General features: G+C 42.2%; 2 protein-coding genes across 6 annotated transcripts; both read right to left on the reverse strand.

Annotated features, from left to right (window-relative positions):
* Window positions 1–975: 975 nt before the first annotated feature.
* Window positions 976–22,693, reverse strand: LOC306702313 (ATP-binding cassette sub-family C member 5; the record flags this gene model as incomplete). The annotated part of the gene is made up of 28 exons (XM_079167897.1): window positions 976–2,079; window positions 2,867–3,031; window positions 3,429–3,542; window positions 3,651–3,729; window positions 4,497–4,656; window positions 4,767–4,959; window positions 5,402–5,491; window positions 6,050–6,236; window positions 6,423–6,551; window positions 8,528–8,681; window positions 9,652–9,781; window positions 10,708–10,854; window positions 11,259–11,443; window positions 11,526–11,640; window positions 11,959–12,084; window positions 12,177–12,380; window positions 12,535–12,607; window positions 12,708–12,832; window positions 12,991–13,062; window positions 13,169–13,519; window positions 14,154–14,261; window positions 14,485–14,633; window positions 15,678–15,825; window positions 16,559–16,732; window positions 17,075–17,308; window positions 18,179–18,326; window positions 21,894–22,049; window positions 22,515–22,693. The coding sequence occupies 28 exons, from the start codon at window positions 22,691–22,693 to the stop codon at window positions 1,987–1,989; spliced, it is 4,188 nt and encodes a 1,395-aa protein (XP_079024023.1). The 3' UTR covers window positions 976–1,986.
* A 12,709-nt stretch (window positions 22,694–35,402) lies between these two features.
* On the reverse strand, window positions 35,403–178,967 carry enox2 (ecto-NOX disulfide-thiol exchanger 2). 5 transcript variants are annotated; one of them, XM_079167065.1, is made up of 17 exons: window positions 178,844–178,967; window positions 166,471–166,566; window positions 112,029–112,175; window positions 81,441–81,578; window positions 69,197–69,352; window positions 68,227–68,292; window positions 63,758–63,964; window positions 60,743–60,976; window positions 59,083–59,295; window positions 56,170–56,276; window positions 51,686–51,800; window positions 48,953–49,140; window positions 46,738–46,878; window positions 42,963–43,019; window positions 42,051–42,156; window positions 39,452–39,537; window positions 35,403–36,202 (listed from the first exon to the last, which is right to left on the reverse strand). In XM_079167065.1, exons 2-17 carry the CDS (start codon window positions 166,556–166,558, stop codon window positions 36,071–36,073), a joined length of 2,181 nt encoding a protein of 726 aa, XP_079023191.1. In that variant the 5' UTR covers window positions 166,559–166,566; window positions 178,844–178,967; the 3' UTR covers window positions 35,403–36,070. The 5 variants fall into 5 exon arrangements, with proteins under 5 accessions (XP_079023191.1, XP_079023195.1, XP_079023192.1 ...); XM_079167069.1 differs by lacking the exon at window positions 178,844–178,967 and adding an exon at window positions 142,552–142,674 and having other exon boundaries at window positions 166,471–166,522; XM_079167066.1 differs by lacking the exon at window positions 68,227–68,292.
* Between the last annotated feature and the right edge of the window lie 56,371 nt (window positions 178,968–235,338).

Below are 235,338 nucleotides of genomic sequence, written 5' to 3' on the forward strand. Positions count from 1 at the left end.
TGCTGTTCTTGAGGTCCTGTTCCTGTATTGCCAGGTGTGTCAACATTTAGTTTTAGGAGCTTCAGCATTTCAGTCTGGTTCATTTTGCTCAATGAATGTGTTTAATCAAAATACCACACAGCAAGAGGTGTTACAGCAAAGCCTGGAGCCCAGCAGCTCATTCTTTTCCCTATAGATATAGAAAGATAGACAGATATATATATTATTTTTCCCAGAACAATTAAAAAAATGGACAAAGGACAGATACCAACAATTTGTAATGCCTTAAATCTTATATTTTAACACTCAGACTCAACAGTCAAGCATGTACCAAACAAACCAACACAAACGTGCTGGACCTGCACACATCCTTGAACGTACTAAACAGATATCTTCAAGCTTAAAAGATAAGATTATGTGATGTTGTGTAGCATGTAGTATCAAGGAGGTGAACCCTGGACACGACCTGTCATAGATGTTTTATAATACTAAATCGCAGAGGGTCAGGGTAAGTATTGCCTGAGTCCAGCTGTCTGTGAACACAGTTGTTCATCTCTCTCTCACACATACAGTGAAATCTTTGTGTTGTGCAGTCCAAGTTTTGTTAATAAATAAATATCCCCCTTCACTTCTGTGCAGCTTCAAGAATTCTAATAATGTTCCTACACTTCATTAAGGAATTTATGTTGTTCGCCAACAGCTGACCAGTTTCCACACAGTGCCAAAAATGGGCTGATGGCAGTGCTGTGGAACAGGTGTGTGTGTGTGTGCGCACCAATTTAAGTGCCTTGAGGCACAAAAGGCTTTATACCACTACTGTATTACACATATGCAGTACTTTCCATGACCTGAACAGACTCAGATGCGTCAAATCAGTGGAGTTCCCCTTTCACATGTAAAATAACTTAGACAACTGGACATTAGCATATATAAAAATATTTTAATTGAGAATCAAGAAATATCAAACATTTACAAAAAGATTACAATCTTATGGGTACAAAGGCAATCTTGAAAATAAATCAATGCAATGGAAAATATTGCACTCTTCATGATTGTTCAGCACAAACTTGAATATAAGGCAGAAGTTTACAATCCCCATCTTTGTGAAAACATTTGAGGAAACATATGTTGATTCAGCTTTGTTGCACATCACACAGACTGTACCGGGGGTTACAACCTTAAGTGCAAATGCATAACGCACTTTGTTCAACACCAGAGTTACCGTGCTTGTAAAACAAAATACCATCAGTGTAAAATGTGCAAATTTTAAACTCCAGCATTTGGATTTGGAGGAAACTTCCGCTCATTCCCAAACACAGTACTTGCATGCAGTTCTAAAAAAGCATGCTTACATGGCTGACTCCATTATATGACCTGAAAGTGTTGACAGCTCTAGGCACATTTTGCTTCTACAATAATTTACTAAAATGACTGCATTAAAACATTGAACTAGATGCATAAAAAGGAAACAGTGAAAACATTTTAGCACGTTTTAGACAGTGCCCTATAAGAATGATTAATAGGTGAATTTTTACAGATATTCTGTATCGATTAATCAATGCTAACTAATACGTTCTCTGCAGTGATTTCCTACACTGCGAAGACTTAATAATGGAAATAAAATGAGAAAAACTAATTCGGAGTCTCACTGATCAGCTGACCTCCAGAGGAAAAGGAGAAAAAGTCACCACATGTCCTTCCAGGTGACCACATATATTAAAAAGTGTTCAGATCAGAGTTTCCCTTGCAGCTCATTATTTACCCTCCAGGAAATATCTAACGTTATTGTTTGCATAGTGAGATGTGATTAGTCCTTCAGAAATGTGGTCCCTGTGTCTTTGGTTTTGAAATAAACAGACAATGTAGAGCAAATGTATTTTATGTAACACATCTCTCTCACACCCTGGCAGGACTGAGCTAAGCGTGATTTTTGTGCATTTCAGGTATTCCACTGAATATTTTGTGGCCTCTCCGCTCGCATCCAAAGTTCAGCTCCGGTGGGTTTTTTTATCTGCTTTGGTTTTCTGATGCTTCTATCATGGCTCTGAATCTTGAGTTTTCATCTGCCAGCAAGGCAGCGGGACTGTCAAACTCCAAAATCTATGAAAATGAAAAGGATAAAACAGCATCAGCACCCGCATGTACAATCTAAATTCGGAGGTTCGATTGCTCATTCCATGAGCTCGTGTCGAGAGAACAAAAATCAAGGCGTATGATTTTCTCGAAGAATATTGCAACCCAAGTTATTCCTCACAGGCAGCATATGTGAAGAATTTTAATGTCAGGAAAATATTGACCTCAGAGCAGCTTTGTTACACTTTGATCGATCACTGAAAAGGTACTCAACACTCAAATGTTGACGCGGCTCAAACTACAAGACTTTCTTTCTGCTATATTGGCTATCTAATAAGTGCAGACAGACACGATCAGAGATGACAAAAACATAAATTAAAAGTTTGAATTGAAAGCTAAATTGTGAGGGCTCCATGGTTATAACACACTATAACACTATAACAAACTAACCTGACAAACATCAAAGCTGAATATGTGCTGCTTAATGCAATCTGTAACAAGTATTAGACAATTAAGGGCTGTCTAATAATAACAAAATAAATCGACTTTATTAACATCTGTGTACAAACTGCCTTTTCTCTGGCCTCCCACTGCTGGTAATCATTTGTGTGCATGTCATGTTTACGGCTTGCATCAAATGTCAGCTCGAACTCAACACCCCCTCAGTAAAATGTGCACTGCCTGATCCAATCTATCACCTCAAAGAGAGCAATTCACACAGCAAATCAGGGGTGCTTCAACTTGGGAATGAGTTTCAACCAAGGGGGGCTGTACGGTGCAATCATGCAATCAGACGTGTTGCCTTTATACACACCTGTCCGTTGTCCAGGACCATGACCCTGCTGCAGCTCATCACCGTGTTGAGACGATGGGCAATGATGAGCGTGGTGCAGCTGCCAAACGCACAGCGAATGGTCTCCTGGATGAGACGATCCATCTCGGCGTCGATGGCTGCCGTGGCCTCGTCCAAGATAAGAATCTAGAAAACAAAACAAAAAAACGGCTATGGAAAAAAAGAAGGCATGACAGACTCCACAAAACAGGAGATTACAACATCCAGACAAAGACATGGTCTCGGTGCCTGTGTTTGCTGTAGTACATACATACGGGTATCATTATTCATACTAAATTAGAAAAAACATCACACTATCATACTGAATACTACTCATGTTTATGTGATGCAGCTCTGATGCATACCACTAGGTGGCAGTGTTATCCCATGCAGAGACACGCGCACCAACAATTCTATGATTCGGGGAGGTTGTCTTCTCCTGTCATGAAACCGAGGAGAATCTCTTACTTGAGCTGCTATCATCATCCATGTAAAACAACGTTCCACATTTAAATGTGAACGAGCTGTATCATACAATCAGCACCTTGCTGTTGCGCAGCAGAGCTCTGGCCACACAGAGTAGCTGCCGTTCTCCCACCGAGAAGTTCTCTCCGTTCTCGGTTACATCTGAGTGCAGCGAATGAGGCAGCTGGCTGATCTGAGGAAGGCCAGAGTGGTGTACAGAGGTATGAGGAAGAATGTTAGGGGCTTTTTTCTATTCAAGTAACGCACTATTTGGTATCATCTGAACCATCTTGTCGCTTACCATCTCTTTAACATGCGTCTTCTCAAGAGCTTCCCATATCTGGCAATCAGAGTATTGATCCCATGGGTCTAAATTTGTCCTATTGGAAAAAGACATAATTGTGATCTTTAACTGGGTTACACATGATGACAATTTCACATTAAGACAAGAGGTACAGTACAGTATACTGTCGATACCTGAGGCTGAGGAAGTTGACATCAATAAAGCAACTCACTGCTAGTTTTTGTAAAAGTAATGCTGATGTTTTGCTTTTGAAACAGTCTTACCTGTCAAATTGAGCGTTTATGTTCTTTCATTTCTTACAGCCTAGCACCAATTTTGTTTCTGTTAAAATGCCCCTCTGGTGGCTTTGCATTCACACTAATAGACAGAGTCTATATAATAATAGTCCCACATCACTGCTGAGCCCACACACAGCAAATAGTATCTAGTATAACTCAAACACCTTTAGAAAACCATTTCAAGGCAAATAGTGGGATATGGATTGGATATGTTAAGAGGAGCATAGATGGGCAAAATAATCTCCTCAGTTTGGATGTAAAATACATATATTGGAGCTTTAAACAGGCAGCTTGACTGAAGGCACACTACGTTTTGCAGCAGGAAGCATCCAACTATATGGGAAGGAAGTGTTATATATATGTAAGCACTTATTTGACCACATAGTTGCACCACTAGAAACTGAGGGATTTTCCATTAGAGCAGTTGTTTAAGAGCACATAAACTGTTGAGGGGCTACGTTTTTATTCATTCATTCCCTCTTGCTCTGCGTTTTACATCTTGTAAACCCGGAACAATGCGTAAGTTACAAACCTTGTTAATACAAATAATTATCATTCGCATTACCTGACTGTCCCGATGAAGAGCACCGGCTCTTGAGGAATGATGGCTAGCTTGCTTCGCAGGTCATCGAGACCAATCCGTGAAATATCGATTCCGTCAATGACAATCGAGCCTCCAGTCAGCTCCACAAGTCTGAACAGAGCTACACCCAGAGAGGACTTTCCTGCAAACGCGTACAGAAGAGATACTGCATGAAGAAATGTGTGTGCACATTGAAAAAGATATGTAGAAACAGGCAGAAAATGCTGCTGAATTGGGACCAGAAAGGGTCACCTGATCCTGTTCGGCCCACAATGCCAATGGTCTCTTCAGGCAGGATGGTGAAGGACAGATTCTTGAGCACGAGCGGCAGATCATCACGATAACGCATCTCCACATCCTGGAAGGTGATGTTTCCCTGCTGAGGCCAGGAGGCAGCAGGAGCATCTGCCTCAGCACTTTGTCGGGGTGCTTCACTCTCTAGACACTGAGATAAGGAGCGGAGATGGTATCTGGTATTAATCTCTAAATCTCTGTGGAGGTGCAAGCTCCTGAACTGATGTGCAGTGGTTTTCTCTCTATGAGCTTTTCTTTGAACCCGGGAGGGAAAAGAAAAAGTTGAGTTGATACTCGTATCTTTGCAGTTTGATGGCTGTTGTGTGAAACAAGCCCTGTCATGTGCTCTGGAGTGTGTTAAGACCTCCCACTAGGTTTCTATCTGCTTCCTGCTGTGTTTATCACACATACACAATAAACTTGCACACAAAACACACACGTCTGGACATGCCAACTGCCCTAAATCAACCGCTTTGTTATTCTGGGCTGGTCTGCGTTTGATGGTGCGATTCTACACAGCGTCCCAGTCTATGTGACCATGTACAATGTGCCACATAATCCACCTTCCTCACTGTGCAAATCAATGCTCTTACCTTAATATAATGATCGATCCTCTCCACTGATGTAAACCGAGCTTCAGTCTCGGTGAGAAGTCGCACGGTAAACTGAAACAAGCCGGTTAACTGGAGGTGAGAGAAAAGCAGGGAGAGGTGGAAGGTTAATGGTTCACACTGTCAAACCAATTATATGAAACACTCACTTACATGTGCTGCTCCGCTTCAATGAATGAAGTCAACAGATTTACAGCCAAATCAACAGATTTGCTGATATGGCTCCTTCACAATTCTCTGGGATTATAACATGCACTGAATCACTGAGCATTTTAAAAAAGTAATTAGAAAGACAAATATTGAACAGTTTGACACAGAAAAAACATTTCTCAACAGGCTGTTGAAATACACATGAATCCAGTACTCTGATGCATCCCCCTCCAAAAAGGAGGCTGAACATGGTCCTTTAACGCCACGTTTGAATGCTCAACTACTGTTAATCTAAACTACTGTTTAGCTAAATGCTATAAAACTATAAAATGTATCTTTATCGTAGCTGTGAGAACCAGAAGAGGCTTTACTCTGCCATATGTTCAATCCCATCTAGAGCTTGAAACGACCCTCTTTTCAGCCTTTTAAGACTACTAGAGCTACCAGTATCTGGTATACTACATGTGTTTGTTTACGAACCTGCACTGCATACGATAAGGCGAGGCCTGCGTAGGCTGGAGGTATCTGATTGTGCATGAAGACAATAAAAAGTGCTACACCAGTGATGAGAGAGATGCTGATGAGGTCCAGGCGGACAGCCAGCCAACGCATAGCGCAGCTGAAGAGGTAGTTGGAGGCCTGGTTGGTGTCCAGTAATTCCTGATATCTGGAAAAAGAGAGATAAAACCATTTCAACCACAGCTAAATCAAAAAGAACTCCATCCTGCCATGCTTGCTGGTATGAGGTTTGGTATATTTACTAACTGAAGAGTAAACTGAAAAACTGCAACGAGAGATAAGATTCTATTAAAGTTTAATGATCTCCATCCCTGAAAGGCACCATCATACTGACCTTTGGAGGAAGTCGTGCCCTCTTCCATAGGCGTGGATTGTGGAAAGTCCCTGAAGACTGCTGGTGATGTGAGAGGTGAATGGTGATTGGCTGATGTTCTCCAGGCGCTTCAGCTCACGAATCAGAACCCTGGGAATAGAAAAAGATAAGCTTATATGTTTAACCTACTACTGTAGGAATTCATTTAATAATATCAATATTTTGTAAATATGCTGTTAGAAATGATTAAAGATTAATATCATTTCTACATCTAGTGTTTTTTGTAGTGTCTTAAAATATCCATTCTTATTACAGCCAGATATAAACTAACACTAGAAATGCATTACATTAATTTTTTAATTTATAACCCTAAATCTTAATGAGGTGAATTTGCAGCACTGCAGAATTGGAAAGCCTCCACTCAAGTTTGCCTCATTTGAATGAAAGTGGAAGGGAATTGTGTGCAAATAGGCTCCAGCATGTGAGGAGAAAATCTTTGAAATAAATTGCACAAAATTGGAAAACCTCATGAGGAACACTTCACTATAAGCAACAGTATGTACTCCAGAATGAAATGTGAAGTCCAAACCTTAGTGAAGGTAATTTGGTCTGGTTTTAAGATGGACAGTATTTGATCAGACTTATATATACTTATTTAGTAAGATACTGAACAGAGCACAGACATTACACCTGAATGCTGGAGCATCGCTAAAGAATGAAGGAAAGGAGAATGCATGAGCTCTAATGATGCAGTTGTGTGGCAGACAGGTAATAATGACACGGTGGACAGAGAGGGATACGGTCCACGACACAGCGCCCGCTCTCCTAACAGAGCTCAGGTCGTTTCCCACTATCTGATGCATGTGCAATATTATGAGCACCGGCGCGCACAGTCGGCCACACAATCAGCAGCCAGAGAGACACCAGACCCGCCGTTGACGGGGTAGTGTGAGTGAGAGAGGCTTATTGACAAAGGTGGGGTGTCTTTCTACTTTTAGACGCCACGATAGAATGGATGGTGCATGTGAATTACTAGTCTCCCATGAATCATTTGGTTTTCTCATAAAAGCCCATAAGAGAGCGGGAAACATCTCGACACCTCTTTGCTTCAAGGCTGCGATCCAGACAAACATGTTTATGCCCTGGGCAGCTTCATTTCAGAATTCAATAAAGGCTGATTTAGAAGTGGGTCATTTCAATGGGAGATACAGTTTGGTTTAACATCTACACATATCCTGGGATGTCGGGACTTATACAGTATTTCATTCTTTTAAAGCGTCGCCAAGGGTGGTGACTAGCTTTAAGTAACAGCTGGGGATCATCTCTTCCTCTTGGTTCTTGTGTGATTAATAGGCTACAAATAAAGTGTCTCTTCAAAGATAAATGAAGATATTTTACAATTAAATGGATCCCTCAATAGATAATAAAACTGGCATCAGATCTGAGTCAATAATTCCTGTTATGCAGGGACGAGATATCAAGTGGTTCCTATCAGCAGAAGGTGAGGGGACGTTATTGAGAGCAGGTTTCCTCCCAAAATTCAGCTTCACCAGACACATATGTTTTCAAATCAAAATGATCATGTGTCATTTGTCATGACTTAATTTGATGTAAAGCTACAAATCAAATGTACTGATTGTATATGTATAATAACAACACATACAGCCTTTTGTTTTGGTACTTTCTGAATTTACACCAGCACAACAATAACACTGAGTCATGTTCTTCTTGAACCCTGAAATACAGGAAATAACAACATACTGTGGTTATTTCCCAAGATACCCGCGGGCTGTTGTTCCCCTCAGTGGATTCACCTTTATTGCTGAAACTATAAATTCTGACTAAAGCAGAGTCATCAGATCATCCAGGGAAGCAGAAGCTGTGAAAAGTCTAATCAATGACCGATAACACTCCACACACTTGCAGACAAAGATTATCACTCCTAGCAACTCCTTCACAGTTATTTACCCTCAGTGCCCTCCAAGAACAGATACTTATTATAATACATTTGCATCACCTAATTCATAATTAATATGGGTTGTGCTGCCATGTATGTTGTTGTTGGCACAATACAAACAACAGTAAAAAACGAATCACATCCACAACAGGAGTAATGAGAGTCTGACCTGGAGACACGGTTGACAATGAAGAGGAAGGCTCCCAGTGGCAAGATGGAGATCAGGAACCAGGGGAAGACAATGCCCACCATTCCCAAGCAAAACAGCACCAGGGTCAGGTTCTGCAGCAGCATCTCAGCTTGCATGGTGAGACGCACATCAACTGTGGAGAGGAGACATATCACATATCAGACGCGCTGTGTGGGGCTGGATCTATCCATCTCTATATGTGAAGAAAACCCCCCTAAGTGCTCTAGAGTTTGTTTTTTCTTTAAAAAAAGAAAGAAGAGGATCCTAGCCTTTTTAATAATTACTAGCCAATTTCGTAGTTTACCTTGCTTGCAATAGTGTTAACACACCTGGATGATAACAACATCCTGTACAAACACTAATATGAATTTCAACAAAATCACTGAAGAACTTTTGACACAGTTTTCATAAAATTCACCACTATAGTTTGGAGGAAGTTCTTATCAATTGGTTTAGTGACTACCTTAATAAGAGAGATCAGTATGTATCTAGAAACGGTTGTTTTTCTAACAGGATTAATCTATTTTGCGGAGTGCCGCAAGGATTTATTCTTGGGCCGCTTCTATTTCTTATCTATGTAAAGGATTTTGCTTGGATAAATACCAACATTGTCATATCAGAAGCCAACCGTTGGCTCCTTGATCAGAGAAGCCAATGATATTCTATCATTCACTACTGTTAACATTTTAGATGTATTAGTAGATGAAAAAATAACCTGGAAAGACCACATTGACGAGGTGTGTAAAAAACAAAATTGAGTCTTTTGGCATCATTAGAAAGGTTTGTCCACTGGTAAATCTTCTAATAAGAAAACATATTATAGTTTAACATATCCATACATATATTACTGTAACATGTTGCAGCCAGTACGTATCCATCTTCCCTGTAAAAAATTATCTGTATCCAAAAGATTTTTAACAGCATCAAATGGCCACAGCAACCAAAGAGCAAAGACACCAGTGAAGTAGATAACAGAAAGCCACTCCCTTAAGCAAAGTACTCCATGTGAAACCACCGTGTCTTGGCAGTACACCTTGTCAACCAGGGTGACTTCACTGACTGAGAGCTCTCTTGGGGAAATGTCAAGACAAATCCAGTCTCACCCTCATCCATATCTCTGGAAAAGCGGGTCAGGATACGACCCAGAGGTGTTGTATCAAAGAAGTGCATGGGGCCGAGGAGGAGCCGGGCGAACAGCTTGTCGTGGAGCACAGAGGCAGCCTTCACCGTGCACTGTCAACACAAACAACAGCCGTGTTTGAACATGAGACCTGACACATGGAAACAAACAACTTAAGGAAACATAAGGAAAGAATCAAGGCTTGGATAAACAGACTGTTGGAAGGAAAATCGTCTGTCAGCGGGCTCAGCCTCAAACACAATAACACACGATGGATGAATACAGGGGCACTTACATGTTGGCTGCAGAGTTATAAACGCTACTTCACCATATGCTAAGCATGTGCACAGTGGTGGCTAGTTTGTTTCCCCCCCCCCCTCGCACAAGGCAAGATGTCAAAACTTCATTTATAATGAGTTTCTGGGAGGCTGACATAAAGGTCATGACCCAATGAGCAAGAGACATTTCACCAATAGGACAGAAATAACATGCGGCAGCAGAGAACAAATTAATTATATTAATGGAATATTCAACACTCCCGAAGATCTCATCACAGCTAGGGGTAAAAAAAGATTAGCCATCTTTGAAAAATTAGCAATTTCAAGTGGCACACATTAACGTGGGGACCTAACCTCTGCAATGCAGTGTCAGGATGGGTTAGCTTGAAAAAGAGGACACGCCTGAAGGGCAACTGACATGCACGCACACACATCCTTTCTCTCCGCCTCTTTGTCTCTCTTGCACTCACAGACACGCACACACACAAACACACACACACATGCAGTCGCTGCAAAACCGTGAGACACGGCAGTGGACAGATAAATGGATTTGGCCTACAGGCATTTTCAATTATAGCACTGGAACCACGAGAGCATGAACAAATGACAATAAAGACAATTAGGCAGCACTGCGTAACTGTACACCACTAATACATCAACACTTCACATGCCTTTCAAACACCACTAGCGTTTTAAAGTTCATCAGGGGTTGAGTGGATAAAGCATGTGACGGAAAGAGGGAAGTCTCTCAGGAAGCTTACCTTCACGAATACCAGCCCTCTGAAAGTCTTCAGCAGTAAAGCAGCTGCCATGGAGACGACGTAAACAGTTGAATAGTACTGAATGTGAGGGTTGAGTCTCATGCTGTTGCTCGCCATCGTTTCATTCACTAAGATTAATGATGTGTTCTGAGGGCAGATGGAGCAACAAATTACCAAGAGTAAGAAAAAAAAAAAATCCAATTTCTCCCCATGCGGGAATTTGGGCTCTAATGAAACTGAGAAAAGCACACACTTTGGAATACAACATAAAAAATGAAAACTAGTCAGCTCAATGATGTTTACTATTCTAAGCACATTCCTCAATAGCAGCTACCGCCTGCTTTGCTGCACATCTGTTTCCTCCCTGCTAGTGCTTGTTTTTAATTAAGTTTACCGCGGTTCCGTTACTTTTTTAATCATGCACATTCAGATTAATGCTCAGTCAGCTGCCACAACTCACTGACGCACAGTAGTTCTTTTTCTTTTGGGAGCCAGCTACACACTAAATAGAGGCCTCCATTGTAGTAAAGCAGGGTCGTCTCCAAACTCACCCCGCTGCCCTGCCTGATCCAGTAGCTCAGCCACCAGTTACTGAAGGCTATGCTGCCTGTGGTGGAGAGGAAGAGGAAGATGTTGACGATGAAGACTATACGACCTCCTGCTGCTTTGATGTAGGCTCCATACACAGACCAGGCGACTGCACCGGAGCCCTTCTCCTCGGCTTTCATCAGTCGTTCTGAATAGAAAAATGATATTACGTGTGAAAAGTTCTCAAGGAAACTACGCATTTAGCAGGAAAAAGTGTCAGGGTCTCTCACCTCCTTTCGTGCTCTCCACCTTTGGTCCGACCATGGCAACCACATCAACAGCACCGTCGGCCTTTTCTGCATCTGCCCTCTGCCGTTTGTTTTTTAAATTCTCTTTCACCAGATTCTAAGAGACACACAGGTGAGGAAAGAAAGTGAGCGTTGAAACGTGCCACTGCCACAAATCACAGCAGATGTAACAGCAACACACTGCAAGTCATTTTAACAGAGATATCGGTGACAGAGTCTTTAGCAGCTCACCAGAAAATCAATGCACGCATAAATAATGAAAGGCCAGGTATGCATTAACATTTCCAGCAATTGGGCCAGCCTTTCTGGGCTGATGAATTATTCAGCATGTGATGTTCAATGTTTTTGTGCAGTGGGGGCAAAGATGCCGTACTCAAAAGAGCTGGCCTGGTGCCTTGTTTGGCCCTGGCCTTACCTCCTGTTGTGTGCTGTTGAATAGGCTGGCATAGTCACGCTCTTTACCCATTAGCTGAGCATGGGTGCCGTGCTCGGCAATCTGCCCGTCCTTCATCAGAATTACTTTGTCACAGTCAGACAGATACTAGAAAATAAAAAAGATAAGAGACAGAGGTTAAACTTTAATCAGCTATATCTACACAAGTTATTTTGTACGCTTCACAGACAGTCCCTTACCTGCAGCTGGTGGGTTACAAAGAGCACCGTCCTGCCTTTGGCGGCACCCCTGATCGCTTTGTGGAAGACGTGGGAGCCAACACAAGCATCAACCGCACTGAGAGGGTCATCCAGCAGAAGTATGGGCCGCTCACTGTAGAGGGCTCGCGCCAGGCTCACTCTCTGACGCTGCCCTCCACTCAGGTTGGCACCTCTCTCTCCAATCTAGAAAGAAAAAGTTAAAAAAAGAAAAAAAACAAAGCTCCATAAAAACGCTGCTCTAGTTGTGGTTACATAAACTAAAACTGCTGCACACAGGAGTAAAGAAGCATTTTAATTAAGAGAATCATATTACTGACAAGCAGATTTCTACAAATACCTCAGTCATATCCCCATATGGGAGCTCTGCAAGATCTGGGAGAAGGCAGCAGGCATCCAGGACAGCATTATATCTGATGAGAAAAGAACGAGAAAAGATGTTAAATTAAGGATGAATCCCAACCTTTGTTGCATTTCTTTTTTATAACATCCTTATACAGTACTTGATCTTACTTGTCTTGGTCATACTCGTTTCCAAACAGAATATTCTCCTTCAGTGACTCATTGAGGATCCAGGCTTGTTGTGCCACGTAAGCGAAGCCACCACTGACAGCCACATTACCCTCTAACAGGGTCATCTGCAACAGAAAACCAGCGGGTTGGAAGCAGAAAAAAAACACTTGAAACATTCCTTTTCAAGGTTGTTGCGCGGCATTGGGTGTGAATAAAAGGTTCAAAAAGACTATTCTTCTGTGTTTGTGCCGCCTGAAGAGGAAACTGAACTGAACAATCTCACCTGTCCCAGTAGAGCAGACAGAAAGGAGCTCTTTCCGCTGCCGACACCTCCACAAATTCCAACCAGTGAACCCTAGGAAGGGATAAAAAACAGTGGCGTTGTGGGAATTACATGAAGCAACCAACTCTTTAAATAAAAATGTCCTCAATCCACGTATTGTTTATGTTTGTGTTGTTACCCTTTTAATGCGTTGGTCAATGCGGTGCAGGGTCTTGTGCAGTGGAGGTCGCATGCTTTGAGTGGAGGAGATGGTGCTTTGTGGACTCTCCTGCTCCATATTTGTCAGGAGACTTAGTGCGTTGGGACCTTCCTTGTTTTTTTTGTCGTCCTCTGTGGAAATGTACAGGCTGAGCTTCTCCCTGCGCAGCACGCGCGTCATCCCTCGTCGCTTCTTGGGAGGTGGGTTAGGTTTTGCAGCCGGAGAACGCGCCTTTTCCCAAGCCAGTGTAGCGTCCCGAAATTCCACTGCATTGCTAGGATCCTCCATTTTGATCAAAACAACCTCTCTGTCATCCATCATAAAGAGCCTCTGTGGAGACAGACACAATGGGTTACTTTATGCAACATTTCATTTTGGACTCACACAATGTGGTGGCAGCGTTTCTAAAATCTGTGCTTACAAAAGGACAATTGACTGCTATATTTTCTTTGGTACATGACTAAAATAAATTAAAGTAAACAAGCTCAAGGTTTCTGTCTTTGCCTGAGTTAAAGCAAAAGATTGTGTAAACTTGGATGCTTAAGGTATAGTCCGTCCTGTCCTTGAGTATCTCATTACTTTACTATGCACTGCATTATAGCAAAAACACAGAATACCTCGAACCATTTGGTGCATCCTTGGCAGAAACGCTTGCTTACTTAACGCAGGTTGGCTATGTGAAACCATCCCTCACTAACATGCGACTTTTAGCATGTGTTTGGAATACAGTATGTCAGAAAATACCAGTATGTGGGTGGGTGTGTTTTAGCGTCAACAGGAGCACGTTTTGATCGGCTCTGACAATGGTAAAACCCGCTCGCCCATTGCCATCGTGTATCAACAGTCAAAACACAAACTGGGGGTGGTAAATAGCATACTGTACACACCAGTGTTGTGTTGGATAAAAGCAATTTAAGTGGCTCCTTGAAAGGAAGGGGTTGACAGAGTTGTCTGTATTTCTCACCTGAAATCTTTTGACTGCGACAGCACCCTCCGACAGTGACCTCACAGCCAATGGTGTGACTTTCAGGGAAAAGGTCATGGAGTTGAAAACTGCCACCACAGTGAAAGCCTGAGGGTGGGATGTGTAGAGATGGAGACAGTTATTCGCAAAAACGTTTACCTGGGGCTACACCTGACTTTAAATTCTATAAAGGCTCATTGCAGCTAGAGACTCAATATACATTAAATGTAAATAGTCTTTTGTTGTTTCTTTGATAGCCAAAAATGAGATGCAAACATATGTTTACAGTGAAGACAGATGGAAATACATAATGGTTCCCATATCTAAATACCTGAGCTGCAGTAAGTTCTTGGCCCAAAGCCATATGTACGGTGAAAGTGCACACACTGGCTATCACCACAACAATGGGAGCCACACCCACTGTGAGGCTCTGGACAACCCCAGCACTCTCCAGTATGCCCCTCTCTTCTGATCGCACCTCTGTTGAGGAGATAAGAGAGAGAGAGAGAGAATTAAAAAGGCAAAGACCGCCAAAAAGAGCACAGCAAGTGGGCAGAAATAGATACAAGAGGGAGGATGAGGGCCCCACATCCAAACATGGTCTGAAAGGGGCTTCAAAACCTGCTGAACCTTGATAACCGTACAAGTCTAAATGGCAAAATCCTGCCCCCCTTCCCGACATGTATGTATCTCTCAAATGCACACTGCTTGCTGCATTGTTCACCCGGTTCAGTGGGTGCAAGCACTGGAACAAAAAAGCTTGTGTATCTTTAATTCAGACCCAGCAGTACGGTGTGTGAAATATGAGAACTCCCTCCTTATTCTCCCCGGGATTCGCTTTGGATGTTATGTGTGTTTCTGCGCGGATTACAAAGCAAAAATCACGCGCCCCGGGGCCAAAACAATGTGATCATCAATTTAACAACAATAGCAATTGAAGGGAATGACACTGTAACTCGTAGGACTCATTGGCCATTAAGTTGAATGGCAATTAATTATCATTATAATAGGTAATCAAAGGACAGCAGCGAAAACGAGCCCCACCTGGCTAATTTGAAGCATGATTAAAAGTGGAAAATGATCCTTATCCACAACCTACAGCAAGGGCCTCATGAGAAAAGGCCATGGCTAATTCATGGTAAGTAGAGGAGCCTTTACAGCCATTCAAGGTATCATAAGGCCCCAAACACCTTGCAAATTAACCTTGAAGCCAAGGGATTCAAATTGGCCCTGATTATAGAAGATGGCCGAGGGAAAGACTTAAACGGCACAAGCTAATGAAAATGGATTTAGGGTCAGGGTTATCTTTCAAGTTCACTAAGAGGATGAGTCTAATTCCAGGTGATAAACTGACCATTTAGTTACAAATTTGTCACGGTGACAGGTGTTCAAATGAGGTGACCCTGTTATCTGGGTGAGTTGGGAATAAAAAGCCCAATAAAGCTCTTAATTGCATGAAGTTTGCATCTCCAGAGCACAAACATGAAATGAGCAGCTCGTTTGGGAAACATGACAGCCACTCACTGTGAATATTCTGTGCAAAGGCATCTTCCCAACAATACATCTTGATGAACTTTATGCAGCCCAAGATCTCGTTCATCAGCCTCACGCGCCGGTCAGTCACCACCACACACTTCTTGCGGAAATACGCCGTCAGTCTCGATGCGAGCATCTGTCCAGACGGCAGCAGAGGAAATGATGACAGGAGAAATAAGTGGCAGGGGAGGAAATGAAAGCAGACACAATCACATTAGCTGTGCTGCAGGCCTGTCCGGGGGACCAGAGTGATAAATGCCTTTCACATCAATACCAGGGTCTCCGGCTGTCAGGCTCCGACTTAGACTGAGTGTAATTTGAAAATAACAGCTAAAAGTTGACAGGAGATTGATAGCCGGAGAGTTATGATGCTTTTAAAAAAGTGCTGGTTGTACTCTTCAACAGCCTGAATTAACGTAAAGGTTTTACTTATGTCTTTTACTAACCACATTGTTTAAACTTCTCGCTCTGAAAATAATGAGTCAGCAATGAAGCCATTAACTTTTGGTGAAACTTTTCTATAATGAAATTGCTTGTAGCAGCTGTAATATGTATGATCCTAATTTTCCGTAAAACTTTTAGAAATGGTTGTAATTAAATTGCTTATCCCTGCTATAATGAGTGTGATCATTACCGTTATAAATTGCATAAAAGTCTGAAATGAAATGAAAATGATTCTCTCGTTGACAGCAATTTACACTGTATTAACAACACTGACGGTTATCTGTGTTGTTATTAATCTATTCTAATTTATGTCCCTGCACTTAAAGTCTGCTGTATTTTGTTTCTTTGTAACAACAGCTTTGCACAACAACAGGCTCAAAACGTCATTTGTCTCACTCTTACAGATGTTAAGGCTGAAGTCGTACCATGGTTGGGTAGAAGAGGATGAAAATTGCTGACCCCAGCAGAGCAGTGGGGCCCAGGAAGTATGCAGTGTAGGACAGACCCAGTATTCCCACCAGGGGCCCCCCGGCCAGCAGGCAGCCCAGAGACACTGCTTCATACAGCCGCTGGCCGTCACTGGTGCAGATGTTGATTAACTAGGTAGAGAGACAGGAATGTACAAATTACAAATCTACAACGAACCAAATATTTTCAAACAATACACAGTGAAACCTCAAAGCTAAGACTATAAAATCAATTTTACAAATACAGTTATCATTCCCAGGTTTACTTGTTGGACAATGATTCCTCTTAAGCTGTATAATGACTAATCTTAAACAGCCTCCCCTCCCTCCGGCTGTGGGATTTGTCGAGATCTAAGCAGAAACGGTGTAAGAGCAGAAATTAAATCCATCTCAATCATCTGCATGTAGTGCCCTGCAGCGTGGGGTGATTTAGTTAATTTGGAGATGAGTCCCCTCTAGGATTATATCACCTACCTCGCCTGGACCGATTTCTTTAGTACTGCGAAGGCGGAGGATCTTGTGGAACGCAAACGTAAGAGCTGCCCCCCGGAGGCGGGCTGCGGTGCGGTAGTTGACGGCCCACATGAGCGCCAGAGACCAGGAGCGCATCAATTCCATGAGGAAGATCCCGGCTACCAGAGACAGGCCGTAAGGCACGCAGCTCACTGAGCTCTGGGAATACTCCAGCAGAGCTCGGACCAGGAGAGCCTGGGGACGAACAGGGAGAGAGGGGAAAGGAGTAGATGGAAACAACACATTGTTGTGGGACAGGAGAAAAAGGAGGAAGAAGAGCAAGGAGATAGAAAAAAGGAGAGGGTACGATTAAGGAAATGCCACAGATAGAGATAAGGAGTGCAGGGAACAAGAAGAAACATAAACACGAGAAGAGAAAAGATCATATCAAGCATTGACAAGTTGAAGGCCTGATGGAATGTCCAACAACACTGTGTGATGAGCCAAATACGTCAAATAAGATCGTAAATTGATCAACTGCAGAAAGAATATTTACAACACAGCTTTGTCAGCGAGTGTACTAAAGAAATCACACAGGAATGTGAGAACTAAATCCAGTTAATGCTATTAGTTGCGGGCACTAGTGTACACATAACGTGACAAATAGCTTAGAGCCCGAGGAACAACGAGGCAGACTCATTAAAATCAGTAACTGGGAATTTCAAACATACAGACCCTTTAGTCTAAGGTGATACAATTCCATATCTGAAGGCTCTGCTTAGATTTGCATCTGCTCCAGGTATGTGGAGGTGGGGTTTTCGTAGCTGTCTGATGCTCATCGATGGGCATTTTTCAGAGGGAGCTCTGAAGCCAAGAGTGTTGCATCACAGCGTGACTGGGTACAAACCAGCTAATCTATGGCATTAATATGGGGTTCACTATCTAAGGCTTTGTAATCTCTCAGTATGTTTTCATTTCAATTTCCACAGCAGCGTGAAACAGGATAAAGCGATTTTCAGAAAATACACCCGGACTTGGGACTCCGAGCCAGCGACCATGTTGAAATGCGTATTAGCTGAATCAGCGGAATACAAAAAGGGTAAGGAGGATTTGAACAGTACTCACGGGCCCAACGAAGCCCGCCACCATTGTGAGGAGGAGGGAGAAGACGGCCACCAGCATGCGGGTTTGGCAGAACCTCCAGAAGACTCTTGTGAGGGAGGCCCCCTCTCGCCCTCGTCTTTTCAGCTCATCGCGCCACAAAGCTTCCAGCCTGCAACCAGAAACCAGCAGCACAGAATGATGACAAGCTATTTGAACCCACAGCTCAACCAAACACCATGACACTGTTATTGAGTCTCAACAATTAGTCAAAATAAATTCTCCACTCTCGCTCATGCGTGCTTTGCCAAGTGCTGTTTATAGAATTAATTAACTGAGTGTAAAAGTTGGAATACTTGAAGGCCAAAAATGATCAAAAGTGAAAAGAATACTTAATACGTTGTTATTTTTTCCTTAATGAAGTTGATTAAAAACTGAAGAGCTTCCCTTCCAATTTATCAGACTGCCCAAAAGCACACTGGGGAATATAAAGAGTCTGGCAGGCAATCATGGCAGTTGGAAATCACAAAAGAAAGATGAAGGCAGCTAGGCTGATAAAAATGTAAAGGTGACCTCCAATATACAACCATGAATGAGGCAACACATAATTAGAGTGGAAGGCACCTCCAAACATGTAACCAAAGATGTGCTAATGTACTGTTATTGCTATATAATGCCCCTTGAAGAGGCTAAAATATCTTGTTGGCCAAATGCATCATAGCTTATGACTCTAAAAAGCAGCAGCAGAGCAGCTGCAGAGAGTAATTTACCTAATGACTTTATTAAAAACGTATCAGAGAAAGACAGAACATTAAACCAACTAGACTCTCAGCAGCCTAATAATTACTACTTCAAGTCAAATGGCGCTGAATCTAAGAGTTTACTACTAATTGCAGCCCAATAGCTGCACAGAGCACAGCTTGAGTCACCGGTAATGAGAGCTCTAAGTGAGGAACACGTTTCCTGTTGCTAAATCCCATCGATGGATAAAGCAACGAACAGTGAACAGTGTCCTGAAAGAGCAGCAAAATAGGACATATGTACCCAGATAACGGTAAATAGTATTACACCATACATCCAAAGTCAAGTGTATTTATAGTTTTCATAATTAACGACATTTACAGATTTAAAAATGTCAAAATTCAATAGCATATCCTTAAGTGAGTGCGTGGTCACGCCCATAAATGGAAACGACAGCACCGGGGCAACAGTGTGGGATCCAAAGGAGGAATGATTTGCTTTTAAACATGGCTGAAATGCTCCTAACAGCCATCATCTCAGTCTGCCAGATGGCAAGAGAAGCTGATGTTTGGACAGAGTGTGCTGGCAGGGACATTGCATTCAAGGTTCGCACCTCACTGAGCACCAACAAGTGTCAACTCTCCCAGGGTGCCGTCCCCCCCCCCCCCCACCCCCGCCTCCACACTCGCCATCATCTCTGCTTTGCATCTGGGTTGCATAACTGTTCTTGCTATGTAAACACCAAATAAAAGGCCTCCCGTCTCCTCTGCAGCGCTGCATGCACACCATCGGCCGCCCGTGCCAATGTGATAGCTTTGTGCTCCTTTTCACCGCCTCCCTTTTATGCTTTTATGTGCTCTTTAGCACACACAAAGCAGCAGCAGCAGCACTAAACCTCCGGCCCGCGAGCCAGAGCCTTTTGACAGAACTAGTCATTTACCACCCACGCAGTTGTCACCAGACAGAAAAGTGAACTTCCTCAAATAGTCACCGACCTCTATAGTGCGAAGTCATGGCGCCGTGACTCGACAGCACAAGAGCATTGGAAAAAGCATTGGTTTGCTTTTCAGTGAGCAGTAAACACTAAAAGGACACTAATACCATTATTGTGAGTCTTTGTTGTTCATTCATAGAATTAGTGCACTACCACAAGGCTGTTCTCAGGCTGTGTTTGACAGGCAAACAGTGGCTTTTGTCTCAGCCTGGCTCCAGTCAATAACAGGCAGCTAATGAATGTGACAGTTCACCGCAGGTAGAGGAGTCCATGACATAACCGCCAAAGCCAAGCACTAACTCTCACTATAATCTCTAATCCCTGCTATTCTCAGCAGCCACCCATCCCAGCACAATGTTCCTGCATCGGTTAAGAAAGGCTGGCTGTTCATCAATTAAGTCTCACTGCACAGGCAACAAACAAACTTTGAACATAACGTGTAAAGCAGGGCAAGCACAGGTTTCTCAGTATTTGTTCAAAAAAGAAAAACAGTCCTATTGCCAGAGCGAAGCACTGTGTGATGTAGATCAGTTTACCTGAACATGCCCTGGAAAAACAAGCTCCACTGGGTGCTTGAAACAAAAAACATGAACTTGAAACATCATTTTTGACCTTGAATGGATCGTTCTTTGTGTCATAATGTGTGTTTACATTACAAAACATTCCCACTGAATTTACGGGATTGTAGGACCATTTCGATTTTGGTTTAAAACTTAACAGAAAACTAGCAGGCACAGAACATCTTCCACTACTTTGAATGCGCAGCAATACGTTTCCACCACGGATTAATCACCAAACAGGCACAGCAGGCGGCTGCCCAGCAGCCCAAGAAGTCCCATGTTCACTACATATTACTCAGTAATTTGAATATTTGCTAATTAGTAAAGGGATTTTCTTATAGTATTAGCTCATCCTAAAGACCCTGTCTTGTAGAGGTACCTATTGTCAAAAGATGAGTTCAATCAAGTTTCACACAAACGAACTGAAAACACAGAAGCATTCCAGCACATGAGTGTGAGTTGATTTTTGGGTGACTGAGCATATAATGAAGATACAGTCTGCTTTTTTGAACTATATGTATGTAAAGAGTAAGGCTGGCAATATTCCATACTTTTAATTAAAATAAATTCACATGAAAAGTCCAAAAATAACTCAACGCTTTTCTGGCTGTCAGTTCTTTTCGCCCTCACCAGACTGTCCGGGGCTCTTCGCCTCACGTCCACCGGGCATAAATCTTTAAAATCGTTAAAAAAAAAAGATTATTTTTGCTTGCCATGTTGGTGTGCTAGTGAGTATTTACGTCAGCAGTACACTGCTCATGGGACTGACTAGAAGTAAACTAAAATGTTAACAGGAAAGAAGGAATATGTCACTACTAATATGGTGTGGATCATTAATGTGTTTTTAATAATGCATTCTGAACTTGTTTTCTTTATTTGTTTTGACCATCTAACAAATAAGTAAAAACTAAAATAACAAATAAAATGATTATTAAACCCTTCCTCATCCTTATACCTCTTTAAAAAAGTTTTTTGCAGATCTTGTGTTTCCTTGTGTTCAATAATCCAATCCACGAAATTACCGTACAAATTGAAATTCACGTACTCTTCATAGAAGTACAAACACAATGCTTTCTAAAATCAAACATCCCTCTTAAATCATAACGCCCGAGTGCCAAGCCGCGCTCATCCAAGATTGTGTAACGTCTCACAGTCCGCTTTGCAATGATTGGCTCAGAGAAGCTGTCAATCAGAGGAGAAGAGGTCCGTTCTTGGAGCTGCTTTGACCGCAACCAGGGTGAACGAAAATATAAAAGAAGCATGAAGCGGGTTTTTTGTGTGTTCCCTTGCTGTGCCATAGACGTTTAATGGAAGTGGGACAACTCAACTCACAAATAACCTCACCTTCAGTCCAACCCTGTTCCTGTCTCCTCCCGTATACTGTGTTCCAGCATCAAATAGAGCATGGTCACATTCGTCAGGCAAACCTCAGCAGTTACCTCACCTTTGGCAGTTGATCTCAGAGGCTTCATGGCAAGATAGTCCCCACACATCATCTACAGACAAGCTGGACGCCTTGTAGGCCTTCAGTGCCAGCGGGGAGAGCCAGTGCAGGGTCATAAATGAGAAGAAGCCGGCGTTATCGACTGGGTGCTGGTGCCTGGAACAGAGGAGAAGACGAAGATGGGTGAGATGTCTAAAAGTGCAGGCATACACTGAGGTGCTATGTTGGGGGGGAGCAGGCCCGCATAGGCCTCCGAGAAAGAAGAGGCGCCTTTGAACGCCGGAGTCAATGAAAGGTGAATCACGCCTCCAGTGTTTGAACAGTAATTTGCACGCTCTTCACAGAAATCTGAGAGAGCAGCGAAAAAAGAAAAATTCAGGGGCAGTTTATCAGTCGGCATATGTTCAGACATGCTGTCTGTCGCTGGGGGATAAATTCCCGTCCCTTATCATGGCCTCCTGCTACTCCCCAACAGTCAGCACGTCAAGCAGAAAACACAAATGTGAACTTTTAGTGTGTCTTTAAATGGGTGTTCGTCAGTCAGTGTGCCAGCCTGAAACCATCCGTATCTCTCAATGTCTGCCTCTGTCGCCACACGAGCTTCAATACAGTTTTGTTTACTTGTGTGTTATTCTGAAGGGCTTTAGAAGCTGCAGGCTTTGGCGGTAGCGGCCTCGTCTCTTTGGCCCCCTCTCTATTGATGCCTCCGCTTCCTCTTCCGCTATCTCTTGTAGATGCTGCGGCGAGGACAGAGGCAGGCCCTCCACCCGCCCGGCTGCTTCCAGGGCATCAGAGAACATGGCGGACCTTCTGGGGAGAGAACAGCAAAACTACAGTAATCACAAATATAATTGAGCCCGCAAATATACAATTAGAGGTATTCACCCACTGGTACCTGTTAAAACCTCTAACTCCTAATTCTCTGGTTTTATTATGAGTGTTATTAGCTTATACTTTAATCTGATCAGACGTAAACATTGCAAACTAGGACCGCAACTCACAATTATTTTCATTATTGATTAATCGCCCAATTATCCTCTTGATGATTCAGTTATTAATTTGGGCTTTAAATTGTAGAAGCATTTCCAAAAGGCTCACGTGATGTTTTTAACTCGTTTTTTATCTGTCCAAAACCCGAAGATATTAATTGCACTACTATATATATATATACGCATGTATATAAAACAAACAAACCAATTGATTTTTGTCAGTTTTTAAATGAAAAAATGAATTAAACTATCATTGCAGATTCATCGCTATACATGAAGCAGTTATGGCTGCAACAATCTGCTGGAATGGTTTGATTTACAGAAGAAGTTTGTTATTTTCTGAGATGCTTCAGGATCTTTCTCTTTGAGAAAAACACTTGACATTTTAGCTCAACTCTCAGTGGGGGAAAGGGAAGAATGAAACACAGTAATCTGTCTGAAGCGTCTTTCTTTAACCCCGAGAGCTACAGTATTAGACAGCAGCAGTGTTTTGCTGAATCACCCTCTGAGACGCAGATAGACTTGAGAAATCACCTTGCCCAGAGGTCAGAGGCCCTCATTGGCATACAACTAAAGTGCTTATCTATTTAAAGACGAGCTGCCTGCAGGCCCCGGGAGCTCGGGAGCAGACATCTGAGCTGCCAGTGTGTCCGTACACACCGTCACTGATCCCTTCTGTGGCATAAGCCCCGTGACAAGGTCTGCCAGACTCTGTGTGTGGGGTGCAGATTGACTGCCCGGAGAATGTGGTCAATGGCGAGATTAAATAGAGATAGCCCGGTATAGGGGCACAACCAGAGTCACATAATAGAAACTGATACAATAAACAAGTTCTGCTGAGGAATACACTGCAAACACACACAGTCGCTGTCTCTGTAAAAAGGGGCGACAAGGAACCAAACACCGGGGTTGGAGAAGGAGCATGAAAAGATGTGTTTGTGTTTCCTTGCAGCCCTCGGTGCCTATATCGTGTGAAGTCTGTCGTATGGCCGTGAACGTTTCTGAGCTTTGTGCAAGGAGAGACCTCATGCTATATATGACTGTCAAAAGGTTGCCAGGCAGGTTTGACTTTTATATATTGTGCAACAACAAAATGTTTGAAAACATACAGCAGGTCACTACTTGTTGGATCAGAGATTTGTCAGCTCACGAATGATAAATCACAAATAACCACAAATAATCACACCTTAAGACAAATCTTTTTTTTGTAATATCTTCCTAAAATACTGTGTTTCTGCATTAAATATTGTTTTCTAAAAATCAGGGATAATCCACGGGGAAAAAAGGCAGAATTGACCAACTGATACGGGACGAGCACGAGAGAAAACAAAGCTAGAATCCAGAGAAGGATGTTTTGATTTCAGGGTCTCCAAAAGAATAAAGATCAAGATAAATCAAAAACAGATCAGTTTACATCTACTAATTTATTCTCCACTATTTCTGTCTTTAAAATGGTTTGATACACCTAAGTGCAACTTGGTAAACACTGTCAGTGACATAATACAACTTTTTACCAAGTTGTCAAACTATTTCGCCTGGAAATATTGCCTAATTGACTAGTAGTTTACTTCATCATTATATCAATACAACAATTCCTATTATTATTAATGTGTTACAGTGCAAGAGTAATAAAGCTTAAGTTACATACACACTTACATTAAAGTCGGCCTTGCTCGGGTCTCTCCAGCAGCAGCAGCAGCACAGATCTCAGATCTGCTGTTTATGAGCAGGAAGTGCAGATGTAGATGCCGTTGAAAAACCGGTAGATGGGCATGGTTGACGCCTCACGTGTACACAGTACGTGCTCGCTAACCTCCCACCGGAGTCTGAGGCTCCGGTTCACCGTCACACACACGGAGCCCTGTACAGGGAGAGGAATTCCCGGTGTCATGTGTTATGCCGTAACGGCTCCGCCAACCGGTGACGGCGCTCTACAGTCGCCTTGGTAACGGGAACACGGACGAGGAAGTACACACGCGCTCGATGAGGCAACCGCCAGGTTTGTACGTCAGAGTCCGGGTCGCGCTGGAATCTGATTGGCCACCGTGTTTAAGCTTGTAATCACATAGGAGGTGACTCTACTTACTAATGCAGGAAGGAAGAGGACGAGGAAGCAACTGTGCATCCTCCGGCAACAAACTAGGGGACACCAGGCATGGTTGTAACGTCACCACTTTAACTGAGAATGATTGGCTACTGATTGGCAAAGGGATTGGCTATATTACCACATACATTTAGTACAGTATTACAGATGACATTAAATAAGTACACATCAAAATGTTACACAATATATATCCAACACATCTTTATTTCTCTAGTTATTTTAAAACCAATATCATTTTTTTAACCTTTAATGCATTTATTAAGTAACTTTTTGGACAGAAATATTATATATTGTGTAAAACTAATCATGATGTGTGTGTGTGAGTGTAAAAAGTCATTCATTTTGAACATTTAATTTACCCACAACATCACTGGATTTGTTTGTGAATTCATAAAATACATTAAGACTCTCAAACTTATGAAAACAAAAAAAAGTGATAAAATTGTCAATCTGGATGGTGAACTTTTTAAAGAATAATAACATTTTTCTTTTCTTATTGTAATTTTAGTTGTTTGTTTAGTTTTAATTGTAAGTTTATTTATCCCACTTCTAATTTAAATTATTATTTTGTATTTATTGTAATTCATATTCTTGTTTCTCTGTACCAAATATTTAGTACATATCTGCAATTTGTAAATTTATATATGTTTGTTTTTTCAATAAAGACTTCAAAATAATAATTTAAAGAAAATTCATATGTGTTAAGAGCCGTGCAAATGTTAGTGTCAAAACACAGGTAAAATAGTTAACCTAGTGTATTCGTTACTACTGATAGTGTTGAAGTTTTAAGTTTATTTTAAAGCACCACGCTGACAGGGGTGGAGGTGTTACAACCAACCACATAATGACACATATGCATATAGAAATAAAGTGAATATGTTCTAGAAGAAAGTTCCTCTAAAGTTAAAGTATTAGCAACAGCTCATTGTTGTAGATTACAGAGATTTAAACGTCACTCACTCTTTTCTTCTTCAGTTTGTTGTATTGTAGTTTTTAATTCTTCACTCTTGTTGTTACAGCTCACCCAGTAGGGCAGAAGGTTGTATCCGTGGAACTGTGTATTTGACATCAGATAATCAATTCTGTGACAAAGTTACTGTTTGTAGTAGACAAATAAAGGTACTTTGTGCCAACATTTGAGAGTGCTAACAAGTCAGTGTTTGACAGCTTTTCCTTCATGCAAGAATTCTGTGGTCTTTTGTATTTTAAATTAAATAACTTCAGATTATAGTAGATTATAGGTTTAATAGCTTTCTTAAAATGATTTACGTGGCAAAGGGGAAAAGGGTGAATGAGTTAAATTATAATTTAATTATTTGAATCTCTCAAATCACCAGACTCTCTTGCCCCCCCCCCCCCCCCCCCCACCCCACCCACCACCCCCCCACCCCCCCCCCACACTATAAACCTGCATGTAGCACCAATCAACACACATGCCAGTCGAAAAGTTAGTCAAAAAACAAAACAAAACACAGTCAGGTAACCTGAAAGAATATTGTCTATTTTCTGTCAACTACCAACAAATGTAGCCTACCTCTGTGAATCAATAACTTATCACAAATTCAAAGTCCTAACATGTCGATCAGATCTCTAATGGGCCTGTTTATCTAGCAGAGGACAAAGATTAGACATCTGGAGTCCATCAACAGAAAGAAAAGGAAACACTGAAGCATACCGGGGGGCTTTAGATGCTGCGATAGCCTGAAATTATCAATATATGCTGCTGGTGCTCGTAAAAATGCTGCCACAAGCTGGGAAAAGTTCAGCATCCTTACAATGCTTTGTTTACTCCGTTGACAGGAGTATGGAGGAGTCAGACTGAAGAAATATCTGCCAAACAAATAGTAAACCCTCTCCACGGTGACTCGAGGTTGTCCTCACATAAATGATAAAGACTTTAAGCTCAGCTTGCTCTACCAATAACTGCTACTCTGAGACCTCCTAATGGGCCAACGCAGTCAAGCAATGGCAATTTATAAGCCTCGGCCGCACACAGCACAAGAGAATTGGACACGAAGCTAATCCAAAACAACAATACAGCCCCAACTTTGCAACGGGCAATAATGAATCCAGCTTAGTACACAGCACGCAGATAAAATGAGGACCGCAGACGCAAATGTGGAGGCGAGTTTGGTGGTCGATAAGAGACGAGATCAAGACGAGACTCGAGCACTCGGGAGCCGTTTATTTGAAGAAAAGAAAAAGTTGTTTACACTTGTCCGTCCTTCCTTTTATAGCCTCCTGTGTGGGTGTGTGCACGTGTGCATGTGCATGTGTGCATGTGTGTGTGTGTGTGACTTTTGGTCTAAACTAAACGTTTACAAATATGGTCATGATTTTTGGGAAGACATCATCACTGGCAGTCTGAGGTCACCCAGAATGTTTTAGCTGCTCACTCACTGTGATGATAAACTCAGTCTTTTCTTTGTGATTCATGAACAAGACCAATGAGCACAAATGTTACAGAACCCCAAGTTGGAACCACAACAACAACACAGAAAATCCCCAAAAAAAGAATTCATGTAAAGCGCAGCAATGAACGTATGAATGAATGGGCGACCGTGGCCAAGTGGAGAGCAGGGCCGTCCTTCAAGCAGAGGATCGGCCGCTCGATTCCCGGCTCCGCTAGACGCATGTCCTCGAGCAAGACACTTAAACCCAAATTGCTCCCGTAGCTGTGCCTACGGTTTTAGAGTCTGAATTGTTGCTTTGGATAAAAGCATCTGCTAAATGACTGTAATGTAATGTAACACAGAGCACTCGTTTCATCTTCGTCAGGGGTTCGGGCAAAAGTTTCTCTCGTGCCAGAACTTCCCAGCTGCTTATATTTACCATTTCTCTTCACAATGAATCAGTAAAATAAAATAAAGTTATTGTCACCTAAACTAATTGGATGACACAATGCCCCATAGATCTCTTCAAACACGCAGGCCAAACTCAAGATGAGCACACTCAATGAGGCCGTTTAGAATGTCTGTGTGCACAGTGAAAAACAAGTTTTAACTTCCACCATATGCACTTTGGCTCCATCGTTCTTCAACTAATGCTGAGGATCATTGTGCTCTCTCTCTCTGGCTTCAGCTGACAACAGGAACATGCTGGACCTCTATGCATCAAGGGAGACCTACATCTAGTGGCCAAGTCACACAAACAGTTTATATTCCGTTATTGTAAGAAAATAAGAGCAGATGAAATATGATTATCTAATATTATCAAGACAAAAATCCACCCATCTCTCCCTATTCAGAGTATGTATACTGCGACATTTAGAGTTCAACGTTTTACTGTCGATCTGAGCTCGTGGTCTACGTAATACATCAAGAACAATATGTGGCATCTGAATGGTTTTATTCGTCTGATGAAAATAATAAACATGGCGGAGTATGTTCCAGTGAGCTTTCAAACTTTGACTAAATCGCATAAATATCCACTTAATTTGATTTTAAACGAAACATAAGAAAGCAATAATTACAACGTGAGCTTGGTGATTGTTTGATTCACCCAAAGTGTGTACCTAAAAGAGTAAAACGGGTCTTCGATCAGGCCTGATGGTGGCATTAGAGGGGCTCGTCGGCATTGCGCTATAAGGCACAGTGACGACTTGTCGTTTTGATCATAATTGGGCAAAACAATGCAGACAAACAGACTCACCCACCACTCCCACCAAATTACTCTGAATAGAATAACCCCAAAACATGGTACACTGCTGTGTCCATGGGGAATGAATGCTGTCGCACTTCTGCAGAGGGTGAACTCAATTTAGCCGGGTGTATGCACCGAATTCACATAATGGTAAATCAGCTGAAACTCTGCTTAAAATCAACAGCTTGTAGTTTAGATTCCGCTGTTAACACCTCTTCAGGGTGTGCAACATCCACCGTGCACATGGCTAAATGTCACGTCAGTGTGGACATTTTTGCAATTCAAATGTACGTCTCACTGTGTCTGATCATATCTCCTCGTGCATCATATGAAGTCAAACTCTACATGTTGAAAACCCCGTTTGTCATGCGTAAAACTGCAGAGGTTGTGTCTCCACATCAGCAGTATGGAGCAATATGATAATGCATGCCGCTACAGGTACAGGTTCACTCCCATCATCATGAATTCATAGGACTTAAAAGGTTTGATAAGAGAGACACAAGGCTAATTAAATAATATCCAGCTGTTCCTGCATAGCCGCTGTGCTGTCAGCAAGCATACGGAGAATTTAAACCGTTTTTAGACTCTGCCTCTGCTTTTCCTGCAGTATCTGTATTCCCTATGACTTAATACAGTGATGCAATCTCTCTTCTCTGCACCGCTGACAGACAGAAAAAAAAAAGCAATACACGAAATATTGGAGAAAATCATCGACAGGTCTCACTTTACTGAGCTGGGAAATTTGCTAGACTCCTGCAATCAATGCTCTGAATCTGCACTTCGCTATCAACCTCCTGGGACATTCACGATAACTGCCAAGCAATAGTTGAGTCTGGACACGACTTCTCCTTTTCTAGCAGTATTACAGGAAATGTGGTGGTACTATTCAACTACTCTAATGATAAATGACACAAGTAATCACGGACGGGTGTTTGCTGTGTGTGGTTGTCAACCTTTGAAGGATAAAGAAGTAAAAAGACTTAAGTTGTTCAGTTCAGAACAGATGAGGCTATACATGATTCAGCAATTCATTGGTGAGGAGTTTATGCAGAGGAGTTGAATGTTGCATAAGACACTTAAATATACACATCAATGTGTGAAAAGAATTGTCCTATAATGGCGCGTTATAGGAAACTAAATTACAGTCTTGGATAAGAAAGAGGTTGCAAAAAGCCTGTAGGAAGAAATAATATTCATACAGAGATTTCATGAAATATAGAACTAAGTCCATTAAAATGAAATACAAGACATATTAAGATGAGCTGTCAGTGATAATGAGGCAAGCTAAGAATGAAGACTATACTAAAAAAGTTATAGGAAAATAAAAACAACATTAAGGCTACATGGAAGATTGTTAATAGTGTGAAGAATAACTCCCTGTCCACTACTTTCATAACTTCCCTTATCTTGTGAAGTCTATTGAAGCACATGATGTATGTAAATGTGCAACTACAGGGAGTAAAATACTGCAGTCATATTATCTCGGGGCGCGTAAGTGAAAATGAGATTATGCTTGTATTGTAAAGAAAAACAAGAGAAAAACTTTTGATTGTGATGGGATTGGTTGTACAAAATAGATAATAAACTGCACTATTATCCAAGTCGGGAAGGATTCTTCAATCTAAAGAAATATGAAATTTACACCACGTAGATGGTTTATTCGTCGTGGTCCTGTCATGCTACATTTGGACTTTTCCAATGCTCAGCTTCGCACAGTCCTCACACGATATATTTATATATATGTATATATATACTGTATATATATCTTCATGTGGTCCCTCACCGAACTCAACTGCAGGGGAGACATTTCCACTATTTATCCGAATAAATTGGTTTCTCTGCCTCTTCTCAGACGGTGATACTTGAATGTATAAGTGCAAAATGGTGAGCCTTGAAAAGGGAACCTGCTCGGATTCTTAGAGGCAAAACAAAAAAAAGCTCAATATTCACCATTGATTGTAGATGGCTGCCTGGGAACATTTCACTGGATATATCTCCAAACAGCACTGCCTACATTTGAATACCACAGGGGTAAGAAAAAGACACAGAAACACTGCTAAATATATGCAAGGTACATTGCCAAGAGCTGTTTGTTAACTTTTCTTTAGCAAATTCCTTCTCCCATGAGGACACCTTAAATGTTCCAGCAGATAAATGCAGAGCAGAGCTTGTTTGTGTGTCTTTGTGGGGAGTTGTCAAATACCATTAATATTCATAAATCAGTCATTGCACATTGTAATTACTTGGCATTTATTAGAATGCAGGTTTCTTGTTATTTACATAATGGAGCTTAAGAGAGCAGTGGACATGTCGCATGCTTTGGCTGTGCAAGGAAATTGACATAAAGCAGACTTCTCCCATGGAGACGAATGCAGGAGGTCATGTATGTGAATGAATGAAACTCCACAATTGTAATCTGATAGGGAGGAATGGCTGCGGCACTTGGGTGAAAGCATGAAACGAGGTTGTACTGGTTGTATGTGCCATCCAAAGAGTCAAGTCTGTTTGCCCATTTGGTGGTTCTTTCCTTCTTTTTCTCTCATGTAAAGGGATGTAAAAGATCAATCCAGTTTAATAAGGAGTCAGTCACGCATTGAGCCAAAAGTCAAGAGATGTCACCGTTGATCTAGCTAGAATGTATCCCCGGGATCTTGATCAAGCTTTGCAGCATCTAATCAAAAGACGATAACTGAAGCACTTTCAATGTCACTGACACACTCGACTATATTATATATGATGAGAATAAATTAATTATGATTAGCTTGGGTAGTTCACTGTTACACGATGGTATTAAGGTGATTTAGAGGCAAAGTGCTACAGAAATGCCCACCAGGTCAAAGAATAATTCAGCAACAAAAGACGATTCAAGCCGATTGTCACTGTTCACTTCAACCAGTCTGATGCCACTTCACCCTCTGTCAAGTTCAACCAATCATCTTGTCGCTGTCGACATTTAAAACGGTTCATCTCTGGGCTGCTTTCAGCTGTCATTCCAGTGCTGCCTTGACGCTCCCTCACCTCCTCCTCCTCATCATCAGATCCGGCCCTCCTCATTGTGATTCAGGGTCCAGGACCAGTGAGCTCATTCGTTATTCTGCTCCATGTCTCATCCACCCACCCCGAGTTGAAGCTGTAACTCCAGGAAGAGCTTGAAGTTCGAGGCTTCACGTTAATAATAATTTAGACTCTTTCTACCTCTACAGACAATTCGATTGTGTATCCTATAAAATCATCCCAATGATAACTTTTCTTTCAGTCTGTAATGACAAGAGAGACTTTGGTTGAATAACTAGCAAATTATTATAAAAAGATCTGGTGAAGTAGAACAAGTTTAGGTGCATTATCTGTTGTGTTTACTTCATGGACACAAACCTGGCTTTGTGAGTGAGGACGTGCTGCATCGCTCTGGGCCCCGGCCCACAGTGCTTATGTACACTACTTACCTCCTCAGGTGGCCGGCGTCCCTGCAGGCCTTCAGGTGTTTGCAGTCCAACAAGAACATAATGAAAATCCTACAATCATTTAACTGCAAACCCCCACATGAGGATGCTTTGCCAGCTCTTTGCTGCCAAACACAATTAATACTTAAAATCAGTGTCTAAGGACAGAACATATACGCTAGAGAACCCACGCTGACCCAACCTCTTCTCAAACCCCAAAAACAAACTTTGCTCAAATAAGTTTCCACTGTGCAGATAATTGCCGTCTGTGTGAAGCAATTCTTTTTTTTTTTTTTGGTAAAGGTCACTCGATTCATAGCAGCATGAAGAATGGCCATCGCTCATTAGGAGAGAGGAGATCTCATCTAACCTGGCATGAGGCTGAAATGTGCTGGCATTTCAGATCAAACGCACTGATCAGGCCCACTGGTTTCACCAACTAATGGGCCAGCGCTACCACTGCTGGACCTAACGGCAGGAGCATCTTTGGCCGAGACATTTTCCTTTGAGTGAACAGAATTAAAACGGCAAAGTTTGTTGGAAGAATCCCATGAATACATTTCCAAAAGAAGAGAGAGAGAGATTCCCCTCAAATGTTTCCCCTCTTTACCTTTCCTCTCACCTGTAGGGTCTGAGTATTTGATGTAGCACAGCCCGCTTAGTGGGTGAAAATACCTTCTGGGCATTCACTGCTGGAGAGAGAAAGACGCAGAGACGCTGAATTAAACAGTCAGATGCTCTGTGTGTCACACGCCACGGAAATCGTCAGCTTAATATCCTGTGCCCAGACACCCCAGAGAGCAGTGTAAAGCAATTATTCCAACACTTACCATTCATTCAGGCTAAAAATGCATGCAATTCTCCTAGCATACCGAAATGCAGTAAACAAAAAACATTGTGCAAAACATGATTTGGTACCTGCCAAACTAATAATCCTCAAAGAAACAGAAATCTCTTTCGTTCTAGTTTTAATATTCCATAGTTCTTGTTTCCTAAGTTGTCATTCCAGGAGCCTGCAGGCAAATGTTTCTGGAGCTGTTAGTGCAGCACGGGCACCCTGGAAGTAGAGTACATTTTAGGATCTTTTATGCATATCTAACATGAAGACCGTGGAGATGTTATCGAGATAAAAAACCTGCATGAACATGTGCCCAAGCGCTGTGGCCATACACGCGCTGTCAATGCAAATCACCCCCCCCCCGGTGCCGGCCCACTGGCTGACTAAATGTGAGGTGTAGCTGCTGTGGCGCTCAATAGGAGGAGCTGTTGACTCATCACATCGTGTCAATGAGCTTTTGTTTGAGCTTCATCGAGAGGTGTTGAGCTTCATCAGCTGAGGACCGTCCAACCTCTTCAACCGCAAACCTGTTGGTCCACGGCCAACGTGTGGACAAGCTTACAAAGCGATGCCCCTCTGTGTGTTCTCCTAATCCACTTTCTGTAGTGATTGCTTTCTTATTATGGACCACTTGCACGGCCGGCATCCTCTCACCTGCTCGCTCAAGGGAGGCCATGATCATAATTAAGTAGATGCCTTCAGGAAGCAACATGAGAGGAAAAGGTAATTAAGGGTATCTCGAGCATCGTGATATCACCCGAAAGTACCCGGTTATCTCCTCACGTCCAATTATACCTCTTAAGCGACTCATTCTAAGAAAATGACACGTGCGCCGTTACATTTAAAAGCCAGGCTCAGTGTTCGCCGAAGCTTGACATCAGCAGATGCCCAAGGACATCTTCAAAACATCTCTCCCAGTGACGTCACAAGGTGGGAGCCGTCCTCCGCTGAGGTAAATCACACCCCCGGATGGCTTCGGCTTGCATACACCTTGAATTGAATTAATGAGGCGGCTCCTCGCTGTGTCGCAGCGATGAGAAGACAACAGTGAATGGAGAGCAGGCGTTCACCAGGGACTGCTGCTGGATTTAATTAGTCTGTGTTTACCTCCTTGTGCGACGCCCGAGCATCTGATGCACAACCACAGGCGCGTTTTGTGTGCGTGCCTGTAAAAAGAGATACATTTGCGTGTGCCCGCAGTCAATCAATGCGTAGGAACGGCAACTCAGTTGGGAGGAAAGGCGAGGCAGAAAGCAGCTTTCTGAAAGAAAATAAGGCGCCATATTAGTGGTTTGTTTATGTCAGGGGGAGCGAGAGAGAAAGCTAATGAGTGAGAGAGGAGAGGCTGTTGTGAGGTGTGCTGGAGTTAGTCATCAGGGGTGTTCGGCTGAGATCTTACAGTGTGTGGAGAGGAAGTGTAGTGATGCACAACGTCTAATAAGAGAGAGACACACCTGATCTTGCATATTGCCTACATGTGAAAGAAATAATGCACTGCATTTACAGTCACTCTCTTTCCTAATCAAGCTTGACGGCAGCCTACAAACAAAGCTGTGTGGAGGTTACACACTGTATTTAACATGCAAACGACGCCACTCCCAAGACAGATCACGGTTTCCTTTTCACCCACGAAACCCTCCTCCCGTTCAAACCGATGCCGTTAATAATGGATACATGCACCGGGAAGGAAAAACCTCGTCGAAACTTGTCGGCAAAACATACTCATTCCCCATTATTAATTCAGGTACAAGGAGTAGCACGCTGACAAGTGCATGAACGCCAATTTCTCAAATGCAATGCCTGTAGGAGATGGAGGAGGCCGACGAGCGCAAATCATGTGTAATAATAAACCTTTGTTTCTCAGAGCGACAAGGGAGGAGAGCACGCCGCCAAATAACCCAGTGGAGGCGCATTAAGAACGCTCGACTGGGCTTCTGGGAGGAACCTCCAGTCCTGGCGGCAAAAGCTCTCTATCTGGCAAAGATGGAGAAGAAAACTCGCCTCTGAAGAGTGTTGTACAACCACCTAATATATGGATCCTGGAGAGTAGCACGCACGCATGTTGTGTGCCCGTCATGGTAGCAACAGCACACAACAACTGCCTCACACCAATTAGACATCATTACATGATCCCCCCGAGGTGTGTTTCCCAGTAAAGTGAGACGCTGCTGTGCTGTGCCTTCAGCCCGGCTTCATTTGCTGTTGAAAGACACAAATGGCCTTCTGTAAGGTTTCTGAAAACAGCCTTGAGTGCAGCTGCTCTAAGAGGAGAAAAAGGTAGAAAAGAAAAAAATGCCCTTCAAACAAGAACGGGCGCCAACGTTGAAGGAGACCATTTGTCTTTGTGCAGGTGCATTTGTGTGCGTCTCTCAGGACTGATAGTGAAGCTTGGCAGGTTTGTAGAACTAGAACACCACACACACACACACATTAAAACTAGACTGTCTGAGCATCGGATACACATGTTTAAAATATGACTTCAAACATTTTTTATATATTCAAACGTCTTTTTATAATCAAAAATATCATCCAAGCATTTACAGTGTATTACAACAAATGATTCTATGCACCAGCCTTTACAGAAAATGAAGAAATATATCCATTTTTAGATCTATTTTACAAACCAGGAAGGGCAAAAAGAGAAGAGCGGGAGGCCGGAGGGTTCGGAGGTTTGAGTGTTCAGTTAGACCCTGATAAGCCTCCTCGGCTCCGGTAGTCTGGGCTGCTCACACTGACACCGTACAGAGCCAACTGCAGGCTCAGAAAGCACTGCACCCTGCCCGTGTGGGCCATTACTACATAATAATCCAGTGGCTGTGGGAGTCGGCGGTCTTCTGTAACTCCTGGAGAGTCGTTATGTCTAAAAATACACAGAGTTCAAGCTCATGAAGATTTCTGCCACCGCGGTTTTGGTGTCAACATTCACGTAACCATGAAAATGCTGCGTTTTTTTTACATCTCTGCCACCTACGGACTCCCTGAAATGCTGTTACATTCCCTCCTCATCTTGAGATCTGTGCTCAGTCTTCCGTGTCCCTGTACAGTCAGGTACAGTCCACCGTCTCTGATGTTTGTGGGCTTTATACTGTGTCTTTCGCGTCTTTACAGTGTCCCCGTGTTTTGTCTCGTGTCTTCCATGTCCCAGGAGCGTCAGCGGGCAGGTTCTACGTGCTCTTGATGCCCTGGAAGCCGCAGAAGTTCCAGCGTTTCTCCAGACTGGCTCCGACGCCGGTCAGCTCCTGTCTGAAGGTGCAGGGCAGCCGAGAAAGAAGAGCCTCCACCTCACCGGTGTTAATCTGAGGACGGACACACACACACACACACACACACACACACGTCAGACCAGCATTAGACAAAGAACAAAGTAATACACATCAAGTCATTCTCGATCCATCTTCAAGAGATTAGAACAAATAATTCTTGTACTTTGTATGAATGCCAATCAGAACACGGCTCTGGTCTGCAGAGAGTCACCAGTGACTTGGCTGTCGATGCAGCGTTTCATTTCAATTTTCTGTTCATCCTCCAATCTTGTTTTTTGACAGGATGAACCACGGTGTTTTAATGGACCTTTGAAGAACTTTGTTGGCCTTCGTGATGTGAATCTTGAACTCCAGCTACTGGCTGTCTGCTACACTCAACAGATCACCTCTGCAGCCATCTCCTGTTATCAGATATACCTCTGTGATCCAGACTAGCCCAAATGTTTAGTCAATATCAAAATGTGAGGCCTTCCAACTTAAAACAATGTCTGCATGTTAAAGGAACAGTGTGTAGGATTTAGGGCGGATTGGAGCATAATATTCATAACAGCGTTTACATAAGTGCATAATCGTGTTTTTGTTAGCTTTGAAATGAGATTAGGTTTATATCTACTGTACATACGGAGCGGGTCCTTTTCACAGAGTCCACCATGTTGCACCGCCATGTTTCTACAGTAGCCCGGAATGTCCAAACCTAACGCTGGATCTAGAAAGAGCCTTTTGCCATCGTATTTCACCGAGAAAGGGAGGAGTGAGCGAAGGGCTATTCAGTTGGATGCAATCTGCAACCTCACCACTAGATGCCACTAAATCGTACACATTGCTGCTTTAAGATGAGGCGTGCTATTTTAAATGCTGTCTTCTTGCTTAGTCACAAATGTTTTTTTGTTGCCGTGACAAGAATGCCTGTTCATTTATTTTTTTGCCAAGTCAACCGATGAGTTATCTCTGGACATTGCTCATCCATCCAAACTTTATTCTTTTACACACAACACCTCCTCTCTACTCTCACTCGCACCCCGACTGCAAATAATCATAGTGCAACTAAGTTTATAGCGACAGTGTGACGGCATAGCTGCCACCTGACTAAGCGTAATCTGGCTCACACCACTCGGGTGGGCCGAGGATCATCAGTCAACTGACATCCTGAGTTGACGTTGCCAAAAATCCAGTGTAGGAGCTGCTGTAGGCGACCCACACTGTCATGCATTAATAACTGGGTTGTTGGAGCCCGGTGCTGATGTCGGGACGCATTAAGGCCCATCACGGAGATAGGACTGGTGTGACATCACAGACAATGGAGCTGTGCGTGGAGCCGGTAGATAAGCAGAGAGGATCGGGCTTGTTGTTGGAGACTCTAGTCAGTGAAATTGACAAAACTCTGTGGGCTGCTTGATGTGTGTAGCGGAGAGTCGATGTGAGAACAACAGATGCACGAGCAAACTCATACGCACACAGACAGACAAGAGTGGGCGTACGATCTCTCACACACACAAGTGTATCAACACATGAATGCACAGACACACTAGAGAAAAAAAACAAACCAAAAGGCATGAGAGGAGACGGCCACTCTATTCTTTGCATGTGTGAGAATGAGTCAGGGTGGTGATGAGCTGCTACGGAGAACACTCATTTCTTGGGGCAACCTTGTGGACGTAGACACAAAGTTTTTTGACAGATTAATTCATTCTTGAGAAGTTTAAGTGGCTTGAAATTTGACGGTTTCAGCGCGGATGTTTAGTGTGTCTTCTGTCTGGCCGGTGACCGCGACTGTAAAAGGAGCGGTGACATCTGACCATTTTTTTTTTCTGAAGGTCTCCTTGTCGAGGACAGGAGCAAAAAATAAAATAAAAAAGGCCATTAATCTCAGTGTTACCGTTTGGAGGTGACATTGAGGCTTGGCCTTTTGAAAAGCCTCGTGTGAGTGGCGGTGAAGAGCGATAATACGTCCAGAAAGACGGGGATGAAATGTCCGCGCTTCGGCCAGACAGAATGGAAACTAAGGACGGTGTTTGGCTTCGAGTGTCAGAATGAAGGATCTACTTTTAATATGTTCCACCGTCAGGGGAAATCACACAACAAGCCACATATGGCCGGACATATAGCTACGACATTTCAGGAGAGAAAAGTGAGAGAGAAACCTTCTCCGGAATTTAACTTCCACAAAACAAAGCGTTCTACTTGCCTAATTGAGATGTCTAATTGTCTCTGATGCCGTTTGTGAAAGTGTTTTTCTGTGACTGACTCAAATTGTTCTTTTTCTCTATGAATGCACTCAGGTCTAGGGATGAGGTTTGATACCCTTTCACCAAATTACAATCCAGTATCGGATCCATTCATCAAATAAGAGTCCTTTGTCTGAACACCTTTTCCTGGCTGAGAAGGCAGCAACACAACAGTTTGTAGCGTTTATCTTATGAACGTTCACAGCTGCAGCCGTCAGTTCTTTACTACTGACTCCAAACACTGAAGGGTAAATTGGTGCAAGGTTATCCGCCAGATCATTTCTCCAGAGAATAGTTGCCTCTCAGTCAACTGGCAAACGCACAGCGGTGTTAAGAAATGACTTTTCACTCACAAACAATCTTTGGCTGAATACAGACACCAGCTGCAGAGCGCATATTAACCAGAGAACAGCCAGACTTTTATTATTCTAGCCATTACAGAATTATCTCTATTCATCTGCAGCTGATGTAATCTACCACAGGTGTCATTTTAACCAGTGGCAGTCCGGTAAAAGAAGGCTACTACTTTATGTTTTCCGGGGCTTTTTGCTAATAAGAAAGGTTTGATAAGAGATGTGTTAGCGCTGGAGCTTAACAGACCTGGGTATTAGCTGAACCCATCCCTAATCAGGCCTCTCTCACAAATAAAATATTAATCTCAAAGAGATTACCACAAAAAAGGTACACAATCTCCATCCAGCCAATCCTACTCTGACTGCTAAAAGGGATACTTTGACATTTTGGCAGAGAGTTAGATGATAATATCAATACTGCTCTCCAAAATATCAAACCACTCCTTTTAAGTGCACCTTAAGACGTCTCCTCCAAATGCATCCGCTTCAATGGAAATGGCTGAAAAAGCATTAGCGAGCCCTTCTAATGCCCCGAGGGGCCGTGTCTCTTGTACACAGCAGGCCTCTGGCACACAGTAAGCCCATATGTCAGCCCTGTATGGGGGGCTGACACAGAGTCAGTATGGGTGTATCTGGTCCACAGGGACACCGAGGGCAGGCTCTGCTAATCTACGCCAGAGTCTTGATTCATGCGTGCCGCTTACCTTGGTGTCCAAACGCTGCAGGTAGGAACAGATGTACTCGATGCTGGCTCCAAACGGATGGACGTGCAGGAACGTCGAAATGATCCCTGAAGGAGGAACAAAGGAGTCATTGAAACATGATTTAAAGCAGAGACGCATCACAAACCCCCAATTTCTGTCGCCTGTCAAAAATGGACAAACGAATGTTGCCGCTGCTCTCCGTCTGACGGAGTCCCGGTGCTGTTAAGAGCCTCTTGTATATTGTGGCTCCAGATTACAGGGAGTGTTTAATGACAGCTTTGGTGCCGTCGACTCTCATCAAAAGCCGTACTCTCCCCCAGCTCAAACAAACCATCTGCTATCGGCTCATAGACAGGGCCGGGAGAGAGATAATCCTCCACCTCTGCTTACTAACCACCTACAGAGCAGCGGGGGACCAGCAGTGGAATCAACACACAAACAGTGTTAAAGTCACGGAGCGACACGAGGACAACAAAACAGCAAACACTTGAGACTTTTTAAAGAGGAAATTACTACTTCAAGGCTTCAGTTTTGCCACCCGCAGGAGGTAAGTCGAAAGTCGAACACAAACAACGTGCTAGCCTGAATCTGATCTACTGACAATGACTGAGAGTCTAATGGTCCAATTCAGATACAACGCCAAGTAGATCTCATGTTGATTTATTTGCATAAAATTGCCCACTGGAGTGGTTTGACTGTCTGTGTTCAAAGAGCCAATGAACATGTTCTCCAACTACTCGTACAGGCGTTTGCTGTGACTACATGCACCCACTCCCTGTGTGCAGACTGACAGAATATGAGTGAGTGTCAGAGCTCACATTAAGACTCAGATTCATGATCAATACATATTCAAATGAGATGATCATTCAAGCACTTTTAAAAGTCAACAGAAACTCAAATTGCTCCCTCTTTTCTTTGCGCCACATTTCCTCCGTTGGGTCTGCCAACTCAGGATAAAGGCAAACTGTGACCATCAGATGTTTCTGAATCTGATGGGAATCCAAAGCTTATGCTTTACATTGTCATGCAAATGTGCATCTCAACAGTAGCAGAAGAGATTTCAACTTAAATTGCACCAGCAAGAGCAAATCTCTCGAGTATTTCTACTGAATCTTTATGCATTCGTGCTTCACGCTGTATCTGAAGGCACCACAAGAATGTCCGCTTTCACACCTGCTGCCAGTTTTCAACAATGCCACGGTAATCTGCTCAAGTGCCCTTACCAAAGCTGAGCCGTAAGCCCCTTCTGACCCCCGTTCCTCAACCATTCTGTGAATATCGTATTATCTTAGCCCCTTCAAACACCCATCAAGTACGATGCCTGTAGCTCCAGAAAACAACCAATAACCCCGTGCCGGATTGCTTCCCGCCCCCAGGCTGTGTCAATTACTTTATGGTACTTTTATATAACACAGATTCATTTAGCAATATGCAGCCACCTACAGGCCTCTGTGTACTGGAAGTGAGCGGGGCTTGAGGCCGTGTCCAACAATTTGCAACAGACCATTTTAGAATAATGCTCACTTTACACAGAGATTGCTCAGGTGTGCAAGTGACTGAATGTGAGCGGGGGTTGGTCCCTCACTCTGAAGTTCTCTTTCTTCACTCTACAGACTGCTTTCACACACGGAGTGGTCGCCGCCATTGTTTTCATAACGGCAGATGTGCGGCCGTGGCTGGCGGCAGCCGCAGGACGGAAGAGGGAGGGAAACCATACAGGAGCAGATTTTACTGTATCAGAGTTCCCTGAATGATACACCTCTTTAAAATCAGAGTATCTGGCCTGGGACAATACACAATGATTAAGCTGCTAGGAAGCAATACGACCCATTAATATAGGAGACGCTGTGGTGTTCAGACCGGTGGGATCAAAAGGTAGCCGGGAGACGCCGCTAACCTGCTCCCGCCAATTCAAAATGGAGGCAACCGCCCGCTGTCTGAAAGCACCGTCCTCAATTCTCTGAGAGATGAGAGAGAGAGATGCCTGGAGGCAGCTAGAACAGCAGGGTGGCCATTTGAAGCCGGGATAAACACTTTAGCCATGCTCAGATGATTGGATGGACCATGTAGCTGGTTTAAAGCACACTGAGGCTGAGAAGGTGCTTATCGTTTCAGGTTTTTCGACATCATTTTGAGATTCATATTGTGCCTATGCGTAGTTTATTATTGAACAAATGTGCAATTAATCAAATCCCTACAAACCGAGTGCCACAGAAAACCTGCATCGCTACAAATGCTTAACAACAATAACATGTACCTACGACTACGGGGCAGTTCATAGGGGAACTACAATTACCGACTCGCGGGTGTAAGCCACCGCCAACCAGTCAAATTGCGGTTGACATCTATGTCATCCCAAAATGCCACCTCTGTATCTTTTTATCCTATTAGACATTTATGGGAAATGAATTATATAATACATAATTAGCATATTCATTCTCGAGTTATGGCGAACAACAGTGACCTTTGACCACCAAATTGTAATCGGTTCATCCTTGTGTCCAGGTGGACGTTTGGGCCAAATTTGAAGAAATTCCCAAAACAGCATTTACACCTAAGTGGTATTAGCGATGCAAGACTCATATCTGTGTCAGCGTACCAACGAGCAGAGCCTCCCTCTCGGAGTGGACAGGACTCGGTGGGTTCCTCTCTGTGGGGCCTTCCTTCTCCTGACTGCAGGACACCACGGTGGAAACAGTGGCTTCCTGCGCACACACACACACACACACACACACACGCATGGTTAGGACAGTTACGTTAAAAGGAATCTGCTTCCAGCCACTGTTTGACTGTGGCTGACGAGAAGTAAACAAGCTTAAACTTGAGCCGATGCATGGCACGCAGTAAACAGACAGACATGAATGAGAATGAAAACATCAGGAAGTTTCACGACCAACACATTAATACGGCGAGACAATGAAGACGAGGATAATGAGGCGAGGGAGAATTTTTTTGCCAGCAGCTATATTTCTGATAGAGGGATGAAATGCATGTCACACACACACACACACACACAAACAAAAGAAGGATGAGTGGAAGAAGAACAAATAGAGAGAGAGAGACTTGGAAAGGAAATGATCAAGCTGTTTGTTTCAGATCTGACAGGTGGCAGAAAAATGGCGGAGGAATAACGGAAGAGTTTGTTGTCCTACATGGTATTGTGTGTGTGTGTACTATTTCCACTTATGGTGCGAGATGCCTGGTGGCCCTTTTCCGTTTCTAATCTATCCACAACACTCACAACACTGTGTGGGTGTGGGGACATATGCACAAGTGCGAGCCATTTTGACTTTATGAGTTCTGTATTTCCTCGCCCAGTTGTGTCCGGGTGATTTATTCAATGACACATGCGAGCTGCAGTGAACTGGATTGGCCCTTAATGATCTGTCATGTCACTGGCAGAGGTTAGTGAGAGTGTCAGAGGCGGAATAAGAAGAAGAAGAAGGGAGAATGAGGACACAAAGCAATATGTGGAGAGGAGTGGGAGAGGGCTCAACCTTTTCCCACTTACGCTGGTATGATTAACGCTCTCCTCGCTGCCTCCGTCGTCTTCCTTCGACGTCTCCAGCTGCAGCGCATTAGAGACATATGAGGAAAAAAAAAACACAGAGGAAAAAAAAAAAGCTGAGTGCTAATGTCAGACTGACGAGGGCGAGAGCATAGCACGGTGAGGAAACAAACACAGGCATCGTCTATTTTTAGAATAATGTCCAGAAATGCGCTGACTTTGAACAAACGAGAAAAACAAGAGACGCTCAACTACATTTGGATATAATTAACGTGAGCTATTAATTTTGCAGAAATGAAAGACTTTGTGGGGTTCGGACTTCCTGGGAATATATTGGTGCAGAGATAATTACTCCATTGTTCCATCAGACCAGTGCTGACAACCTTTATGTTTGGAGGAACGCCCACAGCCCTGCACAGTGGGCTCCAGTTCCCCTTCCCTGTGCCTCCTCAACAGACGGGACGTCTCTTTGATCTACTGCCTTTACACAACGATCAAGAGTGACGGAAAGCTACGTTTCTGATCCACTTCTTGATCCATGTCGCTGTTCGGCTCGATTGCTCACTTTCACACTTTCATTTGCAACATCTGGTATTAAGATTATTGGTTATTCTGATAATTATTATATCACAAAATCATAATTTCTATTTGATTACATCAGCGTAGATACTCTTCATTCTTTTCAAATACCACAAGTAAATGTACAAGTACTCCTGGTTGGTAATCACAGGATTATCAACATTAAATGTATTGAGTCACCGTTTCAGAAAAGCCAAACAGTCTCTGGTTCCAGCTTCTTAAACACAAGTATTTTCTCTGTTTTATACCATTTGAATTGAGTATCTTTAGGTTTTGGACTGTTCTTTGGACAAAACAAGCAATTTTAAGAGGACACCGTCTGTGGCTCTGGGGAAATACGATGAGCATCTTTCAGTATTTTCTGACATTTTATAGACTCCACATGAACATCAGTTCACTTGTTGGAGTACTCAGCTTGTGCCGGCTGTATAATGTCCTCTGTAGCTCTGAAGGGAGCTTTCGAAAGTACTGACAGAACAGCTTTGATCATAATAGTAATAAGGTTAACGGCCTCAATGACCTGCACTGGTGTCAATCCAGTAATGTGTGGTGACAGAAGGGACTGTGAAGGATAACCGATGGCATGAAGAGATCTCTTCAACATGACAAATAACACAAAACGACGGCTTATCTTCAGAGAAACCCTCACCCAAAAATTGATTTCTCTTTCCCCCTTTAATGAGACTGCCTCTCATGATTCATGTTTGCCCACATGCAGGAATTTAATTAGCATATTTTCCTCCGAGCTCGCAGTCGTGGCGACACATTTCTAATCAAACTCATCACCATTAACGGGCTATTGACAACTCTGGTTGATGTGAGTGAAGAGACGCTTCAGCAAATTACAAATTCAGCTCTGCGTCACACGAAAACCTGCAGTACATTTGAAAGCCCACAGACAGCACATAGAGCCCCGCGTGGATTGAGATCCTCTCCTTCGTATTGTTATTATCCAATTTAATAGGCGGTTGAACCTGAGGCTCATCTCAATGGCAGCCCTTCCTCTCATTACACCGGGCCAGAAGGAACATTCACAAGCATTAGCACTTGAATCCTGGGAATATGGAACAACACCTGAAACATTTGTAAACACGACACGCCTTACAGAGAAAACAGGCCCTTGAAAGCTGAAATTGTTTAATAAGACTGTAGATCACGCTGCATTGTATTTAGCAACAGCTCGCCTCTAATCAATTTCAGATGGAGCATTGTCAGGGGGAAAAAACATGCCACGATGTAAGCAACACGTTCAATCAAATGACAAATGGGATGTTGGGATGGATGACTAATGCAGCAGGAGTGGCTCTAACAGATGATGTGTCCGTGTGTAACAGCTCTGTGACGGCACCAGTGGTGTACATCTTTGCAGTGTCTTCTGTCATACCTCCCCGTGTGGGGATCTCACTAATACCGCGTGTACGTATCGATCACGTGATATCTTGGCCGGAGCCGATGTAGCCCACAGGACAAGATGTTCGGGAATCAGAGAGGAATGTGATTTGGGTTGCTGGTCGTCAATGTCACGTGAAATCTCAGCGGCAAGACAAATATGGCAGCGATTTGACTGCGGTCAACCATGCTCGATGTGTCGCTGGTTGAGAAATGAATGGATGTCTTCTGGTTGTTTTTATGTGGTTGCACTGAAAACAGAGGAGTAGACCAACAACAAAAGGAAGGAGCCAACATTTTTAGTTTGTATGTAATAATGGAGGGGTTTGTAATAGACAATGTATTTTTTAGATACTTAAAAAGGATGCGAGACTACTTTATATACATTATTTTCTGTTACTGTGTGTATTTGACATGTTTTGTATTATTTGTACTTTTGTAATGGAAATTCCAGTGACAGCAGGCTGTTTTTCTTACTCCTCCACCGGGCACTTCTTACTAATGGATAGGTTGGCATTTTCCCACTCACATGCCCATATTTTTATTCCGGTCATCAAAAAAATTGCTTCCTAACATGCAAACGATACCAAGTGATGAGGGACGAAATAGTTCTGCACATGTACGTGTTACAAAGTGTATCTGAAGGTAAATTGAGGCTTCAGCAGTTAAACAAGTGAAGTTATTATCTTTCAAAGTATTTTTAATACAGAATTCCCTCTTTTTGTTTTCAGTTTTCCTTCACCAGAGGAGCCACAGTAACACTAAAAGAGAACTTCATACTCAAACGACTAACTTTGGAAGCTACTTATTGATTTAACATAAACTGTTAAAGGGATAGTTTGGATCTTTTGAAGTGCGGTTGTATGAGGTACTTATCCATAGTCAGAGGATTAATTACTTCAGTTTGGGAAGCAAGCAGGAGTACCGCTATGTTAGAGCCACGGTGAGCCATCAAGTTGCATGTTTTCAACACCTCAAATCCCAAATGTATGATTTCATTTTCCTGCCAACGTACTAATAGATTAATTAACTCATCGGTTCAGCACTAAAGACATACAGTAGTGTAATTTATTACCTTTATGAGACACTGTTATGAACTGTCTGTGAAGGTTTTTCACACAACAAACTTTGAAGAACAGGGAAAAAAAACAACGTAAGTACACACAAAGGACCTCAAATAGTCCTTCAGATGATTATTGATGTTTTCTATGAGAGGAATTATGCACAATAACCAGAGCAAAGTAAAGGGAAATCATTTTACTCGACTTAAAACGTGAAAGCTGCATCATAAACATTTTTGGAGGGAAATTAGAAACGAAACAGTCGATTAGACTCTGTGTTAAAGAAGAATGAAATAGGCTCCCTGGGAGGAAAATGGGAATCCAGAACATTGAAGTTAGAAAGCGTCTGTCTCACTGCGGTAGGTCTTTTCTCTCAGTGTTAATATCATACAGATCTCACCCAAAATAGCTACTTTGGGATATCTGATGAGCTTTGAAATAAGTTTTTAACTAGTTCAAGTTATTGAGTCGTTTCCTCGACCCAAAACTCCACATTACCACGATCACATCATGTCCTTTTGTTTATCGAGGATTTATTCCTCCAATATCTTTAACGCGTGGAAACTAATTTATTTCTTATTAAAGTGCAAATTAGATCATTCAAGACACTTTCAAGCAAAGAGAGTAACCCAGAAATGAACTTTCATATATATATATATATATTAAAAAAAGGAAACATGGTAGATTCTTCCCCTCGCTTCATTCTCAGGAAGCCCAGCTGTGTAATGTGTGTTTTCTGTCAGACTGACCTGCATCGCGTGTGTGTTTTGCAGGTTCTGGAGTCCTTCCTTCAGGTTCAGGACTTGGTTGTTCAGCTGCTGTTTGTCCTCCGAACTCTTCTCCAGATCTGCATCCCGCTGTTTTAATTCTTCCCTCATTTTTAAGAGTTGCTGCAAAAACAAAGGGAAGAACAGTAAGCCACTAACGCTACGGTGAGCTAACTAACCGTGAGAATACTAACCTACTAAAAGAGGAACAATCTGCCATTTGTTTTATTAATATTTGGCATGTAATCCCTACACCGGTAATTACAACTTCAGCTCAAAACAAAAAAGCAATTAGACACCGACGTGAATTTATATCTTCAATAAACATTTACTAAAGAGAAAACAGTTGTAAATTGTCTTATTCTATTCGGTTCCAATGGGTCCAAGAGGAATAATTTGCCAAATCGTTTGCTTGTAATACACGAAAGAATCCCTCATTACACACAGATGAAAAACATGGTGAGAGAAGTAGCGCTCATTGGGGTTTTATCCTTGCTTTGGGGTGACGCAGGAACTGGTGTTTAGACAAAGCTTTGATAGCCAATTTATCTGCTGAACGCAGATGGAAAGATTCCCCTCCTGCCGTGTTCATGTCAACAAAACAAGGGTCTTTGAGGCACGGGGGGGGGGGGGGACATTGAGTGCCTTTGTGAGACTCGCACTATAAGCCACAAGCGAGGGAACAGGTTGCCAGCGCACGCTGATAATATTTCATTGCAATTTATGTGTCTGCGTGAAGCAACATGTGTGGACCCCGGAAAGGAGAGGTATCCGATTTCAGTGTCCAGTTCATTTAATCCGTTCCCCTAATCTTTTCATAAACACACCACGAGACGTAAGCTGCAAAGGTAATTACTCTCTGTAAGCAGACATGAACAGCAGGGCATTAACGGATTCTCTTCTTAACATGAATCGATCATACTTTCCATTACCTGCGACAGCTAGCTAAGTGTGGACACTTGACAAATGCCAGAATGAGTCAATTTAGTAGTTCTTCGGTACTTAACGGTTGGATTAAAGGTCGTTCTTTAGAAAGTGGAAAGGTTGCATCATAAAGATTCAGTAGGGAATAAAACAAGGTCACCAAAATCACACGATCTTCCTCAGCAGATGTTTGCAGAGCAGACGTGAAACTGCAGATGTTCAAATATTCATTCTTTCCCTTTTCAAGGAAATATAGTCGGTGATGGATTTTCTTTCCTCCTCCATCTGCTCCATCAAGATCATGTGAAATGAGTGAAAGCTCCAGAAGATTGTTTCCCAGTTCAAGAAGGAACTTTGAACCACAGCTTAAGATGTTGATGAAGAGCAAACTGTGCAGTCACTACATTTTATAAAATAACAAAACACAATAAATGTGTCCAAGTGATATATCGTAATGCTGAGTGGCTTCTCTCCTTTCATGCGTTACGATATATTTATGTTTTATTTCTAATTTATTGAAATGTGTATATGCATCTTGAACTGTCTTCTTTCATTATGCAATTTCTTTTTGAGTGATAATGATTTGATCTACCCTTACTTGCTTCCTGATATTTTTATGAATTAATGAATTGACATTGAATGCCTGTCTCTGCCTTCTATTCTTCTATCCCTGACAGAGTCTCACACAGAGCAAGATGTATCTTATGATTATATAAACCAATGAACCGTAATACCAACCACTGAGAGGGGTTTCATTTGGGAATGGAAGACTGAAGAACCACATTTAGAAGTAAGCATACAGTACATACTGTACTGAATGGTATTCGAGGCACATTCTCAAAGAGAAATCCACTCCATTTCATGATATTTCTTTGAATAAATGGTTTGAAATTGTTTTAATAGCCTTGGGTTTTGTGCGCTATTCGAATCACAGCTGAAAACCCTCCAATCCCATGTAAAACCAATTCCAACGGCGAATAAGCTTTCCGTTAACCAGAGTAAACCTGGAAAGATAATTATTTTAGCAGCTCTTCAGAAAAGACAAACAGCTGCTGCAGACAGCTGTACTTCTCTACTTGTTCCCGCACTGCACTCACTTTTAAAGTGCAGGGCCGTGAATAAATCACCGTCGTCTTGCATCGAAAACGGGTTAATGGGTTAACCTGAGAGACCTTGTTCTTGAAAACATCCAGGTGCTTAACAGTTAGGAATAGAAGATTAAACCTATTGTTGGACGGACGATTGGAAAAGAAACGCGCGCATGTGTAGATACCTTCTGCATGCCTTGCAGAGCCTGCTGCAGGAAGCTGAGCTGCTGAGAGTGCGTGTTGTCCTCCTCACTGCCGATTGGTTGGTTCTTGCCTTGCTCCTGTTTGAGCAGCTCCACCTCGTTCCTGTAGGCGTCCAGCTGGCAGCGCAGCGAGTCGTTCTCCTCCTTTAAGGCTTCTGCTTGGGAAACAGCTACAGGGAACAGAATGGAATATGGTGTTTATCGTGTAAAACACTGCCACGGTTGACTGGCTCTCAGTTTCACAGTGCGGCTTTTTATCAAAATATTGAAGCTTGTATATCAGTTACCCGGTGACATTTGCGAGCAGATCGCTCACTGTTCATTTGAGAGCGGGCAAAGAAAGAAGGATTACGGGGTGGTGAGCATCTTAAAATTCAAAGCATAATGGAGAAAGAGGAGAGCTCAGTTTCACTTTATGCAAATTTCCGGCATCTTGAAACACAAAATGACAAATGTCCTCTTGATATGTGTCTGCTGCTAAATATGTCTCTGCCCTTCTCTGCAGGACAGAAAAAGATCAGAGCGCATTGAAGAAAACGTCTAAATCTCTCTCTAGAACAGCATTAAAATATCCGTTCATTATGAGTTAAACTCATCTAATCAGCTTCATCAGGACTATGTAGCTCTACTTTGAGGTGATTGAGAAATATTGTTTTTGTTTCACAAATTCACTACTGCTCTGACCGGCTTCTTCTACATAGCAGCAGTGGCCAAACTCACGGGTATTGGAGTATTAGTGAGAGTCCGATGTTTGTTTCGAGGCTATGGTTTTAAGAAGAATTTGAAGTGGGAATAGAGAATGGGGAAAAGAACTAGAACCAGCTGCTCTCTCCACTTCACACCATTAGCAAACAACTCCACAACTGTCATCAGATATAAATTTAAAAGTTGTGAAATCTTGAACACGGATTTTCGGCGGAAAAAAACACTTTTCTGACCCGAGACCCACTCACTTCAAAACCAGTGAGAACAGCCCAGACAAAACAAACTGAGGACACAAATCCGGAAATCTTTCTTGTGAAACCGAAATTGTTCTTCAAACATCTACCCAACAAAAAAAAGGGACCAAAATGTCAAGGTACCATGCTGGCAAGCTATCTGTAAATTGTTATTTTTGATATTCAATCCGTGATAATCAAACACCTTACAGTGTATCAACATAGACTCATGAAAGCGGTGATAATCCCAGAGTGTTTTGTCCAATAGCTCTCGACTGGACATTTGACCTGACCTATTGAGCAAAGAGACGAGACGGTGGGAGTTATTATTATTTGAAACCTGCTCAGCTCCAGAGATGTCCAGTATTATCAGCTCTGCTCTCCTCCTGTGGGCCTTGAGGGGCGAAGCTCTTTGGAAAAGTGAAATACACTGACTGGAGTGGGGAGATAAGCCCCATCCTCTGTGTGTGTGTGTGTGTGTGTGTGTGTGCACGACTGCGTGTCTGGTTAGGTTTTGTGTGGGTGTTCATGAGTGCCGCCTGCAGTCTATCATGGAGGACCATTGGCAGTGTTAATGAACTCTTGCTGGGCGAGTGTGTGTACGCGTCCACGCCGTGTTTGTGTGTACTTTTTTCTCCCAGCAAAATGAGGGTATGAGGTGAGAGGAGTATTGATCTGAGAGCCTCATCAACTTGGTGTGAGGGGATGTCAACCGCTTGGCCAGATTCGGAGCAATTCCCCTTCGGTTACATAACGGGCGGCGCTATCGACCTGCAGATATCCACGAGCGTGCGTGTGCACGCGCGCACACACACACAGACACACACACAAGCGGTTCATTTGCTTTCTATTCTGTACATGAGTCAGACGCAGAGCATTGATTTACTTTTTAAGAGGCTGCAGTCAAAACACAGGTGTTTTCAGCAGGCCTGGTTGACGTGTAAACATGCCCCTCTGCTAAAAGGTTAGTGAGTAAAGGGGGTGTAACAGTCAGCCTGTTAACACAAATAAGACAAAGTGTCACATTAACACCTGTCACCTCTGCCAATCCTGTTGCATCGAGTGGAATGACAGGTCTTTGCCAGCAATGCTAATTGCTGATATAGAAATTAAATATAGCAAGGTTGCAAAAGAGAAGGGGCTGAGCTGACGACTGTATTTACATACATTTGCATGCTGATTAGAGAAGCTGTCATATTAGCTTGGAATGATTATAAGGCGAGAAGAAAGAGTATGTGAAGAGAGCGTAACGGCACGCGGGGAGGCACGAAACACAAGGCGAGAGACGAGCGTACATGTGGCGGTGACGGATGCAGCATGTTGCCCAGGCGACTGCTCTAGACTTATGGGTTATTGTAACGGCGGTGGAGAGATTAGGGAGTGGACACAAAGAGACTCCTATGAGGGAGAAGCAGAGGATTACGGCACTTCAGTGGTACCCCGATCTGCTATTAGACAGCAGCTGGCAGGTGTGGACAGATTCACATACACGCACGGAGGTGTGTGCATCACAAGGTGGACTGGGGTGGATGTCATTTAGTAGTCATGTTCAACACCGACTCAGTAAAGCGTGCTTTTTGCATTTTGATGTACTTTGAATGTGTTTTTCTATTCATGTGGCGTTATCAGATGCTCGGGGGATGATTACTGTCATTTCAGTCAAACACAGCCATCTCCCCCGTTTATTTAACGCTCTCGGCGTTCATCCCCTGAAGGTCTTGATCAGCGCATGTTGACAGACGTGTTGAACTGTGAATACGTGCATGCGTATGCATACCTGAGTCCTCATAGTCCTTGATGTCAGGGGAATCCTCCATGTCATCGTCCGACATCTCCATCTCCTCCTCTCGCCTGATGCCCATCAGCTGTTCGCTGTGCATGTTTCTAATCTCCTGCAAGACACAACCGACAAGATGGGAGGGTCAGAACGGCAAACACTCACGGCTGATGCACGTTTTTAGCAGGTGCTAGTAGTAGAAGGATCATCAGTGAGGCCCCTCTTTCATTTCAAAGCTAAGCAGTAGCTGTGAGATCAGTACAGGACAAAGGAGTGCAGCTGAATCAGAGCTGGAGCTACATTCCTCCTCTGGCACAGGGATTGGGCAGATGGTAGCACAAATATAGCCAGACCCCACAGTTTTGTACTTTGCCGTTCTCGTTTCTTGGGAGAAATCGTTCATATTCAGCTAAAATACACGATACGTGTGTGACAACAGCTCCTGTCAAAAATGTCAAAAGCACCATCACGTCAGGAAACACAGATTTAAGATGACAAGGCATGAAATGTGTCTTTGAGCATATTTGGTTTACAATGTGTGCTGTTGGTGTTCTACACCCACATCTGGAAACCCACAGCAGTAACTGTAAAACACCACTCTTATCAGCTTCATTTTACCCTCACAGGCAGAATAAATAATGACCATATCCATCTAGAGACCAGTAATCAGAAGCAGGTTTCTAAATGGTTTAAAGATTAAGGTCAAACCAATGGACTGGATTGGCTGTAAATAAGACCAAACCCTTCAGGTCCGTGTCCAGAGAAAAGCGGAACAAATAAAATCCTGGTGATGCTTTACACACAGGAGACGGTCCATGATAAGCCCAAACCATGAACATACGGACGAAGCGATCGCTCCGGTTTCATTCCCTGTTGTGAGCAGATGTTTAGCTACAGTAATAAACAGTGTTTCTATTAAAAACAAAAGGTCTTATGATAATGAAGCACGGGAGTCAAGCGCACAGCTTACTGTGCTGTCAAGTGACACAGACTGACCATTTTCCATTCAGGGGCTTGAAGGTCTCAGAAAAACGTCCACGCAAACACAAAGAGACCACGGACATTGAGGTCAGGGTCAGACAAACGCGTTCACATGGGCGGCTTGTAGAAACAAATTTCTGCGTTTCATTAGAACAAAATTTAAAAATACTTTAAAATGTTCTCATGCTCTGATCGGCTAAAGCCTAAAATGTAACTTTACATTATCTAGACGCTATATCTCTAAAAGAATATCTCGTCACTATACGACTTTTTGAAGCAATAATACGGAATTATCGCGGTCCTGGCTGAAAAAGACATTGAATAACGCTTTACTGGGTACTAGTGTATATGACACGTCACCTTCTATAATGAGTTCAGCCAGTTAGGAAATTAGCCAACCATTGTTTGGGTTTGATAACCTTGTTAAAATATGACTTCACTCACCAAGCTACATGATATATTTCACATATCTGGTCATCTAGTTAGTAACATAAATACTAAATGCATAATAAAGTTGAGAAAGTGTTAAGTGTTCTCACTTTACAAGTTGGTATTGAAACACACTTGTGCATTTATACAAACAACACCAGTGGACAGAGACACAAGTGCTCCATCAATGAAAGATTCCCAACAACAGGCTGAAAGATAATGCTAAGAAGCCAAGAAGATGCCCAAGAGTAAACAAACTTACAAACATCTGTCAGCTGACGTTATCGTCCCGAGCCCATGGCAGAGGTCAAACAGGTACTCTGCACGCACAAACACATGCAGACACACAACCCGCTGGTGTGTATGGAGCACGCTGTGCACACACACACATCCACTGCATGCACAGGAGCACGCACACACAACATGAAAACACTGATCGAGCGAGGCAGCTGTTGTCTGATTCTGCCTGCGAGCTGCAGCGACTCAGCGCTGCTGCTTGTTCCTCCATATTTCACCTCCAGGCCAGAGAATCATACTGAATATACAACATGACTGAGAGTGAAACTGGCTGCCTATTTGATGATGAACTACCCCTGAGCAACTGCACTTACTTACCTATGCTCTTTACACTGGCCAGTGGCTACCAGTGCTATGCAGCTGCAGCCTTTATATGATCAGTGTGAAAATAAACCTGCATTTAGCCATATGTCTGATTTTGAGTCAAATCCCTCCGTGTAATGTGAAAGAATGACCAGTTGTGCTGACGGTCACTGAGAATTTGCACCCACCTCTGCAGCTCTGTGCAGCATTCACACAGAATGTACGGTTGGGCCTCACAGCTCTTATTACTCCCACATATAAAACCAAAGGCAGCGGTTTCCAGCTCAGACAAGCTGAGCGTGCTCTATCAGCCCAGCGATAAACGACAGAGAGCTGAAGTAAACAACCAGCATCCAGCAAGCCGAGAGTCCCATATTTTTGCTCAGTAGTTGGCGGTGACCAAACCAAAATAAAGGTGAGTGAATATTGGCTCAAGCGGCTTCTGTGTCTGTTGGATGTGTAAGTCCACGGTTTACTGATGACAACTGGATGAGCCTGTGGAGTATCAGGGCTGTGTTTTCTATGGGTTCTATGACTTCCTAGTGGTTCGTGTTTGATGAAGCTTGACACCACATTTATGCCCACGCAAAGGAAACAAGCTGTAGATAACTTATCAATACCGTAAAAAATGTCTCTATCTAAGTCCAATATTCAACCCCTTTTAGCCATTTTTACCTTCGACTTCTGAGGGAAATAGCGGTCTCCTTTGGCTGCTAAATGCTCCATTAAGTTCACCAGCTAGTTGCTAACTCCATCAGTCGGTCTACAAAGCATGGAGTGTACAATCGGCTTTTAGAGCTTGTGGTTTTTTTATAGCTAAAAACAGCTGCATGCTGCTGCTAGAAACAATGCTGAGCAAGTGAGAGCGAAGAGAGTGAACCTAAAGGGAAAACTTGTGGGCCGTAAAACTAAAATGCTCTGTGGAGCTGAGGTTAATTGCAGAGTCAGGTGATAATTGTCTGTGAGTTTGTCACTATGAACCGCCTCTTTGGCGTACATACATAATATAAAAATATTGATTATGCTGGCTAGGTGGCAAAAATACTTTAGTAGGTTAATCTATATTTTCTTTCCTTTGGGAAAGGTTTCGTTTTTTACCAGTTAGTCGTGACATCACATATCACAAACAGACTTTGTAGTCTTCTGATTCTGGGCTGTTTCCCTGCTGTGCATGAACTCACTTAAACACTAACAGACGGCTCCAGAGAGACATAGACTCAATTTGGGCCACTGCTAAACCAAGACTTTTGTGTCCAAATGACTTCATCTGTCTGTTTGCTCCTCACTCTGAGACACAAATACTTGTAAAACACAGTGTGGTGTCACTCTGAATGACAATAAAGTCTATTCTCACGGCTATAATTACGTGTAAAGTAGCTGGAAGAGAAACACTACAAAGAACGTTTGAACCAAGATGTCTTTTAAAGGAGTTTTTTCCTAAATGGAGGACATATTCTGCAGTGGAGCGCCCACCCATGGTGGTCTCTTTCGCTTGAATCTATGGTCATGTTGTACTCCCTGGTGTAGGTAGTGTGTATACAGCAACTCTTTAAAGGAATTAAGAAAAAGAATGGACAGGGGCCTGCAGGCCTGATAAAATCACTCCGGTCTCCACATAACAGATTTGAATACTTCCTGCTACTGTGTATGTACAGAGGAGAGTAGATCCCTGAGAGACCCTCAAGGTCTGAACATTAAACCAACCATTTTGCTTTGCAACACCTACCTTTTAAAAGAGACGCTTTTGTGTACAAGTCGATTGCTGCTTCTGCTTCACCTTAAATCTGTTGGTTTCTTATATTGAGATTCAAAGAAACTTACCAATCACACATGAGTCCATTAGACCCAGGACTGTACCACAATCCAGACCCTCCATTACACACAATGCGTCATCATGCTAATTACTGTAATGCTCTATTTGGCGGAGAGAAGAAAAAAAAAAAAGCGTATTTGTTTTCAAACCTAGCAGCAGTGTGAATTGAAATGAATACGCTTTTATGTCTCAAGATATTCCTCCTCGTTCGTCCACTCAAAAAACCTTCCGATTTGTCGGCGCAGGGGGAGAAGGCTTGTACGGATTTACCTGTGTGCTGGACACCCTTAGAGATGGAAAACTCACCCAGCTGCTTGTATCCAACGGGGAGGGCAGTGGTGGAGGGAGGGGCACACCTGGGTGTCTGTACCTCACACTGGCTGGAGTGAGCAGGTACCTCTTCAGTATCCTAGCTTCATTCAAAGTACTTACTGTAACAAGGAGTCTGCTCTTTTGACTTCTGATTTGACCTGTTTTTTTCCCTTCTCTTGTATGAATTTGAGTATAATTATGTAGCCCTAATGTAAGTATCTATCTATCTATTTAAAAAAAATAGGAACGCCATAAGAGTAAAGAGGGAGACAGCCGTTGAACAGATTGGGATGAAGTCTAAATATCAATAAATCAGTTGAACCACAGATAGAAATCAAAGTGTACTAACCTCTGCTTGTTTGCGCCACATGTCCAGGTTCTTGCGCTGAGCTTTGGAGAAATGGTCCCATGCCTTTTGTTTGGAAGCAGCTTGGAATACAGACACAATCTGCTCAACTGTGGCGGGACGCAGGGAAGGACCAGAGACCATCCAGAGACAGAGAGAGAAAGAAAGACAGAGGGCAGGTGGGAAGGAGCAGAGGAGTGAGAAAGTGTTGTCAACTAGGGATGTAAAGAACCGTGTGTGTGTGTGTGTGTTTATATATGTGTGTGTGTGAAAGCGTGTGATCTACTTACCAGCTGATGCCAGTGCATCATCTCATGGATGGTTGGTCTGATAGATCCCACGCGCAAAACTTACATAAATCATACATTTTCCCAACATATTTAGCGTAGAGTAATAAAGCCCTTGAACACCGTAGCTCTGCTAATACTGAGATAATATGTATTAGCCGGTGGCTCGGCTCTACACTGGCTTTATCTCTAGTGCCACCATGAAGTGTAGTTTTAAATAAAATGTCTTAATAACTAAAGGATGGTTTGCCTGAAAATGTAGTAGAGCTATTCATGTCCTTCTTAAGATGAGTAGTAATAAAAACTTAGATAATAACTATCATCCCCTGACTGTTCTTTTAAAAACACCATTTCATCTGTCAAATACGACTCATACTGTTGTATGACCAAACATCTGCAAAACCAATGACATTCCCATTAGCCTCATCTGTACTGTGTAGCAAATATTAGCGCGCTAACGCACTAAACTAAGAGAGTGAACGTAGAAACGTTGTACGTGCTGAACAACAGCAGGTTGACAAAAGACTTGCTGTGATTGGGTGCAGACGCTTTGTCTCGTTAAACATTTCATCAACGAGGGACTTTTTGCTAAGCAACTAGCAGATGCCAAAAATAACCTACCTCACGCGTGCCACTGCTGACCACTGTGCAGCTTCACTACAGCAGAGGGCTATTAAGAATCTTGAACAAGGACACTTATTAAAGTGGAATAGTGTTTCCTGATTTGCTTTCTTCATGCGGATTTCTCTCTTTTAAAAAAAACAAAAAACGTCGGTAAGCTTCAAGCCTCGCTAGTTAACCCTTCAGTGCAGATGTAACGGCAGAGCGACTGAGCTGAGCGAGCTGCTTTGGGTCAGAGAGTCGCATTAGGACCATTAGGAAGTCTGAGATTTCCACTGTTCCTAAATGTGATGTGTACAACGACGGCTGCTCTGCGTCTGTGTAGTCTGGGTCAGATAGGATCTTAGCGGCAATGTATTGATTTTGCCATTGCCCTTTCAGCTATCCCTTGTCATGTGGGTGGTCGTGGAGGAGTGTATGGGAGGTCTGTGTATCCCAGAGGTCCTAACGTACACGGGGGTAAGAGGCGGGTCAATACGACCGCCAGCAGTGTGCGTGTGCTTGCAGAGTGGTGAGAAAGAGAGAGAGAGAGAGAAAGAGAGAGAGAACAGTACAGGGATCAATAGCATCTTCCCTGTACTCTGTAATTTGATGGAGCAAATCGATGGTGAAGGCAGAGAAGAGAGGAAAGGGTACAGACAGACTTTCAAACTTGTGAGCTTATTTGCAACAAAGCAGTTCAAATATCAACTCTTTACAGTGAGGTCTGGGGATTATCTTTAGAAAAAGGGGGACTTTGTTTCCGGAGAGGAAAGATGCTTTAGAGCCACGGGGATTTTTTTCCCCGATGCTTTCGAGCGCCACAAATCAAATTCTCTGGACCGCTCCATTGTATTTGTGAAGCAGCAGAAGATGGAGAAGCCAATATCTCAAAACCGGGGCACATGAAAAGAAAACTATCTGCATGCCTAGAGACCATAGGGATTAAATGACTATATGTCTTTTTTGTGACGTGGGGGAGCTGACCTGTAAGGGTTATAAACTGACCTGTAAGAATGAAACTTGTAAAAGCGCCCAGTCTCTGTGATATCATTATAATGATCAGCAATGCAGCAGGAAGAAGGCACGGTCATGAATTAAGTTAGGAAGTGTCTGTATGGGCTGAAATGATGGAGGTGGTTTATACAAACACACCCGCACACACACACACACACACACAGACACACACACCTTCTATGTCTTCTACATGTAATATTTTTCTAATATACAAAAGCTGACAACTCTGCGGAACTTTGTGTTGAAGGTAGTTTACATGCTATTTAACATGCATGTGGTGAGATATGCGGAGACTAAATGCCGCAGGCGGTGGTGTAAACCAGCCGCTGCACAGCCAAAGCTGTCAAAGGTGGGTAGGAGCGCTACGCTTTGCCTTTGGCCTTTCATCAACTGAAATGAGCTGAGATATGCCGTCACCGTGATGCTTTGGCCTCCACTGTATTCATGCAAGAGATGTGTTGGACTACTTACTACTTTCATCTGAAGGAAACATGAATAATATTCCTCTGCAGTCACAGGTACCAGTGTGGTTTTTAAACAAGATATTTGCATCTCGGAAGAAATAAACGAGCAGGACACTGAATGCCGAGTTTAGAGTGATTTAACAGCACGTTTAGGAAAGTAACAAAACTTACCTTTAAAACTCAATAACCTTCATATCCACAATGTGTATAATAACATCATACTTACTTATTCGCAGCGATAAGACCTTCAGGCACAACAAGTCTTACATTGTGTTTATGTTGTGTGTCTGTTCCTATGATAGGGAAACTTACACTGAACCAGAAACTTGGCCAAGCATGGACTCTTTCTTATCCTCCTCTTGTACTTATACTGCACAACAAGGAGTACGATATGTACTTTAGTAGTAAACTGAGTTACTCTCTCTTGCTTTGGCCTTTGTGCAAAAATGAAACACTGTTGTACACTTACAGTACATGCAGTATAAACTGTATTATACAGCCAAGTGTGTGTGTGTGTGTGAGTGTGTGATTGAAAACAGAGGACTCACATTGGCCAACTATGCCGGCCAGAGCGGTCTTGAACTTGTCTTTGGCCTCCTCCACCTCCTTCTCATGCTGACTCTTCTCGCCGGTCAGCCGGCGGATGTGGCCGTTGGAGGACTGGATCATGGAGTAGAAGTTGTTGGCGTTCCTGCGGTTGACTTCGCCTCGTTCCAGCCAGGTCAGGAGCACATGCACCGCTTCCGGAAACGTTCCGTCGTCTGGCCAAGAGGTGAGGACACAGAGAAAGGAAGAGTCAGGCTCTATGCTGGGGAGCAATAATAATTCATTCCTGTCCAGTCCCATGACCCTAAATGTGGTGAAAGCAACAGCTGGCAGGCTGAACAAAAAAAAAGATTACATAGTCTTGTAAAAGTCGGTATACTCATAATCCATGTGAGACAGGGCCTCCCTCATTTCTGGTAGAAAACACATATACATATATATATATAAGAGCATAAAGGCAAATTAAGATTATTTAAATACAGAAAAGAAAAAAGCAAGAAGTTTTTATTTTGTTGAGTAAAAAAGTAGACAATGTAAAGTCAGGGTTAATGTGAGCGAGGTGACACTGAAAATAAATAAAATAAAACCACAGCAGACCGCAGAGAACAAGGCCAGGGGAGCAAAAAGACATCTGTGCTGTTGGATGAAAGGAAAAAGAGAACTGTACATATGACAGACTGGCATACGCTCGCTAACAAAGAACTTCACAGACCTCAATGACACCTGAGGTGAGTAAAAAGTGGTGGTCTTGGTAAAAGAAAAAGTCCTGCTGTGAGTTTGATGTCATCAAAAGGACAGATTGAAGTACAGGAACATAACTGGCACTAAAAAGGGCTAAACCACTTCTTCTCTTATGGGTGGAAGATTCAGGAAAGAGAAAACCTAAATCTGTAGCAAATAGCCGGGATGTGTGCTTTAACAACAGCAGCCCAAAGAGTTCAGAAACAAATCCTTGGCTGAAACGACAATGTGTAAGAGTTCTTTACACCAGGTCCAGTGGAGGGAGAGCTGGAAAGGACTCACGCAGATGATAGAGAGGCAAAGTCACAGACATTCTGCTATCCGGCAACTGGAACTGAGACCTGGAAGTGCCTTTTATTATTAGTGAAACAAGTTTATTCAACCAGAAACTGGAAGGGAAAGCTGAGAAGAGGGGAGAAACAAGAGCAGAGAGGAGAAAATGGAGAAGATGAGCAGGAGAGGAGAGGAGCGTGTGCTGAGGGAACAGTTAACTGATATACCGTGCTTAACAGCCTTTGTGAAGCATCTTTTGAAAACAAATTCCCTGAATTTGTTAGAACATGAGAGAACGGCTCTGTCAGTTCACTAGCTGCAGTTCAGGACCCTTCCTGTAATGCCTTGGCTTGCAAGTGCACAAACGGACGAGCACATACACACATACAGAACTACTCTTTTACCGTATTCCCTACCTAGCAGTTGGTGTTTTGCATAAATAATGATGGTGCCATGATTGGATCCTTATTTACTTTCGTTTGGTCTTTAACGATGTGACAATTAGTGCTGTATATGTAAATGCCCTTGGGTTGATTAAAGAAAGTACTGTGTGTTGAGGTTTTACTTCGTTACAGAGCTGTGTTTGTTATGTTTGTGCCATCATATCAATGCGCATATTTTACTGCACATGTTTTATATTTTGCCAACCTTTGATCTTGTCTCCCAGCTGGCTGGACTCGTGGTCCGAGTAGTGGACGATGGGAGGAGGGGAGGGCGGCCGGAGGCGATCCTCCTCTATCTTGCGGCGGTGCCTCTCCTCTCTGGCAAACATGCGCTGGCGACACTCCCACTCATAGAGGTCGTCTCTGGCCTGGGCGAAGTCCACGTGGAGACGGCCGGAGTCTTTTTTGTCTGTGCTGGAGCCCAAACGGATACGGTAACCTATGGGAGGCAAAAGAGTGGGGAGAAAAAAAAAAAGAGTAAAAAGTGAAAATGATGAGAGAACCAGATGGGACAGCGGGGAACTCACCAATTAAAATAAAGAAATCTGTTTTGATTTTATTTTTGACTAGCGGCAAGGCTCTATGGGTGGCATGGCGCTTTGTGCGGACATTCAATGTCCCCAGAGGATGAATCCTAACGACTTCGGTGATCCCCTGACTTTTCAAGCGCAAGCATAAGGTTGAGCTTTGAGTTACATACCTTAACAACTATTGCATGGATTTCCATGAAATGTGGTGCACACAGTCACCTCCCCCTCAGGCTGAATGGTAATCCTTTTGATGATCCTCTGACTTTCATGCAGGGCCACCATTTAATTTATCCGATACTTCATGCATGCTGCACTTTGTGTTTAGTGCTAACTAGGAAATGCTAGAAAACTAAGACCCTAAACTAAAACAGTATACTAGCTCAACATCCACGTTTCCTTTTCATGTATCCTTGTGAACGTGTTAGCATGCTGACGTTAGCATTCAGTTTAAAGCACCGCTGCCTGTAGCATGGCTGTAGCCACTCAGTGGCGTTAGATATTTGACAGTGGGGAGAAACAAGGAAAAGGGAGAGAGAAAAGATGCTGACATGTGACAAAGACCCCTCGTCGCATTCAGACTGAGGAAGTCACGGTGACGTGGTTTCCATCTTAAGACCACCGCGACGCCTGAATGCCTCTAATTTTTGACAACTGTCAACTTCACACTTCCCATTCGCACCTGGCAGTCAGTCTTTTTTCATATTCTATAAAATATCTTATATTATAATATATGTCCATATGGTAATATGTACATCTTAGATCTCTAGACTGCACATTGAAAAAAAAGTGTTAAAATATGGGCACTAAAAATATTTTTAATGCAAATGAAAAACATGCCTGGAGGCGAGGATTTTGAGTTAACTGAATAGCAACATAGGAATAAAGGAGCAGGAGAGCGAACAGGTACAGACATGAGCTTCAGTCTTTTTGTTGCAGGTTTTCTTCCTGGTCCAGTTGAGAGTCACTTCCCATCACTTTCCACCAACTGTATTTAGACTACTTAACAGATAACAGAGAAACCAGCGAGCTCTCTGTCGGGGTCTACTTGCCTAACACCTCCCTCTTCATCCTCGTCATATCTATTTTGCTAGTTGAATCTCTTCCTTTGACAAGATATACTGAATATGTAGTACAGAAGGACTGCATCCTTTGGTCAATAATACACAAGAGAGACTTAGGCAGTCCAATTACTTCTCTCAAAACACTGAAAGACCACAATATCCCTTCATTACCCCCTTCTTCCCTCTTATCCCCACACTCTCTCCTCCTTACTCAATTCTCACTAATGGCTGGTTGCGGATCAGAAGGGAAATCATGCCCATTTTGTGATTTAATTGGTTAAAATGATCAGAGAGTGTGTTGAGTTTGAGTGTTTGGGTACACGTGTGTGCTCTAGAAGGACGCGGTAATGATGCCCAGTGTGATTCACTGTGAGGCCAAACACACTCATCACAGGAGAGGGGTGGGGGGTGGGGGGGGGGGGGGTCGTGGTAGATGCCAGTGCAAACAGGAAAAGAAATGAGTGTGAGTTCGGGGTTTTCTACTTCAGCCCACTCTCTTCTGCTTCAGGCTCCCAATCTACCGCGACTTCAATATTTCATATGGAGGAGATCTCAGTGTGCCGGAGCCGCTGGAGTTTGTGTCATTGCTGGGTATTGTGTTTGCACAGTGGTGTGTGTATGCATGTCTGTGTGTCTGTGTGTGTGTGTGTGTGTGTGTGTGTGTGGGGGGGTATTATTTATGGGAAAAACTACACAGCTCTGTCATCTGGGTAATATATGGACCTCAGCTCCCTCGTCTTACCGAAAAGAATAGAGGCAGGCTAAATCACCAGGACCCTGTCATTCAAAATGATTCCCACACAAACACACACACAGACATTGTGACTTAATAATGCTAGGAATACTACTGAACTGGCTTCTAGGTTAAATGGGTTTTTCAAAGTAGGAATATACGGCCAGCACAGAGAGATTTAGGACGTCTGGGCCATAGAAGCAGCTGTGAAAATGAAGATAAGATAAGAAACCATAAGCTGGTGTCACACGGTTATTAGATGTGCTTTTTTTGAGTTAATGCTCATTTATATCTCCTGTTGTTTGAGTTTCTAGTCGGCTGTAGTCGACCATTATTAATCCCAACCACTGTTTCCCAACTGTTCTTTCCAAACCCAATACAGTTCTTTCCAAACCCAATACAGTTGCAAAGAGGGTGAAACTGCTGGTTATGTGTGTTTTATTCCAGACTATCCTGAATAATTTAATGACCCTGGCCACCAGCTGTAATTATTTTACCCGTTTGTGTTGGTTTGGGATGGCGGACAGTTCTAAATAATACAACACACATGAGCCTCGGCCACCGCTGCTATCGGGAGGATGGCATGAATCAAAGCTGTAATAAATTGTAAATAGTTTGTCGTTTCAATTCATCTACAATTGAACCTTAAGTGAATTCATTAGGGCAGCAGATAATAACAGTGTAAGCTTTAGTGTTCTTACAAAAATGCACCTTAAAAGGCTTGTGTCTTCAACTTTCTTTTGACGCAATTGTTCTTCTGACAGCCGACAAGAGGGCTCCAGCTGTAACTCGCTGAACATGGTCTATGGGAGTTTTACTTCCATGGACCTCCTTTGTAGTCTTGCTTGTGCCAATGAGCTCTTACAGAATAAGGTTTCAGAGTTACGACAGCTTACCCGACAGAAAGAGAGCCTTGTCCACAGTGAACTCTTCGGCAAATCTGATATGGCAGAAGTTTTTCTTGCTTTTGCGTATGGCGGTGATATCGCCACACTGCCCGAAGATCTCCACGATGAGCTGCTCTGTGGCGTTCTCGGGCAGACCGCCGACAAACACCGTCTTACACCCTGGAGGGCGCTCTCTCATGGCCGGAGGCGGAAGGTCTGTTCAAAAGTGGTGGAGCAAAGGAGAGTAACAACAGTTATTTATCAGCCATCACTAGGTTGAAATATTAAGACATGGCTGGAAAACAATAATCTGAATGATGAATGTGTGTGCACTTGCATTTATGTGGAGATAATACAGCTGAAATACAAACAACTCAAGGAATAATTCAGTTGTCGCAGAACGCTGGCACTCGATTTTGCGCATGAATTATGCTCTTTGAGAATATAAAAACAACGTCCAATTGCGAGAACATGCTGTTCTGATCGCTGCTGGAAACCATTTTGGGAGAGCTGAGGAGGTCTGATTTCCTGTCTTTTGTTTTTACTCAAAAATAAATATGTATGCTCGTATGTACAGTCGACAAAAGAAAATCTAAATAACAACAATGTTGTGCTCTCTGAACAGAGAGAAGAGTAGCTCCAAAACAAAAATATATTTATTCTTACTTGAATAGCAACGATTCCAACAAATAAAAGCCTGGGTGTTCATATCGTACACACTGCCTACCAGGTGCATAAATATATTAAACATGCATGGAAGTTAAAAATATAGACGGAAATATGATGGAACTGAAAGATCTATCAAAATATTTAGGGGGAGATTCTGAAGAGGGGAAAGTGGGACTTCAATAACCGCAAAGAGGAGACTCTACTGATCCAATCCCCACACAACGACGAAGGAAAACAAAAGCAAACACACAATATCCAGAGGGCATGAATTCAAAATGAATCCCACGAGGGTCTTGGGGTCTAACTCCATATTCAGACTGAGAAGAACAGGAGCCAGGTCACACAACATTTACAGAAGAAGAAGAAATCTGTGTATAATACGATTAACGACTCGGAAAAAAAACAGGCCACATTTTGGAGCACGGTGCTGCTGAATTAAATTAAGTCATATTTTAAACACAGCACTTATGACCTAAAAAAACCGACAAAGCCTAATGCAGGAATAAAGACAACTTTGAGCGATATGCTCAGATGTTTTTTTTTTTTGTTAGATAAATGTTAATATCAAAACCATTCCATGCATGGAAATGAAATCCTTTTGGCCACAAAGTGATTGCAAATGCTCTCATGTGAAAGGTCCCCGGCATTGCAGAAATCACTTATTCAACACAGATGAGTGTTGACTGATCTAATCTCCGATAGATCAGCTTTCTCATCCATGATGAATGTGATTAGAGGGGGTCTAAGGAGGAGTGAACCGGCTAATCAGTGGAACGCTGAGGATGCTGGATGTCTGCTAGAAAGGCCTCGCAATCAGCGTTACTGAAGCTCCCGCCCCAGTAGATATCGACACTCTGAAGAGAACCCGAGTTGAACTTGGTCGGACACCTGAAGTGTTTCACGAGGGGCCTCGTCGGTAAGCAGCAAGTGGATTAATCCAGATATCTCGCGGTCTCTTTATGCGCGCGATCAAAAGGATTTGAAGACCGAGCGTTGGTCTGGTGCCGTAATACAGACGCTTCATCGGCTTTCTCTCACTGTCAGAGAGAAGAACAGTCTAACTCGCCGCAGAATCACTGATATTCAACAGAAAAGTCTGTTCTGTAAAACAAACTGTGGGTAAAGAAGTTCATCCGGTCCGACAGCTCTCATGGCCTACATTCAGATTTTCCGATCTGGCCTTCTGGGTCCCTTTTTTTAAAAATATTCTTGTAGAAACGGATATAAAAACTCTTCCCACCCTCTGCCCTCTCTCAATAAAGCCCAGAGAGGAAAAGCATATCCAGTCAGGACCCGAATTCTTAAAAACTTAACCCTCAACTGTACAAGACTTGGCTAGAGAAACAAACACTGAGATCACATCGCGAACTGAAAGGAGGTTTCTCAGCGGGGTCCACATGACGAAGTCGAGAGCTCAGCAATTTGAGAAGACAACTGTATTGAGCCGGAGTTGTATTGCTGCCAAACATTTATGATGCATCCTAATAGTACGATAATAAATCACCCAGCCAGGTAAGATACATAATTTACAAAAAAAGAAGAATATTTATGGGATGCCGAGCAGTGAAAGCAGGACTCTCTTCTGGTTAAAAAGATTTAAGAGCTCCTTTTACTCTCATGCAGTACTCTGAAGAGCTGAAACAAAACTTTCAGCCAGCACTGTCCCTCTCTTTTCACTTACTCTCCCTCCCTCCCTCCCTCCCCCTCCCTTTCTTCAGCTGCGTAGCACTCCCTCTGCCTCTTCTTTCCTTTAAAATGTGACAGGGAAAGCAAAATACTGACTGCAATTCCAGTCCTTGACTTCCAGAATTAGACTAGTGTTGAGTTGAGATCGACAGGAAAGAGTTCCAAATGAACTGGCCCACGAGTGTTTGATGAAGACGCATTTATGCAAATGCAGAAGATTCAAATTCACTCTTCATGATTTCTTGATTGAATTACAAGAAATACATGATGTCATGCAATATATTAGGAGCATTTGTGAACAGTCCAAATGATTTGATCAGGTTCACCTGCTTTATATTTGCATCAAACTGCAGAGAAAGACCGGGAGAGGACAGAGGGAGACGCTGTGGGAATCGCAACACGTTGGTGCTGCTGTCAGACACTTTTAAAAAGTAGTTGTTTGGTCCAAATTCTAACTCGCTACGCGTGTCCCCTTTGAGTAATTCAACAGAAGGGAGAGATCCCATACTGACAGGTTATGAAGAGGATGCAGAAAGTTTGAAAACCGCATTATATTATATAACAATTCTAATATTTGTATCAACTTTTTTGCATATATTGAGGATCAAAATAGTTGAAATACTAACATAATGCAATAAACACAAACTACAAGACGTGTGGTCCATTATGAATCACTGGCTGACTAATAAGCTGGTTGATGTGCTTTTATTCCGTCATGTTACTTTGGATAAATACGGAGGCTGCTGTAGAGCAAACACACCGTCTGACTCTCAGTCCAGCCCCGTCCCTCAGGCCTGCCGTCTGTGTGGCCACCCACTGGTGAAGCTCCACTAACACAGGTCATCACCATCCATCACCTCGACCGGCTAAACACCCTTTTATAGTCCGAGGGGGGCCGCCACGGGGAGGAGGCCGCAACCCTCCAAGGACTGTTATTCAGAAGATGAACTGCATTTACAAACACTCCAGTAAACATGTTTAGTCCATTCACGTCACACATGAACAAAGAGCGGGCAGCAAAGATGTATCACACACAGACACGAACATCACGGCCAGCACATCGTACCACACGGAGACTTTTTCAGGTGTTTCTTTTAAATGGTAAACTACTGTAGTTGGCATCTTTCTTCATTTAAGCTAAATATATGTGTGCATATGCAACGCACTGCCACTATCCTCAAAGCTCAATCTTTTCCTTAAAAGATAATTATTTCTCCTCAGACTGCATTCAGAAATTTGAAAGCGCAAGAGACAGACAATAGAGTTTGATGTCCAATTAGATTGTCAAGTGAGTCCACAAGTCTTGTCCGTCTTTTCAAACTATGTAGATAAAAAAAAAAGCCACTATAGCACTTTTAGCACTGGACAGGCGAGAGGGAGGAAGCGTCAGTGGAGAAGGTGAACGAGGGAAAAGGGTTTGACTGAGGAGAAGGGAGAAGGATGCAACAAGGACGAGGAGGCAGACTCACGGTAAAGAGATGCACACTGAGGAGGGAGTGGACGAGGGTGAGAGAGCAGGAGAGCTGAGGGATGGCCGCAGGGCTGTAGCTGCTCAGCTACAGGTCAGTGAGAGGGGATGCTGCTGCATGCGGTGTCAGGTTGAGCGTGTGCAGCTAGAGGGTTATGACTACTTGTGATGGACACCATATGCAACGGTGTTGCCTGGACACCAGCGCTTTGCCTGCGATATTTGCTAAAAAAGCCTGAAAGCAGCATGCATCAACGCTCACTTCCCTCCTTTCCTCACATACTGAGGAACCATCTGCATCCCGAACACATCTCCGGTTCACAGCAATACTTATTATTCAATAATATTACAACTCCACACAGAAGATCTTATGATCTTTTTTTGCCTTGTACATCTCCTCACATTGACGACAAGCTATAAATACGCTCCTCTGTGAAGTTAAACTTCTAATCAGCTTATCCTCCTCCACCATGTGACAGTTTATAACGAGCCATATTGCACACGACATACATGCAAGCACATCTGAAAAAACTGTATTATATGTGTGGTGAACAAAACAAAGAAAAAGGAGAATGCAAATGTGTGTGTTTTGTTTTGTGAAAAGATGGTAAACTCCCAAATGCTACTGCGTCGAGGAGCTTTTGTTTTAGTTCACCTTGAAGATGACTTGTAAGACTTGTTTGAATAAAGTCCCCGGGCAGAAACTTTTCTAGCAGGAAATCTGAAAAAGCAAAAGGTGGGATCAATCAAAAGCACCCCCCACTACTTGTTTTCTAACTCTGAATACTTGGAGTGTGGAGGGGAGATTAATGTAAACAACAGCTTGTGCGGCACACATCGAGACGGATTACACAAAGTGACTTGAAAGTTTGCTGTGCCGATGTAAATGCACTTCATGATGAAGAGGTTAATCGTTTGGCAGGAAGAGGGGAGAAGAAATAAAGAGCAACAACACGCATTGTTGATTGAGGTTTCCCATATTGGAACAGTAAATTTATAGATTTATAGAATTCTTGGGGTCTGACATATGAAACAAAAGCATCATCTCAAGTCTTCACAGAACTAATATACATGCTGACATCTAACCACACTCACTGGTCACTTACTAAGCACATCTTTTGAGAAGATCTGCACACTTTTTAGAGCTGTTCTTCAAGCATTTCATAAGAAAGTATTGGCAGGTTAATCGATAATGAAAATAATCCTTAGCTGCAGCCCTGATAATGTAAAAGGGAATGATTTATGCTACAGAATCCTGTTTTTCAAATGCTGTACAGAGAAGACTGACACAGTTAGAGGGACCTCAACCTGACTGAGTAATACATTGTGGCTGCAGTGACATATGAGCAGACAGAGAAGCAAACAGAGAGGAATTAAAACATGTCTATCTGTGACTGCTGGAGGCAATTGTTGCCAGAATGAAAAGCTTGAAAGACAACCCCAAAATTCCCACCACAGGAGGGCCGTGGGCGCATGAAACAAGTTGAGTATATTTTTCTAAGTCTCCAAGGCTCCAAGTCTCCTAACAATGTTACAAAATGACATGCGTTTCATTGTGTGATTCTGATGCTGGAGACTGTCGGTGGGTGCAGAAGGTGCATGATTGGCATGACATCACGACTTACTGGGGTTGGGGGGGAACAGGGTGCAGCTCTTGCAGTGGATGATCTCCTTGATAACTGGCAGATCCTGGGAGAGAGGTGGGGGCACCATACCGAGGCCGGGCATCATGGGATTCAGGGGGGTTATCCCAGCCATCATCCCGAGGCTGGGATCAAAGTCTGGAGGCAGGAGAGAAGAATGAATGAGATGACACACGGGGAGAGAGGAGAACTCCTACATTCAAACACTGACGTGTTTCCAACAGATAACCTTTGGTCGGGTATTACTTCAGCCTTTTAAGTTGGGTACTTACTTGTGATTCTTCTGTCAACACCAGTGACACACGCGCAGCCTACTCATAATAGAAGACACAGCCACTCATGAATAAATCATCGCACAAACAACATGCATACTTTAAGAAGTTTTTACTGAGTCGCTGTCGCTCCTGCTGCTTGAGTGATGACCTTATGGCTAATGCACAGAGTTGGATCCACACACACCTACGTAACAGAGAGGCTTCATTTACAATATGGATTTACACAGACACCTGGGAAAACAAGCGCAAACCCACACACACACACACACACACACACTGGCATCCATAGCCACAACATGTGCTTTCATGTGCACACGCGTCCCAGTATGGAGCTTTCTGAAATGGAAATGAAGCTGCCCTCCAGTGTGTGCCTCAACATCACCTGCAGAGGATTTGGAGTCGACAATTATGCCGCAGGGTGTTTAAATGTTTACGCACCGGCGTGCGTGCATGCAGGAGCACTGCTCTGCTGAGACAAATCTGTCACTCGAGATTACACATACACACTGGGATGTGCTAGACATGTACTGGAATTAATGGGAACCAGAAGCTGATGCTGGCCGACTGTGAGACACAGTTGATGAAATACGAGTAATGACATGCTTAAATAAACAGGCAACACAGTGACGAGTAGAATCAGAGGGAAATACAACACGTGGTTTCCGTTACAGTTGTGACTTTTCTGATCTTCAATAGCAATACATCCAGTGAAGGAGGATATAGTGTACAGCACCACAGGAAATAGATACTACATTTCCTTATAACTGATTTCCTCTAAATCTACTGCAGGAGAGAAAATGGATGAATTAAATTACACCCAGTGAAGGAGAGTTGAGGAATATGCACATTACAGAAGACTCAGAATAGGTCCCTGGAGCCAGAGAGGGTGTGGACGTTGGACTGATAAAACCGGCTGAAGGATAAAAAACGAGGACAGAGAAATAGAGGCCAGATAGAGCAAAATTAAAAAGAAAAACACAGTGGAAGACTGGCGAACTACATGAATGGAAATTATGCATCTATTAATGACCTCACTATCGGCCTCCTGACCAGGTGTCTGAGTGAGAGGAAACAGGTGATAAGAAGGACCAGGTGATTGATGGCTTCTTCTGCACGTTGAGGTGAAAGGAAAGGAAGACGGATAGAAAGGGAGAAGATAAGGAAAGGGTGGATGGAAGATGGGAGGCTGGAGCCATAACCAACCTGAATGCCACAAAACACTTTACATAGTAAGAGGCTGAATGCATCGCGGATACGATACGCTCCACTGTTCCAGTGGTAAAATTAGGAAACACGCTTATGAGTTCATATGTCGTGTATCGAAGCAATGCAAACTAGATTTCAGCGCACACGGAGGAAACGATCTGGTTACATCAGGGCTTGGCTGGTGCAATTTCACTGCAGTGCTGCTCATGTTCCCTCTGGACTGTGTGCGTGTGTGTGTGTTGGTGAGAGTGTCTATGTATTTATCCTCGTCCATTAAGAGCCAAAGACCTGAAGCAAGCATGTAGCAGAGCCGTGTGTAATAAAAGAGATTATTTACTTCTTCCTAAGGATTTCCAGCTACAGCAAGAGTTCTCTCATATCCACTTTCAACCACGTAGCCGGAGGACACGTCTCATCACGTGCCTACCATTATTTCCTCCCTCCTACAGTGCTACTCATTACAATGTACGCTGTAAGTGGACACAGATAAACATGCAGACTGCTGCAATTCATCCAATGTATGTATTTATATAGTTTTCCAAGGAATTTGCCGTAATGTTCCAGACATAAATTCAAATTTGTGTTGTTATTTCAATAGTTTATTAGAGTAGAGTTTACATCTGGAAAGGATTTATACAGTTGGGTTTGACTGTTTTGCCAGCCAGTGTGAAATGAGCATCCTGTGGTTTATTCCCATCATTTCTGCCGACAACAGCTGCCGTTTTAAGAGGACATTCTCTAACTTATGGATGTCTCACGGTACAAAATTCCGGAAAGATTTGTATTTTAGTAGCGCTTTCACAGCAGCCAGCAGCCCCACTAAAGTCAATGAGGTATGATGTATCCCCTTTCATCATTTGTTTAGGTGCAGATAACCGGTGAGTCACTCACAAACTCATAGAATAAAATCTAACAGGCTGCAGATTCTGCACAAGAGGGAGCACCGCAGTCACACTATTTCAACAAATGCCAACCAGCGTCACCTATATGAAAGTAATGACTTCAGACCTGCAGGTGTGTGTAGGCATGTTTCCCCCTACAGGCTGACAATGTAACAGCTGGTGCAATTTTAACATTTGTGCCACGAGCAGAGGATCGATGTTAGAGTCATTTTTAATAAATCTCATTTCTTTTCCAGTTTTTTCAGGCTCCATCAAACAAAGTGAGCCTAATTGTTTATTGTCTGTAGAAAGAGTCCACTGTTTAGAGCTAACCGGTCCACCAAAGAATGTTCACAATACAATTTAGTCGCTGCTATTCCATTTTCTTTTGGCTTCTGCACTCCAGAAAGAAGACGGTTAAAATTACTGGTGGCTCAGTTAATAAGGAGCATTCAATGTAATAGCAATGCCCCGGGTTTGAACTGACCGAGGTCACCCGTCGGCTGTTACCATCAATCTTCTACCCTCGGCAGAGTAAACCATCACAGTGGAAACGCCACAGATAGAACCATTACAGATAAAGGCAGACCCTGGTCCAACAGCAGCATTTAACGGAGATCAATACGATTCTGAAATCAATCCGTAATTACATTTGCAGCCAATCAAGAGGAGGTCGGTGTGAACAAGGTTAATAAGCAGCGCAGGGCTACACTTTCATAAATATAAAAAGGCCGAGCAGTCAGGCAACTCCATTCAACATCCACTAATCTGAAATGCTACAGGGACGAGTCGGTGAGTGGGTCATCAGGGCGCCTCCATCACAGTTATTTAATACTAGAACACATCCAAAGGCTTCAAGGAATGTTAAAGCCACACTGAAACAACTGCTTCACACCAAACACAGCTACCGTTGATAACAGTTAACAGTTCCCTACATAGCATACATTTTATATTATGTCTGACTTAAATAGCTATTGGGAAAACTAAGCTAAAAAGTAGTACTTTAGGTACATTTAGCTGATAAAACTTTTGTACATTTACTATTTTGAAGGCAGGACTTTTTGAGTATTTCATCTGTATTGGCTAAGAAACAGTGGAAGGTTTCACATAAGTATACAGAGCGTGTCTCAGCCATGGGAGCTGTGGATTAAGGCACAAAACAATATCTTCAGACTCGTCTCAGTTTACTCTTAACAAGTGAAGAATACCTCATGAAGGAACGGCACTGTGGGTGCAATCGACTAACAGTGGACTGATACTGAATTGTGAACACGATTGGACACAGAAACGCTCTGTGAGACCATTACTCCTGTTTAATTTATTCAAGCAGCAGACTAGATGAATGGTAAATGAGATACCAGGTTGAGACAACGAGAGCCGGGTCATGAAGGGGAGCCTCGACAAATGTGCAAATGAGCGCGGATGATTGTAGCGCTTAAGTACTTGAGAAGAAGAGTTGAAATGATTAGTGGGTTACTTGATTAGTCATTTGACAGAAAAATTAATCAGCAACAATTTTCTTCATTAATTCAGTCGGAATGTGTAATGAAAATAAAGTGATTCCAGCTTCTAAAATGTGAATATCTGGTGGTTTTCTTTGTCTTTTATGAAAGTAAGCTGAATATTTTGGGGTTTTGGATTGTGTGGGGGCAACAAAACAAGCCATTGAAACACGACACCGTGGGCTCTGAGAAACTGATCAACTAATTGACTGATGATGATGATGATTAGTTGCAGCCAAAAGTTTCGAATTTCTCTTGCATTTGTAAGAGGACGGCCAAAGAAAACACGAGTTTAACTAGTCCTCAACAATTGGGGAAACTCTGCTTTTGATATTTCATATCTAAAACTATAAATTGTCTTGTGAATATCAAATGACGCTCTTTGAGAGAAACGTTGTTCCCTGGCAATAAATGATGCACCGTTCAATAACGTGCTAAAAGCCTCCACGCTGTGCACTCAGTGAGAGCGAGGGAGAGCAGGTCTCTTTGAATCTGTGGAAACTTCACAGTTGTTTGCTTCAGTGTGAAAAAGCAAAGGCCGGCACAACAATGCATCTTCTTTACGGCACTATTGCGGATCCGCTGCGAGAAAAAAAAGAGGCTGCAGAGATCCAGAGAGCAAAACTGTCCTCTTGAAGTGGGACAACAAAAGCAACCCGAGGCGGGGTCCACCCACACACGGCCACACATCTGTCTGATCCTTTTTACCACGCTCGTCTACTCGCTTCAGTCGGTACTCTCAATCCGATAGAGAATACTGAAACTCCTCTTCCGTCTACAGTAACATGCATGAGTGCACACGCAAGGGAGAATATTGTACAAATGCTCTTCCTTCCACCTGATGTTAAACAATCTATTTCCCAGAGGTTTCTTCAAAGTTATTACATTTGGAGCTGCCCATCAATCAGGAGGTACAGTATATATATATATATATATATATATATATATATATATATATATATATATATATATAGAAAAAACCTGACATTTGATTTTGTGAAGCTCCTAGCTATTCGTGTCATCCTCGTCTGCCCTCCCCGTCTATCCCCTCTCTGATTTCCAGGGTAAACGTCCCTTCTAGCAGTCAGCGGCGGGGTGGGGGTTTGTGCGGAGACATAGGCGGTGGCTGTGAGGCATGCTTGATAATATTCTCTAATGAGGCGAGCTAGCCACGCCACCTGGAACCCGACCAGTGGCTGAAATCTGCCTCGTTCGATCTCTGCCAAGAGTGCCCCCCTCCCCCCTCCCTGCATTTTTATATGAACACATCCGACTTCATTTCTCTTACAGGAACATTTCTCCAGCCGGCAGGACGGAATCAAAACAAAAACGCTTTCTGAAGCTCCCTGTTTATAAAAGATATTCCATCTCTTTATTGCATTATATCTAAATAAGAATCTGCTCCCTTATGTTGCCTTCAAATATCTGTCTTCTTTATACGACACCTGCACAGTCCCATCTCCATAACAAATCTAGCCTTTAGCAATATCTAGCCTACAATCTAATATAGCTGCCATGGAGAGGAAGAACTGTCAGGAAGTCCCATTTCTGCAGCCCTATAACTACTGCTGTATTTCTTTCCCCTTGACATACTGTATATCCACCCTGTCCGCCCACAAGCTGCCCAAAACCTCTGGCATAGGTACCAGTGCAGCTCCTGAGCAGTCAGCAGAAAGGGGCACTGCATGCAGTCCAAGGATTGAAAAACGCTTACGGCAAAGGAGTGACTGTCAGCCAAAGTATTTCCTAATGTTAATCCAGGTGAGCTAATGTGTGAAAATGAGACGACCCCGATTCATATCGGAGACGTCATGTGCCCTATACATTCGCATGAGGAGCACTGTTTAGGTGACTGGCTATGAAGCATGACACTAAGTTTTCATATATTCCACTGTGATTTTGTGTCTGTGTGTGTGTGTGTGTGTGTGTGTGTGTGTGTGTGTGTGTGTGTGTGTGTGTGTGTGTGTGTGTGTGTGTACAGTGGTGGAAGGGTTTGTGGCAACCGTGGGGAAAGGGATGAGGACGAGTGGGATGCAGCAGACAAAAGAGTGGTTGTTTATTCAGGGAACAGTCGTCTGTCCCTGGAGCCTGCTTATCTATTCCCGAGGGTGTGTGTGTGTGTGTATTCATGCATAAGAGTGTGCATCTAAATTGATTCTGATAACCTTGCAAAAACATGTGTGTGAATGCTAAATGTTTTCCTTTCGGTGGTGTGTGTGTGTGCGTCTGTGCAAGTTCCTCACATTTTCCTTTTGCCCATGAGCAGCTTTGAAAAAACACAAACAGGCAAATCTAACCCTTCATTGCTGTGAATATATACATCTATGATTATTATTATTATTATTATTATAGAAGTGTGGGCCGTTATCGGTTACACAAAACACACTTAACTTTCAAGGTCAGACCAAAACAAAAATGAGAGCGTCTGAACAAGCATTACTACTGTTCACTAGGTCTGACTGAAAGGTGTTTAGGACTCCTCATGTTGTGAAGTCTTGGGAGTTAGGATCCATTTGAAAAGTCCCAAGATGATTAAAGAGAGAACTAAAAATACAATTCAGACTTTCATTTATTCGTTGTTCTTTTTCTGTGATTTCACCACTACGGATCTCCAGAAAACATTCAAATAAAAGCATCTGAAAAGTATGTCTTTGATGGAACTCCGCATGACTCACGTCCACACTGAGTCACTGTGAGGAGGACTTTTAGGTCACTTCTCCAAACAACAAAGTTTGAAACATACAGAAGACAGCGCTTCATCCGAGCCCCAAAAAAGGCTGTGAACAACTGGTAGGTTCTTCAGATCAAAACCAAATGTACTCAGGAACTAAATGTACAAAACTGTGATACAATACATACTGTGAAGGAAATATAGGAGGAGGAACTCTATAACTCTCCATCTGGTTCTCCTTATAGTCTGGATGTGCTGGAGAGAACACTGATGAAGGTTGGGGAACACTCCTGGAAGAGGATATCCCTCTCTTGGTCTGTGTCACATGTCAAATATGTAGAAACCAGATGTTGATTCCTGCTGTTACTGCTCCCATCTGTGCTGCGTTCTCACAGTTCACACTGTGTCTGGGGTTTTACTTATCAGGTTTTTGGGGTAAGACATGACTTATCCATCATGTCATAAAACAGATTTTGGGGATTTCGCTTGTCGTTGTGGTTTAGCTAAGCATTAGCTAAAGTGATGTATGTAGTCAGGGATGTTGCTATTGGTGACATTCACTCAAACGTAACTGGATCCATTTGAAACCAAACTCCTTGTTTAACACTTTTTGTTCAGAGAATAAATAAATAAATCTCTTGGTGTTTCTGAAACCTGGATCATTCACCATAACTTCCTCTGAGCAGAGGTGAAAGCCCTGCTGGGCCTTTTTCAAGTTTTCCACAACCACAGGAACTGTGTCTGGTCTGTCTGGAGGTTCACCTTACTATACACATATTGGGGTTTCACAGACTTAAACAAGCCCTATGCTATGCTCTCCACTGGGGGAACACAGTCTGCAGAATAGCAGCAATCATTAGAACTGACACTGAGAATGCACGTCATCATCACAACAATAAAAACCCAGACTGCCGCCTGCAGCTATTAAGAGGGCAGACATGCAATCGATACGAGACATTGTTCCTCCAGAGATATGCCCGACATCACTGCAACGCCTGACACAGATTCCTTAACTTCAGTGTCCTGAGGTCTAGCTCCTCGCTTCACAGAGTTACTAGTTTGTTCCCAGGACTCGGTGTTGCTCTTCTCCCCTGAGCTGTTTGGAGGAGGAGGCTCGTCTCCACCTTTCCAGCTACAACAGATCCCCAACAAGGTAACTGTGACTGACACACCGTCGCTTACTTGACACCTTGGACTATGGTGCAGTTTGAAGAACAGACAATTTACTAAAAACTCGGGGAGTCTATTTACCGTATTAGTATTGGAGTCGTTTTGGATTTCTGTTAAATATTGCAACTTCATTTTTCTAGTTAATGTAATTTTCCCCAACGTGCTCTCTGAGGAGGGGTGGGGTCTCTACTTCAATCCTCACCCGGTTTCCCCTCTCATGTCCTGAGTTTTATTTTGGAGGGGACAGCTTGGGCTGGGCCAGAATCACCAAACACTCATTTGCTTCAGGGGGATTTACAATCTGTCCAAAAGACGACACCCTGTATCCTCAGACCCTTGACTCAGATGAGGAAAATGTCCTTTAACAGGAAACAAATGGAGGAGAAAGCAATCGCTGCCATACGTACAAAGATTATGGATCAGAGAACACATCACAACTCCTCTATACTTTGTGCACCATTTACCATAAAGTACATAGAAACTTGACTCATGCTTGTGGCCTGAGTCCAAATTTCTCCCTCTATCCAAACACTTTGCTAACACAAACATGTACTAATAACTTTCTAACACACACACAACCACTGGCCGGTCCATCTATAGAAATAAAACTGTCATCACTGGTGACGTGAACCCAGCTTTGTGAGGCTACAGAGTGTTCAAGGCTCTGCCCACAGTGGTCTGTTTATCCAGCTGTCTGTCTGGATAAATCCGCTTGGCTGGAGGCAGGGAAAGACTGTGGGGAAAAAACACACATTCCAGGCTCACGGTGGATGAAACGGAGGCAAAATTATAATGTGCAATGAAAGCACTCCCGCTCAGGCAGTCTCTTTTAATGAATGAGCCTGAAAGTGAGACATAAAAACCCACTTAGAGCTACATGCAAGAAGCATGTGACCAATCGTTGGTGCACAAAAACACGCTGGAAAGAGGACAAAGACGGTGGCGGTGAACTCTCCCCTGTTGTTTAGAGGTGAAACAAAAAAAGGAGACAACAGATGATGTTCAGTCATGATGGAGAATCAATAACTAATCCACATGGATTACTGCAGAGGCACAAGGTGCTCTGGTAACAAGTCCCACATGACAGAACAAGACTGTGTGACATCATGCAACAGTGTTTGCTCTAGAAGCTTTGTGCTCACAGCAGTGTCATAAAGCAAAAAGAAAAGAGGAAGAGGCGTGCAGGTGTCATGTTTGGCACAAAGTATATCTTACACAGAGCTGAGTAGTCTATAAAAGCTGAATTGATCAAATATCGTGGCGTTGTTCGTGGCTAACCTTGAGCTTCTTAGGCCTCGTTACTGGTTGTAAACTGAGAAAAAGAGGCAAGTAAGAGCGAGAGACTTTGAGTGGATCTCTTCCCACTTATATATATGTATATATATATATATATGTACATACACGTTTTTTTTGGCTAGAGTGAAGTAAAAATAAATTGCATGGGTGGAAACTATAAGCCTGTGAGTAATATATGTAAAGTTCCTTTGGAATGTGGACAGAAACACATCAAAGGTATTTTTACTGTCCATCTGGGAGAGCAAAACAAGTTTTGAATTGATTAACATTTGCGTTATTGATGCATTATGTAACTACGTGTCGATTGTTGGCACCTTTGGGTGACAGTACGTAGTGTTCGAGCCCAGAGGAGCATGTCAGTGTGACTCAGTGTGGTCTGAGTGTGTAAAGGAGCTCAGCTCTGTGAAGTGCAGATGAACAGCGAGTGCTCCAATGTGGCTCTGGGTTGCAGAGGCTGGCTCAGCTGTAATGAGATATAAATGAGATGTAGGGTAATTTAGGCTGCTCAGGGAGGGAGGGAGGGAGGGATGGGGGACAGGAAAGAGGAAGGAAGAAGAGGGAAAGGTAGGGAAACACCAGCTGTTATTCCAGGTGATGGAGGAGCAGAGACCCGAGTCTCCTTCCTCTCCATCACGGTCTCCTCCCCTCTTTCCTCTCTCTACTACCCATCTCAAACTGCCTCTGGTACCTGATGTATTACTCGAGTCCGGGCTCAAAGGCCCCACACACCCATGGTAAACCCACACAGGACAGTTTCATTACTTTGCCTGATTAGAGCTCTTCACGGGACTGCGCTTGATTGACATCTACCTCAGCCTCTTAGTTTATTGCACCGGTTAAGACAAATCACTCCTTTGTCTTTTGTGTTTACATATGGGATCCGTTGAACTCCTGTATTTCCAGCATAGCACCGCCAACCTATAACCTAATGGCACACGCGTGTCATAAAGTAGCAACTAGCAGTTTCGGAATTGTGAATAGTGTTCACGTCAACATTAAAGCTGCAATAGACACAACTTGGCTCTAAGTAACACAGAATTTCTTGATAAAACAAAACAAACATGGATGCTTTACGTTGTCCGAGGTAATTAAAACCCAATTTTAACCGGAGACCACCTTGCAATGGGATCCCACCAGCTGCGACTCCAAATCGGACAAGTTGATGCCGATAAAATCCAGTGCATGCCTTTCAGGTGAGCTAGTTCCAGGGTCCAGGTAGTGGGCATGCTGGCTCGCCGGCATGGTTTACTGGGAGGGGTCAGATTTGTTTGACCTGTGCTTTTCCTGCTATGACAAGTCAAAGTGTCTGCTGTGTGAAAAAGACCTATTCTTTCACACACAGATTAACAACTGGTCTCCTACTCGCTTTTCCTTTCCATTACACAAACACATTCCAAAACCAAAACTACATGCACCTGGTTTTAAGTATGACTGTAGGCCAGAACTGTCTGAGGGTCTGATTACATGTAAGAGCAGTTTATTTGACCTGTTTTACAGGTGCAGCTAATAACATCACTAATTGCTGCATTCGATTGTTTTTTTTGTGTGTGTGTGTGTTTCAGTTTCAGGGCTCTGGTCGCTGTGCATGCTGTATCACCGGCACGGCTTAATGAAACACTTAAAATGGAACAGAGCCACCATTAATGTTATTAGTTACACTTGTGCTTTTCCTGCTATGGTGAGTTCAAATATCTGCTGAACAAAAAAAAAAGAAGGCCTTAAAGCACTGCATATGAAGTTCAAGAGGAGGGAGTTGGCACCTTCAAACACCACTCATGAATAGATGCTTGTGTGTGTGTGTGTGTGTGTGTGTGTCCAGCATCCAGTCTTCACCTCCAACACTGGGTTTCGTTCCTCTGCTTCCCTTTAGGAGACGTTTTATTACCACTCGTGTCCTCTCTCTCGCTCCTCAGTAGAAAGGTTTTTGTTTACTGTTTTTTGAAATATGCCAGGCCTGAGTGAGTGAGAGCGTGTGTGCTTCCCTTAATATTTCTCCAGGAGTGCATTTGGAAGACTCTTCGTCTCCAAGTGCGTACACACATGCATCTACACACACACACACACACACAAGCCTGGCATATTTCAAATATGAAAGTGCATTTCAGCTAAGAAGGGGGAAGTGATTTATAAAAGGCTTTAGGGAAAGGCTTTCTACTGAGGATAGAGAAAAGACATGGCAGAATAACTCCTCAGAGACGGAGAGTGGGAGGGTGCAGCTGAACCTAACGTTATAGATAGCAGAGCAATCGGTGGCGATGAATATCATCGTGGCTCATCACAGTACAGCAGCTCTACATTGTGCTCCCGGAGGTTGCAACAATACCAGAGAAATAATGAAATTAATTTCATTGCTTTAACCCCCATAAACAGCTGGTTCCCAACTGTTAAACAGTTGCTTTTCAACCAATGACAATAGACGTTTTGTCATTGTAGAGTGCTGAGCTCAGCTCTCTAGTGTGCACATTAGCTGACATGTGTGATATAAATAGAGGAGCAGAAATTGGGAAGATATGTATGCTTTTGTCTTTGTTTGACAAAGCTCATGTGGTTCAGCTTCAGCTTGTTCTGCTTATTCAAACACACTTACTTTAAATGACCAATGCAGCCACACACTTCCACAGCAGCAGATATCCTACACTGCTGCACGCTAATGCAGTCAAACATTACCACTCCACACTATGGGAAGTCCTGCTCTTTCTGTAAATGAATTTAAATGATCTGTTTTAGATGCAGAAACACAACCAGCTGTTGGAAACAGATCCAATCGTAAATACTGAGGTTTTTGAAGAATCTCTTTTGGGTCCTCTGTAACACTTCGCTATGCCTTAAAAAGGAAAATAGCCAGAGGGGTGAAAACTATTGCACCCAAAATAAATCAAGTTCGTATGATGGGAACGGTGTACGAGCTAAAGCTGCAGTTCTGAAGTGAACACATCTACATAAAATGTTACAAAATTAGATAAAAGGACATCCAACACAACATAAAAGCATGTACAGGATGCTGCTTAATAACATAAATAAAGAAATAACGCTTGTTATTGGGCAACCAAAACGCAGGAAAATAGTCTTCTTAACATGACAACATCTTGACGTTTCTCGCCTCATAACATGTAGATAGATACAAAGCAAAGACGACTGTAAATAAACGCCCAGTTGCTAATATTCTTTGCTGGTGGAATATTGAAATAAACTCTTAACACCAAGGCGTCCGTGGTTGTTTGGTACCTGGCATGAGTTGCTGTCCGTTGATTCCAATGGGAGGCATCCCCAGGTTGTTCATGGCCGTTGCCCAGGGGTTGGGGTCTGGCATGGGCATCGTCATCGTCATCGAGTTGGAGTCCATCGTCATGTTACAGATCCCTTCTGCGGAAAGACACGAGGAAAGGGGATGGAGAGAGGAGTCAGTATCTTCCCTGCCTGCTATAAATCATCATGATACAGGGTCATGCCGGAGGAGGAATCGTGTTACGGTCAAGACTGAGGTGGAAGATTGCTTTCAACAGTGTGGTGCTGTCATGGCGTCTCCGGCCGCCTCCTCTCTATAAATCCTCCTTTATTTCCGTGTTCTGTCTGAGGGGAGAGAGGAGAGGGCAGCCCACTGTGACCCTGCAGTCAGTCTGACACCAAAGTGGATTCAACAACACTGTCATTAAGAATCTATTCATCCTGTTGTTGCAGGTTTGTTCACTTTCCGCAACCAATGTCTAACAGCCTGGCCTCTTGACACCTCCTGTCTCAGTGACCTGCACAGGCAGTCCACTAGATATACTGACTGAAAAAAAACATGTAGAATCATTTAATTATTAAAAGAAGTAGCAATGGGTTCATATATCTACACAAACTGTACACCAATGACTACTCCAGTGAAAGATCAGAGCTTTCATTTGCAAGTCAGAGTAAGAAAATAATGCAGCGTAAAACAAGATTATCATGGCACTAAGCATAAATCCTGATGCTATCAGGCGTTTGCCAGGCGCTCTGGTACTAAACCTTGGAAGAAATCTCCAATTTAGCACGACAAATACACACACACACACACACACACACACACACACACACACACACACACACACACACACACACACACATCACCTCAAACTCACAACCACAGAGTCGTGGTTTACTGCCAAGTGTTGCATAATAAATCAAACACATTTACATCCCCATAATAAAACCCCTCGCAGTAAAGTCAACATGAACGCATCGTACATCCAGCAGCGGCTCATTGTCCCAGTCTGCAGCTCTAAATGCTGCGATGCTCCCTCTCCTCCAGTCGACCTCTTTCTCTCCGACAGACCTGTAAATTGCTGACTGCTGGCTGAGCCGAGCTGCCCCTCTTCTCTCCCGATGCCAAAGCCAACACCACTGTTAATAATGAGAAGCGCTGCACCCTGCACACACACTTCACACCTCACAAGGTCTGCGGCAGAGCCCACTGTGGAGGTAACACTGAGCTCTGTGTAGAACCATGTGTGTGTGTGTGTGTGTGTGTCTGTCTGCATAACAACCACTATGTTGGTATTGCTGGTGTTCAGACACAGCTGGCAATGTGTAATGATGTTATTTGCCTCTTTGCCGTCCTCTCTGGGCTGCTAATTTCGGAGCTGTCCGCCGTCACCGCCATGCAGAGGCCTGATAAAGAACTGCCTGTGTCCGTCTGTCGCTGTGATAATGCTGCTTCCCGAGGACTTCACGGGCTTGTTAACCAACACAACACTATTAACTGGGTACACTTTCGAGGACATATAATGAAGGAGGAGGGGAGCGGTGGAGAGCTGGTTTACAGCAGTTTTAATAGTTTACAGCGCATTAACGGTCGTCACTGCTCGTGGATGCACACACTCAGGGTTTGACAGGCGATGTCCTCAGTCCGAGTTCCCTTGCTCGGCTACACAAATAACAATAACTGGAGTTGGGGAAAACAATATCTATATGTTGATAAGCTATAGAGTTCAACATGGCTTAGATTTGGTAATTGTAATATTGAGATATATCCTACATTTCTTAAATTCTGTGTTACTGTAAGTGATGGAAGCCTATTTGGGTCTTTGAGTTCAATAAAATCAACAAATCTTTCGACAAATTAAAAGTGTTAAGTGCAGTTGTGATGAACATTACATATATATGTTTATACAATTATATTGAGGTGAATAATTGACGATTCCTTTAGTCAACTTAATGTGTTAAAGCAGTAAAAGAAGTCCGTCACCAGTTCCCAGAGACTTCGATGACTTGTTTGCCAAGATTGAACCAGCAAACATTTGGCATGTTTGCTTTATGATTGGATTCATTTTATTGCAGCTTGCAAGTTTGTCAATATCACCAGTGTGCCCGTCTAGTTCATCTATAAATGGTTTCTCAATCAAATTTCCAAAAAAATGTTCTCTATCAGGATATATATATATATATCACAATAGTGATACACCATGACTTACATCATACTCCCACGACAAATAATAATAATAACAATCCGCCACCTCGGTCAATATTGACAAATAGGACTCCTTACTCCACGTGTCCCTCTGTCCTCTCGTCTAATCTACTGAATTGTGAGTGAAAACACAACACGGCGTTTGGTCTTTGATGGGAAATCATTCAAGGTCAACAGCTTTCTAAAGACATTTCAGCAGAATTCATGTCTGTTCATCGCTGGGGGACGGAGTTGCTATTGACTGTCAAGGCTTTTATTCATTTGACTGGATGGCGTACTGTTAGTACCGGGTCAGGTGAAGTCCTCTACAGTAGCCTTCAGACCCCGCCGACAATAGTCATACACCTTCACTTCATCCATCTGGCCCTGTGCTCCCATTCATTGAGTGCATTCCTCAACTCGGTTCTTTGCTTTTTTTCCATTGCCTGTCCTTCGTCCAGTGTCTATCACACACACTCTCCGTCCTCCATGAATCAATTATACTTGCAGACTCTGTGTGTCAATCACTGAGGCCTTTTGATTTTGGTGTGGCAAAGTGACCCTGAGGGCGGGAGTGAGCCTTAAAGGAACCGTCCCACAGCATCACATCGATATGTAGAGCTCAGGGAGGAATAGCAAACACAGGGATACACTCATGAGCAAGCAAACAGCCCGGCACACATACGTTAACCTTGCCAGAGAGGGGGAACGGGAGCCAGGGACAATGCTGCCAATGAGGGAATCAATGTGGGTAAACATTTTGAAGTGAAAACATGGATTAGAGTCATCTGCTTTGCTGCTTTGAAGCCAATTGTCTGCATGGGATGAAAAGTAGCTAATTGAGTCCCGAAATATCCTTGTTTATTCCAAGGTCCAACGATCAGAGAAAGGTAAAAGCAGTGGTAAAAAACAAGCCAAAATATTTTCAGCTGTGTGCTCAGTGTAGCTTGAGCTTTATATATATATATATATATAAATGATATAAACTGAACAATCTAATGTGGAGGTAAGACCACTTGACACAGAGATCCAAATGTCTCTACTCACAGGATGTCAACATTAAAGTCTCCAAATGCAGTGGACAGGTTGCAATTACCAAAATCAACAGAATTATTGGTAAAATAACATGAAGACAACTCAATCAGCAAATTGACATGTACTGTCAGTACATTACACAGACAAGGAATTTGGTTCGGTGAATGGTTCCCAACAATAAACAGTGCAATAGTATAAGACATCATCTAAACAGAAAATATGAACATTTACAGTAAAATATGGTAAACAAAGAAACAAATACGAGTATGTTATTTAAGTGTCAAGTGTATGTTATTAGAGAAATAGTAGAATATTAGAAACTACTATCGGCTGGCAACTATTTTGATAACCCATCAGTCGTGAAAGTCCTTTTTTAAGCAAAACATGTCATAAATGTGCTGGTTCCATTTTCTCAAATGTGTTTATTTTCTAGTTCTCTTCTTTAGTTTTCTATGATATCAAATATCTTTGCATTAAATACTGTTGATTGGACAAAACAAGCAATTTGAATATTTAAACTTTTTGGAACTGTTTGGAAATTGTTATGGTATAATTTGCAATTTACAACTCAACGCCAGTATTTCTGCGTTGAAACTGCCCCGTGGCAATTAAAGCGATAGTGCTTTTGATTTAGCCGGGGTCCACGGCAGCCAGAGGCTTTCCTGATACTCACTCTCTGTGGGCTGTGACCGGCTTTTAGCTCCCCTAAAAGCTCCCCCAGGAGGCAGATAGGAAATTAAGTCATTTTAAGGCCCATTGGCTGTAAGACCCAACAGCAGGCAGAGAGACGCTAGGGGCCATTTAGTCTAAAATGCACATGGTTTTAACAGCTAACTACAGGTTTATTACGGCCCCCAGGGAGCCTATTCAAGAGGCTGCTAAAAGATGAGCAACAGCGACAGAAAGACAAAGAAAGGATGGCCTTTAATAGACAGATGTGACGCCGATGGGACGAAATGACAGAAAGACGAGTGAAGTAGAAAATGGAAGCTACCTCATATTCAACTTTCATCATCGCAGCAATGAATAAATGCACAGGTACCTGATGATAGTCATTACCACAAAGTAGGAATTGCGAAAGCCTACAATTAGCGTATAATATAATGTCATCGCCGATCACAATGTGGCAGAGCAGATAGATGAGCTTAATTAAATTTCAACACTTCTCCTCCAACCAAAGGAAGACAAATTAAACGGGAGAAGATGTCGGCCATTATCCATCTGTAAGGCTGTGTGAAGGGTCCTCACATATGCATGGGGAGCACATACTGTGGAAGAAGAAATGCCTTCGCTGCACAATTGCTCACCGAGAGCGGACGCCTCTTTGACCTTAATCTCCTAAATGCAGGTCTGTATGTTTGTGTGCGTGTGTTCCCGAGGAGGGAGGTACACCAGAAGAGCACTTCAAGGGTCATCTGGGAAGATGAGTCTCATCACAACGTGAGAAGAGCATTAAGATAAGATGTATGCATCAGTAGAAAACCCTGTTTAGAGGACCATTTGTGCAACTTTATCTCTGGTGAATTAACTAGAGAAATGTGCCCTTAAAGATAACTATATTATTCTTCAATTACTTACGTGCCAAACATACAGGAGCACACACACACACACACACACACACACACACACACACACACACACACACACACACACACACACACACACACACACACACACACACAGTGTCTGTTTAATAATGTATGACCGCCCTTCTCTCCGCTTCTTTGATCTGTTAATTATGATAAAACTGGTATGGGTCTGGTGATTAGTGGTGGCACTGTGACGAGTGCCCTAAGTGTTATACTACTCCACATCTCATTTAGGACCAGAGAAGAAGACAACAAAGTGAAGATGTAAAGATGACAGAAGAGGCCTTAAGACAGCCAGGCCTCATGGGAGATTATATATAGATATATATATCTATATGTATGAAAAATGTGAGAAACAGCCTCTGCCATTTCTCTTTCAATCACCTCGATATGTTCTGATTAATAAACGTGTTAATAAGAGTTGAGTTCACAGATATTGACAGAGAGAAATGCAGCTGCTGCCAAGCAGGAGGCGGATGTTGACCACATGTCACAGCTCATGATGTACCGTGTTGGTTGCTACTACGGCAAAACGTTTGCTTTTGAGTGTTATTGACTAGCAAGGCCTGGGAATAAGACTATACATATTGTGAAATAATATATATTATATAACATCGGACAAACCTTTTACTCCTGTATCTACCTTTATAGTTATATCCAATTTTAGTATAATTTTGACCTAAATGCCATCAATTGTGTTGATTTGACAGGTAATTATCACATTCCTGTCTGGTTATTGTTTCTATCAACTGATGTAAAGGATATCTATTGATATTGGGATATCAAATGACAGAGGATTTTGTCCATATTATCCATTGCTACTGATCTACAGGTGGTGGTAACAACCACCAAAGGATAAAGAACACCATCAGGTAAACAAATACAGCTCTGAAAATGTTTTAGGAGTTTATTGGTAGTTAGTCCTCAAGGATATACACTGAGCGTAACTAGAAACTTTACTTGTTTAAAAGAAAACTCCACAGAAGCACCTTTACATTAGCAGGAATATTCCATTAGATATTACAGAGATGAGTAGGTCACAGAGGCGAAACAAGGTGAAACAAAATGGCCTGCCTGTTGAAGGGCTGACTGTAATGTCATTAGTGAAACTAGAAGAGCGATGGCTTTATACCGTTACAGAACAAGTGATTTCATTACCCTCCAAAACGGGGCGAGAGACAACCTCGGGCATTTTCCTGCACAGAGAATTTCAACGGGACGGTGCCTTCTTTAAATTTTGTGCAATTTTAAAATGTGATCATAACGCTGAATCACCTAAAGACCTGCCGGAAAAATGAGCAGCATGCAGAGACGAGGCTCCGTTGCAAATAAATCCATTGCAGTTTGACGGCTGGGAGTGAATCTACGTCACCTTTTGTGTGCAACAGGTGACCGTCTCTTTAATGAGGTGGCCGAAGCACAGGTTGTCAAATCAAATTACATTCTCCAGAATTGGATTGGATAAACTAACCTGAGCCCAATCCACAGCAGAGGTGACTCAAACTCTGACTCTGTCAAAACACTAAAAAGAGTCATGCATATTCCAACTCATTACAGTCCAATCAGGTGCACACGCTCACAAAAAAAAATAACTCCCATTTGTGGTGCTCATGATTAAGTCCTGCGAGTCAAAGTGCACAAAATCCGACACATCCTCCGGAGGACTCGGAATACTCATTAACTCGCTCATCTGACCCCCCAGAAACCCTCATCGGAATATGATCAATTACATTCTCCACTTGTTCCTCTTCATTAATGAATGCATTCCAGCAGATTGCACACACATTGATAAAGATCTAGAAGAGACACGTCAGTCTTTAGCTCATCAATGATAGCAGACCAAATACACACCACATGCAACCGCCGATCACCACAGAGCCATCGACAGCCACCAAACGCGTAGGTAACGATGCTGCGTACTCACTGCCTCTGATTTTATGTGTCATCTTAATCACATTTAAATGGTTCAGCTCTGCAGCAACATCACTTTACTTTTCTATCTGTGAACATTCTCGCCCACCACCGAGTCCTGAGGTCAACGACAGCTGCTCTCGCTGCCTCAATTGTTTACATTAGGAGTGATAAAAAAGACAACAACCGTATATTGCATTCATCCCAACAAATCACCCACATTGAGAGGGATGGAATGATATACAGCTGACGTGATAAACCAGCATATTAAAGCTGACTCCAATCATCTTTACTCTGCCACTACAGCTGAATGCCCAATTACAATTACTTAGATTAGTTTAAACACTTGGCTCGCATAATGCTGAAGACTAAAACATATGATACGATTAGACCGAGCTATGACAACAGTAGTGCACACCGAGAGCTGCAGAGCCATAACCCCCCCCCACGACATGATAACTGCTTTATGTATCTATGAATTTATAGTATTGTATATCAATGAGGGAGAAAAAGAAAAACAGATGCACGGTGGACATCAGCGTTTATCTCACCATCTTACTGAAGACTTTCCCCGTGCAGAGTAGTAAACAACCTCAGTTCCTATGGCCTTATCAGGAGCTATTTTATACAAATGGAGCAGAGGCATTTGTATTTGTGTCAATGTTGTCAAGGAGGAACATCCGTTCCCGGTCACGAGCATACTCTTTCCCTCCTTATCGGGCCGAGAGAGGTGACAGACAACTACAGATTACTCTGATAACAGGGCGGGAGGGAGAAAGAGGAATGAAGGTGCACGACAGAGGGGAGGGGGGGGAAGAGAGATCTCAAACAAAGCGCACCTCACTCACCACATCAATGCTATCAAAACACACAAAAAGACGCAAGGTTGTCTGTGGAATCTATAGCACAACAAACAAGGCATGACTATAAAGTGCCACATGTATGTAAAAGTGATGTTTGGTGAAGAAATCAATACTTGCCACACCGCCCGGTGAACATGTGAATGCCTCGGTTAGATGGTGGCCGCATTGAACAAAGTGCACTGCTGTGCTCGGACAATGCAAAGTGATTAGGCGGTCGGAGGCGGAAATAATCACACTTCCAGTGTTGTCGATTTCACTTGTTATTCGCCTCCAGATTCTCACATCTTTGATCGGTCAGAATAACTCAAATGTGACGTTGACCTGCATGAAGGACCAGGTTCAGCTCTGATTGGACCAGGTTCAGCTTGGAGAGCTGCAGAACCAACACATTTCTTCCAGTTCTGCTGCGGAACATCGGTCAGACTGGCTTCACTGCTCCTGAGCCACGGTGCACAGTGGAAAATATTCAGATGCCACGTCTTCCACTATTTGCCACAGTGATCACCTCCATGTAAACAGCCTTTGAGCAGCCTCCTGGCAGCTTCCACACACAGTGGGGAAGATCATGTTGATGTACTGGTTTTTTTTAATGAATGTGCGTGGGGATTTGGACTTCTTGTGTTCTTTCTTGAGCAGCTTTTCTGAAGCTTGCATCACACTGTACCTTCGGGAAAAGCTTTCTCTAGAAAAGTCCTTAATTGCCTTGTCGGCGATCTAAACTTCCTCCATGATCGCTGAGCTGCAACATCTTTCCTCCATGATGACTCAAGAAGGAGAATGAAGACATTGCAACAGTAAAGAAAAGGAGCTGATGAATAAAGTGAGCGTGTTTTAAATGAATGATTGAAATCCTGCCTGGGGGCAGATACTGAATCTCTCACACACTATCAGAATAATTCCAATAGCAGGTGACAGGTTATTGTGACAGGCAGAATAAGAGAGGTGGCATTTCTCATGAAAAATAAATGCCAACATATTTAGAATGTTTTTTTATTGTATCGTGTATTGTGGCACTTTTAATGAGTTTAATGTTCATGTATCTTTTACCCTCGGGGTTAAAGACTCATCGGATTAGTCTGTTGAACCTCTCCACTGTAATCATCAATACTGGAAGCATCCTTAACTAAGACACTAGTGACATCTACAAGCAGCGAGGCATTGATCTTAATGACGTAACAAAATGCTTCCTTGGTGAGGTCTCAGAGACAGGAAGTCACGCTGATGAACACGTTTGCCGAGGCGGCTGCAGACATAGTTCGGTCCACACTGACAGCGGTGAGGATGTGCCCAATTACAGAGACGCTGATTATCGTCCCGTGTGTTCTGTCACACCTGCAACGCAGCTGGGAAATCTGTGAGGCAAACACTAAGGATGGGCCTCTTCTTCTAATTTGAACATGCACGATGAATTACTGAAGCATCATACGATATACAACCACATTGTCATTTGCTGGCTTATTAATCTAAACATGCACAACGAACAAGTGAAGTATGACGCAAAATATGCCATAAGCAATGTTTGTGATGTGCTTTTCACTCCATTATCTATTTTTTCCCATTTACACTGAAAAAAACAACAACAAGTCCAACAGATCTCATTACCGGGCCGGAGAAACGGCTTCTCGTTTTAATGTGCAAATGATGCACAGCATCTATCCCACTGTAGAGGAGGGGGGTAGATGAGTGACAGCGGCAGCCACTATGAATCTGAAATATTTGTTTTATGATGGCCGAGCTGTCACATCAGTAAATACTGATTTGTGAGTAATGCAATCTTATCTAATACACAGTGTGTTGGAGATGGGGGAAAAACTGACTCTATTACCAGAACAACAATCGGAGGAGGAGGGAGGTAATTGGCAATTTGATCATTTAAAGTGAGTTGCGCAAAAGGAACAGATGAAACCTGGCCGTGTAATGTATGTGATACATGAGTGCATAAAAAAGAAACCGCTTCAACAAGATGAACTATGTTTAAGCCTCTGTGCATTGACTGTGTAAGCAAGCAGGGATCAATAAAGCATCCTATTACTTTTATTAGATAACGTAGACAAGTCGCAAATTAGCTCAGACACGGGGAACCTCATCAGCGTTTATCTTGACAGAACTAGAGGTGGTAGGAGGAGCCAGATGGTGCTGTGAATATGTTGTGCACTAAATTACGAACAGCACATAAAAGGGTGCAACTAACAATTGTTTTCGTCATCAATTAATCTGCCAATTGTTCACTTGATTGACTGTTTAGTCAATAAAATGTCAAGAAATGGTGAAAAGTGCCCATTAAATCTCAAAGACATTCAGGTTACGATCACACAGGACAAAAGTCCTCACAATGTAGAACAGATAATGTGAGGTATTGAAAAACAACTTTATTAATTAGTAATCGGTTTGGTAATCGATGACTCGTTTGTTGATCTCTGCACTTCTGTTATATTTCCTATTTTCCTAACTCAAACTGCTGTTAACATACTTCTGTGCCAGCTAATGTATATTCATATTTCTATAAAACCTTAACAGTAGATGAATTGACTGTTTTATTGTTAATACTCTATAAATGTTTCACTAGCTCTACCTCCGCCTTCTGTTCTGGACTTTAACTGGGAGGGTTTCCATTTAGCGCAATTAGTATCATTGCTACTATATGTATGTCCCATTCAGGTACTTTAAACAACTGCTAATGTAGCTCTAGAAATGTAGCTTGCAATGCTAGAGTGTACAGTACTTTTGTGACTACGTTGGCTAACTTTGAGCATTTAATGACTCCTTTGATGGTTTTACACAAGCAGATTCACATGCTACTGCAGGTACAGTATGTGGGTTTATGCTTTGCTATTGTTGAGCTGTTTTACAGAAATGTTTTTTTTTATGTTATGAAAAGTATATTCTATACATTCTTTTGTAATGTTGCATATTATGCTGTTTTGTCCCCGTCTTTGTTTTGGGCTTTTACCCCAGAAGGCACATGGAGCATTTCTGCAAGAGAAACCTAATGAATAGATAGATCCAACTACACATCTATACTTTCAGTAACATGATCAACACGTCACCAAGAGTCCATTTATTGAGCAAACCAAGGAAACTCGGACGATCAAAAAAAGGTCCAAAAAGAGCCGTTTACTGCCATAGTTGTGAAAAACGATGCTGTTCCCGTTGACCAGGCTCTGTGGCACTGTGGCCTGGAGTGTGTGTGTGTGTGTGTGTGTCTTTGTGCAGATCATCAGGGTTGACAGGGATCAATGTGACACGTACCACAAGAGCAGTCACACATCACCTCCTCCTAAATGGTGCCACCAGTCAGACCACAGATGCAACAACTCAAATTTGTTCGTGCAATTTCTTTTATATGCTTTCACTTCTCCAGCTGGAAACAGACTAAGTACACACCATTCATGAGAACTTAAAACTGAAGTATGTCAATTGGAACTGCCCCTAAAATAAAGCTAAGAAAATTATCAATTAATTGTCTACTAGAGTCTAACATAGCAGAAACAAAATGTTTTGATTTAAACACATGTGGTGAGATATCCGTAGAAACATATTAGCTTTGGTTGAATTCAGTTTTGATGTGACCAATTTACAAAAAAGCTTTTTATTATGTCTACTTAAAACAGAAATGGAACAGATTCCCTCATGAGAAGTAATTGGGAAACATTCCTGCAGCGTTTCCACAAAGTGCATACTTCCACAGCGGTCCTGCAGCGGGGAGTACAACTTATATATTCTAATATGATAAAGTCACGGGGGGGCTGAACTTTTATACGAGCTAATCTATTGAGACTCCAAACCAGAGCGAGGAATGTCATGGTACTGAATTTAGATAAACATGGAGGAGTTTAATGGAATAAGACAGCTAGGTTCATATACATGTTATATTAATTTAACTCTCTCCCTCATCCATTACACATTATGTCGGAACATGACTTATCACAAGAAATTTGCATGACTTTCAGCTCTCCTGCGGTGCCCGTCTGTACACCAAACAAAGCAAACTATTCTCAGACAAAGCAAAGAAAATAACAAACAAGCAAAGCAGGGAATGTAACAAGTAGAGGTAGAAGAAAAGTGAACTGCACAAAAGGTAACAAAGCTGCCTAAAAAGCTATTCATTTTCAGCAAAAATAGGAACAGAGCATTCATTTACACAAAGGAAACGTTCAGCATTGTGCAGCTGACTAAGAGATATAGAGATATATGAAGTGATGTGGGCAGACACGGAGAGAAAAGACCAGACGAGAAATAAACAGCATCAAAGAGGCAGCGAAAAATGAGTGCCGTTAGTGTTCCTCGCCAACATTCTGAGTAGATTCACACTCATTTAATTAAGGAACGACACAAGAATAAGACTACTGAAGAGCAACTCAGGGTCCACTTGACGGGGATGGATATTTATGCTCGTCGTTCCAATCCAGTCCTTCTCTATCCAACAGTCTATTTGACTAATATTCTACTTGCAGGGTTTGACAGAACGTTTTGAAACCGATAACGCACACTAAGTAGCTCTCAGGAGGAAATCCTTCTGAAAGAAGCTACTTGATGTGCAGATCCGTTTTAATTCTGCTAAATATTTCTTTGATCCATCCCATCAGACACCGGATGTGTCTTTTTGTATTTTTCCTTATGTGACAGGAAGTTTGACAAGCATCTCATCTAATTTTCAATTAAGTTGGTAAGAGGAGATATGGGAAAAGAGGAAAATACCTGTACTCACCCTTAATGTGAAATGCTCCAACTTAGCGCCCGTCTCTTTAAGCCCTCCCTCTAAAAAGCCCAGTCTGCTTTTAGAAAAAGATGGAGCTACCCAAAGGTAGTTCTCCAGCTGTGGGTGGAGATGCTCGGATGGGGAACTGGGCTGTCAGTTTCTCACAGTTTGTGAGATGGTAGGAACTCCAGATACCCAAATGTATGTGAACAAGCACCGAAACAGTGTGTTTTTCATGTAATGTCCCCTTTACATGTGGGTTTGAAGAAAATCCACACAGCATACACCACACGTCCTGACTCTCAGACAGGGCTGGGCAATATACATCAATATTATAACGATCCAGTGATGAGACTATATCGTATTTTGGATATCATTATACGGCAGTGTTGTCTTTTAAAGGCTGCATTACTGTAATGTGATGTCGTTTTCTGAACGTACTAGACTGTTCTATCCTTTGCTTACCCACTAAGTCATTCTATCCACAATATGGATTATTATTTGTCAAGAATATTGTGTTAATATTTTGTGAAGGCACCAATGATCAACCCTACGATATCGTCGTAATATAAAGAGTTTGAGGTACTTGGTTAAAACATGTTGTGATATTTCTTTTACATAACATAAAGTGCACCGTTGCATACCGCCACACATCTGTTTGGGTTTGAATTACGTCAGGGGAATCTGTTAAATGTCATATCTCTCTTAAATGTACTGCGGGGTGCAACAAGTCATCTCGGTGCTTCCTCGGTTGGCTCAGTCTCTCATAATGCATTTGAAATAGACTCCAATGACCAAAACACAAAGCAGAAAGCAAAGACAAGAAGGATCAATGGAAAAATGTGGAAGCTTTGCCGGCCAACTGATGACGAATGAGATCATGACTTGGACGAGGAGAATAGAAAGTAAATACTCAAGGTTCAGGGTGAAAACAATGCGTCAGATCCAAATATTACTTCAGTCTATTGTACAGAGCCAGTTAAATCAGATGGGAAAATGAACAGCTGTGCGATATAATTGATTCCAGCATGTGAAGCGAGCCCTGATGTGTAGCATGATACCTCCGTCTCAGTGCTCAGATTTAGGATTTTGATCCGCTTCCACTCCTCAGGACGGCTTTAACCGTGATTATCCAAAAATCGGTATAATTACAAAAAGGTTACAATTACGACAAAATTAAAACTCCTCTTTCCTTGTGTTTACCTTTGATTGCCCTTTCATTTCATCTTCTTTTTTTTAAGTTGAATACATCACCTCTCAAAACAAAAGAAGGTTACTGGCATCAAACATGATTTAATAGTTTAACCCAAGTCTTGATTTGTCAAACTATTTCATAAGAGTTTAGAAGATTCACAGACAGAAAGTGTGGAGTTCTCAGGGCGTAACTCATTTCCTCCTCAGTGCTGTCAGTCCTTGTGTCCTCCATTATTCCCCAGAACATATGGAGGAGAAAAGGAAGGGACACCCTACTCATCTATACAGAGCAGACACACATTTTTAATCTAAAGAACCCCATCAGGTGAGTGAAGGTTAGGACGAAGACGCTGGAGAACCCAAACAATGTCTATTAACATGGCCCTCTGAGGGGACACGATTTGAAAAATTGAAATACAAAGTTGTGTTTTTTCGATTCAATACAGGATCCTTGAACCTTGCACTTCCATTGGAGAATACTTGTTCGAGACAGCCTGTGTCCAGGTCGTCCAGGAGCTTGCTGTTTAACAAGTATTCACTACACAGCCAAACCCTTGTTTAGTACAAGAGGCACAAATAGAATGTGTCTATTGATGCCTGAAGGACAGCTTGACACCCTCGAGGAGGAAAAACAGCCTGAAGAGCTTCTTTAAATCCGTTTTTCTCTCTCCTTTGAAGTTTAAACTGTCAAGAACAAGAGCGAGGGCCTCAGAAAGAAAAGAAAAAAAAGCGGTGGGACTGTCATTCTTTGTTTGGGTGAAGGCAATAACTGTGCTGGAAGTCCTCATAGCTTGTTATATTCTGCCATGCTTGGAGAGAAAACATCTTTGATGGTCATGGTTAATCAACAGCTGGAAAGATCCTAAAGCAAACTGTAAAACTATTACAAGTCTATGACAGACACTGTTTTTTTTCCTCCCACAATTCAGCCTAAAAATAAAGTTAAAGACAATTAAATCTCCTTGAAAGTAAAGACAGTTTTATATCTTTTGACTAAGAAGCTTTCTAACGTCACATTAAGTAACTTAAAATAGAAGTCTATGAAAAAACGCAAATATTCTCATTTTAGAGGCTGGAAGCAGATCATCTTTGGAGCGTTTTCTTCACAAAATGACTCAAAAGGATTCATCAAGTTTATCAGATTTGTTGGCAATAAAAGTTTAAAAATGTGTCTATCGGTGAATATATTATTCAACTAAATATTTGAGCTCTAATCATAACCAGAATCTTATACTTAGTTCACGTGATAAGAACTGAAAAACGACATCCAATGAAGAAGGCAATGAGATGGGGCTGAAAGCTCCAAGAACATCAAGTAAGGGGACCTTATCAGCTGGTATCTCGGGAGACAAAGCAAAATGTACTAAACACGATTGTTCCTGAAATTGAGACACTATAATGGAAATAAAGTAAAGTAGTGCCTGCATACTGCTGGACAGGCCTCCATACTCAATCTCCTGGGAACTCAAGGATTTGTCTTCCCAACCCGAAACTTTAACCCTAACCCGGAGACAAATGCCTTCAACCACAGTTAGTACTCACACCCACCCACAAATCCTCTTATTAGCCAGGCTCTGGGAGCTGGAGCAGTGTAGCAAGATATCACATAAAGTAGTTTGACCACCAGGCAGAGCTTCCTGTGCATACCAACTAAAAACAGAAGCGTAATTACTCTCTTGAGAGCGATCATTAACGAAAAAAAGGGATTCCTGTATGCTCTTGTGCATGATGCAGACAATAAGATGCACCGGCCAGCAGTTCGAGGAGGACAGACAGGAAGTAAGGTTTGGAGAGAAATGGGGACTTTAAGTATATTAATTACACAGAGATCTAGGCTAAGGACACAATAGCACAAAAATCTCATTATCAGCAGTTCCAGCTCAAGCTCAGGAGACTTCGGGCTGATTCTGCCAGCAAAAACATCTGCTGAATCTATGAGTACGGCCTGAAACATGACCAAATGGAATGAAATCTCCACAGGAAAGAAAAGTGGCCAGGATTTAGCAGAGTCAGCTGCACATTCCTGAGTACAGAACTGGGGTACGGCCGAAAAAATGAATCCTTGTGACATGACAAGCTCGGTGGCCCCAGGGCCTGGATAGGAGACGCTATAGATAATGACAAGAATGGCTTTATCATAGGATATACCGCATAATGGCACATGTGGGTCAAGAGCACTATTGTTCACTGTTTACGACCTCCTACATAGCCGGCCCTAATGGGAGGCTACTACCAATGCATCTAATGATGGTTAACAATAGACTGTTTTCAAGTTACCTCAATTGGAAGCAGTTGCAGTGGAAAACTGCACTTAGGGATGTAGCACTAGCTAATGTCTGGTAGTAGTACACATCATGCACAGACATCTGCACATCACATTAATTAACCAGTGCATCACAGAGGTCCCCGTGGTTTGATTACGTCCTTTTCATTGTTTATGGAAGAAGAGTGCTGCTATGTATGCTAATGTCCATTCTATCCATTTCCTGTCTTAAAGCCCCTGAAAAGGTGGTAGTTAGCAACTAGCTTGTGAACACACTGGAGCTTTGGCAGCTAGAAAAGCCGGATATTTACCTCAGGACTTCATGGAGACAGAGCTAAAGGACAGTAAATGTTGGACCTAAATTCTCCAGGCGACAAGAAAACTGACTCTAAATAAATTGAATTGCTGGATGTGTAAAAAGGCAACTGTTTGTCATATTAACAAGGTGATGATCATCATCAGGGTGATGATACGTCAGTGTCTGAAAATACACTGACGTAAGATTTAACATTTGGGGGGGAAATATTGTCAATCAAGAATTCATGTACATAGTCTGATTTAAGTGCTAAATTCTGATTGATGCAGAGAAATACTCACATATTGCCAAAATAGCCTGAGGTGGAATAACAAATAATAACTTTGGAAAAAAATAATTGTGTCCATGTAGGACTCCACATTGTTAGTAAAAACTGGTTGAGAAAATGTGTTTTTAGGCCGCAGTATTTTTCTGGTCTAAGGGTTTGTTACAGTCAGTCTGCCAATCCCTGACTGGAATAGTATCTCTGGAAAACAAGGATCAGGCCCTGGATTTAGCCCCGTCCGCCCACCAACTCCTGAGCTGTTGTCATCGCACCATGCCGCCGACTGCTGCAGCAGCTGAAAGCATCTTATCAGCAGCTGCCAATTACAACATGGGAATCTTATCAGCGGTAGCCAATTAGAACCAGGGGAGTTGCTGTGAGGAGATGTCAACAGCTCGGTGAACTTGCCAGGGCTCTTATCTGGCCCCGCCTCCCCATCCAGGCAGCTCTCTTTTGAGTTTTCTGTCACAGTAACGACTGCCGGTGCAGTGTTGTGACAAGAGGGGCTGGAGGTACAGCCGGGTTTCAAAAGAGCAAGCCTCCCAGAAAGACTTCACACTGAAAGCTGCAATATTTTAGTACGTTTCTGACAACCGAGGACGGAAAAACCCACAAGATTCTTTCATTATTCACTTGGCACCAGCTGGGCGTGTGTTCAGAGTGAATACAGAAGTTATTCAACAATGCATTTTGGTTCTTTATGAGACAGGCATCTCAGATTGATTACGGTACAAAATGTTTCTCTTTTTCACAGCTTCTAGACATGGATGACAGGTAGGATGCATTATTTCTACTTATAAACATCTGTTGCTACGGCGTCTCTTTTCGAGAGCAGCTGAAGACCCAAACAGTGAAACACAAAGATATTGTTTCTGTCTAGTTAAAAAGATCAGATACTGATCTGATCTTCTGTCTTGATGAAGACTTTATATGACACAAACTGAACTTATTTCCCCCCCAAAGGCTACATTTCTTCTCACCATTATCATATTGTTGCATGGAGGATCAGTGTTTTCTTTCACTGTTATGAGATCTCCTTTCAATCACTGTAGAATATATATGCCTTGGTTGGCCCTTGTGAAAATCAAAATCTTACTAACATGATCAATAAAGAGTGGCAAGACTGTGAGGGGATGGCGACACATATTGCTTTTACTGTCATCGGTCATAATACCTAATGGAGACACATAACAGTATGGTCAGGCTTTTAAGACTACATTCAAGACTCCAGCAGAGAGTGACCTCCCCAGAGGCACGGGGCATTGAATGAATAATGGTCGGGTGCTTCCTCGAGTAAAGCTTTCAGAACGGAGGTCATTGCCGTTATTTCACTGGTTCATCTTTTCTCTAATGGCGGTATGGTTGAGTAGAGCCATGAGGGATAGCTGTAGGAGGAGAACATCCGATGTCTAGTGAAGCCTTCTTTCCATTGACTTGAAATAAGAAAACCATAGAATCTTTTCAATGAGGTGTAGTTGTTCACATTCACAGTGTTAACTGCTGACCACCAGCATTATGGCTTTGAGAGGAAGCCAAACCAAACCACGACTCTCTCGCTCAGACATCTCTGTCCATATGTTGACTGACTCGTTGGTATATTTTATTAAGCCACTCAAACTTACTTTGTATCTCTGAAGAGTGATTTCACAGATTTCTCTTGCGATCATTATATCAGATCACAAGACGTATAAATATAATATGCCGTCTATACCACAAAGAAAACCTGAACATTTACAGAAGTCTAGAAAAGGAAATTAAGTTGAAGTAGATGTATTTATCTGTTCTTTGTTAATTGTAGCTCATCATAATATTAAATATTGGTTTATCCATTGTGCGGTTTTGGTTTGCCTTTTTATAACACGGTCTTCTAACCTCAGTAGCCCTTACCTGCTTAAATTCAAGTTAAACAACAACTAGGGTTGCAACTGACAATTATTTTAAATTTTGGCTAATCTGCCGATTATTCACAATAAACCAGGTGATTTGTCATTTAACTAACTATCATAGAAAACAAAGAAAGCAGCAAACCAGTGAGGTTTGTCCATTACTTTTCTGTCAACAACACAGGACAACCAGCTACACCGAGCCCCCATAATTAACTCCAATCACTCTAGCACTCAAGTACAATTTGGCAAAAGAGAAGCGGGGGGGGGGGGGGGGGGGGGGGGAGATGGTTGTAAAGATAGGAAGAAATCTCAGCTTCCCTCCCAGTGGCTTTGACAAATGGCTCAAACGGTGTTCAGGTCAATGCCTCACAACAAATGTAGGAATTTAACAACCCTCATCACGTGGCGTGCCGACTTCAGATTAAACCCATTAGCCCGTCTCATACAATACAAACACCTGAGGGGGAAGTCAAGCCGAGCAGACGTCAAGAGGCTGTTAACAAAGCCACCGCTGTGCTGATACAAACGCCATCGTGCTAGCATACCCTGCGGCCTCCACAATATATAAGAACGCACACATCACAAAGCAAAGACGTGCTTCCTGCTATACAGGCAGATCAGCAACCATCTGCATTTCTCATTGGATCCATTTAATTAGCATGTATATTGAAAATCCTGCTGTGATAAATAAGAAATCATTCAATACATGTCATCAATATGCTTCGCATGAGTAGTTTCCTTGTAATTCTTTTCTACTAATGCCAGTTCTAGAATTCCCCATTGCTACCGTGTCACTATTGACTTCTTCATTATTCTACTTTATGTCCAAATACATCACTGTAGGCTGCGGTAATTAGGTCATCCATTTCCAACAGAGAATGTGAGCATGGTTTCCAAAGAGTACATCACAGGGCGAGTCCCGTGTGCACAGCGTGTGCGCACGGCGTGCAAAGTGGAACCGGGTGGAGAGGATGTTCTGAAGTTGAAACACTGTCATCTTGTTCTTCAACCCACGCATGAGGACGGTATCCTCTCTCAGACAACAACTAGGCAGGAGGGAGGTGCTGAATGCAAGAAAAGGGATCCAGAACTGTGCAAGTCCTTGTTGGATAAAAGGCTTGTTCAGCATTTAATGAGACTATGGAGCCATGGAGGCTCAGAGGGAGGAACATGCAGAATCGTAGCAGAAATAAATCGTCTTTCTTCTGATCTCTCAAGCCTCTCAAACCGCAGACAAAAGGCACTCGTATGATGCAAGTTTGAATTTGTCTTGGCAGCTGTTGCAGTGAAATTGGTGACCTTTAGAAAATGCCATTGAGTAAAAAGAAGGTATGTCTATTAATAAAGTCCGGTCAGGACTACTGAAGTAAAGACTCAAAAGAAATGGAAAATAAAAAAAAGAGTCACACCTTTTATAGAATTACCATATTTAAAGTAACTTTTGCATAAATATCTACCGTATATATTAGAACTGAAGCGATTAATTAGTCAAATGATCCAATTATGTTAGAAATCGCCATTTCTAAAGCCAAATATGCCAAAAAGTCATCGGTTACACCTTCCTAAATGTGGTTATTTGCAGCTTTGTTCGGCATGACGGTAAAATGGAACATCAGTGGATTCTGGACAGTTTGACGGACAAAAGAAATTATTTGAAGCTCTGGGAAATTGCAATGGCCACTTTTCCACTATTTTCTGACATTGTATAAATGACAATGAATGAATAATCATTAGTTGCAGCATTAAAAGTGTATAACTAGTACACTTAACAAGATAAAAGCGATACATTGCTGTCAAGAGTCCGTTAATGTGACTGAAGTTCTTTTACACCAGTAAATGACCTTTTAACGCTGTAGTATTGAAACCTCAAAACCACAATTGACTGCTGAAAGTCATAAAAACGGAGATTAACTTTCAAAATGTAACAGATGGGCGACTGGAGGAGGGATCGTTCAGTGAGCGGCTGATAGAGTAGGGTGAGGCCTCAGGTTAGCTGCAGCCATTAAAACACAACGACCACTGGAAGAGGAATAAAATCACTGCTTTAGACACACACACACACACACACACACACACACACTACAGTTTGCGTATCGTTGTCTTGACTTTATTTTGAAGCACATTGCATTTCCCTCGACAAGCAATGTGATGGAGCCTAAAAATAAGGTTTTGCTTGTGTTTCTCGATGCGTTTCTTCAGAAGGAGTCAGAGAACACGGCGAGCTACAGTGCGGATGTCCCATGACGTTTCATTGAGCTTTTGCTCAAACATAATAAAACAGTCTAGTTTGTACTTTCTGTATCCTCTCTCTGGTGTCTCATGTTGTGTAAACTAGTATGGGCTTCTAATAGACGGAGCATCACTGGCATTAACAGACGGTCCCTTGGGTTGTATGTAAGCCGGTGCCGTCATGCATTAATTATGGCTGGGTGGCACCCTTTGAGTTTAGCTTACCAGGCCTCCTGATGCCAAATGACAAACAAGAATGGCGTAAGTAAAAAAAACATCACCGGGGTCCCCTTACAGACCTATTTATCTTCCACCTCGATGTTCGGTTTGAGATTCAGATGCTGCCCGATGTCTGACAGAGATGTACGCTTTACTTCTCACAACTGTAACTGTATCAGTGAGCAGTCTGTGGAAGCAGCCGCTCGGTCTGGCCCCCCCCCCCCCCCGGTGATAACGGCAGCTAAAGTTACGCTGGCATTAGCCACCGTTCTCCCTGCTGACAGCTAATATCAGCGCGTGGCTCCTGTGATTTCAACACTTACGATCGCACATAAAAGATGCAGCGAGCTGTTGTCGTATCTGTTTGACCCGTGAATGGTGTGTGCGGGCGAAAGGGCGTTAATCTGGATGAGTTTTAAAGGTAGAAGCGCGAGTAAGACGGAGACTTTTGCCTCGCACTTAGCTAGGCTGAAGTGTTTACACGGTTTACACTGTTACAGTACACCTTTTGGATATTTGTTGGGGAATGCTAGCTCAGGTCCATTACCTCCAGCCTGGACTGGAGCAGGTCTAACCCTGATTTGCATGTAGCCTGAGATAAACCAAGACGGATTGTAATCAGATTTGCAAAAGACAAGCAAGTCTTTTGATTTCAGCTCATCCAACTTGAGGATTTGCTGCTTTTCTTCTTCAAATACTGTGTGATAGTAGAATAAATGTTGTTGGATTCTCCTGGTTCAACCTTGGGCACTGGGAAATTAAAAACAAGCATTTTATAGACAAAATGATAAAATACCCATGTGGCTGGTGCTATTCCTTGAAGTAGTTTTTTCTCCTCCTTCTTAATTAGAGGTGAACATGCACAAAGGAGTGTTTCAGTTGTGTGCGTCCACTCATCCATCAGCCCACAGTTCAGTCAGATAAATTAGGATGCTTCCAAATGGGCTAATTACTAGTCACCTGATCTTTTCTGCACTACTACTTGCGCAACGGCCTCTCGCAGAGCCATGTGAAATGAGAAAGGGGGGGGGGGTTAGAGGGTTAGAAAAAAAAAAGGTGGCAGGATGATGAAGAAGAGGAGAAGCAGAGAAGGTGTTCAGCACATTGGTTTGGATAGAGCGCTAATGTGAGGCAGAGAGAGGCAGCTGGTGTGGACCAGTTAACCCGGCTGGAGGCTGACGGAGGAGGGGAGGGGTGGATGGAGGGAGAGGTGTTGATAGAAGACAAAAAGGCCCACGGGGTCTCTGTGATGAACATGCTGCTGTGAGCAGAGCTCTGCGTAGAAACAGGCAGATTCCTACAGCTTCTCACTGAGGTAACTGATGAGCACAGAGGAAAACCCAAGGGAGGATGAAAAGAACAATAGGCATCCGAAAGTTCCTTCTTCTTCCCCTTATAACTGATTTAAATATATGAAAAAGACTTTAGTAAAGCTCTGTAAGACTGTAATGGAGAGCCCAACATGTCACATTTAGTATAATATGGTGTCATGTTATGATAGAACAACATGCACAATCTCAAATTATAGTAGCGGGAAGAAGTATTCTAATGTGGGCCCAACATTCTCCTTGTACAATTTATACGAGTTCCAAAACACCAGAGGTTCGATGAAACCGAATTTAGTTTCATTTATAGTAGAAACAAATCTCGTCCACCTAGACAATATAAATAATTCATCAGGTAATCCGAGAGAGCGGTGGCTCCTCTGTGTTTTGGGGCTGAAGTGCAGAAGTCTGACAGTCGCTGGTGGCTTCAGGAAGAGGACCGAAGATAAAACCTCTCAACCGCCTTTACGTTTGTAATTGGACCCTCTGAGCCTTTGAGTCTCGGGCCATCCTTCTCAGTTACACAACATGCCCTCAACGAGAGGAAATGAAAGATTTTGTTTCAAATAAAATGAGGACGGGGGGGTCGGCTAGTCGAGACAGAGGGGAAGTGCTGCGTAGAGTGCAGCCTTCTTTTTTTAAAAACGGGTCAATGAGCCATTCCAGCAGTTCTGATTATAAATAGATTTTCTGAATTTGTTTTCAAATGCCTTTAAATAAAAAAGAATGTATTAGACATGAAATACTTGGATTACAAAATATATTTTTTTGTCCCCCCAAAAGACAGGTGATATCTTTCCTTTACTGATTATGTGTTAACTATTTTCTCAATTGATGAATTATTAATAATTTGATCACTGAAACCCAATTTGACTTCATCAACTTCTTGTTTTGTCGGACCAATAGTTCAACCCCAAAATATTCAAATTAATATAATGTAAGAGGAGCAGCAAATTCTCACATTTAAGAAATGGGATCTATCAAATATTAAACATTTTTGCTTGAAAAATGACAAACAAAATAGTTGCCAATCAATTTTCTTTTCTGTCGACTAAATCTACAACACAACAAATGTGATTTTAAGTGTATTTTCTCACACTGACCAACACAAAGACACTTTAATGTCCAACTCCAGATACAGGTACAAGTACAAACACATTTTCCACCTATTACTGGCAAAGTACACACTGTATTCTTAATAAATACTGAATCTGAGAAGATACTTTTTGTTTAGGGGCAGTTCATACGACACTGCCAGATAACAACCCAAAAAAGGATCTGAAAATATGAATGAGAAACACCGCTAGAAGACAACTTATTTGGCCTGAGTTTTATGCCCCTGAGGCTGAAGGATGAGGAGAAAAACTAATCTCGGGGCTAATTGTTTATCCTCCCTGCACTGGTGCTGTGTTGAGGTAATAACAGAAGGGAGCCCCGTTTGCTTTGATCCAGCAGAAAACAAGCCAGGTTTGTGCATTAGACTCTTTTCAGTGCTTTAGCGCGAGTCTACAGACAGAGCGCCTTCTGGCACCATGAATTATTTACATCTCATATGTTGGTAGGCTTTACCAGATGGCACTAAATCCCTGACCGCTGCGGCTTGCAGAGGAGTGACAGGGAGCAAGAGGGCACAATTAAAAACAATGGAGGTGAGAAATGGGGAAAGGGGAATTAAATAGATTGACCATCAGTAGGAGTGAGTGGAGGACCTGGATCACAGACAACCTGGTGTGATTGAGATGATATCGGGGAAATATAACGTGACTAATAACACATCTGCTCTGCTTCATATTAGAGCTGAAACGATAGAATAATCTCCAACTTTACAGCTAGTTTCCTTTCCTTTTATTAAATCTAATAATAATATCCCCGGGACAGTTGATGGGACAAAACCACCAAATTATGAAGGACATTTTTCACTAGTTTTTGACATTTTATAGAGCAAATGATACTTATTAGATGCATCCCTACTGTATAGTAGATTGCACTTTGTGAGCGTGTATTGCTCAAACAGACATGCAGGCGGTGTGTAGTCCTCATCTCTCCCAGAGCAGCAGCGGAGACAAGTGGACTGTTATGTTCTAAGTGAAGCAGAGGAATCCCAGAGGACTAAAGAGAGGCGGGCCCCTTCACAGCACGACATGCATTTCAATCACCACTCTCTCTTACGGTTAAAACATACAGACGCTCTAGAGTAGACATGCATCGCATGCAGCCGCTCCTTCCAGGCTGAACGCTCGTAACCTTTACGCTGACCTGCGTGCCTGTTTGTGAGCTAATGAGGTCCTTTTTTAACTTCAGTCTGTCGTCCCGTGGCCCATCCATCAGCATCACTCTAAAGCTTCTGTGTCACGGCGTGGCCTCGGCGTCACAAAGAAAGAAAGACACACACACACACACACACACACACACACACACACACACACACACACACACACACACACACACACACACACACACACACACACACACACACACACACACACACACACACACACACACACACACACACACACACACACACACACACACACACACCTCTCTCTCTGGGACAGCCATATATCTAAATGGACTGTCATCTCTGGCAGCTTAAGTATCCCATTACATTATTTACCTTCCAAAAGCTCTTTGCCTGCCAGTGGTGGGTCAATGACATCATATTACAGTTTTTATACTCAAATCCATTACTCCCCCCCCCCCTCCCACTAAAGCCACTAAAAAGAAGTACTGCTGCATGCAGTATTGGAAACTATTATGCAAAAATCTTCTCAAAAGAGAAACCACATTCAGTTTGCTGAAGCGCAGTTTTTTTTCTTCTTCTGGGGTTTTGGTGCACCACACGGGAAACGCCAGTCAGACTGAAAACCATTTATCATAAGGAAAGAAGTCGAGGGTGTGGACTGAATATACATGCTCCTATAGGAGCTCCCTTCAGAATGTCCAATACAAACCCTGACCGCGGATGAAGTGTGTGAGGATCAAAGTGTAATGGCTAACTAGCATGAGTATTTTCTTCTTAGTCAGTAAAGATAAAGATGTGGAATATTAAATAACGAGGGAGTGGAAATTTCTTTCTCCCCTCTGTTCATGTGACGCACACAGAATTTCAGAGCTTGTGGTTTCCCAATTAATTAGTGTTGAGGGGTAAAGTGGAAAAACTTAGGCCCCGTCTAGACCAGTGCTGGTGAGTCTCTAACGGGACACACGGCTGCCGAGGCTCGAGACCAAAAGAGTTGGATACATTCAAAAACAGACAGAAATGTGGACATGAAGTTCTGATACATTGGGAGTCTCTATAGACTGATGTGTTCACACAATGCAGGCAGGAGCCAATGAAAAGAAATTACAATAATATTTAATTATATTCAGCTTGATGGCTTTTTAACAGAAAAAAAAGAAGAAAAAACACTGATTTCATATTCTCACTCAGGAAACAAATATATAGGAATATAAATAATTAAGAAAACTGACTTTTGATCTCGGCTGTAAAGAGCCTCAATGATGATGTAACAATATGTATCCAGATAAAGCTTTTTGCTGCCACACTGGTTGATAAGAGAAATAATGCCGCTCCCTACCTACACAACGTGCATCCTTATTTGCCCTTACTCAATTACATTAACCTTTCTGCTTCACAATCAATAGCATTTTATTCAACACCGCTCTCTTAGCTGCAGCTAAAGGTTAATGCACAAGAGATTGAATCGGCGAGTGCACAGTTCTTCTATTTGCTAAAATAGCCGGCCTTTGTGATCAAATTTCATTAATTGATTTTTATGCAAGGAAAAAACATGTGTGGGAGGATTTCTTTAATCCCGGCATTGGACGTGCTTTTGACGAATCCATACTCGTGGCCTCAGGTTTTGAAAATAGGCCTCAGCTCTGACCACTGCTCAATGTTTGCTTTTTTTCCAGTCAAACAACCTTGTTACAAGCATACTCCAGACCCATTCAGCCAAAGGCCTGACATTCTACTTGAAAGAGCTATTTCATATAAATACATTTAGATTTGCTCCTTCACAGAGACAGGTGGTTTCCAGTGGAAGCAGTCTATATGGTAAACTGTAGAAAATGTTTGTTGATCGGTGCAGTTTTTCACAGAATGAAATCTTTAACAGAGATACATGCGCTAATGTGACGTGTGTTTTAGTTCAGGCTGGTCTAATGCAGCATGTTATGCATGTAATCATGAACGAGGACGCATAAAGACCGTAAAAGCACACACACACACACACAGGGCGGTGAACCGAGAAGTCAGTGTTGATTTATTCGTCACGTAACTTGTGTACTTCCATAGTTAACCTAACCGAGTAGTTTCCTGTGAAAACGGAAGGTTATTTTAAAAAGACAGTATGCATGTGTCGGCGGTTTCAATAGGAGAACGCACAAGAAATAAGGAGTAACATTTCGTGAGATAACGTACGAACCGTTGTGTGAGGATACGTTGTTCAGGTAATGTGACCAAATGTTGTTACGGTCCTTGTTTCAGGTTTAAGTTTGTGCTCTCATTGACCCGAAGCAGACTGCAAAACAGTGTGGGATGTTAGTTCAGCGGGCACAGCACTGAGTGCACTGAGTGAAAACACACCTCATTACCTAAGCTGACAGCACCCCTCACTCTCAGGCCAAGGACCAGACGATGGGATGCTAAGTGCTGCCAAGGATTTTACACTATTCTACCGACCAACAGGTGGCAGGAAAACACTAGGATATGCAGCAGTGTGCCTACGAAGGCAGGAGAGAAGAAGACTGCTAGCAGGAAAACATCTGTCCGTCAGTCGGTCGGTCTTTGCTTCCCGTACCTCCAGAACCGTTTATCTGATCTGCTTCACACTTGGTTTGGGGGCGTTGCTGGAGACATGCAGTGTTGAAGTTGGTGCAATGTTGCCAAATGGTTGCAGTATAATAACAAACTTTACATTTTGGCGGCTAACTTTTGAACCATCCGTTTCCCTTGGATTCTGGGGTTCCAGACGAATCGATCCATTTAAGCCACACCCACTTATGATTTTCTGCCATTTTGAATTATGACCAAATCAGTTTTTTCCACTCGTATTCGTACTTGGCTGGTTTACTGCTATGGACCCAAGAATGTGCAATTTGGACACACATATCAATAATCTTTGAACAAACACGCGATAGCGCTCTGTGCAGGGGGCGGGGCTTCCAAGTCAAGCTTATTTGTCTGCAGCGGACCTTTCCTTTCTGCGGCTCAATGACTGTTGTCCACTTTTGCTGCTGGATACATAACTTACTTGTTTACAAGAACAATCCGGAATTTATTTCGAATTTCACATTTTGCGTTCTCCATTCGATGCCTTTCAATTCCGTTGCGTCTCTATTGCGCCTCGCAGATTGCACTTAACTTTGTTTTGAACTGCTTCGCAAATTAAGATTATTATTAGTCTTACATTAACATACCAGGCGTGAGATAATGAAATCCAGCTTGTGCGGCTGCGACATTCATATTCATTGTGAGAGGGGAAATCCTGCTCCACTAAAAAATGAGCAGCATTTCAAAATCCCATTCTCTTCACCACCTGCAGCTGAAACACAGCAGGACTTGAGGGGGAATGGCCAACTCTGGCTGTGTTGTTAAACAGATGGGAAAAAAGGGGAAAATCCTTGCAGTGTGCCTGCTGCCCCCAAGGCACCACTTATTATGGATTGTTAAAAGGCACATGCACACACATGCATACACGCCGGTGCACAGGAACGCAGAAAACTAAAAAGAGCAAAGACGGTGGCCGAGTGCATCGTCTCCGACTTCAGAGAGAACAACTGGATGAAGAAAGTGTGATAAAAACTCTCAATGACTCAATTTGGGTGTAAGACAGAGACGCACACTTTAAAAAAAATACTTTTTACATGTCTTAGAAAAGAGTCAAAACAAACTGGAATTTACGACCAAGTGGGAATGATTTCCAATGAAATGAATTTCTCTAGAACTGTTTCATACTAAATATATTCAACTAAATATAAATATGGAGTTAGTCACACTGACTGTGAGTGTAGTGAGTGGACTACATTGTAGCGGAGTGAATACAAATCCAACTTCAAACGCTTCCTGTGACTTTACAGGACTTGAATTATGTATCGGGCCGCTTGTTGTTTGGTCTTGGTGAGGACGTTTAAAGATCATTAGAGGGGAATCTATCTGTGGAGCGGCTGGAGTCTGACACGGTTCCTCATTGGCCACATCACAACAAGCACTTTGCTTGTTTTCTTCTGAAGCAATTAGTGACATGAAATGCAGCTGTGTGATGCTCAAGAAAGGTGTTTGTGTCGCTGCTTGCAGACATGCATGATGGATTATCAAGTGTAATGACATTTGTAATGAGAGAAATCCCTCCATTAGGGTCCCTTTAACAAGACTCAATCAACACCATGCTAATGAGTCGCCGCTCCATCACAGAGCTGACCGACACGGGAGAGACCGGCCGTGATTCCACACATCCAGCAGTTCAAGACCTTCATCATTTAGCCGATTCTTCAGTCACCGGCTCACAGTCCACTTTCTGCAGCAACCTGGTTTAAACATGTACACTATGAACCTGTTTTGCATTAATGGGGGTACAGAAGCCTGATGGAGAAAGCCTCTTTCTAGGCCATTCATACGAGATACCGGTGTTTTAATCCGCTTTTTCTTTTTGCATGACAAAGACCTGAGACAGGAAGTGCATCGTTCCGACAGCTGAGCAGCAGGACAAAACGATTCATCATTAAAACATAACGGAGCATCTTTCCATCCGACTCACACTGAAGCTAACACGGAGCAGCCCCTAGGGCTACAAACAATTTGGTTCCCACAGCTGAACATTTAATTATTGTTCAATTCAGATGCATTTGCAGAGCAACGAGAAAGTCAAACGAGAGGAAGCAGTGACTTGTAGAGAAAAAGGACCGTTTCAGAATCAAGGTTGGGCGACGGGAAGATTCTGATTACTGACCTCCTGCATGTACACAGTCTCACATTATCAGTACACATAGTGAATGTAGACTTGATGTCTGGTCTCTTTCTATCATTTCATAACACTATTCAAGTGACGATGCAAACAGGTGGTTGGAGAGCAAGCAGGAAAAAAGGTTTTAGATGACATTTCATCACAGCTGCATTTATAAATATATATAAAACAATCTCAGTAGCACCATTACATTCTAGAGGAAGTCATTTCAACTTCCTGCATTATTTAATATTTGAAGCAGCGACTTCTCCTCGTCACTACATCGGATAAAAATAACTTAGGATGACCGAGATAGGGAAAGCTTTTCATCTTAAGGCTTTGTGATGGGCTTTCATCAGTGCAACGCTCTGAATGTTGTGTAAGCACGACAATGGAGGAGCACATGAAACATTATCGGACAATGGCCGCCGTATTTGTACTAGACAGTGTGATTGTGACTGTAGAGAAGTCATTGCTCACATTTAAATTAGAATCTAACAGACAGAACACAAAACACTTTCAGTTCACAAAATATATCTACATGCACTATGGTGCAGGGTTCTGTAACGCAGTGAACTTACTGATGAGAATATTAATATTATTAATATATACATATGTGGTCCGGATCATTTGTGAATTCCCGTGGTTTCAGAGAGTCTGGGTTGCGTCATCAGCGACCTGAAAACTTTTTAACGTTGCAGTTTTGATACATTAACCGAGAGGTGAATTTATTCTCGTAGGGTGTAAATAAATCAATCATTTGGTTATTTGTTTGACGATACATTATCCAATCATAGCTTGACGTGGTCGCTGAACTTCATCAAGACGTGAACTCGTCCAAGTGAAGATGTGAAGGAAAGATGAATTGTTGATGTGGAGTGTTAATCCAGTCCAATTAGCATCGCCAAGAAGGCAGCGACCACGGAACAACACCTCTCCGTCTGAAGGGCCCTCTTCTTTTCAATTACTTACAAAGCAATCAATTACTCAACACTTCTTTAATTCTGTAATTAGAAAGTCCTTTTAATTTGACGCATTGCGAGCCGCCAACTCAAATCACGGCTTCATTATAACACACTCTGTGACGCACATAAACACACGTGTGCACGGACACAATTCTCTCAGCCCATCGGTTTGAGTGACAGGTGAGTGTGTGTGTGTGTGTGTGTGTGTGTGCGTGTGTGTGAGAACGCTGGAGGCATGTTTGCAGCTTTGATAGGCCGGTGGTGTTGGCACGGTAACAGACAGTCAGGCACACAATCTTAGCGGAGCAGTTTCCTGCCGCAGCTGCCTGACCTCCAAAAAAAAAAAAAAGGGCCAGACGACCAGAGCCTCAGGACACGGCGAGCTAATCGAAAACAACAAAGACGGAGCTGAGCCACTTTTTCTCCCCCTATACCGCCACCAAATGACAGGATTATGCAACAATTCCCATCGCAGCTTTTTGATGTCGGTGGAGGAAGAGGAATCTCAAGGTAAAAATAAATAAAAAAATGTAGCTGTTGTATCAAAGCTTTTCTGAATGACGGGAGGAAGTCTCTGTTGGCCGTTACGGGCACTTGCATTTCAAATCCGACATGGCTGACGGCAAAAACGGTGAGGATTTGACACCGCGGATGTGATCCTGCAGCAGTGACGGTGAAATACATGTGAGGCAGTCAGTACCTGGAGGCAGGATGGCCCTCTTCCTCTTCTTGCTGTTGTCGACCGTGCTATCCAGAGGAGGACACTCCGTCACCAGCGGCCCACTGGAACTGCTGAAGTGGAGGGGGTCGTTATTGCTGGCTGCATCAAAGGGCAGAGAGTTGAGTCCTGGAAGACACAGAGAGCCACTTTACAGTCAATGAAGAGATGGCTGCTGACCAAAAAAAAAAGGGGGGGGGGGGGGGGTTGGGGGGGGGACACACTGTGCAACATGAAAAAAGAAGAGGAAACGACATGAGGTTCCAGCGTTGCTGTGCGTTTCATGTCCGAACCCTGTAGAGGTTCACTCACACACACACACATGTCACTGAGGACCTCATAAAACGCTGTTAGGTCAATGGTGCTTATGACAGCTGCACTGGTGAAACCATAAAACTAATGGTCAGGGTTCACGACAATATTAAATTCTTTAACACTTACATTTGCTGAAAATCATGCGAGGAGATCGTTTTCTCATTTAAAATCGATCTGTAAGGAATTACACGTGAATACAAAACAGAGAAGAAACAACTAGTCGATTGATTGATTCCTCCATATTGATATACCGCTGTGATAATCGATTAATCATTTCAGTTATTATTTGGGCAAAAATTCAGACAAATTGATTGTTCCAGCTTTTGGAATGTGAGAATTTGCAACATATTTTCTTGTATTAAATGATAGCCGACTCAAAATCTGTTAGTTTTGGACCTTAAGTGAGAGAAAAGAATACATCCGTAGACGTTATCTTGGGCTTTTGGAAAGGAAAAATGGCCATTCCTCACTATTTTCTGATGTTTTAAACCTCAAATGCATCGAACAATTTGTGAGATTATTCCCTAAAGAAAACAATCATTTGTCGCAGCCTCTTTAAAATCGTTTTAAACTTGATACCAGGAATACCAGGAAGGAGAATCAATTTAATGACTTTGTTCCGCAATAGGATTTTTCTTTTCTGCACCAGAATACTTTTGACCTGATCCCAGACACAGACGAGGCACAATGGTGCACTAGTTGGCTGAACCCTGAATCAATACTTTGTGTGTCAGACACACCGACACACCGACACATGCAGCGCTTCCTTCTCTTTCAATCAGAGTCACCGTTAAAAAAAAGGCTAAAATCATCACTAATATTGTGCACATACCAGTAAGAACCATTATCTGAAATAATGCCGTTAAGAATACCCAACAACATGTCAGCACCTCCACAAAAACAGCATCTCGTTGTAGTTTGAACAGCATGTAGATGTAAAGGCTCAGATGTGCTGCATAATGAGGCCAATCTATCAGTCAGCTCAGTGGAGGAAGGTTTTTTTGAGAAGGATTTTGCTCACTGCTATCTCGCAATAACAAAATCATCAGTCATATCATGAATACAAGACAAAAACAGCACTTACATCCATAAGTAATGAAAACAAAAACAACGTCGAGTTTGCTCCCGAGTCCTAATAAATGATACACAACTTAACTAGATGTATCAGCTAGTTCCCGCTCTTTAAGAGTTGTGTGTATTTGTTTATAATTCAGAGCAGGGTGCTGGGGAGACTCTGTCTACAGTCATGAAACATTCATGACGCTTCTTTGTTGCGCGGATGTTTTTTTTGTTTTTATCCCCCTCTCTGTTGCACAACAGATCAGAAGCCCCACATTAATGTGTCTCCGTCAGCGGTCAAGAGGACCCTTATCGGGTATTATCAGCACCAGACAGCGCTCCAAGTGTCAACAGAATTATAAAGGGTTGTAATTATGGTCTTTGTTTTATAAAATCTCCTTCACGAAATGAAGACTCTTGCATTACGCTTCGGAGAATACTTCCAATTAAGCATTTTCATGGCTTTGAAAATGATTACGTCTCTCCGATATTTCAGTCTAATCTGTGACAGAATCTTATGGAGCTATTAAGGAGCTCGAATTCAAGTACAGATGTTGGTACAAACTCACTCTTCTGTTCCATGTAGGCAGAGGTGTTTGCTGCAGTCAGTCCAAATAGATCTTCTGACTGAGCTCACACACACACACACACACACACACACACACACACACACACACACACACACACACACACACACACACACACACACACACACACACACACACACACACACACACACACACACACACACACAGAGGCCGTACGTCGATCTCTACTCAGCATCCATCCGTCACGCTTTTTTAACGACGAACGCCAATGGTGTCGAGAGAGTGAAATATATCCATTGCTCTGCCAATGTTAACTCCGTCAACAACAAACAGTTTACGAGAGACAGCCCTCCAGTCGATGGCAAAAAAAAGGCGACGACAAACCGTGAAAAGAGGGAAACGCCACACAGCTACAGCAGTTACTGTGTCATTCTACATCGGGATCAAGGAGAGAAGCCTCTTTTTGCTCAGTGCCGGCTGGGTTTGTCCAAAGCTTTCACAACCTTCTCCTCAATGGACCTCTAAGTGTGGCGTAAGAAGTGACTGAGGATGAATCAGGAATGGAGGAAATGTGCTGCACTCAAATGTGTGATTTAGAACCGATGCAGAGCTGCTGACTGATTGACTGACATCCGGTACGTTCTGTGTGCATCTCGGCACTTTATCTCGCTCTCGAGTGATAGCGTTGCTATAGCGAAGCTCTGAGGCAGGATTGAAGAAAAGCATTTTTACAGATTCAGCCTAAATGAAAACAGCTTTTGGCGTCGTAATTTAATTTAATCTTGGATCAGTTTCCTGGTGTTCACAACCTGTTATCGGAAGGTTACGGCCCACAAAAGAAACACATGTTGATTTAAAAAAGGAAAGGTTGAGCGACTCAGCCTCAAGGAACAGTCTCTTTCTGTGCGAGCATGAATATCTCGTCTTTGCTGGGTCAACGCCCCTTTCTGCGGTGCTACTCCTTTGTCTGTAGGCTGATGGATGATGTGTTTAAGTGTCAACATCTGGCCAGAGGGAGGAGTGATGTCAGTGAATAGCCCTGGGGGGGGGGGGGTCTGGGGGGGGACAGGTGGAGGCTTGGGACAGAAGGGCTGCAGAGCGAACGAAGGAAATGAAAAACATGCCGAACAAACAGACAAACCTTACGCTCCGTGGCATCAGGATGAGATACAAGAAATGAAAAGTGACCTGATCTCACATCACGGATGCATCAACCACATGCCCCATTAATGGTATAGTGGGCCAGTAAAAGCCAGGACCATTAGAATACGCAATGAAACTCAGTGGGTCATTAAGAAAGCATTTAACTGCCTTGGATGTGAAACCAAACTGTGCATCTAGACCACGGAGAACGTGGAGGACTATGTGCTGAATACAACGTCCTCATAATGTAACAATCAACACACGACACAAATGATCTGATGCCAAATAGATCGGAACGTTTATTGTTATTTATGAATCTTAGACAGCTGAAATTATTGGTTGATTAATTATCTGGTTGATCGACGAGAGATTTCAAAAACACTGTAATAAGTTTGAATTGTAAGAAGCTGAAATTAGCTCATTTTGTTTCTTTATTACTTAAAAAAAAAATCTATAATTTGAAGACATCAAACATATTTGTTTTTTATACTATTTTCTAATATTCTCTATATCAAATATTTGATCAACGAAAAAAAAACAGCAGATTATCGATTTGAAATCAAATGGTTTTTTTTCAAACAGTTTACGTTGACTCTATAAACTGCGATAAAAAGATTATTTTGCAGTGGAAGTGACTGAAAACCCCCCAAAAAAACCACTACTTTTTGGTTCTTGTCTACCAAAAAGCGTCCCATACAAAGCACACGTTGATGCAAAGCACACCTCAAATATATACGGCTGGGAACAGACACACCCATTCCTGCTCATGGAGGTACTCAGGTTTCCTGCAACACAGAGTCATGAAATACGAGCGGTTTGAGAGCAATTACATAAAGGCCGACTTCATCATTTCCTTTATAATGATGATTTCAAAGCACGCTGGTATCTGTGGGGATCAAACCTGTGATCTTTCTGTACAGATCACTTCATTAACCGTCGCAATGATTCTCCTGGTAGCACGTTTGTAGGATTCTCCTAGTCCTTAATCTAACTCCTATCAGCAGTACAGTATGAATAATGCAGAGCATTAGGAAATGTTGCAGGTAGGTGCTGAGGAGGGGGGGGTGTATTAATCTAAGATAGCGCTGAGAAACACAGAGGAAGTGAGCACAGAGGCCATGTAGAATATTGCACGTTCATTCATCTGAACAAGGCGAAAGGGCCAGATGGTGGCACGCAACATTAACATATCTCTAAACGTCTTTCTCCGACTATTTCAGCTCATTACTAAACCACAACAAACCTCCCAGCTCCACTGACTTCTACATTCAAGCAGGCAAAGTGGTTTACCGCATTCACTTATCAGGACAGAATCTGAAGACGGTGTGTGTGTGTGTGTAGGATCAATGTTTTAATGCTAAATAGCAACAAACAAAAAAAACTCACTGGGACGAAGTATTGTGTAAAGTACGACAGAATGTTCTCCAAGCTGTGTATGTATGTATCCCCTCTGTCTTGGTTTAACAATAATCACAGAGGCGTGTCTTAATCAGCAGCCAAACCAAGTTGTTAAATATTCAAAGAGGAGCAATTTCATCATATATTTAACTACTTCACTTCTTTACGAGGTCATGAGCTCACGGTTGGATCTACATGACTGGATTAATGCTATAAAAAGGGAAAACATGTATTCATGATTTACTCAGATTTAACTGGGAGCAGGGATTCTCAGAGCCGTCCCATTACAAAAAAGTTGTATTTCCTTTCTCCCTAAACTTCAGACAAACAACAGACGTCACTGATCAACAGAGTAACCGCAGTCAATCTACTGGGAATAGAAAATGAATTTCATCTGAATGGCACCACTGTGCAGCCTTCTTTGTGAGGATATAATCAAGTACAATGTTCTTTTTGAAATAATCTGCAATTGGCGGAGCACTCTTTCTGCCCACTTTGTGAGCACACGCGGTGCAGTCTAACTGATGGCCTGCCCGATTTCTCTAAAGTCCAAAGTGACTTCTTTAAATGGCTTGTTTTGTCCAACCACGAGTCCAAAAGATATTCAGGATGTTGCCCTCTTTTTTTGTAACATTTAAGTCAGAATGCAGACCACGTGGACGACATGTGGCTGGAGTGGAAAGGGCATCAAGTCTTTGAATAACGGATTAAAAAAAAAGGAATCCAGAGAGGTCACATTGTCCGTCGCCATTACATTACACATGCAAGTCACAAGTGGGATATCATTCTAAATCATAATGCATCCCGATGACTCTGGGTCTCAGTCACGGGCTGTGCCACTGGGTTCTGTTTGGGAGGCAGCTGGCAAGTCTACAAACAGGATCCCAAATTAGCCTTCAGTCACCTGAAAGGCTACCGATGAAAGTCACAAGACCTCCGTTAAGTCTCGCTGAAGATCAGTCCCCGCGACACAATGAGATGATGCTCTATTCATAGCCTGGTCCATCAGAACAACAGGACGCGAACCATGAGCACGAGCTCCTAAATAAGGTCTCCGACTTAAGTCATGAGTGCCCTGAGCAGATGTACAAACAAGGTGTCTGACGGATGTGGCTTAGCAGTGGATGGCAAAGCATGCCAGGCAGTTGTGGTATTCTCAAGAGGATATTAACCAAGCTTTTCACTTCCTGTGTATTTATAGCAAAGACAAAAGGAGGGGGGGGGGGGGGGGGGGGGGGGGGCAGTTAAAACAGCAGACGGCTCATACAAGTGGATGACATGGGGCCATTTTCTGGACAGCTGCACTATCCCAGAGGCTTTGCTCATATCAACAAAGGAAATGAATGACTGAGAACGTCCTGCTTTGTGTCTCACGCTCGTGTTTCGAGCCACGTTTCTGCTCTGCTGTCGGCAAACAGGCGGCGACACAGAGAGCAGCGGAAAGGCGACAGATGGGAGAGGCTGAGAGGCAGGAATTCAAACTGTGAACTTAGTTCCAAGTTTCTTATCAGACAATAATGTATTTGCCAAGCAATATATCGGGAAAGCCGAACAGATTATAGCGAACATCGTGGCCGAAGTGACAGTTACCCCCGCTGACCTCTGCCCACGGGAGGTGGTACAAGATGAAGTTGTTAACTTTTGAGTTATATATATATATATAATAAATAGAAGACAGTGTGCATGTGCAGTAAATATGCACTATAAATATGAAAAAACAATTGACGAGCGCAAATTTGCAATAATGACCACTTACGCCCATGCATGCATCCACACACACCCCCCACCAGTGTCTTCAAAAAAAGGTTCATTAGTGATGCAAAGGGGCGTGGCTTACATATAGGGGGTGTGACTAACCCACACCATACAAACAGGAACTCAATTATGCCTCCCACAAGAGTGTCTACAACAAATTGTTAACGGGTTTGGTCACCGTTTTTTTCAAATGACATGAACACAAACGCACTCCTTCACCTACATGACAAATGTCACTGTGGGGGCATTAATAAAGGTCTGGGACATTATTGTAGACTGGCCGACAGACGGATCGACCTACAGAGCGGCTTGTTTTTAACTCCTATAGAACGGTTCTCACTTTCATAGTTTGGGGATGTTAGTAAAATAAATCTAAACTACTGGCAGAAAAGTAGCACAGGGAAATGAAGAGCAAAAAACTGCAGCGATGATTATTTATCGCCAACAATAGTGCTACGACAAATCATTATGTTAATTACTAAAAAATGAGTTTCCCTGACATTTCCCGAAGGCTGTAGCACCAGTCCTGGGAAGTAATTAAGTGGCAAAGAGAAGAAAACATACAAGACAAAATAAACCCTTTTAACTCAGAAACAAATGGCAATTTCTAAATATTAAATATAAAGCAAATGTCCCAATTTCTCTACTATTGCAGCGAGCTAACTCATCCCAGTAAATACAGAAGAGAGACTCTCCAGAATATTCCTCATTTAGCACCTTAAGTAAATGTCAGAGGCACCAATCAGGGTTAATATCTGGATGACTACGTAGAAAGAATTAAGGTCTTACAGATGGGAGCTCGGTAAAGGTTAATCTATTCCCTGATGTTGTGATGACATTTTGAAACAATGCTAATGTTGGAACATCTCATTGTGCATTAACGAAGTTGCCCCCACAGCTGGAACCCACTGAGACACACAGCGAACACTAAATGCAAAGGGTTATTAATGTGAAGGGAGAGAAATGGATTTTTGTTTTCCGCTCCTTGAAACAATTGAGTTCGACAATATATTCAGTGTTCACTTCTGCTGTGCTGTCATTTCATGACTATTCATATCATCAGTGACATAAAAAAAAAATCCTCCTCAGACCCCCTCCGTCATTCCTCCAAGCCTGGAGGAATTCACTGAAGGTTAATTTATTTAAATCTCCCATCCACTCATCTCTATTCCATTAAACTCACTAAGAATCTTTCATTTACAGACTAATCCGCTTTCTACTGTTAAAGGCCTGTGCCCTTTCTGCGATGGAGTGAGTGAGCGAGTGTGACAACACTGCTGGTTGATAAGGTCATGTTAGCTTACACGTGCATGCGCGGCATCTTCTAGCGCTGGACTAATAAGCCTAAGAGGCGGTCGTGGCACGAGGCAACAAAGTGAAAATGTAGGGTCCTCCCAGGAGAACCGTTCTTTTCTACTTGTCCTCCTCGAGGCCCCAGAGGGTCTAAAGCTCCTACCATCTGGCCCCTCCTTTGAAAGACAGGACACTGTAATGCATGCAGTGTATGGGCAGCTCGACATATCAACAATTAGGCTGCGGTACAAAAAGGACATCTTGGCTACGTGGGCAATCGGCGTATCGTTATTACAGGATGGCATGCGTTACGATTGGCACGGAGCGCTCTTCTGCTAATCACTTTGGGAGCGCTCCCTCTTCCCTCGCATAGCTGCTGAAGCTATGTGCAGTCTGTTAGAAAAACATCCAGCCGATGTCGACGGCTAATGAGAGGCTCACTGGCTCCGGTGCACATCAACAACGGCAGGCTGGGAGTCTGTGTGTGTGTGTGCGGCTGTGAATGGTCATCTCTAAAAGCACACACACAAACTCTAGACACCGACAACCGACTGTACAGTTTGTCCTCTCTTTGCTGAGTCAGTCTCATCAGGGGTACTCGCTTTACAACTTTAGTGTGTGAGACGTGAACGCGGAGGCTCACACCGCTGCAGTGCAGAGTTGCGTCTCTTTGATGTCGCTCGTGTGCACTCTTTGGATGACCAGCTGCTGATTTACAATAAACAGCTGAGCCGATGCTCACCGGAGCTCTCGGTCCTGTGACGCTATTTAAAGCCAGCGAGGGTGCTCCTCAAGGTGCAAGTCATTCCTCCTAATTAAAACCGGGATTAGGTTGAAGCGGGGGACCGACTGTTCTTTTAGGGGTTTGGAATGTATATCTCCATCTTTTGTCACCATCTAAAAAGTCCCAAAAAAACTCAAACTTCATTTGACGCCACCTCTTGTTCACTTCCATCCGTCTTCTCAAACGTACGCTTCTTATAATGATTCTCTTCACTCCAGTGCTTAGCTGCCATCCACATTTCATGTTATTTTTTGTCTTATTTGCAGCCTGTTCTGAGATCACAACTGCTCTATAATTTGCCTCAGACCACCTATATTTCATCCTTGTGAGGGAACGGACAAGTGCAGAGGACGGAAGAGATTTATGATGAGCAGCTGCCATCACTGACACGGGCTTTTAAAAGCAGCGAGATCCTGCACTCGTCTTTGACATCGAGAGTCCAGCTTTGTTTCCACATGTAGAGCTGCAGCTTTTTGAGCCATCGCATGCTACAGGACATAACCAATACGTAGACGAGTTCATATTCAAACGCTACGAGAAAGGACGAAATAACTCATGAGAAAGAGATACAAAACACAAACGGGTCAGTGTTTATTCTGAAATGATAGTTTGCTTCTTGGATTAAGTATTTGCGTCCTTAATTTTCTGAATCGTTAAAGGTGTTAAACTCCACAAAACTAATAGAAAAAGTCAAACAAGAACAATTATCTCTTTTCAGACAAGATAAGACAAGTATATTCAGTGTCACTGTAGTGCCATATTTTTTAACGAGTGTTTCTTTTTTACGGTTTTTATCTCTTTCAATATTGGATTAGAGACTATCATAACCCAAGGTGCACACACATTTCTATTAAGCTGTGGTAATTAGTCTGTATTTTAATCATTAAACTTCTCCAAGAGCATTCAGTTTGGTGTCTTTAATTCGTTAAATGGGGGAAAAAAGATGATAACATGGAAGACTGAGTCCTGCAGCCAGTGTCAAATTTCAGCCGCATTTGCATCATTTAGCAAAATAAATTCAGAGCTTTTCTGTTCCTCTCTCACCGTCTGTGTCACCACTTTGCAGATTCCTTTGCCAAACCCGTTTTATTGTGGTTTTGAAAAGAAAGGCCACACCTTGTCAGTATACTTCAGAACATCCCAGAGGCTGTGCTTAGTTTGAAGGAGAGCAGATAAGAAGCCTTATTCCCTTGTGTGTCAATTAATACTTGTAAAAAGTGCTCCTTAGCTGTTTGTATTGTTTGTCTTCCTCTCTGAGATGAGAATCAAACCCCCTGAGTGACGATACGAGTGAGATCTCAGCACTCGAGATGCAACAGCCTATTTTCAAAACGCAACTCTTTGCCTTTGATGCTATTTCGGTATGTAGCTCCCGTACAGGTCTGAGAAGAATTACCAGATGGCTACTTGTCATTCTCCGCGAGAGAGAGAGCTCTGAATTCTGGTCCAGGAATCTGAAGTCTGATGTTGATCACGATCTACACCGTCAACAGGGACACATATGCTGCCGTGATACAACCCGCTGATTAGTACACAAAGTGTGAAGGCACCTTTACTGGCTTCCAGGAGATACAACTCCTACTTCTCGACTCAATCTGAATGTCGTGTATGTGTTGGTCTGTTTACTGGAGCACAACGTTCTTCATATCGAGCCACTTAATTCTGCTCAGCAAACCAGATCGATGCATTTTACTATAAAATGTAAAGACAAAAAATATTGGGAAACTTTTGTAAAACAGACGATCTGCCGTCAAAGTCGAAATAATGAATAATGATGCGTAAACTGCTCTTCGTGTGTAGAATCAGTGGAATATCCCTTAAATATCTAACAGAGAAATAAATAAATGTTTCTGTCACTGCATTTGGCAAAACTGCTTCAAAATCAACACAAAAAGAACACTCTTGACTTTACAATGACAACATTTAGAGGATTTGCATATTGTGTGTCTTTTGTCCTCTTTTTGCCGTCGCTGAAGTACAGACATGCGAACATTTGGAGCTGCGAGTGCAAATAAACAATGGTTAGTCACACATGAGAGTGCTAATGGACCCGGTGGCAGAAAATGTCAGCACTCATTGTGCGTCTGTCTTGTCCCTTGTTGTTTTGTCACTGGAAAATGGGAGGGAATGTATTTGTGGTAGGTTTTTTTTTTAAAGGGGGGGGGGGGGGGGGGGGGGTTTGCCAGAAGGAATTAGTCAGTGAAGCAAGATAAACTTCATTCTGTAATGACCGGGGAACAAGTCACGAAGAATCTATTCCAAAAGCTGCCACACTGAAATCTCCGGCATAAATAAAGCAAATAGCCAAAGAGGGGCCAAGAGAGCACGAAGCAACATCTTTGTTTTACGTCGGGGAGGCTGGGAGCAGTTGGGGGGGGTCACAACAGGTTGCACTCAAGTCAAGTAAAGCCACTTAGGAACACAATGATTTATTTGATTTATTCAAATGCCTTGGGTTTGCACTGATGCATGCTAAAGCTGAGCTCTGACTCATTTAAAGAGAGAAACGACGTGACAAAGGGCAAAGTGAATCATCATTTTAATGTGACCCCCGGAGCAGGCTTGAAAAGCAAAAGTATGCCACTGCAAGAAGAAGAGTAATGCATCAAACGCTGAACAGTCAGACGGCAACGGCACACAGAGAAGGAAGATACGGAAGATATACACACCATCCGCATCACATTGTTTCAAAATAAGAGCGTTGGCCGATCTGTAGGAGTGGGATTAATGTCCATAATACTCCAAACGGCTATTGTGCGTTGACAATACTCTGTTAAATTGAGACGATGTCTACATATTTGGGATTTTTTTTTGAGTTATTGGATCAGCCAGCTGTAGTGGCATATAACTGGAGGAGAGGCATCCTGTCAGCTGGACAGAATAATGGTAAGCTTCAGACAACATCCATAACACACAAATACAACTTCTCATTATTGGTCGGAATGTCTCCTAAAAGTTGATGATTCTAGTCGTCAGTCGAGAAGACCAGAAGTCGTCAATCTAATCGCTGCACTCTTTTATGCAAGAGGAACAACATGACAGGATGTGAACTTTACAAAACGTCTCAAAGTGACGGCAAAACTAATTGTGATGGAAGTAGAGAGGGGTGATGGAAACGGAGGGCAGCGCGGCTCTCAGAAGAGTGAATATTATATTTCTCATATTTGTAGGGAAGGTGTATTGAAGAACAATAAAATGTATAAAAACTAAATGGCAAAGACAAAACAAGCTGTCTCAAGATGTCACCTGAGGCTCTAAGAAACTGTGATGGGCAATTTTCAATATTTTCTGACACAACAAAATATGAAACTAAAATGAAAAAAGAAACTAAATAAAGAGTAATAGTTGGAGCCGTGTGTGTGCAGAGAGAGTTGCATATTCCTACGTGATTGCACATAATACTATTAATAACAAATACTGAGTAACTCATGATCTGCTCAGCAGACGTCTTCCCGTCTCCCCTCTGATGCTCGATCACAGCGTTACTTTGTTCGTCCCGCTCAGCTCCCGCGCCAACGAGCACCAGAATAGATCTCATTTTTGTCACTTAGGTGTCTCTGTGTAGAAGCCAAAACTCCGTTTTGAAATATAAATCTTAGGTAGTTTAAAAAAAAAAAAAAAAAACTGTAAGTAAACTGAGCTCGACATTTGCTTGTGTTTTAACAACCTCTGCTTCCTTGCAGTTTGTCAAATGGCAAATCCTATATTTCCTTGTCACTTACGTCTACGCCTAATGGATACAAGAGTACCAGCCTTCAGGGAGGAAAAAGAAGCTGCTACTTGAAGAGCAGGCTACTTGGATTCACTTACACTGAGTTCAAAGACTCATCTCATATGCTCTCAACTGGAGGGTGAACAATAATGTATCCACTCTGGATCCGTATCGTCTGTTCGAGTCAACCTCAGATTGTTCTGACAGCAGCTACGGGCGATGCAGTACGAGTCCCTGCTCCTGTTGTTCCCAAAATTTCACTTCCAAATAGAAAAATTCTGACCCAGTGCAGAAGCCGTCCTCCGTTAACCATCTGCTGGCCTCTTTTGGAAATAACGTACACATTCCCAGCTGTTTCCACATCCCATGATCTCTCTCAGGGGACGAGCTTCAATAAACCAAACAATAATGTTGCAATAACATCATTGAGTATTCCTCTGTCTCCCCTGACGGGTACAGCAGAAATAGGACAGGAAATGACCTTTCCAGACACTTAATGGCCCGCAGACACGGAAGCGATCGGGACAAAGACAATTAGCCAGTTCATAGATCACACTTATCCCGCGATAGAGGAGGCGACCAAGCTCGGCAGAGGCCATCCAACCAACGTAATGAATAAAGAGTCCTGCTTCCACTCGAAAGCATATATCCATTAAGACAAGTAATGCATCGCGGCGAATGGTGGCAGCGAGCTTCCTGTTCCCAGTATCTGAAGCGAACAGTGCAGCGCTGGCTGGATTAGATTTCTCATGTTATATCTACAACGATTCCGTCTCCAGTTTTGTTCAATTTTAAATGGATTAACGAAAGGAACTCCAAATGGGACGGTGAAGAAATAACGCTGAGGAACTGTGGCAGAGTGGAAGCAGAGTGTTTTAGATGGCAGCCGTCTCTCAAGCCTCCATCTGTACGCCCGCCACCAGAACATCGGCTACACGTTTGATTGCTCATCACTAGTTAAGTGAGCACCCTCTCGCAATTGTGCACAAGGAATTTCAAAAACTGTATTCCAAAATGTAACTACTCTGATTACAGCAAAGATAAACGTGCTGGGTTGCCACAGAAGAATAATTCATCAGCCAGGAGAGTAGGCCTATTTAAACTGGAGTGATTCAGTGATTTCGGTCTCTTTCTCAATCAATTCCAATCTTCTTTCTCAATCAGTAGACCACTTGTCGAACAGGAGAAGCGGTTGTTGCCACCCTGTACTCCTTCTCAGAAAATGTTCTTCATGTAATTCACTAAATACACAAAACAGGACAACAAACAAAGAGGCATTCTGGTATCTGGCAGCGATGATAATGCTCCATCGTGTAATTTGTGGGAGGAATGAAACAATACGTTCAATCAGGCACCAACGGGAAAGATTGGGATGGAGGGCAGAGCGTTTTTTTTAAAAACGTTAAGAGCGCTGTCTCGTCTTCCACTCCATCCCGCTCACGCCATGAGCTCGAAGCTCGCCCGAGCCAAAAGGAACCAACAGCTCTGTGAGCTCACCGCTCACAATAATATCCCCACGGTACAATGCAGAATTATCAAATGACAGTAATTTACTGGATAGGTCTTGGTAGCTTTCTACGGTCTGGATGTAAAAATGTTGCACATTTCTCCTTTTACCCTATTTCCTCAGACTTTTCACTTCTGGCTGTTTTAAAAGGGATCATTTTAGAAAATGAACGACCTGAAAAAGAAAGAAGCCATCAGCCAGAGAGAAATCTGGGGAACGTGCTCGTCGGGGATAAAGCACCAAGTGTAGGAGTTCTCATTAGAAAACATTAAACTAGCGAACGAATAACATCAACCTCTTACTTCTGGTGTACCAACGCTGTAGATAGATCTTTGCTATAATACCGAGACTGTGCCACACACTGCCATGACTATCCATTATATATCATAACTGTATATTATATTTGGGGAACAAACAATCTAGTGAATCCAATATTTGTATTTCTTAACTTCAGTCTAGATGGTCACGTTTGTTCAGTGGGCTAAAACGAATGGACCTGGACGTCAAAGAATGGACACTACATGGACTTTAAGGGACAGAAAAAAGAATCTACTGACACACGAGAGATTTGTGGAAGAATTATAGACAGATTAGAAAGACTTCTCATTGAATAGAAGTGGCCTTAGTGAGACACCAACACGGGCAGACCTCTGAATACCTTGAAGAGCCCTCCGGTAACCACTCAGTCCCAGAGCAGCCGGCTAACAGCATGTGCTATTTGTGGAAGGACCACAGCAGGACCCAAATCCGGCCTGTACTACAAGACCCAGTTCCATACCGTCGCTCTGCAAACCACCAGAAGGCCCAACTTCATCTCCGTGATGAGGATGCAAAAAGATCTGGAAAACAAAGTCGATCCCGTATGCATGATATGCTGTGAACTCACGGAGATGTTCAAATGTGAAGTGATGGCCGCTGCGGTTTTTATTCCCAGGCAGGAGAGCCTCCAGACAAATGCAAATGGCATCTGATGATTAAAAAGTGCTGACACACCTGCTCACTCTATTGATTGATTTTTAGACTGACACACAACCACATAAGTCTGAAGTAGAAAAAGAAAAGAAAAAAAAAAGAAATGAGAGATTTGTATTTGATATACTGCTGGAATATGTTCCTGAGGGCTTCAGCGGGGAAGCAGACGCCCTCTAAACTTTAACAAGATGTTCATTCTTGGCTTGCATGGTTCTGGACGGCTCCAGAGGAGTTATGATTGTCAATGCAAATGAATGTGAAACTGAATTATGGAATTTTACTGCTCCAGCACCCTTTGTGTGGTTTTATGACCGCTATAAACTATGGGCTCTGTTCACAATTGTACTGTAGGACGAGCGGCAGGAGGCAGCAAACTGCTGTAGCTCACCACAGGACTGTTAGGAGAGGGAAAGAGGGCTGGTGGTTTGACCCGGATCAAACAGCCAGAACCAATGGAGGTGAGCTCAGATGGGACTTTTTATTTCATACTTTCATTGCCCTCACCACATTAAAATATCAGGACTCAGATGGGACAATTGGCCATTTAAAATGCTTTGTGAGCTTAGAGATGATTTTATCATCTCCACACTGTTGTAAACTGTGAGGTTCAAAGTTTAAACCTGATTTCGGACCCAGCAGTTAAAACAATTCTCCCTCTCTCTTCTTAGCTTTTGATCACATCGCATGATAAGTTCACCAGGATATTAGTTTTAATGGAGAAATGAGACATTAACTTTTACAATTTCTATGACAAACTGGCAAATCCCATCTGTTAATTAAGATAATGTGATATGATCACAAAAAAATCACTGGGGTAAAGTAACCTTGAGAGCTCTAAGCCTCGTTGAGAAATCATTCATTAGCCAATCACTGCTTTGGAGCCGGCTATCTGTCATAGGAACATAGCTTCTCTACTATAAAACTCAAGGACCTGATGGGAGGCTTCAGCAGCAGGAAACATGTTTCAAAGACAATTGAAACACGACCCTCAATATCTAGCCTACATTGGGAACAGCTCCCATCCCCACACTTCTCTGTTTACCTTTAAGCAGCTCCTGAGGAGCCCCATTAATGTCAATTTGTGTGGCGTGTCACTCACACAGAGAAACCCACTTCGCCAGACAAAACTACATGCGCTCCCCGCCTCGTTCTCGCCCAACGAATCCCTCATTCCAAAAATTAATTTGCAGTTAGAAAAGACCTTTTCTCTCGAGCGCGCTGCTGGAGTGGCGTCTCCATCTCGCCGGTTCTCTCGGTGGCGGTGTTGGCTAATGAGAGTCTGGTCGGGAGGCCGGCGCTGGCAGCTCGGCTCTTCAGAAGCCTTTGTCAAAAACATTGCTCCGGGGGAGATTTGAGCAGCTATAGCTGCCCACAGGAACACTCCTGCCGTGGGTGTTTCTCTCAAGTCCACACCGCTCTGTTTACCTGCAGGCGCACGCCCACTACTGTGTGTGTGTGTGTGACAAAGCCACATCCAGCCCGACACTCAGGAACTAGGAATGAATATACACACGTGTCAAATGTATTGATGTCGACGATCAGAGGGAACAACTCTAAGCTCGTATGGTGGTCTACGGTTTGTACAGCTCTATAACTAGCACTGCCTGTGTAGCCTCACATAGACATCCATCTATAAATAACACAGCAATGAGCCACACCATTGTTCTGGGTGACGTTTTCAGTCACAACGATTATCACTGTTGCTTATTTTTAGTTACACACACACACACACACACACGCACGCACACACACACACACACACACCGTCCTGCTGAGGTAAATACCCACCAAATCACAGCTTACATCCGCAACAAATCCTCCTGTTTGAGTAGCGTTTGCCAAAAATTAAGACTCTTGACTGTTTGTGGACGTCATTTAGCCTTTTTTAATATTAGCGATCCATCTGTATTGATTTGTGTATTCAGTAGGAACCATTGGGCTGACAGGTTAGGGGGGTCTGAGACACATTAATACTCTATTAATCTATATCAATGGTGGTTTTGGTCTTTTAAATGGGATTTGTGGACAACTGTAAGGATAGTTTGGACTATCAGCAGCTAGATCCTTTAACATGTGAAGTGAAGTACAGTGAAGTAAATGTTTTATATGAAAATTTCAAACGTAAACTGGGACGGATGATTTGGTTGGAATACTTGAACTTTCAACACTTTCAAAATCCCAGAAACACGAGCCAGAAACAAAACAATGACGACAAAAGTCAGACAATTAGGATGAGCGCTAAATCCTAGCTGAGAATATCCGTGTCTGCTGCGGGACCCGTCATGATATCATTCGCTATTAGACGTCTGGACAGACGCCAGATCTCAAATCCTCGGCCATGGCACCCTGGCCAAGCTCTGAATAAGGAAACATGGAGTAAACCGAGTAAACAAGACGAATCCCCTTCCATTAACAGAAGGCCGGCACACTGCAAACACGCCTGCCATCCCACCATTAATTATCTGGTCTTATGGGAAGATTAGGGGAGAGAAACTAAGCCAACAGCCAGACTTCACTGAGTGGGCCTCCCCTGTTTAATTACCAAAACAGCACAAACAAACGAAGCCCCATAGATCATGCTAAGGGTCGGCCCCGGAGGCTACGATCTGATTGGGCTCGTCTCCACTCATCTGTTCTTTCCTTCCTCTCTCTCATCACTCATCACAGCAGACAGACTGGGCACTGAGGTCACACCGTTATCAATGGCTAATGTGATGAGGGAGGAAACGGGAAAGAAGGAGTGTGACAAGAACAAGACGGTAACGCCAGGCTGATTATTTACTACATGAAATAAAACCTTCAACACCGGAGTTTGCCTGGTGTATGTTTACTCATAACGAACTGGAACAACCGTCTCAGCGGCGGTCTGGTTCTTCGCATGTTCCTCAGAACAGCTGTAAAATGTGTCCTTGGATCAAGCAGCAGCATTTCCCTTCTACCTTGAAAGCTTTGAATAAGCACAAAACAACTAAAGATCAGAGCTCAAACTATTCCGACGAGAGAAAGAAAAATAGAAAAAAATGAATCCTCAACTAATCGTTTCAGTCATTGATTGAGCAAAACACCAAACATTTTCTGATTCCAGCTTCTGGTTTTCTTAAGTCGTGCTGCTGATGTGGAGTTCAGGACACATTTCCATATAGACGGAACGAACGCACAAATAAAGCATCCAAGTGTGGGAACAACATGCATACACAAGCACGACCACAAGCGGCTCTCACAGTTGTGGGCGCTGACAGCTTCATTCCAACAGTGATTGGAAAATGGGATCGTCTGAACTTGGCGAGTAGGGATGATGAGTGCTGCTGCGTCTCCCATAGTTTTGTTCCCATTTCTGTGCACGAGGGTGTGACTAGCATGACGCTCTGCAACAAACATGTCAAACTCCCCTTTAAAAACGGATTATATCGAGATAGTATCCAACAGATTCTTACTACTGTATCATCTCCCTTATGAGATGTAAGAGGTTTAACATTGGTCTGAGATTAACTGGAATTAGTCCGATTGAGATTTGAAGGAAATGAGAGGCTAGAGAATCCAGAAGACACACGTTATTTACTGGCTGTCTTGCACAATATTTAGCTGCTCCACTGACCCCGAATCAATCCTTTCTGTCTCAAAAAGCCATCAGCCGTTTCCCTTTCTCAGTCCTCTTCTGTTCAGAGCTCATTGTCATGGTCAATCTGTTATCGCTGGGAAATTGTTATTAAACTGCAATAAGCACATTTTCAGTAATATTCTCTTTCACGCCAACACTCTTTAGAGACTTATTAAAAAGAGGGATTATTAAAATAAATACGCAATGCAAGATCTTTACTTACTGCTAAACAATTTGTGGACATTATGAATACCTGTTTTGAAAGAGCACAAGCAATAAAATAGATTTTTATAAGGAAATCTTTTTGCGATGGAGTGAGTTGAGCGATGCATGCCACTTTATAAAGACAACCTTTGTATCTTCCGTCGTCTGTCCAGAGGCTGTTTAGAGATCTAATCACCCCTGACGTCTGCTGATCACACTTCATTGTGACCCATTCAAGTTCATTTGATGACTTCAACACACCAGCACCTTTAATACACATTCAAATGCTCCAGTGGCCTACGGGAGTGAAGTTTATCATTTCTCCTGCTCATGCCGTTCAGGTCGACCCAAACATGAGCCGCTGACTTACTGGCATCACATATTTAACGTCTCATTGTCAATCAATCAAATCAAAAACACACTGATGCTGTATTTTAAATAACAACTTACCAAATAATCCTCATGTAGACGAGCACACTGACAGGAATCCAATGCAGTACAAACATAAATTCAATTCCATTTTAAGTATCAATAGTTGTATAAAATGGTCTGAGTCTGCAGTTTTCACTTGTGAAGACTTCAAACAACTGATGCAATGCAGATCAATACAAAGAAATCTTTAATGTAAGGCCTCTTAAGCGCTCCAAGTGAAACAAGTATACGTCCAATACAGTCCGGGGTGCCCTTCCCCTTCAGAACATTAACCTACTACCTGATCCCCAGGAGGTTCTGTTGTGGGACCCCTGGTTTCCCTGTTGGTGGTGCTGAGCTGAGCCACAGCCCGTTACCCTTGAGCCTGGTCCCAGCGTCGGTCCAGGGACCACGCTAACAAACTAAAGCTCGACGCTCGTCATAAAGAAAGGGAGCCATCTGACCACTCACTAGGGACCTGAAAAAGTGCAGGTTGTTGGTGCAGCCCCTCGACTTGGACACAATAATTAATCTTCATATCGATCTTCCTCCCAGACTTCTGTTGGGACCAGCACAGAAAGCATGACGGAGAACCTGCAGTATGTTTCAGCTTCAGGAGAGGAATACGGCCAGAAGATAGCCGGAGCTTTTCCTCCCACCCAGTCTCATAAACACACACGATTTATCCTCAACATCCCCTTGACTCGGGAGGTATTTTATCCGTCTACAAAGGGAGGAAACCTCCAAAACAGCAAGAAGTAGATACGGATAAAATAAGCGGTTTAGAGTCACAAGTTTCACGTAAAGCACAAGAACGCAACCAGATAAACTGAAGGAGAACAAGGTCAGACGGTGAAAATTACAATTTAAACCAAAGAAAAAAAAAGCAACGCCAGTATTTCAGTCCATTTTACCAAAATGCTGTAATATTTGACAAGACCTTGTCTGTGTCCAGATCCACTCTTTATCTGGTGTCCCTGATGCTAAAGGAGAGTTCAGATGCTCCCCTGACTCTCCCTCCTGCACCAGTTTCTCGTTACCATCAAGCCCCCTCGCTGACAAACTGCCCACCAGGCTCTGAAATACGACCCATAAAGCCCGGTGCCACTATAAACCCGGAGCCACGGCTGATTTGTGAATCCAATTACCTCCCTGTCTGTAATGGCTGTGTTCAGTGCCATGATGTGAAGTCAGCATATGTCCTTAAAGCCCACGGCCTCCACAAGGAGCGACGTCCAGCATCTAGGACGGATCATCTAAATAACCATCTTGATGTATAGCGGTGCAGGGAGGCGGAGGGGATGTGGGAAGCCAAAAATAAAAAGTTTAGTTTGCTGGCACAAACACAGAGAGAGAGAGAGAGAGAGAGAGAGAGAAAGAGAGAGAGAGGTCAAAGAGCAGTTTAAGATGTATAGACCTACACTGATTAAGAAGACTTGCTGGCAGAGAGAGAAGAAACTAAGGCAGGGCTAGCAGCAGAGGGATTTCCTGTCACTGATCTTGGGCACATTTGTTTCGGAGATGCTGCAACTTCACTCCATCGACAGCGCATTTCTATTCAACTGTGAAACTAGACTAGATTAAGAGTTTAGTCAGGTTATTTTAGTCTCAATTTATTGTTACGACCAGGCCGATATATCGTCCAGATATACGCCAAAGATATGTTTGAGGTCATTTAGAAGCCGTGTCGCCATGTTATGGAATATCTGGGTCCAGCCCCAGAGAGCAGTTGCAAGTTTATGTTTGAAATTGTGAAATGCCCTGCTCAGCTCAAGCTGTTGTCTCGGACAGTGACTTTTGTCGACTTATAGATTTAATCAAAATTTCTCTAAAACTGACTCCCTCCACAAAGAATCATGCAGAAACATGAAACGCCTTAAATCTGGTGTTTACCAGAGACATGCTTAATAAAAAGACAAATCAACTGAAGAAATCTCAGTCGACGAAGATCAAATCAACCAATTAGTCGACTAATCAACTAAGAGGGGGAAATCCTTCAACAATGGTATTGGTAACAGCCCTGGTAAGTACTGCCTCATAAATCATGTTACTTTTGGACTATACTCCGAGAGGAAATTGGGGGATTTTATTGGATAGTTGAGCTGACTCCCTGACTCCCTGGAAATAAGGGAGTGAGTGAGTGAGTGAGTAAGTGAGTGAGTGAGTGAGTGAGTGAGTGAGTGAGGTGAATGACATGCAACAAAGCCTCTTGCCCACCACAGGATGATCCAGTCTCAGCACTTTTGTATCACTACAATAAATATGTGGTTAGTATGCCTAACGGGCTGATCACACATGTATACATTCTCAAAACAAAACTGCAAACATTCATATTGAGTGGGACCTGACAAACTGTGCGACTTCCTCGTGTGTAGTGATGGTGAAGCGGCTGGGTTTTGAACTTATTATTGCTGTCCTCAATTCAACTCGCCACCGCCATGACACAGAGCTCTAAAGTTGACCTCAACTGGCATTCCAATGACCCAAAATAGACAAGAGCTGTAATTTTAAAAAAGGAACCCGACTGAAAACTACACCCTATTCCTTCGGCAGAATGATACACTGCTTTTGTATCATTCCCCCATAAACGCTGAGCTTCCATTGCTCAGAAAGCGGCTGAGAAACCTCACTAATATTGCTCAGTAAGCAAAAGAAGCCTTTGCATTTATCCAGCAGCGGGGGTCTGACTCTAGCCAGGCTCCGGGCTGTGAACATGTAAGTACAGGGCTTCCTTTGAGCTCAAACACCAAACCTTTCACAGCCCTTCCAACGACATTTCAGATAGGGGCCTGTTTTTTTCCCTTGCGCTATTAAAGCTTCTGCACAGTGGGGATCTGTGAGTGTGAGTCTGTTCATGTAAAATGGGAAGAAATGCCCCAAACAAAATTCACCACGAAGAAATGAGTCTTGCAAATGGAAAATTCCTGAGTTACTCAAACTTCTCCCACTTCCTTTCCACAGAGAACCACGTTATCACGGAAACATGGTTTGGACATTATTTCAGTCTATAACGGACAGGCAACATACAGACTGCTACTCTATTATTAATGCATTCTGGGTAACGTTCTGTCCATCCATTCTGGTACCCTTTTGTTTCCATGCTACTCTCCTCCCCTCCCCCCCCTTCAGCCATTCCTTCTTCCCAAAGTAAGAGCCATATAAATGGGCTCTCAGTCTCTATTACAGTAGAGTGATGGCTGCTTTCCAGACAGGCAATCTCTATGGACACCCCTGTTCTCCGGTCCAAACCACTGAACCACGGTCTCGGCTTTCTCCCTTCTCTCTGCGGGGGAAATGTTCGACACATCAACGTGTGGCAGAGGAACACGACAGAGAGGGTCAACTCCTACACAGCAATAGCGTCACAGAACTTCCTGCAGCAAAAACGGGTTCCTAATAATAAATCGTCAATATATGCAAAGCAGATCCGTATGATGTTTAACAGAAGAAAACCACATAACGCAACTCCTACGTTAACAGTTGGATTTAACGGCTCAATCTATCATCCGGTGCTGAAGCAGAACATTGTTTATTGGAACAGGTAAGTTCCCACATCCCTCTGGTGATCCATCACGGCACGTGTTGTGCTACTTTTAGTTGCTTCTCTTAGCACCGCTGGTAAGGGAGAAAAAAAACCTCGGTCTCCTGGGAGCCAGGTAGGTGCAATGTGTCTCTGGCGAGAGTTGTCCTCTTCCATCCCTCGAGGAGAGCCCAGTGAACCCAAGAGATCTACCTCAAGGCTGCTTTTTTCAAACAAGAACAAAGCAAATAGAATATGTTTTGCCTTTGTACGGTTTGTCGAACAGAATAAGTAATTTGATGTCGTCGCCTCGTGCTTTTTTGAGTTTTATTGATTAAAATCATTCATAAAAACTAATTTACAGGTGAGTCAATAATGAAAATATTTGTTCGTTGCAGCCCAAATCTACCTCACAAAAAACAGACATCATTCAGATATTTAATATCATATTAATGATAACACACAAGATGGTCGTCATCCAAACTCCTAATCAAGAAAATGTGCAGTTCCCCTGGCTAAAAATGATTTGTTGTAGAGGACTGAAGTTTTTTCATTATAGGTTTTTAAAAGCAGATCAGAAAACGTGGAAAAGTTGTCCAGCGACTCCCCGATGAACGGCCTAATCCAGCGTCTTCAGAGTGCCTCTCCGTTCTCCTCTGCTCAAAAGGGAGCCGTCAGCGGGGTTTAACTCGGCAGCGCCGCACAACGCACTGCTCACAAACAGCAAACGCAGAGTGAGGCTGGTGGCTCACGTCATCTTTCATGTCGCTCCTGAGCGTACCGTTGCAGAGTCCTTAGCTCCGGTTTCAAGGTTCCCCGCATGGTTGCTTATCGTGAAAGTGATTAGAAATGAGGAGCTCTGTCAGTGATACGGTTGGAGTCCCAGAGTTGGTTGCCTTCAGACTGCCAAGCTCTCTTTGCTACTCGATACCAGATGGCAGGTTGAACCGCGGCTGCTGCCAACACTGCTGATCCTCACAGGGATCTTCAACACAAGCTAATATACTTTTCTTCAACAGCAAACAACGTTTTTCGCCTCTCTTTTAACGCTGCTGCTGCTGCTTTTCAAAAGACCACATCCAATGTTTCTGCAGGGCGCATACAAGTGAGCATTAGAACAGAGGAGTAAACAACGATCATTACCCCACATTAGCCTGCCACCCAGATTTAGGATGAGTGGTGAGGCAGTGAAACGATCATTATTACAGCGACAGTCTTAAACATCAGCTCAACAGATGGTGCGCTGGAGAGATGGCACCGCGTGAAGGGGGCTCAGGCGAGCAGCTTGGAAAGTGTGTGACGAAGCATCCACACCGTTATCCCACTGGGAGCTGTGTGAAAAAAGTTTCTAATGATCGGAGTTTGTTTGGTAATGGAGGGTTGAGGCGGAAACAGTGTGGATCACTGAGGGCTTTCTCAGTGATCCACAACATGGATTGTAACATACCACCACAACGCCAACAGGCAACTTCTTCTGAAAGACAAACTGGGAGAATCCTGTAAGAGGCTATATTTAAAACAACCAAGTTTCCGGTGATAACGGATTCCCCGATATCAACTTCTGAAGTTCTGTCTCACAAATACTTTTCCACTTGAGCTTATTTAGGGGAACCGGTTCCACCAGATCCGATATTTGTCGACTTTTTGTTTTCCCACTTTATTCTTTTGTCTTCGTCCCTTTTGTCATTTTTTTTCCTCGACAGCTACCGCTATGATAATCCCACTTAGTAACCACAAATTGTCACGCGACAGCCAATTAAAAGCGGAGAGTTTCCAAAGCTGCCAAATCTCCCGGTATTGTACAGTAGTCTGCTCAGTATTCAGTCTTAATTTGTTCTGCAGCACTATCATCCTATGCCAAAGAGAGCTGAAACATTTAAGCTGCTTCTCAAGCACTCTATGTGCAACCTTTAAATCTCTTCTCTCTGACAGATCTGAGCAAAGTGCCCCCCCTCCCTCGCACCATTAAAGGCAATCTAAGGATGCTCCGCCGATTGATCGGAGAGGACTGGTGCAGTGTGGAGGTAAATGGCCGTCACATGGGCCTGATGGACCTTTTCTCTCTCCCAGTGGTCGCCACCATTCACTCAATTTGATTCAGAGCATGTTTGTGCCTCTGGATGAGGAGGAAATAGAGGAGAAGGGAACTGATCCGTTCAGTCTGCGCAAGAACAACAGCGTGGCGGCAGAGGACCAACAACTTTCCAATCAGAGGGAGGCGATAACAACACATCCTCTGGTCAAAGGCACGTGTTTGAATTAACAATCATGCACCGTGAAGTTATTCTAATTATTGAACTGAAACACTTTAACAATTAGCTGCATTGCAAAGTTAATTAAACCGTACTTTGAGTAGCCTGCTTTCTAAATGTAAAGAAAAAGCATATAAAGACGTTATAAAGTTGTAACATATGAGGTGAGGGATGAGCAGGAAAACTGGAAATGCAGTGGATGTTTTTTAGTGACTCACTGCAATGACAAACGGAAAATGAATGCCATGAGACTAATCCTTGACAAGTCATTGCTTTTATGAGCTTAAGGAAAGTAGCAATTAGCGCTCTGAAGACATAAACAACAGAGGAGCTGTGGGACATCGGGGGTAAATGTACCCTGACCGTAAACAGAGGAGGCTGCTGAATAAAGCAGAGTAAGCAGGTTAAAGTGGGAGTTCAGACAGCATCCCCCTCGCTTGATTAGATCCTGTGAGCCCACGAGGGAGACGTCACATTTACATCCAGCTACTTAAGCGGTGAGCGGTGATTCGGGAATAAATGACACGGAAATCTTAAATAGTTGGACGTCACAGCAGAAGAAAAACCACAACAACTTCTATATATTCAGCTTACAACTCGCAACCCTCCTGCAAGACAGGCCTAACGCGTCTCACAGAGCTCCGTTACGCTGCCCGGATATAATAAAAACCGGATTGAATGGCACGTGAGAAACAAATAACAATGCATTTCAACAGCAGTTAATCCGGCGTCAGCGTGGATGTGATCTATTCTGAAAACTTCCATCCACGAACAGCTGCAGTAAGGCGTGTGTCAGTCGAGATAAGAGCGACGGATCGTGTCTATTGTACCGAGAAGCAAGTGAAAAATGCGAAACAGGGAATCATTGTTGGTCGTTTATCACCCATAGAGCACACCGTTACATATCATAAGTGCTGAGGCACACGAGAAAGGGACAAAAAGCAACCCCGGCACACCGGAGAGAGGCAGCACGGAGCGTCTTCTGCGGTCTCAACAGCCGCTGTACACCCGACAATTACGCACTGAACACGGACAGAAAATCTCCCAGCATGCCGGAATAACTTGCATCCCGTAACTCGTGCGGTACCTGACGTCCAGCCTGCAGGCGACACAAGTGCAGATAGTCGGTGTGTGTGTGTGTGTGTGTGTGTGTGTGTGTGTGTGTATACAATAACATCTCCGCTGCCATCATAAAGACCGTGTGCATAAAACTTGAAGCGTGTACCTGTGTACTGCAAGAGAAACATTGTCCACAGAATGCGAGCTGCGATTCTCCGTCGGCCGTCTGCTTGTAGGACGAAGTGTACGAAGTGTAAAAAAAAAGAAGAGAATCCGTGAATGGAGACGGGGCTCGTCCCTCAGTCAGTCTCCGCTCCGCTCCGCTCGGCAGACTGGACTGCAATGAGAGCAGCCCCGTCGAAGCGGGACCTTTTTAGCTACGGCGGGGCGAGCCCGCCCTCGCGACGTGCCCGGTTCGCGGCTCAAGCAGAACAAGCAGTTCGCTTCAGGGGAGGAGGGAGGAGGGCGAACTCTCCGGGCGGGCGATATACAGTCACCGTCCAAAAAAAAAAAAGAAAAAGAGAGAAACTCGTGCTCGTATTCTTTGTCAAGTATGCTGTGGAGGCGAGCTCGAGCACCGGAGGGACCGTGGAGAGAGAGAGGGAGAGGGTGTCGTTTTCATAGAGAGCCGCAGCCGAACTTCCCCCGACGGCAAGTCCCTCACAGCGAACAGGAGGAACCTCTCAACAACGCCACCCACTCCTGAGCTGCATGCCAAATAAACCAGATTTTTGATGACATTTTCTGAGGTGCAGCAAAAAAAACATTAATTCTCCCTAAAAAGCGAGGTTATTTCTCCAAACTTTGAACAGCTGTGCTGTTTCAAGAAGGGTGCCATTCTGTAGCCTGCCAGTTGGAGGAGGAGACGCAAAGACATTATCAGTTTAATATCTCGGACAGTGATGAGAGGCATTCCTGTCATCCCCCAGGCTCAGGATTCACTCTGTGTTTGTTTTCTGTCCATATTTATTAAAATAAGTAGGATACCAATCATCTAGATGAAGCTGCAGGCTGTGAAGCAGCTTTTAATAGTAAGACTGCCCACAGTGTAACCACTCTGATAAAAAAACACTACATCCAACTAAATATTCGTATCATCTTTGGCTCCCGCTATGAACAATAAATATGTTTAAATGTGGCAGAGGCTTCTCGGGATGTGAATGCAGTCTTGGTTTGATCAACAAAGATTAATTACACACGGAAAACAGCAGAACAAACACTATTATGCTTCCATAATTAGATACAAGCTGTGTGAAGTCATGAAAAGAGATGCGGGTGATATCCGCTGTGGTCAGCTGAGTCGTCTATTCCTGATAACATGGACTCCCTTCAGTCTGGTTCAGTCTGGCTTCTGGAGGAGACACTGACATCACCTGTTCAATGTTATTGTTCAGTCTAAACTCCTAATGGTAACAGCATGTCAAACAGGTTTTATTATTCATTAACGTTGATGTATACACTGTGCTCATTTTAGGAACCTGATACTGAGGATTTTTTTTTTCCTTGAGAAAATGAAAACGAGTTGTTGTTCCTCGTATTAGGAGCATGAACAGGTCAGCATATATATAGATTAGTTGTATTAGATACACTTTGCCTCAACTGCTGCAGTGCAATTAATACCACATTTATGAGCATTATAATGTTCAGTGTTTGTTACCAGCCATGAAAACATCGCTGGTATTGTCTTCACCTTGTGAGTCTCTGTGTGTGTGTGTGTGTGTGTGTGTGTGTGTGTGTGTGTGTGTGTGTGTGTGTGTGTGTGTGTGTGTGTGTGTGTGTGTGTGTGTGTGTGTGTGTGTGTGTGTCATCATGGCAAAATGTGGTCATGGAGTCGAGTCAAGTCATGTCGAACTTGATTATCCCACAAGGGGAAAAATTTGGTTGCCGCCAGGTATGCAAACACATTCTTTATGAAACCACAATCACATAATGCAACAATCAAAACAAAAGCGAGATCACTTCATATGAAAAAAAAAACCAGCTGAAGTGCTTTAGTGGCGAGATCTCGTGCAATTACTGTGCAAACAACAGGACAGAACAGGCAATGAAACTTCTGAGTCATCATTGCAGTGCACACATGCAATTATGCACACATTGAAAATATGCATTTTTCTCAAGGAGCGCAGACGCTGTTTGGACCCGATTAGAAATTGCACCTACTTGGATTTGATTTCCCACCAGGTCGATTTCATTCCCTTTAATATCCATCGGTTTTGGGTTGGGCGTCGACTTCCTAAAATGAATGATCGTGTCTTTGGGTTTTGACACGTGCAGATTAAGAACCGGCCCATGACCTAGTTCCTCACCTTCCAGGAGGCTTAGCACCACCGAATGATCGGCATACTTTACAACGTGTCTATTCTGGTATTTACTTTGACAGCTGCTTGTGTAAAGAATATAAATGAAGGGAGACAGATCATGTTAAAGTCTGGCTCGAGTCAAATGACCCTCGAGATCACGATACAGGTTCAGCAGCCACACAGATCTCATGTCTGGCTATTAAACTGTCCACTGACTGTATAAGCTGCATTCAAACATGCACATAAACAGAAACATCCATATATACAAGTCTAAACTGAGGTTGCGCAGTTCAGGTCAGAAGGCCGTGGGCACGTTTAGAAGAATATCTTCAGGATCAAATTATTCTCTCCTCTGCTCCACCAATGAGTCTGTTTCCACCACCGTCAAACGATTATTTCAAAGGTAAATAAAAGTGTTTACCAAAGGCCAGTGTTGCCCTCAACTTCCAGCCCACTGTGAAGTCAGGAGAGCACCGTTCCACAAACAAGGTGCCGTTATGAGAGTGACATACTACACGGAGTCTTTCATCCGCTGTCAGTAAATACTGTAACTACAGCAACTGACCGATTTAGAGAAATAAACCAGGTTTCTTCTTCGGAAAACAAAAGCGTTTGCTCAATATCCACGGTTACTTCCTGGAAATAACAACTGCATGTTTACAGTCAGACACTGGTGACGGATGATTTGGATGTACATGTAACAGGGTTCACACATATTTCCTCTGAACCGTCAGTGTATACATGGAAGAATAAAAAGGTTGGAGTCTGAAGTGTAGTAAACTGATCCAGCCGAACATTAGAGACTTCTCTCAGAACCACGTATCCTCTGTTATAAAAGGTATTTATGAAGCAAAGTTACATCACTTTTCCAAAACTTTCTGGGTTTATGAGAATATCAAAAGCTCTCCGGGCCTGAAAATTGCTATTTTCAAATTTCATGACTTTTCCAGGTTTTATTGGCCGTACGAACTCGTATGTGAAGTCAACTTAAAATTATACAAACAGACAACTTCCCTTCCGCAGGTACAACTGAACAAGAATCTAAACTGGCAGGTCGGTCCAAAAACAACTTTGAAAGAGAGAGCATTTTTCACTTCTGACTACATTATTAGCATCAACAGACTTATTGTTGCAGTTAAAGTACAAATCCCACACTTTCAAAACAGACTGGCCTAAAGACGAAATATAACCGTCTTTAGGTAACCAACCCAACACCCCCAAAATGCTTTATTCAGGCTACGTTACAATGAGGATTCTTGGATAGACTTCTGAAACATGACACAGTAATATGTGGACCTGTCTTCCTCTCACATTTGGACTGCAGCCTAGCCTTTGAAAAATATTGGATGGACAAGCCTATTATTCCCTGCTTCACATGCCCTGTGAAGTGGGTTGGTTAAAAAAATAAAATAAAAAATCCCCCAGAGCACATGCACACACATCAAGGTCACATTTAAGAGTCACATCAGTGGCTACAAACACGGCGCTATGAGCCAGGAGTTACGTATCTATCATCTGCATGTAGGGATGTAAAATAACTGATAGCTGGCCACCAGAAAGGAGGAGAAATAAACAGATTTTTTTTTTTCCAGGCAGAATTCAATTACCCCTGTCAGCCAGTAGTAATGAGTAACAGCCAGTGCATGCTCTCATTCAATTTCAGTGTCTCTAGGGAATGATGTTTTTCTGATGTCTCCATTTTGTTTCTTTTTTTTAAACAATGATGCTCTTTCTGTGGCCTGCTTAGTGTAGCAAAACATTCAAATCAAACACTAATTTGCCTCCGTGCCTCAGCAGATGAAAGCATTCTTGGTTTGGCTTTTATGGTTTCGTTTTGAGAATGTGTGTGTTCGGTGATATTAAGGGCCTCTTTAGTCAAATAAACTGCTTAAAAGTGAGGTGAAATAAGTCATTCTGGCTGAAAGATTTCACCATCTGTGGAAAAGAATAATAAAGAAAACAGATAAAAGCTTCATAAATCATGAACTCATGTCGTCAAATAGGCTTCAAATATTAAAGAAAAATGTATAGAATTGGTCAACCCTGTTAAATATGATCTCATGCTCATTTGTTTAGTTAACAGGGAAGTGTTTCGTAAAATGAATTATTCAAATTCAAATACTGATTATGAAATCTACGCTATAGTAGTAAAATCAGGCCTCTGGGAGGAATGGCCTTCTTCCCAACCAGCACTTCTTTCATCAATAGTTCCCTTTTCACTAAACATTTATGACTATTTGTCCTGTGAGACGTTGGCACTGTTTGTCTCCATCGAGTAACTTGCCAAATCACACACAGTGCTGTTATCGCTTGGTTCGGGTGCTCCACGCTGTATCAATATGCCCTTTTCCAATCAAACAAAAGGGGCTCAGGTAGCGGCTCCACGAGGCCTCCAGAGACGGGAAGGAACGCCGTTTAAAGTGACTGAGACGGTATTTGGCGCCATTTTGAGATCACGAATGTGTTTGTAGCTCAGGCACGAGTGAAAAATGTCATTAACTTCACTGCCCTCCACGCAGGAAGACGGCCAGCGCGGAAATGCGTCCCAACGATGGGGGGGGGGGGGGGGGGGGGGGGGGCATCTCTGTCTTTTGGCTTCTTGCTAGTTATCTTTGACCTCCATCATCCTTAATCCCTCCCTTTTCTAATTACCTATCCCTCCTTCTCCTCCTTACCTCACATCCCTGCCCCCTGACTGATGGTTAGCAGATGATCGTCTGGACAGGAAAGGTTGAGGTGACTCGTCACACCTCATTAGGTGAGCCTCACGGTGTCCCAGTTCACATACTGGTGTTTTCCTGCCAGGGAGGAATTTAATGAGTTGTGGAGGAGTGGCAGGACGCCATCAAAAGTAACTGGATCCAATGTGTTCTGAGATGCAGAACCATGTTTGCCGTGAGAGGAAGAGGAGAGGAGGGAGATACAGTACAGCCGGTGCGTTTGTGACGACAGCATCTGTTCTGGAAACCAGATTAGGCTAAATCCAAAACGGAGGCCGGGCCTACGACTGGAGAATTTTCCCTCAGCATGAATATTGATGGCAATGAGTCTCAAACCGAGCGCAAAATAACTGTTAACCCCTCTGCACCGCTGAAATGTCGTTAAACAGCACTCGCTGCCCGGCCATAATTCACAGCCAGGGAATCACTTGACTCAAAACACCACTCATGCATCGCCACACACACACACACACACACACACACACACAAAAAAAAGGGTGATCACAAATCAGTGTTTGTTTGTTCGACAACGTTGCCGCACTGAAATCAAATCCTGCAGGTCCTCTGATACGAGCAAAAGCGGTTTTACGAGAGCGGGTGGGCACCGTGCTGCGTCCTGGCAGCTGTGTGGTACAGCAAGCTGGTTGTGATTCCTGGAAGCAAATGTGCCATCAGCCTCACACAGGCTCAAACTTAGCTGCCCCCCTCAAGTCAACATTTACACAAAGACAGCCTTGTAGACGTCTAGCTCCCACCAAGATGTCAATAAAAATAAGGCGGCAGAATGTGGGATGAAGAGACTTTGGAGACCCTAAAGTGGAAACTCGCTCTGAGTTTGAAAAACAACAAGACCCATTTATTTTTCCGCATATCTGTCCGTTCACGTACTAAACTACACGCTGACCTACACCTGCAGATTTAACAGCAGCCGTGAACCCTAAGAGTACGAGAGCCTCGCTAATTAACTAGTAAATGTCAAATAAGTTGTGTTTGCTGGCCAAGCATTCGTCATCTCTCTTCTGATGACTGTAACCGTGAAATATGAAGAGACATTTTAGTTGATCTTTTTTGTAACACAATAGTCATGTGCATATCTGCAAATAATGGGAAATAGCTGTGCTTTTGCACAAAATGAGTTGCTGTGACATGTTGTTAAATGAAAACATGAATGGAAATGTGACGTTTATTGTTTTTCCTCTAAATTCTCTCCAGTCAAGTAGTAATTCAATCGTATTTCATCAAAAGACTGTTTTGTACATCCGGCTGCAGTCCATCTCTTACCATGACAGAAACCACATCTAACTGGTATTTCATGCTACGAATCAAAATGTTTCATTCTCAACATGAGAAGAAGAAGAAAAAAAACTGTTTACGAGGAATGTCACCACACCAAACCTTGAACCCAGCACCACGTATTTTAGCACGGCGCTGGCTGAATGCATTATCACATCCCTTCTTGTTGCAGACGGTCGTGCGGTGGGGGGGGGTTGGTGTGCACAGAATGTGAGTAGGTCGTCCAATCCTGAGCGCACTGTGGAGACTCAAGGCGAATGATCGATCCACAAAGGTGTCTTCTCTCTTTTTGTTCATTTAAACTCACAAAATTAGCCGAGAAAGTGGACAGACTCTGGCCATAAGTCGGTGTTTAATCAATGAAGAAAGAGACTTGACGTCTTCATTGCCTCATAAACTGTCCAACATGACTGAACTGCAGGACACTGCCAGATAATTAAACCCACTGAAGGTGAATATACTAAATACTGTGTGAGACGCTGCAGTGTAGTGTAAAAGGGTGAAGACGATGCAACAGAGGGAGCCGACTAGACGAGCAGGAGGGAGGGAGAGAGGCCGAGTATCAGACAGAGCATTCGTTATCACCTGACTGACCTGCATATTGCGCTGTGTGAGAGTAATGGGGGAGGACACACTCATCGGCCGGAGCCCAGCGAGAGAGGCGCTTCTCACCCCCCCCCCCCCCCCCCCCCCCCTCTTTCCTCTCGCTTAAGCAGTCTGTCAGTTTCTCACTTGGTTCAATTTCTTTTCCTCCAACAATGTACCGTAGGGTCCCGTTGTTTTTGAAAGTACAATAGCGGCTCACAGAGACACATTAAAGCCGTGCCTAACGCAATGAATATTAAATATGTTTCTCTGAGCAGGATTACGGAACAGCTAATTGTCCGTTCAACGAGTACTAGCGTTAATTTTTTTCTGTTTTTTAGCGTGGTGCACAGTGGCAGGTAAAAAGGCGAAATAAGGCAGAGAAAGAGCCCAACAGGACACATGGTAACAACACAGAGAGTCTACACACGTGCTAGTGGCTCTGTGAGGCTGAACACAGTGGTGCTTTCACCTTAAGCTAACACGCTGACGTCGAGCAGGAGTAATGTTTACCATGTTCACCGTCTTGCATTTGTGTGTTACCATGCTAACATTAGCTAATTAGCACATACCACGAAGCACAGCTAAAGCTGACGGGGATTTCAATAGTTTCGCGCCCTTTTTGTTCATAAACTGAAATATTGGAAAAACGCAATTTTCTGACATGGAGATGGCGAACATAGTCAGGGAACCACGGAAGTTATCACAATTCACATGTTAATGGTATTCCATTCGATAGCTGTCAAGAACCTCTTGGTGCCTCATGGTGGCCCTGGAAGAAATGTCAGGAGATCACCAACGTCAGTAGGATTCATCCTCTGGGAACCATGAAAGAACAAACTTCCATGCAAACCCATTTAGTAGATGTCACCAGCATGGCTAAAACCCATAACGCTGTGCAGGTTATTGAACATAAAGGGATTGAGATGCACCTTAAACAGTTCTTTAGTAAGCCAATGCACTCAATGAATGAATGCACAACCATGTGAGGGATGTAGTTTCTTTAGTATCTATTAACTGCAGCTGAGCAATCAAAGAACAAACTGTTGAGCTTGAGATAAAAATCACAGTACATACTGGTTCACGACGCGTCCCACTCTGGTTTCCACAGCGTCTGTAAATGTGTTTGTTAGATTGAGCCGCCATTGGGTGTGTTGTGAATAACTGCGTGCAAGCTGAGAAATCTCGACTCGAGCTACCTGTTCACATGAGCACCCAAAATAAACAAGCTGATCTATTAACATCGAGCTTCAAACGTTTTGTAACAGCGTGTGTGTCACACTGCTCTCCATGTCAGACTGCTGTATGATCACATGTGTGAGTTTGAATGAGATTAACACTTTGAATTCAGAAGCCTTGACACTAGTAACGGAGAGGATGCGGCGGATTTTGATGTCTGAAAAAAAAATAAATAAACACGAAATAAAAAAATGTAATTCAAATCCAGGAAGGAGAACGGCAGGTTCAAAGGCTGAGGCAACTAAAAAGACAGAGAGCTCCTGAGATAGACACAGAATAAGACCTTTAGAAGGTGCACTCAGGCCTCTTACTGCAGACTCGGCTTGATCTGTGGTCTTTGTACATGCTATGCAGCGTTGCCGCGTGTGATCTCAGCTTCTCTGGTCTTGTAGCGAATCTGTATTGGGGGGGGGAAAAAACTAAAACAAGGAGAACAAAAGGTCTGATCTGTTGCCGTTTGTTCTGTTCCATCACAACTCTGCAACCCGACTTTTTCCCCATCACAAAGTCGTTCAAGGACGCTGGTTAAGAAGGGGCCGAATGGAGAGAGAGATGACAAACAGAGGAGAACGTAATTCATCCGCTTCTCCGAGAGGCACGACCTCCCTGCTTTGTGGAGCAGAAGCTCATCCGAGCCAAAGAGGGCTCTGAGGCGCGGGAGGGTCCCATCGACTGCGCTATTAACACTCACACTGGGCGGTTCGGCGTAGAGGAAGTACAAAAAACCGCTGCCAGAAAGGATGCGCATAGAATTCTGTAATGCATTTCATTCTGCTGAGAAGGGCCCCCGAGGGTGCAGTGATGACCACGGTAATTGGCTTTCTCCAGCTATGATAATCTGCATCAGTCATGCCACGCCAACACACTCTCAGGCCACTGAGAAGGTCACAGCGCTCCTCTCTGCTGACGGCGGCCGCCGAATTCCTACCCAAAGAATGCACGAGCGAGACTTTCCTTCTGCAGGTTTTCAACTTCAGTTTCGGGGCTTCACTGATTGTGCTTCAAGCTCTTTAGTGGACTTTTATTTTTAGTTCAATACTTTTGCTTCTGATTTGGAATTGAATTAACTTGTACTAGAAGCAGACAACACATAATTAGACGGCATACAATAGGGCTTAAACGACAAGGTGACAAATACAAAATTGACAAAAATGAAATAATTTGTGATCATTATTGAAGTAATTGATTGAGGGAAAAATGCCAGGCATTCTGTGATTTCAGCTTCTCAAAAGTGAGGATTTCTATTGGGTCACTGGAGACAAACAAGCAACTGGAACACGTAACCGTGGGCTCTTTTTCAACATTTTCTGAACCCATATGGACTTACATAATACAAATAATCGCAGCCCACTACAATACATATTCCATAGAACGTGTACAAGCACACACACACACACACAATGTACTGTACCCGTCAAATAAAGTAGAACCCATCGGACAAAATATCTCATGTCACAGCAGTTCCCTTTACTCTCTTCCTTCCATGTGAGGCAGCGATAAGATTTCTATCACTTATCCTGACGTGTATGTGCATTCATGCTGACACATGCTGTATATGAGAGGCACAATAGCATCTTGATGCCATGTTTGAAAGCTCCTCTGCATGCAAGTCTCTGCAACCTGCTCTCTTCACACATTCACGATGTGATGAGCTGCTCACACAGTTCAGCATTCCTACCATCCACGGAATAATGTTGGAATTGATGACGAAGGGAATCAACATTAACTTTCAATAATTTGAATTTTCACAGACGCATTCAGCAAAAACATTTTGCCACTATGCTGATAAAAACACAATCTGGGTGATATTATGTTTCCACAAAGCAGCGTACCTATGCAACTGATAAGTAAAGCTTGTGAACATAATTAAAAAGGAGTCAGGGCTGGACAGTTTCTCATGTTTTTGTAACTGTTACACTGCAGCTTGGTAGAGTTAAGTTCAATTTAAAGAGAAATAAGACAGTAGAGGTAAAACATCCATAAATCATATTTTTATGTTGTTTGGGGTTATATAGTGTGGTGACAAAATGTCATTTCTCATTGCAAGTTTTAAAGAAATCACAGTCCCAGTGATTAACTCAACCATCTGCACCTCTGTCAGCATCAGATTAGCGTTGGGATTAGCATACTCCTGTGATGTGTTTGAAGCCTTCTTGCCTGAGTTCTGAGCTGTTTATCACAAATTCTGTGTCTGTTGTGCTGAATACAGACAACGCAACAGAACAAAAGTAGTGCTGCTGAAGGCCAGCATTCTCACAAAATATAACTATAATCAAATGAATTACCAAGGTCTCCTTATCAGCACCGCTGACCTCCTGATATGACTCAGTAGAGACAACACTAGATCAACGCCGGCATCACAGGGTGCACCGAGGGGACGTCTAGGAGTGAATGCACAATTGTTTCCCTTTTTCCACATGTTTTCAATAGAGACAACAATGCAGACGGGAATAAAAAAAACTAAGTTTGAGGGATGCGGGGAAAAGAGAGCGTGATTAAACCACTGGCTTGTGTTTCGATGGGGGCTCTCCAAGCATGAATATTTTCAGATGAGAAAACAAACACCGTAACTAGGCCCCCTTTTTAACACATCTGAGCCCATTTTTAATGGTCTGCAGTCCCTATCTTCCACATAATGAAACAAATCCCAAACAGCTAAGAGAGCACTGACACAAATGCTCTAATTAAACAAATAGAGTGCTGTTATTTAACCAACTAATCCAAAAACTGAGCACACAATTCACATATGAACTTAAATCTGTCTGAATTTATACAACGTAGAGGGTTAGTAGGTACGAGGCATGCAGTAAAGCTAAACTAAAAGATGATGTATGGCAGACAACAAACTATCAGACCTACTGTTTCGTCTTCAGACATCAGGACTGTAGCGTACTTGGAAACCACAAAGAGAAATCAAGGCCAACGAGAAAGTGCACACAAACCCGCTGTGAGGAGAGACAAACAGGCTACTTATTCACCATCACGACGGCATTAGCCTAAACTACGGAAGAATAATGACAGTTATTTTAATTTGGGGAAATAAAATGATGGGGTGAGGTGTAAAGAAAATGAGTCCTTTGTGGGCAGAAAAAAACCCAAATGGCATTCATCAATCTTAAGGCACCCTCAGTCGCGATCATATTTGTTATTACCAACATTTTTCATTCCCACACACTTAGCTTCAAAGTGCTTTTCTACAGCCAGGAGAAGCCTGAGCAGCTAACTTGAGGAAATGTGTACGCTGATGATTACGAATGAAGCAGAGGAGCTGGGAAGAGAGAAGTTCTCACACTGGACTTTGAAATTACCGTCTGAAATTGTGATTCAGATGCCGGCGCGCTTATCAATATGCAACCTTCGGAGTGGGCACAAAAGCTGTGGAGACAGTTTTGTAAACAGAGTTTCATGCAGACAAACTTTGCAGACGCTATTGAAACAGAGCAATCGATTTTCTTTGGAGAAGAAATGCAACTTGAATTGTTTGTCGAAATGGGAAAGAAGGTACAAACAATCAGCTACGTGGCTGGTTTAGCACAAGTTGCTGAAAAGTGTGTACAGATTGATGATCGTTTGGTCTAATTTCATAGCATTGTACTGCTCATGTTTAACTGGTAAATCAATACGCAGTATGGGCAACAATGTCAGTTTAACTGCTTCAAAATGCCATTAGATGTTCATCGTGCCTCCCCTGCTACAGATATTTATCATTCAGTTAATGCTGCGCGCGTCTAGCCTTGTGTAAATACGCGTTCGCTTTCATATGTATTTCCACACGCCGCTCGGTACATTAGTCATCTTGACGAATGCACGAGGCCAGACACCCGCGTCTAGCAGGGATTAGAGGATCCCCTCAGTGAAGAGAGGATTATCGGAGTCTACTGCCCCCCATACTGATGGAGAAGGGAGATACCCCCATAATAACCACGATAGGTTCATTCATCTTTTGTCTCCACAGCAGGGAAACAGCAGCCTGGGAAAGGCAGCAACCAAATCGCCCTCCGTAACAATTTGCGACGTTGGATTAATCATACGAACTTCACAAGAACCGATCGGTCGGTCACAGGCGGCTCTCGTGTGCCTTTTCTCTGCTGTGGCCGTCCCTCAGCCTGCGAGCTTATCTCTGTGATGAAGCACCTCATCTCACACACGGAGAGAAAGCTCGGAGGTTTTTATATTTGTCTGGGGTCATTAAATTATGTCCACAGCATCAGGTGTGTGTGTGTGGGGGGGGGGGGGGGGGGGGGGCTCAACCAAATGATTACTACAACAACTTTGAGAGCACAGAAACACACAGAAATGTGTCTGAAATGTGCAAGCGTCTCTAATTTACATTGACCAGCAATGCACACAAATAACAAATGATATATCCTCTGCATTGTTGACATCAGGAGATGTCAGGCAATGAGGTGTTAAGTCATCTTGTACCACTAAAATATTAAATAAAAATTCTGTTTTTCTTTCTAATGAGCATTAGTCTTGTTCTTTACCCGTATTTACGATTAACCATATTTACAAGCAGCAGTTTGATAGAAATCCATTCCACTGACCCCTCTAAAATATTTGTACGGATGCAAATGTTACATGGACAGTTTATTATTTAGGTCGACTGTTGAAAACCGTTGATTTTGGTTTCTTAGGAACGCCAAACAGTATCGTAACTCTGTGGTGAAGCAGATTTAATGTATTGTCTTTTAAAGTGCACCTGGGAATAGAGCCGAAACCTTGTTACTCCACATGTGATGATGTGCATTAATCATTTACGTTATCTTCGGAGAGAAACAGCACAAGGATTTTTAGCCTTAACTCTCCAAAAATGTACCCACTCAATGTTGGTTTGCTTTATCATTTCTAACTGACGTAAAACTATCAGGCCGTGGTTATGTTTGTTGTGTTGGTAACCTGGAGGCGGAGCTTTTTAAAAGCATCTTTGTGGTCATTACACTGAGAGGTAGTAAACTAAAGAACAGTGGTCGAGGTACACATACTATCATACTATCAGTCACAAACTTCATGGAAGAATTATTTTATAATACACCTTTTGTAATTCTATTACCAGATGTGACGTTATTCAGTTGGTTGCGTGTATGAGTAATGACAGAGGAACCTTTGCAGTTGTCAGATGTCACACGTGGGTGTGGGAATTAAAAGGCTTCACTGGATAGAAGCGTGTGTCATGTTTGTAGTGATGTGGCTCTTTCTGCCATCCTTCCTATATTCACAATGTTCCTACAACTCATATAGTACTGCATACAACACACGATAGCATACACTAAAAATACAGCCCAAACTGTTGCCACGCCATTGCCAACATGCATGTGGGACAGTATGTGTGTGTTAATGAGCCCCCACTGACATGTTGAAGAGATGACAGTCTGTCAAGGCTTCCTACGTGAAGAGAAAGAGAGAGAGAGCAGCAGCACTGCTACGCTGCAATATGTGTGAGGCCACGATGTAAAAACACACAGAAACACTCAAGCAGTCATCCGAGCCCTGTGGGTGCTTTTCTAAAAAGACATGGTTGTAGATCTTTTTTCCCATAAACGTTCAAATCATATCATTCAGACAGTGAACTGATCCGGAAACAGTTTGTGTAAACAATTTTTAAAACTTCAGATCTTCACTCCATTCAGCAGTGAGTCGTGAAAAATAACAGAAGAAGTATGTAGGCTATAAATCATCGTTATAGCATGTCTACCATCGGATGAGTTGTTTGTGTCGTCTTGATGACGTTATAGATGTTTAGCTTCATACATACAAAAATATCGAAATGTAAAAAAAAAGAAAAGAAGGCAAATAGAGGACAGAGAGAGCAGAGCAGACGTGTCCACTGTTCTCCACCGAATAACCATCAAGGAGGAAGAAAGTGCATCTTCCATCGTTCAGACGCAGCTCAGGCTGAAACCTCTGATCAGGAAAACAATTCTCCCCGATGTTAACGGACACAGCCAGAGGAGCAACACACAACTATTTCCTCTCACTCCAAGACAGGAAACGAGCCCTGAAGTGTGAGGAAAAGCAATAGAAACGTGTGCATCCATAAATGACAAATGAAATTGCATCTTCGGTTTATGGAAACGTTGAAACAAGTCCTGCAGCTTTGGTGTCATGGAGGAGTTACACAATGCAGTGAACATACTTCACTGACTGGAGAAGCTAGTGGAGCCAATCCCAGAGTACTGATTACCCTCACGTATTTATAATTTAGGCGTAGACGGATACTATAAAGCTGCGACAGACGATTATGTTGATTCTCCATTAATCATGTGGTTTCTAAAAACGCAGTGAAAAATATCAATTTACCAGAGAGAAGGGGATGTCATCAAAGGTCTTGATATCAGTTAACAGTCCAGAATACATTTACTTTAATGTTAGACAAGAAAAAGCACCACATACGAGAAGCTGTAACCATCAAATGACCTTTTGGATTAGAGAATTACTTCAACGGTTAATCGTGTATCACAATAGTTGCAGATTTATTTATTTTTTTTACGACAAATCGCCGCAGCTTTAAATGCTATATTCTGTTACAACACCCACCCTGAACCATTGGTATCCTAAAGTACTCTCAACAGGGAGACAGCACAGAAAATATAACTATTCCACATGTGACACAATACAGGCAATAAAGAAACTACTGCGTCTAGCCGAGTGGCTTTATAGAATTTGTAAACACAGTCCCGGGTCTCTGAGCCACAAAACTCCGCTAACTGACAGCCGCGGCGCCGGTTAAGGGACGCAGCCTCACAGACTGAACCGTTTGCACTGAAGGCGGTCCTTGGGAGAGGCTTTCGCTGCGTAATTTACGAGTGTGCTGGGAGCCGGCGCGTGTTGTTTAACAGCCGGAGACACGCGCCGCCATCTTTTTGCATTCATGGCCAACGATGGAGGTCGGGGGAAATCATTTTCTCCCTCTCGCTCACACGCCCAGACACACGGCGAGCTCCAGCCCAGGATATCGTTTAGCGGTGCCAAAAGAAAGACAACGCAGAATTTCACTCACAAAGGGGAGTTTTTAATACGAGGGGGAGAAGAACAGACACGTTTGTTTTTGCTGGCTAAAGTATTTTACAGTGAGGATAAGTTTCCCTCTGGAAAAAAACAGAAAAAGTGTGCGCCATTAGTTTATTGAGTTAATTAGGCAAAGTCTGACAAAGAGGGGGACTTAATGAGAGTATTAGGAGTAAATGACTGATTACTAGACATGGCAATAAAGAGGAACAATGCTGTGTTGTGTTTAAGGTCTCTGTAATCATCGTCAGCCTCCATCCAGTAACAGTCAAAGCTTTTATATCTTATCCTTAACATTGGGGCCATTAATGGAGGCAGTATCCTCAAACATGTGATTATAGTGTACAGTAGTCTTGATCAAATGACTTTCCCAGTTTGAATATACGTGCTACTGGGTGATGGTGTAGCAGGGCCTTGCTGGAAAAAAGAGCAGAGGTGTCGAGTCCAACCGATCCTCGGCAAATAAAGGTTTAAAAAAGCAGTCTTGCATGTGAAGGGGTAGATGGGGCTCAGCTCTCCCTGTCACAAGGACTTAAATCAGTAGCATGGCAGGCTCTGTGTGTAGAGGGGAGAGGGTGAGACAGGCAGACACCCCCGTCTTCAGCTCTGGTGTGTCGATCGGATGTGAGTATTTAACTCATATCAAGTAGAAAAAAGTCGGCAACCAAAACACTAATTGAGAGAAGAGTGTCGCCTTGTATTACGACAAATGTGTGTGTGTGTGTGTGTGTGTTGCTGTGAAGCAACGACCACACGCAGTAGAATTCATTCTACACAAGCACATACTTCTACACCCTTTCTACAATTTCCCCGCCCCATTAGCTCCGTCAGACGTTGCTTGATTAACATTTAAGTAAGCTAAAATAGGTATAATCGTCTGCGTCCTAAATGACTTGTCATGTAATTAAAGCTGAGTGTGCAGCTGTCTTTGCCGTTAACAGCTCCTGTTTCTGCCTGCGCCAGCACATGGACTGGCTGTGAGCTGAACTAAAGAGACGTAATATGTCCCGAGTTGATTTGTTGATCCACACGTTTAAAAGAATACAGATCTGTCACTCGTTGTGATAATGAAATAATGCTATGCGTGTGCCCAGTGCACGTCTGTGATTCAGCTGCTCCATTGTGTTCCCTGCATGCACAGACCAGAGTGCACAGCCTTTGATTGAGAGACAGATGAGCCTGCTCTGCTTCTCAATGCAGACTCCTCTCTTTAACGGCTGATTACCGTGTCTCCACACCTCTGATAAGAGGCCTGAGCTGCTTAGAAGTGATGAGAACCTGCGGCATACTGGCACAACTACAGCTGCGCATAGATAGGTTTTTAGGATAAACAGCCAATCCAAACACTTTAGGACTTTACAACCAGCAAATATCTTAAAATCGCATCAATAACAATCAAAAAAATTGGCAACACAGATATTAACCCTCATTTAGCATTTTAAGTCAGAACTTAAAACCAGGAGTAACATAAAAAGGCTAAAGTTATTCCAGTAGCCTGCAGAACTTCCTCATCTATTGAATCTTTCATGCTTAGCCCTCAATATTTCTGCTTACATAAGGATATTTCTCGAATGATTACAATGTAGTTTGACAACTGAATTCAGATGAGATCGGCCACAATGAGAATAAATTATAAGAGAAACGACACACGACCACGACACTGTGAGATGAGTCGTTAAAGGCTTCTGCTTTGACAATAAAAAGTCTTCTTCTTTGTCATGTACTCTGCTGCAGTCACTCACCTCTTAACCAAATCTAGCTTTCTACCTCGAAGCAAAGTATAAATAATTAAACTCGAGACGCAGTGAATACCAATTCCCTCATATTACCCAGCACCATCACCACGGCTGATTAGGCTCCCTAAGGTCGGTGACTTCATTGGTGGCAATGCGCCTGCAATCCTAACCAGTCGGATCAGGGTGCTGACACTGAGGTTAGCGGCGGGCCTAATGGACTGACAAGAGATCCTCACAGACTGACACAACGGGCCGGGTCGTCTGCCCTCCCGTCCACACGATGACGAGATAGAGGGAGTCCATATGGGGTTGGGATTTTTAATAACGTTCGGTCAAACTTATTTCAACAAGATTGGATCATTTAGAAACGACGTGTGTCTAAAGTAGAGATTTATTCAGAAAGGCTTCCTTGCTCTGCACTACTTGTAGGAGTATATGAGGTGTTTGGATTCTAACTGTAGGTCGATAAATCTGGGTCCTAGTTGGACACAAAGCCGATCCACAGATTTAGCATTGCGCTTACTATATATAGTCGGACTCACAAAAGTAAAAAGATTTTTTTTTAAAAAGAATGAAAATCAATGCAGTAGAAAAAAAATAGCTTCTTTCTTTTCACTTATTCTCTCTTCCTGTCAAAGTATAGCACCTACTAAGCAAGTTAATAGTTAACTTGATGAAAACTAGCCTCTTGGCTAACTCTGGTGCATTTACATTCATGACAATTAGAATTCTGACTGACCAATTCAGTTAAACAGCTAAAAGAAATATGAATAAAATGTAAAAAGCTAAAAAGGAGAATAGCTGGTCAGCCCACTTTAAGTGCAGCTGAGTCGTCGCTAACTTCAGAGCTAACCACCTTCACTCTAATCAGCAGTTGTTCTATCATTTAATTCACCGGCAAATAGCTTCCGCTGTACGCACACTGCATGGCTACATTCACAGCTATAACGTTACTGTTAACATCATACTCATCGACACAATCTCTCTCTTGACCGGACACTCACTGTCTTTACGCTGAACTTGCAACACATTGGCGGGAACCCTGACAGCTGATGCCGGCAAGACTCACAACTTAAAACCTCGCAGCTAAACTAATAGATGCAGTGGGAGAGTGGCTGCATGTGTTTATAACAATGCACGCAACATAGCCGCTGACTCTCCCTGTTTTGCTGTGGTGCTAAATGATGGATTCAACCTGTTTTGTGCATCAGATATCGTTGTAGCTGTACCTCGTTAGGCACTAACCGTGTCAGTTAACAGTGGGTTAAAAAAAGTTGAATTAGCATCCTTGCGCCAACATTACCCACAATGCAACTTGACCTTGGAGGGTTCAGATGGAGATTTGGGTGTGTATTGCTAGTAGCGGCTAATGTAGCCTGGAACCACTGGCCTCAAGCGCGTCCTTCTAACTCCACATCCCCATATTTCTTTCATTTTTAAGCTGACCTAAGTGACAAAGAATGGCTTCATACAACTTTTTTCTCATATGCAATAGTACCTGTAAACAGACATTGATGTGTAAAATCTGCGGTGCAATCAAAACTGAAGCAGTCACACTAAACAAAGCAGACTAAAACACACCACAGCTGTGAAAGAAGCTGCACCGGTCGTCTCATATCACGGCACACAAAACAGACTCGAGCAGCACCGTGTCGGTGACGCCCAAAGTGATGCTGGATCAAACCATTATTGGCTGATATTGTGTAGTTTAAAAAAAAAAAGGCAATTAGATGTATATATATATGACTGGAGATCATAATGAGAGCAGCTCCATTGTCCTGCAACCTGTTTCCTCCCCATGCTGAGCATGCTGATGCACTCAAGACTGCTCATCTCTGTCTGGCCCAATTGACTGATGGATTTCCAAACTGTGCATCAGCTAAAGCTATTAAGTGGTCTGCTGGAGCAAAATGACTTCACTGTTCCCCGAGTGCAACATCAGGCTCAGCAATTCCTGCCTGTTATAGTCTAGGGCCGCTGTGACAAAGTTAATTTCTTGCCAGACAAGCACAACCTCGTATCCCGACACACACGCAATGAATAAAATAAAAAAAACAATCATCTGAATGACTCTATTTTCTCCATTTGCTTTTTGAAAAGATGTTGGTCACATGAGGTGACCCATGCCAAATGAGTTTATCTTTTCATGCTTCGACATTGGCGAAGAAATAGACCGATATTGTGTTGGAAGCCGTTGTGAAGTACAATAACTAGCTGCAATGGATTACCCATTCACTGTGGCAGAGTAAGGACTTAATACAAGGCGTGCACTGTTAACTCAATCCAGAAAACAGTCTGCGTTGATAAACATCTTTTGCTTATCGCAAAAAGAACATAAAATGAACCATGAAAATACAAGCTGCATGTTTATTTCTGCATGAAGATGTGGAGAAGGACTAAAAGGATGCACACTCTATCCTGCACTGCGTTATTCCCGGTCACATCCAAGTCTTTGGAGATAAATCCACTATATTCATGATTACAGGCTGGATGGAGCAAGCGTCTCGTGGCACACTGTGTGACTCAAGTTCGCTTGCCAAGGTTTGCCCAACAAAGAAGCTCCCGAGCTCTAGCTTCATCCTTCAAAGACTTGTTAATGTGCAGTGTTGATGCAATGCAGACGAAGGATATTGCACAAAAAAAAAAAGGGAAGATCTATTCGAGGAAGGCACTCGCTAAAGTAAGCTCCCTGCAAATGTGGAATAAAGAACTAAAAATCTGTGCCTGTCGATATAATTGCTTTTGTGCAATCATGCGATACATCGGAAAGTCAAAAGGGATTCAGTTCTTTTTGTACATAATGGGCTGCAAAGTGTCAGCGTGCACTGAACACGAGAATATTCTATAGTCATCCCACTCACAGATAACACACGGTGTGTAGTGGTATATCCTAAAGATTTAAAATACAGCACAGTACACTGTCTTAACATGTTGTCTTGACATAGAAGAAAGGGCTCTTAAACATTTTTACACAACTGGGAACTGGAGTCCTGTTCTTTATATCGTCGGCTCAGGTTACTATTTACCGGCAGTTTATTTTACCACATCGCTAAATGGATGTATTGTACATGATCAGGCAATACTGTGCTTTAAGTGCTCCTCACAGTAAAAGTGTTTATATGCTTTCGTTCATTTCGTGATACACGGAGACAGTGAAAAGGTTCACCTTGTCTCATTAAATGAGACTATTCTGAGCGGCCTCCGTATTTAGATGGTTTCATTCACTGCGATAGAAAGCAAAGATCACGATGAGGAGCAGGATCGCATTCAAGGTAGCTTTGCTAATTTTGACGATATCATATGCCCATAAAAAAAACAATCAGGTACATTCATATCAACTCACAAAGAGAAACTGAAACGTGATTTGACAATTGTATTACTGGGCTCTTCCAGACATTTAAAAGAAAAACAATCTATTCTTTTGAATGAAAAGAATATAAATTGACCTGCTGTTGGAGGTCTGGTCGCTGCTAAAGGCTGGTGAGCAGCTTGTCATTAAAATGAGAATAGCTGGTCCACCTTTAAGGTCAGTCTACCATAAGTGAACCTGGAGCCACAGTTCACCCTTTAATCAGCAGGTGGCAAGACACAAGAACTAACTTGAGGTGTTGTAGCATTTCCTCTCCGACAAACAGCCTAAACTTTACACACACACACACTAGCTAACATAATACCCACATATCTCTCTCTCTCACTGAGATATTTGAAAAATAAATGATGAACTGCTACTACTCTTCTTACGAGGCATGATCTGTCTCCATGTCACATGAGCACAATATTGTGACCAATAATCAGTGAGTAAAATACCAGTGTGATGACACATTTACATAATGTCATAAAATGGCAAAAACAAATAAATAGACTAATCAGGCAGTTAATATGTGGTGAATATTTTATATATCGTGAAGAGGCTTGTTAAAGATGATTTTTCGGGGGCCATTTTGCCCTAATTGTATATATAAATCTATCTATCTATCTATCGAGAGAGAGAGCACTAGCTACCTGGGCGAGCGAGCGAGAGAGAGCTAGCTAGCTACCTGGGCGAGAGAGAGAGAGAGCTAGCTAGCTACCTGGGTGAGAGAGAGAGAGCTAGCTAGCTACCTGGGCGAGAGAGAGAGAGAGCTAGCTAGCTACCTGGGTGAGAGAGAGAGAGAGAGCTACCTGGGCGAGCTAAAGAGAGAGATACCTGGGCGAGAGAGAGAGAGCGAGCGAGCTAGCTAGCTACCTGGGTGAGAGAGAGAGAGCTAGCTAGCTACCTGGGTGAGAGAGAGAGAGAGAGCTACCTGGGCGAGCTAAAGAGAGAGATACCTGGGCGAGAGAGAGAGAGCGAGCGAGCGAGAGAAAGAGCTAGCTAGCTACCTGGGTGAGAGAGAGAGAGAGCTAGCTAGCTACATGGGCGAGAGAGAGAGCGAGAGAGAGAGAGAGAGAGCTGGTCCTTAGAAATGAGGTCTTGAACTCATGACCCTCAAGCTGGATTCTTTGTGGATCTTCCATTCTGCATAATGAATACCTTTAGTTTTACACCTAGAACTTCTACTAACTACTAACTCAGAGGCTGAAAGTCGGGTATTTAACTGGAGCAAACTGTCGAGGCTTGTTAGTCACAGATCTCGTCCCGTCCCCTCCATTGTAGTGAGTGGGGGTCTCTCCGCGGTGCCTCTTTGTCTGGGGGCCTTATCTGGCTGTAAAGCGCCGAGCTCAGCGCCGCCGTCTCTGCTGGCATGGGGATGGAGGCCAGGCCTGCCATCCCAGATAAACCTCCCTCTGTTCTCCCCGCAGCCCAGCAGGCTTCATGTTTGCCGCAGGTGTCAGAGGAAATGTTCCCATAGCTATTAGACTTTAGCGCTGCCGGTGACATGTTGGCACCTCTGATGGGAGACGACTTAGGTTGGGGGAGAGTGATGGCGGGGGAGATGGACACGACGACTTAGGGACAAGACAGAGCGAGGGGGAAAAAGGTTCAACCGGCTTTGCATATCAAAAACTGAAAAATAACGGATGAAAGTTATTGTTTTCCTAACCAAAGTACTTTAAATCAGATGATAAGAGGGTCAAGCTTGAAATAATTGCCTGTAACGATTACCGTACACTATAAGAACAATGTTCTCCAAAGTGTCATGTTGTTGTAACCACACAGTAATGATGGTTGTTGCTCCTGCTGTTCCCAAACTGTCACCAGGGGGAAAACCTTGTTAGCAGCCATACTGTTTCCAGGTGGCAGGAAATTGGATACAAGGAGATATAAGTAAATACACTGACAATTTCTCTCCTTAAAAACAGTTTAAAACAGAACAATAAACATTAAATGTGGGTAAAAAAAACAGTTAAATCCTCGCGCTTCAGTTTTTTTTACATGAATGACGAGCAGAGTTTGTCTTTTGTGAAAAAGTTAAATATTTGTGGTCTTAAGAAACAAGAGCAGAGAAGTGAGGCTGCCACTAATGATCGCTTAAGCCCTAATGTGCCAATTATCTTCCTCAAATAATGAATTAATTGTTGACTCTTGCAAATTATGTTTTGTTTTATCTGACCAACAATCCAGAGCTTCAACATATTCAGTTTTCCATCATGCTAAGACAAGAAAAAGCAGCACATTTTCACATTTGAGAGGCTGAAACCATTAAATATTTACGTGAGAAATGGATTTAACGTTTAATATATTAACATACACAATTAAAATAGTTAATTTTTGATCAGTCAACTAATCGATTCATTGTTGCAGCTTTAGTTTGTAGTTCACACTCTTTCAAATGTCAAGACCGAAGTGAACACGAATGATACGTTTGATATTATGCCTTCCAATTATTGAAATATCAGATGTCTCTTGTGTATAAAAGATTTAAAAAATGTCTCTGTGAGGCCACCTTTTCATCAATATACAACAAGCAGCCCATCTGGGAACAGCGAGGCCAATGTTGACGTGGGGAAAAACAGCACCTTGCCAGGCAGAGAGCAGGACGCTGAACCGGCAGATTAGACCACCTGGCCCTGCCAGACTGTCGGCCTATTTATACCCAGACAATCATTTACTGAGACAAACAGAGAACCAGGGTAGAGCAGCTCTGTGTGACACCCCCATGGTGAAGACAAAACTATTTAAAAAAAGAGCCACTGCCTTCTCTTTCCCTGTACGGTTTTCCCAAAAGAGTGAACTGATGACAGAGTCTTCCTCTGCCACCAGGAAACTCCTCCATGTGATGTTTTACAAAGTGAATACACAGCAAAAAAGGTGCTCCTTTTGAAATTTCACCTCCTTTTGAATTTGAAATTCAGAGCATTAATAAAGCAGCAAAGAAGTGGAGTAATGGCATCCCGAGTAGGAAAGGAAGTTGCTCTCCGCCGTCGCCATGTTGAGAGCCGTGTGGAGGCAATCTCTCAATCACAGATAGCTCTGAATTTGGATACGGATATTATCTGATTGAATACGACACTTGAGAGACATATTTCATGATGAACACTTGACATGAATAAGCTCATTCTTCCAAGCTGACAGTAACGATGTGGCCTATATACACTACATGCGATGAAGCCTTTGATTACACTGCAGTTTGATCAGTCATGCTGTCAAAGTTGGTGTCAGACGTCACAAAAACACAAGCAGCAACTCTCCAAAATCAAGCAACACCTACAAAATAACAAGCAGAAGCATCGCTGAATGGCTTGTGAGTAAATGTGGGCATGAACTGAAATATGCTTTGTGTAATATCTGCTCTGCAAATTAAAAAAGGTAGCAATCGCACAATTTCACAGTAAACCACACTGCAATTAAACCAGGCAACGACTTGTTTGAATTCAAATCCCCCAAAGAGCTCGATTTTTATTTTTTGCTCCTGCCGCGGCTGACATTTTCCCATTAGTGGCATGGGCGCGTAATTTGGTGGCACCAATATTTCATTTCAGAGAGCGTTTCCCACAGTAATGAACATGTCACCAAGTTAAATTAACGTGTCACTGTGTTCAACAGATCCAATGAAAGTAAAGAATTTGAATCACTCAAACATCACATATCAGACCTATTATCACAGTTCGTATAGCCGTTGTGACAGCTTATGTTGCAACCTGGATTTGTACAATCCACTTTAAACATCGGCTCGCTTTATTCTCACCCAAATGATGAGGCTTGGACTGAAAGACGTGACTGTGATATTGTGATGAGTGAGGAAAAGAACCATCCGCAGATTATGAGTGGAAGTAAACGACATCTTGAGACTGCGCTGTTCAGCTACGAGACAAAAACTGCTAAATCTATTTGAAACAAATCACACTCGCACAACCTTGAGATTCTGGATCTGCGTGCTATAAACAACGTTGAGGTGTTAGCGGTATCACTTCGTACACAGGAATGATCCGGTGTCTCAGGAACTTGATACCGTGAAGACGCATGTGTGCCAAAGGCTGCTTCTTTGCACCTCGGTTATTTTTACTTCCTAGTTACACAACGGTGTGACCTGAAGAAGTTAAGCTAAGTTTCATTTTGACTCCTTTGGGAAGCAAGCACAGCTGTTAGCAGCCGAGCCGCTAGCTCCTGAAACAAATGTGGGGAAATGGCGGTGAAGGCGGTGAACTGCTTTCTCATTCAACATGGTTGAATCTCAACGAGGTGCCTGGACTTGAAAATGACGCCCAAAACAGTGGCAATGGGAGAACATAATTGTCCAATCATAGCCAAGTATATAAATCACATGCTCAACTAAACACATCCACAAACGTCAGGCTTGTGAGAGGGAAGAATGGAATTTGGAGGAGCTGGTAGGCAGATTTTTTTTACCCTATAAAACGTTCAACACAAAGTAGTAAAACTTCTATCAGAAAAGCGGATATCCTCTTGTCTGGACTTTCTTCAGCCTGCCCTCACATCTCTTGCCCAGTCGCCATCAGGGAAGCGGCTCCACAAACTCTTCCTTGATGAGACCAAAAAATCCTGAGCAAAACAACTAAAGTCACGGGTCCAGTCTGAGCATTGTGATACAAGTGTTGGTGTGGAAGAGAGAGCTGGTGTGTGTGTGTGTGTAGGTGCTTCAACAGCCTACTAGATCTAATCTCTCAAAACACAAAAGGCTGGAGGCAGAGATGAGTGGAAGTTATCATAATTAGCTACCACCATCACAAAACTGCTGCTGTGGAAAGTAGTAGAGAAAAAGACACTAGAGATTCTCATGAAGTGTTCACTGAACCGAGTGGTGACTCTCTTACTTTTTAGACTCCATGACTTTGCCCACTTGCTTGTCATATTGTTCAGTTTCTAATACATCCAAACACAAATGGAGACACTGGGGAGGCTCTATCGACGAGAGGAGAAGAAGAAAGTAGGTTAAAGGGTTAAAGCTTGACGACCTTGTTTATTAAGTGTGTGTTGAATGGAGACTGCACATGAGTTACATTAACTTGGCATTTATGTTGTTTTTAAGCAACCGTCATAAATGTTCGGCTTAGTCCTCTGGCAATCACATCTGTTCTGCTCTTTGTAGGCAGAGACGTGAGAGAGAGAATCGTACTGAGCCTGGGAAACAGGTGGAGCTAAATGGAGCTAATTTACTGACTCTGTGTGTGTGTGTGTGTGTGTGTGTGTGTGTGTGTGTGTGTGTATCGCAAGAGAGTCGTGCGAAAGACAGAGCCAGACAGACTGACATATGGAGCAAAGGTGAGCGCTAATATTAGTCTGCTGCTGCTGTCAGTTTGGGCGAGAGGTTAACAATATGAACCACAATCCTAAAAAAACACATGCTCTTCCTCTGTCTGTGCATCTTTGCTCTAAAAGAAATCCAGTGGCAACTCTAGTTGCTGCAATTCTTTCTTAGATGTCTCTCAAAACTGAGTAACGGTCTGCCTGTCAGGCCGTGCAGGTGAGGATAACCACGATGCAGCTTTGATTCTTAATTCTGATTCCTAAATAAATCCCTGATGAGCACCTATGGCAGTCAATGAGGCTCCAAAAACCAAAATGTGGAGGTGGAGGTGGAGGTGTTGGTCGCTTTGGTTAAAAACAAGTTGTTATTTTTGTTCAGATTTATTGAGAACGAGCACAGAACAGTATGGCCTCTACCATTACTCCCTCTCACATTAGAATATTAAAGTTTAAACCTCGCAACAGGACAGAAGATGGAAAATAGCGGTAGCAAAATGCACTTGACAGAAAATGGCTCCATCCGATTGTTGAATGAGAAATTGACAGCGATTTGTCCTGGTCTGTAAAATGTGTGCACTTGTGACAGTATAACAGGAAATATCCTCTCCGCTTCGCACAGACAGTAGTACCCGGGTAGCTCTTAAATGTCAAATAGCTGTTCTTAACAAGGAAGAGGTTGATGAACAGTCTTTTAATAAGTATCCCTGGTAGTGTGCACTGCATGTGTGTGTGGTCACGTTGCCGAGTCGAGCAATCTGCTCTGCAGCAAAAATCAAAGACAACAGCACATCAGTATTTTGAGAATGATTTAAAGAAAGAGAACAGAGAGAAAGCTCTTATCACATCTAACAGCCGGCTCTCGTGGGTGTTGACCAGAAAATCAAAAACATCTCGCGGTGACAAAAGGATTCTTTCTGTGACTCAAAACTCTCAACTACAGCGGCGGAAAAAAAGGAAGGCGTTGCTCAAATCCAATCTTTCACCTAGAAAGTTGTTTTCTTTTTCTCCGACAGCTGCAGTGGCCGGCGTTCTTGAACAGTTTTTTTTTTTTTAAACGGGAGCTTTGACCCATTTGCTTCCTGGTTGGGTGTTAAACTAGGACATTATACTGTCTACTGAGTAGAACATGGAATCCTAGCATGTGTAAAATTAGAACGAGGACGTAATCAGCAACCAGCTAATATTGGAGTTCAGGATCCCAATTTCCTTCCGTATGGTGACATAAATCACTTTCAAGTGGTGGTAAAGACAGAGTGAGCTATACTGGAGATAATTGCTCTGTCTGGCTGAAAGGGAAAGAAACTTTTGTCTATCTGGACTTAGAGAGAGCATGATTGACCAACAGAGCAAGAGGAACTGGAGCTTATTCTGCCCTTTGATCAATGTTTCACTCTGGGTACCAGCACAGAATGAGAATAATCAGGAGCTATGACCGACCATGTCAATAAGGTTTGTCTGGTGTTAGTAGTTGTGGTTATACAGAAGAGCAAATCTATGGTTATATACAAACACAAAATATAATTAGGACACCAAGACACCGTTCACATTACGGCTCAGCACAATGGTCGCTCTTCATTTTAGTGCTTAATGCTGTCACGCTCCACTCTGCATGATAATGAAAGAGTGTAACGGCTCGCATCAATGAGTCCCGCTTCAGACAGGTAGCATCAAGCATTGTTGACTCGAGCTCCTCTGCAAATGAGCTCGGTTGTTAGTTTGGAACAGTTGATAACAGGCTTTTAACAGGGCAACGCTGCCAACATGTTTTTTGGGGGGTTTGGTAGCTGGAGATGATGCATTTTGAAGTTTTAAAAAGCTAAATGCAGAAAAACAAGCAGGAGATTCACAGTCTGTTATTTAACATCGATATTTTGAGCCACATGCCTGAACATGAAAGTTGGTATTGTTCTGATAATTGTAGCCGACTTTGAACCTAATTTGAAATAATAGAGTACAATCTGTCTGTTTGACTGATGACAGGAAATGAAAAGAATGAGATGGTAACTCTGCCGAAATCTATTTATTTGGTCTCATTTCTAGATGATTTAACATGCGTGTATGTTTTCAATAACACATGCATAAAACCAAGCTGCCATTTACCGAACGTACATCTCTTTGAAATGACTAGTTTACCCGTTGAAGATAATGTAATGTGGAAATTACAGTGGAAATGGTCAGGCATGATACGGACCAATGTGTTCTTCTAAAGAAAGGGAATTGGTTCGTGATGTTTTGTCATTTTGAATACGTTTGTGCAACACTGGTCTATACAGTCCACATGCAAATATAATCCATATGGACTCCACTGCATGTACCACAACTGGAATGCGACCCACGAGGACTCTGATGTTTGGGGGGAAGCTGTGCTGTATTTCAAAACTGTAAATAGGACTACATGAAATAATGAAGCCGTATTGCCCGTTCAATTACACCTTAATTGAAATGGTCATTTAAATGGCCAATCAGAGCGTCCTCCTCAATGTAGATTGTTGTTCAGCAATCCTAACCATGCATTACTTTTTTAATGGGTTATCATTTTAAGAGACACGATGGTGATATGCCTTTAATTCCTAAATTAAAACAGAGGTTAGGTAATTATGGCATAGGCAGAAAAATACTCTGCAGTATATTCAAAATGAGCAGGGCTCTGATTTGAGCACGTGCCCAAACATAGGCGGGATATAGCTGGGGAAAAGCTATTTGACATGCAGCCCACATCTGCAGTAGTTATTAGTTCTTAGGCAACAGGTAATTAGAGGAGATACCGCTGCTGTTAATCTGCAGCTCAATCTGAAGGCAGGTTCCAGTGTTTAACAGCCTGAGAGCAAGGCAGCACATGGGACAACAAAGAACAGCAGACATCCTGCAAACAACTCACTTTAAGCGCTGTTTCAGCCCCTTCTTCTACTCTGAGGCCGAGGACATTTCCACTTCAAATCTCTTACAAAACATAACAGACATCAAATCATAACTACACGACAGATGTTCGTGTCGGCACTCTACCGGTGCAGGTGCAGTGCTACCTTTGAAAAATAACCGAAAAAGCAAAGCAACAACAACTTTCACAGCAGAATGACACTGAAGATAAACTAAAAGGACAGAAATAATTTGAACTGATGAATTCAACCTACGCAATCATTTTTCTTGTTTTTCCTTCTACAACAGGTTTCCTGCTAAAGCTATGAAACTAATTAACACTGTGCTTCAGAAATGTTTTCGATTTGGAAATAAATCATTGGAAATAGTCAAAATTAGAGATTTGAGCAATAAAAATGACGAAAACATCGCCTCAGAATCATGCAGATAAAACCTAAGAACACACATTACATAAGGCAGTGGCGGATCACTGTCTCAGTCACACTAAACAGGAAGTCATGGAGATCGTACCTTCGTTGTTGACGTCATACAACAGATTGTCTGAAGTGCCGGCCCACTGCACTCTGGCACAGAGGACGTTGCAGTAGTTTGGCTTCATCTTTGGTCCTGCACAACACAAAAGCAGAAAATGAAGAAGAAAAAAAAAGAAGAAAACGTCACGGCTCTCAGGCAGCTTTAGCACTCACCATTAAGTCCGTTTTTGATATGGTACATTTCAGTTTTGGACACTAAAGCGCAGCCTTAAGGCAGCTTCCCCACTGACAACAGCTCAAGCCTCGTCACTCATTTCAATGAGACCGCTGGTTCGGCTCGGCGGGGGGGTCCTGTCGCAGAGGGATCGGGCAAAACAAATCGGTTCTGGCCCTTTTCTTTTTTTTTTTGGTCCCCACAGCACAATGTTGGGTCATTAAACAAAACACACTTTCCAATCAAATACGTGCAAGCACACAGAGGAAAGTGAAATACCTTGCGGCGTGGATCTCGTAGCATTGCACTAATTTGCTGCCTACCATGCATGGAGCAGAAAATTATTACTTCTGTGATTAACTTTCCAGAGCTGTACAATCAAAAGCTCAGAGGAGTACAAGGACATGAACCACTGTCTTCGCATTCTAAACCGTCATCCTGGGCTCGTTCTTCAGTATTTCATCTTCTTTACTTGCACCCTGTGGCAAAAAACGCTCACACTTACACTTGCATTGGGGTTTTTTCATCGCGCATTTGTCGGTGTGAAGGTCTCTAATGCTGAGATGATGGTGATGCTGCTTTAATCCCAGAACATTTGTGAGTGAGGAATAAAAACTACCGCAGCAGACTACTGGGTACAAATTTGCAAATAAGCAAAATAGGAATCATATAACCCAGAAGACACATTACAATCCAGGCTGCTCACTAATTAGAGCCACAGAGTGAATCTAAGCTCTATAGGCCACTATAATAAGAAGGGCTATTTACTGCAACATAAGAGAGGGAGAACAAAGCTGCTATAGACCCAGTAGGGTTAGGGTTTGGGGTTTTCAGCGGATTAAAAACAATGTATTTTGTATTTTCCTTCTTGTTGCCCCATTACAGTGGTTAGCTCCCCAAAGAGTGAAGGCTGGAGTTGATGTGATTTGTATAAAAGCTGCTTCTTCAGATGTGGATTATACGGGCATGCTCAGAATGTACAAACACCGCAACGAGGGCATGAATAGGTGTGCTGGTACTACTGAGAGGAAACCAGACGTGTGCGGTGTTTATTTTTTCACTCTCAGCTGATAAAGACGTCGCCTGATAATCAGACTGAATTGCCATTTGGTTTCACTTTGTTCATTTAGCCCGACACTTTGTTCAGGTGAGCTGCTTTCTTGTTTTGTTTCGCCCCGAACCAATCAGCGGCAACTCCAGCGACCTCTTTCAGCTGCTGAACAAAATCGATGTGTTGACAGAAATTCAGAGTAATTCTAATGAAGATTATTGCGAAATTCACTCTGTGATTTGACATTTTCCTGTTTCCTGTGATGTTTAAGAGGTACCGAGCCGTTCCACCGTCCGGGGTCATAGTATGATGACTCTGTCCCGAGCCAAATCTCTGAGCCTTCACCCATGCCTATCCACACCCTCCTCAACATCCGGCTCACACACTTGCAAAGAAACCATTCGCAGTAATGAGAATCGATGGGGGTGTTAAAAGTATTGGCAGTCCGGCCCGGGAGCTGCGGTCGGTGCCGTCTTTATTAGTCTGGTCTCTAGCCTGCCAGCTCTAAATAGGGGAGCATTGATCAGAAGGTGAGGCCGGGCTGAATCCAGCCCTTTAATTGCTTGTGTCGCTCCTCGTTCTCACTGCAACAGCTGTCAGTCGGCTCCAAGGTAAACAGAGGCCACAGTCACAGTGAGGCGGAGGTCTTAAAGTCATGGGGAATTTAACATCATATTCATCTTCATCAGTCGAGAGCCAGAAAGAAGCACACACACACACACACACACACACACTTATGGGTTCTCTCAGCAATTCAGGCATAGATATTAATAGGCTCATTATTATATAATTCCCTCTGAATTTCTCAAATTTGGCAAAAGGATGTCCCTTCTTCAACGGAGTGAAAATTCCTCACAGTCCTTAGTGCCTCAGATCTCATAGACAGCATTGCTGAGCAACGGTCTGTATTCCATTAATGTACGCAGTGACATTCAACCACTTAGTGTGACGATTAACATGAGCTACTGAAACATGCATCAACATAATTATATAAAAACATACATACTGCATATTGACGCAGCAATTAAATGCAATTTAACACATCTTTAAAAGCATTTCCTCGATATCATTCAGGAATTTAGCTCTTCAGAGTACAGAGAGATCCAGTACATGGGCAGACTGCCACTGTATGACAGAGAACATGTTGTCATCCCAACTCATCACATACTGATGCATTGTCAGCTTTAAAATGACTCAACAACACGATATGACTAGAACACCGACTAGAACACCGGCCTCTGGTCGAAAGTCCTGTTTGTTTGACCCGGCTGCCTCCACTCCACTCTATGTTGATTTTTTTTGGTCTTCACACTATGTCATCACACTCCCGGAGGATTTTCTCTGAACATTTACTAATGACAGTGATGGATTTACTCTGTAGCTACTTGAAAGCCTGGTGTGTACAGATGCTAAAGGGTGACTTGTGCGTCAGTATCAAATGCCAACGAGCGTGACAAAGCGTCTGCATGTGACTCCCTGGTGAATGAGAGTGGACTGAGAATATAGAAGAGGCAGGCAAGAATTGACCAAAAATCATTTCATTTGTCCAAAAAAAACCTTTAGGTGATAAGCCTTGACTTAAAAGTCCCAGCTTCAAATGCATTGCGTTACTGAACAGCTGATTTTACAGTAAAGCAGGAAAGGTACAGTACATGTCTTGGTCTTGCTGAAGCCTTTCTGATCAATACCCAAGACTGTGTCCCTTTGACAGATTATTTCAAATGTGAAATCATTCACTCATTCACTACTCCTTATACTCACTATCAACGGACTTCACTTTACCGAACTATATAGTGAGCTAATCAGTCAAGTAAAAAAACACTTTTGGACACTACTCAGGGCCTTTTCTCTGCGCCGTTAATTACGTCATTGCTGTCCCACAATTAAATGAGATATTTGTGTAGTTACCTGATTGGAAAATGCTCTTAGTGAATTTAGTTCCCCCTGGTAAGCTGTTATGCAGCGTATATTTCTCGGGCTTTTATTGTGAAAGGGAACAGAAGGAGTAACGGTATGCACTTGCCATGCCGTTGTCAATGCGGGGCGTATTTTCTCAAATTTTTAAATACAAAGTACTTTGGGGCCATTTGTGTTGTTGCGCTGCTCTGCTTACCTTAAATATAATATAGGATGTGAAATGGAGAATTAATCCCCTCCCTTACAAGATCATGAAGGTTTTTTTTTTCCCCCATGCCTTTACAAAAGGTAGCAGTTCTTACTTTTGTGTCAAAATGATATAACTTACATTATCTTAGTGTGTGTATTATGAACTTTCAATAGTATACGGCTTAATAACTCATTCTATTCAAGGTAATCAACTGTCTGGAAGATGATGAAAGAAACATTGCAATAAAGTATTAAAATATACTCAAGAAAATCTAGTTATTTTCAATTTCAGTCCCTAGGAAAATAAACATATTCATGAGTAAAGCTTCCACTGAGTTACCTGCTGAAGGAGAACAACCCTAAATGTTCTAAATGTTCTAAATTCTAAAGGTCTATCCATCTCTGACTCCAGCACTAGAGCGCTCTGAGGGAGGTAAAAACCGGTGAAATCCTTCGACACATTAAGCAGATGTCTGGCTGCTTCAGACGAGGAGCTCTGTCAGAGTTGTATCCTGGCTTTAGGGTTGGAGTCATTTCAGACGTCTTGGCAGCTAATCAGCCGCTATCGTTCATCAAAAAGTCAAAGTGACAAGGCTCAGCCTATCTCTACAGAATCTACCGGGGTGAGATGGTGTTTCACTTGTACAGTCATTCAAAGCTTTAGTGTTTCTGAGGCTTGAGAGGAATCACATAAACCAATTCAGTGCGTGACATATTTCTGGATGCAAGCCTGCAAAGGATTTATTTGGATGTAACACGGGTAAATAAAAAAGGTGTTCTTCGTATGTTACTCCTTCTATAATCAGACAAATAAAAGCCCCATCCAGATAAAACCAGAAAAGCAAGACAGACGGACGGCAACTAATCAAATCGGAAACAAACTTAGGACACAAGGGCTCACCGGCGTTTCTAATTCCAGTTCCCAATAGCATGAAATATGTAGATGTCATTCATAGGACATGGAGGGTAAAGTATGGAAGGATGTTTTGACCACTTTCTGCTATAATCAAAGTCCTCACAGCTCATCACTAGAACTGGAGATTTGGTTCAATCACCAGAATTATACCCTCCATCATCAGCAACCGGCTGATTAAAAGTACGGCTTTTATCTTTGTGAAAAACATGGCGTTTGTGGAAGTAACTGCGCCGGGGTCGTCCTCAGACTGATCAGATAATAAAGTGCAAAACAAAGTGCAACAACACAGCCTCCGTCGCTTTGAGAAGTCGTGCGAGCGCCTCCGCCCCTTCTACTCGTCAAACGTCACTGCAACTTCCAGATTTACCGGGGTATGAAATTAATTGTCTTCACACCTTTTTGGAGACTTTCGCATGAGATCAACGTCCACCGAGATCTGACGAGGAGATCAACCCCCGAAAGCTGAAAGCCACGTCGCCTAAATGAGTGAGAGAGGACGTTGCATGGAGGACCACTTTCAAACAGCAATTCAGTCCCGCCTGAGGCCCAAATAGGCTGCAAAGCAAGTGTTTAGGAATAAATAGAACCTGTTATCAAGCACTGGGCTTTGAACCAATGCACTTATGGTTATACTGCAAGGCAACTGTACAGTTTTCGTTCATCTTCTACGTTACATACCTACAGATATTCCCATGTAGTACTTGGAGTACGAGTCCACTGCTCTAATTTTTTTAGGCCTCCTGGGAAGCGCACAGCGTCTGCTCCCATACTGTCATTTAAGCTGGAGTATTTTTAAACCGGAGAGGTAGGAGATGTTTAAACTTAAGAAATGGATTTATTTTTAACAGCCATTTGAGTGAAGTATGTAACAGAAGGTAGATGAGACCTCTACGAGGGAGGCGACTATAATTAAGTCACTATGCCAACTAAACGTCTTCATCTGCACATTAACTTCGCCCTCATTTCGACCCCTGCGGTGCACATCACGAAATATCCCGACAGTGAGTACACTTGGAGTGATGTGCCAGAAAAAACAAACATTCAATTAAAAAATTCCAAACTCTCCCTGGCTGACATTTCCTTTCATTAGCGTACAAAAGGGAAATAACATTCTACCTTTTATCAGTCCTTTAACAGTATAGTGTTATTTTTAAAAATGACGACTGGCAGCAGGAAAATGGTTTCTCCTGAGAAGTTAACCCGAGTTAACCCAATCCTGAGAACCCACACGGGATTCAAAAATGTCGCATATTAGCAACACATTGTAGGTAAACAATTCTGTTACACAACAGACTTCTTCTGTCATCTGAGCTTTCAAAACATTTCTGCCAAAATAGGAAATATAAACATCCAGTTGAACTCAGCATCACCCGATTCTGAACATTAAGCGTCTCTTGAATATCATTAAATACAATAAACACATCATGAATGCAAAATGAGAGAATCTTCTTTATGTGTCGTCAGGTTTCCATGATGGTGACTGAATGATTTAACCATGTGTTGTTACAGCAGCTGCTGTAAGCACGATAAGGGAACTATTGTCATTTGAAGCAATTCACTCATATAGATTTGCAAGAAAAAACATATTTCCATCCACATGGTTTCACTATTAACTCTTTGCACCATTCTAGTGAGTCACTTTGTTGTTTTGTGTTGGACAGGTACTGTATGCAGACCCAAAATACACACAGGCTTATTGATTGGCTCAGATGGCACCCTCCCACCGCCTGCCTCTTCTTATCCAGCTCCTCAATTCCCCCCGAGGGTCAATACAACATCTCATCAGGAGAAATGTCACCTCTCCTCACCCGAAAGTGGGACAAAAACTATTTGGTTGAGAACATGGGGAGCATTCTCAACATGGTGCCATCCACCAAGCTAAGTTTAGCAAGACGGCCTCAGGCAGCAGAGTCTCGTCGGCACATTTAGTGAATAACGCCGGAGCACTTACACAACAAACAGGAATGAAACTTTTGGTTTCACTTTCAAACTAATTTAAACAATAGCAAATAACTACTCAGTTGCATTAATTAGATGACGATGTCACAGGCTTACAGTAGGTGCTAGTTTACCAGAGTAAAAGTGGGCCAGTCGACATCTTATTGGAGCGTTTGTTATTAAGAGATGTTTTCTGTGAGCAGTGGTCTACAAGCCTCTAAGGGACTAATGTGTACATGTTGTTTTATAACACTTTAGGCCTGTGACATCAGCCTAATTAACCTAACGCAGTAATTGGTTTGTGCACATGGTATTTACTGCCGCTGTTTTCATGCAATAACTATTGTTTTAAAGTAAAAACACACTGCAGCAATGCCTCTGTCCTTTTGCAGTAATTGTTCTTAAATAAGGATATCATGATTTTGATTTTTGCTTCAAAAGTTACTTAAAGCATTAATCGATTATTTAAACAGCTAGCCACTTATTTGCTTTTGCCAATCATCATTCAAGAATGAATTGCCTCATATCTAAAAACAATCCAAAAGAAAGGATGATACGAGGGTCCAACATTTACTTTTTTAAATGTAAAGCATCAGCATTTGGTTGCACAAACTGAAAATACGGTTGCCATTTTTAGTAAACTTATATTTTTAGTAATTAAGATCATACCATAAGGTATACGTCCCCTTAATGCGACATCAATATTTGGTAACTGTAATAAAGCTTTTATTCTTATCAAAACAACATAATTTTCCGTCAAGCTCAAAAATGCCTTGATACTTTGCCGTATACTTTGTAATAGCTCGATATTAAAAACACATAACCTGTAATACAGCTTTCCGTTAACGGTTTCCTCCAGTCTTCCGTGTCGTGTCTGTGCACTGCTGCAGCAGGAGGACTTGGATGGCGTTTTGACAGCCTCCCCTTCAGCATGAGCAAAATATTGAAGTTCAATTGTAGTTTTTTTTACAATAGCAGCACTCTTGAGATGTGGTGCACCAGCGAAACGTCTGTCTAGTTCATGATTGACATGTGCTGTAAAAACACATTTCAGGCTTTACAGCAGAAGTGCACGTTTTTTTAATCATATCGCAATATAGAGCTCGTCAATATGCATGTAACCCTATACCTCATTAATATTCCAAAGCAAGCTTCCAGCTACTCTAACACTGCACACTGATGATGGAGAACATGACGCACACGTTATATGTGGGCTCTGTAAGCAGAGGGACTGCCCGCCACTCATACTTTATTGACGATATGGTGGAGAGTTGGCGTGCGGTTATTGTAATGCATGTTAATAAACTGAATTAAGATTGAGGAAGGAGACAACATATTTCTCCTTGTGTCTGCGAAATGGGTCATGAAGAGGAAGGGTTGTTTTAATTATATAACTCAGGGGCATAAACATAAATGTGTTCTGAATAAATAAGATCGTTACTGGTGATGTTTATGTATATCCACGGGTCAATGTCAACCTAATTCTTATCTTAGCATCTCAATTATTCTATTAAATAAAGTGTTTTCCAACACAGAATTGTCAATTATTGTGAAAAGCAGCAGCTCCTAATCAATAAACTCGAACATAAGACGATTGATCTCTGCTCCTCCTGAAGCACAAAGCACCGGCCACCACTGTTGATCTCTTTTGACGGAACAGAATCACGACATGAGCAGGCTAGCTTCACTCTAATGTGAAAAGCTAAACCAAATTGGTATGCAGGGCAGGCTTTTGACTTCAAAAGTGAGGTTAGCGCAATTTTATATTGAAGCTTAGTTCTGTTTCAAGCAGCCAGGGTCACCTTACCGAACATCCAAATTCAACTGAACTGACAGATCTGAAGTGCAGTGCAGACAAATGCACTTTTAATGGGAGGATGATTGCTACAGCAGTTCACTACAATAGCATATTATAGCAAATAAATGAGCTTTGAAATGGAAGTTTAAAAGGCCTTTCGAACAAAGAAGATTCAATCGTAACTTCTAATTTAAATTGAAAAAATAAGCTTCTTTACTAATAATGAATTATGATGAAATTAAAGTGAATTATTGTCAAGGTGTATGCTACTTACCATGTCTGAAGACATGTATGAATATCATTAAATATGAATCAGACAAGGGTGACTAAGGAAGCCATTGTGAGTCACATGATGGTGTTAACAGCTCCAAAGTAGGTTGTATTCTGTATATTTGGTGAAGTTTAAAAATATGATAAGTGTAAAAATACCTGTGCGTAGGTATTACAGATTGTTTTCTTTAGGCATTCATGTTGATATGGCTTGGTGTAAGTGTAATGTTTTGATTAAAAATAGGTTGGAAAGGTTATGTTTAGTGTGAGTTTTAGGGCTAAACTGATCCGTCTTTATCAATTCTGATACCTAAACTCAGAGTAGCCATCCTTAGCCATAAATAAAACAATATAGTGCACCAGTGATGCAGCGGCACTCAAAATTGAGATAGTGAATGAACGACTGAATTGTGAGGATTTTAGACTCTTCGTTGTCTTCTGTGAGAATGAACTGAATATCTTCACGTTTTGGAGTGTTTGGCAGAATAAAACAGCAATCCGATGGCAACACCAAAGGCTTTAGGATTTTATGTTATGTTATAGCCTAAATAATTAATCAAACAATCAAGACAATAATCATAATGTGGATCAGCGTCATCCCTCCAAATACTGAATTCAATTAGTTAGGTGATGGCGCCAAAACTGATCCAACAAATCGGATCGGTGCATCTCACGCTACATCCACACTAATACGTTTTCCTATAAAACCGGAGTTGATCTCCGTCCACACGGAGAGCAATTACTGCTTTTGATCCTTTACCGTTTCTGTGTGGACTTCACAATAGTTGTGCAGAAAAAAAGCAGCTGTGACTGCTAAGAACCAATCAAGTAGAGAACGTGGGTGTCTACGTCATCGTTTTTAAACGTATGCGTTTATGTCTGTCCACACTAGGAGGTAACCCCGGAGTTTTCAAACTTAACCGTCCTTGGGAGTGTTTTTAAACATATCTGGCGTAGTGTGGACGCTCAGCGTAAACGTAGCAAACGTTACAAGTTTTAAAAAGGAAACGTAGTAGTGTGGACGTGGCCTCGGTGGAAGGAGTTTGAAGGACATTAGCTGCTTTAGCTACCTTTGTTGTCCATACAGTATACCTCATCATATTTCTAATGCTCCCTGATGTCTCCATTGTCACCAGCTAATCAGACTTAAACAATGCAACAGAACACAATGACATCATCCACGTAACAATAGGCTAGAATCCCCTCAGCACTCACAGCTGTGGTGTCCATATGTCTCCGTCCTGTGCCTCCAACAAGTCGGGCACAAATCCATCAACAGAGCAGTAGATCAGGTAACACTGGCATGGCTGCAGTCTTATTTGTGCAAAGCAAGGTCATGGAACCACATGGATGCTGGATCAATCAGACAGATTAATGAAGCACAACCTGCTGACATGAGGAATATTGACACCCCTATTACATCTTGGTGCTGCAGTCCTCAACGCTCAACACTGCTTAAATAAATCAGGCCCAAGTAGAAGGAGGCACGGAAACTGCTGAAGCTAATCCTTCACATGATAACGCAGATAAACAGAATACAAGAAGATCTGAACTGTAATGGAAATAACAACAATGAACTCCAAAATGTCACAGACTTGAATATCATTTTGGTAGCTGTGGCTACTTTGCTTCGTATTTAATACATGATAGCTAACAAGCTAAGATAATCTACTTAACAGAATCTCATTTTATAGTTTGCTTTTTCCAAAAACAAACATATTCAGTTCACGAACAAGTAATAACGTATAAAACTTAGAAACCAGCAAAACCTCACATTAGAGAAAAATGCAGGCAGCTAATTAAAGCTGCAGTGATTAGTCGATCGACAGAAAATTAAGTTTTCAGTAATTTTTCAAGGTAAATGTTTTTTCAAGTATCTCAAATGTGACGATTTACTGTTTTTCTTTGTAATATATGACAATAAATACTATACCTTAAGGTTTAGGACTTTGAATTGGACAAAACAATCAAATAAAAGACATCAGAAATCGTAGATAAATGAAAATCGAAAAGGACTTCATTGATTGTCAAAATTGTTGGCCTCCTTGCTCTCAGTAAGTGTCAACGGCATCAAAGGAAATACATTGAACAACAAAAAAACTGAATGAAATAGTTTATATCGGTCCACAGCTCTGCAGCAGAGAGAAAAGCCTACGCAGTACCTTCTCCTCGAATGAGCTTTCTTAAACGCTGAAAGCAAACGTCATTTTTTCCTGCCCAGGTTTTGGTCGATTTCGAACGGGGACGGGAGTGGGCATGAACAAATGGCATCTTCCATTTTTAATCAATAGGAGGATTAACCTTTGCTCAGCAGCGCCTCTCTACACAAAATGTGGAGTCAAGATTTAGGATCAAACCTGTGAAGACATGCTTCAGCTCATTATTGGACTTAGATCTTCAGACCTGTATGACACCCCACATATCACTGGCATTAGGTTACCATTAATGACTCAGAAATCCCTCAAATCTCTCCAAAGAAATGCACCTCATCAAGAGCTTTTCTGGAAATTAATGTATTTGCAGAGGTGTCTTCGGTAATAATCCTCCATATTTTTAGAGGCGAGGTCTCCACTTTCATGCCCTTATCAAAGGCTCATGTCGGAACATTTAGATAAATACCACAATGATGATTCGTATTTCCATATGACTCACACAGTGCTCAGGGAACGGTCCTACATGCACAGAACAAACCGGGGTTTCACAAATTCATGTCAGCACACAACAATAATTTGACGCCAAACTACTTTCTGAAAACGATTTACGTGTCAAGTTGTTTTCAATTAAGTTTATCACCTAATTAATTTAAGTGCTTTATGCCGCAAAAGAGAAACAACAAAAGAAAGCAGAGGACAAGGAAAACTTAAATAAAAACAGAAATAAATGTTGACTACACACAGAGACAACATGGGTCATTTTCCCAGAAATAATGCCAAATATGTTCTGGTTCCAGCTCCTCAAATGCAGAAAATATAGCTTGTTTTGTTTATTTTGCATGGTTGTTAAATGAATATTGTTGGGTTTTAGACTGTTGAACACTTCTGAGAAGTAAGAAGCCGGCATTAGGCTACAAACAAACTTCAACACGGTCGCATGACTTAACTTCACCACCACCAAGCAAAAGGCAGACTAGTTGGTGGATGACATACACATTTAGCCACTTGTTAGCAACTTCATTAAGACGAGTCGAAGCTTCAAAATTCACAAGATATATATACTGACGTACTTTATGTTGCAGAAGCAAACAAGCGTGTGTTTAACCACAGACCTTATTTCAGCTCATCTAACCAAAACCCATTCAAAAAGCCCTTTGACTTTGAAATAATGGAACCGGAAGTGCAGCAATGCAAACTCACTTCCGGGTTTCAGGACTCATTCCTGCAGCACTCATTAGACCAGACGAAAGTCTTAAGTAAATCTCAACCAAGCAACATGTCAACCACACTCTCCATACTTTTGCTCAGATCAAAGTTGCCTCAACAAAGTTGGTATTTTACAAAGGTGTGTTTATGTATGTATTACTACAGCCAAGCCTGTACAGCTTTAAACTGTAAGTACATTACAGAGTTGGTTTACAAAAGGTTTCCTCGCTAGAATAGAGATAACAAGTCTGGGTCTCCTTTCCTGGAGGCATCTCAAACATTGAATCTCTCAAATTCAGCTACAAAGCACTCTACAGAAAATACTTTTGACCATCAGTACTATCACTTGATCTTCTTCTAGCCTCCTCTGGACGTGTAGAGAAACATCTCGACTGCACAAACATCCACATCAAGACAAACCAGCTGCATGGTTGATTTAAGTATACATGTGAAAGAGACTTATTAACGTTGGATGCTTAAAACGACTTTATACGCTATAAAATGCTCACGTTATTCACGCTGCTCTAATACCTACGTTACGTATTGGGACAAACGTCAACTCGTTAGAACCTATTCATGGTTACATAACGCTTCAGATGAAACCTAACAAAGCACTTTACATGTGGTAAAAACACTAAACATGCGCTCAACTTTTACCACATTGTGCCTCATTGTAAACTCGAGAGAAGCTAACGCTAACTACGCTAAGTTAGCGTCTGAGAAGTGAAAGAGGAAACTAAGAGGAAGTTTGAAAGTACCTGGCTGTAACGTCCGGCCTCATCCATACTCTCCTGTGTCGCTGTGAGGCGTCCAAAAAAAATCCACACTACACTTGGAAGTTTCTTTTTCGTTGTTCTTGTTGAGTGGGTAACCAGGAAAAGCTTCTGGTTAGCAACGAGAGCTGTCAAACAATGGCGGAGCCAAGTACGGCAAGCGGGAAGTCGACACGTGCTTTTTGTTGACGTTTTGTGCAAACCCCCTATGGGCGAATATACAGTATATTAAGAGAAGTGTGCGCCAACTAAACAGAGAAAGAGCGAATTCCCTTTGGCAAAACAAATATTTCTTCTGTAGCCTCAGATCAATAACGGTCATGGAAGAAGTATTCAGATGCTTTACTTCAGGGACTTGAATTAACAAGACATGTCCTCGGTAATAGCTCAGTTGCTTTGGGGTTTTAATGAAATAAAGAGAAGTTTGCAAGTACAATTGTACAAATATCACACATTTCTAAGGCAGATTGTTATTAAATGTACTCCGGTGCAGAGAAAACTTTAAAACATAATTTAGACCATGATAAAGGAGGTTAAAATTTACAGATATTACATGTCAAGTGCAATAATTAGCCTACTTAAAAAACAGTGGTTATGAATGTTGGGCTCTGGGCTGTAAATCTATGGGTAATAAAGCGTTTCAGGAGCTCCAGATAGGATTTTGATGGATACATTCAGTTTTTATTTCTCATCTTATTTCACATGAAATGAAGGATATATTTAATTAATTATACAAAATAGAAAATTTTAACCTCATGGACTCGGCAGCTCATCATAGTTTTAACTGTAGAAATGTTTTAAATCCCCAGAAGACTAATTTCTGTCCATCTGCTGAATTCATCAGAAGTCGTTATCTTTTATAGCTGCCATTATTCTTGGGCTGTTATCAAATGGATTCTGTTCAAATTAAAATTAAAATGAATACAAGACTATTATGTAGATGGGGTTAAGGAAATGTAAAGTTGCATGAGTTGTCCTTACAGGACAAAGTTATTGACTGAAATTCCAAAAGAAAATTCAGCCTACTCTGTGTCTTTTACACGTCAATAAGAACCCAGTAAAGACTGCAGTAGTAAAACTAAATATTTTACTCATGTAAGATTTAGAATGCAGAACCTTTAGTATTTTTCAACATGTATTTATGAGTATTTTTTGTTGTTGTGATGACAACATTTCCCTCTAAGCCGCCATGAATTAGATCTGAAATTAAAAGCCGGACTCTCAACATGTTTATCGACGCTCCTCATTCTTCATTTCCTTCCTGTGGCACCTTGGGCTCAGGATTTGCAAAGGCTTAGTTTGTCTGCATCCTAATCTTTGACAACTAAAATGTCTCAAAGCTGATTCTCCTCTCTCCCTCACCACCTAAAGTACACCCTCGTTCAGAGATGACAGTGTTAACCACCACAATGACTTGATTCAATCATCCCAAAGCAGAGAAATAATGGACATGTCATTTTAAGCCTCTAATATCACATTTCCGCCCTTATTACGCAAATGAGTTCATTTTGTGTGTAATTTCACTTTTCTCTCACTTATATGCATTGCCATCTCCTACTCTTTGGCTTATTGTTACTGTTCTGGTGGCTAAGCTCTCTCAGAGATGCTGGGGCATGAACAAAGCCAGTGATATCTAGTGAATTCTCATTACAAGGGGATTATCATATGTGCCAGCATGCATTCCACTCCCACATCATTAAGTGTTTTGGACCATTTACAGCCAATTACACCATAGCTAATGCTTAATTTTTTTGCGCCCACCCTTCCCCCAAGGCCCATGATGATATTTTACATGTTTTGACAACTCACCACAATTGTATCTTCCTTGGTTTGTTTGCATTTGATTGAACTACCTGGTAATCACTATTTGCCCTCTAAACGTCTGTTTCTTTTGTTTGACTAAACATCAGTACCTATTACAGCTCACGTACGCTCCAATAGATGGCAGAAAGTGGTACAGTGTAAATACTGATCTGAGAGATATATTAATGAGCCATTAATATTCCCGAATGAACGCTAATCCCAGTTAACATGTCTCTCCCAGCTGGAAGATGTATCGTAACCTGGTTCACAGCAGGTTGCTTCAATTAGACGCCTACTGCACAGCCTCAGCAGCAAAACACAAACCTGGAGTTCTTTAACGTGTATACATTGTGTAGAGCACATTCAGTTTGATAGTTTCAGATACACAACCCAAGACTTTCTTAAAAAGAAAAGCTAGGAGGCTGCCCACCAACCAGATTTTCAATCTGTCTCTTTCTCCTGTGACAACTGAGGGTTTGTCAGTTTTTTTTTCCGCTATTCGCTGTTGGGTGAGTTGTGTCAATTTGAGACTTTGTCTCCGTGGTTGACTACAAATTTGTCGACCATCCATGAGTTTTATGGTTGAAATTTGCTTTTGTCAGCAGACTGCAGGCGTGAATTTATTGCAGCTTAAACTCTTATAACTGGCAGTGACAGTGGGTACAGCTATATGTTTTGGGATCATTTATGGCTTTCTAGGGTTGACTGCAGATTTTTGGACTCGCTGCTTTAGAGTGAAGGAGACTAGAGGGCTCATCCTGGGTTTACCAGAGGGTGGGACTCCAGCCTTCCTCATTGCTTTGTTAAAGAAAACAGTTTGACATTATGGGAAATACACTCATTTACTTTTTTCTTCTATCTTGTCTGTACAGTAAATATGAAGCTATAGTGAACAGCCAATTAGCTTAGCTTAGCATAAAGACAGGAAACTGGGGGAAACAGATAGCAGAGTTCTGCACCAAGGTAACGAAATTCGCCAATTTGCGGAAAACAGAAGTGTTAAAGCGTCAGTTTTTTTTTGTTTTATTGGGATTATGCTGGATTGTTTCTTCACTGACTTGTGGGATAAATATTTGAACTTCTTGGCTTTAAAGGAATTAAGGACTAGCTGGCTAAGTTATGTTCTCTTTTAGTAAAGGGAAATAAACGGTTATCCCTCCTTTGCCCAAAACTGCACAATAAACCTCTTCATAAATGTGAACATTTGTTGAAATACAGGTAGCACCCCTGAAAAGCATCTGTTTACTTAAGCTGTAGGAATATTTTGAGGACACTGATTCAGGCTAATGATGGACAGCATGCTTTCAAACGGCTGATGAATAAATGTTTCTGTCAGCTGCAGGGCTTTGATGGTAAAACATCCAAGAAGAAATATGAAAAAACCTCGTCAATATCAGCCACTATTGACCAGAGAAAGCATGTCGCTTCTCATCAACAGTGTCTGTGAGAGCATTCTATATCAGCCCTCCTGCAGGCATCCAATCTCCTTCCAAGCTGCTGTCCGTCGTCCCTCCACCAGTCTGTTCAACTTTTCTCATTAGATTTCCCACTCTTGTGCATCCCAAGTATTTTTTTTGAAGTGCATAGTGTGTGGAATGATGCAATGCATTCGAGTGTCAAGCCTGCGCAAATCTCATCATGTCCAGGGTGATTCACATATGGAAAGTTTGGTATCCTAGCAACAGCCAATAAAAGCCGGATTTGATTGGCTATTGCCCGTGGCCATCATAACTAAAGAGTTAACAGGGCTGCCTTTCTATGAACTGATGAGGGATTCTTTACAAGCAATCAATCACTCTCACCGGGGCGAGTGGTGACCAGAGAAGCAAACGGTGTTTCTTGTCTGGAATCAGAGCAGGAGTGCGTGTAATCCCGCTTTACCAAACGGTTAAAATGTACATGAGCGCAGACAAAATGGACCCAATCAGGTATTTGAGCATGGGCGGTGATTGCTGAATTAAACCATCTGACTGTCTTTCACACTTGAGGGTCACATTCACGGATCCATCGTGTGTCACTGCATCTGATTGTGTCTTGATTAGCAGTGTTCAGAGAGAGGGGGGGGGGGGGTAAGAGGATTTCTTGGCAAACTGTTGGTCCTTTGTTGGATTTATCACACTCTCTCTAGGCGTCTGCGCTGTGAGGCTTAACTAAGAAAAAGACTCGTTCTGAGGGAGCTGAATTCATATTTTTACTTTATATTTGTGTTGTGACACTTAATTTACGGTGAGACAATAACAATTTTACAAGGAAAAGCCATTAAAGAAGCTTGTGCCAGCAAGACGTGCGGCGTGCCACAGCGAGAGAAAGCGAGCATAATTTGGTTACACAGTTAAGTCGGCTCTGAATTGTCTGCAGTTTTCTACCTTGAAACTGCACTAAAGCAGCTTTATTTTATATAAAATTAAACTTTTTTTCTCGGCCTAACTCATTAAGTGCTATTACTAGAGAGAAAGCTGTCCAGTAACGGACACTTTCTAGGCACACCGTGTTCACTCAAATGTAATTCTGTTGCGTTAGACATGGACAAGAGGTAGCCACTCAAAAGTTTGAAAAGCAGGTTTGATTAATGCTCAACAACTGAAATTGAGCAACCATTAAAAAGTTTGACAGAAAAATCTCTTCCACCTCTTGGTGAAAAAAAAAAAAAAGCCACCACAGACCAGCTGGCTTGGTAAAATTGTGCTTTGTGAATTTAACTGCATTTCAGCTTTTAAAAATGTCTCCTTGCTGCCATGGCACAAAGCTTCCCAGCGAGTGTTCTTTAACTTAAACAAACACGAGACTTTAATTAATCCCATTAGTGTTTTTAACCTTACATTATATTTGATACTAAGTATTAGATATTAAATTGTTGAATTTGTTATAAACATTGTGTCTTGTATTGTGTACTTTTTAAATAACTGACGTGTTTTTACTTGTTGAATAGTTTTGTCAAACATATATATAAACTATCTAATTAACAGCTTCTCCCTTCTCCTGTGGATATAGTTCTTTTAGAAACTTTACTCGTGCCCTAAATGTCAGTAGATATTTTTAGTTGAAGCTAAACAGATGAATATTCTGTGTTTATCAGAACATCACTTCCCATCCCATATGTTTGAAGGTCAGGGTACTTCAAAGGTAAAAACACTTGAAATTCACAGTAAGAAATGGAGTGTCTTCAAAACACACGACGCCTCTACCTGCATTGTATTACAGTGTAACTAGCTTACTTTCTTTCAGTTTGAATTTTAACCAGTACTTTTAAGAACAAAGCCAGTTTGACAGTTTGCTATGCTCTGTCTCTATCAAAGAGAATTATTGAAGACTATAACATGAAAGTTTTTTTTATTTTTTACATTTTACATTAGATATTAAATGGACTTTGCGCTACAGATTTGGAACACAGTGGAAGAAGAAGCAACGCCTGTTCCGGTGGACTATTTGAAACCACCAATCATTTTCAAGTGACCAAACACATCATCACTTGTAATTGGGCTTATTGTATAATTGAGTAATTACACAGTACATCAAGACAGATTAACATTTCTCTTTGCATTTATTAGGCATGAAGTGCACTTCATTTTAGCCAAGTAATCAATATAATTGGAGATCAAAAAGGTTGAACACTATTAGTGGCTAATTTGTTTAGTTTGTTAGTTGGCTACAGATAATTATACATATATATGTAACACAAGAGTATATCATTTTAAATAAAATTCAGTTAATCATTTTAAAACTTACAAAAAAAACTGTTCATATCGGTGCAAAACAGCAGAGAGGTATTCCTTTGCTCTTTTAATACCTGAGAGAAAAAAATCTGTTCTGACACATCGGATATGATAATCAGTTGCACACATTGTGGGCTTTGTAGTCTCCATGTTCCCTCAGACGAATCCAGATAACAGCTTATACGATTCTTTTAAAGTAAAAAAAATGAAGACTTTTATTATTATTTTCTATTGCATACACCTAACATCTGTGCCATAACTATGAATGGCATTTAATATACAGTCTAGTACTGGGAAGGTAATAAAAAGCATGCTATAGCAGTACTGTATATATGTATATCTATCATGCAAGATGCAAATGATACAGAGAGCTAAAGCCATATTGTAAAATTAGCAATAAGAAAAACTCTGTTGCATAAAAGTCTCCAAGCACCAAATTATGAATCCAACTGGGTCCTTAAGCAGTGTGACAAATTGTGCATAACTTGCTGATGCTGAACATGGGAATATAAGAATCTGAGCGCAGAGAGCTTTTCAAGATGGAACTTTCCCAAATGCCTGGAAGATACGTCTTTGATGAGGACACCAAAGCCGAGAGCTCGCACCTAGACAAAAAACATGGCAGATCATTACCTATGCAGCCTCCGCATTTATCTGCAAGTGGGCTCATGATGAGGTGAATTCCACCTACAGCCGGCTGACTTTAAAAAGATTTGTGTAACACATGGTTTATAACGGCTTAACTTCTTGTAATGTATCGGATGTCACAGGTATATGTAAAACTGAATCCTGTACTGTTGCAACATGTTTTTGTCAGGGGTGATTCTAAATGTTGAGGATCTGTTTTGTAACTGTAGGGGACGGAGGGCTTAAGCCATGACAGACAAGGCTGTGAAGTGAAAGATAGCGACTGAAATATTGATACTCGGTTCTGAAAAGATGAAACGTTAGTCACTGAAAGGTGGAAGCAAGTGGAAGAAGCAATCAGATCTTTTGCTAAGGTAAAAGTACGAATACAACAAAGTAAATAAAGGACATTATTATCAGCAAAATGTACTTAAAGCATCAAAAGTACAACATTTTATAGGAAAATGTCCCCTGTGACTTACTTACTATTATATAATAATATGATTAGATTGTTAATACTGATGCTTCGGTTTTGTAGATGGCTATGGTGCAACTAGTTTGGACTACTGTATATACAACTATAGATTTATCCAGTAGTCCACCCCCTTCAAAGGTCACAACATAAATCTGTAGCATCGTGAGATCAGTGGATTGGAGATGTGGAGTAACAAAGAAAAAAAACGATATTTCTCTTTACATATTTGTATGATTTCTCCGGAGTACCATCTTTCACTTCTGTAACACAGTTACTAAAGCATGATAAGTAGGTCAAGAGTCAAAAAGTTTGTGAACAACCGGTTTAATCAAAAACAACTTTATAAGCTTAATATACAATTTTTATGTTAAATCCTCTCCCGAAAAGTCACAAAATAAAAGTAGTGGAGTAAAAGGTTGAAAGGTTAATATTATACTTTTACTATATTATATAGTAAAAGTATGAAGCACCATAAAATGGGAATACTCAAATCTACTTAATTTACTTCCCACTCTTACCAGCAGGCCATGTCTTTTCAAATCAACTAAATGAGACAATCAACAATGTCAAGGATTGATATAATGTTTCCCTGTCACCAAAAGCAGAGCCTTTTGTTTATTATAGCACTTATTTATCTTCATTCTGTCTAAGTAAAGTTCTGCTGCAGCACCTGATAACTCGACATGACACTTACGACAAAGGTGTTAATTTATCTCAGAGAGTGTAAAATTCTCCACTGTGCTAGAGTTTCCATAATTCCACACCCATCACACTTCATTTTTAACACTGTCAGATAACACTAACCACCACCCCAGGGCCACATCTGCTCCGTGAGCGAAGAAACAACACTCCAAAAACAAATAATTGTCACTGAAAAATCAACCACTGGGAGAGATTTGCTATACACAGGATGTTGGTGCAATTGAGCGGCTCCTCGCACAAATCACCGAGAGAAATATGTTCATCCCTGACAGACAGGACAAATGAGATTATAACTTGCTATATCATACTCTCTATTGGATATCTGTGGAGAGCAAAATATATTGGTAAATTCAGTTTCTGGGGCTTTGCTTGTTTTGTAGTACGGCACCCTCAGCACACAAACATTTTCCTCTTCCACAGCATGTGTTCATCCCCGTCTCCTGGAAATTGTGTTTATTACTAATTTGCCACCGCAAACAAAATTTAGAGAAAAATGTAATACGACCCCAATTAAGATTGCATCAACACTATGAGGGAACATTTTTAATGAAGGTATCTGCCAAGTCACACAATGTTCTTACTGAATACATCTGCATATTCACTGACAGTGAATTTCATTTGTTTTCCTACAATTTCTGCCTTCATATCTGCATGAGGAAATGAAGCGCGAGAGCGTTGTGTTTGTATGTTTGGGAACTCAACGCACTTGAAGGTTAAAGGTTCCCTGTTGACCACTTGTTTTTATGAGTGGGTCCCTGTTTTGTTTGTTCATGTACGCGTATGAGGACGCACACGAGCGTGTGGGAGACACAACACGCCATCCTGCCAATAGTTCCGAGCAATGCAGAAATGTGGAAGGAAATGCAGGAAGAACAATGAAGGCAAAAGGCAGGTTTTACAATGAATCAAAAATGAGGAAGAATATGCATTCAACAAGGATACACACGATGCATTTTGATGAGAAACACTGAATGTAATCATAAAATGCTGTTTGCGTTCATGGAAACTCCACAGGACACTTTTTTAGAAAAACATTTTCATTTGTGATCAAAAGTGTTAGTGTTTTACAGCACCAGGGTTTTAGAAAACCTCTAATTTTACTGCAGTACAGTCTTCTTGCTCAGTCCTGGTTCTGGTTCTCCCGTGCCAACCTTCTCTCCAGCTCGGCCCAGATATACGGCCTGGGTCCCCAGCAGCGTGGTGCCGGTGTTGGCTCCCAGCAGGGACCGGCGGAAGAGCAAGGTGAAGCTCTGCTCCTTGAGAAGACGCTGCTGCTGGATGCTGTGCTGTTCCGGCTTCCGCTTGAGCTTCCAACTGAAGGTCGAGGGCGGCAGCGAAGAAGCCGGATCTGGGTCGGTCTGCGGCCGGCTGTTGTCCGCTGGAGGCCCCACTGGAGTCTGAGCTGAAGGAGTTTCTGGTGAACCCGCATGGTTTCATGTGATTTTGTGCGGAGTCTGACCTGGTGGCACGGACGACAAGCATTAGGAATAACTTTGTAGAAAAGCAAGGCAGCAATTATGTTTTCCACAAAACCTAAATGCAATTTGGGTTACTGTGTTTGAACCTTGTATCACAGCAGAGCAGACATGTCGAAGCAGGTATTATTGGGAATAATGTAGTTTTTGCATTTGATAAAAGATGAGACGTACTGAAGGCTTTTGCGGAAGTCTTTGCAACTCTCAGCCAGAAATGTAATCTTGCTAATAGGCCTTTAAAGGCCAGCGTGGGTTGTTTAGTTGCTGAAACATTTATCTTTACTATAAACGACTGGACTTGTGTGAGGCTGGTGACCTCCTGACGTTGCTGGAAACTGTCATGTCAGCAGGCTTAATCTCAATCTGTTTGATTCTGCATAATGTGGTTGCATGACCTTGCACTGCACCATGAGACCTGCATCCATGTTATTGTCACCTGAGCTGCCTTCTTTTTATTAACAACAAACAAAATGGATCTACAGTATGTGGCTTTTAGAAACTGCAGATTTATTTGTTTGTTTGTGTGGATTTTAAAAGTGAAGGCCTTAAAACGACTCAAACTGTTGAATAATAATAATCATTAATAATATGGGCCTATTTATTTGTTCCCTGTATGATTCCCCAGATGTAAGATATTACATGACTTGGTTAAAAAGGTTTAAGGTAAGTGGGTTTACAGTTTAGTAAATACAGTAATATCTTAATATCAGTTTTATTCATTCTGTGTTTCATCCCTCCTCTGAACAGCTTGGCACTCATTAAAATTGGTCCTACTGGCAGAAATAAAGTGCAGTTGCTTGACTTTTCCTTAAACTGACGTAAAAAAGAAAAGAAAAACTGCAATACAGCTGATAACACATATATTTTCCTTTCCAAATTCCTTTCAAAGCAATTACAAAAGTCACTTCCTCTGCAAAAACCAGAATATAAACCAACAGTGTAAGACTGAATAAACAATCTAATCTTACAATCATTGCCTCTGGATTACAGATAAACCCCTCTCTCATTTATTAAGCCTGGTGATATACTGATACTATACCAATAAAACAAGTGAATTCAGCAACATGATAACTTTGTTATTCTGTCTTGCCAAGCAAGTTCTCTGTGTAGATATTTGAGTTAAGAGACAAATCGGATGCAGTAGAAGTCCTTACTGAAACTAAACACTTTGTGCTGTTTGCATAACTTCTTCAACATACAAATTCAGCTGCTGTGCTTTGCATGTTTATGTAGTTGCAGCTCAGCACATGCAGTAGATCGAGGCTGTGAGGAGTGGATCAGCAAAGTCAAAGTAACAAATCAATGCCGGTTACGTATGTGTGATGGAGAGGCTTTTAAGCATCCACAGCAGTACTGAAGAACTATATTAGCAGAAGTGATGCATTAGATTCTACATCTTAACCCTAAATATAGTAGATAGGGATTGTCTGGACGCAGAAAGGATACAGTAACTCACATGCAGTGTTATAATGTCGACTAAGATAGAGCTCATGTCCCATTAATAACATCTGCGGCTTGGTTCAACGTTTTGGGAAATGTATTATATTTTCTTGCAGAGAGTTGGATGAGAAGATTGGTACCACTCTCATGGTCATATGGTAGATATGATGCTAAAGCTAGCAACAAGTTAGCTTAGATTAGCATAATAACTGGAAACAGGGGGAAACAATTAGCCTGGCTCCGTCCAAAGGTAACAAAATGTACTTACCGGCACCTCGAAAGCTCACTAAACAACACATTATTTCTAATTTGTTCAATCAGTAGAGAAATGGAAGTGTAAAAACATATTTCTTGAGTCTGCATGAATAAAACAACAACTAGCATTTTTACACTGGTCTTAATGGTAAGCTAAGCTAACCAGCTGCTGGCTGTTACTTCATATTTAATGAACAGACATGAAAGTTGGTATTGAGCTACTCATCTAACTCAGCAAGCTAGTTCCCAAAAATTAACTATTTCTTGTTCAACTAACAGTTGGACTTTTAATCGTTGAACAGTGTGCTGTATCTGTAAGCCTGGACATGAGGTAATAGGCTTTGCACAGCACCATCACAGGCATGTTGGAGCTGCATTCACACTGAACAGAACAAGCAGAGGATCTGAGGTAGTTCAGACACCTGGTTAGGATGCCCCCGAGCACCTCTCCCTTGGACGTGTTTCAAGTACACATTAATGTGAAGAGACCAGCCTAGTAGGAGACCAGGGGCTGACCAGGACATGCTGGAGGGGCTACATATCCGTCTGAGGTTCCCCAGGGAGAGGTGGAGGGAGCTTGGTGGGCCAATGGAGGCACAAACTGCTGTGCTTCGCCCTGCTGCAACTGCAACACTGACAAGGATAATAAGTACCTAGAAGGTGGATTGATAGATGGGGTGTGGTTCGGTCGTTGTTGCTGTGTATGGGCTTTCTGTTCCAATTATGAGTAATGTGGAGGTGAAAGGGGTTCATATTATAATAAGCACAGAGTTGAGTCAATCCTTCCCTGACACCGTCTCAACTAAAAGAGAACATTATAAGCTTTGAGGAGAAGACTGATAATATATATATATATTTTGACAACAAATTTTATGAAGAGACCAAAAGCAGCCGATTATTAGTCAGCCTCCCGACTCTACTCTGTGGCACTCAGCCCCAAGCCCATTCATTCTTACTGAAGATATAAATCTTTAAAAACAAGTCATGAATAGGTAGTTTTATTTTTAAAGTCTGACATTACTCAAAGTGAAGTAAATAGTGCATTTCTTGGGGGACTACTTAAAAGACGATAATTTAACCACATACTGTGTGTTTGCAGCAGCGGGACAGGATGAATTCAAAGTAAACTTCTTGTGTGTGTTCATGGTAATGAAGGGACATGTCACCCGGTGCAATGGTGTGACTCACTGATGTGTCTGCAGAAGAATAAGCTATATCAGGCTTTATTTACTCAGACAACACTGACTTTGTTGGTTTTGGTCTTTTCATTGGATATGTTCCAGAAAATAATATATTTTCTCCACAGAGGTATTTTCAGTTCATGACTGTTGCACGGGTGGGTAGGATAAGTCCAACTCCTGTAAAGATTGAGATACAGTCACGGCAGGAATAAAGCCATTTATCAGCTTCATTTAGTTTACTGTGTCTCAAGGGTTGCCGCTAATAAAATACACCATTATGCATATAATCTGTCTGGCTTGGCGGTGATACAGAGATACACTATTTTGGACAAAAAGCCCACACTGTGATGGTGCAGTGTGTTACTTGTATTGTATGTTATGTATGTGTCCAAGTCTTAGTCAATCTTATTGATATAGGTTATTTTCATAATGCCTATTTCTATATTTGCTGCCCGCTGTTTTATTTCCCCTCCAGTTCTATACCAGGCTGGGTTCAGAGATTTGTCAAAGCTGACCTCAGAAGAGCAACATTTCCACCGCCGTGGGCTGTATACACAAAACTCAGCCCTGCAGACAGCATTCTGAACGGCAAAGACATTAGTCTCATTTATTACCCATCCTGGCCCGAAATAGTTTTTGTCCTTCACAGTGAGGGTTCGGCAGCATTTCCAATTACAAAAGACATTGTGTTGACCCTCAAGGGCATCGGCAAGATGAGGAAAGATGTAGATGTGAGGAGGTTCCATTCTATTCAATCAATAGGCTTTTTATAGGCTGTTCTTGTCTGTCAGAGGAAAACATCAGTGTCTTTACCCTCTCTGCAAAACATCACTGACACAGGCTGAATCATGACACGATATCTGCGGATCAGAGCACAGGCACTTGTCTCATTGCTGAGATATATTTTCGCAGATTGACGGCACAGGTTTCGATTTCTGTAACTTCAAAATCCTGTTTGATTTTCCCACCTCCGACCGAATTCAGTTTGAAGGTGTAATATGCTGGTCTGTGACAGCCACTCAGCCCCATTAATTAAAGTTCCTGTAGGAGGGTGAAACCTGGCATATAGGAGATATGAACACCTCACTGTAATTGGCCTTCCACTGGTTATTATGGATGCCTTTTGATTGGGTGATGGAGTGATGACTAACTGCCTGGAAGGTAGAGCTCGGAACCTGGTGAGTGACACCGGGTAAATAATAGTGCTCCAGGATGACAGAAGAAGATTTGTGGCAGCAGAAATATCAAAGTATTTTCTGCATCATACCACCGAAATAAGACTCATTAGAAACATATAGGCAATTACCACTTAATGTATACAGTAATCACAAAAGGTTTGCAAAGTCGTACAGAGTAAGCCCCCCTCACATACCTCCATATTAATATCACTTGTTGTCCGTATCTACACAGGTTTCCATCCCAAATATTCGTGCAATATTAAAAAAAAAAAGATGTCAATGGATTTTGTTATTCCTAATATTATTCTACAATACAAATCTTTGGGGGCTAATCATGTTCTGTTCCGCTGCTGCCATAAATTGGGAGACCTATATACAGGAAGTATACTGTTGCCGTGGAGACAGTGAGTTAGCTAGTTATCTGGAGGCAACGTGAACCTCTTTTTTAAGCCTAAATATATTCGTTAACATTTTGGCAAATTGGCAATGATGAGAGTACGCCGAATTAGCTATTAGTAGTTCCTGTTTGCAATGAAACCAATGATGTACAAACCAGCACTCAATTACTTTGATGCTGAAGAGAACTTAAAAATGTGATTATTCTCAAGTGTGTAGCCCACTGCAGTTATCAGGAGCGTCTCTTCTCACCGCAGTGTAAGTTACACCGATTCTAAAAAATGTGTGTAACTTGTGTGTTCCCATTTCACTTCGTAATGAGCAGTCGGGCGTTAACGGTTTTAGTCTCTTAACTAAATTAGTTTTCACAGCCGATGATACTGATGCTGCTCCGTGTTGGTGAGCGGGTTAAACTAACATACCTACCTTCCTGTTGTGTATATGCCTAGTTGTTTATATAGTTTTTTTTTGTTAAAGCTAAAAAGGTACAGTCGATCAGTGTTTGTCATAGCAGTGCAGTGCACTAGGTGGAATACATTATCCAACAGCAACAGCATGTTGTCAAGAAGTGTGATAGGATAATCACCTGGCAGCAGAGGAAGGAATTTAAGAACCATATGTACCTCAGTTTATTCTCACGGCAGGTCGTTACCAGTTGGCAAAGTTGTGAATCCTACTAGGCTCAGCTCTGAACATTAATTAGGTGTCTGCAGACACCCTTAAAGTTCTATAGGAGGTGATATCGTCAATCCAAAATCCCAAGAGATTACAAATAACATCATATAAACCACAGAAGGAACCGGAACTGCAGCAAAGCCAGTAAATAACACTTCTGGTTAAGGCGGAAAGAGCTCTTTAAAAATGTAATTAAATAAGACACGTGTGGTGAATTAGAGAGCCCGATACTAATGCTTTATGAGTTAGGATGAGAACTATTCAATATTTTCAGATTATGACCCATAACAAGTAAATTATGTCCATATTGAGTCTGTTTTTCATAGCCAGGCTCCTACATTTTGTAATGCTAAAAAGTGAAATCATTCACAAGAAGTAGGCCAGGGCTATATCATCCGCCACTCAAGGTATATACTATAGTATATGAAGATGATATAACAAGTTTTACACATAGAATTCTACATCCTCATATCACATATTTTGCCTGCCTTTAGATGATCGAATAAATTGTTGTGTTCAATAGTAGCTTTTCACAGTGAAAAAGAGCAAAGATTAGGTTTTTTTAAATATGTCAGTATGCATTTACAAAATTTGTTTTCTTTTTATGTTTTGCTGTTGGTTGACACGGTTCCCCGATGCACTGCACAAAATGAAATGGAGGAGCTGCTCACTGCTGAGGAAAATTGGTGTTGAAACCGATCCAAAAGGAAACCAAAATCTCATTAAATCATTGAAAAAAACATTTGGCTTTTTCTCCAGTTTAGTTGTCCACGAGGTCGCGTATTGATTGGTGTCTGTCAGTTTTGTTTCATTTCCTGTTAGAACAAAATGCTAACATACATTGATGTATAAAAATCAAATCAAGAAAGACAAATTTTGCACCAAGACAGGTTGGTTTATTTTGCTCTTTTGATGAACTAATATTGATGAATTTCAACCCTCTGTGTGGACCTTTGTCTTTCCTTCTGCCAGTGAGAGTAATTACAAAAACACTGTCGACATGTTCTTTTGTATATCGAGTCTGACCGTACTGATATGCTTCAATACTTCTGTAGTACCTCATAGCGAAGCCATCTACACCAAGAGACACTTCAAAATAATAAAAAATGTCCACATTTGTGATTCCGGACCATTTTCATAATGTCCTCCTCCCAGTCACTGATGGACTGATGGATGAGAAAAATCGCCGCAGTATATCTGCTGGATGTTCCCAAATATCATTCACTGTTTACAATGCCACTAGCGCTAAACCAGAAGAACAAATACATGAATATATAATTGAAAGTGTTTCTATGCAAAAACATTAGCAGGCAGTATCATGTCCCTGACAAGGCTAAAGCCAGAGTTTGTTTTGATCCTCGGCTCTCTGCTGCTGCTGGCGTCAGCACAACACACACACACACACACACACACACTAGTAAGTAGCATTATGCATCTCGATTACACAGTAGACACATCTGCTTCTACTAACCTGGCATCTAGTTTCCTACAAAATTTCCTTCAGCCACATGCCATAAGTCCTCCCATCAGAGCTGAATGGCCACTGATTTAAGATGAAGTCTGCGGGGAGGTGTGAAGTAAATGCATTTCATACACCGGTAAGCCTGAAAACTCAGTTCTGACTGATCAGTCACTCTGATCGAGGTTGACATGTGGCTAATCCTGCGCAGCAAAAAGGTGTGTCGCTGTGTAATGCACACTCATACATGTTTGAATTCACTGAACAGGGATGAGTTGAGACTTTGTAGCCTTTTACTGATCATCACTGGTTGACCTAAAGGCTGCTGTTAAATGTATTTTACTCAGTCACTCCCCACCATAACCCTGGATCTTACCGGCCTCACTCTCACAAACACCTATTTTTCACACAGACAGCTGGTCAATGTTGGAGCTGATTGTATTTTTGCGGCTGGAATTGAGCCATCAGCGGCAGTGGTGATGAAGCATGAGCTGTTTGATATAAACTAGTGAAAGTGACAAGGAGATCATTGCTGGTTCTTACCTTGGTCAATCTCACCGCTCATAAATAACTTGAAGGGCATCCTTTCAGCTCAAGCTAATGGGACTTAGACATCTGCCACATCGGGAGGGATCCGCAACAACCGTTAGATGTGATTACAGTGTCACTTCTGGTGCATTGGAATGATTGTTTTAGAGCCGACGCTGTCTTATAATGGTGTTGTTCTATTTGTTATGTATCAGCACATGATACCACCCCTGTAGGGCTTTATCAATCCTCCTTCAGGCGGGTGGTGCAGATGGCGCCCATCCACCCCCACCGGTTCAACATCTGATTTTCTCGACTGGTTTTTCATTACTAAATTAAGCAAAATCATCAGGCAAATATATGTGTTGACCCTTCATCCCCTTATGGTCTGATCCATAATAATGATAAGAGTTACCAAGGAAGAAGTAAAAATATCTAAATATGGAAAATCTAAATATTGAATAGCTCACAAGAAATCTCTGATTAACTGATAGTAAACAATGTGTTTTTTAAGAACAAACAGATACTTTAAAAATTATTTTCTAGATATCTGTTAATCTACATTCTGGCCTCAAACATATACCTGAACGTGAATTACTTACTTCTGTAATAAAGTGCTAAATGTCACCAACAATTATTCATTACCATTCCACACATAAAGGCCCTGCTCATTCACTCAGATGTTTTAAATGACTCTGGCTGATTTGACCTCTAGTCATAGACTGTATATACCGTTGTCATCCTGTTCTTCTGGCCGTCGCCATTTTGGTTTATTTTGCAACCAGAAGTGACACGAGAGAGTGGAGCCAAACCACACAGCTACAGCTTTTTTTAGACGTAACATATGATTAGTTATATGATTGGTTTACACGTAATTTGAGCGCTGAAAAAAAGTGAAATTAAGCTCTACTTTGATTTGTAGCACGTCACACCCGTCGCATAACAACTTTTGTCAGTTTTCAGCCTCATGTCATTAATTAAAATTGACATCTTGCTGTGTCGCTTGTAGTGTGAACATATTCACTCCACTCGCAAAGGCCCTTCACACTCACAGGTGTTTTCAATTACTCTGGCTGATTAGACCTCTTGTCAGGTTGAAGCTGGGAGGAGCTACACTTGGTGTGACGTGATGTTTCAAAACTCTATGGACCAATAAGACTGATAAGGTGGTGAATCAGCAGCAGTGTAATAAAGATGCCAGTCAAGCCCAGCGTGCAGAAACCCATACAGCTCCAAGAAGAGGTCTATAGGCAACACAAGTGAGTGGGTGAAGTATGTGTCTTCTGGGCTTTAAGATCCACACAGGGTTTTAGTTAAATACTCCTTGGTTCATTCAACAATGTATTGCTAGCTATTAATTTGTTGTTATAGTTTTTAATTTGTTCCTTTATTTGTCTGCCTAATACATTTTTCTTTTTTACAGCAGTCTTTTTATATGATAAGAAAAGCCCAAGTGCAATTAATAAAAAAAATGATCATAGGCTGAATTCCATTTAAATTGGCCACTTCCAGGGAATCCTTCCACATTTAATATATCTTGCACTTATTCAAAATTGTATTAGATTGTCTAAATAATGAGCATAATATGTGCACTACTGCATAGTACCCTCAAAAAAGTGCTAATTACACAGCTGGTAATATATTGATAGAGCCTTTTCATGGAAGACATTTTGACAGACCACAGAAGGAAAAGCACAGGTGTAAGTTAAGAGTTCCATTTACCTATCGTCAAGGTTATTAGTAGCACCTGAGCTTTTCCTACTATGACACGTCAAAAATGAATGCCGTGAAGAAGGCTGACTGTTAGCTGATATACTGTGCACACTGTAATGTTAGGATATATAGCAACAACGACAAAATCTGTTTGTTTTTTTAAAACAATAATCTCTGCTGAGTAATTTGCAAGACAAAATTGTTCTGGCATCCACGTTCAAATATTTCCATCAGGCATTCAGCGGCACAGGGGATTAGTAATTGATCCATTACATATTTGTTTAGGTGATGTGTTCTTTCAGGTGACTCGATGTACTCGATGCAGGCAGTATGTTCAATGCACAGCCGTGAAGGTTTATTTACCAGCTAAACAGCGCAAAAAAAGCAGCAGATAAGAGGTCAGGCCCAGCTAGTTTTAGCTATGGCCTCAAGCAAATAGCATCAAAAGCTCTGATACAGTTTCTTCCTAACTAAACATCTCCAGTCAGTACATTTCGAAAACAGGTATGTCTAGTGTACACCCGACTGGCATCTATTAGAAATGACTTCAAAATACCAGCGTTGAATTATGCAGAACTCATGTCGGTTAAAGTGTTGGTTTATACTCTGTCTAAGGCTTCAAAGACAATCAGGACAGAAAAATGGTCCTCCTTGTATCAAGAGACAGAGTTCGCTGATCATCCAGTGAGGCATCAGAATTCCATATTGCTCCGATCCTCATTTCAGTCAGCATGACTCAGATAAGCGTAGACTCAGAGGGGGGCTTGTGAAATGTCACAGAATGACAATGAGGCTTTTGAAATTGCAGCCAGCCATCTGGATTAATGTGCAGAAGGATTCGACCTGTTTTCCTCCCCTCTTCGCCTCCTCGAGGCATGATGAGACTGTAGCAGGGAGATTGACACGTCACTGACTGTTTCCTGGCGTTTCATCTGCTGTGAAAAGGTGTGTGAAAACCAACAATGGCCAACAATGACCAACAGGACACTGCCATTGCTCACCTTTGCCTGTGTAAACACTGTGTCACCTGATGCAAGCTGGAAGGACATTAGACCGAGGGTGTCCCTCAGGCCGGTGGCCCAGCATGCTAACATCCCCCCTGCAGAGGAGGAGGCACAAGAGACAGAAACACTGGAGTGAGACTAGAGGATCAATGGGACACATACTGTCTAGGCTATGACTGATGATCTAGGCAGACTATAATGACTAAGCCATTACAATAAAGGCATTTTATTGTTTAAAACGAGAGTGCTTTGGAGTTTTATTGTGATCCTGCATGTATCCTGGTCCATCGCTAAACACGTGTCTATAAGCCGACATTGCGCTGCGCCATCCAGTGCGTTGGAAAGTGACACCAAGGGGTCTGACGAAGCCTCCGTATGTGAGCAGCTGAAATGAGAACATGTTGTCTATATCTGTCCTTTTCTTACGTCCTCCCAACAACTGAATCCTCAATAGTAGCTGCGCAATCAGATTTCATGGTTGCTCCTCACCTCAGTCACCAGTGGCGTTATTGACAGCTGTTGCATGGAAAACATGGAGTGACGCAGTGAATTAGACAGTTGAATCCAATCTTGCCTTGACCTTCTGATCAATGCACTGCCATTCGGAGCTGACTGAGTGAAGACCTGTGCTCTGAGTGTAACACAAGGATGTGCTTCTGGGCCGGACTATCAATGCCTTTTACACCCACATCAATTCGTCTTACTGATAGCGATTTCAAGTGTTCAGTTTAACCTGCTGCTTTGGTGCAGCAGAGGTACAAACTGAGTTTTTGGAGAGGGGTCTTCATATAGAGAGATGCGTTGTTAAAGGCAGGGCGTCGCTTGGCTTAATGTAATAATGTCATACTTAATAATGCAACAGGCTATCTACCTAAAAGGGCCTCCACACAAGAAGCCAAGTATGTGCTATACGCTCAGAATAATGAAGAAGCAGCCTGGGTTTGCACATTTGGAGGATTATTCAAACAAATCCCTCACCACCCAATATGATATGCTGTGAGGAAAATGAAGGTTCGCTCTCTTTTTAATCCACTGAAACTACCTCCTCCCCTATAGTGTTTTGTCATATTCTGTTGTTCTCCCTTACTCTTACTGTAATAAATAGCTGTGCATATTTCACCTGGCTGTGGTACTGAGTGTGACATCTCCCTCTTTGGCTCAGTGAGTGGTTGAGAGAGTGGCGCACTGTTATTTTGGGGGCACGTTGTTCTTCTGTTGTTGATTTCAGGGAGGACAATAGTGGCCTGTGTCTCACCCCTTTATGTCACACTTCTGGGATCACAGCAGCTTCTCTAATTCGTGGTCAAGGCTGCAGCGCTGCGGACACAGCTGCACTGTACTGATGAGTGACGTGTTTGCTGAAAGGACCTGGTTGATTGATGGTTGGCGTGCTGTTCCTTTGTTTTGTAACGGGATCATGACGTGTGCTGGGAGGAAATAGCTTTTCAAAGCAGCAGATCTCTCTGTTCTTATGTCTGTCTACGTGCTGCCCGACTTCCAGCTTTGTCTCCTGAATATTACGTAAACAAAATGTTCATGACATGATTACAATTTTACTTGTTATGTTTATGCAACTCAGGGCACTTCTTGAAGGTTAGAGAGAGTTGATTGAGAGAGTCAACGGTGACACTAGACAAGGTGTCAATTCTGCGATATTTAAAGAGGCACAATGCCGATTTTATACAGTTTGGATTACTTGTCATTGACAGTACTATTTTATTTGTGGCTCAGCAGGGAGGTATCATCAGAAAATAATCCTGATGATGACATCAGGTAGTATCTCAGTAGTATTTTGCATAACATGTTACAAATTGGAACTTAGAGTTTGAAAGTTATGTGCATTTACCAGGCAGGGTAAGTCTGACAAAAATCTCTATTGAGTTGTGGGAAATGTAGGATCCACTGTTTCTGGAGCTTGATCTATACTAAGGACTAAATATCAGTGCGTCTCTATCTATGCTGCATATATTTTTTACGTGTCTCTTTCAATCCAAAAACTGCTCCCTCAACTAAAACCACAATATCTTTCTCTAACCTGAAACAAACAAATCTCTTCTTCTGTTAAAGCCTGTACCATTGCACATATTTACTAGTTTGGGTAGCACTTGATGTTATCATTGTCCTATACAATAACAAAATAATGGTTATGGTTAATTTATTTTGCATATTTTTCATGAAAATTGTTTTAAAGTAATAGAAAATTCTTTACAAATCCATGACTTGCCAAAAAAAGTCTACCATAGTTTCCTCCTTTTGTTTAGTCTTTACATTTCCATTTTTATATATTATATAATATAAATAAATTAAAACCTCTGCTGATACTTTGTGCTTAGACTGCAGCACTTCATCTGTACTAGATTTGTCCCCAAAAGACCCATATCCAAATTGCAACAGAGGCAAAACAAAGCAGCTATGAGAAACTACTCTGTGTGACAGTTATGTACAGTAGAGATAAAAAATGTCACAGATGATTACTGCAATTACATGATGGTAACGCTGTGTGTTTCACCACAGAACATTTGGAGGGAAAGCTTTCCTCCACTGACAACATTTAGGATGCAACCGCTGCCATCCTCGCAGGATATCATCATCAAGTGCATGAGTCGGTGTGATTGCCTCTCATGCCGCTGTAACTGGATTGTATTTCCACTGCGATCCAGCTGAAACTCTGGCAGGAGTCAGACTATCTCCACTAATTTCCCCTGTGCCTGTGAACCACACTGCGAATGGTGCCAGCCATGCCAAACAGTGTCCTTAAACTCTGCATTACCTTCCATAAAAACCTTCTTATATATTTATTTTCCCATCTTCCCGGTGTTAACAGATTTTATGCAAACCGCATTCCTGTCACAATTTGCATTTCATCACCTCACAGATTGGGTCTTTTTTTCTTAAAAATTCCCTTTCATATTACCTCCCTGTCTTTGTGAACTGTTATTAGCTGCAGATGTTGGGCACTCAGTCTTCCACAATGACCCGTGCTCGTTGCACCGAACCCGCATCAATAAGCTAATAATTCAACCTCTGTCCTGATGCTGATGTATGTACTAATTACCTCTGTCCTGATGTGGAACCTATTGAAAATCAGTAATGTATTCATTAACTTAATTCTACTCAGAGTTCAATTTGTACAACCTTGAACATGATCAATTATCACTCAAATCTAATTCATTTATCTGTTTAAGTTTATTGAACAACTAATATCGGTTGCATGAGGTGAATATCTGTGGCTTGACTGTTGTGTTAGACATCTTATTGAAGCATGTTTTTGGAGTCCCTTGACCTTGTACTTAATACTCTGAGAGATTTCAGTATAAAAAGGAGGACTACTTTGATTGCTTTTAATAAAAATGGAGTCCTTGCCTACAAGGTTAATACTAAAACATGGAAACATCTGTTTTACTGTGTGATGAATTGTGAACAAAGCAGTTACTGTACATCCTAACACTTACACATCATACAAACCAAGCAAAAAGACAAATGAACTGTTGTCATACATGTGAAGTCAGCCCTCTCATATTGTTGATGGACGATTCTGCAATAACTGAATTACATATTTTAATGTTTAATGCCAACGTCTCTCTGTTTCTACAGTTTTGGGGGAAAAAAAAGTAGCATTGTAAGATAAATAAAGAAATGGACACATTTTTAAGCACTGAGGTTTCAACTGTGAGTTTAACCTGTGCTCATTCATACATTTATCTTTCTCTGTGTCATCTGATCGTCCTCTACAAGTTTGGTTTCATACAAAAGCGTGTCATCTTGTTTCCTGGCTATCTCGTGCAATTGGCTTTAGGGAATGCACGTTTAACAAAAACACATTCACGTTCAAACTGAGACCGTTGCAAAGGGAGTTAACCAGTACAATACCAGTGGAAAAACTACCAGGGCTTTTGGAGAGATTTACATAAGAGTGCAATACAATGTAAAAGTGCCACCCAATTATGATTGGCCATCTGACCAGTCAGAGGCGGGACACAGTTTGAACTATTTGACGAGTGAGCCGAACTTTTGTATATAGGGGCAACTCAGTCTTAAACCTGAGAGGCAGTAATGCGCCAGAGTAGCGTCCAGCCTGCCAAAAAGCAACAGAAGAATAAAATCTTGGTTTGGAGCGGATCGGTCAACAATCGGTTTATTATCGAAGTAAAACTATTTGCAAATGTGTGGGGAGACTTGTGTATCTGCATCTCAATCTGTGTGTGCATAACTAGATTAGAAAATTCTAAATGTGAACTGAGATTTGTGAATGTGTACATCAATTTGAAAATGTGTAATCAGAATCTGTGTGTGCGTAATCACGTCTTCATATGTGGAAAACTATCTCCAACATTCAGCCATCCTTCTTTTCTCAAGAGGTGAAATGGCGGGTTGTTACTAGTCTGCGCTCTCCTCTGCTATTTCAGTCTCCACCCTGTAGTCAACAATTAGTGTGATCGATTTTTTTTTTAATGTTGTTATTGTGGGACTGTTCCCGATTGCCCCCCTGCCGCCCCTTCATCCACTCATCCTTCGCCCCTGCTCACTGATGCTGCTACCGAGATGACAAAGACGAGGAGGCCTCTCTGTGATGAGAGTGGCACAGAGAGGCCGGTTGCAACCTCAGCAGGGTGCACGAGTGCATGGAGCGTTGTCATTACTGCTGCAACAGCTCCGGTGGACATGCTGTGAGTATTTAGTAGTCAATCCCCGAGCTGCCAGCAGGGCCGAGTCGTTCCTCTGCGGTTGGTCAATATGGCTTGTCAGTCAAAACAAACCAATTTAGGGTTGATGAACGTGCTCCGCTGTCAGACATCCACAACCATGGAAATTGAAAGTGACACTCAGCCCAACAAAATGACTGATTGCGAAAAATCAATACAGGAAACACTTAATTTTAAGTGTCATTTTAAGTGCTTTGCAGAACAAATGACAACGTTCACGCAGAGTAGTTTCTCTGTATTTTAGGCATAATAATTTGAAAGTGACAACATGTGCTCATCCTCAACACGCAGCACATGTTTCCAGTGGAAATCAACCGTTCTCTAGATTGCCATTTTTCAAGCCAGATTCACACTTGATGCGGAAACGCTGTGAAGCGCAACGGTTTTCGGATAAGCGCTGCCCTCGTCCTTATGGCGCCCATGTAAACCAAATGGGTTGTTCTCACAGTTTGTGGTTTTTGAATTACGTACTTAACTCATGCAGTTGTCAGTTGTGTCTAAACAGAGAGTGAGCATTACAAGGAGACACGCACACACACACACACACACACACACACACACACACACACACACACACACACACACACACACACACACACACACACACACACACACACACACAAATAGGCAAACAGAGAGATAGAGATTTGCTCTAAAAGAAAACAGCAGAGAAGCAGAATCTATTGTTGACCGGTTTGAATCTGGAGAAAGCACAAAAGTGTATTTCCCAAAATGTTGAACCATTCCTTTGATGATAAAATTGACTGAATGTCAAGCCAAAAGCCAAATACTTTAAGATGGACATTCTTGCAGGGTGACTGTCTAGGATGGCTTCCCCTTGAGTGGCTTAGTGAGAGTTTGAGCAGCCAATCATCCGTTGATGTAAAAAAATTATAATAAATAAGACAAGCGATGGATGTACTGTCTTTTTGAATGTCATTTGGGAACACAAGTCCTCTGTCAGATCTCTAGAGCCCAATCTGGAGCGTAACACTCCACAACATATTACTTTGCTCACATAATTTATGTCACGTACACAGTAGCATGCTCCTTGTAATAACCTTGTGGTGTATCCGTTAAGAAATGAGATATTATATGAGCACGGCTGCGAAACTATGTTTTTTAATGAGGGCTTAACGAGGGCCTTTGAAATTCAATGATAAGTTATTGCCACCTAATAGTGTGGTTTCACTCCTCTATATATAACTGTTGTTACCAGACAGGTAACAGGAAACATTGCAATGGTGATAACGACCTGACAGCAGACTGGTATGTGGAGCTGGATGTAATCAGAGGGAATGGGAAGCAGGTGTGTGATTGGTCGGGTGGAAGTGAGGAGGTGGGCGGGGAAGGCCAGACAGAGCAGATGAGGCGCGTAGGGTGTGGCAGGCTGGGGATTAGGAAAGGAGGGAAAAGTCCGAGTGCGTCTGATGGACGGATGGAAAATGGCAACAGAGGGGCCTTTGTTAATAGTCTCTGAGGAAGGGGGAATGTGGCTGAGGAGGGGTACAGAGGGGCCGAAAGTCACACATCGGGACACTCCTTCCGTTTTAGTTAGATAATCTGCTCTTGAGTGAAAGCTGCCGTCTCTGTGTTTCTCTGTGGGCAAACACTGACCTGAGTGGGCTGGCTGGAGCTTCTTGATGAATCACAGAAACAGCAGTTAGAGAGACAGAGTGGGGGTCTTTGCTTGGCTGATTGCAACATGGAAAGCCGAATGCAAATTATTCCCAAAGGCGTTTTTTATATTGTGGTTTGTTCTTTGGTAAACTGTAAATAAGCATTTAGTTTTTTTTGAATTAGTTTTGGCACCAGCCTTTTGTGATTAACGGAGAGGATCAAATTGCTGAGAGTTGTTATTGTCATTTTACAACTGCTTCTGTGCCCTCGGATGGTATCTTAACCACAGCATATATACGGTATAACAAATCAATAAAAACGGTTGATTTAAAACCAGAAAACTGGCAAAGTTATTCATAACTCAATGAATGTCATTCAAGCACATCCAAGACACAAATGTCACATTAAAGCTGCAGAGCAGAGAAATAGGATTTAGGCAGGAAAAAATATTTTAGATTAAAAACAGTAGAGCACAAATCACGATTTACACAGTAATGAAAAACAGGATTATGGATTTGTTCAAAAAGCTTTTTGCACGTCACACAAGTAAGCAGCAGTACACTTTGTATCTGGTGCAAATACCTAATGCACGCTATCAGTTGATGTTGTTTCAATAAGTGCATGTCTGCAGACCTTTTTGTTTTGATTGAGGCAATGTTTTTGTCTTTACTTTTATCTCGGGGAGCTTATCCCACTAACTCCCCAAAGTCCTGCCTTCATTTACATTTTGTTCACAAAAGACATCCACCTCTCGCTCGCATGCTGCTCCCTCCTGCACCCCAACTTCATCCTTATTTCAATGTTATAGATGTAACTACGATTTAATGTTCATGGATGTTTATCAAAAGGAGATTATTAGTCTTCAGCTTCGAGAGCGCCGTCAAAGAGCAGAGCCTTTTTCTCTGTGTCTCTCTAATGTAGCATATTACTGGTGTTAGTACAAGGCTGGAAATGGGTGCAATTGACTTGAATAATGCATGAACTCTGTCTGATTGACAGGAGGTTTTCCTGTTCTTCATAATTTTGCCCACATCGCATGTAGGCAGCAATAACATCCACATAGACAGAAAACCCAACAGTGTGATAGCAACATATGCTAAAAAAAAAGAAAGAAAAACACGGTAATAAAGCATGGTACTGTGTGAAATATGCTGACAGCGTGAGTGCAAGCTTGGAGTGCTTATTATATAAGATGAGTCTGGAGCAGAGTGCGATCACTACAGGTCCACTGTTCCCTCGGTCTCTATCAGTGGCTGAAGAGAGATAGAGGAGCTGCTCATCATTCAAGAGCCAGCCATCCATCTCTTTCTGATTCCGTCTATATCTGCCTCTTTCTGATCCTCTCCCTCTCTCTCTCTCTCTCTCTCTCTCTTTCTCTCTCTCTCTCTTCGTCTCTGCATTGCCAGGACCCGCCGAGGCCGGAGAGAGTCGTGTGGATTCTGGGGCTTCGAGCCAAGCGGCCTCTCTGGGAATTTACCTCGAGCTTGCTCGGCATTTAATGAGGTTCACAATGATTTATGTTGCCTTATGTACAGAATATAGAATCAGGTGACCCGCATATTAGCTTGTTACTGATTAATTCCACACTCTAATTTCACCCTGGATACATTTCAATATTATATTGACATCGCCGTGATGTCCCACACTTATTGCTTTACAAGGAGGGAAATTAAAGTTGTGCCAAATTAAGCGCATGGATCCCTGTCTGGGTGTCGTTTTTGCAGTGGTTTACCCAGTTTTTCTTTTGTTTGGGAGAATTTTAAGGTGAAAAGATCTCGTGTCAACTGACCTGGAGTTCCATCTGTGTCGAGCTCAGCTCGACTCTCCCTCCCTTTCTGCCTCTCTTTCTCACATATCATTTTCACAAGTCGATGCTGTCTCTCCAGCAGTGCTTTGACCACTTACACACACATCTCATATGCTCGTACACGGCACTATATGTATCTCATTTGACACTGGGCAGAGAGACAAACACTCCTGTCTGTAACTGAGTAGGTAATATTTACTGTCAAGTTACCACTGGGTATTTATTCCTCATGACCCCCCCCCATGAGTTGCTGTCAATTTTTAATTCATCAAAGCTGTCAACTTATTAGTGTGGAATACTTTGAACTATCTCGAGGAGCATTTCACCTCTCCTATTTCCACCTGCTGTCTGGGTCATGATGGGTGATACCAGGCCTGCTGGCTATATTGTAGCTGCTGTTGAGGCCAGGCTGGCAGTCTTGAGTCCAGAGGGAACAATGGATTATCTAGCATCACTTTTCCCTCTCAATTTAAAAGCCAACAAGTCTATCTTCAGATCAGTTAATAACACGGTACTTCTCCCTCGGCCAGATCTTTTGGTCTGTTTCAATTAGAGATCCTCTTATTGACCTGAGATTTGAAAAGGACCCTCTCTCGCAGCCGAGTCCGAGCCAACATGTCTTTCACAGCGGGCGAGGTTGTGTCGACCGAGATTAGCCGTAACCTCTGCTCTGTCATGGGCTGAAAAGAAAGCCAGTCACGAGGTTGGTAGAATTTCAGCGATTTCTTTTCTTCGTCAAAAACAGAGCACTTGTCGTCAGAACAAAGCAAGAGTGTCTCTATGAAGAAAATGATCCCTTCACTTCATCAGGGATTTGTGCCTGTGCTCATATCCTTTTCTTCAAATCCTAAAAATAAACAGACAAATCTCAGGTCTGTGCAAATAATCTCACAAGCTATTGTCAGCAAAATGTTTGAGGTTTATTCTTTTTTAGCGGTATCAGTATTGTTACAGCAAGCTCATAAAAAAAATCCACTATAGTACATCCAACAGCTCAGGTTTAATGTAGGATTTGAACCAGTCTTTCCTTAAACTCAGCTGCTGTGAGACAGACAGTGGTAATGATGCCATTTGCAGCTAAAGTTAACAGCAGACAGTGAGTAATGGAGCACCTGCTGAGACACAATGACTGCAGTCATAGGTATGTTATATATCGGTATTCTGTCTGATTCACATCTGGAAGCCCTGCAGTTGGATTAATAAAGCTCAGATGAATGTTATATCATAAAGGCACCAATGTCTAATATGTCACTCTAGGGGTTGTAGGTTGTACAAGTTGTAACTTGATGATGGTTAAATGTGAAAGATCTGAGATCGGGAGCATTTAGATTGCCTCTCAACAACTCTCAACATGTCAACGCAGAGCTGGCCACTTATAGCTAGCGATGCTAACAGTGCAAACTATGTCGAAAGTGCTGACAGAGCTAACAGTGTTAGCCAGAGGGTGGGTGCTATGCTTCCACTACGACGCTCTCGGTCTGGATGGTATGAAAGCAGTGCAGAGCAGCGGCCTTGAGCTAACCAGTGGGGAACGCTCACATGCATGAACATGCACTAAAAGTACGCACGGCCGGCCCGGCTATGTCAACAAAGCAAGAAAAAGCTCGGACAACAACACACACAAAGGGAGAGTGACTTCATTCTCTGCTCAGGTAGCCATTACTTTGCTATATCTTTACAGTAGTTGCTTTAACAAAGCACTTGTTAATGCTTTATAGATCAGTTATAAGCCATTAATGAGAATAACCTTTTGGGTTGCAGGTATAACGTCTTCTTTGTCTTTTTACCTCCTTAAAGTCTTGAAGGTAGATGAAGAGTATCTGGACAAAAAATCCATTTATTAACAACTTATTATTGTTTCTAACTGCAGACTTGATGGCATATTAGAAAGTTAGATCCTTGACCTTTTTAATAATGACACTTACATTTGTAACGGCAGGCATGAAACAACTAATGAGAATTAGCCTATATATACCAGTTGTCACAAGAACTTACTGCAGTAATATCACAAAATCTTACTTTTCACTGCTCCAGGAGCCTCCCCTGTTCTTCCCTGTGATCACTGTCGAGCACTGAGCCAAAGGGGAAACAGAAACTTTACAGGCGCCCAAGCATCAGGCATTAGACGCATCCACTCTGCCAACAACGCATATTTCTCTCCTTTGCACTTGTGCACCTCTGGGACCCGCAGACAAATGCATCCGCATGCGCCAACACACACGACCTGAATGCATATTTTCATACTGCACCTGTGCACATGCACGCATTCACACATGAATACAAGCCTCCCACCTGTTCTCAACGCTCAACAACACCGAGCTCCCGCTCTCCTCTCTGTGTAACAAACATGGCTGCCAAAATGTTCCCGTCACCACACTGCTACTTGACTCTGTGCAATATTGCTGGCATTCCATTAATTTAGCCGAACATATGTTGCTCTTTGTCTGAAATCGTGCTCATTAATCTTCACTTTTTGAACTCCATACTTGGCAGACGTCATCAATTTCAGACATGTATTGCTTCTTTTTTGTGATGGCTGTGAAATAGAAAGGTCGCTATACACCTGCAGAAAACTATTGATTTATCATCACCAAGATATAAGGTTTCATTGATCTTAAGGTTAAGCTCTGTTTTCCCCATTTGGACCTGAGAATGTTGCCAATAGACAGTCAAAGCCAGACAGCTTGACACTATCTAAAACTGCCATGGGTGTCTTGAGCGGTGATAGAAAGCAAATAGACGAATGTCACCCAACCAGTGAATCTCTCATGTTGCACTGGCTGACATTGTCCACTGCAGCGGGCACCTGACCCGCTCAATAACTAATTACAATGTCTTTAGCCACCTCTGCATCAAGCCTTTCCTCTTTTCAAAGGAGAGCCAAAGGACAGGATGTCTATTAATTAAATTGGCGGACTAATAGAAGCTCCAGAAAATACTCCCCTTTTCCCTCTCTCTCTCTTTTTCTCTGTGACACATTAAGTAACTGTCTCTGGATTTAATAAATTGAAGCACCAATATGCAGCTAGATGTTCATGTACAATGCGGTACCAACCACTGTGTGCTTTAATGTGTTAGACCAGTGTCACTAACTGCTCTATACACTCGATGTAAGCATTTGATTCAGTAGGCAATGCATTGGGTCATGTTAAAAGGCTTTCATCTGTTTCTTCTTGTGGCTTTCAACCTGTGAATGAAATTATTTTTGCAAAATGATAGTTTATCACAACATTAAATTGATACGTTTTCATATATTTTGTCTCTATTTATTTGCAGTGATGGTTGTTTATCAAATCACTATTTTATTTTTGTTGTATGTTAGTTTTAAATCGGATATCTCTCGTGTTCCATCATCATTAATGTCTCCCTAGTGGCTCTGGTAGGAAGGTGACAGCAGGCAGAGGAGAAAACCTTGTCACTGGTTTACTCCACTGGGAAAGCCTCACAGTAAAAAAAAGATGGCAGAAGGTCATGTGACTCTATATTAGATCTTTTTTTTTTCTCTCCACACGGTCCATCTCCCTTCTCCTTGTTAGTTGCACTGAGCAGTTCTGGTGCAAATGATTGTCCAGCGTATGAATAAGCTGACAGTCTGGCAGGGTCAGGAGCTCTGATGTGCCAGTTCGGTGTCCTCCTCGCTGCCTGGTGCAGCGCTGTGCCACTGAAGTGGATGTTTTCATCACAGCCACCATGACCTCAGATTGTCCACAGATGGCACAGTTCCCTGGCAAACTATAACGATGCAGCGCCCTTCCTACCTTGCTGATCGTGAGCTCACCTTTTAGATTGTTAGTACCCTCAATGTCTATGTCTTGTGCTAACATATGTGTGGGGCAGATATACAAAACGTTGCCAGTTTACATCTAATAACCTATAAGATTATCTGTTGATTTGCTTGTTTGTGGTCCATCTGTTTGTTTGTCTCAAAAGTAACATGAAAGGAGTTGATTAGGATTCCCTTACTGTCCCTTCCTCCATCCTAAACTCTAGGGGTTCCCTCTACCGACTCTGTTTATTCTCTATCTCACCTCAGTCCATCTTTCTTCATTACATTATAGAAGGTTATCTGTTATATCATGCTGTCAACTGGTATTGACTCTTCAGATATTGTTTCCATTCTTAAATACAATTACTCTGTAAATATAATTTCCACATGAATGCTTGAAAGCTGAGCTAATACAATTGAAAACAGCAGTCAGTTTAGCTGCAGTTCCCCTTTTCTTTCAAAAAGAAAGTGGAAAACTTGTCAGAGAGGCAAGTGGGATGGGATGTTTTCATACTTTTTCAGTGAAACTTAGAATCTTTGGTCTTTAAAACGTATAGGTCTACTTAACCAAATGTTTCTTTTGGATCTGGTTTGCCAGTTACTCAGGAATGATTTGATTCAAGATTACATCCACAGATCATCTAACAACCCGTTAGTAAGGTGTTGGGCCACAGCTTCAAGTCTCTGGACCTCTGCTGGAGGGATGAACAACGTTCAGGCCATAGCATACAGTCTGGCTAGTGTCGGGTCCAGGACCAAGTAGTATTGAAACTTCTCCAGTGGAACAACACCTGCATTCAATCCTTCTTGTACCCAGATCTAAAAAAAAAACAGCAGCTATTTGTATGGTTTTTGCTTGCAGGTAAACGTTCTTTAATTAAATGCGACGTGTGCTTTGCCTTCGATCACAATCACAGCAGCTGCAAACCATACAGACCGTGGTGTGGTGAAGTTGAGCGCTGTGTTTTTGACTGAATGGGCATTTCAGCACGCCGATGTGCCGCCAAACGTTTTAAAGTATGGCTAAACTACAAATCTGTGGCGTCTGGTAAAGTGGAGGACTTTATGTAAATGAATGCTTCCAATCCATTCACATGATGGGTATTGAATGAAATAGAAAAAAAATGATCAAATGAAGGAGTCTATTAGTATCATCACTTCAAGAATATGCTGGTAAAGGAACTGGTATCGTAAGTATGACCCGTCTTGCTCCTATGTGGAGGCATCTGAATTCTTTACGTTTCTCTATCTACTCATTAATTGTATGGTTATTTAATCTATACGTCTGCATGTCCTTGATTCCATTTGGTGCACATCTGCACTAAATAGACTTGAATTTCAATTAAAACTTTGGCAAGTGAATGCAGCTTTAAAGCAACATTATATATTTAGTTTAACCACTTAGGGGCAGCAGAAGAAGCTGCACACAACACTAACACATTATCATCAAATAAAGTAAATAGTATGAAGCAAGTTAGAATAAACGTGTTCATTTACACAAACAGCAACATTGTCATTCACTTGAGGACGTGCCTCTGACCATCTGACGAAGTCCAATAGTCACTCTGCTTTTAGCTCTATTTTGGTCTCCACCGACCCTTGAGGGAAATAGTTGATTCAATAAGGAAGATCTTAAATAAACTGATATATTTCTGGAATACATTGTAACCATCACGACTCCAACAAATCCAAATGTGCAGAAAAGTTTCAAGAAAGTTTTGGGGCTGACCCACAAATTGCAGCTGCTGGTAAAAAATAATCGGATGTTTAGACTCAAAACTTAACCAAATTACTTTGTGAAAAACATTTTTTTTTCACATTGTGCCTCCATCAATTCCTCATTCCCTTGTCCTCACCTACTCTCAATCCACTGTTATCTGTATTCTTGTTTACCTGCTACCTTCCATTCCTCCTATCTTCTCCTGTCGTGGAGGCCAACTTGTCACCAGCAGACGTGTTGATGTCTAATGGTTGTGGGACATTTTCTACGACACCTGCAGCAAACAGGAAGCCTGACAGGCTGCAGGGAGAACAGAAGGAGTGTTTATCTCAGAAGGCAGGCCTTCCCTCTATCGCCATGCCAATGGAGACAGCGGCACAGAGCCCGGCGCTCCACAGCCAGATAAGGTGCCCAGACAGAGGAGCACTGCAGCGGACGGGACGGACCAGAGAGACTACGTGACATCACATCTGTGACAGTCCTTCCCACTTCACGCCCTGCCTTAATTCCCCCACAGACCTGAGTGTTGAGAGGCTCATTAATATTGGATTATGCTGAGGTAGGAAAATATCAATCAGATTTCTCAATATGGATTTTTTTTGTGTGTGTGTCTTTGAATGAACGTGTTCAGTAACTTCAGTTCCCTCTAACACCTCTTCCTAAAATACAGCGAGCGAACGAGCTCTAGTAAATGGAGCGTGATAAAACTGTCCTGATATACAATGACGATGTTGCTCTCTATGTAATAGAGAGTGATATTGATTAACTGTCAGTAACAGGTTGGACTTCGACTATGTTATGACATTTTGCAAAAATAGAGCCAGGGCGAGTTTTTTTCCCAAACAAACGCCTGCTCGCTCATTGGCATCGCATCCAGTTCGGAAAACGTCTGAGGGAGTTAGATCGTTACTGATTAAGTTAATGTGACTGTTAAAACTGTTTTAATGTGCCGATCTACTTAGCAAATAACAAACCAGAGAGACGACAGGAGAATTAGATTTTGAGTTCTAACCAAGGGGTCCTCAGTGAGAGATATTAATAAGTGAAAAAACAATGCATCTTTATGAAGCTGCACCAATCAATATTTTTGACAAAAGGCAAAATACTACTTTATTTGTAATGTGAAAGTTGGTTTGCAGAGCATTTTACCGTCCTTCAGCTCATTGTTTTGGTTTTACAGCCCAGAACTTGTTTTGGTTCTCGCCGCTCTAATCAAACTTGCATTTTAGTAAATCCTCCTACATTAATTCATTATTTGCCTTGACAAATACAAATCAGTTCACTGGCAACGTTTGTATATTTATATTTTTACAGCCCAGGAAGCGTGTGTCCTTACACTGCACAGACGTTTTAGGGAGGAGGAGGAAAAAAGCGCAGTACAACAGAGACGAAGGTGTGAGTTCTGCATATCAAGTTTATGTTACTGTAAACACTAGGATAAACTTAAGTGTACATAACACAAATTATCACCTCATGAAGCAAACCCGGTGAACGTGTTAGCAAACAGTGGCTTATTAACACATCCAGCAGACATGGGGAATGCGACTCCAACATTCACTCTATTTCTAGCTCCGTCTAAAAAATATTTTGCTCTTTTAAGAGCTGCCTGCTGCGGCTGAAAAAGAGACCACGAGAGTGCGAGTGAACCAAAGCGGTAACGGTGTTGAAGAATCCGGTGAGAAACTACAAAGTCACAGGACAATTCTCTGTGGTTCGTCCCTACAATCTCTTTCACATCACAGTCTTTTATTTCCACATTTTTGCCGGAAACAATTTAATTTGTACAGTTTAGGGGAATTTGGGAAAGCTTGTCAACTTGACCTGTCACATGCTTCCAGTCAGCATTAACTTTCTCCAAATGCAACCTAAAATATGCTTTAAGTGACATGAATCATGCTTTGGTTTCCTGGAGCAGATGTTGAAAAGATAACAAATGAAAGTCTTACAGAGACGTTCTGTATGGATAGTATGTAGCAACAGTCACTATAAACGCTTCTTTATCATGTTGCAGCATTACATTCTTCGGGCATCTTAAGGAGTTGACAGAAACCTCACTATCATCCTTTGAATGTTTTCATTTACTACATATTCATATATGTACACAGTATACACAGAATATGTATCTTTTGAACATCATTTCTGTATAAATAGGTTCCAATCCTTGGAACTTATTCTAAAGGCTCATTATTGAATGTACTGTATTTCAAAGAAGAGAAGGAAGTTGACTTTTCTATCCTGGCTTGTCTTTCGTCTCACAATTGTTGCTGCAAGTCCCTTGTGTGTGTACACGGTCTTATGGGAAATAACTGCATTCAGTTTGTTCTGTACTGGGAAATCCAGTTCTGTGTTTGGCCAACCATGTCAGGCACTTAAATCACAGAGGGCCTGAATTCCTCAGGGCCAATCCAGCCTGTCACCATGAATGTAAAGACAGGCTTTATCTCCTAAGACTTAAATACGACCATGAATAAAGTAGAAGCAGGTAGAGCAAGTATTGAAGAGGGAGCATTACATTTTTTACACTTCTTTGATATGAAGTCCGTGGTACGATGTCACGGAATCATCTAATTGGATTTACTGCTAAAATCGCAAAGTGGAATAGAGTAATCAAAAATCAACACACACAAAACAAAGACATCATGAGCTTGGAGATTTAAAACACTTGATGGATGAAGCCTATGGCAGATTTTTAATACATAAGAAGCTGTTACAGCATAAGACATGCAGCTGAAGACAAAAAGGCTTTTCTGGAGGAAATGAATTCGGTTTGGGTCACCTCTTCCGTCTTAATGCTGTTCTGATAATGAAGGGGAACAAAAGAGGTTGTAAGAAATGGGATTCACTGTATTTCTTGCTTGTTATTTGTTGTGTGTGTCAGCATATATGTGTTTGTGCTTTTCTGGCAAGAAATTAACTTAGTCACAGAGGTCTGAGACAATTGCGGGCAGGAATTGCTGAGCCAATAGCAGCACCGCGGCAACGGTGAAGCTATTTCGCTCCAGCAGACCACTTAATAGCTTTGGCTGATGCAGAGTTTGGAAATCCATCAGTCAACCGGGCCAGACTGAGATGAGCAGCCCGCTCAGCTACACAAGCAGTTGGGTGAGGAAACAATAGACCGGTCCTTATCATGAGTTCAGCTCGTTCAATGTCAGGACCTCTCTCTGGAAATTAGATTGACGAGATTGCACAATGCAAACAGACTGCAGCAACGTCTTCACACATTACACATAGATTAGCACCAACTCTGAAATGTGTTTGAGATAGTGCTGTTATCACATTGTAATGTGTGATCGCATTCACATGGTGACATAATGAACATTATGCTTACACTTTCTGTGAGTTGACATTGACGTAATTTGTACTTTAGACTAAAAACACAGGCTTTTTAAAGTTGTTACAGTTGTTACAGCAAATTAGTGCTGTAATTCAATTATGTTTGGGGGCTATAGCAAGAGAGTTCCATATTATCCCGTCATACTTATCCATATCCTACTTCTCATTATCAATAGAATTAATCATTATACTGCATTCACACAATGTTGTCGGGATGGTTAGAAAACTGTTATTCCCACTAAACATCAGTCAAACTGATTGAGTGCATTTACTTTTATGTATTCGGAGCATCAATATTAATATAGGATTTTATTTAAATGTAACTTCAGGCAATGGTGGCTTTGTTGACATTTCTGTAGTTCTTTGACCCTTCAAAATATCCCCGCCCCCTGAACGCAGGCTTGCTAATCATAGCGTAGCATTGGCCAGCTGTGAGGTTCTGGCAACTATCCGCCTCTGCTCCCTTGACTTTCATGCAATCGTTTCAGATTTTCAGGCTGGTTTTGTGGATTTTGAGCTAGTTTAGCGAAGGGTCAATTACAGTCTTACGCCCACACGTTTCACCCCAAGAATCTATGTTTTATGGCTATTTGATCAAGAGGGAACATTTGACATTTACAATCTTAATTTGGGATCTACTCAATTTAAATGTAAGTTTAAGTGTTAGTGGGGTTTCAAGAGGCTAAAGGATGCCCTTGGTAATTTCTTTTTAGAAAATTCCTAAAAGTCACATGACCTTCTGGCCTGCTGCATGAACCCGAGCTGCTCCAGGACCTTTGCAGAGCTGGGACGTGGACACCTGTCTCTTTTGCTGACAGAGCTACTGCCTAAGGGTGTTTTCTTGTGTATGTGAGTGTCTCTGTCTGTGTGAGCTTTTTGTGCTGACACAGGAAGAAATTCATATTCCACTAGGCCAGGGAGAGCAGTAACTGTGTAATTGTATCCTGCTGGTATCGAGTACTGTCTGAGTAGTCTGTCATGTCAACATGTTGCAAATATCGGTTATTATCTTGTCAGGATATAGATAACACAGACATACAAAAATATAACAAAATGCATTGGGAATATAACTTTCAGTTTATCCAAATGACAAATGACTTCCTTCTTCCACGTACATGTTGAGCAGTTTTTGTTGCACAATGAAAGATGGCCATGACTGTGAAATGACTGTTGCTTTGTGAAACTAGAAAGCTGCGCTCATTAGAGTGCAAATCTCCACTGATGTATTGTGTGGTTGAACGAATACAACCAGTGCTGCAAAACAGACCTCATTTAAACTCAAAGACTAGCGACGATGTTATGTCATCCAAGCAATGGGCTCCAAGTCGTAGTATAATACACTTCATTCAATCGTGCCAAAACACAAAGGTAAACTCACCAAGCTGTCTGCTCGCTTAGTAGCATCTGAGTGGCAGCGCGGTACTAGCAATGTGTGCACTGCTAGTTTCGGTTAGCCAAACAACAAAGAAGCACAAAGAGGCACTCAGTGTGTTTCCTGGTAGTTCCGTTTGCCTTTACCCAAACAAACCGTCCAGTACAATAACGGTGCAAAACTGTTTTCCCACACTGTGTTTCTGGCCGTAGCGTAGCGGCCGAGGTGTGGCGATGCACTCCACCGCACTTAACCGACCCCCTGTTGGCCGGGGCCGGTTAAGAGTGGCGAGTGAGGTGTATGCAGGCTGTCCATGGCTGTATAAAACAGGTATTAAAAGGTGTTTTGAGAAAGTGTGAGTCACCACAACCACGAGAAGTCCTTGAGCGTGCAGCCATAACTGGCCGCCCAAAGTACTGTGCAGTTTGCTGCAGCAGAATGTGAGATTAGCTGTGGACAGACACAGAGGTGCACACTCAGTCAGGGACACACAGACGCACACAGACACAGGCATGACCGAACACATTGACTGAATAAATTTTAATAATATTGTTGGGTGATATAGAAATATATGAGGAAATTACTTAAAATACTTAGTCAGAAAATCTGTATCATCAGCACAAACAGTCAATCACACGCACATGTGATTAAAGAGAAAATTCCACAATACAATTATGCTTTGAGGCATATTTCAGTGCCATCATCAGCACAATAACATTTTGAAACCACTCATTTCATGAAGTAACCACAAACCCAGTCATAAACCCATGCAGTCATAATAAGTTTCAGATGTGCAGCGGTTCACATATAGCTTTTCATCTTTCAGTTGGCAGGAATCTATTACTCATGCTTTGTGTTGTTAACTGACAATTTACTTGCTGGCGTTTTGATGTTTTTCAAATGTATTGTCAAGTTACTGGAGGAGAACTTCAAAGTCTTTGTGAATGAAAGAGTGTAGATGTCATTCTGCGCATTCAAAGTCATGAATCTGTTTTTCTTTGGTCCGGCCCTCAATTAATTGATTTGAAAAGAATGTGAAAGAAAGTGTTCCCTTTGCTTTAAGAGTCAACAAGTTGTCAGAATTGCTTTGGTTTTAATTTCTGGATGGAGGCTCCCATCTGTAGATGCATTTCAATCAAGTGATGCTATTTGTTTTTAGCACACAATGCCACAGATTGCATGTGGTGTTCTGTGTATTTGAGCGTCATCTGAGAGGTCACAGAGATGCTGACCAAGTGAAGATGATATGTCCTATTGATGGTAAGCAGAGTGGGACGCGTCAGAGGAAATGTAAAGCCCTCTGCAAGTGTTACAAATGAAACTTTGCACTATAAATTATTGTGGGCAAGAAGACCGAAATACCCCTGGCAGTGATTTATGCAGGACTGATCATATTGTTGCACCTAGACAGCTTTGTTTTTCTGGAAAAGATCCAACCCAATGCAGAAAATTACAGGTCAGTTGCATTAACCTCTCATAAAGGTATGCCCATGGTCAGAATGATAAAACAAAGATTAACATTTGATAGCTAAAGGTCCAATATAATATCAAAGCATTTTAGAAGAGAAACACATCCTGTTTATCCTGCACTATGTGTAAACAAAGAAAATGTATATGATGTATACTTTGACATTTGGGGAAATATGCCTTTCCACTTTCTTGCAGAGAGTTAGATGATGAGATACGGTAGATACCACTCTCATGTACAGTGAATATGTAGCTGGAGCTAGTTAAGCTTAGCATAAAGACTGGAAACAGGGGGAACAAGTAGCCAGTATAATGTGTTTGCTTTATCCCTTTAAAACAGTTTTACAGGGGGGATATGTCCCGCCGGATTATTTCTTAACTGGGACTACTAACTGGAATAGCCACTGGTTGACTGAGCTTGTGAAGATGTTATAATATTTCCCTCAGGACTTGATGGAGACCAAAACAGAGCTTAAAGGAAAGGAAAATCAGACTATCGTTCTTCGTGTGGCCAGAAACACGTCTCCAAAATGAAGGCTAATCTTGCGTCGTGTCAAATTGATTTGTAAATGGAAATTTATTACAAAAACATGCTGTATATCAACCTGATAAGGCAATAGATAATATGTCACTGTTGTGTTTACAGTCTGTTGCACCCACCCAGGTGGCCAAAAAAATCTAAAGCAAACCTAAAGCTTAAAGCAAGTTTAAGTTTCACTGTATTTATTAGAGTAACTACTTTTTAAACAGCTATTCTAACCCACCTCAAGTTTATTATTTATCATATGCAAACAATTACATACAAGCAGTCATTGGAAATGAAAATCTTAAGTCTAAGTTGGCTCCCACCAATAATGATAATTTAATATGTGTCACAATAGGCCAATCATGCAGCAAGGAAAGGACCCAAACACATACCAAGCGGGCAGAATGAAAGAATTGTCTTACAAACGGAGACGCTACAAAGCAGGCAGGTAACAGGCAAATTAAACTTCCTTGTAAAATCAAAGGATTGAAGACGAACCAGCCAATGAACTGAGGAGGTATAATTAGGGACTGAATAACATGGAAGTGGGAGCAGGTGAGCAGGAGCACCTGTGACCACAGGGCTTGATTGTTAAAAGTTTGTATTCACGTTTTGTCTGCATCTTTTTTGTTTAAAATGAATTACTTTCCGACGACTGAGCTGATAATTGCCAGCATTGGCTGGTGAACTATCAGATGTTGAGAACAGGTGCTCATGACTGTTCCAGCCTGAGTTGGTTTAGAGAGCCTGTTTCCTATTTGCAAATCCAGCAGCCAATGTAAATTGTGTCCACACATGCCCAGTTGCCCAGAAGTCCCCTTATGCAACTTGCTGGAGTTCACACCATAAAGTCTCGTCAGGACAGTACCATCGCATGGCTGTCCTTCCACATTGCCAAGTCTATTTTTATGCATGTTACAGTGGTTCATGCCAATCTAGTCACTGATCTCAAATTCACTTCTGGCAGAGAGACTGCAGTTTAAAAAAATGAAACCATCAGCTAATCATTTCTTGCTATCCAAATTTGTCTTGCGCGCCAGAAAGCAGGCAGGCAGACAGATAAACCGTCTCTTCTACGATAGATTCATCATGTCACCAACACAATGTGTTTCCAGTAGCTCCCTGGGTAACCTCGGTGCCAACAGAACAAACTGAATGCTTAATATTGCAGACATATTGTCACCAGTAACGCTAATGACCTCAGGTTGAGCAATCATCATTGATGACGGCGCTGGGCAATATGAAAGAATTGGTATTCATTGTGTCTGTTTCAAAGAATGAATTATTTATATCTTGCTTGAAGCTACTGCCGGGCTGGTGCGCAGAGGAGCGACTGCAGCATGGTAACGTGGTGAAAGGAGCAAAACAATAATGTTAAAGGCAAAAGAGAGCCGTTTCACTTATTCTCATGGCAGCAGTGTGGAGCACATAATGGGACAACTCAGCCGTCGTCAATGGCCGTGGGTCATCTCTATTACCCTTCTGACGAAATGGTGTCGGCCCAATCTAAGTTTAGACATTAACCTGTAACGGATATCTGGGTGTGATAGCGTCTAAATGTCTTCAGCTGTAAGATCATCGTAAAAACCTGGATGTATTATACTTTATGCATTTTACTCAATGCAATCTTTAGATTTTTTTATGTTTCTCATTTACAGATTGTTTTCTGACCTCTTACAGATGGGCAAGGATTTTACTGAGCTTGACAAATTGTACACAGTTTCTTACTGTAACATACAGCTGTAATTTGCAATATGCATTCAAGCCTTAAAGCTACAAACCCAATGTCATCACATTACATTACCTGACACATTAAAGGTGAGAAAAAGCAAGGCTAAAAGGGTCTCTGGGCTCCTTAGGTTGCCCTAATAGATGGTGTGATTGTCCTCAGGCTGCTGTTTTATTTAATTGTACAGTTGCTAATTTTAACATTGCAGCGTGGTGCTGAGTATGCTCACAGTGGGCAGGATATTACACAGTGATTCCTCTGAGATTATTATGATAAACCCTGTTATGGTATAACATGATCTGTAAATACTATCTGTGAATTTCATCTTGTAGAAATATGTGAATCATGTCTGTATGTGTCCAGAGTGGATTTCTATGTTTGGTGTTACTGACACTGAGCTTACCCACCACGCTGTACCGAAAGCAAACCTTCTACTTCCTGTGCTCTTTCAATAGACCCTTCTACAGCCTCATTCAAAATCATAAAAAATATGCCTGCGCCTGTTGGCAACGGAAGTGACATATTTCTCCAGTCATCCAGACGAGTTAGCAAGCTTTAAACATTGAATTAAAACTGTTACCAGGATCTAAATGTCGTTCATCAGTGGACTCAAGTTCTACAAAATTCGGATACGATTCCAATCGTTTCAAAGCAACAGGTGTTTCGGTTTAAGGAGCGATCATGTTAACTGGTGACTTTTCATGCAGCGGACCAACTGGCAGGATCCTATTGACTCAGAGCAGCGTCTGGCAGTCTGTCAGAGTAACATTGTTGTGTAGCCTAAGCTACGGTTTGCTCATTTATTTAAGATCCTTTTAGCAAAATACTAGTGAATTTGATTATATGTCTAGGGCTTTTATTGTGAAATGTAAGAATGGAAGGAATAGATCTGGTATGCGCTGCCTTTGTCAAGGTTGAAAGGAGTAATAAAGTTTGAGACTTGGTTGTGATTATAAAGCCTCAGTGAAATATTCAATATGTCCATTCCACACAGCGTGATTGGTTGATGCCTTTATTTGTGACACAAAAGATCTGAAGAATTGACTCTGAAAGCTCGGCTATTGGCAACTTTAAAGAAAGGTTTGCATTTGACTTAGCTCATAAATATTGAGTCAATTGACATTGTTAAAGGTTCCCCAAGAAACAGCATGAAACAGACTTGATTTGTTTTTTTTTTCCAAAACTGAGACCATTAAACCTCTCGAACTGAACATATGTTCCTAAAAATCCTCCTTTTGGGTTTTCTCCTTCAATTGTAGGGATAGACCGAACTGCGATACGTCTTTTCGATAATCCTCCAGTGTGCCCCGAGACTTAGTTTTGAGCCTTGACTGTAGAATAACTAGAGCTTTGTCTGAACATCTCTAGAGAGCGGAAAGAAGCACTGTTTGCTGAAATCCAATCTTCTCTTTCCTCTCACCTCACTGTTTTATCTTACCATGTCGCTCCACTGTAAGTAACAGCACTGGTGTGAATTAAATATGAAAAGCAGGGTCTGTTTTTCTCACGGAGAGCTCCATACTGTTTTATATTTCATAAGTTGAGTGTACACCTGGCTTCAGTGATTTTCTGCATTTCCCAAAAGCTCTGAGTAAACAGGTATGAATGTGTTGAAAACAACAAGTTCAACAAGTAGGACAAGAGTTCAAGAACAAGAGAGGAGAATTTGTATTGTTCATAAATGTAAAAAAGAAATCTCTGCCACTGTTCGCTTGTTAGTGTGTCGCTCTTTGATTCTGAGCAACACCCACTTTTTTAACATTCATTGATCTTTTGGAAAGCTTGCTTTGCCATGAACTTCAATTGTTACCGTGCTGGAATGTGATTTGCGGCGATATCTTCATTTGCAGATATGAGGAAGATAAATCGCAAAGAAAATGCAAAAAGTCCATTGCTACATTTTAGTTTTACTTTGCCTTCTCTCCTCATCATTCCTACTCGCTTTTGTGTCACTCTTTTGGTTCAGGGCTGTGTTCTGTGGGTGCCAGAGTCTGTGGTCGTAATTGGCAGGCACAGGTGTGAGCAGTTAACGTGATTCAGTACCAACAGCCGTCTGCTCGCAGCTCTCTGCTATCCGCCGCCCAAAGCGACGTCTGTTGCGACGTAACCCGTGCAAACAATCACTCACTTGGCGATGTCGAATCATCCAAGTAGTCGCATTCCTTGATGCGCCTCCCTTCAACAATATCGTTGGCTAAATTCAGAACAGAATAAGAATTTATATTTCAAACACATCTAAATATTGTTTATAGAGCAGCAACAGTTATGTTTACAACAACAAAGTCACTATATACATCAGTCCTTCCTCCTGTCGTCTATCCTCCTGGCTGCTTTGTATCAGCCAACAGAGAAGTATACAAAAAAAGAGTTTTGGGCTGATTGTGCGTGCTGTGGTTGTGTAAACATAGCGGCGGTGGCCGATTGAAGTAGGTTTCTTTTTTGTTTACCTGTTCACAGATGTATTGATAAAGTATTGGCTAGCAAATATTTGATTGCATGTACAGTATTCATCTCGAGTCTTCTTCACTTCACCTGGTTCACATCACCACAGCTGCATATCTGCTCGTGCTTCTTGTGTGTGTGTGTGTGTGTGTGTGTGTGTGTGTGTGTGTGTGTGTGTGTGTGTGTTGTGTCTATGTGTGTGAGTAGTTGGAGGAGCTCAGCCCGACAGAGAGAGCAGAGCAGATGCGCGCTGCAGCGTGATGATGAAACGTCACCAAAACATTAAAAAGTTCAATTAAAACACCAGTAACGTTGGGGCCGGTCAATACAACGATAATTAATCATTTTGCACCGGGGCCCGTTTAATACCGGGTCACGGAACACATCCCCACCTTCAGATGACGTAAAAAACGCGAAAGTCTCTCGCCAGAGCCAGTCTCCATTTTGGGCGGCTTTAAAACAAGATGGCGGACTCCCTGGAAGACGACTCGCCGTGGCTTTTTCTAAGCTACCAAAAATTCTACAATTCTTAGTTTCATGTGATTATACACTGATTGGCACATAGTTATGAATATTATATTCAATCCCCCCCTAAATGATACACACTGATCCTTTAATGACAAGAGGTAATTATTCATTGTTAAAAACAGCTTTTAACGGAGAAGGCTAATTGGTTGTCAAGCTAATGTCAGTGTTCAGGTAGGAGCCCCGAATGAAAGAACACAGTGCTGGTGAAAGGAACACCCCACAATGAATGTGAGGCCAATTTTCTCTTGAATTTGACGTTAAGACAGAAAGGTCCTTCACCGCTGTGCAAATTGTGTTCACTAGGAGCCACCTGAGCTGGACACAAAAGATGAAGAGTTAACGTTTCATTGTTTCTGAGCAATCAAACTGCAGCTCTGCACCGTGCATACGTCTGGAACTAAAGCTGTCAAGCACTGCTTCATTTTCGATTTCCCCTTCCTTTGCTCCTCTCTCCATCCTTCTTGTTACTGTTGCCAGGAATGATTTAAACTTTTTAAAACAGTTTAAACAGTTTCCTTTTCTTCTTAAGTTGCCGACATTCATTTATTTCCTGCTCGTTTAGTGAGAGAAAAGAAATCTGGGCGGGTGCTGCCAAATTGCGTCCCTTTCTGCGACGCTCTGTGATGTATGTTTATGTGAGAATGAGAAAAGGCTTGGAATGATTTCCCCGTCTTACCTACTGGAAATGGATGCAGGGAGAACATGTGGCTGTGGGCTGTTAAACAAGGTGCACTGGCTCCCAGCGCTCTCATAAATAACAGGAGGGAAGCTCTTTTCCAAGCCTGACTTCAGGGGAGCTTTTTGGTCGAGGACACAGAGTCCTGTAGCCAAGGCAAAGACTGCCAACTGTCTCTGTTTTACAAAAAACTAACTCCGTCTTGAGAAATGATCACAAGGAGCTTGTTTCTTTCAATCACATATTCTACATCGTTGTTTTTTATATTCCTCATATTTCTTTTTTTACATGATCTGTAAAAGACCTGATTTAGAACGTGACACCTGAGCTGACTAAAATGAATGTTTCATGAACGCCAGCTTAAATCCCTCACAATAATGGCTTACATATCGTTTCACCTGTCTCATATAAAATCACGTTGCCATGCATGAATTGTTTGTAAATTAAATGAGTTACAGGTGGACATGACATGTTCAGTGAACTGTCTCCAAAGGGTGTAGCCATCTTGCAGATTTCTCTTGGGGCTCTGTTCTGCCCTTTTGTGTTATTTAGCATCAGTTTCACTTTGGACTGATATTCTGCTAATAAACAATGAGTCTTCCACCCATTTAATACTAGAGGCACTTGAATTTTTGTCAAACCCTGATATTCCTCAAACCATCTCAGGCTTTTGTTATTCTGTTTTTGATAGGATCCATTTGTTATGCCTGGGCATCTGCTTTGCAGCGTGGAGCCTCTGCCAGCTTTCAACTAGACGTCTGCTTCTGGCACTGGGTTGTTGGTTCCTTCAGCGAATGAAAGCATGACAGGGCCTGTCATGTCTTAAATGTGTCAGCGGGGACTCATTAACTAAACAAATCTGTGCCATCGCCCTGCAGTCCAACACGAGTTCCAGCCTCAGTGAACAAGACAAATTGTAAACAAAGGACCAACTGGTCTCACGAACAGCGCCTCTCTAAAGATAGATGAAGAATCGTCTTCCTCCCCATCTTATCTCAGGTGGTCACCATCCAGATCCTATGCAGATATGACGCGAGTGTCCACGGAGGACAAAAGCAGCTTAGGGCGCTCTTGCAATGATAAGCAGTTTGGTTCAACAATCTATGATTAGTAAATGTATTCATGCTAAATCATTTGGGAACCATGGTAATATGTATGCATGTCGACATGTGAGTACGGGGATTTACCTTGATCAGTTTAAATTCAGATGCAGTGTTTTTGTCAGTTTTTCATCAGAAACGGAGTGAAACACGGTTACAAGACTTCTGCTGTTTGTCATTATTCATTGCCATGGCGCTGAGCTGCATCCTGAACTAATAATAAGTGTAAATATTTCTTTGTGAGCTTTTTGTGACGCCAGAGAAGACAAATATACACACACGGTGCAGTGCCGCATGAAGCCATCAGTCACCAGGCTGGGAACATTAAAGATGCAGGGTAACCAAAAACTGATCAATTAATGAGATACCAGTGGCCATATGAATTATATTTATTCTTCCTTGTTTGTTTAGAATAAAGAAGTATGCAAACCAGAACTAAACTGCAACAATGTATCTTTTTTTTAACTTGGTTTGGACCGACCGAACTTACAGGTGTGAAAAAAAACCAAAGTGATCCTTTCCAGCATCTTATCCAGGTAACAGCACATCAGTCCCATGGCTCTCTGTTCACCTCACACGCTTTACAATCAGTTGATTTATTACAAAACTGCTCAATTCAGACATTTAAAATACTTAGTGCTAGATCACCAAAAGGGTGAGATTACGCCCCTTTTAATCAGTGGTGGAAAGTACTTGAGTAAAGTTTTGAGATATTTGTACTTCACTGGAAATATTGAAACGTTTCAGATTTAAATAGTAGAAAGACATTAGTTTATCTAAATACATTTAATACATTGTGAAAGATGTAACCTTTTTGACTTAAAAAATAAAAAAACACTGTTGTCTGGTCAAGGCTGGACAGGACAACAGAGTATAAACAATTGCAATTACCACATCTGAAATAAAGAAAGAAAAGTGCGGCTTAGCTGTGGGTGACGGGGTTTCACAAGTATACTGGTGCTGGTAGAGTAGCTGATGAGCTGAGAGTGGTGGATGATCATTAACCTACGAGTCTGTGAGGAGGCATGTCGTTGTCTTGCTGCCATTGTTTTCTGTTCAGGTGGTAATCGCACAAACAAAGACTTTTGTCAGGCACGTTTTGTTATGTAAATATGAAATGTATGATATCCACACAAATACTCCATTACAGCAGTATAACATTAAATAGTCAGTGTAAAACGTGTGTCTCTCTTAATAGAAAACAATTTGGTAAAGAGCGAAGACAATCACAGAGGAACATATTGTCCAAATATGCTTTTCCCCGTCCACTACTATAACAATCCTCTGCTCTCAGTAGGGAGTAAATAAGAAGTCTCCTCTCGCTTCCCAGTGAAAGAGGTACTTCATCACACAGATAAGAATGCAGACTGAGGCGCCGCGACAGGAATGGAAAGAGTTTGGCTTGTGAAGTATGGATTAGTTCTGGTAAAGTTAGTATGATTCATCCAATGCCGTGGAAGCCGATGTGGAGTCTGTTTCTGTGCGCCTCGCTGGGCCGCCGTTGTCCCGCTGTGCGACCAGGCAAGATGAATGGACTCAGATGTGTCGTGGTTTTGTATCTCCCTCCTCCATTACTGTGTGCGCAGGTTGACTTTGTCTGGTAATTTTGTGTTCATGGAGGGGGGTCCTCTGATCAGCGCTTGAAACAGGTTCCTGGCCTCGGCACTTTTTAAAATTCAGGACTCATCTGTGATTCATCTGTTTGATTGTATGAAAAGATTAAAGCGCTACTCTGAAATGAAGAAAACAGTGCGTTCTCCACAGGTCTTCCTGATATTCCTTGACTTTGTGCATGTTGTGCCTGGTACATAAATACATTGTAAGGCTATGTTTAATCCTAAGCACATGTTTCAGTATGATCACTTTTCAGTATGATCACTTCCCATCATTTTAATTTGCCGTGAAATTCAAAAATCATGTGCTTTAAACGACTTTAAACTAATACCAAAGGACATGCATGCTGCTCATTTGCATATCATGTGGTTCATTTTCACAGTAAATGTAATAACTTTCCATTTCAAGAAGAAAGTTATATCCTCTTCTCATGTTTAATTTCCATGTTTAATGGAATATATATGCTCTTGGAAAGAGCTGTTAAAGGATTCTCACTGGAGCTACGTATCTGCCCTACTTTCATGTTTCAGCTTAAATCTGAACATGCTCTCTTTTTTAGCCAGAGACAGATTACAGACATAACCACGCTGGAATTTTCTTTTCCTTTAGCCCATACCATTAATAATCATTACACATTTGTTTCTTCAGGCTTGTTATAAGTCCTTTAAAGGAATGCTCGTACATAAGAGGGAATAAATGTCTCAGTGGCATATATATACGGACAAAATGATTATTTTGGCTGTGATGAATGGAGGCTGTTGATGTTGTTTTGTGTGGACTTCTTTCATCCCGCACTGCCTTTAGAAAAGTGCCTTTGGATTTTTCAATGCAGCACGGACAACTGTGATTTCCAGGTGTTCTTTTGCCATATAGCATTGTGTTGTTCTCTTCTCCGTTTCCACATAATGGATGCTGTGAGCAGGTGTGTCCGAGGATATTACGCCTTTAACAGAAACCTCCACGTTTTCAAACAGCACCTTGTGTGTCTGGCTTTTAATGGAACAATGAAGATGCTACGGCTCCTCCAGCATCCTTCAGAACTGTGCTGTAGATTTCAAAGTAACAAGGACATGGCGACTGCTGTAAAAATCTGAACTTTTGTTCAACCCAAATAAACGTATCATTTTTTTATTTCATTTTTTACGCCGAGATACATTACAAGTTCAATATCCGGATCTGTTTTCTAGTTCAAATCCTGTAGTGTGAAACTTCTTTTGATCGGCAATGACAGTAGCGACCACCTAAAGCCAACAAGAACGCAAGACATGATGCGAGTACAACATCAGGGGGAGGAGTCTTAACACTTGCAACAGAATTGATATGCACGATGTGCACAAACCACCCGTTCTTACTACCAACTCCTCAAATACCGATGTTTCAAATAACTCCAATACAAACCCTTCCGTGGCATTAGTAGAAGAGCATGTGATGTAGTATGAAGCGAGCGCATGTCAGAGGTCCAAACAGATGGTTATTAGTGCGTGAATTATAGAAGAAGTAGTGAAACTGAACGGCAAGCATCACACAGGATGTCAGACTTTCACGTCTATAATACACAAAGCAATTGTACAGCTGCCTAACTATTCACCCCCAGAAGCAAATCCAAATGTGTCCTGCTATTAGGAGAAGTGGTTTACTTTTTTTTTTTTCTATTTTAATTAAAAGCTCCCGGGTCCTCCTCTTAACTGAGACAAAAGCTTTAAAGTCCTCTCTTCTCCCATGATGATGTTATTTTTGCAGTTTCCTCTCATTAAATGAAATAAGCTCTCAGAACAATATGTTTATCAGAACCGCCATCAATGTTAATAGCAACAGCAGTGTGATGCTTCGACGTTCCCTCATGATATATTTAGCCATAAAAAAACTCTGGGAAAACGCTGTCAATCTGGCAGCTTGTACCTCTGGGCAGTTACTCACACAAAGGAAACTTGTTTGGATTCAGGACTTTGACAGCGCCGCTTGTGTTCCCGTCCTGTTGGCCATTATTCACCACAACAACTAAGCTACATGTAATGAACAACTTTGGCCCTGTGTTGGAGCTGAGGCTAGGCCCGTCCTAATTTAAGATAACGATAGGTTATTGATCAATGGTCCTAAACCATTAGCTCTCTGCCTGGATTTGTGGTATGGTGTGTGCTGGGAAAGGATGCTGAGGCTGCGAGAAGAAAGGCAGAGAGAACAAGGACGGGGTGGATAAAGTGGAATTATTTTCACACGTTCAAGATTGTTGTGCTTTACAAAGCAACGAAAAGGATCAAGGGGAGGTAAACAGAAACACAATTAATAGTCTCAGTCAGTGCCTCAAGCATTATACATTTGAGTCACAGAGGTAAGCATTTGGTTGGATAATTACCTGCCAATGTTAGAAAAACCTAATGCAACAGTCATGAATAAAACGGCACAAACTGGGCTAATTCCACGCTAACGGCTCTGTGAGGCTCCACTGATTTGAGTTAAATTCTAACTTGGGAAGGCTGATATGCTCACAGCGAGGCTAACATGCTGATGATTAGCAGGATTGTTTACCACGTTCACCATATAGCATTTATAAATTAGCCCTAAACGCAGTACAGCTGAGGCTGATGGGAATGCCATTAGTTTTGCAAATATTTAGTCAGAAACCGAATGAGTGAGGATCACTGAAGTCATTAGATCACGTCAAAAACAAAACCTTAAATGCCATTAATAAATCCCATTGCATTGTTTTCTCACTGTGAGATCCCATTTGATTGATGGGCGACTCAGTAGTTTGTCTGAAAACATAAAAAGCACTTCTCATGAGACGTCTGTCTTCCTGACTCGTTGAACCTGCAGAGACAGCTTAAAATCGTGCTGGAAAAAAACAAGCTTTTGATTCTGTCATTTTCAAAGGAGGATGTGATTTCTTATGTGAGAATAGTGGGGCAGCTTTGTGGTTCTTGTGACCTTTCCTTGTGTGCTGGAATATGTTAGCAGCGGATTAATGACGCAAATTATAACTACTGTGGAAATCCAATCATTCTGGTCATTGCAAGACCCTCAGGGATCCTTCTCGCTCATCGTACTCTGCTTTTAATCTGCCTCTAGTCGCTTTTTGCATGTCTCCAAGTCGTTTTTTTCCGATTTGAGTGCTAATTATGTCACAGTGGCTCTCCCAGGCCTTGGAGCTGTCTCTGGCTCAAGCAATTTCTGAAACAATATGCATAAAAGGTGGAATTTGGTGCATTTGAAATCCCCAAAAAACATTTACTAACCACTTGTCTGAGCGTCCTTGAACTTGTGGGACTGTAAACAAATTGGACTTCGAGGGTGGTTATATTTGAATATAGACAAACACGAGAATGACACAAAAATGTGTGAAACACAGGCGACACAGTGCTCTGCAGTAAAATCAAGTATAGAAAAGAGAAATTCTAAGCGCAAACAAGAAAAAAAGAAATGCAAGACACATAGAGCAACCAGTTATCATACATCAACCCTTGAACTCGAAGATGTATATATTTTAAAGAAGAAACAACTGTTATAATGATTTAAAAGCCAATTTACAGAGAGGATATTGCATAAGTAGGTAAGGGAAAAAATGAAGGCATGAATCATATATAAATTTGTGCAATGTTTTGCAGTGGAAAAGAAAATGTATAGATAATGTATAGATGTGTGCATCTGTGTTTGTATTCACTGCTTAGGTTCCACATCACCGGAGACAGGTTCTCCAACGACAGGTGGATTGTCCAGATTTCACAGCACAAAGAGGATTTTGCTGGCAACATTTCTGCTTCACACCCGATAACGGTGTCATTATCCCCTGAGAGGAGGTCTTTCCTTAGATCTGAAAAGAGCGCCTTGTGATCCGTGTTAACCCCCCCCCCCCCCCTCTCCATCCCGTTCCTCTGCACTGCCTCAACAGTATCTTGGAGGGCTTTAATCAGTTTTTCTATGTAGATGTCGGGACCTGCTGTTGCACCGTCTTTCTGTTGTTGTTGTTTCTGTCTTTGTGTCCATCTAAAACAAGCTGCTGGTGTGGGTTCATCAAAATGCACTTTATCAGCACCGCTCCCGTGAAAGACCTTTCTTTTTGTTTTGTTAAAGACAGCAACACAAATACATGCATCCTGTTTTTTTTGTTTGAAGGCCAGCAGTCCAGAGATAAAAAAAACAAAAAAACAACTGAGTGCACAAGACTCTCTTTACTGAATTGCTCTTACTGCAGCCTTACAGAAGCGAGTGGAAAATTACAGGGTGTTGAGAGCGTTAATATTTCACTTAGGCTGAAAAACATATGACGTGCTCCAGGACAATAACAGGTCCATATGTGGGGGCACAGCAGAGATTGTAAAAGAGGGGAAGATGGGAGACTAAAGGCAGAGAGGGATAGCCGGATAGAGGGGGAGGACACTTTGGTTTGTGAGAGAGGTGGGGGCGGCAGTAAAGATCAAACGTGAAGTGCTGATAAAGACAGAGACAGATAAAGGGAGAATCAAATGAGCAGTTCCTTGAGAGTGATTAGAGCACATACCAACTGATGATTTATTTTAGCTTCATCTAGCCTGATATCTGTCGTCTCTTTTTCATCAGCTCTAATCCATCCCATCCTTCACCCCACTCCCCCTTTATCCTCACCCTTCTATGGAGGGTCTTTTTCATCCACCACCAAACCGCTGAACTGTCCCCTCGGCTCTCTCTGATGGATTCGGGCATGTGTGTGCGTGATGTCATCCACCGCCCTATGTCTCTGTCGACTAATTGGACCCTGTCCTCTCTGTGGCCTTCAGGGACTGAGACATAATTAGAGCAGCGAGACGGGGAGTGTCAAATTCAGGGCCGCTAACCACACCCTCTTAATTGGGAAGAGTGAGGGCAAGGCAGAGGGTTACGTGGCATTGGTCGGATTTTGGATGCCGCTGCGGTTTCCTCCGTCAGTTGTGACTGGCACTTGAATGTTGCGTGTGGAGGAAAGCGATGGTAATGATCCTGGAGTGTGTCTGATGCATAATCACCAGAGAATGAGCATGCTCAGCCACAAGCAGAGAGATGATGTGGGTTTCAATATGCTCATGTTCAGGAGAGTTGTATTTGTGCACACTGAAAGGATAATTCCGGTTAATTAAAACTTCGGACGACAGTCGTGGAGCTGTTTGCTCACATTACCAGATCACTGTCAATTAAATCTGATCCAACTCGCTCCGTCCTGATGAAGCGGATTACCCATTTATTAGATTGATTATAAGCAACCCTACTATCACACGAGTTGTAAAGCCAACAGATTAGCCAGATGATCTAAGCCACTTTATTTGGAGGTAAAATCGACAGCAAGCACATTGGAAATGTCACTAATAATCATTCATCGCAAATAAAAAATGGTGTACGCTCAAAAAGAAGTGCAGACTGCCCCAAATTCTTCAAAACATAGAGTTACAATCCTTAGTCTCTGGATTTCGATACGGAAAACCTCGTATTGGGTCCCTTTTTTTTTATTGATACTGAAAGTGACAGTGAAGAGGTGACAGAAAAAGAGGGAGAAAGATGGGGATTGACAGGCATCCAAGCGTTACCGGGCAGACATGAAACAGGAACTGTGGCTCACTGTGTGTGCCTCAACCCGCGGGCCACCTGGACGACCCCATGTGATGCCTTTTCATTATGGCGGTGTTCAGCTGTCAGTGCTCTGACCGCTCGTCTGCTGCATGACTGCTGCTGCCACACCGCTCACCTGAAAGCTATATGCTGTCACTTGCTGCTGCTGAAGTGTAGGTGGCAATTATCAACGCTCTACATTTACACAACAACATAATCAGAGTTTAAAGTTGAACCAGGCAATGTTCGGTAAAGTGTGATGGATGTTTACAATGGTCAGTTCAGGTAATAATTGTGTTGTTGGCCTTGTCTCATAATAAGTTTGCTAACCTTGGGGTTTCATTTAAAACGTGGAATCTTCTTTCTGTTCATGTTTTTCCCCATCTGACATCTTATTAGTGTAAGTGCAGATCTCAGCATAGTTGTAGTGAACCAGAATTAAGGCTTTTACACACTGGGGGCGAAGCGAAATTGCAACAGTTGCCACACTTTTTCAATAAAAGGTTTGGATAGCTTCACACAGACAGAGAAGCAACTACTAAGATTGATCATATATTGACCCAGAGCAGCGTCTGGCAGTCTGTCTGTTTAAGCGGCTGCAAGATATTTTATTGAGTGTCCTAAAGCAAAATCTGTGAGTGAATCTGAGGTCCCTCTGGTGAACAGTTACATTGTTTATGTCTAGGGCTTTTATTGTGAAAGGTAATAACGGAGGGAGTGGTGCTGGTCTGTGTATTGTCATTGCCGTATGTAGGCGTAAGGAAGTTTGCCAACTACGGAGGCTCCATTAGTTGTATACTATGGTGTACGTTTTAAAAATGTCCGTTCCACACATTGTAATTCGTTAATGCTTTTATCAGTGGTGCGAAATCCTCAGAAAAAAAAGCATATGGCTTTTTTGCCGTGTAATGTTTGCGCCCCCCTTCCCCCCCCCAGATTTGTAAATGCCTTTACTCTTTAAACACCTGATGTCTTTTGCTAACATGGCCTTTTGTTTTTCCTCAGCCTCACCCTCAGCATGGTAAACACTGGATCTGTCTGGATCTTATGCTTATCCGCACAGATGGCACATTTGGTGCCAAATATCATGACCGGCAAGCTGCACACCAACGCTGCCAAAATGCATTAGAGTGCCCACTCACTGTCATGGCCCTGTTGTGTTGTGGCACAGGATCCTTGTGGCATTTTGATGGGAATTTGGACCCCCTTGTGATGAAAACAGATAATTTCGCCTGCCCTGGTCTGTATGTTGATGATGTTTTACGCTCAAGTGACCTCCAGACTCTGAATGATGCTTCAAGGCCCTTTCCGTTGACAGGAATTCAGCAATAGAGAGAGGTTAAGAGCTGTTATTATGTGCCCCACATTAAACCCTTGTATCAATATTCATGCTGTGGGGAAACCCTCTAGAGACCGGCTGGCCTCCGTGTGGATTTAATCCAATTTACCGAATGCTGCCACGGACAAAACGCCAATCTCTCTCCTCCCATTCTCAGAAAGTAAGTGATCTCAACACAAGGTTCCTGGAACATAAAACACCTCAGCCACACATTCGCCTACCTGTCATCCCCCCCTCCCTCCCCCCCACCCCAGTTCACTCAAACTGGTAAATGCCAACCCGTTCACTGGGAACAATGTGGTGCTCGGTTAATGAGGTGGGGCTGGAGGATCGCCTCCACCGTCCCCCCGTCCAAATGATCACTTGCTAATCACTAATGAACAGTAAGGTATGGAGAGGAGTCAGAGAACAGATGATGGGAATTGATGAGAATTAATGATGATACGGCATGAAGGGCAGACAGCACGGAGAGACAGAATAGACAGAGAGATGGGAGAGGAAATAGGAAAGAAGACCACACAGGAAAAAACTGGCAAACTGCATACCTTCGGTGGGGTAGATTCTTGAAACCTTTCATGTGATTGGAAATAGCATTCATCATTCTACACTGTTTACTTTACAAAGCGCTGTATGGGGCATCACACATGCTCTAAATACAGAAGCATTGAACGTACAACAGAAGACAGCCCTGAGTATGTTTTCTGCTCAGGAAAGGATGTGAAGAGGATGTGAAGACCCGGCGGGGAGAGAGAGGAACCCAACTGTGATATGAAGCTCTGTGAAAGTACAATAAGTGGCTTTGTTCAATCTCCACGACGTTCAAAGAGAATGGAGATCCGAGATCTTTAACTGTTTTATCATATATTTCCTTATTTGATATTCAGGGTTAGCTTTCGTGAGGAAATGGTTGTGACAATGAAGAGGGCACAGCAGGAGGGTTCGATAAAGAGAGATGTTTATGAGTATAGATATGGCTTAGATATCAGTGGGTTCCCTCTGCTTAACATAGTAAGTTAGCTTCAATAATCAATGTCCCAAACTCATTATAGATTTAAATGGGGGGCTTTCATGAATTATCTGCTAATCCGTAAATTTTGCCGTTAGGCTGAATTTATCCGGGTCAACTTCATGCCTCTTTGACTGAAGAAATGGCTACTGTGTGATGGCAAAGATTTTTACTCATTTCTGAAGGAAGTGGAAACGTTCTGGCAGGAATTACTTTGATTTATTACACCCCCACTTTCGAGCCACCACAGTTCACTTTGCCACGGAGGACCGTGGTGTTGTTAATGCACAGTGCTATCTATAAAAGCCTCAGAAGGTCTCCCGCATCTGTTCGGAATTATGTCAATTTGGCATTTGATTGAATTAATTCTGACTAGGCAAACCATGAAGAGCAAACCATAGTCTTAAAATTGAAGAAATGCAAACATCACCCCCCGGTGACATGCAAATAAAAAAAGAAAGCACATTCTGGCTTTTATTCATTTCTATTGGGTGACAGAGGTAATTGAATTCAGTCTGGAAACCATTAAGATTATTTATGACTGCCTTTCTTCAGAGGAAACATGTACGATGAAACGAGAGCTTGGCTGTACATTTCTGCACGACCACTAAAGGCCAATGCAGCCAGCATATGAAGCACATCTTGCTCACCCAGCGAGGGATTTTAAATCTCCTTTTCTTTCTTGTTTAGTGTAAAAATAGAGAGTCTTCAAAGCGCCATACAGAAGAGACGACGCTCTGATCTGCTTAGCGCTTGCATTCAACTATGAGTCAAGCCAGCCAAATCCCACCTGGCTCTGCTCAGTGACATCAGCATCACACTATCAATACCGCTGTTTAAATGTGGCACATTCAACACTTTTACAGCTTTTACATGCCGAGACTTAATTGAGCTCTCACATATACAACAGTATATTTGGCTTTATTTGCATGTTCAACACAGTCTTACACAAACGACAATACTTTAGTACTGTAGGATACTTAAGTACAAATTTGAAGTACAGTGTTTGTACTTTATTTGGGAAATATCCTCTGCTACATTTATTCAAAAGCGATTTAAACTTTAAATTAATTTCACATACAAAACTTAGTGTAGAATATGTGATGCACCTTTATAGATTTAACTATCCAATAGTGTATTGAATACTTAAAAGTAGCTCCACTTCGGCCAACAACAGCAGTAAAATGACATGTACACATGAATGCATTATTAATGATCATGATAATCCAATACTATAATGTGTAATGTAACACTCACTGGCACCAATATTTTTGCATTACTTCCCTATTGGTACTTTAAAGAAGAGTTTGACACTCTAAAACTCTTCTATTCTGCTTAATCGGGACTGTGTGGGTGTGACTAGAAAAGATTTAGAGAGGAAGAAAGCTAAATGAAATCAAATACCTTTATAGATTTCTTAATAAAGGCCCTTACTTCTTTTATGAGTACTGTAATCTCCTCCAAAGGTGCCCTTGATTAGCTCCTTGATTAGCTCTTTGAAGTGATTCTGAGCCAAGTTAATCTAAACATTACATTTAAAAATATGAAAAGG

The sequence above is a fragment of the Pholis gunnellus genome (genome assembly GCF_910591455.1).
Source record: "Pholis gunnellus genome assembly, chromosome: 10".
NCBI classification, from domain to species: domain Eukaryota; kingdom Metazoa; phylum Chordata; class Actinopteri; order Perciformes; family Pholidae; genus Pholis; species Pholis gunnellus.

Bases quoted from the DNA above. Each gene is read 5' to 3' on its own strand.
- enox2 (XM_079167065.1), bottom strand. From the start codon at position 166,558: ATGAAGCCAAACTACTGCAACGTCCTCTGTGCCAGAGTGCAGTGGGCC. The intron at 63,965-68,226 runs GTGAACTAAAAC...ACTTTTGAACAG, and splicing joins TCTTACAAGTCATCTTCAAG to ACCTTCCGCCTCCGGCCATG. The intron at 46,879-48,952 runs GTATCTACACAT...TTGTTTTTGCAG, and splicing joins CTCTGCAAGGCATGCAGAAG to CAACTCTTAAAAATGAGGGA.